A 215,940-nucleotide genomic window follows, 5' to 3' on the forward strand; every position below is an offset into this window, starting at 1 on the left:
TTTACTATTTGCAGTGTTAAATTTTGCTTTGGTGGTAAATTGGAATATTTTCTAGATCAATCTCAGAATGGATATAAATGAGTAAATGGACGAATAATGCGTAAATAAGTACCTTGCTCTATTATTTACCTATTATTAACTCTGATTTTGGTACAAGAAGTATAGCTGTTGGCATTTAAAACCTGTATTACAGTATTTTTTATTGAAACTTGACTTAATAGGATCTCTTCAATTTGTTTTTATTTGGCAGCAACGTTCTCATGTTCCAAAGTTTGGCAATTGGGAAGGCGAAGATGACGTTCCTTATACAGTTTATTTCGACAAAGCTCGGAAAAGTCGACCTGGCTCCAAAATGATTAACCCAAACGATCCTGAGGAAAATCCAGATTTAGTTCTTCAAAATTCATCTTCTGATGACGTAATTCCTCCAAAACCAAGAGTTAGTTCGGAGAATCAGTCAGAAAAAGGAACGGTGAGACTAACACATAACGATCTACAAAAGAACAAGGAGGAGGGTGAAGTTAAGCATTCTGTTAACTCGCCAGCTCGTCCTGGAGGTCATGGAGTCGGTTCTGCTGATAGCCGCAGAAGACCTTCAAGACAAAGTACTGCTAGCTCAGAGTACAGTGTTGAACGTTCACCTCTTCATCGCCAGGCTAAAACCCCTGGTAGAGATAGTCCTTCTTGGGAAGGAAAGAGTACATATGACAGCAGTCATGGTACACCTGGAAGGTCCCGATTGAGACCGGTTAATCGAGATGATGAAATTGTTAGTTTTCTTTTCTGTTATCCTGTTTTATCACGTACTCCCTCCGTTCCTTTACAACTGATTTTTTTTTTTTTTTTGAAGTGTTGTTATTTTTTTTTTTTGAACAAACAAAAATTTGAAGTGTTGTTATTTATTTGTCAATTTCAAAGTTATATGCAACATTGACTGCTATTTTGTCAATAATACCCTTATCTATTTATTGTAAAGAGAGAAATATGTACAATAAGATAATAAACAGCCAAGGGTATAATTGAAAAAAAAAATTAATTTTATCAAAATCAATAAAAATTATTGATTTTCTTATTGTGTAAAACAACCTTAAACGCTCTTAAAAAGGAACAGAGGTAGGTCATGAAATGTAAAAATCTTGAATATATATTGCATCAGTGATTGAAATTTTTATTTTTATGCATTCGACTTTTGAATCTTTATGAAAGTTCCCTTCACAAATGATTTGAGTTTTTTAATCCTTTTTATGACTCTGATTTGGCAGCCTGATAAAAGTGCTGCTGTTCCAAAGTTTGGTGAGTGGGATGAGAGTGACCCTGCATCTGCTGATGGCTATACTCACATTTTCAACAAAGTGCGTGAGGAGAAGCACGTTGCGGCTGGAAATGCACCAGGCACACCCAACGGGAGATCATATGTTATCCGAAACCAACCTGCGAATGACAAAGCTCAGGTATACTTGCAACACCTGCTTATTAAGACGTGATAAATGCTTACCATATTGATGCTCCATCGCTTCTCATTCTTGGTTTTCCAGGGTTGCTGCTTTTTCTGGGGCAGAAAATGATTATTGAAAGTGCGATTTATATTCAAGAAGAAAAGAAGATAAGAATAGTGTTGTGAATGGTCGTGAGGCGTGTACCACTCCTATAATTTAACTCCTTTATTATGAGGGGTGTATTTTTAAAGGGTAAAGTGCGGAATTACAACTGTCAACGGTTGATATTTTAGCAATTTGATAGTGTGTTATACACATGTTCGTAATTCATTGCAGTTAACCCGCACTTCACTCTTCGAAGTGCACACCTCACTTTAGAGGATCTAAATTCTACTCGTTTATATGTAAATATTTAAGGCTCTCTCTGTCCGAGGATAAACATCGCAGAAGTGCCGTCGTCTTGAATTTATATCCCACGTGTACCTTCCTTTTATTTGATCAGTAAGCACGCTTTGCACGCAAGATTGTGATATTTTGTATAAGTAACTGCCACACTTTAAATTCAATTTTTCTGTATTTATCTGAGATCTATAATATTTGTTACATAATTCTTCTATGATGACTTATGATTTGTGATTCCAGTTCTAGTTTAGTTTAACTCAAAATAATTCAATAACCATACTGTATTGGAAGTAGATATTTTCTTGGTCATTTAGGTTCCTAGATGAGTTAATGTTTTAAGTTGTCAATTTGTTACCTTTTTTTTTTAACAACAATGTTTGTATGTTAATTGTTAATTTGTTGGTGTTTGATAGAGTGTAAATCGAATCCGAGACAATCTTTATCAATCCACTTCTTAACTCTTCAACTCCAGCCAACCTTATATCTCATCCCTGCCATTCTTCTTTGCACCTTTAATTCTTCCAGTTATGAAGATTAAAATTGCAAGAATAGTTTGCTTCTCCTGATCTGAATTGAGAGACTCAACTTTTTTATTCGTGTAATTGGTGATTATTAACTTAATATATTCTTCTGCAACGTCATCAGTTATGTGAATAAAAGTTGTATGAACTGTATAACATAGCAAAGTCATGTGAAAAATATTGCAGGGTACAAACTAGAAGAGTACCACTGGAGTGGAATAAGTTTCAAACGCACAAACTATATTAATTCATTTTATGGGTAATCTTAGTCACAACTTAATTGGAACATGTTTTACTCTAATTTCCTATGGGGTAGACCATTTTAGAAACTATTGATTTTGACCAATAAAGATCCACTCACAGACGATACAGTGTTAATGACTTTATTAAGCTTAGTTGTGTTGTCGTTCTTTGCTGATTATAGCTAAATCAGTCCTTCCCTCCAAAATATCGGATTTCTACATTTGTCACTAAAATTTCTTAGCAATTTATTTTTATTTATTTTTGACAAAAAATGGTTCTCAACTACCAGCTTTTATTGACATCATTGAACCATATGGTCCAGCTTGTGAATTGAAGAAACAGCCTATCATTAATTGCAACTAATTATACACATACCATGAATTTGAAGAAACTATATAAAGGAAGGTCTCATACCTATGGAATTCATATACCCCGTGGCCAAGCGAGTTTTGCCATGTGAAGACAGTACCACTATGCTTATACCTAATCTTATTCAATCCAACCAAGAGTTAAACTAGTTATTTTATACATGAGTCTGAAAGAGGAGTCTGTTATTGTCATGATATTGAAGTTATAGGTTTTAGGATAAAAGAAGGAAAGGAAAGTATGATACACTAATCCCTATTTATAGGGGTACAATAAGACTCATAAATCTGAATCATTAGGAAAGCTAAAATACAAATGATAATAATAGCTAAGTAACAAAAACGAATCCTAAGAGATAATCTAAGATATAAGATACTTTAAGATTACAAATGGAGATAAATTAAGATATTGTAAGATAAGATATATGATACTTTAGGATTCAACAATATCGAACACTCAAAGATCATGTACCACCAAACATCTAGCAAAGGGAACAAGTAATAGGCCATTTTTACAGCTTAGTCTTTGATTTGCAGAGACAGTATATCCAATATGATTTTTCTGTGGTATGCTCATATGCTGTTAGCATTTAGACCTTACCAATGCACAATAAGCTTAGATTGTCAACATGACAATTTCAATAAGCTTAGACCAAATGGATTTTGGTTTGCATTTCATCCCAACATAATAGTATAGACCCAATATGTAGTATAAAAAAATACCAGCTTCGATGTCAACATGCACCATCAAGACTTTGGGAGGAGTCTATTATTAGAACAGTACTAGTTTGTACTTAACGCTGTAATACGAGTACAAAAGCAATGTCAGCATGCACAATCAATACTTTGATCTATTATTGGAACAGTACTCGTTTGTACTTATGATGTAGTACATGTAGAAAAGTATGTCATATTGTCAATCATCATATATTTCACAAGTCACAAACAAGACATTTTATACAGCTAAGAAGTTCTTTATGATGCAAAACACGAGAATCAAGGTCTAGCAATTAGGCAAAAGAACCACAGGGATGGGATGCACAACAAAAATCGACATTTTCCCTCCTTTTACAGTATGTTTGGATCCACGTTATGTGGGATTTTCTCACACCCCCATGTTAATTCAACATGAATTTATAAAAGTTGAAAATCATAGTCAGGCACCATGCAGCGGCACCGTGCATCTTTAATTTTATGAGCACTGGCTTAGTTGTGAATGCAGAAAATAAAAAATAGTTACATGGGACTAACATCAAGACCTATACCTCCCTCAAAAAAAATAAATAAATAAAGACCTATACCTCAACAAAAAAATGGGATTCGACTGAATAACTGAACAAACCTCTATTGTGGTTTAAATCTAAACAAGTTTAATTTGTTTGATAGATTCAGAAACTAATCTTGCTTCCAGAGATTAGCAAATGCACTTGTCAGATTAATGCAAAGAAATGTCTGGAAATTCTTATCTCAAACCGGTACGAAACTATCCAATTTTGTTCAAAGGATGAGATCAGAACTTGAAACATAAACTAAAAGACGTAATTTGGCAAGATATGCATATGTAAATTTTGTTTTGAAGAAATAACTAAAGTGAGTAATGGAAATCTGCAAAGAAATAGCTCACAGTCACACTTCTGAAGCTCTTGAAATTATATAAATAACAAGATCATACAAGAGAAAGAATGTGATGGGTGTGATCTAGGAGAAGGGTGTGTAAAACTAGAGAAAATAAAAGTAAGAAAATCATGGTTATTGAAAACTTGGTTGGTAAAGTTACTATCCAACAAAACAAAGGGAACTCAGATAAATACAAGACCAGAAACATTCTCAGTCAGAAGATTTGAGTATTCTTGTAGAACAAGAAAAACACCTAGAAACGATTATGCATGATGATTGGACTTCAGACTGCATCTGAACTGAACCTATCCTTATGAACTTGCAATACTTCAAAAGCAAAAACAAATAAATTCTAAAACAACAGTTCATCTTCAAAATTACATTCTAGCACTGTTAATTTGATATGTAAACTTCATCTAGGAAGAATTCACAATTTCAACATCACTTTGAAATTGTAACGTTAATAATATGTTTACATGAAAGTAACAAGTCAACAAATCAGAAGGTAAATGGGATAAAACAGTGCAAGTACAATTTAAAACGAGAGTATAAATCATAAAAATCAAAGACCCCAAGATCATAGACCAAACATCTAGCTACACAGCTATGGAAATGGAAACTTCTATCAAAGTAAAAGGCCAATTATACAGTTTTGTCTTCTGTAGTATTATGCAGTCTTTGGTTTCCAGACACATAGCCAATATGATTTCTCTTTAGAATGCTGTTAGCATTTAGACATTGCCAATGCACAGTAAGCTTAAATTGTCAGCTCAGCATGACAATATAAATAAGCTTAGACCAAAGGGATTTCTGTTTGCATTTCATCCCAACATAACATAATAGTATAGATCCAAAATACTGTAACTTATATCGTAGAGAATATAAAAATGTCAAACATGCACCATCAAGACTTTGATCTATTATTGGAACAGAACTACAGTGTGTACTTAGTGTTGTAGTACGTGTACAAAAGCAATGTCAACATGTACCATCAAAACTTTGATCTATAACTAGAACAGTACTAGTTTGTACTTATATTGTAGTACGTGTACAAAAGTATGTCAAATTCTCAATCACCATATATTTAACAAGATATATTTTTTTTTTATCAGAGGGGAAACTAAAGCAACAAAGGTAGAAAACTACAAGGGCATCTGAATCATGCCACAAGCATTGGCAATGACATTTATTTAACAAGACATTTTATACAGCTAAGAAGTTCTTCGTGATGCAAAACACAAGATAAATATTTATGGTGAGCCTGTAACACAAGATCTAGCAATCAGCCAAAAGAACCGCAGGGACTGAATGTACCACTGAAATCGACAATTTTTTTCCTTTTAAAGTATGTATGGATCCATGTTTTGTGGGGTTTTCTCGCATCCCTAGATTAATCCAACATGGATTTATAAAAGTCGGAAATCATAGTTAGTGCGTTGTACAGTGACAATATTTAATTTTACAAACACGGACATAGTTGTGAATGCAGAAAATGAAAAGCAAAAAAGTTACTTGGGACTAGCATCAAGACCTATACCTCCACACAAAAAGGGGATATAACTGAGTAACTGCACAAACCTCTCTTTTGGTTCAAATCCAAGCAAGTTTAGTTTGTCTGATTAGTTCAGAAACTAATCTTCCTTCCAGTAATCAGCAAATGCGGTTGTCAAAATAATACAAGGAAATGTTAGGAAATTTTTCATCCCAAACAGTACAAAACTATCAACTTTTGTTGAATGGATGATATCAGAACTTGAAAATAAAAGTAAGAAAATCATGGTTATTGAAAACTTAATTCGTAAAGTTACTATCCAACAAAACAAAGAGAACACTGATAAACACAAGACCTGAAACATACTACTCTCAGTCAGAAGATTTGAGTATTCTTGTAAAGCAAGAAAAACACCTAGAAACAATCATGACATGAAGATTGGACTTCAGACTGCATCAGAACTGAACCTATCATTATGAACTTGCAATACTTCAAAATCAAACATGAATTAATTCTATAACAATAGGACATCTTTAACATTACATTCTAGCACTGTTAATTTGATATGTGAACTTCATCCAGGAAGTATTCACCATTTCAACATCAATTTGAAATTGTAGTGTTAATATGTTTACATGAAAGTAACTACTCAACAAATCATAAGGTGACTGAGGTAAAAACAGTGTAAAAGGTACAATTTAAATCGAGGATGCTATAAATCATAATACAACAAATAAGATAAATGAAATGAGTCATCAAGCTCAGTACAGAATCAAAGTTTCTCAGTCAACTTAACCATGAAAGAATTAACTGCTTTAGATTCTAACACTATCCAAGAAGACTCAAACAACTCATGGAAAAACTCACTGTCAGAGTCCTCAGCCGCACTTCTAAACGCAACCCCGAACGCATTTCCTTGAGCAGCAGCCAAACGAGGCCTCCCACAAACCCCAACAACAAGAACTTTATTCGGTTCCTGAGACATACAAGCACAGATCAAAGGCTTCATCCTCGCACCCTTTTCTCTCAAAGCATCCATTAGAAAATAACAAAACTTTGTCAAAGCTTGAGGATACCCCAACAGTTTAGAATCCGCAGACTCGTCAAGCTTCAACCATCGAAACTTCCTTCCACTTCGAATATATCCGTTTTTCATAATCGCAAGACTTCCCTGCCTCAAAATTGCCCTCTGAACCTTAATAGCCTTTTGCATCCCATCTTTGAGCTTATCAACATTGTTCAATGAAAGCGCATCAAACGCCACATTAAACTGCATCGAAGCACATGAACCATCCGAATTCACGAACGACTCCAAAAGCGCAGTCACGCCATAAACAACATCAGCAGCGGAAACCCTAGAACTATAACCATGAATCCTCAAAAACCCACGATAATAAAAATCAGTAAGTCCATATTCCGGCAAAAACTTCTCAAACTCACCCTTCATCTTCTTTTTCACCTCAACATTCATATACTGAAACTTCTGCTGACAATCAGACAACGCAAACCCCATCCTAGCCAACAACAGTTTCAACTTCTTCATTCCGTTATCACTCCACGTCTTCAATTTAGTTGCAATATACGAACTACACAGCATCGAATCAAACAAATTCCACTCCTGCAACAGCATCAGCTTTGGCTCATCCTCATAAGCAATCCTGGACGAATTCGGTGCCCTAATCTTCGTCCCATCTTTCAAAGTAACAGAATTCACCGCATCCAAATTCCCAGAACTATTAATATACTGCTCCAACTCCATAACACCATCACTATACCTCTCATCACTCAACCTCTCGTGTACAAATTGATCGGTTAACGCCACACAAGCTAACCAAAGCAATTCATCGGTATTCTTCCTCAGAAAATGAGCTAGCTCATACATCAAACACCCTGAAGGCTTCCCATGAAACGTCCCCAATCCATAATACTCTTTCTTCTTCTTCCTATACATTTTCACCGGATCTTGACGTTCTTCATCTCCATCTCCATCTTCGGAATTGGAATTTCTCTTTCTCTTTCTTGATTTTTTACCGGATTCAGATGAATCTGAATCCGAATCAGATTCGGAGTCTGAGTCAGAATCAGACTCAGACTCCGAATCAAAAGTAGTAGAAGCGTTAGCAAGAGCAGTAAGAGGAAAGTCAAAATCATAAGCGAGATCCGCTTGTTTTTCATCTTCCTGAGTAAAAAGAACAACAACAGAATCATTCTGGTCACTGAGATTATGAAGATGAATCGGACGGTGACTATCGATAACGAAGATAGTAGCATTAGGACCTAAGTTAAGTATTTTGCGAAGATCTTTATGAGAGCCCCAGTTGATAAGCACAACGGAGGTGTGGTTAGTGTTATGGGGGGTGGGTTTAGCATAATTATGAATTTCGCGGAAGGATGAAACGGGGTAAGATGCGTATTGAATTGAATCGGATTCGAGAATTCGGAAAAGGGTTTTGAGTGCACAGAGGGAATCGACGTCGGAGGTTGAGGGGAAAATGAGGACGGGGGATGTGGTTGAAGAAAGTTGGGCGGATTGACGGAGTTTAGTGTAGAATGAATCGACTCTGTGTTCTCTAACCATAGTGATAATTGAGTGAAGAAAGAGGGGAATTGAGAATTGAAATTATTGTTATTAGGTTAAGGTGTGTGAGGTTGTTTTTGTTGGAGAATTTGAATTTGAGTTTTGAATTTGTGGGTAATTTGAGAGTTATGAAGATGGGGAAAGTTTGAAAATTTGAGGAGGCGCGGCGTGAAAATTTGGCGGTATTGTTGTGATTTATTTTGGATTTGGATTTGGATTTGAATGAAAGTGAGATTAATTGATGACTTTGACACGCGGTGATGTTATTTGATGAGCATGTGGATGAGGGAGGGGATATGGTGTGGGGGGATGTATCGTAAGGGAATGGGTATGATATTGGATTGACTTGACTATTGACTATGGATCGTGCTCTTCAGATTTTAACTCATTTTAGATTTAGTACTAGTTTTCCATTTTTCTTTGACAAGAATTTTAGTCGTTCTTTGACAAGAATTTTAGTCGTATTTAGTAATAATAAAAATAAATCAAGCTCTTAAAATTCAACCCTTTTTTTTTTAATAAATGAACTCGTTTCTGTCAGAAATAAAATACAAATTAAACTCATTATAATGAAGAATTATAAGGTGTGTTTAATCTTTAAAAAATAAAAAACATGACATGACAAATTTAGTTGTATTGTGTTTGGTTGTAAAACTGTTTTATGACAAAACAAACAAGACAAAAACTGAAAATCTTGTTGTTTCAGATATAAATTGTCTAAAATATCAAAATAATTTGTTCTTCACCAAACATCGTATAAGACAAAAAAAAAAAAATATATAAAACACCTTAAAAATTTGTCATGTTTTGTTATGTCTGTTGTTATGTTGAGCACTTACCTCTTAACCGATCAAAAACTTTCAAAAAAAAGCTTAAATTTATTTAATGCAATAATAAAGCTTAAATTCAATTTTGATATTGTATTGTTTTTAACGTGAGTCAGGTATTTTTATGCGCAATTGTAGAAATTAATTCTTGAAATCGTATAAAATCGTAATGAATGGAAAAAAAAAACTGATAATGGATATAAATCTCCCTTTTAAAATATTTAGCATTTTCGTATTCGTATGGCCGGATGCAATTATGTCAAATCTTTTGAGGTTGTTTCATTCTTTGCTTAGACACACCACGTTTTAAATTTCCAATAGCAAATAAATTATTATAGACTCATATTTTTTATGCTACAATTTTTTCCGAGTTATATTATTACCATTTACCCATTTGATATGGTTTATGGTTTATAGTATACTCTCCCTCGTGATGTATATTGAGACATTGAAATTCCATCATTTTTTTAACCTTTTGGTTTGGAGAGGAAATGAACTCTACTAATTTGGAGTTCAATTGGTAGGTTAGTAAAGTCTGATTAAGAATTATTTTATTCGGTAATCGAACTTAAGTTTTTTTCGAACAATTCGTTTTTTGATGAAGTTCATTCCCATTTTGAACCAATTGCTTGGTTCATCAAAAGTTATTTTTGAGACATTGATTTTTTTTTATACATTCATATTTATAATATTGTTTTTTGAAGGAATATTTATAATATTGTTGAAAATTGTATAATAGTATTATATGGTGTTTTCTTTATTCTTGTACAATCAGAAAATATTGCGTATTATTGAGATTTTTTTATGACTGTGTACTCAGCTATTGTGAGATAAATCTTAATAAAATTCCCTAAAAAAAATCTTAATAAAATGCGAATGAAGTTGGATAAGAAGTTATATTAATATTGTAGTTGTCTCATCTTTTTTGTTTTGTTGAGAACTCGGTATTTGATTCAAAGACATATTAACTCAAGGAGTCTAATCATATCATCATTCACTTGCAATGGAGTTTTATTTTATTTAAAGTTAGATTAGTCCATTGATATTGACATCAGAGGAATACATTTCAATGTCCCAAGTCAACATCAGACAAATCCAAATGGAGTTTTGTCTTTCTTGATATGATAGTGTTTGTAGAATTTATAGATTATTATCAGTTATCACCTTAAAATTTCAAAGATCTTATCGGTATTAACTTTGAAGACATAATTTTAAGGGTTAATTAAGTTTTTAGTCCCTATAAATATTCACAGTTTTGTTTTTAGTCCCTACAAAATAAAATCACACTTTTTAGTCCCTGTACATTTTCTTTATGCATTTTAGGGACTAAAAATGCTTATGGAAAACTTTTATAGGGACTAAAAATGCTGATGGAAAATTTGATAGGGACTAAAAATGGTGATGGAAAATTTTATAGGGTCTAAAAAGTGAGATTTTATTTTGTAAGGAGTAAAAACAAAATTCTGAATATTTATAGGGACCATTTACTTAATTAACCCTAATTTTAATGTTTATTTGATTTTAACTGTGCATTGTGATATGATTATAATGACAAAAATGACTAATATTTAATATATGCAGGCATGTTTGATAAATTAGTTCGTTGCAACATTTTGTTTAACGACAAAAAAACTGAGGCCAAGGCTAGGGTGGGAGAGCTTGATAGGTCTCTCACCGTGGGAGAGTAAAAATATTTATTTTCAGCAGTTGGATAGTGAAAGCTCATGATTACTTTCATACTCTAACAACACTAAATATATTTTATTTCATCTCACGTTCCCTTGTCCAAATATACCCTTGTAGAAATAATCATCTTCCATAAAGGCACTGTTGAAGATTTGTGGAAAGAATCATTATGCTATCAACTAAGAAACAAATCCAAAAACATCTTTGTCGCCATTATCATCGTAGCCCTTTATTGCTCATTCATCAATTGAAGTTGTTTAATTGAATTTTAAACATTTCTTATTCTAACTATGGAAATTTCTTTGAACATTTCAATTGAATTTGAAACTTATTGTCAAATTACCCTACTGGTACTTTCCAGTAAAGTTCAGATTCATACTTCTCTTGAAGAAACAATTTTGCCCATTTGATAATATATATAATGGGTATCCATCTGAAGTTTAGATCCATGGTTCTCTTGAAGAACCGTTTCTTATTCCAACAGTGAAAAAGTTAAAAGATTTTTTGCTGAAACATAAGAACTAGAAAAATTCTGGAAAAATAATGCAGTAATTGATATAAAATGGTTATGTTGAGAACTCTGTTCGGAAAACATTTCCATGTGTTGCTGGAGAAAAAAAATAGGGAGAGAAGTTGAAGGAGTTAGAAAGGAGAGAGAGAACAGAAATTGATAAGGTGTGGGAGGGTGTACGATGCACTTGCTGCTTTTTGACTCACTCACGGTGGGAGACCTATTAAGCTCTCCCACCCTAGAAGGCGCCAAAAACTGATACATGTTTATTACCAAGCTCCAAGATGGGAGAAAGTACAAGGATACTTCGACCACCCATGAAAGGAGTCAAAATAAAAAACCCTATCTTAGCATACAATCAATCGGGTTAATACACCACTCATAAAACAAACAAGGAGCGTCCATTTTTTCACCAAAAACCATTGCCACGGTCTGTTTGGTAAGACACCTCAATGAGCTTATAGCTTATAGCTTATAAGCTTATTGTTTTTTCTTCCACTTTTACCCTTACTATTTTTTCTAAAATCCTTTTTTACCCCTTATAATTTATTATAAAATTAAATAATGATGTATTTATTAAATGCAGAATACACGATTGTTAAGATTATCTTAATTTTGAATTAATATAATTGTTTAAGATAAACACTTGAACAAATGTATAATGCTCCAACATGATAATTGAAAACAGTAGAGCAAACAAAAAATTCCAATGACATCGTAAATTTTTTAAAATTTTTTTATGGCTTAATAGTAAGGGAAATTTAGTAGAATAAAAATAAAAAAATTTGGCTTAATAGTAGCGTAAATTTTATGGCCTAAAAATGATAATTGTTCTTGTCTTCATAGAAATTAGAATGATAAAAAAAAGTCCTTTTTATTCTAAAAAAAAAATGTTCTTTTATGTCATTTTACATTTATCAACTATTGAACCGCTAATTTTCCCAAACACTTCAATTAGCTTATCAGCTATAAGTCATCAGCTATCAGCTATAAGCTAGCTTATAAGTTATCCGCTATTTTTACTAAACAGAGCCGAGGTATGCATAATAGAGTCCACTAAACCAACCTCCGTCGCCGAAATCCTAGAGAAGATTAAGTCACTTCAACCTTCCCAAATAGATCAAAGAGTTGAGGGCAAAATTAACAACTCTTTCACCACTCTCTTATTCGACAGGTAAAAACAGCATCTCTCGAGCAATCTAAAGAGGTCACCCAGTAAAACTATTACCGCTCCAACCTAAGAGAAGACTTTGTAGTGTTTTAGAAGTATCAAAACAACTAATAAATATGTATTGTAAAAAAATTAATAAATATTATTACTTTTGATACTATTATTTATATTTTACATATATCATCCCATTCCATCTATTTTTCGTTCTATAATAAAGAATTAAGGTGTTACTAACAAATAACAATTAATGCTGTATTAAACTTTAAAAACCACAGTTAAGTAGGCACAAAACTTTTCTTCAAAGGCGACAGAAAGGAGCAGAGGGAAATTAGATATTTCAATGTTGCAAGAAATAGAATTTTCTCCGTTTTACAATAGGTATCCTCTTTTCTATTTATTTTTTTGTCTTAGATTATTTGTCCCTTTTATTATATCAATACAATATTTTTTTTTATTTTTTCCACTAATGCACCCATATTTACTGCATTTCAATTATTTATAAATACTCCACTAACTATAACTAATAAAGGTATTTCAATAAACGACAATTAAAGGTACTTTAATGATAATTCTCACTCCGTCTCAAATTAACGATCGTTTAAGGTTTGTGTACGATTTTTAAAGAATTGATTAATTGTGTTTATTTTAATATTAAAATTGGTATTATTTTCCTAATTTGATCAATTATGAGTTTTTCTAACCTTTCTTTAATTTATCTTTTTCATGTCATTAATAAGAGATAATTTTATAAAAACTCATAATTTCTCATTTCCATTCAAAATTAATCATAACTAGCATGGAAACCCGTGCCAAGCACGGGCTAGAATTCCGTAAAACTTAAGAGATAATATTGCGATGTAGCAAAAGTCAGTTAAAGTTCAACATTAGATGAAAGAGTACAGGTTGAACATCAAAAGAGTGAAAAACTCATACTTAAGCCTTAAATTTTTGGATGAAAATGTAGTCTCATTTTCACCGTGTGGTTGCCCTTTCTCCGATGAGTTAATCCACATTATTGTTGGCTTCTCCAGAAAGTCCAATTGTGATATGATATCATGGTTCAACGTTGTAGGGGAGCGGGAGTGTTCTAGGTGATGGATCACGGAGAGTCTGACACTTAATGGAGAGATGTTAATGTGTTAAGTGTAAGTTAAAATTTCACATTGTATGCAAGAGTAGATGTGACCAACAAATAAATAATATGATCCATGCTGTAATGCCTTGAGACATTGGATGAAGGTGTGATGTTAAACTCACTCGTATGATTGCACTTAACCTAATGTGATCATACAACTCAATTTTGACTCTCGCAGAAGTTCCAACGTTGTGATATTTTTATTTGTTAGTTTTTGAATGTCGTTTTGTTTAATTTTTTATCTTAAATGTCAAAAAATTATTCAACCTCTGTTATATCTGATTCATTCACTTTTGGTCTTTGGTAAGATCTGACAATAGTAAATGTAGATGTCTTTTGTTGAGATAAAAAATACGTACATGTTTATTAGAAATTTTAAATTGTTGTGGCATTTTTTTAATGAGTCTAATATTTTGGTAAGATAATTACATATTAATTCTTATCTCCTTCAATAAATGTATAATATTACTTTTTTTGATAAGGCAAAAAAAACAATCACCAACCCATAAATGTATAATATACTTTTTTTCAATAAATGTATAATATTACCAATAACTCATTATATACTTTATTATCTTAGAGAAAAACAATCACTCCTTACTTGTTTCTCTTTTCATTTCTCTCATGTTCAAATTCATTTTTCGTCTTCTTTATTTTTCTAATATACTTTCTCCTTTCTCATGAAAGAAAGGAACAAAAACATTTCTCTGTAAAACCACTACCAACCCATATTTTTTAACATGTTATGCCTCTGATCTTATTTGGCTCTCTCACCAGATCAGAAATACGGACTGTCTCACACATAATAGAGATATGTTTATGTGTCATGTGTGAGTTAAACTTCTACCTTGGAAGCAAAAGTATATATTGAGAAACATGAATGTGAGATGACCAATATACATAATGTCTTTCAGGTTTTGTGTGAAGATGTGGTGTCAATCTCATTTTTGGGGTTTCTCTTAGTCAAATGTGATGATCAATCCATTATAAGCTCGCTCAAAACTCCAAACACTATGATGAACTATTTTTTTTAGTTTTTGGATGTCATTAGTTTAATATTATTATATTAAATATAAGTTTTTAGATGTTCACTCTCATGAAAGAAAAAAAAATATCCAATCTCTACTATTTTAAGTACCTTCTCTTTTGGTCTTTGGTGGAATCTAGTAATAGAAAATTGTAGACGTGTTATGTTAAGTTAACAAATCACATACTTATCTCCCTCAAAAAAAAAATCACATGCTTATCAGACATTTAAAAATGATGTAATATTTTTTTAATTGATTATCTTTTTGGGTGAAATAATTACTAATAAATCTTCAACTATATCATAAAATTACCAATAACTCGCTATATTCCTAACACTTCAATGAATAAAACACACACTACTTTTTTCCTTTATCATTTCTATTATCTTTAAATATATTTTTTATATTCTTTCTTTTTCTAATTTCCTTTCTCTTTTTTATGAAAGATGATCATAAACCTACGTCCATCAAAGCACTATCAACCCATATTTTTTACCATGTTGTGCCTCTGGTTGACCTTATTTGGCTATGCACCAGACCATGCGCAGGAGTCTCACACTTATGGGAGATATGATAAAGTGCCAATTGTGACTTAAAATTCCACAATATATGCAAGTAGATCTTTAAAAACATATAAGTAAGATGACCAATATACATAATATTTTAAGGTTTTGGGCGATGATGTGGTGTCAATCTCAGTTGCATGCTTTGTGATGATCTACCTCATTGTAGGTGGCCATGAAACTCTAAACATTTTGATAAATTATTTTGTTAGTTTTTTCAACGTTGTTTGTATAATTTTTATATTAAATTGAAGTTTTTGATGTTGTTCGCTTTCATGCAATATTTTATAATATCAATCTCTATTATTTTAACTTCCTTCAGTTTTGGTCTTCGTTGGGATTTTACGATAGAAAAACGTTGATGTGTTATGTTGAGTTGACAAAATACATGTTTATTGAACATTTTTAAATTTTGTGGCGTATTTTTAATTGAGTTTAATTTTTTGGTAAATTGATTACCCAAATATCTCAAACTCCTTCAATGGACCGATAAAATTACTATAAAATCACTCTATTTGTTATAACATCATGGACAAAACACACAATTCTTATTTATTTTTTTACCACTATCACATCTCTTATTCTCAAATTTATTTTTCATGATCTTCTTTCTTTTTCTAATTTTTTTATCTCTATTCTCATGAAAGATAGGAACATAAACCCCAATCCATTAAATTTCATCAATCCACCTTTTTGACCATGTTGTGCCTTAATTTGACCTTATTTGACTATGTAGTATGTCACATAATTAAGGACACAGAGTCGCACATTGGGGGAGAGAGAGAGAGAGAGAGGGGGAGAGAGAGAGAGAGAGAGAGAGAGAGAGAGAGAGAGAGAGAGAGAGATGTTAATGTGTTTGATATGAGTTAAAATTTTACAATAGATGGAAGAGTAGATGATGAATAACATATAAGTGAAATGACTCATATACATGTATCTAAAGATTTTGGATAAAAATGTGGTGTCAATCTCATTTGTTTTAGTCTGATGTTGAATATAATTCAATGTAAGCTTCATAGGAAGTCCCATCATTACAATGATTTGTTTTTGTTAATTTTTAGGTGTCATTTGTGTTAATTTTATTATTTTACATTTTAAACTTTTGATGTCATTCACTTTGATGGAATTATTTTTTGGTGAAAGCAATAATTAAAATTCCTTCACTTTTGGTCTTTGGAGGATCTGAAAAAGGAAAAATGTAGATGTGTTATGATGAGTTGACAAAATACACATTTATTAGACATTTTAAATTTATGTGATATTTTTTTAATGATTCTAATATTAGGTAGAATAATTACCCAATAATTTATAACTTCATCAACAAACTCATAAATTATCAAAAAATCGTTATTTTCCCTTACCATTTCTCTCATGTTTAAATTTTGTTTTCATCTTCTTTCTTTTTCTATTTTATTTACGCTCTTCTCATGAAAGAAATGGGTAAAAACGCCCCTATATAAAAGTGCCACCAACCCATTTTTTTACAGGTTGTGTCTCCAATCTTAGTTGGATATATCGTCAAATCATAGACACTAAGATTCTCACCCTTAAAGAGAAGAAGTTAATGTGACATGTGTGAGTTAACCTTTTGCATTTGATGCAAGAGTAAATATTGAGAAACATATAAATGAGATGTCCAATATATCTAATGTCTTAAGGTTTTGAATGAAGATGTGGTGTCAATCTCATTTGTGGGGTTTCTCTTAGACAAATGTAATGATCCAACTCATTCTAGGCTTCCTCATAACTCTGAACTCTATGACTCTGAACTCTATGATGTATTGATTGCGGAGATATTCATTATCATTTCTCTCATGTTCATTTTTTTTTATCATCTTTCATTTGCTAATTTACTTTATCTTTTCTCATGAAAGAAATGAGCATAAACCTTCATCCATTAAATCACACTAAGTGGTGCTAATGTGTCATATGTGAGTTAAAGTTTCACATTGAATGCATCAGTAGATGAGGAGAAACATATAAATGAGATGATCCATATATCTAATGTCTTAAGGATTTTGACAAAGATGCAGTGTTAATTAATGTGGTTGTTCTTAACCTAATGTGATTATACAACTTAGTTCATGTTAGCTCTTTTCTTGGATTCGATTTATGTCCCTAAATTTTTATCAGATTAGGTTTACATCTCCTAGTTTTTTTTTCTCCATAAATTTTTTTCTTAAGAAAACTTATTAGAAAATATCTTTAAAATATCAATTATCTTCTATTTTTAGTTTAAAAAAATGTCTAGAATACTATTTAAAATGAAAGACATAAGATTTTATTGATCATCATAGGTTAAAAGTTATATATTTAATGTATTTAATTAAGAAAAAATATATCCTATTAAACAAAGGCTTTTTAATGGAAAATTTTAATAATTAGTTGTTAGATTAATTTTTCTTTCTGTCTCAAAACAAAATTAATTTTTTTCTTCTTCATCTGAGTTTGTACCAAGAACCTCTAACATCATCTGAAAAGCACAATCAAAGAAAACCAATAAATACATTCAATTAGACAATTGATATTTCATTAAATGCTAAGATGATTTTGCATCTTTCATAGAAAAATAAAATGATACTCTTCATAGCATTATAATTAAATCAACTATATAATCTGACATATTTTTAGGATCCTTGTTTTTTTTTTTATCAAAACAAATTGACCAGAAATAATTTGAATTAATTCAATTTTAGAAGCAATTCAAAGGTCCTTGCAATGACACACACTCATACTCTCACCCCACGTTTATTTCTATTTTTCAGGTATAAGTAATTTTCAAAGTATCATCAGAGGCCGGATCACAGTAGAGTCTAGTTTAGGGTCTCATTATTCGTTGTATTTTTAAAGGTGTCTTTTATGTAAATGTAAATATTTTGTAAATCTTTCTTCTAAATAAAGTTATTCAAAGTCATTTATATGAAGTTTTAAGTTGAAATCTTAAAGTAAAACTCCATTTGAGTTGAAAAAGTTTTAAATTCTTAATACTCAAATTGGAATGTTACACATACTCATTATGTTATATCACATACTCGTACTCAATGGTCCTTGCATTTTAGAAGCAATTCAGTGGTTCTTGTAATGACATCAATGATACGTTTCATATATGAGAAACGAAAAAAAAAATGAAAATGAAAGCCCAAGAAAAAAAAATGTCACGTCACCATGCTAGTTGAAAGTTGAGCAGAAAAACATTTACGATTTTGCATGTTAGAAAGTTATATTTGTGGTACCTATATATATATATATATATATATATATATATATATATATATATATATATATATATGATTTACTTGTTAACAAATACGTGTATGATTGAAACCTATGATGATTTAGTTACTCTAATTGGTAGAAAGTTAAGGCAAAGAGTACATGACTCCATTTGATTGGTTGAGAAATCAAACAATGATTATAATTTGATGGTTGCCTTTGAAACATGATTAATAAGTGATAAAAAATTCAATTAGTTTTTCATTGGAAAAAAAACTGAAGCTATTTTTTATTTGTTTACAATAGTGAAATTTGCATATACCAATTTTTTTTAAGAAAAACAATTAAAAAAACTTTATATTTTGTTGCGTCTCACACGGATTCAATCCAAATGTGATTGTTACCATTTTTGGTAAAAAAAAAATTAGCGTAGTAAACTTGGAAATATTATACAAACAATAATCAACTCATAAATATTTTTTTTCCTTAACAATTTTTTTTTTGGTAATGAATGGGTATTTCTCTTTAGGAAATGGATCCTTAATCGGCGGTAAAGGGTTAACATCGTTTTATTTATTATCTTAGTGAAATTAAAAATGAAAGAAGATTTACATAGGATATTTAGTGCACTCTTGTTGAGATTAAAATACTAAGTAAAATGTACCAAAAAACAAATATTATTAAGCAAAAGGATTTGTCCAATGTAATTGTTCTTATTTGGATGTTTTTATAAGCTTTATTTTAAATAAAAAATTTAATTAAGCTTTATTTTTTTCGAGAGAATTAAGCTTTATTTTAACGGTTATTTTTCATTCAAACTCATTCATGAATTTTCATTGTCATTTAATCCTTCATTTAATTTAATTATACATTTTATTTGATGTTATAAAATTTCTGTTTCAAGCAAGAGAAGTAAAACACGTTGTTTGATTAATTTTTTTCTAACGTTAATGGTTGATTCATATTTAGAAACAACGGAAATGGAACATGTGTATGGTACCATTGCTAATTTTTTAAAGGTAATAAGATCGTATGAAATGAATAAGCAAGTGAAAATGATGTAAGATGGATCGACTATATGATTAAAAACGCAAATCATCCATTTATCATGTTGAAGGAATTGAACAAATTATTTTTTAGAGGAAAAAGGAATTGAAGGTAAATGATGATCACCATTAAGGAATTGAAGGTAAATGTTATTAATTATCTTTGACCATGCATATTATGTAATCAACTAAAATCAATGCATATAATTTTCATTCAAAACAAAATTCTTGCAGTGATAATGTATGATTAAATGGACATTTCTTAACCAAAATTCTTGCTTGTTCAATTTTTTAACAAAATATGGCCTAATAAGTTTGATTGGAAAATTTGTCTACCTTGATTTATTTTTCCAAAAATTAAAACAAATATTTGGAAAATTATTTTATTAAATTTTTCGTAGGAAAATTAATACGTAAAAATGATTTTCTATTTACTTAGGATATTATTTTCATAGATTAAAAAAATCATGAAGAAAATACAACGATTAAGTTATAATTGAGTAATAAAATAGAGTTGAAACTATATAATAAAATCATAATCAGTTTTTTTTAGTACAATTTAAATCAATAATTATTCGCCTATTTTGATTTATTTTTGTTGTGCATGCCTTTTGAATTGTTAGCATGTATAGAAATGATTGACAAAAAATTATAAAATTTTCACCATAAAAAGGACAATTGCTTTGGCACGTGAAAATCTTCTCTTTCTTGATTTGATTATGAATGTTCATAAAAATTACTAAATTAATATGAGTAAGTAATAATAACTTTGAATGATCATAAAAATTACTAAATTAATATGAGTAAGTAATAATAACAAAAAAGAAGTAACGTGTTTATTGTAGGAAATTTACAAATGAAGAATTAAGAGCAATTAAGTCTTGTAAGCAAATTAAAATGTCACGTGTACTATTTTTTTTTTATCTTTATAATAATATAGATTCGTAATTTCGTATATAGTGAATGGGTTAAATTGTATATACCAACAATTTTTTTATTGATATATCAAATCACTTTGTTTTATTGGTGCATCTAATCAAATTGCTTTGTTTTAAAATATAATTAAAAAATATGAAAAAATAAACAAAGACAATAAAAAACCAACCAACAACATTCCTTCAAAAAAAAAACCAACAACATTAACGTAGCAAAATTATAATTTGAAACGGCCAAATTATTTTTTTTAAGGAGAAACAACTAAATTATTCCTTAAAAAAACTAAATTATATATTTCAGCCAAAAAAAAAAATTATCAACAAACAATTTGATGATAATGCCAGTAAACACTAAAAAGAACATTAGTACGTGTTTATATCCATGTTTCATAGAGAGAGAAAAAAATCACCATGTTTCATAGATCCTTATCAATCTTTCTCAATCTTAATATTCTTCAAAAATTCTTGGACGAAATTGTACTGCTGCTACGTGTTGATCCTGATATCAAATGATCGCTTGAAAGGTGTGAGTTCAAAATTTAGATGTCTAATTGCTAGGTCTAGCCTCCACGTTACATATTAGATCCATAATCTCTGACTTTGATAAAGAAGTCTAGAATTTATAAGTGAATTAAAAAAAAATGGTAGATAATACTATCAAATAAAAACAATACAATGAGAGAAAACTAACTGAAAATAGTATAAATGAAAACACCTTTTTACCCGAACCACCATCATATACAACTTTCGTTACAATATTTGGAAAGAATTCTGAATTCTTTGAATGAATATGAAATGGTGAAAGTTGAACCAATATTTATAGAGAAAAATTGAGCAATACAATTGTTGATGCAGATATTAAATTAGAACTTTTTTCACACGTAATTATAAGACATTTATGGACATTAAAGAGTGATTGTTTGATTAGTGGAAATACACATACAAAATGAAATGGTTGTAGGGTCAATAGAGAGCATATTCTTATAGGATGCCACTTTTGTATTGGCATTCATATCAGTATCAATTGTAATAAATGGCAAGGTCAAACATGTGTTAATATGTAACAATGATTTATCAATAGCCAATAATCAAGCTACAATTAGATGATGAGGTCCACATGTGTATTAGTGATGCTTAGGTGTGTAATACATTAAATGAAGTTTAACATAGAAGAGTGCCAAGTGTACTTTTAAAAAAATTAAGGCAAATATATATAATAGAGATTTTGTGTGAATTGGCAAGAACAACTTCAATTTCAGGATAGAGGGGCTATTTGGTATTAATCAGAGATTTCATTGTCAATATTTTGAACAAATTAATAATAATAGTATAATATTAGTAAAACATTGGTGTCATTTTGTGGTTTTCCTTTTTTTTTAAGTAGCCTACTAGCTAGAAATTCATCTTTTAAGATGAATAAGTGAGATATTTGGAGTTTGAACCTCAACCCTTGCATATATTATATAATATCTCTATTAACTGAGCTAAGATCACAGAGATATTATGGGTTTTTTTTTTAGAGAAATTATGTGTTGTTTTAGAAGTATCAAAACAACTGTCCTCGTGAGCTTAGCTCAGTTGGTAAGGACAATGCATAATATATATGCAAGGTCCGGGGTTCAAATCCCGGCAACCACAAAAAAAAAAGTATCAAAACAAATTTTTTTTTTTTGCACAAACAAAAATGATGTATACTATCAACAACGGTGATGCCCCCTGCACAAGGCGTGCAAAAAGTGAATCACCGATCCAAGTTTACCGATCAAAACAACTAATAAATATGTATTGTAAAAACAAATTAATAAATATAATTACTTTTGATACTATTATTTATATTTTACATATATTATCTCATTCCATCTATTTTTCGTTCTATAATAAAGAATTAAGGGTATTATTAACAAATCAACAATTAATGTTGTATTAAACTTTAAAAACCACAATTAAATAGGCACAAAACTTTCCTTCGTTGGTGACACAAAGGAGCAGAGGGAAATTAGATGTTTCAGTGTTGCAAGAAATAGTATTTCCTCTGTTTTGCAATATGTATCCTCTTTTATATTTTTTTGGGTTAATTAAGTAAATGGTCCCTATAAATATTCAGAATTTTGTTTTTAGTTCCTACAAAATAAAATCACACTTTTTTAAAATTTTCCATCAACTTTTTAGTCCCTATAAAGTTTTCCATCAGCATTTTTAGTCCCTATAAAATTTTTCCATCAGCATTTTTAGTCTCAAAAATGCTTAAGGAAAATGTCATAGGGACTAAAAAGTATGATTTTATTTTGTAGGGACTAAAAATAAAATTGTGAATATTTATAGGGACTAAAAACTTAATTAACCCTTAAATCATTAATGTATACCGTCTATAATAAATACTAGATAAATTAATTATTCAACGTACTTTAAAAGGTATAATTTTGCTTATAATAGTGATTGGATGAAGTATAAAACTAAATAAATGTGTTGAGGGTTTAGCTCAGTCGATAGAGACATTGTATACCTAATTTAGTAAGGACATTGTATAATATATGCATATACCGAAATTCAAACCCCATACACTCATTTAATAGAGAGAAAGAAAGAGAAGTATTCTATATTCTCTAGTGTATCCAATCGGATAGCACTCGGGTGACATCAAATTGTCGACATTTGTCAACCATAATATCACAAGTCTCTTTCCCAAAGATTGTGACATTGTGATTGATCACTGTCATCAATTTTTTATCACCCAAGTGTTACGCGTATCCAAATACGTTACATATAAGCTACTAAAAATGCTGATGGAAAAATTTTATAGGGACTAAAAATGCTGATGGAAAATTTTATAGGGACTAAAAATGTTGATGGAAAATTTTATAGGGACTAAAAGGTGTGATTTTATTTTGTAGGGACTAAAAACAAAATTCAGAATATTTATAGGGACCATTTACTTGATTAACCCTTTTTTTTTGACGTTACGTTTCTTAATGATAATTAATTGTGATAATGATATTTTTAATATTTCCATTCATAATTTTTGTATATACTAACCATGTATACAGAAAGTCTAATTATTTGTTTAAAAATAAATGCATTGAATAATATTAGCAAATACAAAATAAGAAAAAAAATGCATTGAATTAGAAATAATTGAAAATTCCGTAAAAATAAAATAGAATGACTGTGAGAATAAATAGTTCGGGTATGCTCCATTTAAGCTAAGCTCCATTTACTCTATTTAGGGTTTTGATGCAAGACATGTGGCAAAAAAAATATCTAACGGTTGAGATTTTAAATAAAAAAAACAATAAAAGGTTGTTGTGATATGAGAGAAGAAGGGAACATGATTTTGTTTGTTATTAATATGTATTTTTATTAAGCAAATATTTGTTTTTTAATTTAAAATTTCAACCGTTACATATTTTTTTGCCACTTGCATCCAAACCCTAAATGAAGTAAATGGAGCTTAGCCTAAATGGAGCATACCCGAACTCGAGAATAAAAGAGCACTTTTTTTTAGGAAGGATAAAAGAGCTTTTTTTTTTTTAGGAAGAATAAAAGAGCACTTGTTGATCGTCCATTGACATCATCACCATCCATAGAAAAGAAGAGAAAATAATTTTTTTTTTAAAAAAGTGAGTTTGAATTTATTTTTTTAAGGGAAAGTGAGTTTTAATTTGTAGAGATCATAAAACATGAAAAATATATGAGAATTTTCTTATTGAGAGAATCCATTCTGATGTTAGAAAATTGGGAATACATGTTACAATCAAATTTTTATTTTATTTTATTTTTTTGGTCAAAATTTTCATTTTATTTAACTAACACCTGAGAGTTAGGATCTTTTGATTCTTGTTAGATGTCCAAGGTATCCCAACGACTTAAGACCATTAGATCTGTTATGGGACTAATTATGGAATCTACTATGGGACATCTATTTTATTTGATCATGATTATAGTGCCTTTCAAATGGATGACTCCAATAAGGATTACTTACTAATTAAGTTTTTTTTTTTGGTACAACTAAGTATTCTTTTTAAGGAAGACTTACTAATTAAGTTAGAATCAATATATGATAATATGCCATCATAATACCTCTCAAAAAAACTATGACATTATAATAAAAAAAGGCAAGATAATATCTTGCCATATTAAATATTAATTTTAATAATAATATGTTAAAAGAAAATAAAATTAAAATAATAATCTGTTAAAAGAAAATAAATAAATTAATTGATAATTAATTTGAGATAGTAGTATAAAATGCAAATGAGAAGTTATTTGAGACAAACCCATCATATCACATTGCAATCCAAAGTCACCTTGATCATACTGCCGTTGTGAGTTTTGTAGGCAAATTCATCTTCGGCACTTGCCATTTGAGAAGATGGAGAAATCCATAGATCATGTTACGACTGAAAAGGTTAGCAATCATATTCCTGATGATCTTGAATTTTTTATTGTGTCTAAATTGCCTCTTAAATCTTTGAAACGGTTTAGTTGCGTACAAAAATCATGGTCACTCCTATTTCAAAACTCTAATTTCATGAACATGTACCGCAACTATTTCATATCTAGTAATCATTCTTCTTATGATGAGGATGGTTCGTGTCTCCTCCTACAACAGGCTCTGCCATATTTTCCAAATCACCATGTGTTATACTTGCTTTATGGTGAGACTTTTGAGAATAAGGTCAAATTAGATTGGCCACCTCCATTTCAAGAGAATGGCCAATCTGTTTTTATTTTGGGTCCTGTTATTAACGGCATTGTCTGTCTCTACCAAGGGCGTACACCTAATGTTGTGTTATGGAACCCAACTATTGACAATTTGAATGTCCTTCCTCATAGCGCTATTGACTACCCAGCACTTTATGAGCTTGACTATATTTATCTTCATGGATTTGGTTATGACCATGTTAAGGATGACTACAAGGTGATTCGATATGCATCTTATACTCTTGATGCACCTAATATTGAAAATTATATTGAAGTTGGGATAGTATGGGTGTCATGTCGTTACATATGGGAGATATACAGTCTAAAAAGTAACTCTTGGAGAAAAATTGATCTAGATATGCCTCAATGTTATGGGACTAGTGTAGGTGCCTTTGTGTATCTGAATGGAGTTTGTCATTGGTATAATAATGATACATATGAGCCATTATTGGTGTCATTTGACTTATGCGATGAGGTGTTCTGTACTACACGGATGCCTTCTGATATGGATGATAATTCCGATTTTGTATTTGTGTTGAGATACTTGATGGTATTAAATCAGTCCATTGGTTTGATCTCAAATTATTTTGAGACAACTACTTTTCACATATCAATTTTGGGTGAACTCGGAGTGAAGGAATCTTGGACTAAACTCTTCATTCTTGGACCCTTACTTGGCATTGAACATCCTATTGGAAAGGGAAGTAATGGCGATTTATTCTTTAGAAGAAAAAAATGATGAACTAGTCCGGTTTAATTTGAATACCCAGATGACTGAGGAGCTTGGTGTTAAAGGGGAAGCGTATTATTGTCAGGTAGTTTATTTACAAGGAAAATCTTCTTCCTCTTGGAGGAATAAATGATTGATTACTTCTCTTCTTTGAAGTAGAGATTTCACCCTAGATGTTTATGCAAGTGGCTTTTAGAATTTTACCATGTAATACAAATTTGCTTGTCAATTGCGCATACCAAAATTAGTATCAAATATATGACAAGTTAAAAACCGATTAATAATATCAATCTTGCAAACTGTTTGTTTCTTTTTTGTTTTTGCGTATGTTTCACTGGTCATTTTGGCTGGTTGGTTTGTTTGATAAATTTGTCCCATAAAAACTATTGGTTCCTTTCATACTCAGGTAAATTTAATTGAGTTAAAATCAATATAAGATAAGTTAAAAATTTGATTGCTAATAAATTTTTGTAATAATGCAATCAGTGTCATTCTATATTATATCAGATATGTTCGAAAGGGACAAACAAAAGCTCACAGAAGAGGGACCAGATTTTGGTTCAACCTATATGTTTTTATGTTGCATGATAGTTTTCTCAGGCAGACTTTAGACAAACCTTAAAAGTTTGACAAAATAGAATCTCAGTACTGATACTGAATATATGAACCTTGTTAAACCCTAAGCCAAGTTTAGTGGCACCTTAGGCAATTTAAACGCTAAATCAGATTTGAACACCACGCCAAGTTTAAATTTCTCTACATGCACACAACTAAACATTGAGTCCATTTAAAAATATTTAAAAATTTATTATTTTTATGTATCACAAATGAAGCAAATTGTTCACTTAATAAAAGATTCGAGTATTTTTTTTTTTTTGAAATGAAAAATGTTAGTATTGTTTATACTTGTTAATATTTTGCTTCGAGTATGGATCATACTCTCAACCTTGTTATCACTCCGCTCCTTACATCTTCTATGTGCGAAGTAACTTGATTTATTCATCGTTATTAGGAGGAAATTGAGAAAAAGGTTTGGCAATGTGTCTGTTTTTTTTTAAACATGCTAAAATGAAATCTAGGGTGTTATTAAAGAGGGAAACAAAATCATCAAAAAAAAAAAATTGTCCGTTTTAGTGCACTCAAGTCATAAGTATGCAACTTATGTAGTAGTGAAATTTGTCCGTTTTAAATTTGATATTTTGGTGATGGAAAGCACTGAAGTTAGTCTGATTGTTGCATCAGGAAAATGAGAATTGGTGCTCTTAAATTTATCATAATAAATGCAAAGAAGTTCAACATATTCAGCTTTGTGGTAGTCTTAATTAAAAGACTTATTTTATCAAGTTATGATGGAGAGACCACAATTACAGATGCTCAACAAATTTCTAACCATATTGTTAATTATTATAAAAATTTGTTTTCTTCTAACTTTGCTTTGCAGGAACAACACCTTGTTGAAGAAGTCATACCCTCTTTGGTGAATGATGAAATCAATGCAGTTCTTATCCGTCTTTCCTCTTCTCAAGAGATCAAAGCTGCAGTTTTCTCTCTTAATAAAGATAGTGCTCCTGGACCGGACGGATTTGGAGCTTTTTTTTACCAAACTTACTGGCAGATAGTTCAAGAAGATGTCAACAGAGCAGTTTTGGAATTTTTTACAAAGAGTTGGATTCTTCCAGGTTTTAACTCCAATACTATTGCATTACTTCCTAAAACCCCCAATGTTTCATCTGTTGATCAATTTAGACCCATAGCATTGGCTAACTTCAAATTTAAAATCATAATAAAGATTATAGCAGACATACTTGCTCAACTGATGCCTACTTTAATGTCCAAGGAACAAAATGGGTTTATTCATGATAGAAATATTAGAGATTGTTTATGTATAGTGTAACATCCAAGACTGTTTTAGGATTGCCGACTGACCCCACAAACCAACACGAATCTTTTCAGCGTGTTTTGTCCTCACTCGCACGCTTACCGGGAAACTTCCCGGTAGGTCACCCATCTCAAAATTGCTCCAAGTCAAGCACGCTTAATTGTGGAGTTCTTATGGAATGAGGTACCGAAAAGAAGATGCATCTTGTTGATATAGATAGTACCAAACAATTCTTATAAGCCTTCCTTCAACCATGTAGTCCCATATCTACACGGCCTCAGGATCCCTCTCATTCCGACGTGATTCGGTTCCTCTAGAAACTGTCGGGAGCCGCTCATTGTCGTGCCTTGTGCACCGGCGATCACTCCCTTTCTCTCGTTAGCCGTGGGTGTTACATGTAACCGCTCGATTTTCTGTTAGATTTATTTAATTATTTATTTATGTGTGTTATATGTGCTCTTATGTGATTATTTGCCTCTGTGTGTATTTTTGGTTTGAATTCGTAGAATTCAATGTTAGAGGGGTATTTTAGTCATTTTGGACTTAGGGGCATTTTGGTCATTTTGAGAGAAGGGGGTAATTTAGTAATTTTGAGGAGGATTATTTTTAGTGCTTAGTGAGATTTATTATTTTACTTGCTAGAGAGTGTAGTAATTTATTTATTACCGGTAAGTGACCGTTAGTGTTATATTTTACCGTTAAGTGAGTAGTAACATTTTGGATTAGATTAGTAATGAGTTAGGCCCATTAAGACATTGTGAGATGAGCCCAATTAGGTGGAACCTATATAAACTCTAGTTGGTAGAGAGAAAATAGGGTTTTACCAACATTTTCATTTCATTTTCACAATTGAGAAGAGGTAGAGAGAGATAGAACAAGAGGAGAAAAAGGGTTTGAAGAGAAGGATCTAGAGAAGGCTAGAGGGAGGTCAAGCTTCAAGGATAGGAGCTAGGATTGGAGCTAAAGTGAAGCATTAGTGTTGATTGTGAAGAATTAAGGTAAGGGGTTAGAATTCAAGCATAATCAATTAGTTGTAGCTTCTACCCTAATTCTTACTTAAGTGCTTAATTGAATAAGTGATTATGGTAGAATTAATTGTGAAATTCGTGTTTATGTTTTGATGCAATGTTTGGGTATGCAAATTGAATGTTAATTGAGTTGTTGATGATGAAACTACATGCTTAAGTTGTGGTTATATGTGTGCTTTGCATTTTTGCCCAAAAATGATGATATGAGATGTTGTTGTTGATGAATTATGATGAATTCATGATTGGTCGTTGTTGTTGATGATGAGAGATGATGTTGTTGATGATTAAAACCTTGGGTAATCATAATTGTTGAGTTTGTTATGAATTTGAATTGTTTTGAAGTTTTATGGAAAATGGGTCAAATGATGAATTTTGTGGGAAGAATGTTTTGGTGCAAATTTTATATGGATTTGAGTGTCTTTTCATGTTTAGAAATGTTTGGACAAACCTTGGGATCAAATTTGGGCATTGGGGAGTCAAAATTGGGGTTTTGGAGTGACAATGGCTCTTTTTCCCGAAACTACCGTCACAACTCACCACCGCGCTCGCGGCAGCGAGCTGCACATGGCAGCACCCCCTGTTTCGCGTTTTTGTGTCTTTTCTCCCGTTTCCGTTTTGAGCTGGCTTTTGGTATAAACATGAGAATTGTAGATAATATTTTTAGCTTTCCAGCGGCTTTGGTTTGACTTGAAAATGAATTTTGGTTTTCAAGTTATGGGAAAATACTTTTGAAAAGTCTTCTTGAAAAACCCGCATAACTAATCCTAAGTCGACCCAAACCTTATGGATTGTTTCCTAACTTTAAACTTGGTTTCTTTGAGTTCAATTAAAGTATTTAATGGTTTTTAAATCATGATGTGATGGATCTAACTTGTTTTGGTTGGAAAATGGAAATTCCTTGAAAAATAATAAAATGAGACGAACTTTGGGATTTTCATGATTTAGTCGTATTTGGCCGGTGAAACGCCAAGGTATCCTCTACTGCACTCATAGGTGGCCTAGAGGTATACTTAGTTGAGGCATTGGGATTTGTTTACTTGGTTTTGGCTTAATTGCTCAATTATTTCTAATGTTGTGATTTTGAGAGACGAACTTTGTTGAAAATGATTTTAAGAGCCAATTGCCTTGTGAATCCTTTAACGATAGTTAATATAACTTATATGAAGATGATTGATGGTGTATATATGTGACAAGTATATGTTGAATGAATTATGGATGTTGTTGGTGATTGTATATATGTTGTTGATGGTGATTGTATATATGCCGACTGACCCCACAAACCAACACGAGTCTTTTCAGCGTGTTTTGTCCTCACTCGCATGCTTACCGGGAAACTTCCCGGTAGGTCACCCATCCCAAAATTGCTCCAAGTCAAGCACGCCTGATACCATTTGTAACATCCAAGACTATTTTAGGATTGGCGACTGACCCCACAAACCAACATGAGTCTTTTCAGCGTGTTTTGTCCTCACTCGCATGCTTACCGGGAAACTTCCCGGGAGGTCACCCATCCCAAAATTGCTCCAAGTCAAGCACACTTAACTATGGAGTGCTTATGGAATGAGCTACCGAAAAGAAGATGCATCTTGTTGATATAGATAGTACCAAACAATTCTTATAAGCCTTCCTTCAACCATGTAGTCCCATACCTACACGGCCTCAGGATCCCTCTCATTCCGATGTGATTCGGTTCCTCTAGAAACTGTCGGGAGCCGCTGATTGTCGTGCCTTGTGCACCGGCGATCACTCCCCTTCTCTCGTTAGCCGTGGGTGTTACATATAGCCTCTGAAGCAGCAAACCTCCTTCACAACAAATCTCATGGTGGTAATCTCATCTTAAAGATAGACATTTCTAAAGCTTTTGATACTTTAGAGTGGTCTTTTTTATTAAAAGTTTTGAAGGCTTTTGGTTTCAATGATACATTCTGCGAATGGATTAATGTTATCCTCAAGTCACCTTATTTATCTATCTATGTGAATGGTAAAGCTCAAGGTTTTTTTAACTGCTCTAGAGGAGTGAGACAAGGTGACCCTTAGTCACCTCTTCTCTTTTGTTTAGCTGAAGATGTGTTAAGCAGGGGGATATCAAAACTTGTTGCTGAAGGGAAGCTAAAGTTGATCAAAGGTACTAGAAATATCTCTGTTCTATCCCACTCATTCTATGCTGATGATATTATGGTGTTTTGCAAAGGGAATATGTCTGGTTTAGTTAACTTAAAAGAGTTATTCAAGCAATATGCCTTAGAATCTGGTCAGATTATCAACACTTCAAAATCATCATTCTTCCCTTGCTCTATCTCACTAGAGAGAATTTTACAAATTCAAACCTTCTTGAACTTCAATATTGGATATCTGCCATTTGATTATTTAGGGGTACCAATATTTAAAGGCAAACCAAAGGTTACTCATCTTCAACCTGTTGCAGACAAGATCATGGCAAAGTTAACTACATGGAAAGCAGCTCTCCTAACTATGGCTGGAAGATTGCAACTGGTTAGGTCAGTAATTCAAAGTATGATGTGTAGGAATTTTATTTAATTAATTTATTTTAAAGTTATATATATTAATTATTCTTTGAATAGGTCATATACGTTTTTTCCAAATCCTAATTTAATGGGAATAACCATTTCATGCTTGACTAAATATCTTTTACTCTCCATTATTTCTATTACTTTCAGTTTCTATTGTCCACCTACACAAGAATGAATACATGTGTATATATTATATATAAGTGGGTTTGCAGCACAATGAAAAAGGGGATAGAACGAGTGCATGTGAGAACAAACATATTAGTTGCTTTCTTCTCTTCTTTTCAATTTTGGTCTCTAATAACAAATATAACTTATGTTCCCTTGAGCATAAGTTGTTCCTGAGACCTTGCTAATTCACGTGCGGTGCTAGCAAGATGTGACTGTTGTATCTGGGGAGTATTAGCTATGAGACCTATCGCATCGGGTAACCTATCCGGGGTGACGAAATACTCTTAAGCCCAGTGCTTTGTGCATGCCTCAGTCAACAAATCCGATAAGTTTTTCTATTATATATTTTTATCTATTATTAGTCAATTTATTTATGTTAATATTTATCTTTGATTTACTACTTTAAAATAATTCTATGTCTAATTTTTCCTACAATCTTAAGAGTAATTCGTTTGACATAGAATTGTTATTAATTTTATTTTAGATTTGGTATATGAATTATTTGTTGATGAAAATGAAATTTTGAGAATTGAAAGTAAGAATTCTTTTGTTGCTTTTCTGCATCTAGTTGATCAGTGTTGAGTAATTGTATATACATGTTGAGTATTTCTCTTGTGCCATGTTAATGTGTAGTACGTAATTTTATTACGATGATGCTAAATCTATATAAATTACTTTGAACCACTGCTCTTTTAACGTAATTTTTATTATGACGATTTTGATACTTATTAATTGAAATTTGCTTTGCTCAATTATGGTATGAAATGATCAGTTCTATTAGTCTATTCAGTTGAAGCACAGAGAATGTATTCTTCCGGAATCAAGCCCATTTAATTTTACCAAAAATGGATCGTTTAGAAGAGATATAAATCACAAAACTCCCAAGGTATTGATGTATTCTTTTAATTTAGCTACTAGAGGGACCAGGTAAGTCTCCTCATCTTCCTTGATTTTCAGTTGATGAGTATGAGTTAAAGATTTTACCCTTGATGCATCGAAATTTGAAGCTATGATTCATTTATAAATTTATAGACTAATTATTGAGCTTTATTTTGATAACGAGTTAGTACTGTGAGATTTAATTATTTGAGTTGCGTGATATTTTTTAATCATGTTGAAAATTGGTACTTTACTTGATTTGAAATATACTAATATTTTCCTGATCTAAAGGCATTTTAAAAATCTGGTGCAAATTATTAAGTACTTGTTGGTTTGAGAGTGATCACTAGTAATTACAAACTTGAGTTTCCAAAAGGTTTTATATTATTTATGGAATTACTCTTTGTTCTAATTGATCAATCTATACATTCAATTATCATGTTAAAATGTGAATAACGCTGAAGTATTTTGTTGCGCATTATACTTATCTTTTGGTCAACATTGCATGATTCATTTGTATGTATGTGTTGATACATCTTTAACATTTGATTAATTTACTTTATCGTCATGTTTGTTGCTTGATAAGAAAATTATGACTTCAATACTCATCTATCTAATATGCATACACGACATTCTTCGGGTCTAGTATTATTATTGCAGAACTGATTTTAATCATTGCTTTAGATTATATTTTGGTTGAGGGAATTTTATTTTGGGTTGACATGTTACTGAATTCAATTCATGTTCGCGTGTATATATATGATGAAATTTTATCGAAGTATATTCTTGTGGAGAAAATCGTTTATGGTTATACATGTTATTACTAGCTATATAGTATAGTATGCATATAACTCATTAAAGTAGGTTTGATGTGTTGCTATGATGATAAACTTGAAGAATATTTTATCTCATTAAATTTTGGTTTTGCATGTGACATTATTAATGTGATTTGAGATGTCCACTATAATTCATGTGTCATATATTTTTGCTTTTAATTTCACCATGCTATCTATCATTGCAATAATTTGAATATGTATATGTACTTTGTCAACCAAGTTGATGTGTGTATGCAATGAACTGATTTAAGAAATTGGAAGGAAAAATAGAGGAACTCATGTAGTTACATATATAACATGCATAAGTGAAATAAGTGTAATAAAGATGTTGTCGTTTAAAATTAATTTAAACAGACCTGAATATATTTTGTGGCACTTGCTAATCTCATGCGATGTATATACTGAGATTCACCTTAAATTATTGGTGACATATTGTGGATTATCCATTGTATTAAAATAATACAATGATGTCTCATATATTTAAAGTATCCATTGCAGTAATAATACGATGATGTGAAAATATAAAAGTGTGTGGATTTATTTTCCCCAATGTGGGGGTGTCGACACTTGAAAAATAAATCAAGTAGACCTGAATAAAGTTCACACATGAGTTTATATTTACCCAATGTGGGGGCGTTGTCGCTTGGAAGCATTTTCAAGTAGACCTGTACAATAAATCTAAACAAGATATAATGTTCTCCTATGTGGGGGTGTTGTTGCTTAGAATTTATTTAATTAAACCTATGATAATATATCATAGGTGTTAATCTGGTAATATCTATGAGATACTGACTGAGAGACGTCTTGGTCAATGTTTTCTTAGTGATGCATCATTATACTGAGAAATATATATACATCGAAGGGGGATGAATTATGTCCAATACAAAAATTGAGAGTGATGGTAACCCAACATAGATTGTGAAAATTTGCAAGGCTATGTTCATATGGGTAAGAACAAGTCACTTGTCAATTTGATGAGACACTATCCATTTTAACTTTTGAGAGTTCATCCCTATGGTGTAGGATAGTGTATACTACAGCGTTAGAGGTTGAGTTCATAAACTCTTAATAAATCTATAGCTCATATATTTGAGTGGTGTGCTTGACTGTGGTGTACACTTGATAGATTTACCTATATGAGTGTTGGAGGTGGGGCCGCCTCTATGAAAGCTTGGGCAGACTTTCTAGAGCTACTCATGGAATCCAGGCATAGGTGCAAGGCCAAAATGCACCACATCGCGTTGAACAAACTTTGGACGAGAGAACAATGTGAGTGATGAGGTCACTGATTCACATACGGAATAAGGTTCATAGAGGTTATAATCTCACCGACATTCTAGTGGGTCAAATTTCATTTGCTCTATGTGCTAGTTCATAGTCCAAAAGACACTAGCGCTTATGCATTGGTTTTTCACGCTCTTGGGAACACCTAAAACTTTAAAATAAATTGTGGGGGATTGTAGGAATTTTATTTAATTAATTTATTTTAAAGTTATATATATTAATTATTCTTTGAATAGGTCATACACGTTTTTTCCAATTCCTAATTTAATTTGAATAACCATTTCATGCTTGACTAAATATCTTTTACTCTCCATTACTTCTATTACTTTCCGTTTCTATTGTCCACCTACACAAGAATAAATACATGTGTATATATTATATATAAGTGGGTTTGCAGCACAATGAAAAAGGGGATAGAACGAGTGCATGTGAGAACAAACATATTAGTTGCTTTCTTCTCTTCTTTTCAATTTTGGTCTCTAATAACAAATATACTTATGTTCCCTTGAGCATCTAAAAGTTGTTCCTGAGACCTTGCTAATTCACGTGCGGTGCTAGCAAGATGTGACTGTTGTATCCTGGGGAGTATTAGCTATGAGACCTATCGCATCGGGTAACCTATCAGGGGTGGCGAAATACTCTTAAGCCCAGTGCTTTGTGCACGCCTCAGTCAACAAATCCGATAAGTTTTTCTATTATATATTTTTATCTATTATTAGTCAATTTATTTATGTTAATATTTATCTTTGATTTACTACTTTAAAATAATTCTATGTCTAATTTTTCCTACATGATGATGTACTCCATATCAATTTACTCCTGGCCTTCCTCTCTTCTCAAAGATGTGGAAAAATGGTGCAGAAATTTTATCTGGAGTGGTGATGTGGAAAAAAGGAAATTGCTAATTGTTTCTTGGAAAAAAGTTTGCAGACCTTTGTGTCAAGGTTGTTTAAATCTAAGGTCTCTTAAGAATCTAAACACCTCAACAAACTTGAATCTCCTATGGAGAATGCTTCACTCTCAGGAAGATTGGGCTCTTTTATTGAAGGATAGAGTGCTCAGAAATTTCAAGCCTATCAAATATCATGTCTATTCTTCTTTATGGAATAGTATGAAAGATGAATTTCATGTTGTCAATGGTAACTCGATCTGGTTATTAGGGAATGGTGAGAAGATTAATTTTTGGAATGACAGCTGGTGTGGTGGCCCTTTATCACAAGCTCTCCAAATCCCTGACTTTATTAGCCAAAATCTGACTTCAAAGGTGAGTGATTATATTTCTAATGGCTCTTGGAGCATACCTGAACCTCTTCTGCAGAGGTTCCCCATCCTGAATCAACTTGTTCGACAAGCTACTATCCCTTTGGAGCCTAATGCGGATCAACTTCTTTGGAAGCATTCAACTAATGGAGATTTGGATCTAAAGCAGGCTTATATTTTCAAAAATCAAATTCAACCTGATGTATATTGGGCCAAACTTCTTTAGAACCAAGACATCCCTCCCTCTAGGTCTTTATTGGTTTGGAGATTGACGCATGACAAACTTTCGACAGATGAGAAGTTAGTTGAGAGAGGTTGTCACCTTCCTTCTATTTGCAATTTATGTCACAAGCATAGTGAAACAACACTGCACCTTTTCTTTAATTGTTATTTTGCTTCAAAGCTTTGGTCCTGGTTTGCTCTATCTCTTAACATTTCCTTGCAGTTCACTTCTTTTGAGGATATTTGGAAAATCTGTAGTCAATCTTGGTCACCGCGGTGCAAATTGGTCAGAACTGCTGCCATTGTCAATCTCATTAATACTATCTGGTACACTAGGAATGAGGCCAGATTTAATAATGTCTGCACAAACTGGAAATCAGCCGTTTCTTCCATTATCACTAGTACATCTTTGACAGGTTGCAACACAAAGAAAGCTTCTAATAATTCTCTAAGAGATTTCACTATTCTTAAAGTTTTCAAAGTTGATCTGAGGCATCCTAGAGCTCCTTCTATCACCGAAATTATATGGCACCCTCCTCCTTATAGCTGGGTTAAATGCAAAACAGATGGAGCCTCATTAGGGAATCCAGGAAGTTCATCTTATGGTGGAATTTTTAGGGACCATGAAGCTAATTGTATTGGTTGCTTCTCCAAGCCTTTGGGAATGTCAACATCTTATCAAGCAGAATTACAAGGTGCCTTGATAGCCATAGAAATAGAAAAGGAGAGGAACTGGTTGAACCTTTGGCTAGAAACAGATTCATCTTTTTATGCAAGCCTTCAAGTCTTCAAAGCTTATACCTTGGCAAATTAGAAATAGATGGAACAATGCTTTAATCCTGCTATTGGGAAGGGAATCAAGTAGCAGATTCTCTTGCAAACTTTGGTTTAACATCTGATTACTTCACTTTTTGGGATGATATACCTTGGTTTGCAAGAGAATACTACATCAAAAACAAAATTGGTTTACCCAATTTTAGATTTTCTAGCTTTTGAAGGAGTTCGGTTTGGTCCCCTCCTTCCTTCTTTATTTATTTCCTTTTAATATATTTTAAGGATGATTGGCTCTTTGCCTCATCCTTAATTAAAAAAAAAAATTTGCACCAGGAAGTGTAATGTGATTAGACAAACCCCCCCTTTTGTTGTTTAGAATAGGAACTAGCTGTCAACCCGTGCTTCGCACGGGGTGGATTGCTTTTTTTTTTTTTCCGGATAATTTTGTTGGCTATCGCATTTGTTAACGGTTAAAAGTGAACTGATTCTAAGGAGTATTGTTGAAATCATAGAACATTGTTGTCCTTCTCAAATATGGAAATGAACTAACATAGCAACTAACATAGCAACCATTGTTATTGCACATATAGTGTACTGCTGTCAAAATATAGATGTTGCGATATAGTCAAAAACCTATTTAAGTTTGATTACCAAAAAAGGGCTGGATTATTATATCCAAACCATCGTTTCAACACATAGTCATCGAAATATTATACAAATTGTACATTGTTAACACATTTGCAGAAATGCAGCTCCCAGCGAGATCTAAATCATTTTTAGCATAAGCAGAGAGAGATTCCTGTTGCAATAAAGAGAGGACAGAATAATGTATAAGCAAATAGATTTGCAATCCTAACACCAAAGAAACATGTTGCTTTCAAAAGTAATCAGTACCTTTTGTTGTTTATTGGCCGCGGATGTGTCTGACGTACATTTTGGTTGGTGGATCCTTCAAATCAAAGATCAACCTATCACCCTCTTGTAAGTCGCGGTCTACGACGAAGTTAAACCATTCACCACCTAAATTTTTCTTAGCATTCCCTCTGCCAGCAGTCCTAACCTTGCAATTATATGTCTTGTGTGTTTCCAAATCTTCTAAAGTCATCCTTAGATACTTTCTTTTCAAGACTTTTTTGGATATTTGATTTGGAAAATGCTATATGAAATAAAAAATGGAACTGTAAAGGCACATAGATTGCTTGAATAGAAACTATTGTTCTGAAGTTAATGTAACAGAGGATATGTGGTAAGTTTGCATAGTCTTATTCTATGTGTTATTTGTTATTTTTAATAGATTGACATATTTATTTTACAATAGTAGATGATGCTAGATTTATTAAGAATGTTTTTGACGCACCAAGGCTTGTGTTTTTCAATGGAGGCTAAAGCTGCTATCACATCCTTCTCAAAGTGATGATAATGCACCGCATTAGTTCTTTGCAAATTGTTGACAGGACCTGCATTTGGCTGAATTTGATTATTAGTTCTTGCTTCATCCTCACCATTTGTTTGTTCAGTGTCAGTGCCATCGTCTGAAATGATCTCAATGGGTTCTTGTTTAACTCGTGCGGGGAAAACAGTTGGAATGTAAATTGGTCCTAGTTGTGTCATCTTATACATGTTTTTGATGCCCTCGTAGTCGAGCCTAATCTTGGTTGGAACCAAAAATCCAAACTCTTTGGCAATTTTGATTCCATTACCCATGTACACCCCTATGTCATCCTTGCCAAAGTGTGTGATATAGTTAATTCCTTCATTAGAAAGAAGCAATCCAGGAGAGTTGAAGTTGATTTCTTTGCGGTGTTAATTGTAGTAGTGTTGTTGAATACAGACTCTAGCCTACATTGACGTAAAAAAGGGTTAAGTTAAGTTGGATTTGAACAATAGTAGAACTAAACTGTAATTTAATGATTAAGAAACTATATCAGTTTTTAACATCTTAGATGTAACATTCAGAATTCTTATAATGCAGAATTTAACTCCAACAATTGGCTTTATACTCTGTATATACAACAAAACCAGAAAATCAAGCAAACTTAGATATAAGCACTTATTTGAGTCAAAAACCATAAACAGAAAACAACAGCTATAGCGGTATTAAATTAGCAAATATATTCACCTAAAGAAATTACCAATAATCTTACTGGTTTCAAAAAGAAATAAGAAAATCATGATTGAATAGCAAACAAAAATAACACAAACAGAAACATAGTTAGTTAGTGATGAAGCAAATGATATCCATGACCATCTTTAACATAAATTCATCACTAACTCTAATCCAAATGCTTTAAAATCTTTTTGTATAGTATTTTAAATTGTAACAAAATTCCATAGTCAACATGCATACAATTTTAAATTTAATCTAACTTGAAAAAGATATTTTTGAATCTCAGATATCAGCAGATTTTTCAAAATAGCTTAATCACAGTTATTGCTTTTGTTTCAAGATTTTACGATTGTCACAAACAGAGACCCAAAAACACATAAACATATAAACCGATAGGTTTTCAGATAAGCTTCAACATATATAAATCCTTTCACATGATCTACAGCAAAGGCAGATATTAACTGCAATTTAGTATCCAGTTCTTTCAGGTGAACAAACTTCTGAATCAGACAGATAGCTGAAAGCCTCTGTAATATCCCGCTTAAAATCACTGTCAATTTTTATGTCAGTTATTCTTCCAAATCATCAATGAGATATTTTTATCATTGGATTTTTTGAACCAAGGGCAAAATGGGTATTTATCAACCAAGATTTATTTTATATGTATCATTCCACACAATTCCAAATTCTTCCTCTCACTAAAATATCACAATTTCTTCCCTTCACCCTCTAACACTCCATCGGCTCTCTCTCCCTTCACTATTCATCATCATCTTCAAATGTTCCAAACCTCCCAAAATCATTCCAAAAGTCATGATTCAAGCTTAGTAGTAGTGTTATTACAAGAGTATAGCAAGCAAAACTCATACTTCCCTCTCTTTGAAGCCAACCGCCCCCTTTTCTATATTTTGCAATCTTCAATTTTGTCTCCAAATCCATGGGAAGTTGTTAAAAATCATGTTATTGGAGGTACCCATGATGTTTTAAGAGCAAGGTAAGCAACAAAAAATGCATTCCCTTCCACCTTACCATGATGGCCGCCCCTTACCCTTATTTTTGGGAAAAATTGCTCTTTGTGAGAATGTTTCAAATTCATGCTCCTAGTGTGTATATGTGTTATGGGTGTTGTGATTTTTAACTTGTTTGAATGTTATAGGAGCTATTGGAAGGAGAAGGAGCTTAACTAGTGGCTTGGATTTGGAGGTTGTGCCACAAGTGTTCAAGAGGAACCTCCACAAGAGTGTGAGTTCCTTTAGTTAGTAAACCTTCCCTTTTGGGTAGTTCAATTATGCTATTAGATTGATAAATTATGATTTTGAGCATTAGGACATAGTTAGTGCTATTATGTTTAGGCTAAATACCCCTTGCTAATATATTCTAGAATTTGCTTTTATGTTAATTGCCATGCTTATGTTAGTATAGAAGTTGGAGGAAAATTATTAGGCAAGGATTCAATACATTTTTGAAATATGTGTATGATTTCGGCTAGATTCCGGAAATTAGAAATTTGTTAAATATTTGGTATTTTTCTATCTTTGGCTAATGGGAATGAAAAACTTTTAAATGAATACACGACTAATGGCGGTTATGGATTGAACTTTCATTTTTCCGGATATGTAGCCGAAAAGTATTATAAGAACCTCCAACCAAATACTACCATATTGCTATGTGTATTAATATAAAAGAATGTTTAGAATAAATTATGCCTTTAGAAATTATAGATTATGATCTAGTATGTTAGGACATAACATAGAGACGTTATGACTTAAGATATTTACCCTTGCTAGTGTACTCTAAAATGGTTTTATATTGATAATTATACTTATGGTAGTGTATGAGTTAGAGGAAAAATTTTTATGACAAGTTTTGCACAAGTATGAATAAATATGCACATTTCGGCTATAATTTTAGAAAGTGAGAATTGTTGGTTTTATTACTTTGTTTCAAATCTTAGCTAATGTAATTTACACTTTTAAGGTAATATAATGGTTTGGTTTGGCTAAGAATATAAATTCTCATTATTACCGAACGTGTAGCCGAAATGTATTATTATGACCTCTAATTACGTATTACCATATAGCATTATTATTTATGTAAAAGAATGTTTAGAGTAAATTGGCCATGAATAAGAGTTATGGGTAAGTCACTAACCCGGGTAAAATACCATTTTTGAGAAGAGAATAGTTATTGACACATTTTCAGTTAGAGACGAGAGTTTAATTCTCACTAACAGATATGACATTAATTGATTTATTAAATTGTGGCTTTCGCTATCCCGCCAGTTGGATACGAAAGGTTCCCGCCAGTTGGAACGGGCACTATCCGTGAGGATGACCCCACAATAATCAGAGGAGTCCGGTATCCCCGTCAGTTGGGTTTCCCGCCAGTTGGAAAATATTTATATATACCGGTTATCAGAGGAATAAATTCCGGGGTTACTCCACCTGGGTTTATTCGTAAAATCAACTCAGATAATATTGTTTGTTCAACGCTAACTTACTAACTTCAATAATAGTTAGTGTGATGAAATATTTAATTATAATATACGAGTACAGAGGTACAAATTAAAGATGTATAAACCCCAGAGAGGTTGAATGTTAGACAGAGGGCAATCATAGGTATCCCCAAGGATTGCCTACAGCCTAGGATAGGTGGAGCTCACTGAGACATTATGTCTCATCCCATTCCATTTATTATTTTTTTCAGGTCCACAGTCATCCAAGAGGAAAGATTAAGTAAAGGCTACATATTGATTATGGCACTTCATTGATGATGTCTATATGTGGAAGTATGTCTCGGGACTTGTTGTGATGTATTTTAGTCCCTATCAGTTTATGGGAATTATGTATCAGATTATATATAATATTTTGTGCTCGTCAGTTAGTACAAATATCATCTAGATAATATGTAAAGTTATCAGATAATCAGTCAGGAGTCCTAAAGACATATGCACATTATCAGTCATCGCAGGTAAATTTCTATATTGAAATTTAATGTACCCGGTATTAAATTTTAACGCTTTCTAAAATTCTAGACACTTTTATGAGGGCGTTACAGCCTCTCTACCTAATTTATATCATTTTGTGTTTTAGCTTCAACGTATATAAATCTTTTCACATGATCTACAACAAAGGCTAGGCATGTCAATGGATACCCATGGGTACGAATAATATGATACATGTCCCCGCTCCGTTGGATAAATATGATACCCGTGCCAGCCCCGTATCCTCGTGGGTACTCACTATACGGGTACCCGTGGGTATTGAGGTATCCATGGGTACCCATGGGGTTCTGAATTTATTTATTTTTGGTACAAATAATAACTTTATTTAATTACCAAAAAACTTCAACTTTTAAACATCCATACATAATCCACTCAAAATTTCATAAATCATACATAATTCATAGAAAATTCATTATTCTTATATAATCTATATGTTTTATGATGTGAATGAAGTGGAAACAGTGAACTTAATAAGATGAATTAAAAAAATTTAAAATAAAAATAGGTTATTATTGAGGATTTTTAGGTGGGCGGTAAAATTTTCTTCAATAAGGTACCAACTTTAAGTAATAAGATATGATATATAAAGATATATTAGTAATTTACTTAATTTATTATCGGGTATGGGTACCCGTGGGTATGGATACAATCCAATCCGTGTCTGTGTCCATATAATAATGGGTAGTCAAATACCCGTTTATTATACCCGTGGATACCCGTTTAGCTACCCGCTCCATACCCGTGACGGATTTTACCCACGGGTACCCGTGGGCATGGGTATTTTTGCCACCCCTAGCAAAGGCAGATATTAACTGCAATTTAGTACCACGTATATAAATCCTTTCTCATGATCTACAACGAAGGTAGATATTAACTGCAATTTAGTATCCAGTCCTTTCAGGTGAACAAACTTCTGAATCAGACAGATAGTTGAATGCCTCTCTACTTGATTTATATCATTTTGCCTTTCAGTTTCAACGTATATAAATCATTTCACATGATCTACAGCAAAGGCAGATATTAACTGCAATTTAGTATCGAGTCCTTTCATGTGAATTATACGCACTTTTAAAAAACTTGTTTTAAAGGAGAGATGTTCAAATTACGGAATATTACCATTCTTCGTAAATTTGAGAATGAAGGTGGCATAATCCAAATATTTGTGATGAATGGTCTAAGGCATGGGGTTCAGTAACGTATTTTGTAAAAAAATTGTTTCGAAGGAAAAATGAACAAATTAATAAATATTGCACAAAAATTATAAATCTTTATCAAAATATTTATGAAAGCTTTATCAAGAGCAGGAAAACATCATAAATTACATATTAGTTAAAATTATAAAAGTGAGCGCTACTGTCATAGAGTTACCAAAAAGGGATTAACACCAATATTTACATGACACAAAATGAACGAAAGAAACACATTAAACTCTTTAGCGTCTTGTGTAGGAACTTGGTTATTAATAATTTGACCGTTAAAAAATAAAAAATCTCTTTGACGTCAAAAAAGCAATATCAGCTGAGCAATATTCAGTCTCTTCACATATGCTTAGTAATATTCAGTCTGGAAGATTACATTGAAAGGATAGATGGTAAAATGACGGATAATTGTGAATCATTGTAATATGTCAAAATATAAACCTTAAAAACCATGAACCATCAACTTAGATTTAAATAATTAAAAATAAAAAATTGTAAAATAGTTAAAAGTTTTTAAAAATATAAAAATTGGAAAATAGTTAAAAAAAAATTGGTGAGGTAGCACTCAACCAAGCAACACTAATAAAATTATATGCATTAGCGTAACAAAAAAACAGACAGATGGACATAAAATATTACTCTAAACGTTAATGTGTGTATATAATCGCGAGGATGAAGAAAGGAGATAAAAATATTTGGGATCATTAAATGATAGCGTGAATAAAAATATTTGTGAGATTGTGATGATTAAATGATATTGAAATTAAATATATAAGTGATACAAAGATAATGAAATTCGTTTGAAAAAAAGGTAATAAAATTAAATGGAATCTCCTTAAAAAATTAATGGAACGGTTAAAAAATTAAGTTAAATGGAAGAAAAAAAACATATTGAAATATAATATTAAAAAATAAAGAAAAGGTTCTCAGCGTGGGTTGAAAAGAGGTGCTTGTGAAATAAATTGTCGAGAAGTAGTTTTTTAAAGTAACATTCAACAGCTTCTGGTCAAAGCTCATTCCATTCAATTTTATGCGTTCAAAAAAGTACTTTTTTTAGTATGTACTTAATTGACATTGTATTCGGCCTAACTTCTCCTTAAAAATGTAGAGAAGTTTGAAAAAAGTCGGGTCAAACGATACCTTAATCTCCCACAACGGCAATGTAGAAGCAATTGAATTTGGGAGGAAAAATTGAAAAATAGTTAAAAATATAAAAATTGAAAAATAATTAAAAGTTATTAAAAATATAAAAATTAGAAAATAATTAAAAAGATTGGTTAGGGTCAAAAATGAAAATTCATAGGCCAACCCTAAAAAAAAAAACCCACCCTCCAATAATTGAATTACCAAAATGCCCCTCCTAGGGGTAAATTGGTAAATTCAATGGACATTTCCTTTTATATATAGTATATATAGATGCGAACTGAATTTTTGGAGTTTTTTTTGAAGTAATTGTTTTATATTTTATCAATAAATTGTTTTTTTTTTGAAAAACATTTTCTGCATAGACTATATATAAAGAAAATACATGAATTTGAATAGATTATTTCCATTTTTAATTTTGCCTTTCATTTTTTTTTACCTTTCATTTAAATATTTTATTTACTATTTTATTCTTTTTATAATATTATTTAAATTATTAATTTAAAATATAGTTACATCTTATTAAAATAGGAATTATCCCACAAAAATAAGAACAATATTATCTTAAAAACGTATAAAGAGAATATGAGATTTTGAACTAGATTTTCTATTATTTCAATTATACATTTAAAAAATTTCTATAATAATGGTATATTGTTATGGATGAAAGTTAATATTATATTAGTTATACCGTTGCATAATCGAAAAAGATAAGCATAATTTGTTACAATAAATCACAAACATTTTTTTTGGTAGTGTTACAATGTAACCACTAACGAGGCAAAAGAAAAGGAAAAGAAGGAGAGTCGAAATTAGGCGGATGGCAGTTCCAGTGAGCAGAACACATTGTATGTGATCTTTCTTTAGCCATAAAATCTGCACACATATTTTGTTCCTTAAGAACATGCATCAATGTTGTATTTCCATTTCCATGTAAATCATCTCTAATATGAATGATGTCAGTAGCATAAGTGTGCAATATATGATCACGACCATCAATAATCATGTCAACTGCTTCCAAACAATCACTCTCATAAATAATGTTGACATAGCATTTTTTACTACAAAAATCAAGACCTATCTGGATAACACGTAATTTAGCTAATAACGCATCACCTCCAGCTTCATGGTGAGAAAAACTAGCTATCCAATCTCCATCATGGTTTCGAACAACGCCACCAACACCTAAACAACCAAAATCTTCTAGAAAGCTACCATCAATATTGAGTTTGAGTGTACTATCCAAAGGGGGGATCCAATGAGCTAAGAGGCGCAATGAGTGTGAGTCCAAATCAAGATTTAGATCCTAAGAAATGTATTCATAATGTAACAAAATAAATCACAAACATCTATTCTATAACAAATAATTCATGTATTCTCTATTTCTATTATACTCTTTTTTTTTCTGCAGACTCTATCTTTTCCATAACAGATAAAAATATATTCTATATATGATTTTAATCAAGATCTAGTTTCATAACAAAAATTGTTTATAATTTAAGCAAGTAGCTTAATAGAAAGAGAAAATAAATAGGCCGGAGTGCCCATTTGAAATGTAGTTTTCAATAAATTTGATTTCATATCTCTTTCCTATAACAAATAATTCACGTATTCTCTATTTCTATTATACTCTTTTTTTTTCTGCAGACTCTAGCTTTTCCATAACAATTTTTTTTTTTATAATAATTGTAAAACAAAATAAAAAAAATCAACTTCCCATTAATCAAAATATAACTATATTCTTCAAGGGTAAAAATCCTCTAAACAAAGTGAGTAAAGTGTAACTATTAGAAATCAAGGATTGTTATCGCAGCAAACTCATGATTTATTAAAATATACTTACAATATATATCTTTAATTTGTTAATTAACAATTGATATTGCTCACTTTACATTTTAAAATGGTGTTTTTTTTAAAGAACACTCTAAATAATGTTTTTATCCGAATCCGTTCTGCAACTAGGTTTCGATCATCTTGGTTTTCTCTTATCTCTGGTACCCATTTTGCAAATTTGCAATTCGAACTTTTTTTTTCCCTAGTAAAGGCTTAACAAAAAATTAAATAAGATACTTTTTTTTTGACAAGAAAGATACCCTTTATTATTTTTCAACTATAGAAATATATAAACGTAAAAAAAAAAAAAAACTATATGTTATGAATATTATAAGTGAATATTCATATAACAAATGGGTTAATGTGTATACTCTTCGAATATTAGACTTGTTCTTTAAGTTATTGTATTTTTTTTTGGGTTAATTAAGTAAATGGTCCATATAAATATTCAGAATTTTGTTTTTAGTCCCTACAAAATAAAATCACACTTTTTAGTCCCTATAAAATTTTCCATCAGCATTTTTAGTCCCTATAAAATTTTTCCATCAGCATTTTTAGTCCCTAAAATGCTTAAGAAAAATGTCACAGGGACTAAAAAGTGTGATTTTATTTTGTAGGGACTAAAAATAAAATTGTGAATATTTATAGGGACTAAAAACTTAATTAACCGTTTTTACTAATATACTATTCTTTTTTTTTTTATGGACTAATATACTCTTTCTGTTAGTTGACACCATATTTGTAGTGTTATCTTCAAAATTAGACTGTGTTTATGTAGTTTTTAATGGATATAAATTACTTCATCCGTTTGTCCTGGTGAGCTTAGCTCAGTTGGCTTGGACAATGCATAATATATGCAAGGTTCGGAGTTCAAATCCCGTCCACTACCAAAAAAAGAATTACTTCATTCGTTTACTTCATTCGTTACTTTTTGAGTGTAGTTTGATACTTGATTTTTTTAAGACGATACATATATTTTTGGCTTAATAGCAGTTTTGGCCCCCAAGTATCAGGAACTTGTGATTTTGGCTCCTTAACAAAATAAACTACAATCCAGCCCCCTAAGTACAGCCCCTTTTACAGTTTTGGCCCCCAGACCAATTTTGACAAAGTCAATGCTGACGTGGACGTCACATGTGTAATTTTATTTATTTTTATTTATTTTTTTATTTATGTAGTATGGAGTTCTACGTATAATTTCTAGGCCTATATTTTTTGTTCCTACTTAACCGCTGGTTTGATATTTTAAGCTACAATTTGGCGGTTATTACCTTTTTCAATTACTCATATTTTTTTCTTCAATAAAAATAACTAATCATATGTATTTGAAAAATTCAAGTTTTTTTTAAGCAAAGTATTTTTTAAACAAAATTTTGTTACCTATAAAAATGGATCCATAAAGAGTAGAAATTCTATAAATAAGATTGTAACATTGTTAAAAATTAAAGTGCAAATTAGAAGAACAATCCAAATCTATGTCACACAATATGAATTAGTATTGGAAGAATACATAGTTGAAGCCTACATTTTGATTAAAGGAGTTGTAGGGAAGCTGAAGAACATAATTATATTTAGATTAATGTGAATTTAAAATTATTTGTTTTGCTTAACAATTATAAAAACAAAAATGTTTGTTATGGAAGAGATAGAGTGTGTCGAAAAAAAAAAAAAGAGTTTGTCGAAGAGAGTATATCAATTAGGGCGTAATGGTTCGGTTTTCAGCAAAAAAACTGAACCGATGAAATCTTCATCGGTTTGGATTGATTTTCATTATTTCTCAAAAAAGGAACCGAACCAAACTAATCGGTTCGGTTCATCAGTTTATTTGAAAATACTATTAAAAAAATCTATATTCTCACAAATTTGTATCTCATGCATATTCAAATGTTTCATGGAACTTTGTATTCCGTATTTTGTTTTTCATGTTCTCTGTTTTTGAAACAACTTTACATAACTAACGGTACTCAAATATTTCACACATCAATGATTCATCAAACACAACTTCATCAAACTCAAATATTTTAATCATCCATGATTCATACATCCACCATTCATCAAACACAAAAATTCTAAAAAAATAAAATACATCTCGAACATCTTGAAACTTAAACACACGAGATGGACGATCTCAATGGTAGTGAGGAACAATGGGTTACATGTGGCTGTCGGCTAGGGTTTCTTCTATAGTAGAAATGAAATTGAGTCTAAATGATGGGGGGCGGGGTTAACATCGATTCGGTTCATCGGTTTTTTGGATCTCAAAATAAAAAACCGAGAACCAAACCAAACTTGATCGGTTTAGGTTGATTTGGAGGCCAAAATTGATGTTTGCTGAAAGTACAAATCGGGGCCCGAACTGGCAAAATCGGGGCCCGATTTTGGCAGCATTTTGCAGCATTTTGGTGCGGCATTTTTCGGGGCCCGAACAGGAGAGTTCGGCGCCCGATTTTGCGTGCAGATTTTTTTCGGAAACGTATTTTTGGGTCAGATTTGTTACAATTTTATGGGAGTTACTTTTACTATAAATATAGGCATTGTATCAGTGTAAACCTTGAGACAGAGGGGGCTGAAACAAGGGTTTAGAAAGGCAACAACAAAACTAGGGTTTGTATAGAGTTTGTCTCTTTGGAACAAACACTAGGTTTTCAGGGTTGATTCACCTTGGGAAACACTATTAGGATTGAGTCTCTTGGTTACGGGAAGAGGCTGGGATTTGGGTAGAATTAGGCGGGAGACTGATTCTTGTAACTCAATACCTCTTTGTAACGTTACTCATCATATAGTGGAACGGAGGGCTGCTCTCTCCCCCAGACTAGGTCAATTTGGACCGAACTGGGTAAACAGATTCTTTGTGTTCTCTTTTCTATTTCTCTCGCTGTTGTTTTCTACTTTTGGCTTGTGATTATAACTGTTCCATACACTTTGATTTTGGTTGCTTAATTATCCATTGCTCCACACATCAAGTTGTTATTGGTGTGAGTTTTTACAACGAATTCACAACAATTGGCGCCCACCGTGGGGCGAGGGTCAAAGGATAATCAAGTACCATGGGTTCAAAGTGGGATATTGAGAAGTTTACCGGCGATAACGATTTTGGGTTATGGAAGGTAAAGATGGAAGCGGTGTTAATACAGCAGAAGTGTGAGAAAGCTTTGAAGGGTGAAGGTGCGTTACCAGTCACCATGTCACGTGCGGAGAAGACCGAGATGATGGACAAGGCCAGGAGTGCCATTGTCTTGTGCCTCGGAGATAAAGTATTGAGAGAAGTAGCAAAGGAACCAACCGCGGCATCGATGTGGGCTGAAGGTGAGAAAAACACAAGAAGGGGGGGTTGAATTGTGTTTTGAAAAATTCTTCGTTTCTCCTAAACAACTGAATACACTGATCAGAAGCTAAGTGAGACAGCTTCTGAAGTGATGATCAGAATCTAAATGCAGCGGAAAAAACAGAGAGAGAGAAGAAGAACGACACAAAGCAATTATACTGGTTCCTTCCACAATCCGGAAGTAGTCCAGTCCCCCTTGCACTTCCAAGGAGATTTCACTAAGAGTAATATCTGATTACAATTGCTCAAGCACACAAGCAAGAGACTTCCTTTGCTCAAGCACACAAGCAAGAGACTTCCTTTGCTCAAGAACACAATCAAGAGACTTCCTAACTAAACAAAATTACACAGAAAATTGTTTAAGGTTGAACACTTGATATACAATCAGAGGTGCTCACAATACAAATCAGATACAGACTCAATGGACTTAAGAATTTCTAAGATATGACTATAAGACACAGAAATTCTAAGTGAATGCAGAACAATTTCAGCAGAGGTTTGGCACTTGTAAAAATGTTGTGAGTCTTTCGTTCAGCGTTCTTGCATTGCCAAATCTCTAGGTCTTCACTCCTTTATATAGAGGTGTGAAAGAGACGTTGTGAAATTGCCAGCACACCAAAGAGTCGTTGTTGAAGCTTGATCTTTCACCAATGATATATTGCCTGATTTGGTTGTTGTCCTATGAAGAACAAATTTGAAATCCATTCCTTATCCAAAGGAACATCTATGCAGGCGAAGCTGTATTCTGGAGTTGTTTTCTTGTCTTGTAGCGTGGACACAAAACAGAGTAGTGGAGAACGTGGTTGTACAATTCGTACAAAGTACAATGTCAACGCTTTCGTCCAAATTGCAAGCACAAGCCTTCAAACACCTTTGAAATGACCGTTGCAAAATTCCACTAATCCTTTATTTGTGTTTTCGAATCCAATAGACAGCTTTTGCATTGATAATTCTTCAATTCTTGAATCTTTTGCAAATCCAGTTGAGATTCAGCTTCTGGTGAAATAGCTTCTGATGAGGCAGCTTCTGATGATGCAGCTTCTGATGATATGACTTCTGCAGCTTCTGATGATGCAGCTTCTGATGATGCAGCTTCTGATGATATGACTTCTGGACTACTTGTCTTCAGGAGCACTATTCTTACTTCAGAAGCGTCTTAACTTCAGGAGCACTATTCTCACTTCAGAAGCGACTTAACTTCAGGAGCGCTTTTTCTCTTCAGTAACAAGTTGCCTTCAGGAGCGTCCAAGCTTCAAATTTTTGTTGTTTCCTTTGCTCTTTATTTGCTCATTCAGAACCAATGATGATGTAACTTTATAATTATGGTCCTGTACACTTGAACAAATATTAGCTAGTCGAATTTACAATTTTTAATACCTTGTTATCATCAAAACTCTTTAAGGTTCATTGTTAAACACATTTTGTTCCAACAATCTCCCCCTTTTTGATGATGACAAACAAAAGTATTTAAAATTGATCAATTGTTGTTAATCTAATTAACAAGTTGACTTTGGGGTTCTGAGGTTTGTAAGCTCAAACTCCCCCTGAGTCTGATAGTCTTTAAGGTGAGGTTTGTAAGCTCCCCCTAAGTTCTATCCAGGTTAATTAAATTCATTTTTCGCACAATAAAATTATCAGAGCTTTTTAAAAAAAATTGAATCATTGAAAGAATTAACTTATAGAAAAGAAGAATGGTTCAATTAATTTTACTTGAATTTTGATACTTCTTCGTTCGTTCATAGCTTATACCAATAAGGTAAAAATGATAGAAGTTTTTCAAAAATTTCAAATGCCATTAATGGGGCTCAGAGCCTTTAAATACTTGTCGCATATACTCCCCCTTTTGTCATTATCAAAAAAATGAGATAAAAAAAAAAAGCATAAAAGACAAAAAGATTTGAGAAAAACTCAAACAAGAGAGAGTATACAAGAAATTAATTAAATAAAACAGATCAAAATATATGAGCATGAATATACAATTATCAGAAGCAGCTAAGCAGTCAGAAGCAGTAAGCATTCAGAAGCATAAAAATAAAACAAGATGGTTTCAGAAGCAAGGACTAGGAATTTAAAAACAAACAACAAACAAAAATAACACAAAGGTGTGCAACTAAGGGTTGGTTTGTTGTTGTTTCTTCATCTCCTCCATTTCTTCAATTTTCTTTTGCAACAGTTCTTCAAGCTGTTGTTGCCTCTGGAGAAGAGCCTGTTCCCTTTCTCTAGCTTCTTGCTGCTGCTGTGCCATCTGTTTCTTCAGAAGCTTACACAACCTTGCTTCTCTGGTCAAGTAATCCGTTTCTAAGAAGAAAGGCTGGTTTGCCAGGAGCAGTGTAGAACTTCTTACTCTAAGACTCTGATTCAAATTTTGCATTAGCCTTCTGACTGAAGCTTGCTTGACTCTGATGCATTTGGCCTTGATATTTTCAATAAGCTCAGCTGCCCGGTTCTGAAGAGATGCCCAGGAGTCTTCATATGCACTTGTGAGATCAATTGTCCTTCTTTGATCCACCAGATTATGCATCTGACTCAGGATTGTGAGAAGCTCAGCATTGATATATCCAGATTCCAGGATGTTTGTGGGTGGTTGTTCAAGGGTTTCAAGATCAGAATCACAGATTTCCAGATCTTGAACAGGGTTAGGAACTGGAATGGTAAGGTGTGTTTGTGTGTTTGAAGATGAAGGCTGGTCAGAAGCAATGTGTGTGGTAGAGGTTGAGGCTTGAACATTGACTTGAGAGATGTCAACATCCATAGGAGTTGGTTCTGGGGAGTGTTCAATTTCAGTTGGTGGTTGTTTTGGTGAAGTTGATGTTTGAGTGTTGAGTTGGGGGTCAATGGTAGCTATTGTTGTAGGTTTAAGTGGTTCAGGTGTGTGTTGATGGGGGTTTTCTGAAACAACATTTTCAGAAGCAGTTGCTTCTGGAGTTGTTTCAGAGGCCTTTTCTGAGGTAAACTTGTCTTTGGGTAAGTCACCTGAATAGTGTAGAATAAGATTGTCTAAGACAGAAGTGTCTTCTAGTGGTTCAGGTACTGATGGTGAAGAGGGTGAAATGGGGATGGAGGTGACTGGAATCTGGATTACCTAAACTGCAGGGCCAGCTTCAGAAGTGATCTTCTGTGGACCAGCAGCTTGAGGAACTACTTCTGAAGTTCCCTCTTCTGGAGCATCCTCCATAAAAATCATCATTTCTTCATCCTCATTGTCTTCAGTAGACTTACCAGCAATGGCTCTTACATCAGCCAATTTCTCTTTGAAGTACCTATCAAAATCTTCCATACCCAGAGCCTTGAGCTTTTCATCTCTTTGATGAATGTATTGTGCTTTTAGATCCTTTTTATCTGATATAAGATCAGAAGCACGTTCATCTGCCATCCTTTTCCTTATTGGAGTCATCTCAATCATAGGACTCACAAGTTGAAGGGGAGCCTTCTTCTTCTTTAGCTTAGGATCAGCCTCTTCTTTCTCTATTTCTTGAAGAGCTTCCTGCAGCTGCTCTTCAGTGATTACTAAATCTGCCTTACCTTTTCTTCTTTTCTGAGGAATAGAAGCAGCACCAACCTTCTGCATCTTTCCTTTATCCTTGATAGAAACAGGTTTAGCTTCAGACTTAGCAACTTTTTGCTTTTCAGACTTAGCAATAGCAGCTTCTGACTCAGTACTAGTTCTGGCCCTCTTTCCTTTAGTGGGAGCAGCATCAGATTCTGAACTAGTTCTGGCCCTCTTCCCTTTAGGTGCATCAGAAACAGCAGCTTCTGACACAGCAACTGCCTTGGCCTTCTTGCCTTTCCCTTTAGCAAGAGCAGCTTCCTCCTGAGAACTTGCATCATCCTCCAAGACGTACTCAGCTACTAATCTAGCTAAGTGTTCAGGATTACTTTCCTTAACTAAGGAAGGAAAGTCCCTGATAATCTCAGATTCTTCTGTGGTCATCTCCAACCACTTCTCATCTTTAGGAGCTGTCTTGAAAAAGTGCATTGAATGCAAAGTCTTGCTACTGATAGTCTTTTCTGCAGTAGAAACTTCGAAGCATTTATCAGAAGCATCCCTTGTTCTTCTCAATAAATCCAGCACTTTCCCTTGATAAAAGATCTCAGAGAGCAATCTTCCATAGGGCACTTGTTTCCTTCCTTTGACTGTGCCTTCATTAATAGCCCAGCAGAGATGATCCAATACATATCTTGGAAAGTTTATCTTTTCCAGATTGGTCATGAAATAGATTGCTAGCTTCTGTTGGTTGTTGGGTTGATCAGACCCACCTGCTCTTTGAAAGAAGCAATCGTTACTGAATTTCACCAACATTCTGTTGTGAATCTCCATTTCAGAAGGCTTAGCATCTTTGTTACCACCCAGAAGAGTGTTGTAGTAGTTTTGCAGTAGGACATCATCCTTTTTAACTATTTCTTGAAATCTTCCTTCTGCATCCATTCTACAAGCTTTAGCAATTATCTCCTCTGTGATGATTACTGGAATACCCATCACTTCAGACCTTATCTCAAGGCTACTGAAGGAAGTGGGATTCAACTCAATCTCCTTCTTTCCTTTCTTCGACCCAGCTGGTTTATCTGCTGCCTTCACAGGCTTTCCATTGACGATTTCAGCCCTTAACCAGAAATCTTTGACCAAGTTCACATATGTTGGCCCATTTAGCATGATGAAGTATCCAGACAGTTTCTGAGTTTCTACATAGCCTTCCATGTCCACTTCGTACTTCTTGAGTGAAGTGAAGTCCACTGGCGATTCTACTTGGACGATTAAGGATTTCCATGGAATATCCATAGTCTTCTCTTTGTAGATGGACCCAGATTCTGGTACGCTTTGCATGTTTGATGTAGATTCTGAAACTTTTGAGCTTGATGATGCCATTTGATGATTGACGAAGATTTGAAGAAGATGAAGATTTTAGGGTTCTAAGGTTGAGAGAATGCGCTTACTTCGCAAGAGGTTTGAGAGCAAATGTGTTTGTTGTGAGTGAGTAGTGTGTGAATTGTCAAAGTGTTAAAAGTAAAACGATTGCAATTCAAAAGAGACAAACAAACATAACATTAATGACAAAATTGGGGGCGCGTGAAAAGTACTTTCAAAGCTATTAAATCATCATTGCCCTTTTTAGTTATACACCAACACATACAGGCCACGTAAGAAGTTCACAGAGTAACTACCAAGTTAGTGGGCCAGAAGTTACTTTTTAAAAGGTAACTTCCAACGTTTCCACTAATTCAACTATTCAGAAGCAACAAATCCAGCTTCTGGACTTCAGATGCTGACGTCATCATCAGAAGCGAGTTTTCCTCAGAACCTCAATAAAGAGCTTCTGATGGACTACCGCTTCTGAACTGACTTCAGAACCTAAAACCCTATTCAGGAGCAAGCAAGCATTTAATCAGATACAAAGTGCATGTTCAAATTTTTCTTTATAAAATCAAATCTTTCAACAGTTAAAGGCTTAGTAAATATATCAGCCCTTGATTTTCAGTATCGATGAATTGTATATCTAAAATTCCTTTTTGAACATAATCTCTGATAAAATGGTGTTTGATTTCAATGTGCTTAGCTCTTGAATGCAAAATTGGATTTTTAGACAAACAAATAGCAGCAGTATTATCACAATAAATGGGAATACTGTTAGCAGTTATCTGATAATCTTCCAACTGATGTTTCATCCAAAGTAGTTGTGTACAACAACTTGCAGCTGAAATGTATTCTGCTTCTGCTGTAGACATAGCAATAGTTGTTTGTCTTTTGCTAGCCCAGGATATAAGATTATCACCCAGAAATTGACAGTTGCCACTGGTTGACTTTCTTTCAATCCTATCACCAGCATAATCAGCATCACAGAATCCAATTAGCTTATAATCTAAGGATTTCCTATAAAGGAGTCCAAGATTAGTTGTTCCCTTCAAATACCTGAAGATTCTCTTGACAGCAGTCATATGAGATTCTCTAGGATCTGATTGGAATCTTGCACACAAGCATACACTGAATAAAATATCTGGCCTAGATGCAGTGAGGTATAAGAAAGAACCAATCATACCTCTATACAGCTTCTGATCTACTTTAGCTCCTTCATCTTCTTTGCTTAAGTTGCACGTAGGGTGCATTGGAGTGTTCATCACTTTACAATCTTCAAGTTTGAACTTCTTCAGAAGCTCCTTTGTGTACTTTGATTGATGAACATAGACTCCATCTTTGCATTGATTGATTTGAATGCCCAGGAAGAACTTCAGCTCTCCTATCATGCTCATTTCAAATTCATCCTGCATTAACTCAGAAAATTCCTTGCAAAGAGATGCATTAGTAGAACCAAATATTATATCATCAACATATATTTGCACAACAAGAATATCTTTCTCAAGGGTCCTTCTGAAGAGTGTAGTATCAACCTGTCCTCTTTTAAAATCATTTTTGATTAAGAAATTACTTAGTCTATCATACCAAGCTCTGGGAGCTTGTTTCAAGCCATATAGTGATTTCTTCAGTTTAAAAACATGGTCAGGATATTTAATATCCTCAAATCCAGGAGGTTGCTTGACATACACTTCTTCTTCTATGACACCATTTAGAAATGCACTCTTGACATCCATTTGATATAATATTATGCCATGATTAATTGCATAGGAAAGAAGTAACTTGATTGCTTCCAATCTTGCAACTGGAGCAAACGTTTCAGTGTAATCAATGCCTTCTTGTTGACTATACCCTTGTGCAACAAGCCTGGCTTTGTTTCTTGTTACTTCACCTTGCTCATTCAGCTTGTTTCTGAATACCCATTTTGTTCCAATAATGTTCTTGTGCTGAGGTTTGGGTACCAGATCCCACACATCATTTCTTTGAAATTGATTCAACTCTTCTTGCATAGCTAGGATCCATCCATCATCTGAAAGTGCTTCATCAACTGTTGTAGGTTCAATCATTGAGATTAGTCCAATCATTGACTCTTCTTGTCTGAAATGTGATCTTGTTCTTCTTGGACTATCTTTGTTTCCAATGATTAGCTCCTCGGGATGTGAAGACTTGTGTTTGAATGTGTTTCTGGGAGGATCTTCTTGATGTGAGCCATCTTGTGCTTCATCAGAAGCAGTTTCATCTTGCGCTTCTGATGTGGGTTCAGCTTCTGGACTATCTTCAGATTCAGCTACCTGATCAGGTTCTGGAGTAGCTTCAGGAACCTGTACCTCTGCAGAACTTTCACCTTGCTTTGAAGTTTTATCTTCAAGCTCCTTGTCATCAAATTTAACGTGCATAGATTCTTCAACACAAAGTGTTTCTGAATTATACACTCTGTATGCCTTTGACCTTTCAGAGTAACCTAAAAAGATTCCTCTTTGGGCCTTGGCATCAAATTTCTTTAGGTAGAGCTTGTTGTTCAGAATGTAACATGTACATCCAAATTGATGAAAGTAAGAGATATTGGGTTTTCTTCCTTTAAAGAGTTCATATTCTGTTTTCTCCAAAATAGGTCTAATATAGATCCTGTTTTGAACATAGCATGCTGTATTCACTGCTTCTGCCCAAAAATGTTTTGGTAAATTGTTTTCATGAATCATGGTTCTGGCCATTTCTTGTAAAGTTCTATTCTTTCTCTCTACAACCCCATTTTGTTGTGGTGTTCTAGGAGAAGAGAATTCATGGAAAATTCCATGTTTTTCACAAAAAGCTTCAAATGGCTCATTTTCAAATTCTCCACCATGATCACTTCTGATTTTCAAAATTTTTGATTCTTTTTCAGATTGAATTTGAGTGCAGAAGCTACTGAATACATCACACGCAACATCTTTACTCTTTATGAATTTCACCCAAGTCCATCTGCTGTAATCATCAACAATGACTAATCCATATCTACTTCCATATAAGGATGCAGTACTCACTGGTCCAAATAAATCAATATGGAGTAATTCTAAAGGTCTTGAGGTTGAAACAATGTCTTTGGTTTTAAAAGATGATTTCACAATTTTCCCTCTCTGACATGCACCACAGAGTGCATCTGAATGATAGTCAATGTCTGGTAGCCCTTTCACAAGTTGTAACTTACTAAGCTTAGAGATTAACCTCCAGTTAGCATGTCCCAACCTTCTGTGCCACATCCATTTCTTATCATTCACTGATAGTAGGCAAATCACCTTCTGATCAGCCAGTTCAGAAAAATTGATTTTATAGACATTGTCAACTCTCTTTCCCTTGAACACAATGGATTTGTCTTCCTTGTTGATTACTGTACAGTTGGGTTTTTCAAAAAGTACATCATAACCATTATCACAAAATTGACTAATGCTCAAAAGGTTATGTTCAAGACCATCTACCAACCATACATTATTAATTGAGGTAGAGGAATTACCAATAGTTCCTGTATCTATGATCTTGCCTGACTGGTTGCCTCCAAATTTCACATTTCCTCCCTCTTTCATTGTTAGGCTGAGGAACATGGACTTGTCTCCTGTCATGTGTCTTGAGCAACCGCTGTCTAGGTACCATGATCTTTGCTTTGGCACTGCTCTTAGACATACCTGCATCATTGACATTTTTAGTTTTAGGTACCCATTGTTCTATGGGTCCTAGAAGGTTAGTACTTAAGGCTTTACTCTTCACTTCTTGTACCTTGTGCTGTGAGTTGGGTTGCTTCTGATTAACCATCACCTTAGGTTTTGGTACTTCAGAAGCAGTAACTGTCTTCTTCTGAAACTTAGACTTCAGAACCTCAGATTTTGGTTTCACCAGACTCTGAGGAATAGGTTCTAATCTTTTCAGGATCCTAACCTTTGAAGTCTTGGAATCAGATTTGATCATAGCCTTTGACTTAGAGTTCTTTGGCTTTGAAATAATCTTAGCCTTAGAACTAGAAGCTTCAGGTTCTGATTGAACAACAGTTTCCAACTCAGCCCCTTCTGGTACAAAGAATGTTTTCAGACCTTCCTTGATGCATTCACAACAAGACTTTAGATTGGTTTTCTCAAGTTTCACCTCTGGAAAACCAATTCCTCTGCCATTGTTCTTGTAAATGCTATAAATCATAGAAGCTACTCTGCTTCTGTCAATGCCAGATATAATGAAATCTTCAAGAGCAATTTCATGATTACTTAAAGGTTTTTCATTACACTTTTCTTGTAGCTTCTGACATAAGAACCTGAGCTGATCTTCATATGTTTTACACATGAAGTCAAAACCCCTAAGTCCTTGTTCAGAAGCTTTCAGATCCAATAGAGTTGATTTTTGCTGTTGTACCAAATCAGCATATTTTTCTTTTAAATCCTTCAACTCATTGGTTCTTACTTCAAAATGTGTAAGAAGTTCTTTAAGTGACTCAACAAGTTCATCTCTGGGAATTTTGGAATATACCTCGTTTTCATCTTCTGAGTCTGATCCAGCTTCTGAAGTTGCTGTTGCTACCAACCCAACAGCTACCTTTGCATCTTCATCAGCTTCCTCTTTATCAGATCCAGATTCACTACCCAAATCATCCCAGGTTGCCATTAAACTCTGCTTAATCTGCTTCTTGAATTTGCTTGGTTTGAATGTAGACCTCTTTGATTTGTCCTTTGACTTTTCTCTTTGAAGATCAGGGCATTCAGCAATGAAGTGTCCAGGCTTCTTACAGTTGAAGCATCCCTTCTGATCTTCTTTCCTTGAGCTTCTGGAGTTACCCCTTTTGGCGAGAAACTTTCTGTTCTTCTTGGCCAGATATTGAAGTCTGTTTGAGAGCATGGCCATTTCAGCAGCATCTGGTTCAGAATCTGAACTTGACTGTTCTTCCTCTTCAGATTCAACCACTCTGAGAGCTTTTGATGACTTGCCTTTGGATGGAAGAGCTATTGATTTACTCTTCTTAGTAGACTCATGTTCATTAAGACTTAACTCATGAACTTTGAGAGAACTAACAAGATCTTCGACACTTAAAGTGTTTAAATCTTTAGCTTCCTCAATGGCAGTCACCTTCGGTCTCCATCTGGCAGGTAAGCTTCTGAGAATCTTGCTTACATGATCAGAAGCAACATAGCTCTTCTTTAGAATCTGTAGCCCAGAAACTAAGGTTTGAAACCTTGAGTACATCTCCTCAATAGTTTCATCATCCTTCATCTTGAATAACTCATACTGATGTACAAGCAGAAGAGCCTTTGCTTCTTTGACCTTCTTGCTCCCTTCATAATTTGAACAGAGAGAAGCAAACATAGCTTTAGCAGTGGATTTGTCACTCATTTTCATGTACTCTGCTTTGGGTATGGCAGTGACAAGAGCTCCTCTGATAATATGATGCTTCTTGTAGAGTTTCCTCAGTTCTGGAGTATGTTTCTTTCTATCCACAGCAGCTCCTTCTTCATCAAGGACTAAATCACCAACACCATCTTCCAGAATATCCCATAATTCTTCATCTAGGCTCATGATGTAACTGTAAAAATTGGTCTTCCACCAAGAGAACTCTTCAGCATCTCCATTGAACTTTGGAACTTTTCCAACACTGGTTTTCTTACTATCACTATAATCATGTGAGACATTTTTATAGCTAGTATCACTAGAACCAGAACCATTAGGAGGAGGAGTAGTCATGTTTTTCTCAGATCTTTGACTGTTGCACGGTTAAGTGTTACACAACAGACCAAGGCTCTAGATACCAATTGAAGGTGAGAAAAACACAAGAAGGGGGGGGGGGGGTTGAATTGTGTTTTGAAAAATTCTTCGTTTCTCCTAAACAACTGAATACACTGATCAGAAGCTAAGTGAGACAGCTTCTGAAGTGATGATCATAATCTAAATGCAGCGGAAAAAACAGAGAGAGAAGAAGAACGACACAAAGCAATTATACTGGTTCCTTCCACAATCCGGAAGTAGTCCAGTCCCCCTTGCACTTCCAAGGAGATTTCACTAAGAGTAATATCTGATTACAATTGCTCAAGCACACAAGCAAGAGACTTCCTTTGCTCAAGCACACAAGCAAGAGACTTCCTTTGCTCAAGAACACAATCAAGAGACTTCCTAACTAAACAAAATTACACAGAAAATTGTTTAAGGTTGAACACTTGATATACAATCAGAGGTGCTCACAATACAAATCAGATACAGACTCAATGGACTTAAGAATTTCTAAGATATGACTATAAGACACAGAAATTCTAAGTGAATGCAGAACAATTTCAGCAGAGGTTTGGTACTTGTAAAAATGTTGTGAGTCTTTCGTTCAGCGTTCTTGCATTGCCAAATCTCTAGGTCTTCACTCCTTTATATAGAGGTGTGAAAGAGACGTTGTGAAATTGCCAGCACACCAAAGAGTCGTTTTTGAAGCTTGATCTTTCACCAATGATATATTGCCTGATTTGGTTGTTGTCCTATGAAGAACAAATTTGAAATCCATTCCTTATCCAAAGGAACATCTATGCAGGCGAAGCTGTATTCTGGAGCTGTTTTCTTGTCTTGTAGCGTGGACACAAAACAGAGTAGTGGAGAACGTGGTTGTACAATTCGTACAAAGTACAATGTCAACGCTTTCGTCCAAATTGCAAGCACAAGCCTTCAAACACCTTTGAAATGACCGTTGCAAAATTCCACTAATCCTTTATTTGTGTTTTCGAATCCAATAGACAGCTTTTGCATTGATAATTCTTCAATTCTTGAATCTTTTGCAAATCCAGTTGAGATTCAGCTTCTGGTGAAATAGCTTCTGATGAGGCAGCTTCTGATGACGCAGCTTCTAATGATATGACTTCTGCAGCTTCTGATGATGCAGCTTCTGATGATGCAGCTTCTGATGATATGACTTCTGGACTACTTGTCTTCAGGAGCACTATTCTTACTTCAGAAGCGTCTTAACTTCAGGAGCACTATTCTCACTTCAGAAGCGACTTAACTTCAGGAGCGCTTTTTCTCTTCAGTAACAAGTTGCCTTCAGGAGCGTCCAAGCTTCAAATTTTTGTTGTTTCCTTTGCTCTTTATTTGCTCATTCAGAACCAATGATGATGTAACTTTATAATTATGGTCCTGTACACTTGAACAAATATTAGCTAGTCCAATTTACAATTTTTAATACCTTGTTATCATCAAAACTCTTTAAGGTTCATTGTTAAACACATTTTGTTCCAACATGGGCAAAGTTGGAATCTTTGTATATGACAAAGTCTTTGGCTCATCGGCAATTCCTAAAGCAACAACTCTACTCATTCAAGATGGTGGAGTCAAAGGCCATCATGGAGCAACTTACGGAGTTCAACAAAAACCTTGATGACTTGGAGAATATTGAGGTGCAACTTGAGGATGAATATAAAGCTATACTGTTGTTGTGTGCTCTACCGAAATCTTATGAATCGTTCAAAGATACCATGCTCTATGGCAAAGAAGGCACTGTTACCTTGGAAGAAGTTCAAGCGGCTTTGAGAACCAAGGAGTTGACCAAGTCCAAGGACTTGAGAATTAATGAAAATGGTGAAGGCCTAAGTGTCTCAAGAGGGAATGGTGGAGGTAGAGGTAACCGGAGAAAGAGTGGTAAGAAGTCAAAGTATGAATGCTTTAACTGTCACAAGATGGGTCACTTCATGAAGGATTGTCCGAAGATTAATGGTAACTCCGCACAAATTGTCACTGAGGGTTATGAGGATGCAGGTGCTCTGTTGGTGTGGTGTTGTTTGGAGGATGAAGGTGATGTTGGTCACCTTGAGAATGATGCCTAGTGGAGCGGTGATCGTCTGGAGAGACGTTAAACACTCAACATCAGCCTGGAGAGGCGGTGGTAAGAATACTCATGATCTACCTGTTGAGGTGGAGTTTCAAGGTTGAAGACATAATGGGATGTACGCATTTGCTAGTTGAGGTAGAGTACGCTCAGCTTGAGGTGGAGTTGAACACACCGGTAATGGTACGACTATGGAGGACCTTGGGTGCTATGCTCTATGGTGAGCAAGGGATTTCTTCATAAGGTTGAAGAATGTATAGCACGACTTGCGGGATTACTCTAAAAAAAAGGCCAAGGGTGATTGGATGCAAGGAGACCTTCAAGGAAACGGGAGATGTCCTGTGTTGAAGATGTCATGGTGAATGCTTATGGAACTACCTAAAACTCCTAGTGTAGTTGGACTGCAAGGACTCTTCGAGAAGACGGAAGACGTTCGGATGGCTGAAGAGGTTGAGGTAAAGGCTTGTGGAACTACCTAAAATTCCTAGCGTAGTTGGACTGCAAGTACCTTCGAGAAGGCGGAAGACATTCCGATGGCTGAAGGGATTAGGGTGTAAACTTGTGGAGCTACTTGGTGTAGTAGGAAGCAAGGGAAAGAGCAGCAAGGTGTTGATGTTAAATGGGCATCATCACTAATTTGGAGTCAAGGTGGAGATTGTTGTGAAAGTGACTCAAAATTGGAGTTTGGAGGCCAAAATTGATGTTTGCTGAAAGTACAAATCGGGGCCCGAACTGGCAAAATTGGGGCCCGATTTTGGCTGCATTTTGCAGCATTTTGGTGCGGCATTTTTCGGGGCCTGAACAGGAGAGTTCGGCGCCCGATTTTGCATGCAGATTTTTTTTCGGAAACGTATTTTTGGGCCAGATTTGTTACAATTTTATGGGAGTTACTTTTACTATAAATATAGGCATTGTATCAGTGTAAACCTTGAGACAGAGGGGGCTGAAACAAGGGTTTAGAAAGGCAACAACAAAACTAGGGTTTGTATAGAGTTTGTCTCTTTGTAACAAACACTAGGTTTTGAGGGTTGATTCACCTTGGGAAACACTATTAGGATTGAGTCTCTTGGTTACGGGAAGAGGTGGGATTTGAGTAGAATTAGGCGGGACACTGATTCTTGTAACTCAATACCTCTTTGTAACGTTACTCATCATATAGTGGAACGGAGGGCTGCTCTCTCCCCCAGACTAGGTCAATTTGGACCGAACTGGGTAAACAGATTCTTTGTGTTCTCTTTTCTTTTTCTCTCGCTGTTGTTTTCTACTTTTGGCTTGTGATTATAACTGTTCCATACACTTTGATTTTGGTTGCTTAATTATCCATTGCTCCACACATCAAGTTGTTATTGGTGTGAGTTTTTACAACGAATTCACAACAATTGGCGCCCACCGTGGGGCGAGGGTCAAAGGATAATCAAGTACCATGGGTTCAAAGTGGGATATTGAGAAGTTTACCGACGATAACGATTTTGGGTTATGGAAGGTAAAGATGGAAGCGGTGTTAATACAGCAGAAGTGTGAGAAAGCTTTGAAGGGTGAAGGTGCGTTACCGGTCACCATGTCACGTGCGGAGAAGACCGAGATGGTGGACAAGGCCAGGAGTGCCATTGTCTTGTGCCTCGGAGATAAAGTATTGAGAGAAGTAGCAAAAGAACCAACCGCGGCATCGATGTGGGCAAAGTTGGAATCTTTGTATATGACAAAGTCTTTGGCTCATCGGCAATTCCTAAAGCAACAACTCTACTCATTCAAGATGGTGGAGTCAAAGGCCATCATGGAGCAACTTACGGAGTTCAACAAAATCCTTGATGACTTGGAGAATATTGAGGTGCAACTTGAGGATAAAGATAAAGCTATACTGTTGTTGTGTGCTCTACCGAAATCTTATGAATCGTTCAAAGATACCATGCTCTATGGCAAAGAAGGCACTGTTACCTTGGAAGAAGTTCAAGCGGCTTTGAGAACCAAGGAGTTGACCAAGTCCAAGGACTTGAGAATTAATGAGAATGGTGAAGGCCTAAGTGTCTCAAGAGGGAATGGTGGAGGTAGAGGTAACCGGAGAAAGAGTGGTAAGAAGTCAAAGTCTGAATGCTTTAACTGTCACAAGATGGGTCACTTCATGAAGGATTGTCCGGAGATTAATGGTAACTCCGCACAAATTGTCACTGAGGGTTATGAGGATGCAGGTGCTCTGTTGGTGTGGTGTTGTTTGGAGGATGAAGGTGATGTTGGTCACCTTGAGAATGATGCCTAGTGGAGCGGTGATCGTCTGGAGAGACGTTAAACACTCAACATCAGCCTGGAGAGGCGGTGGTAAGAATACTCATGATCTACCTGTTGAGGTGGAGTTTCAAGGTTGAAGACATAATGGGATGTACGCATTTGCTAGTTGAGGTAGAGTACGCTCAGCTTGAGGTGGAGTTGAACACACCGGTAATGGTACGACTATGGAGGACCTTGGGTGCTATGCTCTATGGTGAGCAAGGGATTTCTTCATAAGGTTGAAGAATGTATAGCACGACTTACGGGATTACTCTAAAAAAAAGGCCAAGGGTGATTGGATGCAAGGAGACCTTCAAGGAAACGGGAGATGTCCTGTGTTGAAGATGTCATGGTGAATGCTTATGGAACTACCTAAAACTCCTAGTGTAGTTGGACTGCAAGGACTCTTCGAGAAGACGGAAGACGTTCGGATGGCTGAAGAGGTTGAGGTAAAGGCTTGTGGAACTACCTAAAATTCCTAGCGTAGTTGGACTGCAAGTACCTTCGAGAAGGCGGAAGACATTCCGATGGCTGAAGGGATTAGGGTGTAAACTTGTGGAGCTACTTGGTGTAGTAGGAAGCAAGGGAAAGAGCAGCAAGGTGTTGATGTTAAATGGGCATCATCACTAATTTGGAGTCAAGGTGGAGATTGTTGTGAAAGTGACTCAAAATTGGAGTTTGGAGGCCAAAATTGATGTTTGCTGAAAGTACAAATCGGGGCCCGAACTGGCAAAATTGGGGCCCGATTTTGGCTGCATTTTGCAGCATTTTGGTGCGGCATTTTTCGGGGCCTGAACAGGAGAGTTCGGCGCCCGATTTTGCATGCAGATTTTTTTTCGGAAACGTATTTTTGGGCCAGATTTGTTACAATTTTATGGGAGTTACTTTTACTATAAATATAGGCATTGTATCAGTGTAAACCTTGAGACAGAGGGGGCTGAAACAAGGGTTTAGAAAGGCAACAACAAAACTAGGGTTTGTATAGAGTTTGTCTCTTTGTAACAAACACTAGGTTTTGAGGGTTGATTCACCTTGGGAAACACTATTAGGATTGAGTCTCTTGGTTACGGGAAGAGGTGGGATTTGAGTAGAATTAGGCGGGACACTGATTCTTGTAACTCAATACCTCTTTGTAACGTTACTCATCATATAGTGGAACGGAGGGCTGCTCTCTCCCCCAGACTAGGTCAATTTGGACCGAACTGGGTAAACAGATTCTTTGTGTTCTCTTTTCTTTTTCTCTCGCTGTTGTTTTCTACTTTTGGCTTGTGATTATAACTGTTCCATACACTTTGATTTTGGTTGCTTAATTATCCATTGCTCCACACATCAAGTTGTTATTGGTGTGAGTTTTTACAACGAATTCACAACAATTGGCGCCCACCGTGGGGCGAGGGTCAAAGGATAATCAAGTACCATGGGTTCAAAGTGGGATATTGAGAAGTTTACCGACGATAACGATTTTGGGTTATGGAAGGTAAAGATGGAAGCGGTGTTAATACAGCAGAAGTGTGAGAAAGCTTTGAAGGGTGAAGGTGCGTTACCGGTCACCATGTCACGTGCGGAGAAGACCGAGATGGTGGACAAGGCCAGGAGTGCCATTGTCTTGTGCCTCGGAGATAAAGTATTGAGAGAAGTAGCAAAAGAACCAACCGCGGCATCGATGTGGGCAAAGTTGGAATCTTTGTATATGACAAAGTCTTTGGCTCATCGGCAATTCCTAAAGCAACAACTCTACTCATTCAAGATGGTGGAGTCAAAGGCCATCATGGAGCAACTTACGGAGTTCAACAAAATCCTTGATGACTTGGAGAATATTGAGGTGCAACTTGAGGATAAAGATAAAGCTATACTGTTGTTGTGTGCTCTACCGAAATCTTATGAATCGTTCAAAGATACCATGCTCTATGGCAAAGAAGGCACTGTTACCTTGGAAGAAGTTCAAGCGGCTTTGAGAACCAAGGAGTTGACCAAGTCCAAGGACTTGAGAATTAATGAGAATGGTGAAGGCCTAAGTGTCTCAAGAGGGAATGGTGGAGGTAGAGGTAACCGGAGAAAGAGTGGTAAGAAGTCAAAGTCTGAATGCTTTAACTGTCACAAGATGGGTCACTTCATGAAGGATTGTCCGGAGATTAATGGTAACTCCGCACAAATTGTCACTGAGGGTTATGAGGATGCAGGTGCTCTGTTGGTGTGGTGTTGTTTGGAGGATGAAGGTGATGTTGGTCACCTTGAGAATGATGCCTAGTGGAGCGGTGATCGTCTGGAGAGACGTTAAACACTCAACATCAGCCTGGAGAGGCGGTGGTAAGAATACTCATGATCTACCTGTTGAGGTGGAGTTTCAAGGTTGAAGACATAATGGGATGTACGCATTTGCTAGTTGAGGTAGAGTACGCTCAGCTTGAGGTGGAGTTGAACACACCGGTAATGGTACGACTATGGAGGACCTTGGGTGCTATGCTCTATGGTGAGCAAGGGATTTCTTCATAAGGTTGAAGAATGTATAGCACGACTTACGGGATTACTCTAAAAAAAAGGCCAAGGGTGATTGGATGCAAGGAGACCTTCAAGGAAACGGGAGATGTCCTGTGTTGAAGATGTCATGGTGAATGCTTATGGAACTACCTAAAACTCCTAGTGTAGTTGGACTGCAAGGACTCTTCGAGAAGACGGAAGACGTTCGGATGGCTGAAGAGGTTGAGGTAAAGGCTTGTGGAACTACCTAAAATTCCTAGCGTAGTTGGACTGCAAGTACCTTCGAGAAGGCGGAAGACATTCCGATGGCTGAAGGGATTAGGGTGTAAACTTGTGGAGCTACTTGGTGTAGTAGGAAGCAAGGGAAAGAGCAGCAAGGTGTTGATGTTAAATGGGCATCATCACTAATTTGGAGTCAAGGTGGAGATTGTTGTGAAAGTGACTCAAAATTGGAGTTTGGAGGCCAAAATTGATGTTTGCTGAAAGTACAAATCAGGGCCCGAACTGGCAAAATTGGGGCCCGATTTTGGCTGCATTTTGCAGCATTTTGGTGCGGCATTTTTCGGGGCCTGAACAGGAGAGTTCGGCGCCCGATTTTGCATGCAGATTTTTTTTCGGAAACGTATTTTTGGGCCAGATTTGTTACAATTTTATGGGAGTTACTTTTACTATAAATATAGGCATTGTATCAGTGTAAACCTTGAGACAGAGGGGGCTGAAACAAGGGTTTAGAAAGGCAACAACAAAACTAGGGTTTGTATAGAGTTTGTCTCTTTGGAACAAACACTAGGTTTTGAGGGTTGATTCACCTTGGGAAACACTATTAGGATTGAGTCTCTTGGTTACGGGAAGAGGCTGGGATTTGGGTAGAATTAGGCGGGAGACTGATTCTTGTAACTCAATACCTCTTTGTAACGTTACTCATCATATAGTGGAACGGAGGGCTGCTCTCTCCCCCAGACTAGGTCAATTTGGACCGAACTGGGTAAACAGATTCTTTGTGTTCTCTTTTCTATTTCTCTCGCTGTTGTTTTCTACTTTTGGCTTGTGATTATAACTGTTCCATACACTTTGATTTTGGTTGCTTAATTATCCATTGCTCCACACATCAAGTTGTTATTGGTGTGAGTTTTTACAACGAATTCACAACAATTGGCGCCCACCGTGGGGCAAGGGTCAAAGGATAATCAAGTACCATGGGTTCAAAGTGGGATATTGAGAAGTTTACCGGCGATAACAATTTTGGGTTATGGAAGGTAAAGATGGAAGCGGTGTTAATACAGCAGAAGTGTGAGAAAGCTTTGAAGGGTGAAGGTGCGTTACCAGTCACCATGTCACGTGCGGAGAAGACCGAGATGGTGGACAAGGCCAGGAGTGTCATTGTCTTGTGCCTCGGAGATAAAGTATTGAGAGAAGTAGCAAAGGAACCAACCGCGGCATCGATGTGGGCAAAGTTGGAATCTTTGTATATGACAAAGTCTTTGGCTCATCGGCAATTCCTAAAGCAACAACTCTACTCATTCAAGATGGTGGAGTCAAAGGCCATCATGGAGCAGCTTACGGAGTTCAACAAAATCCTTGATGACTTGGAGAATATTGAGGTGCAACTTGAGGATGAAGATAAAGCTATACTGTTGTTGTGTGCTCTACCGAAATCTTATGAATCGTTCAAAGATACCATGCTCTATGGCAAAGAAGGCACTGTTACCTTGAAAGAAGTTCAAGCGGCTTTGAGAACCAAGGAGTTGACCAAGTCCAAGGACTTGAGAATTAATGAAAATGGTGAAGGCCTAAGTGTCTCAAGAGGGAATGGTGGAGGTAGAGGTAACCGGAGAAAGAGTGGTAAGAAGTCAAAGTCTGAATGCTTTAACTGTCACAAGATGGGTCACTTCATGAAGGATTGTCCGAAGATTAATGGTAACTCCGCACAAATTGTCACTGAGGGTTATGAGGATGCAGGTGCTCTGTTGGTGTGGTGTTGTTTGGAGGATGAAGGTGATGTTGGTCACCTTGAGAATGATGCCTAGTGGAGCGGTGATCGTCTGGAGAGACGTTAAACACTCAACATCAGCCTGGAGAGGCGGTGGTAAAAATACTCATGATCTACCTGTTGAGGTGGAGTTTCAAGGTTGAAGACATAATGGGATGTACGCATTTGCTAGTTGAGGTAGAGTACGCTCAGCTTGAGGTGGAGTTGAACACACCGGTAATGGTACGACTATGGAGGACCTTGGGTGCTATGCTCTATGGTGAGCAAGGGATTTCTTCATAAGGTTGAAGAATGTATAACACGACTTGCGGGATTACTCTAAAAAAAAGGCCAAGGGTGATTGGATGCAAGGAGACCTTCAAGGAAACGGGAGATGTCCTGTGTTGAAGATGTCATGGTGAATGCTTATGGAACTACCTAAAACTCCTAGTGTAGTTGGACTGCAAGGACTCTTCGAGAAGACGGAAGACGTTCGGATGGCTGAAGAGGTTGAGGTAAAGGCTTGTGGAACTACCTAAAATTCCTAGCGTAGTTGGACTGCAAGTACCTTCGAGAAGGCGGAAGACATTCCGATGGCTGAAGGGATTAGGGTGTAAACTTGTGGAGCTACTTGGTGTAGTAGGAAGCAAGGGAAAGAGCAGCAAGGTGTTGATGTTAAATGGGCATCATCACTAATTTGGAGTCAAGGTGGAGATTGTTGTGAAAGTGACTCAAAATTGGAGTTTGGAGGCCAAAATTGATGTTTGCTGAAAGTACAAATCGGGGCCCGAACTGGCAAAATTGGGGACCGATTTTGGCTGCATTTTGCAGCATTTTGGTGCGGCATTTTTCGGGGCCCGAACAGGAGAGTTCGGCGCCCGATTTTGCATGCAGATTTTTTTTCGGAAACGTATTTTTGGGCCAGATTTATTACAATTTTATGGGAGTTACTTTTACTATAAATATAGGCATTGTATCAGTGTAAACCTTGAGACAGAGGGGGCTGAAACAAGGGTTTAGAAAGGCAACAACAAAACTAGGGTTTGTATAGAGTTTGTCTCTTTGGAACAAACACTAGGTTTTGAGGGTTGATTCACCTTGGAAAACACTATTAGGATTGAGTCTCTTGGTTACGGGAAGAGGCTGGGATTTGGGTAGAATTAGGTGGGAGACTGATTCTTGTAACTCAATACCTCTTTGTAACGTTACTCATCATATAGTGGAACGGAGGGCTGCTCTCTCCCCCAGACTAGGTCAATTTGGACCGAATTGGGTAAACAGATTCTTTGTGTTCTCTTTTCTATTTCTCTCGCTGTTGTTTTCTACTTTTGGCTTGTGATTATAACTGTTCCATACACTTTGATTTTGGTTGCTTAATTATCCATTGCTCCACACATCAAGTTGTTATTGGTGTGAGTTTTTACAACGAATTCACAACAATTGGCGCCCACCGTGGGGCGAGGGTCAAAGGATAATCAAGTACCATGGGTTCAAAGTGGGATATTGAGAAGTTTACCGGCGATAACGATTTTGGGTTATGGAAGGTAAAGATGGAAGCGGTGTTAATACAGCAGAAGTGTGAGAAAGCTTTGAAGGGTGAAGGTGCGTTACCAGTCACCATGTCACGTGCGGAGAAGACCGAGATGGTGGACAAGGCCAGGAGTGCCATTGTCTTGTGCCTTGGAGATAAAGTATTGAGAGAAGTAGCAAAGGAACCAACCGCGGCATCGATGTGGGCAAAGTTGGAATCTTTGTATATGACAAAGTCTTTGGCTCATCGGCAATTCCTAAAGCAACAACTCTACTCATTCAAGATGGTGGAGTCAAAGGACATCATGGCGCAACTTACGGAGTTCAACAAAATCCTTGATGACTTGGAGAATATTGAGGTGCAACTTGAGGATGAAGATAAAACTATACTGTTGTTGTGTGCTCTACCGAAATCTTATGAATCGTTCAAAGATACCATGCTCTATGGCAAAGAAGGCACTGTTACCTTGAAAGAAGTTCAAGCGGCTTTGAGAACCAAGGAGTTGACCAAGTCCAAGGACTTGAGAATTAATGAAAATGGTGAAGGCCTAAGTGTCTCAAGAGGGAATGGTAGAGGTAGAGGTAACCGGAGAAAGAGTGGTAAGAAGTCAAAGTCTGAATGCTTTAACTGTCACAAGATGGGTCACTTCATGAAGGATTGTCCGAAGATTAATGGTAACTCCGCACAAATTGTCACTGAGGGTTATGAGGATGCAGGTGCTCTGTTGGTGTGGTGTTGTTTGGAGGATGAAGGTGATGTTGGTCACCTTGAGAATGATGCCTAGTGGAGCGGTGATCGTCTGGAGAGACATTAAACACTCAACATCAGCCTGGAGAGGCGGTGGTAAGAATACTCATGATCTACCTGTTGAGGTGGAGTTTCAAGGTTGAAGACATAATGGGATGTACGCATTTGCTAGTTGAGGTAGAGTACGCTCAGCTTGAGGTGGAGTTGAACACACCGGTAATGGTACGACTATGGAGGACCTTGGGTGCTATGCTCTATGGTGAGCAAGGGATTTCTTCATAAGGTTGAAGAATGTATAGCACGACTTGCGGGATTACTCTAAAAAAAAGGCCAAGGGTGATTGGATGCAAGGAGACCTTCAAGGAAACGGGAGATGTCCTGTGTTGAAGATGTCATGGTGAATGCTTATGGAACTACCTAAAACTCCTAGTGTAGTTGGACTGCAAGGACTCTTCGAGAAGACGGAAGACGTTCGGATGGCTGAAGAGGTTGAGGTAAAGGCTTGTGGAACTACCTAAAATTCCTAGCGTAGTTGGACTGCAAGTACCTTCGAGAAGGCGGAAGACATTCCGATGGCTGAAGGGATTAGGGTGTAAACTTGTGGAGCTACTTGGTGTAGTAGGAAGCAAGGGAAAGAGCAGCAAGGTGTTGATGTTAAATGGGCATCATCACTAATTTGGAGTCAAGGTGGAGATTGTTGTGAAAGTGACTCAAAATTGGAGTTTGGAGGCCAAAATTGATGTTTGCTGAAAGTACAAATCGGGGCCCGAACTGGCAAAATTGGGGCCCGATTTTGGCTGCATTTTGCAGCATTTTGGTGCGGCATTTTTCGGGGCCCGGACAGGAGAGTTCGGCGCCCGATTTTGCATGCAGATTTTTTTTCGGAAACGTATTTTTGGGCCAGATTTGTTACAATTTTATGGGAGTTACTTTTACTATAAATATAGGCATTGTATCAGTGTAAACCTTGAGACAGAGGGGGCTGAAACAAGGGTTTAGAAAGGCAACAACAAAACTAGGGTTTGTATAGAGTTTGTCTCTTTGGAACAAACACTAGGTTTTGAGGGTTGATTCACCTTGGGAAACACTATTAGGATTGAGTCTCTTGGTTACGGGAAGAGGCTGGGATTTGGGTAGAATTAGGCGGGAGACTGATTCTTGTAACTCAATACCTCTTTGTAACGTTACTCATCATATAGTGGAACGGAGGGCTGCTCTCTCCCCCAGACTAGGTCAATTTGGACCGAACTTGGTAAACAGATTCTTTGTGTTCTCTTTTCTTTTTCTCTCACTGTTGTTTTCTACTTTTGGCTTGTGATTATAACTGTTCCATACACTTTGATTTTGGTTGCTTAATTATCCATTGCTCCACACATCAAGTTGTTATTGGTGTGAGTTTTTACAACGAATTCACAACAATTGGCGCCCACCGTGGGGCGAGGGTCAAAGGATAATCAAGTACCATGGGTTCAAAGTGGGATATTGAGAAGTTTACCGGCGATAACGATTTTGGGTTATGGAAGGTAAATATGGAAGCGGTGTTAATACAGCAGAAGTGTGAGAAAGCTTTGAAGGGTGAAGGTGCGTTACCGGTCACCATGTCACGTGCGGAGAAGACCGAAATGGTGGACAAGGCCAGGAGTGCCATTGTCTTGTGCCTCGGAGATAAAGTATTGATAGAAGTAGCAAAAGAACCAACCGCGGCATCGATGTGGGCAAAGTTGGAATCTTTGTATATGACAAAGTCTTTGGCTCATCGGCAATTCCTAAAGCAACAACTCTACTCATTCAAGATGGTGGAGTCAAAGGCCATCATGGAGCAACTTACGGAGTTCAACAAAATCCTTGATGACTTGGAGAATATTGAGGTGCAACTTGAGGATGAAGATAAAGCTATACTGTTGTTGTGTGCTCTACCGAAATCTTATGAATCGTTCAAAGATACCATGCTCTATGGCAAAGAAGGCACTGTTACCTTGGAAGAAGTTCAAGCGGCTTTGAGAACCAAGGAGTTGACCAAGTCCAAGGACTTGAGAATTAATGAAAATGGTGAAGGCCTAAGTGTCTCAAGAGGGAATGGTGGAGGTAGAGGTAACCGGAGAAAGAGTGGTAAGAAGTCAAAGTCTGAATGCTTTAACTGTCACAAGATGGGTCACTTCATGAAGGATTGTCCGGAGATTAATGGTAACTCCGCACAAATTGTCACTGAGGGTTATGAGGATGCAGGTGCTCTGTTGGTGTGGTGTTGTTGGAGGATGAAGGTGATGTTGGTCACCTTGAGAATGATGCCTAGTGGAGCGGTGATCGTCTGGAGAGACGTTAAACACTCAACATCAGCCTGGAGAGGCGGTGGTAAGAATACTCATGATCTACCTGTTGAGGTGGAGTTTCAAGGTTGAAGACATAATGGGATGTACGCATTTGCTAGTTGAGGTAGAGTACGCTCAGCTTGAGGTGGAGTTGAACACACCGGTAATGGTACGACTATGGAGGACCTTGGGTGCTATGCTCTATGGTGAGCAAGGGATTTCTTCATAAGGTTGAAGAATGTATAGCACGACTTGCGGGATTACTCTAAAAAAAAGGCCAAGGGTGATTGGATGCAAGGAGACCTTCAAGGAAACGGGAGATGTCCTGTGTTGAAGATGTCATGGTGAATGCTTATGGAACTACCTAAAACTCCTAGTGTAGTTGGACTGCAAGGACTCTTCGAGAAGACGGAAGACGTTCGGATGGCTGAAGAGGTTGAGGTAAAGGCTTGTGGAACTACCTAAAATTCCTAGCGTAGTTGGACTCCAAGTACCTTCGAGAAGGCGGAAGACATTCCGATGGCTGAAGGGATTAGGGTGTAAACTTGTGGAGCTACTTGGTGTAGTAGGAAGCAAGCGAAAGAGCAGCAAGGTGTTGATGTTAAATGGGCATCATCACTAATTTGGAGTCAAGGTGGAGATTGTTGTGAAAGTGACTCAAAATTGGAGTTTGGAGGCCAAAATTGATGTTTGCTGAAAGTACAAATCGGGGCCCGAACTGGCAAAATCGGGGCCCGATTTTGGCTGCATTTTGCAGCATTTTGGTGCGGCATTTTTCGGGGCCCGAACAGGAGAGTTCGGCGCCCGATTTTGCATGCAGATTTTTTTTCGTAAACGTATTTTTGGGCCAGATTTGTTACAATTTTATGGGAGTTACTTTTACTATAAATATAGGCATTGTATCAGTGTAAACCTTGAGACAGAGGGGGCTGAAACAAGGGTTTAGAAAGGCAACAACAAAACTAGGGTTTGTATAGAGTTTGTCTCTTTGGAACAAACACTAGGTTTTGAGGGTTGATTCACCTTGGGAAACACTATTAGGATTGAGTCTCTAGGTTACGGGAAGAGGCTAGGATTTTGGTAGAATTAGGCGGGAGACTGATTCTTGTAACTCAATACCTCTTTGTAACGTTACTCATCATATAGTGGAACGGAGGGCTGCTCTCTCCCCCAGACTAGGTCAATTTGGACCGAACTGGGTAAACAGATTCTTTGTGTTCTCTTTTCTTTTTCTCTCGTTGTTGTTTTCTACTTTTGGCTTGTGATTATAACTGTTCCATACACTTTGATTTTGGCTGCTTAATTATCCATTGCTCCACACATCAAGTTGTTATTGGTGTGAGTTTTTACAACGAATTCACAACAGTAACATAGTTTTTTTGGTAGGTACACCAACACGGAAACATCTATTCATTTGAAATTATAGTTTTTTTTTTTATGAACAAAAATTAGGTGAGTTGGATTTCGGGGTTCACCAGAGGCAATGCAAATCTTAAAACTCAAAGAACTCCGACACAGGTAGTTAAAGATTATCCGCCAACGAGAGTTGAACATACACCTGTATAACTTAAGATAACACCAAGAGTAATTTAACAGATTGTTTTGTGCAGGCAGTTCTACATAAAAGAACATCTTTGATTTGGTTTGCTTCTGTTTGAGTAATATAGAAGGCAAGAAAATTCCATGGTGTTCCAATAAGTACGCAACATGTCTTCGACAGTTGTGAAGAAAATCAAGAAGCTCAAGGTTGAAGATGAACAAGCAAAGAGAATTGTGGAAACTAAACTTGTTATTTTACAATGAGGATACAAGTACAGTTTATAGGGAAAATGTAAGCTAGCTAATCTTCTACATTTTTTATTACAACAAGAAGGAAAAGTGTGGGAAAAATTGTTTCATCATCTAACTAACTAAGCTTGTGTGCCTAACTATTGATGAGTTGGAAGTTAGTTATAAGGCAATTATTATTGATAATTGGATAATAACTTACACTGCAAGCTATCTGAGAATTCATGCCTTTTCTTATTGTTGTGTGTCCGAGATTATTTTTCAATAAGAATGGTATGTTTGGGGATAGTAGACTGTTGATGGATCAGAACCTACTGTGGAATTTTGGGATTTTTAGTAGCGTGTTCAAAAGGGATCAAAGGTGTCGTACACTTTGGAGCCTCGGTGAAAAATGTATTGGTGTATAGTAGGTGTATGTAATGAGTGTAAAGCTCATTTGATGGTTGTGCAATTTGGTGCTGCTATGGTTTATGACAGACTGCTTCTGCATAATTTTTAGGTGTGGGTTAGTGTTGAGTTTAAGCCATATTACTTGAATGTGATTGTAGGCATGGACTTGTGAAATTAGAGGTCTAAGGGAAGACATGTTAGGTGGAGCAATGTGTTACAGAATACAGAGGATCATGTTATGTGCAGGTTGAGGAATTGTCTGGTACATTCTGGTATTGGTGTTGGTACGTATAAATGGATGTTGTACCACTTTATGTTTACATGATGCTTTTTAACATTGTTGATGTAAAGAATCATTTGTGTTTCTTTGGATCTTTCAACGTAGCATGAAAAAAGTTAATAGATAAAAAAAAAAAACCTTTGGGAGCACCGATAGAGCATGATGTTTGTAAAACTTATTAGAGGTGAGACAATAAATGAACACACTATAGTGTAAAATTATTCACAGCAACTGTTGATCAATGCAAAGTATGATGAGTAAAATAAACACCATTCCTAGATATAGGTTCCATCCATCAGCACAAATTAACACAAATGGTAATTTATTACAAAAGTCGCGCACATTTTTTTTTGTTGCATGAATGTGAAATTTAATGATATGCGAAAAAAACGGTTTATCCAAAAGTTGATTTTGTAGGAAATATGTCCAATGGTGTCAATAGATCCAAACAGTGAACATAAAGCATTTTAATAAATTAAAGAGACAATCTAACAACCTCAAGCACCCATCCAACAAAGGTGAAATTGTTAACATGTTGTTCTCTTCTAGGCTGCAATATTCAAAAACACCGAGGAGGCCGAGTTCTAAAACCTGTTGGACTTGCCAATCTTTTCAACTTCAATGGAATTCTTTCTCATGATCGAGAAGGTCTGATTCTGGTAATAGAAAAAGGAAAAACAGTCTTAGAGCCAAATGATCATACAATAAGTCCAATATATATTGAAATGTGAAACACAAAAAGTCATTAAAAGAAACCTAAAAACAATGTAACAAGGCAGAAAACATCGTATGCCCATTATGATTCAACATAGAAAATTGTACTTAAATTCTCATGACTCTCGTAAGAAATCAATTTGAAATTTCACCATACTGTCAAATCTTGTCCTATGTACAACAATGGTGCGAGTTTTGACCAAGTAGAAGCCAATAAATTTATTATGAAAGGAAAATAATTTTAAAACAACATACAATCAATCAAGTAAATAGTTAAAAAGAAACTTACATTCTATTAGGCGAAATCAAGCTTTCAAGACACTCCTTGGCACGAAACCATTGTATTTGATTGGTAATGCTTGTTTTCTCTACTTTCTTATCTCTCAAATTATAGAGAATTGCTTGCTTATTGTTATGCCACGCCAATATCAATGTATCTCCATTTTCAGAAAGACACAATGGCAACAAGAGCAATTCAGGAAGGTACAACATGTAACTAGGGCCTTCATAAACAATTGAAAGTCTACGGTAACTAATTTTAAGGAATTGAGTCCAGGAGTCTTCAACTCCAAATTCCTTCATCTGCCATATAATAAAGTGAGTTTCATTTTTTTTTTGAGGGAATAAAGTGAGTTTCATGAAAATGAGAAAACAAATGGAGTTCATCAACACAACAAGGGTCGGCTCAACAGGTGGCACTTTATCAAAACCACGAGGCAGACTAAGTTGACGGTATGTCTCAGTACTTAAATCAAGAGAGATGATAAAAAATTTGTCGACCGTAATATCTTCCCAGTCATAGTCATATGGAGACTCGTTTCCGGTGTTTTGAATGACCCACCAGTTAAGAGTGCCACTCACACACCATTATTAATAGCCATGTGAGTATAGAGAATGTTATGAATCAGAGGATTCCATGGTTCTAGGTCAAATGCAATGGAAAGATAGATTGTGTAATTCTCTCTAGGAGTCATTACCAAGAAACAATTGAATAAAAGATATGAAATAGTACATAGGTGAAGCTTATTTATAGTGATGTGGAGTAACTAACTCCCTAACTAACTTGCTTGCTCTCCAAGCTATCTAGATAACTTGCTCTCCAAGTTATCTTCTCACTATACTAATAGTCCCCCTCAAACTCAAAATGGGGAAATTCACCAATTTGAGTTTGAAATACAAGGAAAGTACAATGATTATTCAAACTGAAGAAACTAAGTAAGATGGGGGTAAAACTAGTAAATGACAAAAAGTGAAAAGAAAACATAGATGGCCCAAATTGTAGCCCAACAAAGCTGATGATGCCCAGGCCTCACATGAGGAATCCAGAATCTTGTGAACAAAACAGCTTCTGAACCAACAAAACAGCTTCTGAACTAACAAAACAGCTTCTGAACCAAAGCATAACTGAACTAAAGCAGCTTCTGATTCTGAACATCCTTTTCCAAAATCTGTAAACATACTTCTGATTCTGAAAAGAAACGATTTTGCAATCATGACGATCCAAACACGAAAAACAGCCAGAAACGTGATCTTGCATCCACAAACGAAACCGTAATTGCTTCTCCAAAAAGCACTTTTCCAAATGCGATTGTCGAACAAGAGACACAATCGTTCAAAGTTGCTTTACCAAAACATACTGCTTCTGGAATTCTTCTTATGCATACACTGATTGCAAGAAAGAGATATGTGGTTTGCAAACAGATTGTGAAGAGAAAGTTTCACCGGAATCAGATTGTGCCTCCCTCGATCCCAAGGTATCCACCATAAACGGAATTGAAGTTGTCGGAGAACTGTGAAAATGGAGAACATCAAACACAAACTAATTCTTCCACCGGGATCGAAATTGACGATTTGTTCGTCATGTAGATCGAAGCACTGAAAATTGTTCTTGACGGTGATTACAGCGTGGTCCTGTTTTCCGACGAAGACAGAAGCGTCGTAAACAGGTCCAGAGCATGAGACAACGATGTGGATGATGAGATGCTTCGAATTCTTGATTGCGGCTTCAGAAACTGTGAACTCAGATTCGTGATTGTTTGAATTCATTGATTTGGCAGAAACGGTCAACTCCGAATCAAGAACCGGTGTTTTTTGGTTTTCTTCCGAAGCGTCAAAAGCAGAGTTGCGATCGCTGCAACGTGAATCACCGAGTAAACAAGGAACGTCACCGATCTTGATGGTGAATCCATCAGTTTCTGGTGCGATCCATGGTGAAGAAACAGGAGTGAAAACGGAACCGCCAAAGCTACCGAAAACAACTGAAACTTGCGAAGCGGAAGAACACGAGGTTGCTGATGCGGAAGCTTTAAGATCTTCTTCTTCATCACCATCGGAATCATCTTCTTCATCAGAAACTGGATCAAAATCGCTATCTCCATAGCGCTCTGATACCATGTCATGGTTCTAGGTCAAATGCAATGGAAAGATAGATTGTGTAATTCTCTCTAGGAGTCATTACCAAGAAACAATTGAATAAAAGATATGAAATAGTACATAGGTGAAGCTTATTTATAGTGATGTGGAGTAACTAACTCCCTAACTAACTTGCTTGCTCTCCAAGCTATCTAGATAACTTGCTCTCCAAGTTATCTTCTCACTATACTAATAGAGAAAAACAGAAGTGTTACGAGAAACCAACGGGAAACTTTGAATAATTCTCCAAACACCATCACTCAAATTGAAAACTCTCACCTCCCTAGCCTTTGGAAAGAGTGCCACAAACTTATAAGTGTCGGTTGAATTATGATAACCAAACCAATATTTCCCCTATTGCAATATATAACCAAGTACCTTGAGTAATATGATAATGAGGCATTTGCCAAATTAACATTTATTTGGTCTTGTGACCATATTAGAATTCCTCAATTTTTATTGCATATGATTTCACGCATCCTAATCGCGAAATTCTTGGATTCTTTTCATTTATTTTGACGGATATTTTCTAAAGAGAGTTGTGTTACTTTGAGACACACACCTTTAACTTATACCTCTACTGCTCACTTATATATTTCATAAATACCCCAAGAGAAGAAATGAACGTATTTGATACTCCTATTTAATTATTATTTTTTTTAACTTTTTTTGATAATCCTCTAAAAAAAAAAAAACATTTTTGATAATGAATGTTTTTTTAACTTATCCTATTTAATTGTTCAAAACAAAACAAACTATTTTGTTTTTTTTTTCTTATGGACGGCAAGGAAGCTCTATCCTTTTACCAAATTTATTTATTTATTGCTCCAATTCCTAATTGTCAAAAACGCGTTCTCACGTTTTGCCATCGGAAAGTTTCATTGGCTAAACATTTTTGGCAAACAAATAATGATAGATAAAAACAAATGTAGTGATTAACGTACATTAAATATATTAGGTGTTGAATTTAATTCAACACTTGCTGCATATTTCATCAGTCTAACCTTTTTTCACTTCACAGTTCACATGGCTTCGGTTAATCAAGAATTCAAGTACAACGTGTTCATTAGTTTCAGAGGCGAGGATACTTGTTATGGTTTCACTGGCAATCTCAAGAAAGCTGTTGATAACAAAGGAGTCAGAACTTTCATGGATGACGACGAGCTTCAGAAAGGAGATGAAATTACACCATCACTTCTCAAGGCAATTGATGAATCCAAGATCGTCATCGTTGTCCTCTCTAAAAATTACGGTTCTTCATCCTTTTGCTTACAAGAACTTTCTAAGATCCTTGATTCCATCAAAGATAAACGTCATTCCATTTTGCCAGTGTTTTATAAGGTGCATCCTTCTGATGTAAGAAAGTTGAAAAGGACTTATGGTGAAGCGATGGATAAACATGAGGCCAGCTTCAGTCATAACATGAATAATAAATGGAAGGCGTCTCTTCGTCAAGTTGCTAGTTTGTCTGGGTTTCATTACAAGAAAGGGTATATTTCTATCTTTTGTTTTTCATTCCTCTAGTGGAGTAGTTAGATGAATTGATTTACAATAAATAAGGAGAAAGTAATAGTTTAGATGAATCGAGTCCCAAGATTTGTAAGAGTTTATAGAGGTATTTATATATTATTTACCAACGTTGTCTTCTCATTGACAGATTTTTTCTTTTTTTGGGATCATTGACAGAAAAGTTTAAACTCACTTCTTGTAAGATGTTCAGTTAAATCTTTAACACTTACCATCCAAAAAATAGATTGGTTCTATTCGATAGTAAATCTCTTATCATTATTTATGTCTTTTACCAATTAAGCCTAATATATAAGTGTAAATAACATAGGCATATGCACTTGAATGACATATTTTCTCTTATCGGACAGGGAGGGGTATGGGCATGAGTTTATTGGAATGATTGTTGAAAAAGTGTTAAGAAAGATAAAACTCGTTGCATTACCTGTTGGTGACTACCCAGTTGGACTGGTGCCGCAAAAGCAACATGTGACTTCGCTTTTGAATGTTGGGTTTGATGATGAAGTCAACATGGTAGGGATCCACGGAATTGGTGGAATGGGGAAAACAACTCTTGCTCTATCAGTTTATAATTTGATTGCCCCTCAATTTCAGGGTTCCTGCTTTATTGAAAAAGTCAGAGAAAATTCACACAAAATTGGGTTGATATATCTCCAAAAGATTCTTCTGTCTCATATTTTTGGAAATAACATTGAGATAACAAGTGTTAGGCACGAAATTTCAATATTACAACATAGGCTCCAACAAAAGAAGGTTCTTTTGCTTATAGATGATGTTGACAAGGAGGAGCAATTAGAGGCTATTGCTGGAAGATCAGATTGGTTTGGCCTTGGGAGTAGAATCATCATCACGACTCGAGACAAACGGTTGCCAACATGTCATGGGGTTAGCCGTACATATGAGGTGAAGGGCTTGAACGACAAAGATGCTTTTGAGTTGGTTAGATGGAAAGCTTTTAAAAATGAATTTAGTCCAAGCTATACGAATGTTTTGTTAGCACAAATGCATACCGAAAAATTGGAAGTGAATGAACTGCTTAGATTGAAAGCTTTAAAGTCTGACAAAGGTTTTATAGGTTATGTGCATATTTTAGAACGTGCCGTAGCATATGCTTCTGGTCTTCCACTCGCTTTGGAAGTCATAGGTTCTCATTTTTTTAATAAGACAATAGAGCAATGTAAATGTGCACTAGATCGTTATGAAAGGGTTCCTGATAAAAAGATCCAAACGACACTACAACTGAGTTTTGATGCTTTGCAGGAAGAAGAGAAGTTGGTTTTTCTGGACATTGCATGTTGCTTCAAAGGATATAAATTGACAAGGGTTGAACAAATACTTCATGCTCATCATGGTGATATCATGAAAGATCACATTAATGTGTTGGCGGAAAAATCTCTCATAAAATCATGAAAGATCACATTAATGTGTTGGTGGAAAAATCTCTCATAAAAATAAGCGAGACTGGTAATGTGACATTACATGATTTGGTAGAGGATATGGGGAAAGAGATTGTTAGACAAGAATCACCGGAAGATCCTGGAAAACGTAGTAGGCTATGGGACTCTAAAGATATAAATAAAGTTTTAAAAGAAAATAAGATGAGTTACAATAATATGGATGGTTTGCCTTTTCATCTTTAACTTTGATTAATGTTACTAATGCTCACATTACCCTTTTGGTTTTATGCATTATAAATGTTATTAGTTGTCACATTATTACAAAAAGATGGAAAAGCTTACATTTTGACTGTTGGATTGAAGTAGAATGGGATGGAGAAGCTTTCAAAAAGATGGAAAATCTCAAAACACTAATTATTAAGCATGTTGATTTTTCTGAAAGTCCCAAACATCTTCCAAATAGTTTAGGAGTACTGGAATGGTGCATTTATCCTTCATCAGTTGTACCATCTCATTTTTATCCGAAGGAACTTGTTATATGCAATTTTCGCTCTTGCCTTGCATCAAATCAATTTGAGTGGGAGACCTTTTTCAAGAAGGTAAATGCAACATATTTATATCACTTACCTTATGTTAATAAATCTAGTTTAAGATTATTCATGTATTTCTTATTTGTTTTCATGTTTTTCTATTTCCATTTTTGTCTTTGCAGAAGTTCAAGAATATGAGAGTTTTAAATTTTGATCACTGTAAACTTTTAGCACAAATACCTGACATGTCTGGTCTCCCAAATTTAGAAGAATTTTCAATTCAAAATTGTAGGAATCTAATTACAATTGACAGATTGATTGGTTTTTTGAGTAAGCTTAAAATCTTGAGAGTTATAAGTTGCACTAAAATCCAGAGTGTTCCACCACTCAATTGGGCTTCACTGGTAGAACTCGATCTTTCACATTGTTGTAGTCTAGAAAGTTTTCCTCTCGTGGTGAATGGATTGTTCGAAGAACTTAAGATCTTGAGGCTTATACGTTGCATCAAAATCAGAATTATTCCACCTCTCAGATTGTTAGGTTCTCTAGAAGAACTCGATCTTTCACACTGCACTAGCCTCAAGAGTTTTTCACCTGTGGTTGATGGATTGATGGATAAACTTAAAACCTTGAATGTTAGAAGTTGTGTCAAGCTAAGGACTATTCCACTTCTCAAGTTGGATTCACTAGAAACACTTGACCTTTCATGTTGTACTAGTCTCGAGAGTTTTCCATGTGTGATGGATGTGTCGTTGGATAAACTTAAGTTCTTGAATATTGAATATTGCATCATGCTTCGGAGTATCCCACCGCTCAGGTTGACTTCGTTGAAACAATTCAATCGTTCATGTTGTCCAAGTCTAGAGAGTTTTCCAGAAATATTGGGAGAGATATACCACGACTTCTCTTGGATGAAACTCCCATAAAAGAATTGCCGTTTCCATTTCAAAATCTTACTCCACCTGAAACATTTTCTGATTTACCAAAAGAATTGCCGTTGCCATTTCCATTTCATAACTATTATGTTGATTTACCAAAAGAGTTGCTGCGAAGTCAATGCTGGTCGGATTTGCCATCGAGTATAGAACAAATGTGAGCACAATGCAGTCTTCACATGTAGAATATATTTGTCTCAGGAACTGCGAACTTTCAGATAAATGTAACATGAAGGATATTCAATTCAGTGACACGAAGGATATATTTGTCTCCGGAACTGCGAACAAATGTGAGCCCAATGCAATCTTCCATGTATTGAAAGAGGAAAGTAACATGAAGTATATTCGATTCAGTAACCCAATAAATGATGCTAACATTGTGTTGCACCCGGGATGTTGAAGTAAGTATATCATTCATTTACCCAAACTGTTGTAAATCTTTCTTCCTGTAGTGTAGAATGTTAAACTGTTATGGCTAGTTTTATGAGAGTTTTAGAATATGTTTCTCACAAATGATTATAAAAAATTTTCTCTTGCAAATGATTTCCGCTAATGTAACTTGGTTTGTCAATGCACGAAGAAGATAGCATTGGTCACTCTTTAGGAAAACCATTCCAAACAATGCTAGTTTAAAGGGAAGGCATGAAAAATCTCCATCATTAGTGGGTGAGATTATTGTGGTTTTACTCTATTAAATTCTGTCAAAACCACATCACTCCTATCACTAGAGAGCTCTTGCAGAAGATAATTATGAACAGTTTGGAATACACATGTTTTCTTGTTGATTATTATTGATAAACTGATTGGCTAACAATCCGATTTAGCTGTCATCTCTCTGTAGAAGAAGTGAAAACTAGTTGATTTTTTGGAGAAGTTTGTGCCAGACTTGATCTGTAAAATGTTGGTTTCTATTGGATATACTATATATAGTAGATGTTTATACGTTTATGTGAAAAATGAATAATAATTTATTTCAAGTTATGAATAATGTATAACCACTAATTTGTTTTATATAAATTATTATAACTTAATGAGCTAATGGGTTGAATACAAATTACAAATAAAAATAAAATATTACTACTAATAATAGTAAAGATACACTACTTATTCACAACCGTTTACAATATGTAGTGTAGCGCAGAGTTTATTTACAATCATTTACAATATGCAGCGCAGAGAAATTTGAACAAAATGATATTTTTCGCGATCCACAATTGACAACATTAAAGCGCACCATATGCAGTTAAATTTTAGACTATAGAGGATATTTCATTTGATTGATGGATTAAGGAAGTGACTGCAGTGTGTTCTAGTGCAGATGAAGTATATACTTCCTGAAGGTATAAAAATTTAAATGGTGATTGTTGTTGATAAGAGCTTATGTATGAAGCCGGATTTGACGATAACCTTGGTATTTGAAGCTGTAGATGCCACTCTGAACAGTGCTGATATTGGCTCTTCGAAGATGTTTTAATTGTAATTAAGCTGATTAATTTTTTCATTCAGCATCGTGAGGTAACATTTTTTATTTTTGGGATGTTGCCCTTGTTAATTGTATTTTCTGTATTTGATTTGGATTGTTATTTCAGATGCTTAGAATGCACAGTTCTGGAACCTCGTTGGATTGTGGAATTCAAGATTGCTATTGCAGTGGCATTTTGATTTTCATTCTCTGCAAAGTATTCTATGCTGTGATTTGTGATTCCATGGCATGGTATAGTTAGTTGAATAAGAAAGTATTGTATGAGATTTGTTGCATGTTTGGTTGTGCGTCCATTTTACAATTCTCGCGTCCAAATTAGGCTTTATGTGAGAATTTGAAAAATTGGACAAGATAAGCATACAATTAAGCAAATGATAATTACTTATAAAAAGCTGCGCACATTCAATAGATCCATACTCATTCGATAATGACCATAAAGTACTTCAATTAATTAAAGAGACAATCTAATAACCTCAACCATCGATTCAATATAGCTGACATTGATAACGGCTTGCTGATATCCAGTACATGTGTGCTCTTCTAGACTGCAATATTAATAAACACCATCAAAACATTATTTCAGCCAAATTGATCATACCATAAGTCCAACAAGGGTATTGAAATGTGAAACACACCAAAATCACTAACAGAAACATAAAAAGCAATGTAACATAGCAGCAAACATCATATGACTTATTTTGCTTCACCTAAAAACTTGTAGCACGTTAACTAAGCATGAAAGTAATTGTTCAAAGTTCAATTTGTATACCAAAGAAAGAAAAAAAACTCATTTAACTTCCCTCCTTGAAATAATGGAAGATATACTGTGTGGTAATTCTCATGCAGAAGCTGATAACAATATAATAGAATCCAAGTTATCATCAGCAGAAGCTAATAACATAATAAATTCAAACAATCATTTGAAGACTCTGATAACTAGTGTTACGTAACTTATGTCCATGACTTTTGAACTTGAAATTCCTTCATCTTCCATATAATGAGAAAAACACAGTCACAACAGCAGCAGAAAAACATATGGCTCTACATGCGGCACTTCATCAAAACCTTGAGGGGGCAACAACTCGAGTATGTCTTTGTCCCTAGATCAACCGAGATGATCATAAATCGGTTGATTGTAATATATTTCTAAACATAAAAAACTTAGGCCCCGTTTACTTTGCGAAAACATTTTCTACTTTCACGTAGTAAAATTTGTGTTAGTTTTGCTTGCTAAGAAAAAGATAATAGACACTTGAAGTAAACAATGTTGTTCATTTTTAGGAAACAATAATTCCAGAAATATGCATTATTCCTAACTAGCATTTCATCTTATGTAAACATCAAGTTAGAATAAACATATAATTTTAGATAATTTCTACATTCAAGATATAAAAATCCTATTCTGCATAAAGGTTTATGTCAACCTTAGCTAGGACTAAGATATCTAAAAAATGAAAAATACTTTCAACTGTGAGGAATTTTCCGCAATGGGCGAAAGCCTGACGGAGCAATGCCGCGTGGAGGTAAAAGGCCTACGGGTCATGAACTTCTTTTCCTATTGATTAAAAATTTCATACCTTTATTATATTCATAATTAGTATCTTTTACTATCTTTTCTTTAAATATTTAATTTAAAATTAAAATATTTATAAAGAATTTTATAATAATAAAATAATAAAGATAATAAATTCAGAATATATTTTTAGAAAGATACGAATATAATTAATATATAGGCAATTGCAATAAAATTGATATGGAAAAAATTTGCGTCCAATAGGATTTGAACCTATACCAAAGGTTTAGAAGACCTCTGTCCTATCCATTAGACAATGGACGCTTTTCTTTTTTCTTTTCCTTTTCACGAAATTTTCGTGAAAAGGAATATATATATATATATAGGGCATATCAAGTGAGAGGAGTAGTTATAATGAGAGATGAGAGACTTAATTGTCAGCTGTTGGATTAAAATCAACGGATGGTATTAATTTAGTGATTAAACAATGCACTTACACCCAATCTTTTCAATCTCACTGATCTTTTTCTTTTCCTTCAAAGATCTGCACGTGCTACCTTTTTCCTTTTCTTTTTCACGCCCATTAAACTTCCTCCTTTTCAGATTCAGTGTTATCAAATTATTTTCCCAGTTCTTGTATAGTGTTCTCAATTCTTTAAAGACCCATTCTTCTTGATAAAGAAAGAGCTCCATCTAATCATGATTTTAGTAGTTGTAATCCATAAACATTAGTTTCATTTATGCAGGAAACAAGCAATGAAAAGAAATATGAAAGAAAAATTACAATTTTTAAAGAATTATGAAGGCAATTTCAATCTTGGAGGACGAATTAAGAACACACCTTCTTTCAATAATTTTGGAAAATCGAATTAAGAATTAAGCCTTTTTGTAACCCACAAATTCACGTTTCAATTTCCCCTAACCTAAAAACCCAAAAAATGGGTCTTTTTATTTGTGAAGGTGATAGTGAAGTGGTTAGAATTCTCCTCGTCGTTGGTGTTCCTAATCGTCGGAGTTTGTCGGCGCTGTTCCTGTTCGTTTTTGGATCTAAGTTTTGATGTTCTGGATTATTATATTTTCATATTACTTTTTAAATTGGATTATTTGGTTGTTAAATTAATGAAAGAACAACTAGAAATGTATTTTAGTGATGAACCAAATGGAGGAGGAATACGGTAAAGAAGGAGATGAAGAAAACTGAATCTGGAAATGAGTAAAGGAAGGGATGATGGAGAAATTGAGCAATATTAAAGCACATAAGTCACCACAATAAGAGTTTTAATGTGAGCCATTGATTTTGATCTAATGGTCCAGATTAATTCCTCTCATCCTCTCATTATAGCAATCCACACCTCAAGGTGTGATTTCCACTTTTTAGTTATAACTTTGCTAAAAGACACCATATAAATTAGTTAGTGTCTTTTAGCAAATACTCATAGAATAACTTGCTAAAAGACACCTTCATAAAAGGTGTCTTCTAGCAAAACCCATATATATATATATATATATATATATATATATATATATATATATATATATATATATATATATATATATATATATATATATATATATTTCTGATCTTTCTTTTAGAGATGCCAAGTCTTGAACCGAGAACCACAAGGTTGAGGAGAGAATCTTGCTACCAAGTGACCTCTCAGGAAACTGGCATATACTCCTGATCTTACAATATGTTAAAAGAATGGTACACAAACCACTTCTAAAAAAAAAATTAAACTAGTTTGTTAATGAAAAAAGCATTAGAAGCTACACAAACTAGAGCAGAATTTAACATTTCTTGTTTCATGTTCCCAAAAATCAAGCTTGATTTTAGGAAATAATGTGCCAAAGCATGTTCAATATATATGAAAACCTTTTTAACAGGAAATTAAGTAAATTCCCACAATGACATATCTAAAGTTTTTAATCTTCTATTCTAAAAACTGCCAGCCGTTTACATAGGATTTGGGAGCCTATATTCTCTCCTAACCACCCTCTGCCAAGGAGTACAAAAATTACTCTTCCTAGATTAGCCCCATCGGTGAACACATACATACTATTAACACGGCGAGTAATGTCGAGATCTGCTTTTCTGGTATGCAATATTAAAAATCGTCGTAATGACTGTGATAAGCAGGCTCGAAAATGTGTTTGACTTGCCAATTTTTTCTTTGTAATAAAGTTCATACTCTTGTGACTGTTAATACTTAATAGGAAAGGGAAAAAAGGGTTTTTATAAATCCAAATCATCATGCCACAATCCCATCAAAGGTATTGAATTGTGAAACAAACCAATTCAATAATTGAAACATGACAAACAATGTAACAACTGACAATGCAGCAAACATCATATCACCAATTATACTTCAATCAAGATACTTGTAGTATGCTGATTAAGCCTGAAAGAAATTGTTCCCAATTCAATTTATGTACTAAAGAAAAATAAAAAAACTTATTCAAGTTTTTCCTATGAAATAATTATGAGATATACGATGTGTAGTAAATAGCTTTTGAAATTTCACCATACCTTAAACCCTATCCTAAAAGAAGTTCAACAGACCGAAGGGAATAAATTTATTACCAAATGACAAGAATTTTAAAACAGCATAATGAATTGACATAACTTCAAACAAGTAAATAGTTGCAAAGAAACTTACTTTCAACTAGTCGAAACCAAGCTTTCAACATATTCCTTGTTTTTAGCTTTCTCTCCTATATTAGCTCTCAAATTATAGAAAATTGCCTGCTCAGCTTCATCCCATACAAGTATAAGCGTATCGCCATCATCAGAAAGACACAATGGGAACAAGACGAAGCCCCTAACGGCATCATAATCAATTGGGAGACTCTGATAACTAATTTTGAGAAACTGAGTCCATGACTCTTCAACTTCAAATTCCTTCATTTGCCATATGATAAAATCAGTTCCAAGAAAATCATGACAAAAACAAAGGGAATCCATCAAAACAACAAGAGTCGGACTGGTTGGAGTTCAGTGAGTTTGGTTGAAGAGAATTCATTAGGAAGGAATTCAGAGCTCTGCTGCTACAAATGTTGTGCTGTTTGAGTTTTAAGATCGCAACCCTAACTGATATCTTAGAGGGTTCATAATCATAGTCTATTATTGTTATTTTTTACTAATATACTCTTTCTGTTAGTTTGACACTTTATTTGTAGTTTTATCATAAAAATAGACCGTATTTATTCCCTAAAAAAAATAAAAAATAAACAGACCATATTTAATTAATTTTTAATCAATATAAATGACATCATCCGTTTCTTTTTTAGTGTCGTTTGATACTTAATTTTCTTTTTTAAAGATGATATTTATTTTTTGTTCTTAATTAACTGTTGGGTTAATATTTTAAGCTACCATTCGTCAGTTATACCCTTTTTCAATTACTCATATTTTTTTCTTCAATAAAACTAACTAATCATATGTATTTGAAAAATTCAAGTTTCTTTTTTAGCAAAATGTTTTTTTTAAAAAAACTTTTGTTACCTATAGTAACACAGTTTGTTAACTAGGCACACCAACATGGCAACATCTATTCATTTGAAATTAGTGATTTTATTTTTATGAACAAAAATTTAGGTGAGTTGGACTCGGGGCTCACTAGAGGCAGTGCAAATCTTAAAACTCAATGAACTCTGACACAGATACTTAAAGATTATCCGCCAATGACATCTTCATGTCGACAACGTGAGTTGAACCTACACCCGTATAAGTTAAGATAACATCAAAGAGTAATTTAACAGATTGTTTTTTGGAGGCACACTACAAGAAATGTTGCATATTGCCAGGGAACAATGCCAGGAGCAAGAACTCCTGGCAAATTTGCCAGGAGCAATGTCAAGGACGCCCCTGGCAAAATGTCATAGCAAAATATGGGACCACCTTTTCGTGAACCAGGGGTAAGCCCCTCACAAATTTCAATAACCCCTGGCAAAATTTAAGGCCCAAAATCAAATTCAAAGAGGGAACAGGAAAATGCAGGCGTTGCAGTGAAAAAAACATGGGGTTGCCCTTGTTTATTATTATTATTATTATTACCCTTGTTGTCAAAAATACTCTTTCCTTATACTCTTCTCCCTGCTGCTGCTGGCTTGCAACTTCTTCTTCTTCTTCTTTTTGCTTGAACCCCACTTCCCAATTCTTTCAGCCACCACAACTTCACCATCATACCTCCTTCCACCACACCACAGCCACCATTGAAACCCTCTCCTCCCCCTCTTCAAAAACTACTCATTTATTTTATCGATTAGTTAGATTTGAAAAACCCCAATCATCACCTTCTCTCTTAATTTCTAGTCACTATGATCCTCTTTTTGAGAAACCAAACCCACCATCTTCTTCCTCATGATGTTAGCAACAAAACCCCTTGGTTTATTTCATGATCGGAGAACTTTCACCCGCAACCACCGTGCCGGAGATCACTGCCATCGCGTCGGAAAAATCAATTGCGGCCTTTTCATCCCTTTCTATTCTTCTTCTTGGTGAGTTCTCTCTTCTTTCTCTTCTCTACACTATATTTTAGAAGTTTTATATTTATTTTTGGATTTTTGCTTAGATACACTAATTGAACATGTTATTTTTGTTAAATTGATGATTTTTAAGCTTCCTAATAAGGCCCAAGGGGATATATTAGAATTGGTTGTTGTTTGGGTTTTGTTTGGTACTATTGTATCATTGAAAATCATAATTTAGAGTAACTTAGACATAAACAATTTTCTTTGGAATTTGATAACGTGTAGACTTTGATGTGGATTGAACTTTAATCCTTGAATTGATGCTTTTGTTGGGATAACTTGTTGGAAATTAGTAATGGTAACTAATCGTATTAGTAAAATCACATTTAAAGTGATGTGGATTCAAAGTAATATGAAGAATTCAATATTTGATGTATTGATTCTTGTACTTTGTTCTAGTTTTCGTGTCTTTGTTAAGTTGTGTACGACTTATCGTCGTTTGAATTACAAGAAAAGAGAATCCATCCTTTGATGAGGAGGATTCATATGTAAACCAAATATATAAATCTTAGATTATACAGAGCAAGGTAATTAGTAAATGCTGTCATTGAGGGTTTGGATCCATAACAGCAAAACAGATTTACTCTGTTGCCACTCTGACAGAAGTGTGCTTTCATATTCAGTGGCATAATGTTTTTCAGTTAGATTATGTTTGGTTAGATTATGTTTTTCAGTAAAGAACAGTGTTGTAACTTGTTTGTAATGTACCTCTTTGAGGGTATGCATTCAACAATATTGTTGTAATGAAAGTAGGATGGGTGATTTGCAATATAAGGAAGGAAGAAAAAGAAGAGAGATTGGTACATGTTATTCATTTCTTACCTACTGAGGTTGACTTTCAGGCTCCCACACCTAATCCTTTTTAGGCCTAACTATATTTCTAATCCATCAAATGTGGTAATTTTAGCTTTTGGCCTAACTATGTTATTATTCCATCAGTCACTGAATTTTGAGTTTGAGGTTGGTTCGCTTACATTATACTTTCACTTAATCATCTTCATCAAAACCTTAAGCACACAAGTCTTTGCAGCATAGGGCTCCAAATTCTTTATAATAAACTTATAGGTTTCATAGTGATGTAACATGGTAGGCACGTTTCAATATTGCAGAGATAGGATCTGAGATTATATCAGATTGTGCTAACTTCTAAATAATGCACTGCTATGTACAAAACTGAATTTTTGTGAATGTCTTGTGTCTTATCTTGTATTTTGATGCTCATGAATCACTGAACTTGTGTAATTTTGCATTGTTTCATGTCATTTATATATGTGTACCTGAATTTCATGTGTTAAACTTGAACTAAACCTTAAGTTAGATATTTTTTTCATGTCATTTATCTATGTGTACCTGAATTTCATTCTAATTTGGTTTTGTTGGCACAGGAGGATACGCTACATGATCTTAATTGATGTGGATCTTCCTAAACATATGTTATACCATCTTCCCGCATAGAACACATCGCAACACAGTTATGCACCACTGATGCACCACAGTTATGAGGATTCGAAGAGTTTTCGTATGCAATTGGACTGATATGGACATCTAATACTCAAGAGTTGAAGCACTTGATTTGGTACACATCCAAAGGCAATGATTTTGAGTTAATATTTTCTTCCTTTTTCTGTAGCTATTTCAATTAATAAATCAACTTTGTTATTTACCAATGGAGTTCTATAGTCCCCATACATTTGTGTTGTTGCAATCATATATAAAAATAATTGAATATGTTTGATGTCTCCGTCATAATTTATTTTATTCATAAATGAATGATGTTATACTATTGTTTATATCTTGTAATTTTGTAATATGTATTTAGGCTTGTGTTTTTGTTTTGTTGAAGTTAATTTGTATAATTTGTTGAAGTTAATTTTAAAATTGTTTTAATTATTAAATTTTAATATTTTGATTTTTTAAACATTTAAAAAAAGTTTTTAAAAAAAAATCGTACACATTTTGCCAGGGGTTAATGATGTGATCATCTGCAAAAGCCTGCATTGACCAGAATACGTCAGTAAAGCCTGCAATCATGCAGACACAGTTTTCTAGGGGTTGAGCCAGGGCCTGTTCCAGGAGCGCATTTGCCAGGAGCTAAAGCCCTGGCAGGGTCATTTGCGATGAGCAGATTTGCTGGGTATTCTGCTCCTGGCAAAACTCCTGGCGAACGTCCATTTGCCAAGGCTTTCTGTATTTTGCCAAGGCTTCTGCCCCTGGCAAAATGCAACATTTCTTGTAGTGGCAGTTCTACACAAAAGAACATCTTTGATTTGGTTTGCTTCTATTTGAGTAATATGGAAGGTAAGAAAATTCCATGGTGTTCCAATAAGTACGCAACATGTCTTGGACAGTTGTGAAGAAAATCAAAGAATCTCAAGGTTGAAGATGAACAAGCAAAGAGAATTGTGGAAACTAAACTTGTTATTTCACAATGAGGATTGAGGATACAACAATTTATAGGGAAAATGTGAACTAGCTAATCTTATACATGCTTGATTACCACAAGAAGGAAAATGCGGGAAAAGTTGTCATGTTACTAACTGATGAGTTGGAAGTTAGTTATAAGGCAATTATTCGTGATAATTGGATAACTTGCATTGCAAGCTATCTGAGAGTTCATGCTTTTTCTTATTGTTTGGTGTCTGAGTTATTATTCTTCAATAACAGTGGTATGTTTGTGGATAGTAGACTGCTCACGGATCGGAACCTACTGTTGAATTTTGGGAATTCTTGTAGCGATGGAAGCAGTGGCGGAGCCAGGATTATTGTAAAGCCCGGGCAAAAAAAATTTGCAACACATTTATAGAGGTTTACATAAGAAATTGCGAACAAATAATCAAAAAATCTAAAAAAATTGACTAATTTATAGGGGTTTATATAATAAATTCATAGGGATTTACATAAGAAATTGCAAAAATATTTGGCCGGAGCCCGGGCGAGTGCCTGGGGTCGCTGGGCCATAGAACCGCCCTTGGATGGAAGGGTGTTCAAAAGGTATCAAATGTGTCTATTGTTGTCAAAATCCCGACTTAAATCCTAAAATCCAGGATTTTGCTACTTTCTTCACCTTCAACGACTCAAATCCATAGTAAAAATCCCAAAATAAGCAAAATCCATCGATTTTGATTGCGATTTTATGATTTCTTATAAACTAAGTCATTTATGACTATATACTATTTGTAACATATATTTAGTATTATTTTTTTTGGTAAAATCCATCGATTTTGATTGCGATTTTAAGATTTCTTGTATCGATTCTACAAAAGTCCTTGAATAAAATTCTTCAATTTTGATTGCGATTTTACGAATCCCGATTTTGCTATTCCCATTCGACTTGAAGTAAAGTACCAATTTTGACAACCTGTCTAACACTTCGGAGCCTCGGTGTAAAATGTATTGGTGTTTAGTAGGTGTATTCAATCAATGTAAAACTCATTGGATGGTTGTTCAATTTGGGCTGCTCTGGTTTTTGACAGCAGCCTACCGTTTCTGCATAATTTTTAGGTGCCGGTTAGTGTTTAGTTTAAGCTATGTTACTTGAATGTGGTTGACAGCAATTTTGGTATATCTTTCATTAGAAGTTGGCGGCTGTAGGCGTTGACTGATGAGATTAGAGGTCTAAGGGAAAACATGTTAGGTGGAGCAATGTGTTGCAATAGATTATGTTATGTGTAGGTTGAGGAATTGTCTGGTGCAGTTTGGCGTTGGTGTTGGTACGTATAAATGGATGTTGTACCACTTTATGTTTACATGATGCTTTTTAACATTGTTGATGTAAAGAATCATTTGTGTTTCTTTGGATCTTTCAACTTAGCATGTCTTATGTTTGGTTCGGAACAGTACCTTAATAAAATTATGACATTGGCATATCTAAGAGTTCTTAAAATCTTCTAGTCTTAAAAATGAATATATGCATTATGAAATATAATTATCTTAAACATAAAGAAAGCTAATATATGAAGAAAAAAAAACTATCGAGATCACCGATAGAGCATGATGTTTGTAAAACTTATTAGAGGTGAGACAATGAATGAACACACTATAGTGTAAAATTATTCACAGCAACTGTGGATCAATGCAAAGTATTAACACCATTCCTAGATATATGCTCCATCCATCAGCGCAAATCAATACAGATGGTAATTTCTTATAAAAGTCGTGCACATAACTTTTTTTTTTGTGCATGAATGTGAAATTTAACGATACGTGAAATAAACAGTTTATCCAAAAGTTGATTTTGTACGAAATATGTCCAATGGTGTCAATAGATCGAAACAGTGAACATAAAGCATTTTATTTTAATAAATTTAAGAGACAATCTAACAACCTCAAACACCCATCCAACAAAAGTGAAATTGTCAACATGCTGATTCATGTCCAGTAGTTGTTCTCTTCTAGGCTGCCAATTCAAAAACACCGAGAAGGCCGGGTTCTAAAACGTGTTGGACTTGCCAACCTTTTCAACTTCAATGGAATTCTTTCTTTTGTGTCTGATTCTGGTAATAGAAAAAGGAAAAACAGTCTTAGAGCCAAATGAACATACCATAAGTCCAACATATTGAAATGTGAAACGCACAAAGTCATTAACAGAAACATGAAAACAATATAACAAGGCAGCAAACATCGTATGCACCCCATTATAGAAAATTGCACGAAAATTCTCTCGACTCTCTTAAGAGATCAATTTGAAATTTCACCATACTGTCAAACCCTGTCCTATGCACAACAATGATGCGAGTTTCAACCAAGTAGAAGCCAATAAATTTATTATGAAAGGACAAGAATTTTTAAACAACATACGTTCAAACAACTAAATAGTTAAAAAGAAACTTACATTCTATTAGGTGAAATCAAGCTTTCAACACACTCCTTGGCACGAAACCACTGTATTCGATTGGTAATTCTTGTTTTCTCTACTTTATTATCTCTCAAATTATAGAGAATTGCTTGCTTATCGTTATCCCATGCCAATATCAATGTATCTCCATTTTCAGAAAGACACAATGGCAACAAGAGAAATTCAGGACGGAACAACATGTAACTAGGGCCTTGATAAACAATTGAAAGTCTACGGTAACTAATTTTAAGGAATTGAGTCCAGGAGTCTTCAACTCCGAATTCCTTCATCTGCCATATAATAAAGTGAGTTTTATGAAAATCATGAGAAAAACAAATGGAGTCCATCAACACAACAAGGGTCGGCTCAACAGGTGGCACTTTATCAAAACCACGAGGCAGACGAAGTTGACGGTATGTCTCAGTACTCAAATCAAGGGAGATGATAACAAATTTGTCAATCGTAATATCTTTTCAAGCATAGTTATATGGAGACTCGTTTCTGGTGTTTTGAACGACCATCCAGTTAAGACTACCACTCACATACACACCATTATTAATAGCCATATGAGTATAGCGAAAAACAGAAGTGTTAAGAGAAACCAACGGGAAACTTTGAATAATTCTCCAAACACCATCACCCAAATTGTAAACTCTCACTTCCCTAGCCTTTGGAAAGAGTGCCACAATCTTATAAGTATCGGTTGAATTATGATAACCAAACCAAAATTTCCAAGATCTATCGGTTTGAATAGGAGGACGAGGGTTACCACTGTGAAACTCACTGCGAAGAAACACTATTTTTTCAGAAAATATCCTCGTTGCTGGGTTCCATATATAGAAAAAAATCTCTTCATAATGACCGGTGAAAACAAAACTATGCAAGCAGAGCAATCCATTAGAAGAACCAATGACTTTAAGGAGTCTGGTGGGTCCATTGTGAGAATTCAACCGGAAGTAAGGGTCATCCGCTAGGGTAAGGGATGATTTGTTGTGGAGTAAACGACGAACTGGGAAAGGTAAGATACTGGTATAATCATGAAATAATGTGATGTGTTTGTTTTTTGGGGATTGCTTGAAGTGTAAGTCGACGAAAGTGGGACCGGAGATGAGAATTTTCCATGATTTGCAGACGCACTTAAATCGCATCAGAGATTTCACCGGGAGATATGACAGGACTTCTGTGATTAACTCATTAGGGAGAAATAAGCGCGACTTTACTTGAGTGCCATTGGAGTTTCGCGACATTCCTCGAGTGCCGTTGGAGTGCCGTGACTTGGTGGCTTGCGGAGGTTTCATTAGAGTCAAAGCTTTGCTTTGCTGCGGCTCGAAACCTTGTGCTGTTGGAGTTGAAGACTACTCTGAACCCCCTAACTAACAAACTACGCTTAAGCAAGAAATATTGAGACGTGTTTTTTTTTTGTTACAAGATTGTCAATTAAGTATCGTTTATCCTCAAATTATAAAAGTTGCATCTTTTTAAATTTGTGTTTTGTAACAAAAAAAAAACTTTTTAGAGAAGAGATAAAGCAAGTGTCAAAAGATTGAGGAATTTTGTAACCAACAATTTCTTTTATATAGTTACTCTGCTCCTTTTTAAAAGTTGCATCTTTTTAAATTTGTGTTTTGTAACAAAAAAAAAAACTTTTTAGAGAAGAGATAAAGCAAGTGTCAAAAGATTGAGGAATTTTGTAACCAACAATTTCTTTTATATAGTTACTCTGCTCCTTTTTATTGCGCTAACATTTGAATCATTATTAACTGTGTTTTTTATATGAAATCTTGATTTGGATTAAACTTAAAAATATAAATTTTTGTTGTTTTCAAGTTATAACAAATCAAACTAATCATATTATTTATTTCAATGACATCAACAATATAATAAAAAAAATATAATCTAATTTTTTTTAATGAAACCAACAACGATCTTTATTATAGAAAAGTTGTTTAAGGGTATAATTGGGATAATGAAAAGGTAAGTATAAATATACTCAACTAGTTTGTTACACTTTTTAAATGATAAAGGAAAAAAACAGACACACACACACACACACACATATATATATATATATATATATATATATATATATATATATATATATATATATATATATATATATATATATATATATATATATATATTCATATCGTGTTTGTTTCATTTTAATATATTTAATATTATTCTTATCTATTTGTTACATTTCAAAATTGAGGGCATTTTTGGAAAGAAAAGTCAGCCTAAAAGAGCTAAAGAGTTGTTTTTTTATATATAGTATAGATATCCAAACAAACCAAATAATTTTTTTAAAATAATTTTTATTACGATAAACAAACACAATATATTTTGATTTTTTTATAAAATCTTTAAAAAACAATCTCTGAATTATTGAATGTCAAAATAACTGTTATTCTAATCTTTAACAAACAGAGAGAAAATAAGTATCAAAAGATGAATACAATTTTGTAACAAAAAAATGCTTTTATATAGTTGTATCAAAAACAAACTAATTTTTTGAAAGAATTAATATTTATTACAATAAACAAACACAAAACTAATTCTTATTTTTAATATAGCCTCTAATAAATAATCTCTAAATTATTAAATGTCAAAATCACTTTTTTATAATTTTTAACAAACGAACCCTATATTTAATATACATGTACAAAAAAAAAAGTTTTATGAGGTACAGATTGGGAATCATTTTCTATTGCTATGATTAGAAAAATTCGATCAAGCCGGAACCTCGGCAATGAAAACGATGCTGCAAAATCAAGAGTCATAACTGAAATGAACCAGTATTAGAGAAGACCATTGAAGATGGAGAAGAAAGATGCATCCATGAAATTTTACCTTTACTGGGAAATACCGTTGATGCAGAATAGACAACATTGAAACGAAGAAGAGTCGCAAGGAGAATAGGATTAGGGGAATTATATTTAACGAGGAGGGGAGATGAACAATCGAAAGCAATAAGAAAGACTCACAAGGCAGTGAGAAAAAGAGCAAAGAGGTTGGAGTCGACCCAAAACCTCTGCTTGAGCCACCAGATTTCGAATCTCCTACAACTCCGCTCGGCCAGCCGTGTGATAAATTGCTTCTTCATCTTCCATGTTCACGAGTCCATTGCAATTTATCACACGGTTGAGTTGCGTTTTCCTCAAAGAACTTTCAGCCACCACGATCCAACCATCGGATGTCCCAATAAAATCCGGTAAATCTACCTTCTAAGCCCATATCTTGTCCATATTTAGTAACATTGTATATTAAAATAACTGACTGCATCAGCGGATGCCCTATCAATGCCACATGATACCTTACTGTATTTATGACAAGGAAAATAGTGGTACCTTACTGTACAAGGCACATGTATTTCCCAAGTATCGGGAAATAGACGTGTACTTTTTATAATCAAACTCTTGCACATCAATCAAAATACTTGTAGTGTGCTAACTAAGCTTAAAAGAAGTTGTTCAAAATTGAATTCATGTATCAAAGAAAAAATAAAGGGAGATATGGTGTGTAGTAAAATTCTCACGACTCTTAAGAAATCACTGTGAAGTTTTACCACGCCATCAAACCCTGTCCTAAAACAAGACAAACAGACAGATCTTTATGGAAAAGCTAAATAAAAACTTTTAAAAATTAAGATGAAAATCACCAATTGCTTCCACATTTGTGAAGAAATCATCTATGTCACTTTGTTGGCATTCTCATATGGAATCAACTCATGGTTTGTTCTGCCAATAATTACTGAGGGTCTAAATCCCTCAATAATGCAATTTTGAATTGGTTAGTAATTTGAGGAATTCTTGTAGTGTCTGTCAAAGTAACACAGTTTGTCAGTTATAGTCACACCAACATGGCAAGGAAATAATAACATAAGCAACAAACTAGAGAAAAGGTATAAAGAATTCCAAAATGACCCAAAGAAATTCATGAAAATATACTTTTACAGCAGTACTATAGGAAACATCTTTCAATGGTTGTTTTAAATTCATTATAGATAAATAACAACAATATTCTACTTTTACTGTCTAGAAAATAATTAAGTCCATTATACTATGCATTTTCATATATCTCAACATTGACTATGGTAAAGAAGAACAAAATCTCTCAAAAATGACCTTAACTTTAGAAGTTTGCAGTCATCTTTTAACAGATAAAAAGGGCTACTTCATATATATTTTTGGCTTAATTACTCTTTTGGTCCCTTAACTTATTTTTTGGTTTCGTTTTGGTCCCTTAACTATTAAAAGTTTCGTTTTGGTCCCTTAACTTACTTTTTGGTTTTATTTTGGTCCCTTAACTATTAAAAGTTTCGTTTTGGTCCTTTAACTTATTTTTTGGTTTCGTTTTGGTCCCTTAACTCTTCCTCCGTCAACCACTTTGGTCCTGTATGTTAGGATGAATGTATTAGAGTTAAGGGACCAAAACGAAACTAAAAAATAAGTTAAGGGACCAAAACGAAACCAAAAAATAAGTTAAGGGACCAAAACGAAACTTTTAATAGTTAAGGGACCAAAAGAAAACCCAAAAAAAAGTTAAGGGACCGAAACGAAACTTTTAATAGTTAAGAGACCAAAACGAAACCAAAAAATAAACTAAGGGACCAAAAGAGTAATTAAGCCTATATTTTTTATCTTACAATTTGTTAAAAGAATGGTTAACTAATTCTCAAGAAAAAATCCATTTGTTTGTTTTACAAGTGTTTTTTGAATCTGCTCTAATCATCAGCCTGAATTTTAAATATAATTAATGACCCTGTAATTTCCTTTTCATGAAATAAAATCAAGAGCAGGATTTAAACTTTCTTGTCACAAAAAATGAAGCCTGATTTTGGAAAATAATGTGCTAAAAATTGCCCAATCATGTGTGTTCTTTCATTATTCTGGGTCTTGATAATGAAAGAAATCATTCTGACAGAAAATAATGCCAACACTGAAACAATACCTAAATTAAAAGCATTAATCTTCGTGTCTAAAGATTTTAAAATGTGAATTTTACTATTATTTTTTTAAACTCAGGATCCATCCCTAGGACCGACTAATCCGTGGGGTTCAATCCCGCCGTCCACTTGCGGGCACCTCATTTGAAGCCAAAGCAAAGCTATGTATGGATTAGCCCATCCAAACTGGCACCAAGGGGAATTGAACATGAGACTTTTGAGAGGAGCACGCTTTAAGATCCCACGCCAACACCACTAAGCCAACTCAAGTGAGAGTACTGATTTATTATGAGAGCATGATGTGTACTTTTAGAGGGCGAAGCAATAAATTTACAGCAAGACAACCCAATGGGTACAAAAAGTTGTTTTCCTAGATTGGCCCCTTCAATAAACACACATACAAGTATTAAAAATCATAATGATAATTGATAATAGAAAAAGGAAGGAGGTTCTTATAAAGCATAATGACCACACCACAATTCCAACAATTGTAATGAAATGTGAAACTCCCCAAGTCACTCAAAGAAACAAAGAAAAACAATGTAATTGGGCAGAAAATATCATGATTCCTTAGACTTCTATTAAGATGCTTGTAGTATATTAACTATAAGCCTGAAAGGAATTGTTCAAAATTCAATTTTGTACCTAAGAAAAATTAACTTCTAAGTTTTATCTTTGAAATAATGAGTAATATAATGTGTAGTAAAATTCCCATGGCTCTTTTAAGAAATTGCTTTGAAATTATCTCATTATCAAACCCTGTTCTGAATAAGATAAATAAAAATAATACAATCCAAACTAAAGCCAACAACATAGCAATGGTGCAACAATTGCAAACAAGTACAAGATAAAAGCCAGTACAATGATTACGAATTGACAAGGATTTTAAACAGCATAAAGAATCAACATAATAAGTTCAAACAAGTAAATCATCGAAAAGAAACATACTCTCAGCTAGTTGAAACCAAGCTTTCAACGTAATCCTTTGTAAGAACCCACTCTATTTCATTGGTAAGTCTAGTTTTCTTTACTCTATTGTCTCTCAAATTATAGAGGATTGGGATTATACAGTCCTTTTTACTCCGCCATGCCAATATCAATGTATCATTATTCTCAGAAAGACACAGCGGGAACAAGGAAAATCGATGATGGTACGGCAATGTTGTAAGACCCCGATAACTAATTTTAAGGAACTGAGTCCACGACTCATGAACTCCAAATTCCTTCATTTGCCATATAATAAAATCAGTTCCATTAAAATCATGAGACAAACAAAGGGAGTCCAGCAACACAACAAGAGTTGGTTGAACATTTGAAACTTTATCAAAACCCCGAGGGAGCAGCAATTGACAGTATGCCTCGGTACTCAAATCAAGCGAAATGATCACAAATTTGTCATTACTAGTATGTTTCCAATCAATTTGATGTTCATTATGGAACTCATTTCGAATGGCCAACCAGTTAAGAGTCCCATTCACATGCACGCCATGTTTGATACTACTTTCATGTAATGAAGGGGCACGGAAAACAGGAACCATAGGAAAACTTTGAATATTTCTCCAAACTTTATCACCAAAACTAAAAACTCTCACCTCATTAGTCATTTGATGGAGCGCCACAATCTTATAAGTGTCAATTGAATTATCATAACCAAACGCAAACTTCCAACAACGTTTAGAATTCACCTCATACTGTCGAAGAAACAATATTTTGTTAGACAATGTCCTGGTTGCTGGGTTCCATAAGTAAAGCAATGTCTCTTCGTAGTTATTGATTGAAAAATAACCGAATAAGCATAGCAATCCGTTGCAGGAAGCAACAGGATAGAGGAATCCATAGACGTCCTTCAATTGGAAATTAGGGTTGTTGGCTAGGGTGATGGATTTGTTCTTCAGTAAACTACACAGGAGGAAACGTGCGACGCTGAAATAACTAGAATGTCTGAATGGGATCGCAAAAAGTGCCAGGTGATTGTTTCTTGCGGATAGCTTAAGGTGTAATTTGACAAAAGTGGGATCCGAGATGATGGTTTTCCATGACTTGCAGACACATTTGAAACGCATCAGATATTTCACCGAAAGGAATGATAGGACTTCAATGATTAATTCATCAGGGAGGAACACGCGTGAAATTCTAGTTCCATTGAAGGTACGCCGCAACTTAGGTTGATGATGAGCACTCATGAGATGAGAGCTTCGCTTTTTGGATTTTTTCTCACAAAGAGGATTCATGAGGAAGGAAGGAAGGGATTCGGAGCTTGGCGGGAAGAAAGGATGTGCTGTGGGCAGTAGAAGATTTCTGAACCCTAATAAGTAATACACTCCTTCGATTATTAGCGATAAACAATTCTGCAATTTTGTAACTTTAATAGGGTTTTGATGCAGCAAATATACAACTTTTTTTTTTTTTTAAGGAATACAACTTTTTATTTTATTTTACTTTGTTTACCTCTTTTTTCTCTTTTTCCTGTTAACAATTTTCCATATGTTTTTTTTTTTATCCCTGCAACAAATGTAGAACTTTTTTATCCCTGCAACAAATGTAGAACTTTTTAGGCTTAAATAAGTAAAATAAGTTAGCACGTTTTTTGTTTTAGCCCCTCTACTAACATCACCCTCCTTCATCATCATCATCATCATCACCGTTCAGCTCCATCCCCTCCCTCCTTTAAAATTAATTTCACCTGCAACAATAACATATCGAAAAATTCTCAAACTCAGATCACCATCATTAACAACAATAACAAGAACCTTCAAACTCAGATTTGAAAGGATACGTTATTTCTTGAGCGGAAACTTAAATAAAAAAATCAAATTTAAGTTTTCTGGGTTTGAAGCAAACAATATGTGGGTTTTCTGGGTTTCAACTTGTTGATCTTGAGAGAGAGGAGAAGAAGAAGAGTAATATGTATAACAGTGTCTATGTTGTTTGTAGATGAAAAACATATCCCTTGGATTGAAAAAACATATATTGTGTTTGTGTTGTCTCTAAGGAACAGAACATGAAGATCTGCTCATCTCTCTTCTTTTTCTTCCTCTTTTATATTTAACTTAATTAATCTTTTTCAACCTTTTGCTTTTAAATCACAATCATGAAATTTTAAACATAGAGGTGATGCAAAATTTTAGATCTTTTTGATGGGTTTTTGCTTTTAGGGTGCAAACTATGAGAGGCTGGGTATGGAAGGAATGAAGAAGAGAGAAAGAAAAGAGAGAGGAAGAATGTGGAAAATTTGAGTTTTAAATTTCAAAATTTGATGATTACGTTTTTGAATTTCATCCCTATGTAAATATGTGTTTTTGGTTTTACTTTTTCTTCCCCTTTTTTATTTAACTTAATTAATCTTTTTCAACCTTTTGCTTTTATATCACAATCATGAAATTTTAAACATGGAGGTGATGCAAAATTTTAGATCTTTTTGATGGGTTTTTGCTTTTAGGGTGCAAACTATGAGAGGCTAGGTAGGGAAGGAATGAAGAAGAGAGAAAGAACAGAGAGAGGAAGAAGGTGGAAAAATTGAGTTTTAAATTTCAAAATTTGATGATTACGTTTTTTAATTTCATCCCAATGTAAATATGCGTTTTTGGGACTAACATCAGTTGTCAACTCTCGTGCCACATAAGCTTGTTTCTCACAATTGTATTAAAAATAAATTGTGAACCAGTGTCATTTCTTGATGGTGGCCGCTGATTTCCGATATAAGACCTTTTTGGGGTTCTTATTCTATTGACAGTTAGAGTTACTTATTCACAATGCGCGGTATAAATTTCAAAACAGACTCAAAATCACATATGTGAATTTCTTAGTGTTGTTGTTATGACAACAAGCACTTCATTTTGTTCAGTATAGAGATGTATTTCTATAGGTTTTTATCCTTCTTGTATTTAGGGACAACGAAACCTCAATAAGTAATTTCTTCGGTAGACATAACAGTTGAAACCTCTTACAATTGTTGTTTTTCGAGTTCAGAAAAGTACCTTTTAATAAAATCAAAATCATCACCGAAGATATTACCGGGTTGAGTCGTCTTCACGTCCTAATAAAATTGAAACCACCGAAGGGAATACCGGGTTGAGTCACGACCAGGTCGCTTTCTTTAAAACGTTTCACGACACTACGCGAGTTTGAGCAAGGTAGACTAACAATCGTGCGCCTCCAGGATAAAAACAGCTCAGTTCACCTGTTCGATTATGTACTGCACCGTAAATAATTGTTCGAGAAATAACACCCTCAAATATGGTACTATAACACCACTCTTTAATACTGAAACCAATATGGTATTGTGACAACTCTATTATGGTGCTGAGACCACTCAAATATGGTGTTACCACCATTCTAATTTTTAACTTCTCCTCCAAATATCAATATACTTCAACCACTCAAATATGGTGCTACGACCATTCTAACATCTATAAGTGAGAAACTTTAGGAACAAGTAATTCACATATTAGATCTAGTAAAAAAATATTACAAATTGAGTATCAAAATATATCATATTGAGTACAAAAATATATTATTCAGTATAGAAATATGTTATTGAATATCAAAATATATTTCAGATCATGCACTAAAATATATTAGATTGCCTACCAAAATATTTCATATTGTGTTCAGAAATATTCTAGATTGCGTTCCAAAATATTTTTAGCAAAACTTGGGGACTAAGAAAACACTTTCTAATAATGATTAAATTAATTATTTAATTTATCATTTCCAAATAATAAAATATATATCGATATATCTTTTTTTCTCTAGTGTTTACTTCGTTCACATAATTATTTACCCTATTAGAGACACACCCCCACTATATAAACACTACTAATGTATGATCCATCCGATGTGGAACTTCCATTTCTTTTCCAATTTACACAATACTAGTTCTACCCAATATGGCAAAATTAAAGAAGTGGCAAGACATGATCAAGTTGAATTTTACTCAAGAATCCAAAAAAAATTAGAGGTCATGGTTAAACTAGAATTGCCATTCAGTTACACTAAATCAAAAGCTCATAATTTTGTACTAATTAACATTAACAAGGTATTCTCATTACTCATTAGTTATTAATGGTTAATTTATTAACAAGCTGATGCAAAAGTCAAATTATTGATCGATAGACATAAAACAAAAAGAAACTAGATTCTTGTAACTGTAGTTGGCTATTACATTATTCATATTCATCATAAATTCATAATAGTAGTTAGCTATGCCAAACTGCATGCAAGATTAATAAAGGAAACAATTTGCTTAAGCAAAGACAAAGCTTTATGAGATTTTGGATTAAAGAGATGAAAAACATGTCCTTCACCTTTTGTCTCAATCACATCAACAATACCACCATAACCACTTTTCTCAAGCAACTCCTTATAATACCAACCTCTATCCTTCATCAAATCATTCTCAGCAACACAAACCAAAACATTCTTACAACCCAACCTCCCCAAATTCTTATCCTTACCCGGATTCAATAACAGGTCATCGGATCCCGAACTTGTTGGACAAACAAACCGCCATAAATTATCCACAAAAGATAAATATTGTTCAGGTTTCTCAGCCTCAGATCCAACTCTTTCCACACCCCAAAAGAATGCATGAACCAAAACAATCCCTTCAAGGTTAATCCCTTGAAGCCCTTCAGTTCCAACACGAATAGCCATTTGATGTGCAATGTTTGCACCAGAACTGTCTCCTGCAAAGAAAACTTTTCCAAAATCTACGTAACTGTTGATCCATTCATCAGAACCATTTCCATGCAAATGAGAAGCCACCCATTTGAGGGAAGTCCATGAATCTTCGTATGCTATAGGAAGAGGATGTTCCGGGGCTCTTCTGTAATCAACTGAAACAGCGATTACATTAGCTTGAGAAACAATGGTGTTGAGGTAATTGTGGTATGTTGGTGAGAAAGGTGTTTCTACGCAGAAACCACCACCGTGGAAGTAAACAAGGAGAGGGAGTTTTTGGTTTGGAAATTCATCGTTGATGGGTATGGGAATGAAGATTCTGGCTGATATGTTTTTGTCTTTTGAGATGAGAATGTCTTTGGATTCTACGTTTGTTGTTGGATCAAAAGATGGAGGTACAATGTCGGATCCTGAGAGTCTTTCTATGTGACCGTCTTTGTAGACTTTTATCATTGGTGAGAGATCAAGGACGACTTCGTCTGAGCTTGAATTCATGGGAGAGGGAGATGGTGAAGAAATTTGGGTTTCATGTTTTTTAGAGATGGAAGGAGTGGACGATAAATAATAAAAGAGCAATATTATTTGAACAATCATTTCTTATCACAACTTGGACAATCAAATAATACAAAGAAATTTGGGTAATGAAACAAAAATCAAAGCAACAGAGAGAGATAAAGTAGAAGGATAATGTGAATAAGAGAGAAAGTTAAAGACAATGTGACTAAGAGAGAAAGTTGTTACAAAAAGTTGTCAAAAACGGTTAACTTTGGTTGGTGATTCATGCCTTTAAACACTACTCACCTCATGTTTATAAGCTATTTTTACTTTTCAGATTCATTAAACAACAGATGTATTTATACTTTATTTAGTTTAAATATATCAATTATTTAATGAATTTAAAAAAGAATATTTGTTTATAAATGTGATCGAGGAATTATTTTTCAAGAATTAGTATCACCTACTACATATTTTACAGCAAGAGTTTAATTTTGATAGTCACGCTAGCACGTGTCCTAAGGTAGGTATCATGGTTTCGTCGTTCGAAGGATCCTAGTGGAATCATCGGTGATGATCGTGCTTATGAGTCACGCTTTTTGAAGCATTGTTTGTCTGCTCATGTGGCCATCTTTTGTGGTCCTTTTACGGGATTCAAGAAAGATTGTGGTTGTTATTTCCCCAGTCTTGATTATAGATTGTTGGATTAATGCTCTAGAAATCTAGCAGCTTTCCTCAATGTACAGTGTTCCCGAGATCTTTAATAAGGGTATTGAAAAATGTGAAACAACATATCATTCATTAATAGTAGTAAAATTCAATTAACCCCGAAAGAAATTGTTCAAAATTCAATTCTGATACCAAAGGAAAAAATAACTTATTTCAGTTTCGTCTGCAAAATAATGTGTAGTAAAATTCCCATGACTCTTTTAAGAAGTCACCTTGATAAAGAGACATAAACCTTATTTTTTGAACAGCTAAAAGTTTATTGACAAAACTCAACATAAGTACAAGAAATATCTGAGGAAGAGCCAAAGAACTACAATGGGGCTGCAAACGTAGGAAGAAAGGCATCCCACCAAACACTGCAGCAGCTGGACTCGAAACAAGTCAGAGTAAATAAACATATACAAAGAGCAAAGCAGCCCATAAAAACTCGAATCAGATCCCGAAACAAAATCCTCGCAGAGTGCACTAGGGTCCTGATATATCCTAGCAAAAATTACCACGTAAAGGACCAATTTAAAACTAAAAAAACTAATCCGATACAAACGTTTAACTTAAAGAACCCCATAATCTAATTAGCCTATAGAAAACTATCAAGTGAGAGCACTGATATATCATGCATTGAAGAGTATGCATGAACATGCGACATTGTAGAAATGGTTTACACTGAGAGTGGATCAAGACCAAGTCCTATAAGTAAAACAATTACTCTTCCAACTTCCAAGATATACATCAACCTATAACATACATAAGATAGGTTTTGTATGAATGCATGTGAAATTAAATAATCCGTGACATAAACGGTTTATCCAAAAGATGATATTGAATGAAATATGTCCAATGGATTCAATTCCATATGTAGTAGTGCTAGCAACATCCACCATCCATCCAATGTGGGCAACATTGATAGCAAGCTGATTCAATTCCAGTTGTGCTCCTCTATGCTGCTGCAATACAAAAAAAAGTAAAAAATACATTGAGAATCACAACTTCTAAAATGCGTTGCACTTGCCAACCGCTTTTCTTCGTAGCTCTAATCAAATACTTTGTGTCTGATTCTGACAATAGAAAAAGGAAAAACAGTCGAATAGCAGAATGAAATGTGAAAACAATGTAGACAAGGAAGCTAAATCATATGGCCCATTATGCTTAAAAAAGTAACTTATGTAAGTTTCGTCCTTAAAATATTGGGAGATGTAACGTGTGATAAAATTTCCATAATTCCTTTTAAGAAATTACTTTGACATTTCCACACTGTCATGAAACTCTGTTCTAAATGAAGATAAACACACAAAAGCCAATAAAAGCAATTGAATCCAAATTATCCGTCAATATAGCAATGGTGGCGCAGACTTATAAGACAGAAGCCAATAAAATGATTATGAATTGACAAGGATTTTAAAACAACGTAACAAATTCAAAAAAACAAATATTCAAAAAAACAAATAATCAACAAAACAAATTCAAGCAAGTAAATCATAATAAAGAAACTTACTTTCAACAAGTTGAAACCAAACTTTCAACATAATCCCTGGAATGAATCCATCTTATAGAATTTGTAATTCTAATTTTTTCTGCTCTATTTTCTGTAAAATTATAGACAATTGGATCGTATCCTTCCCCGTATCCCAGTATCAACTTATTGCCATTTTCAGAAAGACAAACCGGGAACATAAACAACTCACGCCAATATGGGAGCCATTCAGCAGTCTGATAACTAGGGATAAAAGCATTTTGAAGACTTTGATAACTAATTTTAAGTAACCGAGTCCATGACTCTTCAATTCCAAATTCCTTCATCTGCCATATAACAAAATAGTTATCATCGGTGTTGTGAGAAAAACATAGGTAATCCATCAACACAGAAATAGACGGTTCCTGTTGTGGGACTCTATCAAAACCCTGAGGGAGTAACAACTGACGGTACGTTTCTTTCCCTAAATCAAGTGAGATGATCACAAATTGGTTGACATTAATAAATTCCCAATTATATTCCTTGTTATCTTGATTTCGAATGGCCAACCAATTAAGAGTGCTGCTAACATACACACCAACATTCACACACATAGAACGTTCTATATTGCGGAAAGGAACCACAGGGAAATCTTGAATATATCTCCAGATATTATCCCCTAAACTAAAAACTTTCACTTCCACTCCTTCCCCCTCTCCTCGTGGACGAGACGCCACAACTTTATGAGTGCCTTTTGTATTATCATAACCAAAGGAATAATTATAAGATCCAAATTCATCGTCTTCAAAATCTATATAATAAGACTTTGGCTTTATATTATTGTCATAAACCCTAATTTTGTTAGATAATGAGTTTGTTGCAGGGTTTTGAAAACGGAGCGAGACATCTCCACTGTAGAAAGAATGACTGCGAAATCAAAGCAATCCATTGCAGGAACCAACAAAAAAGTGACAATCATTTTTTGTCAATAGTTTCTGGTGAGGAAATGTAATGGATGGGTTTTCTAATAAACGAGTTAAGGGGAAGGGTATAACATTGGAATCAAAGTCCTGATATCCGAATTCGAACAAGAGTGTAATGTAAAGGTTTCTTTTGGATCGTTGAAGGTGTAATTTGATGAATGAGGGTTCAGAGATGAGAGAATTCCAAGACTTGCAAACACATCTCAGTCGTGTGAGAGATTTCACGGTGAGGAACGATAAGATTATGGCGATCAAGTCATCGGGGAGGACTGCAGAGTGTCGGAGGCGATAAGATTTCATGACGAGAAAGAACGCAAAGAAGCTGAACCCTAGTTTCTTTTCTTTTTTTGACGTAAAGTTGAACCCTTGTTGATAATTTACAATTGGGGGTAATGCCATATATAAACATTTTTTTTAGGAAAGATGTATAAAAAAGTTTCGAATATGTTGATGATCTTATTCAAATAAAAAATAATAATGCGTGTAATCTGAAGTAAAAAGATACTTGTAACAAAAAAAAAAAGTAAAAAGATACCATTAAACAAAGTTAATTATTTTAAAAAAATATTTATTGTGCATTATGATTTTTTTATAAAATGTTAAAAAAACTCTAAAAATATCTAAATTACAATAAACAAAATGGCTCTAAGGTCCTCGTGAGCTTAGCTCAGTTGATAAGGACAGTGCATAAACTATGCAATGTCCAGGGTTCGAACACCGGCCACCACCTAAAAACAAACTGGCTCTATAGGATCGTTAGTTATAACTTTTAAAAAAATTCACTTTAAATAGCATTGTACATGTTTGTTATTTTTTTTTTAAACCATATGATCTAAAAAAATAAAATCTAAAAACAGTTTGAATTTGAAATGAAAATATATTAATAGTAGCTTTTTAAGAAATATACTCCCTCCGTTTCAAAATGAGTGTCGCTTTAGCCAAAAAAAATTGTTTCAAAATGAATGTCACTTTCAGTTTTCAATTAGGCATGGCAATGGGGCGGGGTGGGGACGAGTTTTACCTTCCCCATCCCCATACCCGATTATCAAATACTTACCCGTTACCCTACCCATACCCAACGGGGACGAGAAAATGAATCTCATCCCCGTCCCCGACGGGTTCGGGTATCCTCGCCTCATCCCCGTCCCCGCATTGAATAATTTATTTTAATAAAAAATAGAAGTTTTTTTTCATCCCCAAGAGCAACGTTGTAATATATTATCTAACAATACACTCACTTTAACATTGTTAGATGGAATGATTTAGTTGATCCTTTAAATATCAATGCTAGTTTTTATTAACATCACAATTATCAAACAAAATAACATGACATATCAACATAAAGTAATTTTTTACATTTGGGGCGGATTTGGGAATGGGTTCGGGGTGGGTACCTGGACCGTCATCACATTCCTAAGGGCACGGGAGCCCTCCAAAGAAGGCTCTAAGCCCTCCAGAAAGGCCTGGGCGCCCTCTGGAAGGGCCTGGGCGCCCTCCAGAAGGATTCCTGAGCCCTAGGGCGCCCCCTAAAGGGCGCCGCCACATTAAACTTCTAGAAGCCTCTAGAAACCGCCCAAAAGCCCCAAAATACACAAATACCCCTGTTGCTTGGGAACCAAGCAACCAAAGCCCAAGCCCATAGCAAGCTATAAATACCACCCTTGAGAGCATTCTCAAGGCATCTAATCATCAGTCCAAACCCTAGAATCCTAGTATTCCTTACCGTACTTTTCTGCAAGTACAGTTGGCGCCGTCTGTGGGAAAAGGTAAAACTAACCTTGACCACATTCCTGGATCGCAAACCGTGATTCAGAAACCCTTAAACGAGACCTCTAAGTCGTAAAACTCCTTTGCAATTTAGAAACCCTAACCCTTTTCGACCAACCTAAATCGCACCTCACGTACGATTTAGAGAAAAGCCTCTCATCATGGCAACAGCCGAAGAATTAGAATCCATGCGAACCCAACTCGCTCAGCTGAAAGACCACAACGATGCCCTTCAGGCCTCGATGGAGACCATGCAACAAAAGCAACTGGAGGAAAGAGAAGACTCACACCAGGGCGAGCTAGATGACCCTGAACCACAACCATTATCCGCTGAAATTTGGGACGCACCGGTTCCAGAGGGCTTCAAGCCGCCCCACCTATCCACCTTCGACGGAAAGAACGACCCCATGGAGCACGTCACGGCCTTCAATACTCGCATGGCGGTTGTCGGGGCTCCCGATTCTTTGAAGTGCAAATTACTAGCAGGTACTTTCACTGACGCCGCCTTACGCTGGTACATGAATCTCCCACGGTTCTCCATCCTCAGCTACCAGGACATGACCAGGAAACTCACACAACAGTTCTCCGCCAGTCGACATCGCAAGGTCCCAGCAACTAGCCTCTTCAATGTACGACAAGGGCATAATGAATCCCTCAGAGACTACCTGGCCAGATTCAACGATACAACCATCAAGGTAATCAACCCCAACCAGGAAGTGTTCGTAGGAGCTTTCCAAAACGGACTAAGGGCAGGGCAGTTCAACGAGTCTCTAGCCCAGAAACCTGCGGATTCCATGGAAGAAGTTATAGCCAGGGCAGAATGCTACATCAAGGGCGAGGAGAGCAACGCAGAAAAGAAGGCCAGAGACGCCAAGGAGCGCGCAAGCAATCCAGAACGGCGACCTTATCAACCAGCAGCTGGCAGAGATCGCGCCCCCTACAGAAGGCCGGAGAGGCGACCGTTCAACCCATATTCTCAAAGAGACTTCACACCCTTGAATACTAGACCAGAGCGGATCATGAAGGAGGTCTTAGAAGCAAGACTGATCCCAGAGCCCTTGCCAGCCCGAAGCCCCGTCATGGGAAGAGATGAAGATAAATGGTGCAAATATCATAAGGTACGAGGACACGACACAGACTCATGCATTCATCTTCGCCAAGAAATCGAGCGACTAATACAAAGTGGGAAGCTAAGAGGTTATGTGAGGGACAGAAGGGGCGAGAATAAACAAAAAACGGATAATAAGAAGGAGGAAGTGAACGACGAAAAAAGACACGCCATAAACACTATCTCAGGTGGCTTCGCCGGAGGGGGGGAGTCAAGTTCGTCGCGAAAGAAATATGTGAGGCAGGTAATGCTATGCCAGGAATATGAAGAAACGGATCAGAAGCACGAACCAGAGGTATCATTCGCGCCCAAAGATTTTCGAGATGTGATACCCCACGACGACGACCCCATGATCATCACTTTACAAATCTTCAAGTGGGACGTGAAGCGGGTGTTGATAGACCCAGGAAGCTCTGCGGATATTCTTTACTACGACACATTTGATCGAATGGGACTAGACCCAGAGCAGCTGCAACCTTTCAGGGGAACTCTGGCGGGCTTCACGGGCGAGCAGGTTCATGTGAGAGGATACATCACCCTAAAGACAACTTTCGGAAGCGGATCGCACGCCAAAACCATTCGAGTCAGGTACCTCGTCGTAAACTCGCCTAGCTCTTACAACATCATCATTGGTCGCCCTGCCTTCAACCTGTTGGGCGGATTCTTATCCACAAAGTATCTAGTAATGAAATACCCTCTTGACTCTGGAAAAATTGGAACCATTCGAGGCGATCAAAAACTCGCCAGGGAGTGCTATCATAACAGTTTGCGTTTGCAAAAGACCAGAAAGAAGTCAAGCAACGAAGTAATGCACGAAGTCAACATGATCGATCTAGACCCCAGAGAAGGCTTCCAGCAAGAACGCCTGGAACCCACTGAAGAGTTAAAAGAGGTCTCCATCGGACCGGAAGCCCACCATACAACAAAGATCGGCACGTCACTACCCCCTGAAGAGGAGATCGCCCTGGTCAAGCTACTAAAGAAGAATCTAGATCTCTTCGCCTGGCATCCATCAGAAATCCCAGGGATGGACCCCGACATTGCCTGCCACCACCTATCTATCAAGGCTGGCGTGAAACCGGTAGTACAGCGGAAAAGGAAGATGGGCGAGGAAAGAAGAAAGGCAGTTGATGAGGAAGTGAAAAAGTTAGTTGAAGCCCACTTTATCAGCGAAATAAAGTACCCCACGTGGTTAGCCAACACTGTACTTGTCAAGAAAGCAAATGGGAAGTGGCGAATGTGCGTGGACTACACTGATTTGAACATGGCATGCCCCAAAGATCCTTATCCTCTCCCTAACATCGACCACCTGATCGACAACGCCTCAGGTTACAAAATTCTAAGTTTCATGGATGCCTATTCAGGTTACAATCAAATACGGATGGACCCTCTGGACGCTCCAAAAACGGCCTTTATGACAAGCACAAAGAATTATCACTACGAAGTCATGTCGTTTGGTCTGAAGAACGCAGGCGCCACCTTCCAGCGATCTATGGACACCGCGTTCTCCGCACAGATAGGACGGAATCTGGAGGTATACATTGACGACCTAGTCGCAAAGACGAAGGAGGGAGACAGTCACTCTGAAGATCTGGAGGAGATATTGAGCCAGGTTCGAAGATATAAGATTCGTCTGAACCCATCAAAATGTTCTTTCGGGGTGCAGGCGGGAAAATTCTTAGGTTTCCTCTTAACAAGACGAGGCATCGAGGCAAACCCTGACAAATGCCAGGCGATCATCAACATGAGAAGCCCCACCAACATCAAGGAAGTGCAACAACTCACAGGCAGGCTCGCCGCTCTCTCTCGTTTCTTGTCCTGCGCCGGCGACAAAGCCTTCTCTTTCTTCGCCTCCATTAAGAAAAAGGAGAAATTCGAATGGACTCCAGAATGTGAGGACGCTTTCCAGCAAATAAAGAAGTTCTTATCCAGTCCGCCCATCCTTCAGCGACCAACCCAGAACGCCATCCTTTTCCTGTACCTGGCGATATCTGACAACGCCATGAGCACAGTTTTGGTCGAAGATTCAGCAACATGAGAGAAGCCGATTTATTTCGTCAGCAGGGTGTTCAGAGGAGCAGAGCTGCGATATCAGAAGATAGAACGTCTCGCCCTTGCTGTCGTCATAACGGCCAGAAAGCTTCGCCCCTACTTCCAAAGTCACAGAGTCGTCGTCAAATCAGACTACCCAATCAGGCAAGTGCTGGGAAAACCCGACCTGGCTGGAAGAATGGTGGCTTGGTCCATCGAGCTTTCAGAGTATGACGTCCAGTTCGTACCAAGAGGGAGTATTAAATCCCAGGTGTTGGCAGACTTTGTAGTAGAGCTCGCCTCCCCAGCAGAGGAGCAACCCCCTTTCGTATGGCTCTTATCTGTAGATGGTTCATCCAACCTAAAAGGCAGTGGCGCGGGTGTTATCTTGGAGGGTCCGGACGGCGTCCTCATCGAGCAATCCCTCAGATTCGAATTTAAGGCAAGCAACAATCAGGCCGAGTATGAAGCTTTAATAGCCGGCATGACCCTCGCCCTAGAAATGGGCGCCGAAAATTTAAGAGCCAAGAGTGACTCCCAACTCGTAACAAGCCAGATCACAGGTGAATACCAGACAAAGGACACACAGCTAGCCAAATACCTGACCAAGGTGCAGAGTCTCGCCAAGAAACTTCACTTCTTCGAAGCCGTTTATGTGCCACGGGAGCAGAATTCCAGAGCAGATTTGTTGGCAAAACTCGCCAGCACTAAGCGACCAGGCAACAACAGGACAGTTATCCAGGAAGTAGTCACAACACCTAGCACGAAGGTGGACGAAGTGCTTCAGGTCAACGAGAACACAGGAGGATGGATGGAGCCATTGCTTAGATATTTGACGGGGTCATTCACACCAACCGATGACGAGGAAGAACAGATAATCAGAAGACGAGCGTCCAAATTTACTTTGGTTTCTGGGAAACTCTACAAAAGAGGCCGCACGACTCCCTTGCTACGATGCTTAGGAGAAGGCGAGACGCATTTGGTCCTTTTGGAAGTACACGAGGGCGTTTGCGGCAGTCACATAGGCGGGCGGGCTCTAGCCGCCAAACTCCTCCGCGCCGGATACTATTGGCCCACCATGCTTCAGGATAGCTCGAATTTCGTAAAGAAATGTGACAAATGCCAAAGATTTTCTGACAAGAAGCATGTCCCAGCTCAGGAGTTGACCTCTGTATACTCACCATGGCCATTTCACAAATGGGCGGTCGATATCGTTGGACCCTTTCCTCTCGCCCCAGGGCAGCTAAAATTTCTCATAGTCGGAGTGGATTACTTCACCAAATGGATCGAGGCAGAAGCAGTCGCTAAGATAACTGCGGAAAGAGTGAAGAGGTTCTACTGGAAGAAGATCATCTGTCGTTTCGGCCTACCTAAGTGCATAATATCAGATAATGGAACTCAGTTCGCAAGCTCAACGGTGTTGGACTTCTGCAAGAACCTAGGGATACAGACAAAATTCGTCTCGGTAATTCATCCGCAAGCCAACGGACAAGCTGAATCGGCCAACAAAGTTATTCTTAGCGGGATCAAAAAGAAATTAGAAGCCGCCAAAGGTTTGTGGGCAGAACAACTCCATGAGGTACTATGGTCCTACCACACTACCCCTCATTCTACAACCAAGGAAACACCGTTCACTATGGTCTACGGCACCGACGCCATGATACCTGTCGAAATCGACACCCCCACATGGAGGCGAGATACGTTTTCAGAAGAAGGTATCTATCTTATTTCGCCAGGCGACTAACATTTTTTGGTGCAGGGTAATATTGCTATTATAAATTTACGCGTTATTTTCTTTGAAAAAGCTAATGAAGTAGGTATGGCGGTAAGCATGGACGTCATCGATGAGGTCAGGGAGCAAGCACACATCAGGGAATTCGCAGCCAAGCAGAGAGCAGCTAGACGATATAACTCCAGAGTGACGCCCAGGGAGATGAAAGAGGGCGACCTAGTCCTCAAGCAGGTCGTCGCCCCAACCAGAATAGGCAAACTATTCCCAAACTGGGAAGGACCTTACAGAATCAGGGAAAAGTACGCTCACGGGGCGTATAAGTTGGAAGAATTGAATGGAGACGCCGTACCTCGCACTTGGAATGTGGCCAATCTGCGTCACTATTATAGCTAGATTCCTTTTCTTTTGCATTTTAATTTTATTATGTATTAAATAAGGATGATGTAAAGATCACCACTGCAACTCTTATCTTTTGACTTTATCAATAATACAGGGTCAGGGTGGCACTCTTTTCCCCTGCAAGGGCAGGGGTTTTTAACGAGGCGCCCTTTCCTTTTTCATATCTATGATTCTATCCACGTTTTTTCTATTATCATGCAAACAGAATTCACACACTGAAAGTACAAAGATCCACAACGCCAACCACGATAAGGGCTCTGGCGGCATCGACGTAATAACTCGCCTAACCTTCCATCAGAGTTGGAAGTGAAAAGTCTTCCCCCAGAGCGGGAAGCCAAAGTCCTCCTTCAGAGTAGGAGGCGCTTTCCATCAGAGTTGGAAGTGAAAGTCTTCCCCCAGAGCGGGAAGCCAAAGTCCTCCTTCAGAGTAGGAGGCGCCTTCCATCAGAGTTGGAAGTGAAAGTCTTCCCCCAGAGCGGGAAGCCAAAAGTCCTCCTTCAGAGTAGGAGGCGCCTTCCATCAGAGTTGGAAGTGAAAGTCTTCCCCCAGAGCGGGAAGCCAAAGTCCTCCTTCAGAGTAGGAGGCGCCTTCCATCAGAGTTGGAAGTGAAAGTCTTCCCCCAGAGCGGGAAGCCAAAAGTCCTCCTTCAGAGTAGGAGGCGCCTTCCATCAGAGTTGGAAGTGAAAGTCTTCCCCCAGAGCGGGAAGCCAAAGTCCTCCTTCAGAGTAGGAGGCGCCTTCCATCAGAGTTGGAAGTGAAAGTCTTCCCCCAGAGCGGGAAGCCAAAAGTCCTCCTTCAGAGTAGGAGGCGCCTTCCATCAGAGTTGGAAGTGAAAGTCTTCCGCCAGAACGGGAAGCCAAAGTCCTCCTTCAGAGTAGGAGGCGCCTTCCATCAGAGTTGGAAGTGAAAGTCTTCCCCCAGAGCGGGAAGCCAAAGTCCTCCTTCAGAGTAGGAGGCGCCTTCCATCAGAGTTGGAAGTGAAAGTCTTCCCCCAGAGCGGGAAGCCAAAAGTCCTCCTTCAGAGTAGGAGGCGCCTTCCATCAGAGTAAAGTCTTCCCCCAGAACGGGAAGCCAAAAGTCCTCCTTCAGAGTAGGAGGCGCCGTCCATCAGAGTTGGAAGTGCAAAATAAAGTCTTCCCTCAGAGTGGGAAGCAAAAAACCCCTTCAGAATAAAAGATGAAAGAATGAACGCCAGGCAGTACTTATGTCGACATTTTAGGGCGACGAAATGCTCCAGACGAGTAAATAGAAATTTAAAATTAAGCAAATCGCAGCAAGCTCTCGCTTTTGAAAAAATAACTCATGAAGACACATTCAAAATGGAACCGAACGTAACATAGAGAATCATAAACATTTGTAGAATACCAAACCACAACAAGAAAAGTGCACCGTATCCGACATAAATACATTCAAAGTCACAAATCGTCGGGCAAACAAAGTGTTTAAAAGGGCGCTCTAAGAAGCCGCCAATGTCAAGTTACAGACCAAGAAGCATAAATTAAATAAAAAACAAATAAAAGAACACAAGACTATTCATCGTCCACCAACTCGCCGTTCGCAATGATCTTGAATGGATCAAGCTCATCAACTTTGGCCTCTGGGTTAAACAAGAGCACCTGATCTTTGGCACGCATAAAGCCATCCTCAAAATATATCGCCAGAGCCCGCCGTCCTTCGTCTACCGCCAACTCTGACTTCTCTAGCGCAGCCTTCGCCGCATCCCTCTCTGTCTCCGCGGCCTCCTTAGCCTGCTTCATTTCTTCTAAAGCGGACTCGGCGGCTGCTTTGTCTTTCAGCGCATCCCTGAGACGGCTTTCTAGTCCAGAAGACTTATGTTTCCATTTCTCCACATCTTCTGCAGCATCAGTGTGCTTCTTCTCCACCAGGTCATACTTGCTCTCCAGGCAATGGCTCAGTAGCATAGTCCTTAAAGCTGCGGTATGGATGTCCGCCACCAGGTCGCTGCACTTAGCTTTCAATCCAGCTTCCACGTCCACCTTAGTAAAAGGCACCTGTTCTTTCATATACCTGCAGGATCCTCAAACAATAAGGTCACTAGAGTTCAAGAGCCTAACGGCCAAAAGGAATCAACGCCTGAGAAAATAAGAATAATATTATACCGGCGGATGTCGAATCCGGAATGCCAGAAGGAGTCCATCACGTCGTCATTCAAGGAAGTCCCTCCGACTTCTTTTCCCGAAGGCGGGCGACTGCTGCTCGGCTTCGATCCTCTTCCCGTCCTCGCCTTCTTAGATGAAGGAGAGGCCGCCGAAGTAGGAGCATTTCCTCCACCAACAGCTTCTAGGTCGTCCACCTCGATCACACCAGAGTCGCCTTTGCCAGTTTCTTTCCTCTTCAACCTCCTCAAGGAAACGCCTGCTGGACTGCTGGACACATAGCCGTCAGGATTCTTACTCCTATCCAAATCGGCCAAGTACTTCTTCATCTCGGCACCAGTCAGGGGCAACATTTCGCCTGCACAAAGTGGAACAAACTCAGGTAAATAAAACAAGTAAAACGACAAAACCAAAACAAAAGCAAAATTTTTGAAAGGCACTCACGCAAATAGGCTGCCATGCGGACAGCGTCGCCCTCCCTATTTAGAAGGTCATGAATATTCGTCAATGGAACCTTCTCCAAAAACTGAGCTAGCTCATGCTCATAGGGCGACATCGCATCCAAGTCATACCCTTTCACCGCCAAAGGGGCACTGGACCACCGAAGAGGAAACCTTGGCTCGCCGTTCACCAAGACTGAAGACGTCGAGCATCCAGGCGACCCCTGCACTCTGACGAAAGTATCCCGCCACTCCTTCTTAAAATTACACGCATAAGTGGGAAAGAGCCTCTTCCCAGAGTGAGCAGAGATAGCTATCCAGGTCCCTTTGTTGACATCCTTTGTGCCATAAAAATGAAAAAAGACGGCGACAGAAGGCTCAAGACCCAACGACTTACATAGAATTTCAAAACCCCGAATGAACGCCCAGCTATTTGGGAAAATCTGTGTGGGCGCCACGTTCAGAAACTTCAAAACGTCCATCTCAAAGGGCGTGAAAGGGATTTTCACGCCGAATTCCTCTAAGACGGCGGTATAGACAAAGTAAGATTCGTCTCTCTCGCCCGCCATCTCTTGATCACACACGCGCTCGTCTGGATCGCAAGACAGCAACACCACGTCCTCTTCTCGCCCGGACGCCGAAATATCAAACTTTCTACGAAATAAATCCATAGCAGAGACATCCACATAGAGGGATTCTTCTAACAACACTTCCTCCGCAAACAGAGACATTCCCCGTAACCCAGAAGGTAACCTCTTCCCCTCCACTGCGCACGAAGTTCCTTGAAGCGGACGAATTTCCCAGCACTCGTCCTCCTTAGCTGCCCCTGAAGTGGCAGACAGAAACACACAGTCACTATCATGGCCCGAATTAGCACTTGACTCGCTCGAAAGGTCACTAAACAATTCTTCCCCGAATAACCCATCATAATAAGCGTCCCAGTTAATAATCCCATCGGCACCGGTAGCATGCCTCAGACACGCTTTCCTCAAGTTTTCCTTTTCAATTGGATCAATGGGTTGGACCAGTTTCCCCTCACCATCGCACTCCCTAATCAGAACCATCTCCTAAAACTAACGCTTTTTTCGCTCTAAGCATAAAAATACAAGAAGAGGGAAAAAGAAGGAATGAGAAGTCAAGAGGTACCTGCGAAGGAGTAGAAGACGAATCTGCAGAGGCTATACACCGACGAGCAAGACGAGTAGCGAACCGAAGGAGAGAGCGGCAGAGAACGTTTGGACAAGTGAAAAATGAAGAAATGAAAAGTGAAAAATGAAGAAATGAAAACCTCGAAATCCGTTTTTAAGGGAGAACAAAAGCCGCCTCGGGAAACGTGTCGGGCACGGTTAGGATCAAGACACGTGGCGCACATCCGTGGTTAAAGGCATATCAAAGGTCCATAAGCACCCCGAGAACGCCTTGTGGAGCTCGCCATACAAGGGAACATACGAGATCGCCTAAATGGCGACCGCCTTCGAAGCAGGACATACACGAAGCAAACCGGGATCATCAATCATCTCGCCTTGTCTCAAGACTCGTGCTTGGGGGGCATAATAGAGTACGGGCACGCAGAACATACACCCTCAGGTTCCGTCAAAGCATTCCATGACTGACTCGGTACAGCGCTCCAAGTTCAAGACATCTATCTACCCTTGGGATATCAGTGACATCCGTAAACCGCCCTGGGGAAATCCTTTAAAATAGTCCGACGGCATAGCAGGATTTCATGAAACCATCATCACTTCGCCTTATCCCAAGACTCGTGCTTGGGGGGCTGTGGATCGTCATCTTCCTAAGAGGAATCAAAGGATCCCAGAGAGACCCTTCGCACGTCATCATCACTTCGCCTTATCCCAAGACTCGTGCTTGGGGGGCTGTGGACCGTCATCTTCCTAAGAGGAATCAAAGGATCCCAGAGAGACCCTTCGCACGTCATCATCACTTCGCCTTATCCCAAGACTCGTGCTTGGGGGGCTGTGGACCGTCATCACATTCCTAAGGGCACGGGAGCCCTCCAAAGAAGGCTCTAAGCCCTCCAGAAAGGCCTGGGCGCCCTCTGGAAGGGCCTGGGCGCCCTCCAGAAGGATTCCTGAGCCCTAGGGCGCCCCCTAAAGGGCGCCGCCACATTAAACTTCTAGAAGCCTCTAGAAACCGCCCAAAAGCCCCAAAATACACAAATACCCCTGTTGCTTGGGAACCAAGCAACCAAAGCCCAAGCCCATAGCAAGCTATAAATACCACCCTTGAGAGCATTCTCAAGGCATCTAATCATCAGTCCAAACCCTAGAATCCTAGTATTCCTTACCGTACTTTTCTGCAAGTACAGTACCTATATACCCGTTACCCGTCCCATACCCTTGTTTTGAAATCGGGGAAAACCCATACCCAAACCCAGTCAAAACGGGGAAAACCCGTCAAATTGGGTTTGGTTCGGGTGGGTAACCGCGGGTCTGGGTTTTGTTGCCATGCCTATTTTCAATGCAATAATAACTTTTTCTTTTCAATTGTACCCTCCAATTAATACTCAACACACTACTTCCAAAGTATTACTTTTAAAACTAACCAATAGTTAATAAGGATAGTTTGGTAAAATAACTATTCTCTTTCTTTTAATCATTGCATTTCTTAATATGTGTGTAAACACCTAAAACGACACTCATTTTGAAACGGAGGGAGTATTTTTTTAGAGGATGGAGAAAATAATTATCAAAAGATGAAGGTAAAATCGATTTTATATAGCTGTATTTTAACTTGGAGTTCAAACACATCATTAGCTAAGGTAAGGAACGCTGTAAACACGAAAGAATAATGATTAAATTAAACTTGTATGTATTAAAGTGTCAAAGCAGTGGAGTATTAAAACGCAAGCAATAACAGTTTTAAGTTTTAACATTGTTCTTGGCCTTTAGTCAAAAACATTGTTATTAACCTCTACTTCAACAAAATAGAAATTTTAAATTGATGCATGGTACCAAGAAGTGCCAAAATTAGATTCTCATAGAGAATGTTCCTTTGTTCGCGTTTCTTGTTGCTCAACAAAGAAATTTCTCACAGTCCATGGCTCCAATTCTTATAAACTCGTTGCAAAGTGCTTTCATACAATTCTTAAACTGCCTCGAGCAGCCCATGTGAACACCTTCCAGCCAGGTATGCATTGCATGCCACCATAATATCATGAGCACGACTGGTGAAATGCTCCACAACAAAGTCTTCAAAATTTTGAAACAAGTTGAATTTTAAACCTCAGAAAAGGAATAAACACAAGTGTAAGCTAGTCAAGAGAGAGGTGAAAAAAAAACATATTAAACGAACTACAACTTGATCAATGGCTTCAATGACCTACAAAAGAAACATAATATCATTATATGTGAGGGGGAAAAACGATAAGTTTCAGAAATTTAGAAATACTCGTAAAGGTAAAGCATAAAGTTTTGTAAATAAGTTCATGGTTTGTCACAGGGAGAGAGAGTTGTCTAAAAATGGTAATACAAATATCATTCCTCTAACTTTCAATATTAGATCGGTGCCTCTAAATTGTTTGAAACGACTCTGGTCTTCTTTACTTTAGTTTAAAAGAATAGTGTAGTCAATGATTATTTGAGGATGTTTGCAGCTGTGATATCTTTTGTTAGGTAAGTTGCTAATGGTGTTAACGCACTCGGTGAAAATAAAATCAGGGAGCTTGGTGGTCAATTAAAAACTAGATATGAGGTGTATGAAATTTTTAATTTAATAGTTGGTCTAAAGACTGATTAATTTGAATGATCAATCTCATTGTTCACTAACGGAAGTCCAATTGAATGTATGAAATGGTCAAATACATAAATTATTAAAACTTGGAGGATTCCAACTTAAGACTTATGGAGAAGCACACTTCTAGATTTCAATCTTCACCGTCATGCCAACTCTTCAAAATTTTGAAACAAGTTGAATTTTAAACCTCGGAAAAGGAATAAACACAAGTGTAAGCTAGTCAAGAGAGAGGTGAAAAAAAAAACATATTAAACGAACTAGAACTTGATCAATGGCTTCAATGGCCTACAAAAGTAACATAATATCATTATATGTGAGGGGTGTAACGCCCTATTTTATTATTTATTTATTTGATTGACTTTAGAGTCTTTTTATAATTTAATTTATTTATTTGATAAGTGATATTTTTATTATGTGTTGAATATATATTAGTAGCCTATATTTGTTTATTTAATTATTTTATTGAGATAGAGTCGAATTATATGATTTATTTTATTATGTGATATGTTGATATTTTATTGAGTGGCTTTATTTTATTATTTATTAGAATATATTTAGTGGGAGAATATATTTAGTGGGAGAATATATTTAGTGGAAGAATATATTTAGTGGAGAAATATAATTATTAGAATAAGTAGATTTGGGGGCTGAAATAGAAAGAAGAGTTATTGGACCTAATCAGATTTAAGAAGAGTAATTAGTAATATAAATAGAGGAGAGATTAGGTTGAAAGATTAATATATGCAAAAACAAGGATTTGGAGAAAACAAGGTTTAGAGAGAAGAGAAGAGAAGAGTCAGAGAAGGAGAAGTCTGTAGACCTTGCTGCTAATCAATCTAAGGTAAGAGTGAGACTAACCTTATTTAATCATAAGTATATGATTCTGAAATAGTGTTTAACATGTTTGTTGTTGTTTTATTTTGATGATTAGAGAAGTTAGGGTTTGAAAAGAATATAGGGTTTTGAATTGCAATTTAATTGATGAATTATGCTCAGTTGATGATTTATGTTATGTTGTTGTTGATTTGTGGTTGGATTCATAATTATGTGTTGTGGTTGTTGATGATTGTTGTTGTTAATGTCATATTATGAATTGGGTATGAATTATGTTGAGTTGTTGTTGTTGATTGTGATGATTTTGAATGAATGTGAAGTTTGAATAATATAAGTTGATTTTTCTGATTATTTTCATCTCTGCCCCGAATTTTGATATGAAAACTGGTATTGATCGGTGCGGAATTGGTCTTAGGTGTAAACACGAAAGTTGTAGTTATGGATATTAGCTTTCTAATGCCGTTGGTCTGATGTCAAAAAGATTTATAGAACTTGAGTTATGGTCAAATTACTGCACGTAGGTCACAGTGAATTTTTATGAATTTCAGCACAACTTTTCCCGAAATTTGATATGAAAACTGGTATTGATCGGTGCGGAATTGGTCTTAGGTGTAAACACAAAAGTCGTAGGTATGGATGTTAGCTTTCTAATGTCGTTGGTCTGACGTTAAAATTTTTTATAGAACTTGAGTTATGGTCAAATTACTGCACGTAGGTCACAGCGAAATTGCACAGTGACAGCATTCTCTGTTTCATGTTTTTGCGTTTTGTTCATATGTTTCTATTTTGAATTGGTCGTTGGTATAAACATGAAAGTTGTTGATAATTGCGATATCTTTCCAGTAGCCTTGGTTTGACATGAAAATATGTTATGTATAATTATTTATGTTTTTACAAAGATGCATGTTGAATTGTTGATGTTTGAATACGATGTTAAATGATGTCTTAGTTGTTGAGTTGTTAAGATGTTAAGATGCCAAGTTGTTGAGTTGTTAAGATGTTAAGATGCCAAGTTGTTGAGTTGTTAAGATGTTAAGATGCCAAGTTGTTGAGTTGTTAAGATGTTAGGATGTTAAGATGTCAAGTTGTTGAGTCTATTCATACAAACGATGAGGGCTTAAGCCCTGGAGCATTTTGCTCAATAGCGACGAGGGCTCAAGCCCTGGAGCCTTGTGCTCAAAAGTGACGAGGGCTCAAGCCCTGGAGCATTGTGCTTAATAGCGACGAGGGCTCAAGCCCTGGAGCCTTGTGCTCAAAAGTGACGAGGGCTCAAGCCCTGGAGCCTTGTGCTCAAAAGTGACGAGGGCTCTGTTGGAGTAAGCCCTAATAGCCAATCTATGTTGATTGGGTTTAGCTTTGTATCATAATATTGATATAAGTATATATTGTGAATATATAATAATAAGGCATTTCTTTATTGATTTAGTTTTGTTTCAAAATAATAAAGTCCCTAGAATAGTTAGTCCGTTTAATGGAACATTAAGTATAACTTAATTGTGAGACCTCGTTAAACATAAGGAAACTATTCTAAAAGTATCCGTAGTCAAGCTTTATTGAGAAGTGGGATATCATTAAAGCATAGAGACTATTATGTGGGTAGATTGATGATCACATCTCACAGATCATGGATAAAGAGTTATCAAGTCTTCACATAGATATAAATATTAGGAGTAATATTTATATTGGATTGACCCGCCGTGAGAATACTACATAGTAAGTTATGCAATTGTCATAAGATATTCTCACAATGATAATAGTGTATATCGCTCTTAGACCTGAAACCACTATGATCCCTAGATGTGGACTCAAGTGTTTTGTTGCCATTCTAACGTTGTCTGTAAAAGGATAACCATAACGTTGGTTGATGGGTACTTGATGAAGCATGCTGAGGGACATGAGTGTCCTAGATGGGATTTGTCCCTCCTCATAAACAGGAGATATATCTTTAGGCCTCTTGATGAAATATGACTGTAAAACTGCATGGCCATGCCGAACTAAGTCAATATAAGATATTGGACTTATTCGTTATTCAGTATATTTCGGAATCAAGAAATATAAACATTGATCTATACAAGGGTGACAATATCTATTCCTTGGGATCAATAAAGATATCGAGACAAAGGAGTAATTGTACACATAAGTATTATCATGGAAAGGTTTCGTCAGATCACTTGACATTCTTGTCACTTGGGTAGCAATGATGTGTTGCTAGATATCGCTCATTGTTTATAATATTAAATATTAGATTTAATATTATTGCCAACGTGACTAGAACTTATAGGGTCACACACAAAGAACAGTCAAAAGAGAAATATATAAGTATGACTTATATAAGATGTGCGTTTAGTAAATAGCGCTAATTAGTTAGCAAAATTACTAAACTCGTTGTTGGGCTTACTGAAGCCCAATAGTGACTTCTGACTTGCAGAGCACACTAGAAGTTTTATAAATAGAACTTTAGTGCTGAAGTTTTTGGTTACAGGTTTTTGGAGCAACCCTTTTTCTCTGCACTTCTGATTCCTTGGCTAGCACCGAGTTTTGGAGGAGCGCTGTTCGTGTGGACTAACTAGAGGCATCGCTGCTTTGCTTTGCTCGTGATCAGAAACAATTCTACTACAAAGGTTCTGCTCTTCTAGAGGTAAACACATGAATCCTTAAATTGTTTAAGTATGTTTTTGATTTGTGATTAATGATTTAATCAAGATCCGTTTCAATGGGATTTCTTCCGCAAAGAGGATTAAATTTTTTGAAAAAACCCTCTTAAATACCCTTCAGGCTCAAGCCCTGGGAGCCTTTTATGCTCAATGTTGTATTGTTGAAGTTAAAGAGTTGTTGTTGCATCGTCCTTGATGTCTAGTCGAAGTTGTGGATGTTGTAGTTGATCTATTGTCGTTGTTGCCAAGTTATCAATAAATTAAGGAGTTGAATTAAGAAGTATTATGACGAAGTAACATAGTTAAATAAGTGTTATTTATGTTGTTAAATTCTGCTGATGAATTATATGCTTATTATTATTGAATGTGAAATTTCACCCCTTCTGCTTTGAAATGTTGCTCTTCGTATGAGTAACTTGCAGGTGATCGAGAATAAGTAGCTGTTGATTGTTGTTGTGAGTGGCTATCTCTCACTGTGTCTTTAGGTGCTCTGATACGTAACCGGATGGGGATATTGCTTGTTTCCATGTGTTACGCATTTGCCATGAACAATGTTATTTTATCATGTACTATGTTATTTGTCAAGAACTATGTTTGATCATGAATTATGTTGAAGAACCTTTGATTTGGATTTTAATAAGTTGAATGATGTTGAGGCCATAGTTCCATTATGATGAATTAATTAAGATGTTTTATTTTCCCCTGCAAAGTAATTGAAATATTGACAGGTGCTGTTTGAATAAATAGTAATTTTATTCTATTTGAATTTTGAAAGAAGTGTGACATCCTGTTTTAAGTTGAATACTCTGATTTATTATTGAAATTTTTATATGTTGGGAAAACGGGGTGTTACAAGGGGGAAAAACGATAAGTTTCAGAAATTTAGAAATACTCGTAAAGGTAAAGCATAAAGTTTTGTAAATAAGTTCATGGTTTGTCACAGGGAGAGAGAGTTGTCTCAAAATGGTAATACAAATATCATTCCTCTAACTTTCAATATTAGATCGGTGCCTCTAAATTGTTTGAAACGACTCTGGTCTTCTTTACTTTTGTTTAAAAGAATAGTCTAGTCAATGATTATTTGAGGATGTTTGCAGCTGTGATATCTTTTGTTAGGTAAGTTGCTAATGGTGTTAACGCACTCGGTGAAAATAAAATCAGGGAGCTTGGTGGTCAATTAAAAACTAGATATGTGGTGTATAAAATTTTTAATTTAATATTTGGTCTAAAGACCGATTAATTGAAATGATCAATCTCATTGTTCACTAACGGAAGTCCAATTGAATGTATGAAATGGTCAAATACATAAATTATTAAAACTTGGAGGATTCCACCTTAAGACTTATGGAGAAGCACACTTCTAGATTTCAATCTTCACCGTCATGCCAACCCCTCAAGATAGGAGGTGTATGATTTTCTTTTTATAAAGAAGAGGTGTATGGTATTAAGATAAACATTAGAGGTGAATATAATTTTTGCTAAAAGATAGAATTGATCACAGTATTTGATTATTTTGGAAAGAAAAAAAAATAATTTTTGCTAAAAAATAGAATTGATCACAGTATTTGATTATTTTGGAAAGAAAAAAAAAACACGCGAATTTTAGAAAAGCTAAAAATGGAACCATAAAGGAACTTTGATCTAAATTATAGTTTTTATGGAAAAAGGAAGATGGAATAAAAAATTATCTTAAAAGTTGTCCCAAAATATGATGGAATAAAAAAGAAAAGAAAATTGTTGTTCACACATTAGAGAAGGCTGGGACACACATGTAAAATACGTTTTTGCCCCCTCGGCAGTTAACTGCCGAGGAATTTAAAATCCGGCTGCAGTTAACTGCCGAGGATTTCCTCGGTAGTTAACTGCCGAGGTTTTCTGAACATAAACAGAACGAACAGAAGCAGTTTCCAGTTTCAATATTTTGTTTCAAACACATCCAAATTCTCTCCAAAAGCACATTTTCACGAATTGCAAGCAAATCATCACCACATTATCACAAGTAAGTACCCTTAATCATTGCAATGTTAATGTTAGTTTGTTAGGTTTATTTTTTTAAAAAATTAGAGTAGTTTGCATGTGGTTAGGTTAATGATGATTTGATGATTAAAATTGACAATTTGATGATTGCATGTGTAGTTTTTGAATTGATAAATGAATGTAGATGTTGCCTATGCTGTTTAAATGGTAATGTGGCTTTGAATGGTGGCAAATGAACACAATTTGAATATGTTTTATACTTTGCACACAAAGTGTTTGATCAAATGCCTCAATGAAAATTATTTTGATTATTTAGTTAGTTTAGGTTATGGAAATGATAGAAGTGATGTTAATTATAGTTTGATTAAGTGTATATTGATTTTTTAGTGTATTTAGGTTATGATGTGAATGATTAAGTGTATAGAAATGATTAAGTTATGATGGAAATGATGGACATAATGATGATTGTATGAATGATTTTATTGTAAGTGTATAGAAATGATTAGTTTAGGTTATTGATTTTATTGTAATGATGATTGTATGAATGATTTTAGGTTATGGAAATGATGTTGATTGTTGTTAATGTTAATGATTAAGTTATGACTAGTGTGTTTAATGTGTTTGATTATGTTATGGAAAATGATTTTAATTTATTAAAAATTTGTGTAGATATGGCCGATCAGGAGCCCATTGATCCATCTAAGATGATTGGTGGTAGGCGTGCTCAGACACAAAGCTACCGGAAGGAGAAGGAGAGGAGAAACGCACATATCCCAAAGAGGGGAAGAGGTCGGAGGGGGGGGGATGGTTCAGGGACTTCTCAGCCTTCTGAGGCTTCTCAGGCACAGCTTAAAGAGTCGCAGGTGGTTGACCCGACCCAGGCGGTGGAGTACCTGAACTATCAGGATCACCATGATGTGACTGATGGTGGGTACGACGAGCCAGAGCAGCCGCATATGCCAGGGGAGCCAGACGATGATGACATTGCTATGGCGGCTGCCCCGGAGGTGTTGCCTACGGACGCTCCCTTTCCTGGAGGACCGCAGATCATTGATCTGCTTCACTCTTATGCCAATCATGTGGCATTGCCACTTTGGTATAATAAGGATGACGTAAGTATTTTTTTTTAAATGTTCTTTCTTTATGTTTAATTGTGTGTTTGTTTAATTATTTTCTTTATTTTTTCTTTCTTGATTTAATATGTTTTCTTAATATGTTTTCTCCATTTTATATGTTTAATATGTTTAATTATGTGTGTGTTTGTTTAATTTTTATTAATATGTTTTATTTATATGTTTTATTAATATGTTTTTTTTATATGTTTTCTTAATATGTTTTTTTTAATTATTATATCAACTTTTTTTATTAATATGTGATTTTCTTTATATGTTTTCTTTATTTTTATTTTAGCATTTATCAAGTTTTATATTTATTAGTTAAATGTTTACATTGTTTAAACTATGTTTAATTTTCTATTTTTTCAGTGCCGCAAGAAGCGTGTTGTAAAGCCAATTAATCACGGCCCTAAGATTTTGAGTCTCGGACGTCCAAACCCCAATCAGAGATGGTTTTGGGATCCGCTTAGGGCGAGTGGCTTACATGACTTGGTCTACTTGGGCTACGCCACTGTGCCTCACGCTTTGTTGATGACTCTATGCAAGAGGTGGCATCCCGAGACCAGCACTTTTCACATGCCCATGGGGGAGATGACTGTGACTTTGGACGATGTCGCATGTCTTATGCATGTCCCGATTGAAGGGCGGATGTTGGGCCACCGGAAGAAGATGCTGAGACATGAGGGAGAGGCACTACTGATGACTCACTTGGGTGCGTCGAGGAAGGAGGCAGAGAAAATCTGCAATACAGAGTATGGTGGATACATTAGTTATCCAAAGCTGAGGGATTTCTATACGACGCACCTTGGTAGAGCTAACTTGTTGGCGGATACAGAGGATCCAGAGGAGCTGGAGGAGCTGGAGAGGGTTAGGACTTATTGTGTGAAGTGCTACCTTCTATACTTGGTTGGATGCCTGTTGTTTGGGGATAGAAGCAACAAGCGCATCCAATTGATCTATTTGACGACTATGGCGGACGGCTACTCGGGGATGCGTGCTTATTCGTGGGGAGGGATGGCACTTGCATACCTGTACGATGAGTTAGCTCATGCCTGTTTGCCCGGAGACAGGCAGCTTGGGGGAAGCGTGACACTGCTCACTGTAAGTAAAAATTTAATTTAAATTTAATTTTTTTGTTAACTATTATTATTTTGTTATATTTTTTTGTTAACTTTAATTTTTTTTGTTATCTATTATTATTTTGTTATATTTTGTTATATTTTTTTGTTAACTTTAATTTTTTTTTGTTAACTATTATTATTTTGTTATATTTTGTTATATTTTTTTGTTAACTTTAATTTTTTTGTTAACTATTATTATTTTGTTATATTTTGTTATATTTTTTTGTTAACTTTAATTTTTTTTTGTTAACTATTATTATTTTGTTATATTTTGTTATATTTTTTTGTTAATTGTAAATTTTATTTTTTTAGTTAACTTTAATTTATTTATATGTGATTTGTATGGTTTATGCAGGCATGGTTTTTGTCGCACTTCCCTAAGTTTTACACTGTTGATCCAAACCCAGACTACATTGAAAATTTACCGGTTGCGGCGAGGTGGACTCTTCAGAAGGGTCATGGAGAGGGGGCCACGAAGGGCACAGGGAGTTCTAGCCGTTCGAGGAGGTATTCTGGTATTCTGGCTGGATCATGTGCGGCGATATTAGGGTGTACCGTCACCTCCCGGAGAGGGTATTGAGGCAGTACGGATACGTCCAGTCGGTCCCTAGACCTCCGACGGATATTGCAGAGCTGACACCGGCTGAGATTGTGCAGGCCTTCATCGACTTCCGCCCTCGCACGCTTAAGGCGGCTGATTGGGGTGAGCAGGCAGGAGAGCAACCATGGCGTATGGCAGAGGGCTATGTATGATGGTACACGGTTGTGTCTATGTTCCGAGTGTAACACCCCGTTTTCCCAACGTGAAAATTTCGTAAATAAATCAGAGTATTCATCGTAAACGGAATGTCACATTTCATAAAAATCATAAATTGAATAAATAAATATTTATCCTTCAAAATTATTCAACTTAATCTTTAAAACTTCGCAGCGGAATTAGTTCAACAACATAAAAGTCTTTGGCACGCAGGCCTCATCATAAAAGTCTCATAAATCTTAGTTCAAAAATAATTCTTAAACTTCAACCTCATCATAAAAGTTTCATAAATCTTAGTTCAAAAATAATTCTTAAACTTCAAAAGCAATACGTAAAGGAACAGAAAATAGTATTAAAATCCCCATCCCGTTACGTATCAGAGCATCCTAGACACGATGTGAGGAGTCTACTCACGAACACAGCTAGTCTTTATTACCTGCACATTACCCACGGTCGAGGCAACATATACGCAGAAGGGGTGAGATTTCTCAAACAATAATATTAAGCTTATAAATCATAAATTACATTTAACAACATAAACATCTTATAATTTAACAACTATAATTAAATACATAAACATCATCATTTATCTTAGCAAAATATCATCAAATAGCAGTCACAGTCATCGTCACATATCATCATACTAAAAGACATCACAAAGTAATTCGTTAAAACATCACAAAGTAATTCGTTAAAACATCACAACTTAACAACTTGACTTGACAATGCATCTAAACTCGACTATGCAACTCTTAACGTCTTAAACCATCTTGAATCATCATGAAATGCAAATGCATGTGGTACCATTTTAGGGCATAAGCCCTCATCGTCATGGTTGAGCAAAAGCTCCATCGTCATGGTTGAGCAAAAGCTCCATCGTCGTGTTTGAGCAAAAGCTCCATCGTCATGGTTGAGCAAAAGCTCCATCGTCGTGTTTGAGCAAAAGCTCCATCGTCGTGGTTGAGCAAAAGCTCCAGGGCATCAAGCCCTCAACTTTGAATGAGTATGCATGGACTCAACATCTTACATCTTAGAAACTTCATGAACATCCTATAACTTCTTGACTTAGACCGACACTTACATCTTAAATAAGACTCAGCAGTATATGCAGCATATAAATAATTCATCTCATATCAGCATCATAGTACAACAGCATCAAATGATAATCAACAACATCTTAAACATCGCATCATTATAAGCATCATAATTAACACATATAGTGCATAAATAACAAGATCACATCCTTATATAACTCATCTTTAAATCACACATCTTCAAATAACACATCTTCATATAAAACATCGTTAAATAACACATCAATACACATCATCAAATATTTTATCATCTAAAACTTATTATTTCAGTCACATTTAAATAATACTAAATTCAAAAGATCCAAACAAAATCAAAAATAATAAAAAAATATAAAGGTTCAAGATAATTTGGGGAAATCAACCCGTTCCTAAACCCCAATGAAATATGAAAGTAACCTAAAACTCCTTGATCATAAATTCGGTAGTAAAACTAGAACTTTAAGCATAATATAACTTTGCTAAAAGAAATAAGTCATAATATATCCTGAAAGTTATAAGTTATAATAATAACTAAAACGTAAAACAAAATATAAGATTTTCAATTGAACCAATTTGTTCTAAATTAATTTCTTTTGACGGGTGCATAAAAGTAGTTGGACTTCTTGCTACAGTGCCAGTGCCATGCGTATTTTTCTTCAGCAATATAGGGAGTAGATTCCAATTTCTTTTTTTTTGCAAAAAGACAATCGACACAATTTTGACTTATTTATATAAACCTTATAAAATAAAACAAAACATTGTCGTCAATCAATCTAATTAACAAACATAAAATTTCCTTCAATTTGTTAGCTTCAGCAACAGCAAGAATCGAGATAGAAAAGAAACCACAACATAGAGCTAATCCAAATTACTTGTACCGTAAGGAAGAACAAGGGTTCAATATTCACTGATTTTAAATTAGGGTTCATGCAAAATTTTGGGAAAGAACGTAAAGCTCATTTGGAAGCAAAGACCATAGATAAATTTCAATAATTCAAACATGAAAACATCGAAACGAAAATTAAACATATAAATATAGCAACATAAAAGAACATGAGTTTAATATGAATTCATTAAAAAAAAATCATGAAAACAAAAACCCTTCACTACCCATATGTTCATACAACCCTTATGATAAATGGAGACTCCCCCCATACATCAATTCAACGGTTTTTCATCACCTAATCATCAATTCTCACTCAAACCCTAATTCTCATAATCTTACAAAACTCATCCTAGGACACGTTAGATGCAAACTAATGATCTACAGACTTAATATTAGTGAAAGATAGTCTCACCCTTACCTTAGATTGTTTTTCTGAAATCAAAAGCAGCGTTCTTCGTTCCTAGGGTTCTCTCTCTGAGTTTTCTACTTTCTCCTCTTTCTCCAAAAAGCGGTTTAACGTAAAAATTCTTTCTAACATAAGCTTCCTTATTTCTAATACTAATCACTCTTCCTAAATCTATTTAGGCCCAATAACTTATTCTTATTTCTATTCTAACCTTCAATTTTACTTACACTAATAATCCTCATAATCTTATTTATTTCTAAATTAAATATATCTCTCACAAATAACAAATATATTTCTGCACCAAATAACAAATATATCTCTAACAAATAACAAATATATATTATTCTAGTAAATACCAACTCATCAAAATAAATCGACTAAATCATAAAAAGACATCTAATCTCAAAATTACCTCCAAATCTACTTACTCTAATAATTCTCATATTCTAATAAATAATAGAATAATGCCACATAATAAAATACTAACACCTCATATAAATAAATAAATAAATCACATAAATAGACTCTAACTTAATAAAAATAATTAAATAAAAAGGAGGGCGTTACACCGAGGCCTCCAAACAAGGAGCAGATCGTTGCAGAGCAGTGGGAGCGGTACGAGGCGAGAAGCTCCCCTGACACCTATGACATGGTTAGCGGCGATGTTGCCCATGCTGATCAGTTTTTGGGTCAGGAGGTGACGAGCATGACCCCTCAGGAGTTGTATGCGGCCTTGCAGGAAGTTAGGCAGCAGATCGCGCCGATCATTACCAGGAGGAGAGCCCAGAGACCGAGGAGGAGGCACCAGCAGCACCAGCATGACCAGGACCAGCAGTAGGATTAGGACTGGTAGTATTTTTAGGATTTATTTTTAGGACTTGGTGTATTTTCATGACATTTGGCCGTTTTGTTAGTACTTCCAGTACATTTGTTGTTACTTTGTTTGGATGACATTTTTTTATGACAATTGCTCGTTTCCGTATTATATTTTCAATTTCAATTATGTTTGTAATTTTATTTGACTAGCTTTATGGTTTGGCATCGAAACAATGTGTTTACAATGTGTAAAAACACATTGTAAACATGTTCTGCCTACAACAGGTTCTGCAAATTCTGGGTTCAGGACGACTCGGCAGTTAACTGCCGAGGAAATGATGAAACCGGCGGTAGTAAACTGCCGAGGTATTCCTCGGCACTTAACTGCCGAGTTTGTTTGTTTTTTTTTTAATTTTTTTTTGTTTTATTTTGTTTAGAATAGAATTGTGGTAGAAAATTATTAGAAATTTTAAAAAAATTATTTTATGTTATTTAAAATATTGCGATACAGGTTTCGTTACATTACATAAATATTACAATAGCATGAATTCGTTAGAATAAATATTGCGATACAGGTTTCGTTACATTACATAAACGACGTATTTAAAAAAAAAAAACAATTACATTACATTCCTGAATGTACCTTCCAACTGCAACAATTATCTTACCACTGAATGGGGCAAATTCAAACTTGCTAAGCAGCATGACTCCAACATTCGATGGTCATCTCGAACAATGGTATTCAAGTGCCAACGAAATGAGGTCCATTCCTTGACACTTGAATACCATCGTTCGAGATGCCCATCGAATGTTGGAGACCTGCCGATTAACAAGTTTGAATTGCCCCATCCAGTGTAAGACAGTTGTTGCAGTTGGAATGTGCATTCCAACTACAACAACTGTCTTACCTCTGAAATGGGGTAAATTCAAACTTGCCAAACAACAGGACTCAAGCATTTCGCCTCGCGTTCATGCTTTCCTTTGAAAAGAATAAATTTTTGTCAGATTTGATTTAGATGATGGTATTCAAGTGCCAACGAAATGAGGTCCATTCCTTGACACTTAATACCATCATCTAAATCAGTCTAACAAGAATTTAACCTTTTCAAAGGAAAAACATGAACGCGAGGCGAAATGCTTGAGTCCTAGCCGTTTGGCAAGTTTGAATCACCCCATTTCAGAGGTAAGACAATTGTTGTAGTTTGAATGCACCTTACCCTAACTAATGACGATCTTCTAGCGGAATCAAGTTGTTGATGATATCTTCAGTTGATCTCAGCAACGTCACCCGCATATCGATCCACTGGAACTTGGTGTGCTCCCAAAACATACTCGTCACGTTTTCGTCGTTCTTTAACTCCACCCAAGTGAATGATACGCTCCCCTCGTCGAACTTTGGACGTTTATACCGAACATTTTGCACCCTTCTTGTGTCTCTTGGGTTGACTCCTTGGTTGAATTCATTCAGTTGATCCTTGAGATCTCTTAACGTTACATCAAGGCACCGAACCTTCAACCTTTGAGGTTCTCCTCCGTTGAATGTTGCATGAACGTCGATCCATCCGGCCATTGTTTCAAATCTACGCACATAGAAATTTAAAATAATCAATGAAAAACTCATTCAAACATTTCATCAAACACTTAATGTGCAAATTATACATAGACTCTAAAAATCATAAAAATAACCCTAAAATGTAATTGTCTAAAAAAAAAATTAACGTAAAATATAGCAAAATTATTCAAATTATATTTACTCTTAAAATAAATCATATAGTCTTACTAAAATAAAATAAAAAATATAAAACACCAAATTAAAAAATAACCCTAAAATTTTTAAATTATAACATAATCATCATGCAAACATTTTAACAAAATTAATCAACTAACATCTAATCTAAAAATGATTTATAACATGTAAATCTAATTAAAAACTAAAATAAAAAATTAATTTAAAACACCAAATTAAAATATAACCAATAAACTTTAAACTATAACATAAACATCATACAAACATTTTACTCTAAAAATGAATTATACTATGTAAATCTACTCAAAAACTAAAATAAAATAAATATACTCAAAAACTAAAAAATAAAAACATTTATAACAACTAAAATTTAAGTTAATAGAATTATAATTACTTACTTGTGATTTTGTTGAATAAATTTGGTTGGATTTGGTTGGGTTTTTTAGAGAGATTTGTGAGAGAGATTTGAGAAAAAAAATTTGAAGATGTGATGAATAATGGAGATGAGAGAGCTTCTGCCAGACTTGTAGCAGAAGATCCTCGGCAGTTAACTGCAGCCGGATTTTAAATTCCTCGGCAGTTAACTGCCGAGGGGCAAAAGCGTATTTTACATGTGTGTCCCAGCCTTCTCTAATGTGTCAACAGCAATTTTCAAAAGAAAAAGGAGATGGAATAAGTGTGTGTTTGATTTGACGGCGGCAAGAATTGATAGTGATTTCCATAAACATCCTAATCCAAACATCTCTAAAAAAACAACTTTGATCAAAAATGAAGTTATTTCTCTTGTAATATTATTTACAATTTTTTTGCAAGCATATTATTATGAGTTTAATTATTATACAATGTCGGTGTAAATTTAGTTTTCATATACATTCAATAACATATTGTCACATCAATTAATAAAGTGTGCTCCTCCCAAACACAGACTTTGAGACCCACATTATAAGTTAGTGTAAACATTATAAGTTAGTATACACTATCAATGTAAATTTGTTATACACCGACAGTATTGGTTTGTGATTTTGAAATGTACTCCTGTCGAGGTCTGAGGTTTAATTTGCCAATTTCAATGTGTTAGTTTAACTTTAAAAAAATTATCATAAGTTTCACAAAAATATGTAATAGAATTAGCTGTATATTGGTAAAAAAAATAATAAAAATTACCGTAGAAAATTTGAAAGGATTACGAATGCAGTAATTCTTCACTTAAGAGGAAAACATTACAAGCTCATAGGTGTTTAAATAACTCGGTTATTCTGTCAAACAAAAAAACACTTATAATTATTACAGTATTCTTTTAAATTTGTTTTATAGATACTAGTTGAGAAATCTATTCAAATTGATTCAATGTTAAGAAAAGTTTACTCAAGGAATAATTGATAAATCCTTAGAGACGGAGATAGGAATTCTTCACTTAACAAGGAAACATTACAAGCTCATAGGTGTTTGTGGAAAAATGAAATGAAAACTCAAGGAAAAATTTAAATGTAAACACTAATTTCAAGTCACACAAGAAACTTTTGTTTAAATAACTCAGTATTCTGTCAAACAAAAAACCACTCATAATTATTACAATATTCTTGTAATTTTGTTTTATAAATACTAGTTGAAAAATCTATTCAAACTGATTCAATGTTGAGAGAAGTTTACTCAAGGAATAATTGATAGAACTTATCTCACCGCCTTTTTTCTCCATTCTGTTCGCCCCCGGTTTATTTCAAGTCCTTCATTAGACAATCTAAGTAGATGAAGAAACTGTTGGCGTTCTTGTTTGTCGTCCATTGCTTTACCCGATCCATTTGTATTTTTGAGTTCTGGAACAACCTCAGCGCCTTCACGTGCTTCCACACTTGTTAGTGAATCAACTATGTCATTTTGTTGGCATTCTCGTCTGTAATCTAAGGTAATACTCTGCAACTCATAGCTATCGATGATTTCTTGAGGCATGCTCTGTCAAAGTAACACAGTTTGTTAGCTATATTCACACCAACACACGACATATCTAAAAGCTTTTAATGTTGTGGTATAAAAATTGTATAAAGGAACCAATATAGTTGTGCATTATGAAATAAGTAACAATATTTCATTTTGAAGAAATAAAATGCATTTAAGCATCCAAAACATAGGGAAAAAGGTAAATACATGTGAGAGAATGAATGTGTAATTTAAACTTTGACCAATGATTTAAAAATCCAACTGGACATCGAATAAGTGAGACCTCCAGATCATGGTTCAACTGCTTTAAACCACTCAAACCGGAATGAACCGCAATCAAACCAAAGAAAGTACTGATTCACAGTTAAACCGGCTAAACCAGCCCCGGTTGGTTTTTAAAATATTTATTTTGACCCAAAAGTTCCACTAATTTAAACATTCACTAAATTATGTATCGACAAAACATCAAAAGTGACCTTTTAAGTAATTGTTCTCATAGTCAAACTCTTAGAAGTGAGGCGGCAGTGCATGAACATACAATAGTGTAAAAATATTTTTACTGAGAGTGGATCATTACCAAGTGATATGAGTAAGACAAATACTCTTCCAATACAGGCATCCATCAACACATACACACAGAAGGTAGGGAACAGTTCAAGCTGATATAAAACTAGATAACAGCATGGGGTGGCAAAATTGAACCAAGATAGACACGCAGTCGAGAAAATGATATTTTCTTCTATTTTAAAAATATTACACCTCAAAGTTAAAAATATTGAGTGAAAAGAATTAATTATGAAATGAAATTAAATGGAACATGATATGCAAAACTTGGTTTTGTATGAAAGTATATCCTATGGTGTTGGTAGATCCAGAGTGCCAGACTCATTAAATGGTGAATAGAATGTATTTCAATGAATTAAAGAGAGCGAAAAACAACCTCAAGCACCCATCCAATATAGGCGACATTGTTAACATGCTGATTCATGTCGAGATCGGATCTTCTAGGCTGCAATATTGGGGGGAAAATGTGAGAAGGCGGAACACTAAAATGTGCTGGATTTGCCAACTTTTTTCTGTCAAATGGAATTCCTCATTTTGTTCCTGATAAAATAATAGAAAAGGAAGAAGATTCTTCGAGCCAAATAATCATACCATAAGACCAAGTCTAGAATTGTGAGCAGGATCTCCCAATTTTGGAATTTTCTTTAAGCAATTACTATTTTCCTCAGGAATTGCCAACCTAAAACCACAGAAGAAAAAAGAAAAGAGAGACAAAAGTTAATTAATCCCTTGAATTGATATTTACATATATAAAATAATGAGCACATTTACATTTACAAGAACGATAATAATTAGTTACACTATTCCTTATGATGCCAAACTTCCCAATTATACATCTATTCCTATAATTCCAATGAAACATACTTTCATCTGTCCCATAATGAGTGCTGCATTTGTAAAAACAATTTGTCCTAGATTGAAAGTCATTTTCAGTTTTCAAAGTAATATTAATTACTTTTTCCAATTTTACCCTTCAATCAATAATTAGTGCATCACCCCTAAGGCTTTGTTTGGGAGTTTGGAGGGGAGCGGAAGGGAGGGCTTTGGGGGGTTGGAAATATATAGAAAAATGGAAAAATCTTTCACATTTTTCGAAAGAACAATTTTTTAGAGAATGATAAACGAATGCTTATTGATTAATATATTTTTAATTTTAAGAATATTATCACAACATAGATTGAATTTGAAAAATTCATATAAATCCCCTAAAACCCTCCCCCAATGCAATTTTTTAGTTCCCCAAATAAGGAGGATTTTGTATTATGAATAAAAAATTAACCTCCAAAGCCCTCTCCTCCCAATGTCTTCTATTTCTTCCACTTGCTCCTTCCTTTTTATCAAAACCCTCCCCTCCCCTCCCCTCCCCTCCTCTCCAAACTCCCAAACAAAGCCTAAGTCAACCTACACCCCTTCCCTGAAAAACCTTTATTTCCAACAAACAAAAACTTTAACCTTCAAAAAGGCCAAGCTAGAGAAACTTGACTCAACAACTGCCAAAGCACAAGCTTTGACAATCATGTAAAGTGTTGGATTTATATTCATAATAACTCCTGGGACTTTATGATATCAAAGATACGGGATCCTAAAAATAGCCATGTGAAACATGTATCCTAGAGTTTATACCATTATCCTATGATGAGTGCCTCATGAGTGATGCCCCGTATTACCTAGTCAATGGCATAACTAATGGCCTGGACTGCAGCTCAAGACAAAATCATTTCAAGAAGGTAGTCTCCTCCGCCTGATTCTAAATAAAAGTTACAATGCACCATTTTGGAACAAACTTTTGGTGCATGCGAGAACAGATGATATACTTTATCAAGTTCTGGTAAGAACTCATAAAGATACAGAAGATATTATGAAGTGTGACCCCCTTTGCGTGGACTCAACTCAAGAACCCCAAAAAGTATTTTCTCCTATGCTTTATCAAATGTCTTTTTGTTACAGTGACAATTTTACTAAGTAAAGAAAAACAAAACACAAATTTTGAATACATTGCAACGCACTGTCAACAAAGGGTAAAGAAAAGTACCGACCTTAGCTCTCGAGGACAGTAAACTAAAAACTCATCTCGAACATCGTCAGACACTTTTTGGAGTCGCCTCGTGTCCTCATTCATCATTACCCACTTGCTGAAACAATAAATGTAGGTGGTTATCTTTATGGAAGCATCTAATACAAAAGACTGCATATGAAAGCATTACATACAACACTACTTACACATAGCAAAATTTAAAGATGCATCAATTTACATGATGTGAAGAAATTAATTGTTAATCATACCATGGACCTCGCTTTCGCAAGAGCTTCATATCAACAGTTTGTCCAAATTTAAATCTTAGGACAGCAATATTTCTTTGCTGCAAGTGTTTATACAATTCACAGCATCCTTGTGACTTTTACAATAATCAGTATCTTGGTCTCCTGTATTTTTGCTACTAAAAGAGCATAGGTTATAGTCTTAATACCTCTGAAGCACGGATACACTTGAGTTGGTTGAAGTACCAGTACAGGTACAGCACGGGTACGTATCAGGTGTGTACCCTGTTTGTGTTTTTGTTTTTTGAATGGGTACGAGCCAACAGAAACGGCATGATGTGGGTACAGATGGGCAAGAGTGAGGCGGACTTGATTGCCGAAGTGCGGTGAGATCGTGCAGGTGGAATGACGCCATCATCTGAGTAATTGCTTTTAAGGGATCTTTTCAAAATAATTTCAAAAGCTTGTGAAAGGTAAAATCTGAAAGTCTGAAAGAAAAAAAAAACCACTTATATTTCATGAATATGCAAAAGAAGGCTGCTCACCCAGACTTATCTTCGTGAAGACTTGAACAGTTCAAGGCTATTTCGTGAGTTCATATATGTGCTCAAACTACCTTTTCTGTACATTTTTTATTAGACAGAAGTCCCTATGCACTTTTTTTTGGGTGTATGAAAGTACATGTGCACTTCAATAAGAGGACGATCAAGGTTGTTTATTAGATGGTTATGCCTTTGTTTTGCGTTTGTTTCATCCCCACTCTGTTTTGGTATTTTATCTCCGCCTGTTTTGCCCATTTTTATTATCTATATTATATTACAAATTATTTTTTAAAATTATATTGACGTGCCCGTACTTAGTTTATTTAAAATTTACGTATACCCATACCCATATCATGCTGTATCCGTTCGTACCTATATAACATAGCCTAATGCTGATGGAGTGATGGTTGGCACCACAAGAAATTATCAGCCTAGATCCAGATGAGAAAATAAAATTTTCAAGAACAAAAGGATTGATAAGTGCTCGACAATAGAAGTATAGTGTCATTACAAGTGTCAGGGTCGGACACTTGGATGTTTTCAATCTGAAGTGTCCCTGCTACATTAGATTACGATCATTGAACTCAAAGGTGCCATATCAGAAAAACTCAGCACCCTTTAGTGTATGATAATATCAAACATTGAATTATAACGACGACAACAAACTTGTACTACGACCATCCTAATTTAAAAGGTAAATTTGTACCTCGTTGCTCTTCCGATTACTTCATTCGTTGCGTAGTCTTTGATTATAAAATCACGCCTTGTTCCAGCCCGTCCTTCTGCTTGACACCATGTCTCTATCTCAACAACATCACTCCTGTTGGAATCATTTAAATTAGGTTTTTCAAATCAAAGTTTCGAAATCGAGCGTTGTAAAAGAACAAAACCAACCATGCAGGGTATTTGTAGACTTCAATGTGCATGCGAGCAGTCACCCATATGAGATGATATTTTCTCATGGTAGTGGTTGTTGCAAAACCATCAGTTGAAAATCCAACAATCTGAGCATGATTACATCCAACCTCCTGCAACAAAAAAGTTACCAGACATCTTAAAATTGTGGAATACAATCGCACGTTTTTTAATAGCACACACATATATATAGCATTTGCAAAACTCATCTGTTCTGTTTTGTCATGTTCTAACGTGTTATTGGCAAGTACTAACATGTCTATCAACGCTACGCTGCCGTACTTAGACAGATTAAGTTCTTGGCTTTTATTTAATTGAACAGCCTCTTAAAGACATTCCAATTTGATAAAACAGACAATGATATGTTTACCCAATAAACAACGGAATTCAAGAAACCTAAGAACAAGTTAATAATAGGCAACAATTTTGACCAGCAAACAGTGATCACCAGAAGTAGTCCGTCATTTTTTTTTAGAAAATAATTCATGATTTAATTGACAAGAGAAACATTAGCACATGATATAATTCAGTAAACGATTTATATCCAAATTTCAATGTTTAATATGCCTAAACTTCTCAATCCAGAAAGGAGTAGACCTGCAATATCAGCAATCTATAGCTCAATAAAGAACAGGCATTAATTTGCTCAAATGAGAGGGCAGAAGAAAGCATGCCAGCTTTTAAAAGAGTTCAAACAAGTTAATCATACAAATTGCCCTAATTTGGGGGAACTGAAAAATGGTATTAGAGGAGGGTTTTGGGTAAATTTTCCAAATCCAATATATATTGTAATAATACTCGCAAAATTAAAAGTACATTAATCATAAGTATTCTTTTATCAGTTCACTAGAAAAACACTCTTTCCCTTTCAAAAAAAAAAAAAGAAAAAGTAAAATACAAATTTGAAAGATTTCTCTATTTTTCCCTCTAATCTCAGCCCTCTAAAGCCCTCCCTTCCCCTCCAAACTCCCAAACAAAGCCTTATATTCTTTTCTATCTCTTGTTTTAAATTTTTGATAATTCCATTAACTATATTTTTATATTTATCTAATTAATTAATTAATATAAACAAGGAAATAAAAAAATTAAGATTAACAATTAAATTAAGGAGAATGCTAAAGAGTGCCCTAGGGGCACTAGTTAGCAATACCCTTAAATTAATTCTATGTCTTAGTACGGGTCTGTTCGCTGAATTGAGGAAACAGATGTGAAATTTCAGAAGAATCACACAAAGAAGAAAGATAAAAGCAAATTTTTCATTATCTTAATCCTCGACCATGCATAAATCTCAGTGCCAAGAAAATCTGCACCTATAAAATTGCCAGAAAACAGCAAACAAAACCTCAAAACTATAATATAAAATGAGATTCATTTCTATGCACTGACGGTGTAAAACAAATTTATGCATGCATTCAATCAAGTCACACCATACACAGTGGTTAGTTCTTAAAATATCTCTATTCTCTACTAACGGTGAGATATGATTAAATAAATTTGAAAAAATATCCCTACACTGTCAGTGTATATAAATCAAATTCTTATAGAAAACACGAAATAGTCTCAAAAAACATGTTTATTTTTTGCAAATTCAGATTCATGAAAGAAACAAAGTTTCCACTTGGCACTTCAACAATGTCACCGGTGAAGATAAATCAGAAACACCAAAGATATAAATTATGACACTGACACCGGACACAACACTGACACCTCTGAGTCTGACACCGGTAATAATTTTAAAAAATAACATAATTGAATACAATCGCATGTATCCGTGCCTTGCCATTGTCACACAAAACAGCGTCTTCGATCAGAAATACTACAAAACCCATAATCTTAGAATCACACACAAACCACAATCAATTAAAAAAGTATTAAACTTTCACTCACCCATCATTAACAATTGGATCAAAAATATCACTCACCAATCATTAAAAATTGGATCAAAAAATTCAGATCAAACAAAAAAGTTAACAAATTTAACCAAAAAAAAAAAAAACCTGCAAGAGATTAGCAATGGTTTCAACAGTAGCAGTTTTATTGATTCCAACTTCATAGCTCCGAACAATGAACTTCTCTTTATAAGACAATCCATCCTCAGATAAGCTCCCAAGCCGCAACCGGTTCGCCAAACTCCCAATATCCGGTTCAACCCGGTTCACCACCGCACCGTCCTTAGCTGACGCTACAGCCTGAACCGGATACGCCTTTGTAGAACGGAATCCTTTAACTGAGCTCCGGCCGGTAAAAAATGAAGTGGGTCGACCCATAAACCCGCATTGAGACATTAGGTGAACCCGGTCCACCCCATTGCATGGAAGTTTCAACATTATTAAAATAAAATAAAAAAAATAAAAACGAAATCTGAGTGAAGAAGAATTGAGAATCGAAAGAGAAGAAATTTGAATGGAAATGGGTTCGAATTTAAGGAGGATGTTGAATTGAATTAGATAGAGATGGGAAAGAAGAAATGTGGCACGTGTTCAAGTGTGGGCTTTTATGATTTGTAATTTTCTTTTTCGTTATACTCGAGGAAGAGGAATACTGTCACGCTTAGGGAAATACTTGTGTGACATTAATGTCACGGTGACATTAAATCTGGACCACACATTGGGTGACATTAGATGTGTTGTGTGGTTCAGATGCAATGGCAATGGCAATGTGTGGTCCAGATGCAATGGCACGGTGACATTAATGTCACCAAAGTGCCACCCCAATTTCTATTGTTTTCTCATACAACTTTTTTTTTTTTCTTTCTAAAATATCGTTTTAGTCTCTGCAAATATGCCTCATTTTGGTTTTAGTCTCTGTAAAAAAAATTGTTTTTGGTCCATGCAAAATATTTTATTTTTTAAAATAGTCCATGGAGGGACTATTTTCAAAAACAATATTTTGCAGGGACCTTTTTAAAAAACAAAATATTTTGCAGGGACCAAAAACTACAAAATGGGTTCAGTCATCATGTGTCACGTATGCAAATCATCACAAAAATGGGGTCAGTGACAATTTTAAAAAACAAAATTTTGCAGGGACCAAAAACAAAAAAAAATTACAAGGACTAAAACCATATTTTAGCTTTTTTTTACTGTTACAATGTAATGAGGCAAAAAAGAAAATGTTTTCTCATACAACTACTCCTACTACTAATATTACTAATTTTTTTTTGGTTCTTAATTGAGTTTTTTTGAACAATAGAAGAAGGCGAGAAGAGAAGAGCGATGAACAGTAACCTGATTGGAAAATATGAACAGTAACCCATTAAGGGTTTGAACCTGCCGCTTCACACGGTGGTCGCTGCCACCACAACTCCGCTTTTCCCCCGATTTCGAGTCTGGTATCACCGCTTTCTCCAAATCGCGGCGTTTCGTGACATGGGTTTGGGTTTGAAGTTGTGCTCTTTGATCTAGATCAATTTTCGATTTTGCATTCTGGATTGCTGTTGTTGTTGTTGTGCGACTGTTTGTTTGGGTTCTATGTTGGTCGTTCTGATTCTTGTTACTTGTGACTGGTTACAAACTGTTGTTGTTGTGTATTTAGATTTCGGTTGCTATGTCTTCTCCGGCAACACAATTTGTCTGCCCTTGGCCTTGCTTGGCTGATTATACACCAAAGCCTGTCTCAACTCGCAATTTTGCGCAGGTCACGGCTACATCACAATTGAAGGTTTCCAAGACGTTTGCTAAAGCCTTGTCTAACTCATGCAATATTCCTGCGTCGCAGCGACCTAAACCGTGTTTGAAAGGTGAGCAAATCTTGATAAAAATCTCTGAAAATCATTATTCGACAGGGGTTTTAGACTGTCAAAATGTGTTGTTTGGTAGATTCACTCTTCCAAAGGGTTCCACCCCAGTTCGCGAGTTAGATTTGAAGGCAAGAATCTTCAAATTCTGGAAAATGAATGCCCCATGGTCCATGGCGTCATTAGGTAAAGGTTACTTTGAATTTGTTTTTTCATCATTGGATGACTTAAGTGTTGTAAGATCCGTTGGATCTTGGAATCTTTCACCGGGTTTGCTCAGGACGTTTTCTTGGACTCCTGAATTTAACCCACTCACAATGCAGCAAACCACCGCTCAAACATGGGTTTGCATTCATGGGCTTGCCCGTGAATATTGGCAGCCCATAACTTTGTTTTAAATTGCAGGGGCTTTAGGAAATCCTTTGACCGTTGATGAGATGACTAAGAAAAGAACTTTTGGTCACTTTGCAAGAGTTTTAATTGAAGTTGATTTAAACTCTCGCCTACATGACAGAATCCTTGTTGAAAGGGATGACTTTGATTTTTATGTTGACGTTGAATATGAGAATTTTTGTAACTCATGTTAGATATTTGGACATTCTGTTAAGAATTGTAAGTTTCAAACTCCAAAAGCTTCAGCTTCTGTGCCTAAGCACAAAACCTAATACATCAAGTTCTGAAGTAGAAAAGGTTAGGTGGGCTAATTTAGCTTTTTCAAAAAAAAAAAAGTTGATGAGGTTCTCACACTTCATACAAAACCAACTCCAAACAACACTGGAGGATGTAGTAAAGTTGTAGAAGAGGATCCTCTGATTACTGATATAATTAGGTCTAAAGAGACAGCGGTTATTGCGCCTTTGAGCGATGTTGTTCTTCTTGAAGAGCTGTGCGAGGAAGTGGTAGCAGAGCCTACGAGAGATGTTGTCCTTCTTAAAGAGCCGTGTGAGGAAGTGGTAGCTCCTTTGAGAGATCTTGCTAACTCCATAGTGGTGGCGGACCCTAACTTGTCAAATTTTAATGCAAATGTTATTCGTGATATGCAAGTTTTAGGGATTATCAGTGCTCCTACTGCAGCCCAACAAGCTATGAACTTCTTAAGTGATTCATGGGCTAATATGTCTCAGAATGAAGAGATCAATGACTTGGATGATCATCAATTTCAGTTGGTGGTTCCAAGAAAAAAGAAGAAGTCAAAGCCAGTGACTGAGGCTAGCAAAGGGTTCAAGGTTGGTTCTTCCAACCGACCGACTCGCTAGTTTTTAAGGGATTGCGGTCCCTCTTGCTTTTAGTTCGCTCTATCTCGTTTGGTCTTTCTTTTTGTTGTTTCTTGGAGGGTTTCAGTTTATGTCCCCCCTCTTTTTTTGTACTTTTATCTTTCTTTTAATATAATTAGGGTGGAGCAGCAGGAGACCCCTCTGCTCCCCATACTTTTTGCTTTTACAAAAAAATTATTACTAATTTTTTTAAACTAAAATCAAATTAAATAACAGATTCTTCTACATTTTCCACTACAAGGAGTGTTAGAAAAAAGACAAAATATGGTATATAGCAGGATCGAAAGGGTTTTAATAACTAGAGCTGGAAATGAGCCGAGTCGAGTCGAACTTGTCTGAGCTCGACTCGACTCGATAAGAATTGGTTCAGCTCGAAACACGGCTCGAGTTCAATACGAACTTTTTTTTAATTCGAGTTTGGCTCGTTTAAAGTTCACTAGCAACTCGGTTCGGCTCGTTAGACTCGATTCATTTGCTCAAATTTATATTTCAAACGGCTCGTTTAAAGTTCACGAGCAACTCGGTTCGGTTCGACTCATTTGCTCAAATTTATATTTCAAAAGTTCTTTTCTAAAAAGAGCAAAATATAATTATATTATAATTATAATCATAATAAAACTATTGAGCATGTTGAACTACTGTAGCATTCTACATTTACTACTGTAGCTCAACTCTTATACCCATGTATGTTTTACAATACAATGTGATGCACCTCTTTATATATGCTTTTCCTCTCTAATATTTTCAATACTCTCCGATGTGGGACTTATTATTTAGTCCGCATATTTGTTTAAAAGCCAGCACAAGGTAATTAACTTGTTCTACAAAAACAAAAAGGTAATTAGCTTGTTTTTACTCTCTCTATTACAATTCTCGTTAATTGTTAATCAAATTAGTAATAACTTATTGAAAAAGGTAATTAGCTTGTTTTTACTCTCTCTATTACAATTCTCGTTAATTGTTAATCAAATTAGTAATAACTTATTGAAAAATAGTACATAATTATTAGAAGAAACTTACATATCATATAAAAATATACAAAATAGTTATATATATATATATATATATATATATATATATATATATTATTCGAGTTGGTTCATGAACCAAACGAGTCGAACCATACTTAGCTCAAGTCAGTGGCGGAGCCAGGATTTTTATAAAGCCCGAGCGAAAAAAAATTTGCAATACATTTATAGGGGTTTACATAAGAAATTGCAAGCAAATAATAAAAAATTTAAAGAAATTGCCCAATTTATAGGGGTTTATATAAGAAATTCAAGGGGATTTACATAAGAAATTGCAAAAAAATTGGGCCGGAGCCCGGGCGAGTGCCCGGGCTTGCCGAGCCTTAGAACCGCCCCTGGCTCAAGTTCAACTCGTTAATTTAACGAACTTAATTTTCACTTGTTTATTTAACGAACTTAATTTTCAACTCAAGTTCGGCTCATTTGGTTCATGAACCAATTTCAACGATTCAATTGTCGAATCGAGTCTCGAACTATTTTCGAGTTGGTTCGGTTCATTGTCAGCCCTATTAATAACGAGTGTCTTGGACACTATTTAAGAATTTTAAAATATGATGTTATTTCATTAAGTAGTGAAATATTTCAATTTACACAAATTTTTGTAAAAAAATATTATTTAAAGATTTTAAGGAATGTTTCGGGGATACTCGTTAATATTTCCCAAAAAACGAAATTAATGTTGTTCGCTTTCAGCTACTAAAGTGACACTTATTTAGAAATAGGGAATAAAAATTGTAAGATGATTTATGTGTACACGTGAGACTTGTTTAATCATCCAAATGAGGTGCTCTATTGTGGATAATCTTACTCCACTGAATAACTCATTATTAATAATGAATTTCACTTATTCATCTGTTAAATCATGTGTTAGTTTAAATCATAATAAATTATAAGGGGTAAAAATAGATTTTAGATAAAATAGTAAAGGTAAAATTGTAAGAAAAATGATAAGCTATAAGCTTAAACGCTATTTGAAATAGCGTCTAAAAAATAAGTTATAAGCTCGTGGAATAAGTTATAAGCTCGAGACAAGATGACGTTTATCAAACATAGTTTTTTTATACATACAAGCTTATCCGCTATAAACTAGTTTTTTTATACATACGAGTTTATCCGCTAAAAGCTAGTTTTTTGGGTTTACCAAACAGACTCTAAGTTAATTGATTGAATTTGTAGTGTTTTATAAAAATAGCGGTTGAAGTAACTTATAAATATATTTATTTAATTAATATTTATTTTTTCAATGAAGATTACAATGATAAAATTGAGATAAAAATGATGAGTTATAAGTATTTGAATTAGCTTATAAAAAATATTATAAACTCATAAAAATAAAATATAAGTTTGTTAGAAAATGACATATACCAAACATGCATTTTTTAATCATCCAAACTTATAAGATATAAAATATAAGTTATAAGCTCAAATGTGTGTTTTATCAAACATGTCTCATAGTTATTTTTAGGGGAATTAGTCACTTTAGTCCCTGATTGGGGAACGATTCGTCAATTTAGTCCCTGAATGCAGATAAATTGCAAAATAGTCCCTGAATGTAGACTTTGTTAGTCAATTTAGTCCCTGAATGCAGACTCCGTTAGTCAATTTAGTCCCTGAATGTAGACTTCGTTAGTCACTTTAGTCCTTGAAATTGACCATGCAGGGACTGTTTTGCATATTATCTGCATTCAGGGACTAAATTGACGAATCGTTCCCCATTCAGGGACTAAAGTGACTAATTTCCCTTATTTTTATAAGTTAACTTACCGTGGATTTGTTTTAAAAAAAAAAAAGTATATAGCGATGACTTATAAGTTAGCTTATAACTGGTAGCGAATAAGTTAATTGATTGAATTTGTAGTGTTTGGTAAAAATAACGGTTGAAGTAGCTTATAAATATAAAATGACGTAAAAATATATATTTAATTAATATTTATTTTTCAATGAAGATTGCAAGAATAAAATTGAGATAAAAAGTGATGTGTTATAAATATTTGAATTAGCTTATTAAAAAATATTATAAGCTCATAAAAATAAGATACAAGTTTGTGAGAAAATGATTGTTACCAAACATGTATTTTTTAATCAACCGAACTTATAAGATATAAAACATAAGCCATAAGCTCAAATGTGTGTTTTATCAAACATGTCCATAAAATCTAGGCTAAAATATGGTTTTCGTCCCTGTAAATATGTCTCGTTTTGGTTTTAGTCCCTGTAAAAAAAAATTGTTTTTGGTCCCTGCAAAAATTTTTGTTTTTAAAAATAGTTCCTGACCCCATTTTTGTGATGATTTGCATACATGACACATGATGACTGAACCCATTTTGTAGTTTTTGGTCCCTGCAAAATATTTTGTTTTTGAAAATAGTCCCTCCAGGGACTATTTTAAAAAACAAAAAATTTTGCAGGGACCAAAAACATTTTTTTTTTTACAAAGACTAAAACCAAAACGAGACATATTTGCAGGGATTAAAACCATATTTTAACCTAAAATCTATATATCTCCACTAGAGAATGGCCAAATCAAACATAAAAGTCTACATGCATAAAATATGAAAGGTACATAAAGAAAGTTCATAAATAACATGGGCGAGGGTCGCGACCATATACAGTAGAAACTCTTTAATTTAATACTCGGTAAATTAATAAACTCTCTAAAATAATAAATTTGTCCGGTCCCGACTTGGGCCAATATAAAAAATTGAAAAACTCGATAAAATAATAAGATAATAATTTTTCGGGAGATCCCTTTATAATTTTTGGTCCCAAGAAAATCATAAATTAATAATTCATAGAAACTAAAAAAAAATATATTAAGAATACATTGAACATATTTGTTCCTCTTGTTTACATTTACTGTACTTCAAAAGTCATTATTGATTTCCAATGCATATGAACACAGTAGTTACTAATTTACGTTGAGTCTCAAGGTTCGCTGCAACGTAATTCTAAAAGGCATAGACTAATTTGCCTTTTTGTTTGGTATGTACAGTATAATTACTTAAAAACTCTTTAAATTAATAATTATTAATTTATCGATAAATTAATAACTCTCTAAATTAATAAATTTCTCCGGTCCTGACATTATTAATTTATAGAGTTTTAACTGTATACGAGATAACCTATGAACTAGAGCATGGTCAGACTATAGATTGAAAATATGGAAGCCGTGCTGGACCAAGATATATACAGCTAACCCCAAACTGTTGGGATAGAAAACCCTCACAGGTCACAACTTCGTGATTGTAATTACAAGCATTGCCATGTGACGGTGTTGTCCCACCATCATCCAATGCCACGTGGCAGGAATAAAAGAAGAAAAAAAAGTATAGACCGAAGAAAACTACTCCCTCCGTCTCATAATACTTGACACAGTTGACCTTATTCCGCATACCAATGTATAACTTTGAGTTTAAATATCTTGAATAATATATTAGAAAAAATTATGAAAATTTGATATTTTGAAAATACTCATCGATACGAATCTAACGACATCTTAGACCATTTATAATGGTCACTTACATTCAACAACCTTCAACACCCACTTTTTCAATTTCCAACACTCCACATCATTTTCTCTCTCTTAATTCAACACTCATTCAATTTTTACCTCTCCAATGGTTTTTTCATTGAACACTCTACCCCACCACCTTTTATTTCTTATTCTTATTTAATTTTATATTTTTGTTTTTATAATTACATAAAATTACAATTATCGATTATAATTAAATTAAAATAAAAAACACTTAACAATTTTTTTTTGTTTTTTGTAAAAACAAAATTTATTTAAATAATTCATTTTTATTTTCTTAACTTAAAATGCAATAGAAAGATAAAAACAAGATTAAAACTTGGTTTGCTAATAGAAAGATAATAATAAGATTAAGATAGTGAAAAACTTGGTTTTTTTTTTTCTGTGTCCAAATCAAATGAACCAAGTCTCTGTTTATAGACAAAAAAATCATGAATTTTGGTAAAAAAAAATTAATTTGCAATGGAATAATTGAGTTCAAATTATTAAGATGAAAAAAAATCCATAGAGCCAATCAGCAACAGACACGTGTCAGAACTTATTCTCTCACCAACTTTCTCTCTCCGCGCATGCTGCTTCACACTCCATTGTCTGCGCGTGTTCCCCACGCGCCAGCCTCAGCTAATGGACACGCGCCACGTCGTCCCTTTGGCAGCAGCTTCAACATGTTTAATTCATTGATCACCTCACTCATCCACATCATCCTTCCAGTATCTTTCAACACCCCTCTCCAATGGTTTCAACATGTTGACTCTCTCTTTCAATAAGCCATTGCACTTGGTCTTATATGATATTATTTATCTTTGTATATTAGTAGAAAATTATGGTCAAAGTAAGTTAGGTCAAAACTACACATTTTCAAATGGGTCATCTATTGTGGGACGGAGGGAGTATTTTATAGCTTCAATTACTACTTACACACTAATATATTATTTTATTTATAAAAAATATTACTCCCTCCGTCCCTCAATAGATGACCTAGTTGACAATATATATTATTGACTTGACATACTTTGACCGTATTTTTCTACTAATTCACAAAGATAAATAATATCATGTAATATGTTGTTGGATTCGTCTCGATGAATATTTTTAAAATATTAAATTTTCATAATTTTTTTTAGTAGAGAATTGAAGATATCAAAGATAAAACATATGCATTGGTAGGTGTGTCGGAGTCAACTAGGTCATCCATTGAAGGACGGAGGGAGTACTGCTTACACTAATATATTACTTTTTTTTAGAGACACTAATATATTACTCCCTCCGGTCCTATTTACAAGAGACAATTTACTTTTTACATACATTAAATAATTTATGTATTTGGTTTAGGTTCTTGACTATATATATACATTATTCAATGTATCTAAAAAGTCAACTTTCTCTTGTAAATAGGACCGGAGGGAGTACTTGTTTTGGCAAAAAGACGAGCATTAATATTATGTCTATCAGTTTTCTACTGCATTTAATTGTATATATTATGGTATAATCTTTATATAGAATTTCATAGACTAAATCCCAATAAAAAGAAGTTGTTGGAGAGAAATATTATTGATGTTGATGAGAATATTATAATTCATGTTTTGGCCTTGTGTTATGAGATATAGTGTGCTAGAAATAAGAAATGTTTTGAGGGAACTGATGTTGATGTGGCTGCTGGCCTGCCACTATTTAAAAGGCACAAAGATATATTATGAATTTTAAGAGTGCTAGTACGATGTTGGTGGAGACAATAAGTGGAGGTCCAATTTTGCCAATATGTGATGTTCATTGGACATCTCCTTTTAGTGGTTTCTACAAGCTTAATGTTGATGCAACAAGTCTGATAGAGGAGGATAAGTGGGGTATTGGTGTTGTGGCGAGAGATAATGAAGGTGTTGTCGTTGTTGCTAGTTCCTGGCAAGTCTTTTCATTACCAGATTCGGAGGTTGCAAAAGCTTTAGCTATGCGGAAGGGCTTGAAATTTGCGAAAGATATATGTTTTCTGAATCTTCTAGTGTGATTTTGGCGTTGAATGTCCATCAACAATCTCCCAGCTATGTTAGGCGTGAAGCCAACCAAGCTGCTCATTATTTAGCTAAATACGCTCTTAAGAATGTATATTGCATATGGATCGAAGAAACTCCGCCTTGTATTTCTGCAGTCATGGCATTTGATTTGTTGCCAGACTTTCGTTAATGAATTTGTCTTTAATGTCAAAACAAAATCCCAATAAATGCTAACCATTGCCCTTGGGACATTGGTTAAAATACTAAAATAAGTAAGTTTGCATCGAAAAGTGATGTAATTATTGCTAAGAAAAAAGTAAAGACTTATATTTCCAAGACAAAGTTTCTATTAATAGAATCCTTAACCATTGCCCTTAGGACACTGGTTAGCAAGATCCAGAGAAAAAAGGTATTAGTGATAAATTTGTTAATAATTAATCCAAGCTTATCATTCAAGAGATGAACATAATTTATGTTGACATTATAGTATAAAATATCACAATGCCATATATTTAGGGGCAAGGGTAGTAGTAATTTTTTTCATAAAAGCATTTGATTTTTAAAATAATAAATAAAGATAAATATATGTAAAATAATCAGAGATATGTTTGTAAAGAAATTAAACCTTATCGAACCTAAAATATCTAGAATGAGAGTTGATTGAGTGGTTGAAGATGACATCGATTGATCAGGATCGCTATATAGAAGTGGTGCAATAGTCGTAATAGGGGTGTTCGTTTTCCGTGTACGAAGTCGTTTTTAAAGACACATGTTTTCATCTCCCTTCCAACAAGTTTGAATGGGGGGCTTCTGACCCACTTATATGTAGCCTCGTTCCAACTACATTCCAAGTGATAGGCCTACATCAAGGCTTTCTAAGTAGTTTGCTGCTACTTAGAGATTCTTGTATGTATTGTCGTCTTCTCCTATATTTCCAACCTTCGATGGGGTTCACATGTTCCTAATGATTGTCAAGACTTGATGTCCTTTAAATAGGTGTTGAAGGCTTTCGATGCCTTCACAAGCTCCTTGAAGAAATCAAGTATAAAGTTTTTCTGTATTAGGTCAAGGTTGGATGACACACATAATAATGTTTATTGGCAAGTGATCAACAATGAATCAGCTTCTGCCCATATCACAAACAATCACGGCAACAATACTTATTCTTATAGTTACAAATTTCTCACATTGTTGGTTGTTGACAATTTCAAGAAGAATTAAAAGGGTGTGGTTTACCAGCTGTGAGTTTAAGGGGGCCAAACCCAACTCATGTCGAGAAGATTTAACTTCTTTGTTTTTGGTCGAAAGAGATGAGAAGATTTTTTTTTCTTTTTTGTCGAGAAGATTTAACCTTAAGTCAAGACTTTTGAAAGGGAGCCCTATAAAGACAATAAAGTTTAGAGGAAGATTTGGAAGACAAAACATTTGACAAAAATTAAAATGAATAGTTTTTTTTTTTTGTACAGAGTAAACTTTAAAGGAGGAATACTTGCTTATAACCCTAAATAATTTTTATTTCAATACATATACAAATGACAAAAACACGAAAGAAGAAATACTTAAATAATTAGTTATTCTAAATAATTAAATAATAAGTTCTTCTTTGCCTAAAATAAAAAAAAATGTTCTTACGTGCGTGCCTTTTATTTGTGGTTGTGACATATTACTTCTCACTTTTAGTGATGTTACTTTAATTAAGTACAAATATATTTGACCGTAAAAATAATAAACATTTATTTTGCATTTACAGAACAAATACTATGTAAGAGAAATAATTGAAAATAAATAATTTTACAACTAGAAATTTAAAAATAGAAAATAGAAAAGTCAACTTATTATTATTATTTTTTTAAAAGTCACTCTAGTATTCACTAGTGTACTGTGTACACACTACATATATCTTGAAATATTATTTTTCACCAAAAAATAAATATATATGTTGAAATATTATTTTGCTGCTGTAATATTCTTGTCATGAAAATCTTATGAAGTAGATATATTCTTGTTCCATTTCATTCCATTCATCATCACTAAACTAGTTGACATTATCACTTTCAATGTCTTCAACATTCTAAGTCTTAGGATAACAAAGAAAAGAAAAACTCTTGAACTTCTTCCACTTGTTTTTCTCTTTCTATTTTCTCTCTCTTCACTTCTTCATAGTACATTGAAACTTAGATGCTACATTGATTAGATCCAAGCTTTTTAACAAACCCATTACTCATTCTAACCCAGAAAAAGGGTCATGGGTGGTACTAGTATTACAGATTCATGGTGTTTTTGTAAAGGTGTAAGTAAGACTGAGAGAATGAAAGGTGCTATTTTTTCTGGTAAAAATCAAGCTATGGCTACTATTACTACGAACACCAATGTTGGTAATGGTGTTTCTGGAACTGGATTTCTTATTCATAGGAATCTTCTTTTGACAACTCATGCTAATCTTCCTTCTGCTGTTGCTGCTGGTAGCTCTGAGATCCGGTTGCATAATGGTGTTGCTGCTACTCTTGTTCCTCAGAGGTAAATTAATGACCCTTTTGTTTTTCTGTTTTTGTTTTGTTTTAGCTGCTGAAATTAGTGTTATTTGTTTATGAAAGTTGAAAAAAATGTGATTTTTATTTTTATTTTTATTTTTAAATAATGAAATTAAGTGTTTTTATTTGTGTGGATTTGATGCTTTTTTTGGAGGGTGGTTAGGACTTGGGAGAGGTAGTTTAGTGGAGGATTAGACCCTAATTTGAGGTAGATGAATAGATGTTTGTTGACTTTTGTTTCTAGAATCTGGTAAGCTATGCAGTTATTTGGTAAAGTTGGTGTGAAATTCATTTATAAATGTTTGGAAGTTGGAACTAATGTCTTAAAAACCGAACCGTTAAGGCCTCGAAGTCATGGTTCAACAAGTGTTACCAATTATCGATTTGCCATGGTGGATTGCGGTGGTGGATTTTTTACAACCGCCATTGCCAATTTGTGAAGGATGACGCGCCATGGCATTTTATGGCGGCTAAAAGTATCAAACTTTTGGCTTTCTACAATTGATAACGCTGGGTTCAGCTGTTTTAAACCGCTCTAATTGGAATAAAACCACACTCAAACCTCTCAAATAACCAAACCGTTGATGGTGCCGGTTCACAGTTCAACCGGTTTAACCACCTGGTTTGGTTTTTAAAACATTGGTCGGAACACTTTAACATTAGAATTGTAGGGAGTTAGTTCGAAATGTAATTGCTGTAACATGTTAGGTTTGTTTTCAAACTGTCTTTCAATGTACAATAGCCTTCTTGTTAGCTTTGTCACTGTACATCATATTCTTCAATACACTTCATTCATGTATCTAACTTAAATTTCATTTGGTGGTGTGCCATTCCTTTGTTGACTTTCTGTATGCTTCAATAAGTTTGAAATTGTTTGCTTCTTATTTCTTTTTACAGTACATGTGTAATGTGTTGTGCATGTGCCTAATATTAGTTAGCTTTATCTAGGATATTTATGTAGAATAGGAAATGTGGTTGCTAATTTTGTTTATTGCATACACAGAAGGTAATTTCTATATATGTAAACAAGTGTGCCATCCATTTTATTTGTTAAGTTATTATTACTTTTTTCTCGCTTATTATACTCTCAACTATGCAGTTTTCAGTTCACTTTTCCTTTCGTGCTGTCATCCTACCAGAAAATAGATTACCTGTAATTAATAGAACAACCAAATGCAGAAGTATGGAATCTTAAATGTTTACTTTGAAACTTCAATCCGTTTATAGTCAAACTAGCTGGTTTTAGCAGACCAAAATAGTAATTAAGATTACTGTAGATATTTCCTTGTTTGAATTGAAGTTGATATTGTAACAGTTACTGCGATCTGTTGTTGTCACTTGCTATGATCAGTGTTGTCAAATTCCGCTGCTATAGTGCTATAACGCCCCTATAATTGCAGTCCAAATCGATATTTCAAATGTCAAAAGTACATGGTATATTATCAATTTAATAATATAACTCTTAACAATTTGATAGAGAGTAAACAGAGAATACAATTCTCATTTGTAAAATCTGCTGATAAAATTAACTCAAGAAAAAGTTTTACTAAACTGCCTTAAAGTTTGAATCTTGTGTCCAAAATATGAGAATTTTAAGAAGTTCTGGACATCTTTTATAATACAAAATAATTTCTATTCACTTTTCCCATCCAAGCAAGTAATATCTCTCACAGATGACTATTTTAGATTAAGTCATAACAGAAAATATACAGTTAAATAGTATGTAACTCTTGCACAAGAGAATGTTTTCAGTATCTAGAATTCTCATGGTAAGCTATAATTAATAGAACAACCAACTGTAGAAGTATGGAGTTTTATATGTTTATTTTGAAACTTCAATCTGTTGAAAGTCAAACTTGCTGGTTTTAGCAGACCAAAATAGTATTTAAGATTACTGTAGATATTTCCTTGTTTGAATCAAAGTTGATAGTGTAACAGTTATTACAATCTGTTGCTGTCAGTTTTAATGAACAATGTTGTCAAATTCGCTATATTATAGCGCTAACGCCACTATAATTGCAGTCCTATCAATATTTAAAACGTCAAAAAAATATTAAAAAAATCAAAGCTAGAGCTGATTTTGATGTTTTCGCACTTTATGAATTTAGTATTATAATTCTTAACAATTTGATAGAGTTCCTTGCATATTGCTAGAGTTCTCTGCATAAGAAATGTCCAAAAAGAAGAGTAAACATAGAACACAATTCTCCTTTGTAAAATCTGCTGATAAATTAACTCAAGAGTTTTACTAGACTGCGTTAAAGTTTGAATCTTGTGTCCTCAATATGAGATCTTTAAGACGTTCTGGACGTCTTTATATATGACCATTTTAGATTAAGTCATAACAAAAAATATACAGTTACATAGTAACTCTTGAACGTCAGAATGTGTCCATATGTAGAATTCTCATGGTATTGAATATGCAATAAAAGTTTTCTTCTGTTTTGAGTACTTTATTTCTGTAAAATATTAGCATCTCCATTGAGACCTAGCAATCTGAAACTTCAGTCAACACTTACTAGTAGTATGTTTGAAGTTCCTACTTTGTACGACTCTATTGATGATGTTATATTAGTATTTTTTCCTACACCATATGATTATTTGTATAACCGTGGGTTAAATTTTTGACTTGATTTCAGGTTTTTCATTACGAGTTCTGTATTAGATCTTACAATTGTGGGTTTAGACGATGCGGATGGGGAGTCAAACACGCAGGGACAAAACCTTCACCACTTGAAGACCTGTTGTAAAACCAATCTGGATCTAGGAAGTGTAGTGTACCTTCTAGGCTACACAGAGAAACAAGAGCTCACTGTTGGTGAAGGGAAGGTCGTCATAGCGACCGACAATCTCATCAAACTGTCAACTGATGGGGTTATATGGAGCCCTGGTTCTGCAGGATTTGATGTGTATGGCAATCTAGCTTTTATGATATGTGATCCAATGAAATTGTCCACATCACCGAATACGCCTTCAACTTCTTCATCCTCTACCTCGTCTTGGAAGAAGGATCTCCCAATGCAATTTGGCATGCCAATTCCTGTTATATGTGATTGGTTAAACCAGCATTGGGAAGGCAACCTTGATGACCTTAACAAGCCGAAATTACCACTCATGCGGTTGATGTCTACTGGTCCTAGGAGTGAACATTCATGTGCTTCCTTCACGTTGCGGCAAGTTTTCAAGTCGACAGATGCTGATAATGAGGGAACCTCATCTTCGTCAAATAACAATGTCGTAAAAACAAGGAGTCATGGACAAAGCTCTAATGCCGTCGCCAACACTGCTGAAGATGAAAGTTTGATTACTAACCCTAATGCTGCACATATGCAAGGAATTCCCACTCCAGAAATATATGAATCGCCTAGAGTTACTTCTGTGCCACTCAGAACGAAAGAAAATACACAAATACAACTTTTGGACATCAATTTTCCTCCAAGGATCACCAAACCTGCAGTTTTTTCACAGCCATCGAAGGAACCACATCCAAAATCCGCTGAACCTCTGCATGAAAGCCAGCCAAAAGGAGAACAAAACCAGGACAGAATGCCAGCAAAAGCTCCTATTGCAGAAGTTTCATCAACAGGTTCTGTTAATGGAGCTCTAAGTGAGGTTCAATCTAGTTCGTCTCCCGTGGAAGCATCCCAAATGCACGATGGATATAGTAGTGAAGGAGAGACTATGTACTCTGCGGAAACTGCGGAGAGCCGCAATTATACAAGTCCAAGAGAGTCAAAGTTTCAACAAGTGGGAAGGAGTCAGAGTTGTGTTAGTCACAATAGATGGGGTGCTGCAAAGAGGAGTCAAGTCGCCCGTGGGATGCTAGTAGAAAACCAAAGGAGTTTCATGAATGTGAAGAAGATGTATTCACAAGGAGCAACTTCTCAGAGAAGCAATGAGTATTTCAGCCCAACTGTGTCGTCAATCATGAAACGTAACGGCTCGGAGCAACCAACAAGATCCAGGCAAACTGCTTTTCATTCTCCTTCACCCAGATGGAATTTTTGATTGATACTTTATAATATGAAATTTATATTTATTTTCCACTCCATAGAGTTATAAAACTGAAATGAAAAAAGAAGAGTAAGTATAGTGTCTTTATATGTTTATTATTATTATTATTATTTTTTTTTTATGGAACATATATGCATAGACCAGTTGTGGTGAATAAGAAATTTAAGTAAAAATGTAGATTTCTTTTAAATGACTGACACTAATTCCATGTGAAGATCAATGTTGTCTCTAAAAATCAATTTACAACAAGGTGTTAGTAAATACAACAAATACAACAAATGTTGATTGATATGATTTGCTAATTCAAATCCTAATTTATGATTCTAATGCTGATAATAAATATATGGGTTTGATTTTTTATTTTTATTTTTTTTATTATAACAGGTATCAATTTACCAAAGTCATCTCATCCTAAAATGTATGGCAAGTTGTTGATTACTAGAATGGAAAGCCTATAATCCAAAAATCTTGATGTTCATATCTTCTTGTACTTTACATTATCCATTGTATGTAATATACATCAATAATATTTGTGCACCTGAAAAGTTGAAGCTGGAGACACTTGGTTAAAGACTTTGAAATCATGGTCACTGGTGTATAGAGTTTGGTTATTGGATACACAAATGACTTATTAACCATCTAACAATCTTCCTTAATCACAATTTCAAACGTTATTAATCCGGTGATTCATTGACCATTCTGTTGAAGTTTGTTGTATGTCCCACATCGCTCAGGTTCCCGAGCTGTCGATTGTATAAATATGCTTGAGTTCCCTCCTCCTTTGAGCTAGCTTTTGGGATGAGATCCAAGCTTATTTAACATGGTATCAGAGCCGGGTTAAGGATTGCGATGTGGGAATTTGACCCAGTCCAGATCCAAGCTTAGTCCAGATCCAAGCTTATTTAAGTCCAGATCCAAGCTTATTTAACACATTCACTTTAGCTTCTTTATTGGACGACTTAGTTAATGAAACATCTTGGACCCAGTCCAGATCCAAGCTTGGACGACTTAGTTAATGAAACATCTTGGACCCAGTCCAGATCCAAGCTTAGTCCAGATCCAAGCTTATTTAACACATTCACTTTAGCTTCTTTATTGGACGACTTAGTTAATGAAACATCTTGGACGACTTAGTTAATGAAACATCTGTGAGCGCTTTTTGAGTCTTCTCGTAAGCCTCCGGAGTTCAACTCATCTAAATTGTGTCTTATCAAAAAATCTCATGTTAATACTATTTAAATTTGATAATAAACAACATAACTAAATATTTTTGGTTGTTTGATTTATAGATAGTTTTTGTTTTGTTTTAGATCTATAGATAGCTTTATTTTGTACAATTAGATATAAATAGTTATTTTCCCCACCAATAGTATTTTGAGGTAGTACCACACACAACAAGACATGTTTATTATGTTCCTAAGCCGGAAACAAGTGCAGATATCCGTTCTTGGTTGGCAGTGATAACAACAAAACCACCGACGATGTGACATATTCATATAATGAATCCCACCAATTACAATAATGGAGAAAATGCATGACTATGATGATATATTCTGCACTATCAACAAATAATTGACCCCATAAATGAACGATAGTGATAGTAGTTCACATATGTTATGAATTTTGAGTTTCCTAATGACTACACAAATTATTGTTAGTACAATGTGAGTTGTATGCAAAGTGTGCTTACAATGAGTAGCATATGATCATTATGATTGTTATTTCTCCATTTTGGTGTAGTGAATGGAACAAAATTACAAACTTTTTTTGAATTATGGAAAACAACATTAGCTACTCTTTTTATATGATTAAGCATAAAAGTGTGAAAAAACCTCTAATCCTTTGACAATCAACGAACACCAAGTCAAAGTAGGAGTGATTAGTTAAAGAATAGTTTATTTTTTCTTGAGGGATGGTTAAAGAATATCTTGATGGATATGCCAACGGGAGCTATATTCTTATTAATTTCTTTCAAATGTAAGAATTTACAAATAGATTAACCGTGTAAAGAAAACATATAAAACATGTGTTGATTTCGGATTTAGAAAAAGTACCTTCGAAAAGAAGAAATCACCACTAAAGAGATTATTGGGTTGAGTCACGACAATGTCGCCCTCTCGTTAAGACGTTTTGCGGCACTACCCAAATTCGTTCAAGGTAGACTAACAACCGCGCCGTCTCCAGAATAAAACAACTCAGTTCACCTGTTCGATTACGTACTGCAACGTAAGTAATCGTTCGAGAAATAACACCCTCAATATGGTATTAAACCACTCTTATAATGTACGAAGACCACTCGAAATTGAAATCACTCTTATATTTATTCTCCGTATTCTATTAGTATAAAATTCATGTGCCAAGTTTCTGTGAAGCAATATGATTGTAAGATCACACTTCAACTTTGAGGTACACAGTTCGAGACATACAACAAGAGTATGAGGATCTATCTTTTGACCAATTTTTGAAGATCCATATTAGATTGATCCCTAATTTTATAGAACATTTTTATCCTACATTTAACATTGTTTTACAGTTGTTAAAGGTTTTCTATCACGAGTTTAGTGTGTTGCTTTCAAATACCCACAAACATTTTTGTACTTCCACAGTTTTAGTGAAATACAAGAACAATATGTTGAAGTAAAAAAAATAGAGGTAATAGTCACTTTGGTCCCTGAATGTGTAGCAAGTAGTCATACTAGTCCTTCAATGTATCAAAATTTTAAAATAGTTCCTGATTGTCCACTTTGTTAGTCAAAATAGTCCCTAACGCTTAAATAATCCCTTAATACTCACAATAACTCTTTTTATATAGGGACTAAAATGACAATAAACAAGTACGTATAAGGACTAATATGATAATAAGTAAGTCTATTGAAGGACTAATATGACAATATTAACGAAATATTTTAATATCAAGGACTATTTTGACTAACAAAATGCACAATCAGGGACTATTTTGAAATTTCGATACATTGAGGGACTATTGTGACTATTCGTTCCTCATTTAGGGACTAAAGTGACTATTTCCCCAAAAAAAATAATTACCTACGAGAAAAACTGTAGGTAAAAGCTTAAAACATGTGGTGTCAACTTGTTTAACATTGACAGATGGACAATTCCATGGATAATCGGATCATAATTGACGCTTTATGTGGCCATTTGTCAACGTCAAGTGAACTTTTACCGAAGGACAAATATTACTCCCTTTGGTAAACATGAAAGTTCGTTCGATTAAAATTCAGATATTACAAAATATCCTGGAATTTTGGTTTTAATCATAACGATAAACTTTGATGTTCCCCTATCTATCCTCTATTTTATACTAAGTTTGTTCCTAACGACAAGGTATTCATGTTTCCACTCAAAATACATGACCGTGTCTCGAAACAATGATCAAACCTATTTTCGTGGTTGATCATCGCAGAGACTCTTTGAGTACAACCTTATTGTCCTAAGACTCTAAAAACTATTCTCATGTTTTGATTGACTCTTCTAGAAGAAAGCTCAAAATTTAGATGATAATTCCAAACATGAGGTCAAATATTTGATATTTGATGATTGAAAGATCTAATTAAGAAGAGCTCCTCCCCTTGAGCGGAGGTGTATCTTCTCTTATAATCTATAATATATCATTGATATTATCAAATGTTTCATGCTTCTCAAATTATGAATGACAATTTTTTTTTCCGAAATTTATGAATGACAATTTAAGATGTATTTATGGGTGTGAGAGTTTAAAGCAAGTTAAAGAAAATAAACTCAAAACTCTCAAATGATTTGAATAATACATTTAATGATTCCAATCATATGTGAAAAATGAGTTATGGGTGTGTTTGAAGAATGATTCAAATCGCAGAGTTCATGATTCTAATCATTTTTTGATCATGATGAAATTTGATCGAATCGGAGAATTTTTTATTCAAATCATTGATCCCGATTAAAGATTTATTAGAATAAAATATTTCATGATTTGAAATAAACCAGTCTTCTATTTTTATAATTCGAATCAGAGAATTCTTTATTCGAATCTAATGCATAAAAACTTCAAAAATACGTGAAAAACATTTTTCAAACCATTTTTTTAAAACAACTTACACTTAAAGTTTTTTATGCAAAAGAGATCTTTTCAAAAACATCATAAGACATATGACGTAGAGTCAAAGGGTGCTAGCTAGTAGGCTCGCAAGTGCACGATTCTACAGAGTAGTAAATAGTATCGACCCTACATAGAGTTTCAGTGATTACAAATCTAATTTTCAATTTTTTATTAATTGATAGGGAATAATTTTGTAAACATGAAAGTTTGTTTGATTAAAATTCAGAATTTACAAAATGTCCTGGGATTTTGGTTTTAATCATAACGATAAACTTTGATGTTCCCCTATGTATCCTTTATTTTATACTAAGTTTGTTCCTAAGGACAAGGTATTCATGTTTCCTATCAGAACAGAATACATGAACCTGTCTCGAAACAATAATCAAGCCTATTTTCGTGGTTGATCATCGCAGAGACTCTTTGAGTACAACCTTATTGTCCCAAGACTCTAAAAACTATTCTCATCTTTTGATCGCCTCTTCTAGAAGAAAGCAAATAATTTAGATGATAATTCCAAGCATGAGGTCAACTATTTGATATTTGATGATTGAAAAATCGAATTTAAGAAGAGCTCATCCCCTTGAGCGGAGGTGTATCTTCTCTTATAATCTATAATATATCATTAATATTATCAAATGTCTCATGCTTCTCAAATTATGAATGACAATTTTTTTTGTTTGAAATTTATGAATGAAAATTTAAAAAGGGTCTAAAGGAAATCACATTCATCCAAATACTAATAGGATATATCATGGGCTTTCAAATAAATCCTCAACATACAATCATTCATTTGATATTGTGATTAGTTGAGAAATCTAATAATAAATAAATAAAATTACAAAATTTGTGCAAGGATGTCATCTATTTATTTTATTTCTTTTGAAAACATGATATGCGGTCCAAGAACACAAGGTAGTAATCCATAATATCTTGAAACTGAGAAAAGTCTTTTGTAATCTCAATTAGGTATTCATCTACTGTTAATGTCAAATTATTATCAACATAATCTTCCAACCCTCCATCATTTATTGGAGTAATATGTTGTACTTCAGACATACATATCGAATATTCATTTTGGACTGGTAGATTTGTCAATGTTTCTACATCATGGAGAGGAAACACATGATGCACTTCTAAAATACTTGGTGAAGATTCAGTACTGGATTACTGAATCTTCACCAAGTATTTTAGAAGTGCAACATGTTGTTCCTTTCCATGATGTAGAAACATTGACAAATCTACAAGTCCAAGTTGAATATCTACTATGTATGTCTGAAGTACAACATATTACTCCAATAAATGATGGAGGGTTGGAAGATTATGTTGATAATAATTTGAGATTAAGAGAAGATGAAGACCTAATTGAGATTACATAAGACTTTTCTCAGTTTCAAGATATTATGGATGACTACCTTGCATTCTTGGACCGGATATCAAGTTTTCAAAAGAAATAAAATAAATAGATGACTACCTTGCACAAATTTTGTAATTTTATTTATTTATTAGACCTCTCAAGTTATCACAATATCAAATGAATGATTTTATATTGAGTATTTATTTGAAAGCTCATGATATATCCTATTAGCATTGGGATGAATGTGATTTTCTTTTGACCATTTTTAAATTGTCATTCATAAATTTCGACAAAAAAAAATTGTCATTCATAATTTGAGATGCATGAGACATTTGATAATATTAATGAGACATTATAGATTTTAAGAGAAGATACACCTCCACTCAACGGGAAGAGCTATTCTTAAATTGATCTTTCAATCATCAAATATCAAATAGTTGACCTGATGTTTGGAATTATCATCTAAATTTTGAAACTTTATTGTCGAGATCTTACGTCGATCATAAATAAGATCTAAAAAATACATATTTAAGGCTGGGACTTAAGCACCAAAAAATTAAAGTCCAACTAGACAAACAAATTTTATTACAACCCTTAAGGGGGATGCAAGATGTTTTTTTTTTAGAATTGGCATTTCACTATTATCAGTTACTCACAAAACCATGTCAAGGGGATGAGGTAATCTTACTAAATTAAATAATACAAGATAGTTATATATCAAAAAAAAGTTATCAACTTAAACTTCAATACAACAACAAATATTAAGGAAAATATATAAAAATCACATAGTTATTACCTTTTTAAAAAGATATCATCTTGATGATACAAATCTACCCATATTTAAGAAATAACAGTCGTTGAAAATTATATCGGAACCTATGAAAAAGAACAATAGATCTAAGAAGTTCATCATAGAAGGAGTAGAAATATATGATAACATTAACGATTTCCGTTCAATCACACCTTTCATGATACTCCACGGATAAATTTTTGTTTTGACGCTTATAGATCTGCTGGAGAGACAACAACACAAAATTGATTGAGAGAAAATAATTAAACAAACAATTAGATGACACCGATGACAGGAAAATACGAAAAATTGAAGATTAACCTCATATGTAGTGTTGGTCTGAGTAGAATGAATTCGCGCACAATCAGTGTGCCCTAATTGCATATTATCATAACCAAAGAGAGGGACGCTGAAGCAGCGGCGCTGTTCCTATCTACATTTATCAAAATGGTGAGCTCAATCATAAAATAATTAAACAAACAATTAGATGACACCGATGACAGGAAAATACGAAAAATTGAAGATTAACCTCATATGTAGTATTGGTCTGGTAGAATGAATTTGCGCACAATCGGTGTGCCCTAATTGCATATTATCATAACCAAAGAGAGGGACGCTGAAGCAGCGGCGTTGTTCCTATCTACATTTATCAAAATGGTGAGCTCAATCATATATATAGGAGGCTTACTAGGTTAAATTTAGGGTAAGCTTTTATGCTATATAAATATTTAATATAATAAATAAAAGAATAAATATAATTGTTAAGTGACCAAAAAAAACATGTATTTATAATTAATCTCTTTAAAGTAAATATTATTTTAAAATATAAATAAATTGGTGAATAATTTTTTTCTTCAATGAAATCCACGACACACACACATGCATACATATGAAACGGGAATAATAATATACTTGTATGAGAGAGACATTTCTAAACATTAGATTAAAACGGGGGTGGGGATAAATTATCCCTTTAGCTTTAAAAGTTTTTTGAAAGTGTGGTTTTACAAAACTTGTTTAAAAGTGTATGACTATATTGGAATGATACAATGATAATTCAATTAGGAATGAGAAATTCACACTTGAATTATTACTTAACAATCAATTAACAATAAACAACAAAATCCACAAAACCCACAACGATTTCAAACAAAACCTAGCCTTTAACAAGAAATTACTAACACAAGAAACTACACAACTTTGATGTATGTGATGAACTAATCAACAAGTTAATTTCTGGTATGAAAGATGATTGTATTGACGAATCTATAAGTTCTTGAAAATAGGTTTGATAATTTATTCAATCACAAAGCATATAACAATTAACCTAATTCATCATTATCATACATCAAAGTAAATTTGAAAAAATTAAAGAGTAAGGGAAAGAAGAACATTAGATTTATAGAGGTTCCCCTTTTCGCCCAATTTGCGAATCACCACGATCCTACATTCTCTACACTATGAATTCACTCCAATGCCTCCAAACTTCAAGCTCCTTAAAATTGTATTAATCCCAAGGTCTTCGTATCAAGATAGCATGCAATCCTTCAAACTTCTTACCCAAGAAATACTGTTTACAAAGACCCCGCTTCGATCCCCTTCAACCTTAATTGTTTGAGAAATAACCCTAGATTTACCTTTGGAGGTGAAGAGTACATCCTTTTTCTTTAGATCCTAATGATCCACCAAGACCCTTGAATGAAACCAAACTTACATTTTCCTATAGCACCCTAACAATCTAGATCTCAAATCCAACAAGTGTTCTTAGAAAAAGTGATTAATCTAGAGAAGTTTGTACAAAAAGAGATAATTTTTTTTTTAGAGTGATTTTGAAAATCGATTCAATGAGTGTGAAATTGAGAGTTAAGATGTATTTATAGGTGTGAGAATTTAAAGCAAATTAAAGAAAATATACTCAAAACTCTCAAATGATTAGAATAATACATTTAATGATTCCAATCATATGTGAAAAATGAATTATGGGTGTGTTTGAAGAATGATTCAAATCGCAGAGTTCATGATTCTAATCATTTTTTGATCATGATGAAATTTGATCGAATCGGAGAATTTTTGATTCAAATCATTGATCCCGATTAAAGATTTATTAGAATAACATATTTCATGATTTGAAATAAATCAGTCTTCTGTTTTTATAATTCGAATAAGAGAATTCTTTATTCGAATCTAATGCATAAAAACTTCAAAAATACGTGAAAAACATTTTTCAAACCATTTTTTTAAAACAACTTACACTTAAAGTTTTTATGCAAAAGAGATCTTTTCAAAAACATCATAAGACATATGACATAGAGTCAAAGGGTGCTAGCTAGTAGGCTCGCAAGTGTACGATTCTACATAGTAGTAAATAGTATCGACTCTACATAGAGTTTCAGTGATTACCAATCTAATTTTCAATTTTTTATTAATTGATAGGGAATAATTTTGTAAACATGAAAGTTTGTTTGATTAAAATTCAGAAATTACAAAATGTCCTGGGATTTTGGTTTTAATCATAACGATAAACTTTGATGTTCCCCTATGTATCCTCTATTTTATACTAAGTTTGTTCCTAAGGACAAGGTATTCATGTTTCCTATCAGAACAGAATACATGAACCTGTCTCGAAACAATAATCAAGCCTATTTTCGTGGTTGATCATCGTAGAGACTCTTTGAGTACAACCTTATTGTCCCAAGACTCTAAAAACTATTCTCATCTTTTGATCGCCTCTTCTAGAAGAAAGCAAATAATTTAGATGATAATTCCAAACATGAGGTCAACTATTTGATATTTGATGATTGAAAAATCAATTTAAGAAGAGCTCATCCCCTTGAGCGGAGGTGTATCTTCTCTTATAATCTATAATATATCATTAATATTATCAAATGTCTCATGCTTCTCAAATTATGAATGACAATTTTTTTTGTTTGAAATTTATGAATGAAAATTTAAAAAGGGTCTAAAGGAAATCACGTTCATCCAAATACTAATAGGATATATCATGGGCTTTCAAATAAATCCTCAACATACAATCATTCATTTGATATTGTGATTAGTTGAGAAATCTAATAATAAATAAATAAAATTACAAAATTTGTGCAAGGATGTCATCTATTTATTTTATTTCTTTTGAAAACATGATATGCGGTCCAAGAACACAAGGTAGTAATCCATAATATCTTGAAACTGAGAAAAGTCTTTTGTAATCTCAATTAGGTATTCATCTACTGTTAATGTCAAATTATTATCAACATAATCTTCCAACCCTCCATCATTTATTGGAGTAATATGTTGTACTTCAGACATACATATCGAATATTCATTTTGGACTGGTAGATTTGTCAATGTTTCTACATCATGGAGAGGAAACACATGATGCACTTCTAAAATACTTGGTGAAGATTCAGTACTGGATTACTGAATCTTCACCAAGTATTTTAGAAGTGCAACATGTTGTTCCTTTCCATGATGTAGAAACATTGACAAATCTACAAGTCCAAGTTGAATATCTAATATGTATGTCTGAAGTACAACATATTACTCCAATAAATGATGGAGGGTTGGAAGATTATGTTGATAATAATTTGAGATTAAGAGAAGATGAAGACCTAATTGAGATTACATAAGACTTTTCTCAGTTTCAAGATATTATGGATGACTACCTTGCATTCTTGGACCGGATATCAAGTTTTCAAAAGAAATAAAATAAATAGATGACTACCTTGCACAAATTTTGTAATTTTATTTATTTATTAGACTTCTCAATTTATCACAATATCAAATGAATGATTTTATATTGAGTATTTATTTGAAAGCTCATGATATATCCTATTAGCATTGGGATGAATGTGATTTTCTTTTGACCATTTTTAAATTGTCATTCATAAATTTCGACAAATAAAAATTGTCATTCATAATTTGAGATGCATGAGACATTTGATAATATTAATGAGACATTATAGATTTTAAGAGAAGATACACCTCCACTCAACGGGAAGAGCTATTCTTAAATTGATCTTTCAATCATCAAATATCAAATAGTTGACCTGATGTTTGGAATTATCATCTAAATTTTGAAACTTTATTGTCGAGATCTTACGTCGATCATAAATAAGATCTAAAAAATACATATTTAAGGCTGGGACTTAAGCACCAAAAAAATTAAAGTCCAACTAGACAAACAAATTTTATTACAACCCTTAAGGGGGATGCAAGATGTTTTTTTTAGATCTACCCATATTTAAGAAATAACAGTCGTTGAAAATTATATCGGAACCTATGAAAAAGAACAATAGATCTAAGCAGTTCATCATAGAAGGAGTAGAAATATATGATAACATTAACGATTTCCGTTCAATCACACCTTTCATGATACTCCACGGATAAATTTTTGTTTTGACGCTTATAGATCTGCTGGAGAGACAACAACACAAAATTGATTGAGAGAAAATAATTAAACAAACAATTAGATGACACCGATGACAGGAAAATACGAAAAATTGAAGATTAACCTCATATGTAGTGTTGGTCTGAGTAGAATGAATTCGCGCACAATCGGTGTGCCCTAATTGAATATTATCATAACCAAAGAGAGGGACGCTGAAGCAGCGGCGCTGTTCCTATCTACATTTATCAAAATGGTGAGCTCAATCATAAAATAATTAAACAAACAATTAGATGACACCGATGACAGGAAAATACGAAAAAATTGAAGATTAACCTCATATGTAGTGTTGGTCTGGTAGAATGAATTCGCGCACAATCGGTGTACCCTAATTGCATATTATCATAACCAAAGAGAGGGACACTGAAGCAGCGGCGCTGTTCCTATCTACATTTATCAAAATGGTGAGCTCAATCATATATATAAGAGGCTTACTAGGTTAAATTTAGGGTAAGCTTTTATGCTATATAAATATTTAATATAATAAATAAAAGAATAAATATAATTGTTAAGTGACAAAAAAAAAACATATATTTATAATTAATCTCTTTAAAGTAAATATTATTTTAAAATATAAACTAGTTACAAACCCGTGCTTCGCACGGGTTGAATTACGTATTTTTTTTAAAAATTTACTCTAAAAGATAAATGTTCAAATTACGGAACATTGCCTTTCTTCGTAAATTTGAGAACTTCCAAAAGATTAGAAATTTTCTTAAAGCAAGATTATTTCTACGAACCACCTCAACAAACAATACTGTAGGAGGAACACCCAAATCAAATAGCAGCTTGTCGTCATACAATACATGCCAGCATACAACTTCCAAAAGATTAGAACTTTTCTTCAAGCAAGATTATTTCTACGAACCACCTCAACAAACAACACTTTAGGAGGAACACCCAAATCGAATAACTGCTAGTCGTCCTCTTGTAGGTGAATGTCCCTAACAAACTGGAACCAACCTCCTCCCAATAATTTTTCAGCCTTGTTACGCTCGGCGGTAATGAGGCGGAAATCGTATTCCTGACCGAGTTTATTGAATCAAGTAAGCATAAAAGCCAAGTTTCTAGTATCGTCAATCCATGTTGAGTTTAGAGAATCACATTAGAAAGGTTTTAAATCATGGTTGCATACTTTTTTTAGAAGTTTACACACATGTGCATTAGGAAGTCAATCTCCTATAAAAAAAATTTGGGAGTTGACTAATTAAGAAATTCTGAACTCGAATTAAAAACAGACCTGATGATAAGAATATAAAATGATTGATGTCATTTTTATAGAAATGCATACCTGAGAAATTGCAAATATGCGGAGATCAACTGGCTTATACATTTTCCCACTACAATATAGATTTTCAGTTTGAGATGTCAACATGTAATCACTATAAAGAACAGCTAAGAATGCAGAAGCCACTGAATGTTGCAAAGAGTTCCATGGTACCACCCAGAATTTTGTAACTTAATTAATTTTATTTTCCCCAACTTTTTATCACTTGAAACCTTAAAGTTAGGTGACAACAACTTTACTTTTAACTTGAACACTTATTACTTGCATTTAAAACCGAAATGATTTTACCCTTTTTGTTGACCGCAAACAAACCAATTTGTAGATAGTTGGAGAATAGAGTTGATCATCAATACTCGTGCGACCATCTCTGCTCACTTTTTGTTATTTGTTTTGATTTTGTATATTTGCACATGTTTTCCCATAATATATGTATTACGTTCTGATTTAAATCATTACACAATACTATACATTTAATGTTTAGTATCTGATGGTTAATAAAAATAATTTTGTAATTCCTTCAAAAAAAATATATTAATAAGACTTTTTTTAGAGGAAGACAATCTTTTATATATTTAAGGATCATATGCACATGTAAAAGAACTCTATAAACTATACATTCAATTTCTTTAACATGTTTAATTATAAGTTTTTATAATCTAAAACGGTACTAATTTTGGGAGGAAGAATATTAAAAATGTTCATTCGATTGCTCGATTTATAATCAGGCTAATCTAAGTGAATTGAGTTGAATAAAGAATACTATATTCATCAAAGATATAGAATAGGTGAAGTGTGTAAAGGACTAAAAGCAACTAAGCCACTTTGCAACAAATGGAGGAAAAATCTACATATCACCACTTATAACGAAAATGTCATTAGTTAGAATTCCAAATTTGAAGACAAATTAATTTCAACATCTCAATCATTCAAATGATTTTCACAGTCACAACAATTAATTAATAAAATAAAATGAATAAACAATTAATGTTAACATGAGCACACTATATCACAAGAGATCCTCACACTTTCTTCAGATGAGGCCTATTTTTCCATTTACACTCTCAAACTGTACACAAAAAATATTGCAACATATTTATTTGCATGCTGCTGAATACTTAGTGGTATAGTAATCTGCATTATATGATATGATATGTACTCAGAACTTGGCCTACCCCCCCCCCCCCCCCCCCCCCCACACACACACACACACACACACACACATGGAATTTGAAATTCAGTTAATTTAGTTTAGTTAGTTGCTACTCCCGTAGATTTGTCTTTAAACATTCTGAAGCTTAATGCATTTAGAAATGCTTTTAAATATTGTCTAGATGCCATTTTCCAATCTCCTCCTGTCTTCATCATTGCCTTAAATTCCTCAAAACTTACTCGACCATCCTTTAACAAAACAATATTAGATATTATAAAAGAGTAACTAATATAACTAACTTCTAACTAATTATAACTAACTTGTATCAAACTATATCTAACATATATCTTACCTTATCCAAGTCGACATCGTTGAGAATGTCTCTGATCACTTGGTCATCGGTCAAACCATCATCTGATAGGGCATCTATCAACTCGTCAAACTCAACGTATCTACTCTTATTCTTGTCAAAGAAATTGAATGCTTCTGTGAGATGCTCATCATTTCCAAGCCTTCTCATGTGAACACTCATTGTGATGAACTCTTCACATTTCAAGGTGCCATTTCCATCAAAATCTGCCTGTTGTCATCAATTAATAACCAAGTTCATTTTTTTCATTATAGTTACAATGCTATAGATAGAAAAAGATCATATAATTTGTTAAAGCTATCTGAATCTGGAAATAAGTTTTATATTTGTTTTGGATAATGATGGAAATCAGCCAAAACTTTCCTATGAAGGAAATCGGGTTATATTCGGTTAGTGATTAACTGCTGCAACTATGAAGCACTGACACACCAACACTAATAATAAACTGCGAAAATAAATTAATCGAGTGTAATCACACATGTTGGTGTCATGTCAGACACCAGACACACCTTCAATAAAAAATGTCGGTGCAACAGAGTTTGCTATCATTTTTTTAACACAAAATACACTACGATGCCACAAGAACGCAATCTATGATTAAATATGTTACAAATATGTAGTTCTTCACGCCACAACTAACCACACGATGAACCACCAAGGATGAATCAAAATTAAATGGTTCCATTACTGCCACCGGAGCTTAAAAGAAGGATCAGTATAGCAATGCATCACAACCATCTATGAAACCTTCGACATTTTCAGTGGTTCTTTTCAACATATCCATTAAACCCATCAATTTTCCACCTTTTTGTTAACAGGCAATTTTCCACCTTCGTTTCTATTTTCAACAACTCTATGCAGAAAAATCAATTGGATCCATGCTATAACCGTAAACACTATTTGATTTATGCCTTCAAAAACTATGCGAACAAATAAAACAATTGATTGTAAAAGAAAGAGTATACATACATTAGTGGAAATCGAACGTTGTTCGTATATTACTTTTTAGAGTAAAAGGTAGAATGCCAAAAAGAAATGTTTTCAAATATAAATTAAGAAATTTTCAACTGCACAACATATACTAGAAAATTAAGAAATTATAAAATATATCCAAAGTTATTATCAAATAAATATAAAAAGAAATAACATTTACTTATGAAGTTGTGTTTACAGAGTTTTAAAATCATCAATTTTCATATTTAAGGTAAATTTGTCAGCAATCTCATCTTCAATAAAACAATCATGCAATTCATCTTCAATAAAACAATCATGTAATTTCTAACAAAATCACTTTTCATCTTATTGTGTAGCCCTCTTTTTATGATTTCATTGCAGAAAATGCACATTTTATGGTTGTTAATGACATCGAAAGAGCCAACACAAGTCACTGTACTTTGTCAATCAATGGATAATAATTGGATTTACTTATCTCAAGTAATTCTTTGACATAAATCATCAATAGTGGACAACATTCGAAAATTGACATTTTTTATTTTATTTTTGTCAAGTAGCCTAGTGACGAAATTCACCTCTCAAGGTTAATAAGTGGAGTGTATGGGGTTCAAACCCCGGTCCATGCATACATTATGCAATATGCCTACCAAATGAGTTAAGTTCACAGTGATGAAAATTGGCATCTTTAACTACATCAAATTCTCATTGTTGCAATTCAGATTCCAATTGAGTTTTTTCTTGAATAGATCAATATAATAATTTGATGTGTAAAATTTCTGAACATGATTACAAAGGTTGAATGACTTGAATGCATCATTGAGATGTAAAGTTTCAAATAAGTTCGGTTGTTTGCTCACTAAATCTACTACATAACTCATTTAAGTTATAATCTATGATAGCATTACTTAAGTCTACATGATAATAATGTCCAACTTGTAGGAAAACGAGATAAATTGTGCTCATGTATAAGGAATTAAATGAGATAAATTGTGTATCATATATAGGGCATATCATATTTAGAGTAAAAGGTTAGAATGCCAAAAGGAATTAAAAGGAATTGTGTATCATGTGTAAGGAATTAAAAGGAATATTTAGAGTAAAAAAATTAAAAAGTACTCATGTATAAGGAATTAAAAGAAAACAATTGATTGTAACAGAAAGAGTATGCATACATTAGTGGAAATTCAAAGCTGTTTGTATATTACTATTTAGAGTAAAAGGTAGAATGCCAAAAAAATCATTCGCAACTCTCAATCCGGTAATTAATTACCGGAAGCTAATCCTAAACTTCAGGGAAGATCTACAGAACACATCAGCTGGTACTGACATCAACTCCCCTTTGCTTCAAATATTCCTTGGCCTCAACAATATCCTGGAAAGAAACAACAAAATGAGCAACATTATTTGGCATTGTACGACAAAGAGCTAACTAATATGATCCCGCATTAGGTTACAATCATCTGGTCATGATGATTATTTAACTGCTTAAAGAGCATTTAGGAGGATAGGCTGGCATTTATATGATAATTGAAGCACCATTTAAACCAAGTAAAGATTTGGGGCTTGACATTGAATACGTTACAGTCTACAAATCAGTATGGAAGTCTTATTCGATCAAACTGAGAAGGATGGTCCATTACAGGATGTGCCAGATGGCAGACACTTTTGCATGACAACTACAAATCAGTATGGAAGTCTTATTTGATCAAACTGAGAAGGATGGTCCATTACAGGATGTGCCAGACGGCAGACACTTTTGCATGACAAGGCAAAAAGGTTGTGAATCCAAAGTTATTGTATCCAAAAATCCTTACACATTGCACTGGCAAGACTAAGGAGGAGTACTCATTAATCTAGTCTGGAGTCTGCAACAATATTTTCTGATCAAAATGTTCAATGAGGGAAGTGAAGAAGGATGTTGATGATAATGGTGGAAAATGACGCAGTAAAGAATAACTGAAACTCATACCATGCTTCAAACTATGATAATCAATATGGGATACCCAATGGAGTGAATGCCACAAGTGGAGTCTGATTTCTTCTTATTTTTGTAGAAAACATTTTTATATAATTGAAAAAAGTAGAGAACATTTTGATAGAAATAACGATGCCTTAATGAACCCAGTTCAGTGGTGGACCTCAAGGAGTTGCCTGCTAACAGGGATTACCCTGTTTATGCAACATGATTTGAAAATTGTGTTTATTTTCTCCACCATAACATTTATGTCCCTAATTTTTTTGTATAATGATAAGTTTTTTGGTTCTGTAGGGTGACAATTGAATTTGAACACAGTGGGTAGAAGTAGAACTACTACTTATTTTCTCCCCCACAACATTTTTGTCCCCCCTCTATACCTATTCCATTGTCAATAAGAAAAAGTCAACAGCTAGCCTACAGCCTAAACATTTTGGTAAGTATACCCTTGGAAACCATGAGATGGAGGCCACGCACCCCCATCTTTGGATTGGACCGAAACGGTAAATCCTACCGAATTGGATTTGATGCCCAAAGAACCTCGTACAACAGATTCAGCAAGTAGGTGGTTGCATGGGCAAGGGAAGAAGGGTAAAAAAAAGATTAACCTTCAATAGCCATAAATCCTCAAGGGACCATCTTAGGTCCCCTTTTAAAAAGGTCCGTATTATTATTAGAGGGAAGCAGAAATATAAGTGCACTGTAAAGAAACAAAAATTTGGTGACAGGTGGAAAAATGAGTGTGCTCATAAAGACAAAAGTTAGAATGTCTGAGGAGAATTCTTTGATATTCGGTTGAGAAATTTGTGATTGGCATATTTTTGAAGGACACTTTTAAGACTGATATTTTCCCTTTCTCCTCCGTAAAATTGCAAGGATATCTTGTCCTTTATTATAAATTATTTTAACCTTAGTAATAGCTAATTTCTAAACTGGATGAACCTCAACAATAGCTAATTTGTATCCAAATTAAGTGTGGGAGTTAAACACAAACACTGTTCCAGTCCTGAAATTATTTCAAACAATTGTAGAAAAGTAAACTCCGAGTGCACTTATCTACGAACATATATATTCCATACGAACTATAAAAGCACAACACTTAATTAAGTATATAACAATGCAACCACTAATGCACAGAGGTAGGCCATACCTTTTGCAACAACAGGGCTTCTTGAGGACAAGTAGGAAAATTCATCAGACCAACTCCAACCATTAATAGACCGTAACATCCTAAAGACACAACAAAATAGATTGGTAGCTGCATAAAGGACAGAAGTATGGTTGTTAGCAGTGGCGGAGCCAGAAAGTTTGAGTAGTGGGGGCAATATTTACATATAAATTTATAATTTTTTGATGTAAAATGTAAATGTTATAATTATTTTTAGGTGTTTTTTTTATTAGATGCCCCAAAATTAAGAAAATATAGCAAGTGTTTCAAAAAATACATTACCTAGAATTTTAGGAAAACGTATATTTTTTTCAGGGAGGAAAACATATATTATTTATGGTCTTGATAAAAAAAATATTGTTTATGATATGTTTCTCTATAAGTAAAATAAAACAAAAAAAAAAAGGGAGAAATGAATGGATTTTTTTAGTGAATGAAACTAATGCTTTAATGGGTGATATATGTTGTTATTATACTTTATGAAGTTATAATATTATATACTCCTATATGCCATAATATTATATACTCCTATATGCCAGAAAAGAATGAGGGACCGAATAAGTAAGAAGAAGCATATATATATATATATATATATATATATATATATATATATATATATATGTGTGTGTGTGTGTGTGTGTGTGTGTGTGTGTGTGTGTGTGTGTGTGTATGAGCAACTCATGCCTATGTATAATATATGTGGTGCAGCGAAAATAAAAATGGAAGTGGGGGCACGTGCCTGCAGAGTTGCAAACGTAGCTCCGCCACTGGTTGTTAGCATTATGATGTTTATAATTCTATCAAAATATAAAAAAGAATCAAAAGGTTCGGTTAAGCTGTAAAGGATCGAAGACGTTTGAATCCATCAGCCAGCAATCTCGTTGGTAGTCTATCTACATGCAGATTATAAGTCCACATTGAGGCGTATTTCATGTCATAGCTTTGGAAACAGATAAGTTCTCCCAGCCCAAAAGAATATTGTACCATAGAACACATTAAAAAGTTAAAAGTAAAGCATGTGATGACATGAAACCTACCAACCAAGTATGACTTTGAGGAATGCTAGAAGTTTGTAGAAGGCCAACCCATAAAGCAGTGATGGCAATTACCAGCGACAATATCTTTACAATATGCTTCATTTATCAATCTGAAATCAGTGAATAATATAAGTATTTGTGTGTAAATGTGTCATGTGTATTTTCAAAAAGAGGTTATACTTGTATATGCTTTATCACAAAAATTAAGTACGTGGGTGCGTATTCATGGTAAAATAGAGGGAGCGCACAGACGACAAAAGAGACAATAAATAAAGAATACAAAGACATAAAACAGCACACTCAAAAGTTGAAGCAACATTTGTTGCAATTATTACAAGAAAGCAAAACTGTGAGCTAAAAGTCTAAAACAACAACATAAACTCTAATGCCATGAATCCCATGATGGTGGAGTCATTAAGCCTTATAACTAGTATAAAACAGATTATTTACTTCTATTTATTATTAAATACGATAGCAGAAAACATCCATTCATACCCATTATCATATAACACTATAAAGCATATACATAATTCAGGTTCCATATCCATGTCAGGCACATGCTCAACATGCCATCACAAAACACTAATGAGAATCGTTTGAATGTATCAATTTCGTTAAATGGCTAGCAACCAACATAGACACAACATGGACACAGTCATTTCACAATTTATTTTAATTAAAAAGGAAAAAAAAAATTATGGCAAGGATGCTTTAGTCAGCACATACGAAGTTGATTTCCAGTAACTTTTCACTGCATTTTATCTCAAATTTTAATCAAAATATTGTAAATCATGAAGCTTGCACGTGGATATTATGAATTATGAAACTTTTTCCTTGAATTTTATATTTTGCCACACAAACAAAACATGTTGTATCTTGTCCTACAATATCTGAAATGTAGTGTTTGGATTCCTGGTCGTGCTTCACAATGGAAGCAACCAATTTTTTTATGCAAAATCAGGGTGTATATGTGGACAACATGTAATTACTCACAATTTTATCCAGATTACTTTCAAAAGTTCATCCACAAACCAGAGTTATGCAAATAAATACTAGAACAAGAACAGTCTTTTATTTACGATCACAAATTTGAAGTAAAAGATTATTACTACCACTGCCATCAATATGAGTATGTTAGTTAAATATAAATAAAAGTAATTGCTCAATCATCCAGCATCGCTAGGCAGATGTAGATGAAAATCTATACCAGTTAGATCCAGAAAACTAAATCAATGCATTAAATGTGCAAGCTTAATATGCAAATGAATATTTAACAGCTACTAGCTCAAATGGTACACCATGTCTATCACTTCAGTAGAAAATAAATGTCTCAAACAGGCAAACCTTGTGCATGATCAGAGATTTCTAGATTCCAGTTATAACGTAGTTGTCATACATAAATCAGACATTTACTGGATGCTCATATATCTGTAATGAGGCAAAGCCTAAAAGTTATGGTCTAATGCAACTGAACTCCATTTTAAAAATAAAATAAAAAACGAAATACTCAAATACAAGACTGTTTTGTAGCCACTGCCATCAGATGGGATTTCCATGAAATTCATTTCATTGTTGATAATAACAGATATTATAGTTATATCACTCAAAGCCCTTGCGCAGTTTCCCAACATCATTTGGACTTTACTAGCAAAGTATATGCTTGACTAAATTCATATTTATCGATCTCTAAATTTCTTTTTAAAAAGAAACTTATATTGCACTGCTTGACCCAAAAGAAACAGGCTTCCAAAAAATCAGGAGTGGGAAGGTAGGCATTACAGAAACAAAATATGTAAAATTAAAAATAGAAACCCATTGCATTTGATCATGGAATTCAATTCATAACATACATCTATCACAAAGCAAATGCATCATTCAAAAGGATTATAACTGGTACATGTACATTATAGCAGCTCCAATCACTGGGGATGCAAATGCAGCTAAGTTACTAAAATGATAAGGACGTAAACTTTCAAAATAAATAATCAATTAAAACTTCACTCGAGAAGAAAGCAGTCATACATTGACAACTGAGTTAACTATTTGCAACTTCCATCAGGAGGGATCACCATGAAATTCATTTCACAGTTCAACAGAACTCAAAGCCCTTGCGCAGTTTCCCAACATCACTTGGAAGTTTAAGGAATAAACCCTATTAGCTAAAAGCCCTTGTTGCCAGTACTAGGCAGCTATGAACACAAGTTACTGTAAATATCAAAGGCTTTAAGAAAAGAGCATTCCATCAAATTCAGAATCACACCAATCCCTAAATGAATAAAACAAACATCACGACACCATCTCAATAATAAGAACAGTACTTTATGACCACCTAATTTCACCATGAAAATGTTGCAGTCAAATATAAATAAAAGTAACGGCTGAACCTTCCAGCATCCATAGGCAGATGTGTATGAAAATCCTAACCAAATATAAATAAAAGTAACAGCTCAACCTTCCAGCACCGTATGAAGAGCCATTAGCTTAAAAGGTACACTAAGTCTATCTCTTAAATAGAAAAATAAATATCTTAAACATGAAAACCCATTGTTCGTGCTCATGGATTTCTAGATTCCAGTTAATTTTTTTTGTCATGCATACATCAGACATTTACAGAATGCTCATACATCTGTAATGAAGCAAAGCCTAAAAGTTATGGTGGTCTAATGAAACTGAACTCTTTCACTTAAAAAACACTCCAGTAAAAGACTCTTGTTGCCACTGCCATCGGATGTGATTTCCATGAAATTCATTTCATTGCTAATAACAGATATGATAGTTACATGACTCAAAGCCCTTGCGCAGTCTCCCAACATCATTTGGACTTTACAAGCAAAATGTATGCTAGATTAAATTCATATGTATCAACTAACCTAAGAACAAGTATAAGACTCGCTACATATCATAAATATTGAAGATTTTACATCATGACCTGCTCTGAATTTCTCTAAAAAAAAAAAAAACTTGTAGAACAATTGTACTGCTGGACCTAAAAGAAATGGGCTTCCTGAAATTCAGCAGGAGGATAGGTATGACTAAATACTAAAAAAGAAAACAAATAAAAATATAAATAAAATACAAACACATTGAATTAGATCATGGAATTCAATTCAGACATAGCAATTGCATTAAAAAATTATTGTAATCATATTGCCTTAAAAGTTTAAAATTGGTTAACAACCGGTACATCATGGCTGCTCCAATCTCTGCCCATGCAAATGCAGCTAACATGATAAGGATATACCATTTCAAAATAAATAGGCAAGTGAAACTTAAGCGAAGAAGAATCGAAATCATACATGACAACTAAAATAAACTATTTGCCACTTCCATCAGGTGGGATCAACATGAAATTCATATCAAAGTTCAACAGAACTCAAAGCCCTTGCGCAGTTTCCCAGCATCACTTGGAAGTTTCAGGAAAAACCTTATCACCTAAAAACCCATATTGCCAGATAGCACTGTTTGGATAAGAAACTTAATTGCAGCTTATAACACAAGCACTTATCATGATAAACACTTGTGCATAAGCTATTTCTATATAAAAAAAAATCAAGTTAATTGTTTTTGTAAACTTTATAAGTTGTTTTCGTAAACTATCTTGGATCACTTATGAAGATAAGCTGAAAACAGTTTATAAACATGTCATAAGTTGTTTTCATAAGTTCTCTCAAACAGGCCCAAAGTCAACAACTAACACTTCAATTCTCGTAAATATGAAATGCCTTAAAAAAAATTCATCAAGTTCATATTCACGCCAATTCCTAAATTCATAATCTAAACAAACTCATCAAATAATTAGCTAGTTCAATCCCCAATTGCATAAAATGAAAAAGCAATAAAACAGATAAGGATTTATTCATAAATCTAGGGTTTTCTTAAGAAGAAATTAGTAAATGTAAATGGGAAGAAGATTACACACCAATTGATGAAGAAACAGGCGGAAACAGCTTAGACTCAGACTGGCGGAAGCAGGGGATGGCGGCGACGGTGAGGCACGGTGGTGGAGTGATTTGAGAAGGAGCGATGAAAATGAGATTGAGACGTTTTATTCGATAGAAGGAGAAGGGAATGATTGGACTATCCAAGAATGTGAATAGTAGAGAAAATTGTTTAAAACTTTATTATTATTTTTTTTTTTTACAAATTTTTAATGTATTTTGGTCCCATTTAAAACCAAACATGTTTGATTATCTATAAACTCTCAAGATGCTGATCACTCTCATATGCATGTGTACGCCTCTTTGTTGGTGAAATTTTTTGGGTTAAAGGAGCATATTCGTAACATTTCTTTCCAACATGTGCTTCGAGAGGGACACCATTGCGCAGATTTCTTGGCCAAGTTCGGGCGCTCTTCAAAATTATGTGTGACTTTTTGACATACTCCTCCATCGGAGTTGAAGTCAGTCTTGAGGCTTGATGCCCCAGGCTGAGCCCCGTTTTTTGGGTTTTTTTTCTCTTTTTTTCTTTTGTCATTTTACCAAAAAAAATCTATAAACTCTCAAGTTTTAAATTTCAAACATTTTTAGAACATTATAAAAAGTTTCTTTGCAAAATATAAGATCAAATTTTAATTTATAATTTTATATTTTTTTGATTTTTATCTTTGAACTTTTAACTTTTAAAGTTTTAAAGGTTTTTTTTTACATATCTTTTAAAGTTTTTATTTATAATTCATCAAATGTTAAAAAATTCTATATTTTAGTGAATGAAGGTGCTATAATGTTTTAAACTTTTTTTTGATAGAACAACTTTTTAAACATGTTTACAAAAACTCTTTTAAAAATTTAATAGTTTAACGATAATTAAACAAATTTGTTTTTAACAAAAACAAAAATTCCATGCAAATTATTTATGGGACAAATAAAATTATTAAAATTAAATAAGACTATATTTAGTATGTCTCAGTTAAATTTTATATGGACTAAAACTTTATATGAACAATTTTTTTTATTTATGTTATGAAAAAAGTTTCTTTTTTTTGTGGTGATCGATGTTTAAACCTTATGCATTGTTCATATTAACTAAGTTAAGTAAGAGCATCTCCAATGGGGGGTCCTTACTTAACAAGGACCACTCCCTGTTAAGGACTCTCCATTGGAGGAAGAAAAAATGAGTCTCCGTTAAGGAACGGACAACTATATAAGGATCCTCTCTCTCTTGGGTAACTAACGGGTCCCTACGTTTAAAAAAGTAATAAAATGTGTACTACTTGGTGCCACTTGTATAAAGGAGTAATAAAATGTGTACTACTTGGTCCCACTTGTAAATAGGAGTAATAGGTAAATTATTTTTGTTTAATGATGTAAAGATGGTGGAACATATTTAAGTACTTTTCATTGAAGTTTTTATTAGTGTATTGTCATTGGAGTCATTGAATCCTTAATAGGTACTTTTATTAAAGAATTATAAATAAGTGATGTGTCATGTGGGGTCCATTTAAGGAATCTTTGTTAAGGAACTACTATTGTGGATGCTCTAAGTTAACAATGATATAAAAAAAAGTTTGTATTAACAATAAAAATAAAAATTAAACCAAAAAATGATAAAATAAAAAGTAATTTGAAACCTACATTTCCCCTATATAATGACTTGTAAGAACAACATACAGACACAAAATTAGGGTTAAACACTGTCGTTGTCAGTAACCAACATTTGCCCGTCATGAATTCAAACAGCGATCCAACATCGATGCTGCTAGTCCTCCTCAACGAAATCCTATCAGATATCCTATCACGCCTTCCTTTCAAAACTCTAATGCAATTGAAATGTGTCTGCAAATCATTGAAAACCCTAATCTCTGATCCCGCCTTCGCCAAACTGCGTCTTCAGAAATCATTATGTGACGCCAGCCTTGCACTTATCCCTAACTGGTCCGACATGCCTGGCCAGGACTTGAGTTGCAGCGTTGTACCCTTTCCCATGTCCCGCTTAATAGAAGATGCGGAAATCACCATTGACAATGATCCTTACTATCTAATGAGTGATAAGGATTGTTGTAAGATGGTTGGTTCATGTAATGGCTTGATTTGCTTGCTCGGTTATTCTTCCGTTGCCGGGAATAGAAACTGGCTTCGTTTTTGGAACCCGGCCACTCATGCATTATCTGAAAAACTATTCTTGTTAGGCCATGGTCGGCGCACCAAATTCGCATTTGGTTATGATATTTCAACTAAAACTTATAAGTTGGTGGCTTACTCTGCATACAATGTGAAAATTCTCACCTTGGGTGATAATGTCTGGAGGAATATCCAAAGTTTCCCTGTTGTTCCTTTTGATGTTGTGCCTCCTAATGGCAATTGTCATCCATTTGTGAATAAAGGTGTGTATGTGAGTGGTACTATTAACTGGTTGGCTATTCGAAATACGACTGAATATCAATGGACTGAGATTTTAGTTGAGCAATTTGTGATTGTCTCGCTTGATCTGGCTACGGAGACATATCAACAGCTGCTGCCACCTGAGGGGTTTGTCAAAGTACCAACTGTTGAACCGTCTGTTACTGTATTGATGGACTGTCTCTGTTTTTCTCACTGTTTCGAGGGTTATTTTGTTTTATGGAAGATGATGGAATTTGGAGTTCAAGATTCTTGGACTCAATTCCTAAAAATTAGTTTTCAGGATCTTCAAATTGATGATTATGGTTTTGGTATTTATGATTTTCTACCATATGATTCTCAATTGTTCTTGTTCCCATTGTGTGTTTCTGAGAGTAGCAACACACTAATAATGGCAAGCAATCAAGAAAGCGATGATGGCCATAATCAACATGCAATTCTCTATGATTGGATAGATAACAAAGTGGGGAAAGTTAGGTCTAAGAATGAAGTGCTGTGGTTTTTTGCCGAAGAATATGTTGAAAGCTTGGCTTCAACAACCTTTTGAAAGTAAGTTCCTCTTCAATATTTAGTTGTTCAAATTTTTTTAATTGTTTTGTAATCTCTGAACTGAACGTGTTTGTTTTGGTTTGTTTTAATATATTATTATAACTTGAAGACTATCCTCCCGTAAGGAAATTCAATGACTCTTGAATGATGTTTGTTTGGTTGATATTCAAAACATCTTATACAAAACTAGAGTATCAAGTTGTCCTCAATTTGGGAGAATAATAATACATTATTTAAAATTTAAATGCAAGTAAAATAATCTTAATAAGTAGTAGAGTGAATTGTTAAAGTGAGAAACATGTAAATGGGTTCGTTACACATAACTTTAGACTTGGACAAATTGATTATCTATAGATTTTATGAGAAAAGGAAAAACGCCATTCACTCTTCAAACTGATGTTGTATTCATTTTCTTAAAAACTTTGTTAGTTATAATGAGTGTGTTTGTACTTGTACTTTGTATTGTCTTAATGTTCAAATTGGCTGAGGGTATGTTTGTGAACCCACCCCCTTTGTTACTTATGGGTGAAAGGAGCTTTGGAATGAGTACCAACTATTTTCTAATTGAATACATGGAGTTATCCTTTACCAACGGGAGTTGGGTCTAGCGAAGAGGCTAAACTCCCACAACGTGGCAAACCATGGTTTGAATCTCGGCTGGGAAAAGTAACCTCAGTTTATATGGATGGTTGGATGTTACTTTTGTGCTTAATTTATTTTTGCGTATTAGTTAAGTTTCAGGTCCGTGCCTGAGGCCTGGACCAAAAAGATTCAATGGTGGGAGAAGAAATGGAAGCAAGTATGAATAGAAGAAGGCCCAGAGTATCCAAGCCAAAAGGGTCCTATTAAGCGGTCCAATCAGTCTAATGCATAATGTCCGGTATCGGGAGTCTTGTAGCAATCCACAGATTAGGAACTGAGTGGGGAAGTGAGCTCTGCTCTAAACTTTAAAGGCTGCTTTGCCACCTTGGGGATAGGAAACCTAGTTAGGTCTAGCGAAGAGGCTAAACTCCCGCAACGTGGCAAACCACGGTTCAAATTCGGCTGGGAAAAGTAACCTCATTTTAGTTTCTGTCGGAGCTCAAGCAATATTACTCCCAGTGTAGGGAACTTTTGGGAAACCAAAACAAAATGAGTTGTCCCATTGCCAATGTTTTTTAAGCATGAAAATACCTTTGCAAATATGTGTGTGTGTGTGTGTGTGTGTGTATTTGATATCCTTTGGTTTAGTTTTGTTTATACCAGTTCAAGTATATTCAAAACTAATTCTGGAAATAATGATTATTTTATTTTTGGTTCTAGATAATGATATTGTAGTAAAATCTAATTTTTAATATCATAACCATCGTTTCACTTATTGTACTAGATTTTAGGCATCAAGGTTGAAGCTAATCTCTTTATTATTATTATTTTTTCCAGAAAGGAATATGGCTGCACTTTTGAGAATTAGGCATTCATTTTTTCTTTGAGCTTTTGTTCTACATTTTGTATTTGATGTTTTTCCCTCCTGTTTAATATGGGTCTTTCTTGAACAATAGGACCAGAACCTCAACTTCAAGAACATCTGGCGTTATTGATGGTCAATGCAGGATTGTAGGAAGAAAGGGACAAAGAGACTTTTTGGAGCTGCATTTTCTTCAGTTTTAGGACTCATTTTGTATAAGATATTTATGGCCCTCTTGATGCCTCTTTTAGACTTCTTTGAAAGTTTTTGTGGAAATTTACCACGAAATGTTTGTTTTTTTTGTGACTATACTCTTATTTGTGTAAGCCTGTAAGGGCTAGCGGAAGTCTCTAACTTGTTAAATGATTTAAGCACACATTTTGCATGACTATTTGAGTATTTTGGTAATATATTTGTAGCTGCATAAGATATTTAATGTGTCAATAGCATGGTTGGATGATCTTTCTTTGACATTTTCTGCAAATTTTTCCTTGGATTTAATTGCTTCCTATCCAGTAGTGAAGCCATGGTAGAGGATGCAGGTACAAGTACAGGGTTCTCAGCAACTAACCTTGATTTCTGCACTTTTTCTGTTCTTCAGTTTCTTGCTTTCTGTTGTAAGCTTGGAGTGTGAATTTTCATGACAAACTGGTTCTACTTGAGGGTTAATACATAAGTAGCGCATCTATACTGTTGGTATCCCTGTAGATTGCTTGCGACAAGTGAGGAACTTACCTCACAGGCTGTTGGGCGATTTTTCTATCAGCAATTATCACACTAGCCTAATTGTGACATGTTGTATGAACATGATTACTGTGTTTGAGTTGGCCAAGGAAGCCAACTCGGTGGTTTCTATTTGCTCTGGTTTCTTTAACAGAAGTGGATGGAGAATGAATGTCGGTGATCGGTCCAACAGTGTAAACATTTTGGATCAGTATTGCTTGCAATTCTATTCAACTGCAGCGTCCTGCATTTGGGCAAAATTAACAAACAATTTAGTCTTTATATGATATTGATAAGATACTTCAGGATAATTAATGCTAAATGTAATGTATATGATCATGATATATATTGATAGTGAGTGAAGTATATACACAATTTTTTAAAATGGTAGTGCAGGAACACTGAACTTTGGTGGATTTTTCTAATATGATGTGAAATCCCTTTTTTTATGGAGGAAGAGAACTTGGTAAAAAGGGATTTTAGTTTGCCTTGTTTTAGAAGTTATAACTTGATATTATGTGTCATCATGCCATAAAAGATGCATTCTATATCAATTATTCAGTCGTATGGTTGGTACTTTCTAGATAGAATTGTGCCACTAGCTTAAATAATATTTGCATTTGAGAATGCACTTGTGATAGAATTTTGCCTAAACTATGGGAAAGAGAGTAACGATTCTGTGCTGGAATGCTCACTTATCTCTCAATCTGTCCAATTTCATTTCATTCGTCTCACTTATAGCTCTTCAGTCTCGTACCCTTTCAAATTCTTGCTATTATTGGACTTTTTGTGCGTTTTGAAGATGATTAGTTTGGAGTCTCCGCAGATTGTGAAACAGCAGTATGTAAAGATTATATTGGACGGTTTTCTTGTTCCATACATTACCTCTTTACGAATTCTGAAGGCTTGTTTAAACTACTGCTTTGCTATCTTCATAATTTTCCAGCCTTTAACTTGCACTGCACTCTATCTACACCTTTCTAACTTGATGATAAACAACTAGTAGGAAGAACAAGTGGTGTCAAGAAAGAGCTGCATCTATGAAATTTCATTACAACTTTTGATGTCTTGTGATGTCTATCATTTTATCGGATGTAGGAGATAAATAATTTCATTACAACTTTTGTTAAATTAGCGTTGCTCTTTAAATATTATGCTTTTTGTGTGCAATTGATTAACGTGCTGAGATGCTTTTTGTATCGAACCCCTAAAAAGAAGACCACTTTATCATGTATTTCCATAACATGATATTGAAGGGCATAGCTTTTTTTAAGGGTATCGAACCCATGATTTTTTTAGGGGAAAATCAAACCCATGATTGTTACGAGTTGACATTGTAAATTTTTTGACACAATAAGTGCATGAAAACAAAAATGAAGAGTATTAATCTACTTTGATAAAAATCGGATACTTTGTAATTTAGTGATGGATTTTTTTTTTCCCCTTTGCAGATGGAGTGGTGGAAGAGATGATAAGTACTTTGCAAGGATGGGAAAAGATGTACTTTCTGTATATGAGACAAAAAGGAGAGGGTAAAAGGAGAGGGTTGTGTTAGGCCTCGACAGCCAACGTAAAACTTTGTCGAATCTCTATGACATGGACCAAATACGAAAAACATTTTCTGTAGTTGACAAAAAATTCTTAAAGGTTGAAAATTTAATGGATTTCAACTGGTCACCAACTGATCCAATCATTTCATTGTTTGTGCCTGAAACAAAAGTTGGTCAACAACCAGCTTGGGTAAATTTCTGTTTTCCTTCCCTTGTATGGTCATGTCATGGATTCAATTGTTGTTTTATTCAATAGTCTTGTTTATTTTAAATTTATGTTCTTTGACGGATTTGTAGGTAAGTCTTGTTCAAATCCCCAGCAAAGAAGAACTCAGGCAAAAGAACCTTTTAAGTGTGAGTGACTGCAAGATGTATTGGCAGAGCAATGGAGATTACCTTGCTGTTCATGTAGACAGATATACCAGAACAAGGAAAAGCACTTTCACAGGCTTTGAGCTTTTTCGTATAAAGGAATGTGGTATACCCATTGAAGTTCTTGAGCTTGAGAATAAGAATGACAAGATACTTGCATTTGCTTGGGAGCCAAAGGGACATAGGTTTGTTGTTATTCATGGTGATAACCCTAAGCCCGATTAGTATCTACTCTATGCGGACTGCTCAGAACACTGGTCGGGTTTCAAAGCTCACTACTCTAAAAGGCAAGTCGGCAAATGCTTTGTTTTCGTCACCTGCAGGCCGCTTCATTGTACTAGCAGGGTTGAAAGGCTTCAATGGAGCGCTGGAATTTTATAACGTTGATGACCTTGAAACCATGGCTACTGCTGAACATTTTATGGCAACTGATGTTCAATGGGATCCAACTGGAAGGTATATTGTTTGTCTAAAATTGTATTTACCATAGCTATAGCTATTAAATGTTTGACTTTTGTTATTTTACCGATCATAAGTTTACATTGGTTATCTTCAGGTGTGTTGCAACTGCTGTGACTTCGGTCCATGAAATGGAAAATGGATTCAATATATGGTCTTTCAATGGCAAACATCTTTATTGGATATTGAAGGATTACAATATCATTTGTACTTGATACATTGTTTGTGCTTGTCTGTGTACTACAATTTTTCAAAGAATTATTTTCAGATGTACAATGTTTAAGTGGTTATATTTTTGGACATGACAGTTTTCCTTTAGTAAATTTATGTTTGTCAGTATAAATTTTTCTACTAGCAGAATTCAGAAATTGAATTAGTTATATCCCTTATTACAAAAATCCATTTTTTTTGGCAGCTTTGTGATTTTCTGTGACAGCACCTTTTCTTTCTATTAACCAATCTCATGTTCTGGTTTTTTCTTTTCAAAATACAGTTCTTATGGAGACCAAGGCCACCATCTTTCTTGACTCCCGAGAAAGAGGAAGAGATTGCAAAGAACTTGAAAAAGTATAGTAAGAAATATGAAGCAGAAGATCAAGATGTTTCGTTGCTGCTGAGTGAGCAGGAGTGTGAGAAGCGTAGTAGGATCTTGAAAGAAGATTGGGACAAGCGGGTCAACGAATGGAAGCTGATGCATGAAGAAGAGAAGTTAGAGTGGCAAAATATGACGGACAGAGAAGCTAGTGACAATGAAGAGGAATATGAGGAAGTAGTCGAAGTTAACAAAGAAATCCTTCACCGAGTATGAGCAAGAGTGAGGTAATGAAGTATGTTACTGGTCTGGAGTTTTGTAGTAGCTAGTTGGGCAGTGGTTCTTTGTGTTCATCTCTGTAGACCCAATTTTGTGCTTTTTACTATTTTTTTTTTAGAAAATAATTCCTTGTTTTTCTCATAAAATAGAACGTGAAAGACAATGTTCTAGCCCCTTTCCCCAGACACAAGTCTGTTAATTCTATCTTGCTATATCTTGCTATCTTAGCACTCGCAGGTGCATGAAGATATTTGTTTATTGCTTTCAAATCTTCAAATCAGTTTTCAAATTTAAAAACAAAAATCATCAAATGATTCAACCTTGGAAAATTGAAAATAGATGAAACGAAGATACGGATCTTCAAATAATTTATGCTCATGTAAGCTACATTTGTCCAAAATGGGCAAATTAATCCATTTGACAACCCTTTTTTGAAATTTATACTGTAAGGTACCGGGTTAGTGGTTGTATAGCTATAAATATATTTAAAGATAAGCCTCGTCAAGCTTAGTCCTATTTTCTACTCATTCAGAATTTTGAGTAAAGCCGTCGATTTTAAGTAGATGACATACAATATATTCAAGTATTCATATACATAATAAAGACCTTAGAATCTCCATTTCATATATCGGTAACTTCAAAATAGGTGCAGTATCAAGTTAATTTCAACAAGCCAGAAAAAAGTTGTTCATAAAAATTATACTTAAATACTTAAAAGTTACTGATCTATATGGAGTTCAGTTCCACCACCTTCCCTCTTCATGCAATTTTTTGAAAACATCAGTAGCTTACAACTCACAGTTACTCTTGTCCTACATACTTGCATGCGATCCTCAACTGCAACTTTCAATGTGAATTTACAGCATGTCAACATCATTTTTCAACCTGTTTTCTGAAATCAACATAAAAAGAAAAAAAGAAGTAAAAACCTAATAGAAATGTCTTTCATTGTTGTTCTTTTTTATATCAAGAACCATAATGCTTTCCTATTTATCAGGACAGGATAACGGTTTTCATAAAAAAGAAAAGAGAAAATTGTAATTGGTCAAAATCATATCAATCATCTCACTTCTAAAATTGTTTAAGCAGAGTATACCAGGTTCCACACTCTGCTTTAAGTCAAATGAATTTTATTGATGGAATTTATATTTGTATATATTGTCATAGTCAAGTTGAATACTAAATCAGAACTATCATACAATTAAAAAAGATTAACTATTACAAACATATATTGTCATAGTCGAGTCGAATACTTAGAACTATCAAATGAAAATCAAACTAATAGCTCCAAGTCCCTTCGGAGATATCCGATAAAATTGGAATGAAACTAATAGCTCTAATATTGTTAAAGTGGCAATATTAATGGCATTTTAAAAATAGCAAAAAAAAAAAAAATTAATCATATTTGAGAAGTGTTCTAAATTAAAAGCAATGTATTGCTAAAAATACAATCTGTGAAATCCGTAGATTACTAATGCTATGGCAGGAAGCAGTGCATTTTATAGAACACAGATAATATAAGTTGTTAGGAAAACAAAAATTGAAATAACAGAATGATAGAAGAATATAAAAAGAGTAGAAGTATGTTATTGAAAACTTAACAAAATATAGACAATAGAATTCTAACCAAAGGTTTCCACGCCACAAAGGATCGCTCTTTTCATTTACATGATACCAAATGTACGGAACGAACCCCCTAGTCTGATTACCCCTATTTATCTGCTATATACCTTCCCTTCTACCTAATCCTAATCAGGATCCAGGTTGAGTGTCTGCACAGTAGAAGATACCCCATTTGATTCTTATCAGAATCTTGAAGAAAGTAGAAAAGAATGGTGAAACAAAACAATGGATACCTACCTACGAAGCAATGACATAAACACATACTCCAGACACAACACAAATATGTAGACAACAGTAATATTTTGAGAAAATAAAAGTGATTGAATAAAACCATAAAAAGATTTTTATTCCCTGTTCGGAAAACAAGTCTACCCATTCATGATTTGAATCTCAATTTGATAACCATGGATTTAATTAATGATAGGGTTAGGGTTATAGATTATTCCAATAAATCTTTCTAAACCTGAGTCCTATGCAAACGAAAAGTTTAAACACGATATGTTTTGTAAATTTAGATATATAATTTAATTGAAGAATGATTTGCTTCTTATGTGAGTATCATGTTATACCATAAGTTGTTTTATGTATCTTAAAAGTTCAATTTTAAATAATAGCACTTTCTACATTTTGCAAATGATATCAAATAATCAGAAACTGGTTCATTAAGTAACCAAAGAAAGCTTGAAGTCCCTAAACAAAGATTCAAAGTTGCATCTCAACATGAGGCTCCATAACTTGGTCCATCTGAAGCCAAAGGTACCTTAACATCAGCCATAAAAATTGTCGATTACTTGGGAAAACAAACCCGACAAGTCATTGAAGATGTGGTCATTCTTGAACCAGGACCTCAAGAAGGTTAAGTTGCACAAAGGAAGAAACATTTTTTGAGAGATTGGGTTGATAGGAGGTACTTATGAGGCCTCTAAAACTAAGCAACTTAAAACTGACAGTACATCAAATAGTGATTGGGATGTTATAGCTTCTGTTTCTCAAGGAACTTTGTCCGAACAACACGAAATGGACTTTTCAGACAAGATACAACCAGACATTGTGAAAGTGAAAGTTGACGGAGGATCCACAAAATATTAATTACAATAAAACATTAAGAATTCTCACTATCAAAGGAACTGAGTGTGTACTGAAGAAAAATATTAAGTTATATCTCAAGGAGTCAGAAATTTTCAAGAATTGACAATATCCATTATCAGTCAATCTTCAGTTAAAGCTTTACTTTGTAAAAAGGCTTAGTAATCTAGTGCAACCTAACAAGTTGTTAATAGAAAAAATGAAGAGAAATAACACTTACTGAATAAATTATTAAGAACAAGAGAGAGATATATCTCTTCCATTGGTTTTCCCTTTTATAAAGGACTACTCCTTTCACAAAAAACGATCAAAAACATTCAGACTTACATATCCCCTATAACAAGCTATCCTCTTACTAACTATCTGCTTAATTGTCTCTAACCCGTTTCCCTTTAGAATGATGTCTAAGCCCCATTAGCTTATTGTGGGGAAAGATTAATTGATGTAGGAAGAATTTGCTATACTACTTTCCATTTAGATCTAAGTCTCTCTAGTGTGATAATTCGTTTGAAAATGCAACTACTTGTTTAATCTTTGTTCATGCTTCTGTGTAAAAGAATAAAGAAGGTAAATGGCAAAAATGAGGCAATAGTTTACAATTATCACCCTCTTACCCTATGGTTATGCATCAAATAAGAGTTTAGCATACGACTACTCATATAACGGATCAACATGGAAATGATGTCATAAACAAATAAAACTAAAAACAGATAAGTATTAATTCAAACAACCAAATCTAGAAGTTGCATGGTAGAAGCTAATCAAATGATAAGAAGGATAGAGTAACAACTACTTAGTACTTACATTAAAACGTTGTCGATAAATTGTAATTTTACACGCTGCAGAGGCCTTTGGGCATGAGGATATTAGTCTTTTTATTTGAGTTTGTCCAACGTTCCCGATTGTCATGGTTTGTAAAACTCTTGCATTCTTCAAAATATACTTTGTGAATAAAATCTCACTTTGTAGGCCCAAGAAGTTGAAAAGATCGCAAGTTCTAAGGTGTAATGAAAGACATTGTGGAACAACAACTGGGTCTACCCAATTTTCTTTGTCATCCTTTTTAGTCCATGTTTCCTTGTCTAAGTCGGCCTATTAAAAATACACATACAAACGTAAAGGTGTGTTAAGAGTCTCACATTGAATGAGATGCGGAAATTTCTCACCTCACAAGTCAATTTTGTAGGGTTGAGTTAGCCCCAACCCAAATTGTAAGAGCAATCTAATAAAAGATAAAACAGATATGATGATTCTAAACAAACCTGATCAAGGTCAAGCTTCTGTAGCTTGGGGCAGTGGTTGAGAACTTCTATTAAGAATCGCCAACTATAATCGAGAGAAATAAGCTCCAGTTGGGTCAAGTTTTGAAAATTGGGAATCAAATCATTACAGTAATGCACCTAGAATTGATAAATTGTTGGATATCAATGTAAAATTCTCACACGCACACACAAAAAATAAAATTGTTAGATATCACAATGAGTATAAGTATACTAAACAAACCTGATCAATTTCAAAGCGCAGAGAAAGTACATTGTGAACTGCTTTGAACGGAAAACAATAATGATAGCAATCAACATCGGCCCTGATCAAGTTAGTTAAACAAAAGCTGTTCCATTCATTACAAGTTAAAGATTCATCAGAATCAAAAGACACATCATATGTGACTAAATCTTCAAGATTTGGACATCCAGTTAAAAATATCATGAAATCTCGAAGTTGAGGGAACCAAATATATTCCAAATGAAGGGTTTTGAGAGACGGAAGTACAACAGAAGAGTAACCTTCTTCCACACTAAAATAAAAAAGCTTAAGAACAACGAGGGTTTTGCATGTGAGAATAGTGGTGGGCAATTTGGGCAAACCCATTGAGCCGACGGAGAGATGAAGATATTCAAGTTTGCGTTGAACTACAAAGTTGACCCATTTGGTGATACTGTCAATGGGACACTGGATAGGATCATCATCGTATGTAATATCAAAGTGGAAAGTTTTAACAGGAAATGCGGCATCTCGAGGAAGCAGAACGGAGTATACGAAGTCATTGAATCGAAAATTGGAGAGGTGATCTGTTACTCGTCCGTTGAAACGCAGAGTGGGAACGGAGAGGTGGAGATTCTTCCACCGTTTTGAAAGAGCTGATGTTGCAACGGATTGTTTGGTTTCGAGAGAAGAGAGAATGTGACAGAGAAGCACGTCTGGTAAAGTGCTTATTATATCTTCCTCCTCCTCCTCCTCCGCCGCCATTGCAATTTTCGTCAAATGAAGGAGACGAAGCCCAAAGGTTTGGGAAATTGCAGAAGTTTTGTGAGTTGGAGGAGTTACAAGAAAATATGGACTTCATTTTTGGGTTTATGGACACTATTTTTTTTTGGGTTTTGTTATCTTTTGCCATTAGGGCACAGGTTAAGGAATCCAAAATTAGAAGTTTTTTTTATAGAAAACGTCAAAATTTTGACTTTGAAAAATTGACTAAGGTTGAATGCACAGCTTTAAAGACCATTATTTCTATTTAAATTCCTTAATATGTGCCATTGGGACACATGTTAGCATTAGCCTTTTTTTTGGTTCAATTTATGGGTTTTAAACCTAAAAAATACTAATTGATTTTTTATGGTAAAATATATAATATTATTACTTAACTAAAATCTGTTGGTATTGACAATGCATAAGGTCTGAGTTCGAACCCCATGTACTTTGCTTGTTTACAAAGATGAATTTCTAGCCACTGAAATCCTATTTGAATTTGTCAAGTCATAGAATGAAAATAAATCTTTATACAAAAAATTAGATTCAATTTAACAAACGTCACATGATTTTTTTTAAGGAAAACGTTACATGATTTTAAATTGTCTAATAAATATATATTTTTGTCAACTCAACATAACACATCGACAATTTACCATTTTCACCTGCCACAAAAGTCCAAAAGTGAATAAATTAAAATAATAGACGTTGAATGAAAAAAAAACATATGGAAGAGAATGCCATATAAAAACTAAACTTTAAGATGAAAATAAACAAATGACATCCAAAAACTAAAAAACCGGTTGATAGCAATATTGTGATTTTCGCATAATGCTACATTGAGTTTGATCATCTCAACATACAAAGATAATCCACACACGTGAGTTTGACACCACATCTTAACCTAAACCTTAAGAAATTATGTATATGGATCAAATCACTTATATGTTGCTCAACATCTACTCTCACATCCAATGTGAAACTTTACCTCACAGTCAACACATCAACATATCTCACTTAAGTATAAGACTCTCCGCAGCCGACATTTGTCACTGGGATTCACCCATGCTTCATTCGCAAAGTCGAACCGAGTTATAATATCATCATTGGACCTTATGGAAAAAGCCAGCACTGGTGTTAATCTACTCATTAGACATAGAGCAACCACATAAATGAGAATAATACATCTTCATCCAATGTTTTAATTACGACGAAATTCTAGCCCGTGCTTGGCACGGGTGTCCATACTAGTAGTTATACAAACAAATTAAAGCTTGTTCATTCATCACACCAAACATTACTACGATACATCCATATGCTCCAAAACACTTGTCGAAATATGGTTTGATTCACACGTGTTAGTTCATACCACACTGCTTGAATTTTATTCAAATTTAGGTCATTTATGTGACGCGAGAGGGTTGTTTGATGAAATGTCTGAGAGAGATGCTTAAAGGAATGAGGTTTGAGCTGAATTTTTTTCATTTGGGGGGGGGGGGGGGGGGGGGAGGGGGGGGCATATTGAGTGGTTGTAAGGTTCATAGAAACCTGGACATTGCTCGTGTTACGGTTCACAATTTGATGGTTTTGGAGCCCGAGTAATAGTGGTCAACTTCTTAATATGCTTCTGATAATTATCACCCATCTTATGGTCAACTTCACTTGTTACTAGTTGAACTGGACGAGCAGCTGAGGATAGCTGGCTATGTCCCTGAACTGGGGTCTATTCTCCATTGACTTTGGCTCTTCAAGTAGAACAGCAGTCCATTGAAGGATGATTGTGTTGTACATAGCTAAACAGTTGAAGGAAAACCTTGATAAGTTCTAGCAAGGTATGGCTCAAAAGAATTTTTAGCCTGTTTTCTACCCTGTCAAATTTTTCATGCCATAGACTGCAAGAGCACTTAATAACTGTATAATGTTTTTTCCTTGTCAGTCTGTACATGTTTTAAGCAGTAAGTTCTACCACCTTTCTTCATCGTATCCTTTATTTGCTTTAATAATTTTTTAGAATACTTCAATTAATTAGTAAGTACTAATTTCATTAGTTCTCTCTTTCCGTGTGCTAGTTTCCTAGGATGATCTTGTATGGGCAGAGGCATGAATAGAGAAAGAGCCATGCAAAAGAGGAGGCATCGCGTGAACGGAGAAAAGAAGCGCAATGACCAAAGACTTGGGAACATGGACAAAGATAAGAAGCTATGTAAGACAACTCTCATAGCACACATACTATGTACATTAAGGTACCATCTCAAGTGATACATTAGAGGATATCTTACTATGTACGTTCCGAAAATAATTTCAGAAACTATTATTAGAATACTTAATTAGAAGATACATTAGAGGTTATCATCTGAAAATTGTCATCATAAGGTCCTGGTCAATGATGAAAGTTTAGTCACATAACTGTTTGTTCAGAGTTGTTTTATATATTTGAAGCTACAAGACAATGGCTTGTTTGAGTGAAAAAACTCATTTATAAGGACCAACTCAGGTGATAATAGGGCAGACAAGAAGGAGAAAACCAGTAGAAGATAAAGAACCGAGTCTTAATTAGCTTGGTGATTTTAAGTGTTGTTAGAAAACACTTATCATGAGTAATTTGAGTCTTATATTAGAGAAATTATCCTCTCACTGAGGGTCAAAAAGGTGTTATCACACACAACCCTCTCTTTTAACAAGAATTTGTATAAGGTCACAACCATTCCTTAATTTTCGAGAATAAACATGCTTTTACCAATTCACCTTTTTGTTATTGGATAAATGTAGAAGATGGCATATTTGCCACGATGATGTCCTTTTTTGTGTCATAGTTTTTGTGTATTATACGGTTACACCAGACACTTTGAATGCTAAGAAATAATTGAGAAAAGTGAATCTTTTCTTACTGATACAGGAGATCGATCCCTAAATTTATAATAATAGGACTCGTTACAAATTAGATAAAGGACATAACAAACTTTAATTCATAATCACTAACAGCTCACAAATAAACTTGTACACATGGATTAACTTACTCTAAAATGTGAAAAATAAGGAGCAGTTGCAAAAAGTAGATTTAATTATTGAATCAGACTCAAGAAATGCTTTGATATGAGTGGAAAATGAAAAAGAATGTCCATGGAGCCTTTGGTTTCAATTCAATAAGCTGAAAAGTATTTTAAGGGTGCTAATAAGTGTTACTTGGGTGCATTTTTCGAGAGGCGAATGGTTATGTGGACACTTTATAAAAAAGAAGGTGCATGGTAGGTAGACGGGTTATGTGGAGTTGTGAATCTCGAGAACAACTGATGTTGGATCTCAAGAGCTTGATATTCGTTCCTAGGCTTGATGGTGTTGAAGGATACTGGTGGCAGTATCTATCTAGACTGCAGTTAGAAGTTGGAATTTGCATTGTTTTATTTTAGTTATATGGTTAGGGTTTGCAATATATGATGGTGTTAAATAACATGATCTTCTTGTACTATTGTACAAAGATATATGTATGATAGAAGTGTGCTATGCTCATCTCTGGTCAATCTCATTTGTTTTGTCAGAGACAAAGGTTGGCTTTGATTATTTTGGGTATATTTCTGTTTGTTAATGCCATGCATATGACGTTGAATTGCATGTCAACAATGCCGCTTCTCATCTGTTATAATTTATTAAATCTAACCCTCAAACTATCTTCCTGACACGTCACATTTACTCTATCCACGTCCATGTTACTTTGCCACATCTTCTAATATCTTACGTGTCCCTCTCCTCATTGCACCTCCCTTCCTCTCATTAGATTTCACGTAAGCTAAGATGTGCAGATTTTTTTCGGGTAGATTCTTAAGTACCATCAGTTTTCTTACTCTGATGCCTGCGATTGGTTGGAATTGGAAGTCGTTAGCTTTTTTCTGCTAAATTTTTCTGCATAATCGCAGATTCCTGATGTGTTGGGCAGCTTTATTGGCAATATGGCCGAGTCTTCAATACCGACAGTTTTCAAGACTGTTGTGCGGGCCTAGTTATCGGTTTGTGCTTTATTGTATCAGTTTGTCCTTTAGCTGTGCTGGTGTGGCGGCGGGACTGCGGAACTAGTGTTATTTACGTTTTGGTTTTGCGGCAATTACGTTTGGAGCTGCGGCTTGGTTTTTCTCTGCTGAATGATAAGTTAAGGGTTGTAGTAGGCATGTATAAGGAGTTTTCTGCAAGTATGTTTGTTGAAAGCAATAGCATTTTGTTTATGTGCATCAGTGATGAGTATGTTGAACTGGTTGTTAGCTATTGTTGGAAGCGTTTGAGGGGTTTGGGGTTCGGCCCTTACTAACCACACGATGAACCACCAAGGATGAATCAAAATTAAATGGTTCCATTACTGCCACCGGAGCTTAAAAGAAGGATCAGTATAGCAATGCATCACAACCATCTATGAAACCTTCAACATTTTCAGTGGTTCTTTTCAACATATCCATTAAACCCATCAATTTTCCACCTTTTTGTTAACAGGCAATTTTCCACCTTCGTTTCTATTTTCAACAACAACTCTATGCAGAAAAATCAATTGGATCCATGCTATAACCGTAAACACTATTTGATTTATGCCTTCAAAAACTATGCGAACAAATAAAACAATTGATTGTAAAAGAAAGAGTATACATACATTAGTGGAAATCGAACGTTGTTCGTATATTACTTTTTTAGAGTAAAAGGTAGAATGCCAAAAAGAAATGTTTTCAAATATAAATTAAGAAATTTTCAACTGCACAACATATACTAGAAAATTAAGAAATTATAAAATATATCCAAAGTTATTATCAAATAAATATAAAAAGAAATAACATTTACTTATGAAGTTGTGTTTACAGAGTTTTAAAATCATCAATTTTCATATTTAAGGTAAATTTGTCAGCAATCTCATCTTCAATAAAACAATCATGCAATTCATCTTCAATAAAACAATCATGTAATTTCTAACAAAATCACTTTTCATCTTATTGTGTAGCCCTCTTTTTATGATTTCATTGAAGAAAATGCACATTTTATGGTTGTTAATGACATCGAAAGAGCCAACACAAGTCACTGTACTTTTTCAATCAATGGATAATAATTGGATTTACTTATCTCAAGTAATTCTTGACATAAATCATCAATAGTGGACAACATTCTAAAATTGACATTTTTTATTTTATTTTTGTCAAGTAGCCTAGTGACTAGAAATTCACCTCTCAAGGTTAATAAGTGGAGTGTATGGGGTTCAAACCCTGGTCCATGCATACATTATGCAATATGCCTACCAAATGAGTTAAGTTCACGGTGACGAAAATTGGCATCTTTAGCTACATCAAATTCTCATTGTTGCAATTCAGATTCCATTTGAGTTTTTTCTTGAATAGATCAATATAATAATTTGATGTGTAAAATTTCTGAAAATGATTACAAAGGTTGAATGACTTGAATGCATCATTGAGATGTAAAGTTTCAAATAAGTTCGGTTGTTTGCTCACTAAATCTACTACATAACTCATTTAAGTTATAATCTATGATAGCATTACTTAAGTCTACATGATAATAATGTCCAACTTGTAGGAAAACGAGATAAATTGTGCTCATGTATAAGGAATTAAAAGAGATAAATTGTGTATCATATATACAGAACACATCAGCTGGTATTGACATCAACTCCCCTTTGCTTCAAATATTCCTTGGCCTCAACAATATCCTGGAAAGAAACAACAAAATGAGCGACATTATTTGGCATTGTACGACAAAGAGCTAACTAATATGATCCCGCATTAGGTTACAATCATCTGGTCATGATGATGATTATTTAACTGCTTAAAGAGCATTTAGGAGGATAGGCTGGCATTTATATGATAATTGAAGCACCATTTGAACCAAGTAAAGATTTGGGGCTCGACATTGAATACGTTACAGTCTACAAATCAGTATGGAAGTCTTATTCGATCAAACTGAGAAGGATGGTCCATTACAGGATGTGCCAGACGGCAGACACTTTTGCATGACAACTACAAATCAGTATGGAAGTCTTATTCGATCAAACTGAGAAGGATGGTCCATTACAGGATGTGCCAGACGGCAGACACTTTTGCATGACAAGGCAAAAAGGTTGTGAATCCAAAGTTATTGTATCCAAAAATCCTTACACATCGCATTGGCAAGACTCAGGAGGAGTACTCATAAATCTAGTCTGGAGTCTGCAACAATATTTTTTTTTCAAAATGTTCAATGAGGGAAGGGCAGAAGGATGTTGATGATAATGGTGGAAAATGACGCAGTAAAGAATAACTGAAACTCATACCATGCTTCAAACTATGATAATCAATATGGGATACCCAATGGAGTGAATGCCACAAGTGGAGTCTGATTTCTTCTTATTTTTGTAGAAAACATTTTTATATAATTGAAAAAAGTAGAGAACATTTTGATAGAAATAATGAGGCCTTAATGAACCCAGCTCAGTGGTGGACCTCAAGGAGTTGCCTGCTAACAGGGATTACCCTGTTTATGCAAACATGATTTGAAAATTGTGTTTATTTTCTCCACCATAACATTTATGTCCCTAATTTTTTTGTATAATGATAAGTTTTTTGGTTCTGTAGGGTGACAATTGAATTTGAACACAGTGGGTAGAAGTAGAACTACTACTTATTTTCTCCCCCACAACATTTTTGTCCCCCCTCTATACCTATTCCATTGTCAATAAGAAAAAGTCAACAGCTAGCCTACAGCCTAAACATTTTGGTAAGTATACCCTTGGAAACCATGAGATGGAGGCCACGCACCCCATCTTTGGATTGGACCGAAATGGTAAATCCTACCGAACTGGATTTGATGCCCAAAGAACCTAGTACAACAGATTCAGCAAGTAGGTGGTTGCATGGGCAAGGGAAGAAGGGTAAAAAAAAAAAGATTAACCTTCAATAGCCATAAATCCTCAAGGGACCACCTTAGGTCCCCTTTTAAAAAGGTCCGTATTATTATTAGAGGGAAGCAGAAATATAAGTGCACTGTAAAGAAACAAAAATTTGGTGACAGGTGGAAAAATGAGTGTGTGCTCATAAAGACAAAAGTTAGAATGTCTGAGGAGAATTCTTTGATATTCGGCTGAGAAATTTGTGATTGGCATATTTTTGGAGGACACTTTTAAGACTGATATTTTCCCTTTCTCCTCCGTAAAATTGCAAGGATATCTTGTCCTTTATTATAAATTATTTTAACCTTAGTAATAGCTAATTTCTAAACTGGATGAACCTCAACAATAGCTAATTTGTATCCAAATTAAGTGTGTGGGAATTAAACACAAACACTGTTCCAGTCCTGAAATTATTTCAAACAATTGTAGAAAAGTAAACTCCGAGTGCACTTATCTACGAACATATATATTCCATACGAACTATAAAAGCACAGCACTTAATTAAGTATATAACAATGCAACCACTAATGCACAGAGGTAGACCATACCTTTTGCAACAACAGGGCTTCTTGAGGACAAGTAGGAAAATTCATCAGACCAACTCCAACCGTTAATAGACCGTAACATCCTAAAGACACAACAAAATAGATTGGTAGCTGCATAAAGGACAGAAGTATGGTTGTTAGCATTATGATGTTTATAATTCTATCAAAATATAAAAAAGAATCAAAAGGTTCGGTTAAGCTGGGAAGGATTGAAGATGTTTGAATCCATCAGCCAGCAATCTCGTTGGTAGTCTATCTACATGCAGATTATAAGTTCACATTGAGGCGTATTTCATGTCATAGCTTTGGAAACAGATAAGTTCTCCCACCCCAAAAGAATATTGTACCATAGAACACATTAAAAAGTTAAAAGTAAAGCATGTGATGACATGAAACCTACCAACCAAGTATGACTTTGAGGAATGATAGAAGTTTGTAGAAGGCCAACCCATAAAGCAGTGATGGCAATTACCAGCGACAATATCTTTACAATATGCTTCATTTATCAATCTGAAATCAGTGAATAATATAAGTATTTGTGTGTAAATGTGTCATGTGTATTTTCAAAAAGAGGTTATACTTGTATATGCTTTATCACAAAAATTAAGTACGTGGGTGCGTATTCATGGTAAAATAGAGGGAGCGCACAGACGACAAAAGAGACAATAAATAAAGCATACAAAGACATAAAACAGCACACTCAAAAGTTGAAGCAACATATGTTGCAATTATTACAAGAAAGCAAAACTGTGAGCTAAAAGTCTAAAACAACAACATAAACTCTAATGCCATGAATCCCATGATGGTGGAGTCATTAAGCCTTATAACTAGTATAAAACAGATTATTTACTTCTATTTATTATTAAATACGATAGCAGAAAACATCCATTCATACCCATCATCATAACACTATAAAGCATATACATAATTCAGGTTCCATATCCCTGTCAGACACATGCTCAACATGCCATCACAAAACACTAATGAGAATCGTGTGAATGTATCAATTTCGTTAAATGGCTAGCAACCAACATAGACACAACATGGACACAGTCATTTCACACTTTATTTTAATTAAAAAGGAAAAAAAAATTATGGCAAGGATGCTTTAGTCAGCACATACGAAGTTGATTTCCAGTAACTTTTCAATGCATTTTATCTCAAATTTTAATCAAAATATTGTAAATCATGAAGCTTGCACGTGGATATTATGAATTATGAAACTTTTTCCTTGAATTTTATATTTTGCCACACAAACAAAACATGTTGTATCTTGTCCTACAATATCTGAAATGTAGTGTTTGGATTCCTGGTCGTGCTTCACAATGGAAGCAACCAATTTTTTTATGCAAAATCAGGGTATATATGTGGACAACATGTAATTACTCACAATTTTATCCAGATTACTTTCAAAAGTTCATCCACAAACCAGAGTTATGCAAATAAATACTAGAACAAGAACAGTCCTTTATTTATGACCACAAATTTGAAGTAAAAGATTATTACTACCACTGCCATCAATATGAGTATGTTACTTAAATATAAATAAAAGTAATTGCTCAATCATCCAGCATTGCTAGGCAGATGTAGATGAAAATCTATACCAGTTAGATCCAGAAAACTAAATCAATGCATTAAATGTGCAAGCTTAATATGCAAATGAATATTTAAACAGCTACTAGTTCAAATGATACACCATGTCTATCACTTCAGTAGAAAATAAATGTCTCAAACAGGCAAACCTTGTGCATGATCAGAGATTTCTAGATTCCAGTTATAACGTAGTTGTCATACATAAATCAGACATTTACTGGATGCTCATATATCTGTAATGAGGCAAAGCCCAAAAGTTATGGTCTAATGCAACTGAACTCCATTTTAAAAATAAAATAAAAAACGAAATACTCAAACACAAGACTGTTTTGTAGCCACTGCCATCAGATGGGATTTCCATGAAATTCATTTCATTGTTGATAATAACAGATATTATAGTTATATCACTCAAAGCCCTTGCGCAGTTTCCCAACATCATTTGGACTTTACTAGCAAAGTATATGCTTGACTAAATTCATATTTATCGATCTCTAAATTTCTTTTTAAAAAGAAACTTATATTGCACTGCTTGACCCAAAAGAAATAGGCTTCCAAAAAATCAGGAGTGGGAAGGTAGGCATTACAGAAACAAAATATGTAAAATTAAAAATAGAAACCCATTGCATTTGATCATGGAATTCAATTCATAACATACATCTATCACAAAGCAAATGCATCATTCAAAAGGATTATAACTGGTACATGTACATTATAGCAGCTCCCATCACTGGGGATGCAAATGCAGCTAAGTTACTAAAATGATAAGGATGTAAATTTTCAAAATAAATAATCAATTAAAACTTCACTCGAGAAGAAAGCAGTCATACATTGACAACTGAGTGAACTATTTGCAACTTCCATCAGGAGGGATCACCATGAAATTCATTTCACTGTTCAACAGAACTCAAAGCCCTTGCGCAGTTTCCCAACATCACTTGGAAGTTTAAGGAACAAACCCTATTAGCTAAAAGCCCTTGTTGCCAAAACTAGGCAGCTATGAACACAAGTTATTGTAAATATCAAAGGCTTTAAGAAAGAACAATCCATCAAATTCAGAATTACACCAATCCCTAAATGAATAAAACAAACATCACCACAGCATCTCAATAACAAGAACAGTCCTTTATGACCACCTAATTTCAGCAAATGATTATTGCTATTACTGCCATCAATAAGTTAGACACCATAAAAATGTTGCAGTCAAATATAAATAAAAGTAACGGCTCAACCTTCCAGCATCCATAGGCAGACGTGTATGAAAATCCTAACCAAATATAAATAAAAGTAACAACTCAACCTTCCAGCACCGTATGAAGAGCCATTAGCTTAAAAGGTACACTAAGTCTATCTCTTAAATAGAAAAAAAAAATATCTTAAACATGAAAACCAATTGTTCGTGATCATGGATTTCTAGATTCCAGTTAATTTTTTTTGTCATGCATACATCAGACATTTACAGAACGCTCATAGACCTGTATTTACAGAATGCTCATCCATCTGTAATGAAGCAAATCCTAAAAGTTATGGTAGCCTAATGAAACTGAACTCTTTCACTTAAAAAACACTCCAATAAAAGACTCTTGTTGCCACTGCCATCAGATGGGATTTCCATGAAATTCATTTCATTGCTAATAACAAATATGATAGTTACATGACTCAAAGCCCTTGCGCAGTCTCCCAACATCATTTGGATTTTACAAGCAAAATGTATGCTAGATTAAATTCATATTTATCAACTAACCTACTAACAAGTATAAGACTCGCTACATATCATAGATATTGAAGATTTTACATCTTAACCTGCTCTGAATTTCTCTAAACAAAAAAAAAAAACATGTAAAACAATTGTACTGCTGGACCTAAAAGAAATAGACTTCCTGAAATTCAGCAGGAAGATAGGTATGACTAAACACTAAAACAGAAAACAATTAAACATATAAATAATATACAAACACATTGAATTAGATCATGGAACTCAATTCAAACACATACATCAATGACATAGCAATTGCATTAAAAAATTATTGTAATCATATTTCCTAAAAAGTTTAAAATTGGTTAACAACCGGTATATCATGGCTGCTCCAATCTCTGCCCATGCAAATGCAGCTAAAATGATAAGGATATACCATATCAAAATAAATAACCAATTGAAACTTGAGTGAAGAAGAAACCAAATCATACATGACAACTAAAATAAACTATTTGCCACTTCCATCAGGTGGGATCAACATGAAATTCATATCAAAGTTCAACAGAACTCAAAGCCCTTGCGCAGTTTCCCAGCATCACTTGGAAGTTTCAGGAAAAACCTTATCACCTAAAAACCCATATTGCCAGATAGCACTGTTTGGATAAGAAACTTAATTGCAGCTTATAACACAAGCACTTATCATGATAAACACTTGTGCATAAGCTATTTCTATATAAAAAAAAATCAAGTTAATTGTTTTTGTAAACTTTATAAGTTGTTTTCGTAAACTATCTTGGATCACTTATGAAGATAAGCTGAAAACAGTTTATAAACATGTCATAAGTTGTTTTCATAAGTTCTCTCAAACAGGCCCAAAGTCAACAACTAACACTTCAATTCTCGTAAATATGAAATGCCTTAAAAAAAATTCATCAAGTTCATATTCACGCCAATTCCTAAATTCATAATCTTAACAAACTCATCAAATAATTAGCTAGTTCAATCCCCAATTGCATAAAATGAAAAAGCAATAAAACAGATAAGGATTTATTCATAAATCTAGGGTTTTCTTAAGAAGAAATTAGTAAATGTAAATGGGAAGAAGATTACACACCAATTGATGAAGAAAGAGGCGGAAACAGCTTAGACTCCGTCAGCGGTTAGGGAGGACTCAGACTGGCGGCAGCAGGGGATGGCGGCGACGGTGAGGCGCGGCGGTGGAGTGATTTGAGAAGGAGCGATGAAAATGAGATTGAGACGTTTTATTCGATAGAAGGAGAAGGGAATGATTGGACTATAATAGTAGAGAAAATTGTTTAAAACTTTATTATTATTTTTTTTTTTTTAATGTATTTTGGTCCCATTTAAAACCAAACATGTTTGATTATCTATAAACTCTCAAGATGCTGATCACTCTCATATGCATGTGTACGCCTCTTTGTTGGTGAAAATTTTTGGGTTAAAGGAGCATATTCGTAACATTTCTTTCCAACATGTGCTTCGAGAGGGACACCATTGCGCAGATTTCTTGGCCAAGCTCGGGCGCTCTTCAAAATTATGTGTGACTTTTTGACATACTCCTCCATCGGAGTTGAAGTCAGTCTTGAGGCTTGATGCCCCAGGCTGAGCCCCGTTTTTTGGGTTTTTTTTCTCTTTTTTTCTTTTGTCATTTTACCAAAAAAAATCTATAAACTCTCAAGTTTTAAATTTCAAACATTTTTAGAACATTATAAAAAGTTTCTTTGCAAAATATAAGATCAAATTTTAATTTATAATTTTATATTTTTTTGATTTTTATCTTTGAACTTTTAACTTTTAAAGTTTTAAAGTTTTTTTTTTTTTACATATCATTTAAAGTTTTTATTTATAATTCATCAAATGTTAAAAAATTCTATATTTTAGTGAATGAAGGTGCTATAATGTTTTAAACTTTTTTTTGATAGAACAACTTTTTAAACATGTTTACAAAAACTCTTTTAAAAATTTAATAGTTTAACGATAATTAAACAAATTTGTTTTTAACAAAAACAAAAATTCCATGCAAATTATTTATGGGACAAATAAAATTATTAAAATTAAATAAGACTATATTTAGTATGTCTCAGTTAAATTTTATATGGACTAAAACTTTATATGAACAATTTTTTTTATTTATGTTATGAAAAAAGTTTCTTTTTTTTTGTGGTGATCGATGTTTAAACCTTATGCATTGTTCATATTAACTAAGTTAAGTAAGAGCATCTCTAATGGGGGGTCCTTACTTAACAAGGACCTCTCCCTGTTAAGGACTCTCCATTGGAGGAAGAAAAAATGAGTCTCCGTTAAGGAACGGACAACTATATAAGGATCCTCTCTCTCTTGGGTAACTAACGGGTCCCTACGTTTAAAAAAGTAATAAAATGTGTACTACTTGGTGCCACTTGTATAAAGGAGTAATAAAATGTGTACTACTTGGTCCCACTTGTAAATAGGAGTAATAGGTAAATTATTTTTGTTTAATGATGTAAAGATGGTGGAACATATTTAAGTACTTTTCATTGGAGTTTTTATTAGTGTATTGTCATTGGAGTCATTGAATCCTTAATAGGTACTTTTATTAAAGAATTATAAATAAGTGATGTGTCATGTGGGGTCCATTTAAGGAATCTTTGTTAAGGAACTACTATTGTGGATGCTCTAAGTTAACAATGATATAAAAAAAAGTTTGTATTAACAATAAAAATAAAAATTAAACCAAAAAATGATAAAATAAAAAGTAATTTGAAACCTACATTTCCCCTATATAATGACTTGTAAGAACAACATACAGACACAAAATTAGGGTTAAACACTGTCGTTGTCAGTAACCAACATTTGCCTGTCATGAATTCAAACAGCGATCCAACATCGATGCTGCTAGTCCTCTTGAACGAAATCCTATCAGAAATCCTATCACGCCTTCCTTTCAAAACTCTAATGCAATTGAAATGTGTCTGCAAATCATTGAAAACCCTAATCTCTGATCCCGCCTTCGCCAAACTGCGTCTTCAGAAATCATTATGTGACGCCAGCCTTGCACTTATCCCTAACTGGTCCGACATGCCTGGCCAGGACTTGAGTTGCAGCGTTGTACCCTTTCCCATGTCCCGCTTAATAGAAGATGCGGAAATCACCATTGACAATGATCCTTACTATCTAATGAGTGATAAGGATTGTTGTAAGATGGTTGGTTCATGTAATGGCTTGATTTGCTTGCTCGGTTATTCTTCCGTTGCCGGGAATAGAAACTGGCTTCGTTTTTGGAACCCGGCCACTCATGCATTATCTGAAAAACTATTCTTGTTAGGCCATGGTCGACGCACCAAATTCACATTTGGTTATGACATTTCAACTAAAACTTATAAGGTGGTGGCTTACTCTGCATACAATGTGAAAATTCTCACCTTAGGTGATAATGTCTGGAGGAATATCCAAAGTTTCCCTGTTGTTCCTTTTGAAATCGTGCCTCATCATGGCAATTGTCATCCATTTGTGAATAAGGGTGTGTATGTGAGTGGTACTATTAACTGGTTGGCTATTCGAAATATGACTGAATATGAATGGAGTGATATTACAATTGAGCAATTTGTGATTGTCTCGCTTGATTTGGCTACAGAGACATATCAACAGCTGCTGCCACCTGAGGGGTTTGTTGAAGTACCAACTGTTGAGCCGTCGGTTACTGTATTGATGGACTGTCTCTGTTTTTCTCACAGTTTTCAGGGTTATTTTGTTTTATGGAAGATGATGGAATTTGGAGTTCAAGATTCTTGGACTCAATTCCTCAAAATCAGTTTTCAGAATCTTCAAATTGATGATTATGATTTTTATGATTTTCTACCATATGATTCTCAGTTGTTCTTGTTCCCATTGTGTGTTTCTGAGAGTAGGAACACACTAATAATGGCAAGCAATCAAGAAAGCGATTACCATAATCAGCATGCAATTCTCTATGATTGGATAGATAACAAAGTGGGGAAAGTTAGGTCTAAGAATGAAGTGCTGTGGTTTTTTGCCGAAGAATATGTTGAAAGCTTGGCTTCAACAACCTTTTGAAAGTAAGTTCCTCTTCAATATTTAGTTGTTCAAATTTATTATATGTGTTTTGTAATCTCTGAACTGAACGTGTTTGTTTTGGTTTGTTTTAATATATTATTATAACTTGAAGACTATCCTCCCAAAAGGAAATTCAATGACTCTTGAATGATGTTTGTTTGGTTGATATTCAAAACATCTTATACAAAACTAGAGTATCAAGTTGTCCTCAATTTGGGAGGATAATAATACATTATTTAAAATTTAAATGCAAGTAAAATAATCTTAAAAAGTAGTAGAGTAAATTGTTAAAGTGAGAAAAATGTAAATGGGTTTGATACACATAACTTTAGACTTGGACAAATTGATTATCTATAGCTTTGATGAGAAAAGGAAAAAACGCCATTCACTCTTCAAACTGACGTTGTATTCATTTTCTTAAAAACTTTGTTATTTATAATGAGTGTGTTTGTACTTGTACTTTGTATTGTATTAATGTTCAAATTGGCTGAGGGTATGTTCGTGAACCCACCCCTTGTTACTTATGGGTGAAAGGAGCTTTGGAATGAGTACCAACTATTTTCTATTTGAATACATGGAGTTCTCCTTTACCAACAGGAGTTGGGTCTAGCGAAGAGGCTAAACTCCCACAACGTGACGAACCACGGTTCGAATCTCGGCTGGGAAAAGTCGCCTCATTTTATATGGATGGATGTTACTTTTGTGCTTAATTTATTTCTGCGTATCAGTTAAGTTTCAGGTCTGTGCCTGAGGCCTGGACCAAAAAGATTCAATGACGGGGGAAGAAATGGAAGCAGGTATGAATAGTAAAAGGCCCAGAATATCCAAGCCAAAAGGGTCCTATTAAGTGGTCCAATCAGTCTAATGCATAATGTCCGGTATTGGGAGTCTTGTAGTAATCCATAGATTAGGAACTGAGTGGGGAAGTGAGCTCTACTCTAAACTCTAAAGGCTGCTCTGCCACCTAGGGGATAGGAAACCTAGTTAGGTCTAGCGAAGAGGCTAAACTTCTGCAACATGGCGAACCACGGTTTGAATCTCGATTGGGAAAAGTAACCTGATTTTAGTGTGTCAGGAATCAAGTAAGATTACTTCCTATGGAGGGAACTTATGTGAAAACAACAAAATTGAGTTATCCGTTACCATGTTTTTTAAGCATGAAAATACCTTTGCAAATAAATGTGTGTCTATACACACACACACACACACACACACACAAACTAATTCTGGAAATAATGATTATTTTGTTTTCTGTTATAGATAATGATATTGTAGTAGAATCTAATTTTTAATATCATAACCGTCGTGTCACATATGGTACTAGCTTTTAGGCATCAAGGTTGAAGATAATTTCTTTATTATTTCTTTTTCACGAAGGAATATGGCTGCACTTTCGAGAATTATGCGTTCATTTTTTCTTTACACTTTTGTTATACATTTGGTATTTTGATGTTTCTCTCTCCTGTTTAATATGGGCCTTTCTTGAACAATATGACCAGAACCTCAACTTCAAGAACATCTGGTGCTATTGATGGTCAATGCAGGATGGTAGGATGAAAGGGAAGAAGAGTTGTATTGGAGCCTGCATTTTCTTAAGTTTTAGGACTCATTTTGTATAAGAGATTTATGGCCCTCTTGATGCCTCTTTTAGACTTCTTTGAAAGTTTTTGTGGAAATTTACCACAATATTTGTGTATTTTTTTTTTTTTTTTTGCGACTGTACTCTTATTTGTGTAAGCTTGTATGAGCTTGTGGAAGTCTCTAACTTGTTAAATGATTCAAGCACACATTTTGCATGACCATTCGAGTATTTTAGTAATATTTTTGTAGTTGCATAAGATATTTAACCTGTCAATAACATGGTTGGATGATCTTTCTTTGACATTTTCTGCGAATTTTTCCTTGGATTTTAAATTGCTCTTGATATAATCTATTTTCACCCAGTCAATCTCCATATTATCCAATAGTGAAGCCATGTTAGTGGGTGCAGGTACAAGTACAGGGTTCTTGGCAACTAACCTTGATTTCTGCACTTTTTCTGTTATTCAATTTATTGCTTTGTGTTTTAAGCTTGGAGTGTATGAATTTCATGACAAACTGATTCTAAGTAGTGCATGTATACTGGCATCTCTAGATTCCTTGCGACTAATGAGGAACTTACCTCACAGGCTGTTAGGCGATTTTTCTATCAGCAACTATCACACCAGCCTAATTGTGACATGTATGAATATGATTACTGTCACAGAATCACTTGATTAAAATTATTTTGCTCGATGCAATTACTTTCATCATGTGTGGTTTTGATTATCATTAGGTGATGATCAGGTATGTAGCTTATCAATATCCCACACTTTCATTTGTTATATACATATAATATACTCAATATTTTGGGATGCATTTTAGTTGCGGCGTTCCAAATTAAACCCAATTACTGAACAATGTAAGTCATTCCTGATTTGTAGCTGAATTGTATTCTCTTTTCTATACATTTTGGCCAAAAATCTGAGGTATGAAAACGTCAAAAACTTTGGACTAAACCTCAGTTTTAGGTATCAAAATCTTGCTATTCAAAAAGTTACATTACACTATATGTCCATCAAAATAACATCTAAGTTGCATCACAATAGTAGTTATACACGTAGACACCACACCAATAATAATCTAAGGAAATAAAAGTGTTTGAATATGATTACATAGGTCAATGTCATAGGGATCCAATTATTCTTACTTCTGATCTTATTTATCATCTCTTTTTTTTTTTTTGTCCTTTTCAATGTCATCCCTTCATGACTTAATGTATCATAATGTCAGGATACACAAAACAGCCCTGCATACCACCTAGGAGGTTTAAAACTCAGATAGTCAATATGATAACCAATATGGAATAGCAAATCACTTTTAATTAGCTGAATAAATCACTCAGATAGTGAAGTATTAAGTGCTCTGAATAATGGCCCACTGGAAAGAGTATGTGACAAATCATTTTGGTTCAGAACTTAATAATATTTGTCATCATGCCGTAAAAAATGCATTCTCTATGAATTATTCTGTCTTATAACTTTCTTGATGGTTCCCTATTCCATTGGCTTAAAAAATGATTTGCTTTTGAGAATGCACTTGTAATAGAACTGTGCCTAAACTATATAAGGAGGAATAGGTTCTGGACACAACAGACACCTGCAGAATGGAAAGTTTACTCAAATGATTTGCCTTCTACGTGAGTCTGGGCGGTTCAATAACCTATTTGTGCCATGAATTATTCTGTTTCTAGCCATTTTGGCTTAGACAGACAGCTAATTTCTAGAGTAGCATCATAGTATGGGAAAGTGAGTAACCATTTTGTGTTGCAATGCTCACTAGTTTATCTCTAACTCAATCCAATTTCATTTAATTCATCTCACTTGTTGGTCATGAGTCTCAGAACCTTTAAAATTCTTGCTGTTATTGGACTTTTCACGTGTTTTAAAGATGAATAGTTTGGAGTCTGTGCAGATTGTGAAGCAGCGGAATGTAAAGAATATATTGGATGATTTTCTTGTTCCATACATATCCTCTTTTCGAATTCTGAAGGCTTGTTTAAACTACTGCTTTGCTATCTTCATAATTTTCCAGCCTTTAACTTGCACCGCACTCTATCTACACCTTTCTAACTTGATGATAAACAACTAGCTAGTAGGAAGAACAAGTGGTGTCAAGAAAGAGCTGCATCTATGAAAATTCATTACAACTTTTGATGTCTTGTGATGTTTCTCACTTTATCGGATGTACGAGATAAATAATTTCATTACAGCTTTTGTTAAATTATTTTTGTGTGGTGTTCTCTTTAAATGCTATGCTTTTTGTGTGCAATTGATTAACGTGCTGAGATGCTTTTTGTATCGAACCTATCATGAATTTCCATAACATGATATTGAAGGGTATAGCTTTTTTTAGGGGTATCGAACCCATGATTTTTTTAGGGGAAAACCAAACCCATGATTGTTACGAGTTGACATTGTAAATTTTAGGACAACAATAAGTG

General features: G+C 34.7%; 14 protein-coding genes, 4 long non-coding RNA genes, 1 other non-coding gene and 5 pseudogenes across 27 annotated transcripts in view; 12 read left to right on the forward strand and 12 right to left on the reverse strand.

The window, feature by feature from the left end:
* Positions 1-2,055, forward strand: part of LOC146906990 (RPM1-interacting protein 4-like) — a 4,236-nt gene extending 2,181 nt beyond the window's left edge. Inside the window, exons 2-4 of the mRNA XM_085723034.1 lie at positions 251-769; positions 1,263-1,451; positions 1,536-2,055. Coding sequence (XP_085579160.1) covers positions 251-769; positions 1,263-1,451; positions 1,536-1,565 — 738 coding nt within the window. The 3' untranslated portion in view covers positions 1,566-2,055. The remainder of the gene's footprint in view (positions 1-250; positions 770-1,262; positions 1,452-1,535) is intronic.
* Positions 2,056-6,566: 4,511 nt separating this feature from the next.
* On the reverse strand, positions 6,567-8,889 carry CDC45 (cell division cycle 45). The gene has a single exon (XM_085725625.1). It carries the CDS (start codon positions 8,652-8,654, stop codon positions 6,849-6,851), a length of 1,806 nt encoding a protein of 601 aa, XP_085581751.1. The 5' UTR covers positions 8,655-8,889; the 3' UTR covers positions 6,567-6,848.
* Positions 8,890-25,032: 16,143 nt separating this feature from the next.
* LOC146906992 (F-box/kelch-repeat protein At3g06240-like) lies at positions 25,033-26,499 on the forward strand (annotated as a pseudogene).
* Positions 26,500-39,841: 13,342 nt separating this feature from the next.
* LOC146906993 (uncharacterized) lies at positions 39,842-42,205 on the forward strand. Its single transcript, XR_015019690.1, has 3 exons — positions 39,842-40,162; positions 40,325-40,410; positions 41,875-42,205. It is a non-coding gene; the product is annotated as an uncharacterized LOC146906993 (long non-coding RNA).
* A 38,023-nt stretch (positions 42,206-80,228) lies between these two features.
* LOC146906994 (disease resistance protein RUN1-like) lies at positions 80,229-82,388 on the forward strand. Its single transcript, XM_085725375.1, has 3 exons — positions 80,229-80,692; positions 81,080-82,100; positions 82,148-82,388. The coding sequence occupies exons 1-3, from the start codon at positions 80,229-80,231 to the stop codon at positions 82,367-82,369; spliced, it is 1,707 nt and encodes a 568-aa protein (XP_085581501.1). The 3' UTR covers positions 82,370-82,388.
* Positions 82,389-86,839: 4,451 nt separating this feature from the next.
* Positions 86,840-86,911, reverse strand: TRNAR-UCU (transfer RNA arginine (anticodon UCU)). The gene has a single exon. It is a non-coding gene; the product is annotated as a tRNA-Arg (tRNA).
* Positions 86,912-90,514: 3,603 nt separating this feature from the next.
* On the forward strand, positions 90,515-92,845 carry LOC146906996 (uncharacterized). The gene is made up of 2 exons (XR_015019580.1): positions 90,515-91,084; positions 92,503-92,845. It is a non-coding gene; the product is annotated as an uncharacterized LOC146906996 (long non-coding RNA).
* Positions 92,846-95,546: 2,701 nt separating this feature from the next.
* Positions 95,547-97,198, reverse strand: LOC146906997 (F-box/kelch-repeat protein At3g06240-like; annotated as a pseudogene).
* A 4,648-nt stretch (positions 97,199-101,846) lies between these two features.
* LOC146906998 (F-box/kelch-repeat protein At3g23880-like) lies at positions 101,847-103,559 on the reverse strand. Its single transcript, XM_085727321.1, has one exon. The coding sequence runs from the start codon at positions 103,125-103,127 to the stop codon at positions 101,847-101,849; it is 1,281 nt and encodes a 426-aa protein (XP_085583447.1). The 5' UTR covers positions 103,128-103,559.
* A 2,475-nt stretch (positions 103,560-106,034) lies between these two features.
* LOC146906999 (putative carboxylesterase 12 pseudogene) lies at positions 106,035-107,239 on the reverse strand (annotated as a pseudogene). The gene has a single exon (XR_015019202.1). The product of XR_015019202.1 is annotated as a putative carboxylesterase 12 pseudogene (transcript).
* A 2,057-nt stretch (positions 107,240-109,296) lies between these two features.
* LOC146907000 (F-box/kelch-repeat protein At3g06240-like) lies at positions 109,297-112,023 on the reverse strand. Its single transcript, XM_085729013.1, has 2 exons — positions 112,013-112,023; positions 109,297-110,179 (listed from the first exon to the last, which is right to left on the reverse strand). The coding sequence occupies exons 1-2, from the start codon at positions 112,021-112,023 to the stop codon at positions 109,297-109,299; spliced, it is 894 nt and encodes a 297-aa protein (XP_085585139.1).
* Positions 112,024-112,163: 140 nt separating this feature from the next.
* Positions 112,164-115,148, forward strand: LOC146907001 (uncharacterized). The gene has a single exon (XM_085729014.1). The coding sequence runs from the start codon at positions 112,164-112,166 to the stop codon at positions 115,146-115,148; it is 2,985 nt and encodes a 994-aa protein (XP_085585140.1).
* A 13,654-nt stretch (positions 115,149-128,802) lies between these two features.
* On the forward strand, positions 128,803-135,242 carry LOC146907002 (uncharacterized). The gene is made up of 6 exons (XM_085729015.1): positions 128,803-129,068; positions 129,716-130,158; positions 130,531-131,262; positions 131,638-131,789; positions 131,831-132,029; positions 134,961-135,242. The coding sequence occupies exons 2-6, from the start codon at positions 129,718-129,720 to the stop codon at positions 135,240-135,242; spliced, it is 1,806 nt and encodes a 601-aa protein (XP_085585141.1). The 5' UTR covers positions 128,803-129,068; positions 129,716-129,717.
* A 1,075-nt stretch (positions 135,243-136,317) lies between these two features.
* LOC146907003 (uncharacterized) lies at positions 136,318-137,647 on the reverse strand. The gene is made up of 2 exons (XR_015019323.1): positions 137,366-137,647; positions 136,318-136,800 (listed from the first exon to the last, which is right to left on the reverse strand). It is a non-coding gene; the product is annotated as an uncharacterized LOC146907003 (long non-coding RNA).
* Positions 137,648-138,465: 818 nt separating this feature from the next.
* LOC146907004 (oleoyl-acyl carrier protein thioesterase 1, chloroplastic-like) lies at positions 138,466-145,656 on the reverse strand. Its single transcript, XM_085731151.1, has 7 exons — positions 145,180-145,656; positions 143,162-143,295; positions 142,974-143,087; positions 141,503-141,598; positions 140,058-140,145; positions 139,843-139,911; positions 138,466-138,917 (listed from the first exon to the last, which is right to left on the reverse strand). The coding sequence occupies exons 1-7, from the start codon at positions 145,507-145,509 to the stop codon at positions 138,639-138,641; spliced, it is 1,110 nt and encodes a 369-aa protein (XP_085587277.1). The 5' UTR covers positions 145,510-145,656; the 3' UTR covers positions 138,466-138,638.
* Positions 145,657-156,766: 11,110 nt separating this feature from the next.
* Positions 156,767-161,963, forward strand: LOC146907005 (uncharacterized). 2 transcript variants are annotated; one of them, XM_085731154.1, is made up of 3 exons: positions 156,767-157,257; positions 159,911-161,236; positions 161,670-161,963. In XM_085731154.1, the coding sequence occupies exons 1-3, from the start codon at positions 156,986-156,988 to the stop codon at positions 161,698-161,700; spliced, it is 1,629 nt and encodes a 542-aa protein (XP_085587280.1). In that variant the 5' UTR covers positions 156,767-156,985; the 3' UTR covers positions 161,701-161,963. The 2 variants fall into 2 exon arrangements, with proteins under 2 accessions (XP_085587280.1, XP_085587278.1); XM_085731152.1 differs by lacking the exon at positions 161,670-161,963 and having other exon boundaries at positions 159,911-161,479.
* A 12,517-nt stretch (positions 161,964-174,480) lies between these two features.
* LOC146907006 (uncharacterized) lies at positions 174,481-175,412 on the reverse strand. Its single transcript, XR_015019432.1, has 2 exons — positions 174,760-175,412; positions 174,481-174,655 (listed from the first exon to the last, which is right to left on the reverse strand). It is a non-coding gene; the product is annotated as an uncharacterized LOC146907006 (long non-coding RNA).
* Positions 175,413-176,854: 1,442 nt separating this feature from the next.
* On the reverse strand, positions 176,855-209,141 carry LOC146907007 (dolichol-phosphate mannose synthase subunit 3-like). Of its 3 annotated transcripts, none has more exons than XM_085723471.1 (5): positions 208,995-209,141; positions 183,831-183,864; positions 179,912-180,021; positions 178,857-178,964; positions 176,855-177,103 (listed from the first exon to the last, which is right to left on the reverse strand). In XM_085723471.1, the coding sequence occupies exons 3-5, from the start codon at positions 180,011-180,013 to the stop codon at positions 177,044-177,046; spliced, it is 270 nt and encodes an 89-aa protein (XP_085579597.1). In that variant the 5' UTR covers positions 180,014-180,021; positions 183,831-183,864; positions 208,995-209,141; the 3' UTR covers positions 176,855-177,043. The 3 variants fall into 3 exon arrangements, with proteins under 3 accessions (XP_085579597.1, XP_085579598.1, XP_085579596.1); XM_085723472.1 differs by lacking the exon at positions 208,995-209,141 and adding an exon at positions 181,256-181,339 and having other exon boundaries at positions 183,831-184,004; XM_085723470.1 differs by lacking the exon at positions 208,995-209,141 and having other exon boundaries at positions 183,831-184,001.
* Positions 184,354-188,670, forward strand: LOC146907008 (F-box/kelch-repeat protein At3g23880-like). 2 transcript variants are annotated; one of them, XM_085723468.1, is made up of 2 exons: positions 184,354-186,795; positions 188,334-188,670. In XM_085723468.1, the coding sequence occupies exon 1, from the start codon at positions 185,573-185,575 to the stop codon at positions 186,791-186,793; it is 1,221 nt and encodes a 406-aa protein (XP_085579594.1). In that variant the 5' UTR covers positions 184,354-185,572; the 3' UTR covers positions 186,794-186,795; positions 188,334-188,670. The 2 variants fall into 2 exon arrangements, with proteins under 2 accessions (XP_085579594.1, XP_085579595.1); XM_085723469.1 differs by having other exon boundaries at positions 188,340-188,670.
* On the forward strand, positions 188,766-191,534 carry LOC146907009 (eukaryotic translation initiation factor 3 subunit B-like; annotated as a pseudogene).
* Positions 191,482-192,151, forward strand: LOC146907010 (eukaryotic translation initiation factor 3 subunit B pseudogene; annotated as a pseudogene).
* LOC146907011 (F-box/FBD/LRR-repeat protein At3g26920-like) lies at positions 192,747-197,192 on the reverse strand. Of its 2 annotated transcripts, XM_085726857.1 has the most exons (5): positions 196,367-197,192; positions 196,126-196,263; positions 195,668-195,955; positions 193,782-193,926; positions 192,747-193,046 (listed from the first exon to the last, which is right to left on the reverse strand). In XM_085726857.1, exons 1-4 carry the CDS (start codon positions 197,108-197,110, stop codon positions 193,903-193,905), a joined length of 1,194 nt encoding a protein of 397 aa, XP_085582983.1. In that variant the 5' UTR covers positions 197,111-197,192; the 3' UTR covers positions 192,747-193,046; positions 193,782-193,902. The 2 variants fall into 2 exon arrangements, with proteins under 2 accessions (XP_085582983.1, XP_085582984.1); XM_085726858.1 differs by lacking the exon at positions 193,782-193,926.
* LOC146907012 (dolichol-phosphate mannose synthase subunit 3-like) lies at positions 202,514-209,144 on the reverse strand. Of its 3 annotated transcripts, XM_085723475.1 has the most exons (5): positions 208,960-209,094; positions 206,302-206,385; positions 204,960-205,069; positions 204,563-204,670; positions 202,514-202,799 (listed from the first exon to the last, which is right to left on the reverse strand). In XM_085723475.1, exons 3-5 carry the CDS (start codon positions 205,059-205,061, stop codon positions 202,740-202,742), a joined length of 270 nt encoding a protein of 89 aa, XP_085579601.1. In that variant the 5' UTR covers positions 205,062-205,069; positions 206,302-206,385; positions 208,960-209,094; the 3' UTR covers positions 202,514-202,739. The 3 variants fall into 3 exon arrangements, with proteins under 3 accessions (XP_085579601.1, XP_085579600.1, XP_085579602.1); XM_085723474.1 differs by lacking the exon at positions 206,302-206,385 and having other exon boundaries at positions 208,960-209,144; XM_085723476.1 differs by lacking the exons at positions 206,302-206,385; positions 208,960-209,094 and adding an exon at positions 206,980-207,104.
* A 1,512-nt stretch (positions 209,145-210,656) lies between these two features.
* Positions 210,657-213,718, forward strand: LOC146907013 (F-box/kelch-repeat protein At3g23880-like). The gene is made up of 2 exons (XM_085730953.1): positions 210,657-211,921; positions 213,419-213,718. Exon 1 carries the CDS (start codon positions 210,708-210,710, stop codon positions 211,917-211,919), a length of 1,212 nt encoding a protein of 403 aa, XP_085587079.1. The 5' UTR covers positions 210,657-210,707; the 3' UTR covers positions 211,920-211,921; positions 213,419-213,718.
* The last annotated feature ends 2,222 nt before the right edge of the window (positions 213,719-215,940 follow it).

The sequence above is a fragment of the Medicago sativa genome, chromosome 7 (assembly GCF_051527215.1).
Source record: "Medicago sativa cultivar Bolivia chromosome 7, Bolivia_mono, whole genome shotgun sequence".
In the NCBI taxonomy this organism is placed as follows: domain Eukaryota; kingdom Viridiplantae; phylum Streptophyta; class Magnoliopsida; order Fabales; family Fabaceae; genus Medicago; species Medicago sativa.

Coding starts and splice junctions, on each gene's coding strand:
- LOC146907011 (XM_085726857.1), bottom strand. CDS start 197,110: ATGGCGGCGGAGGAGGAGGAGGAGGAAGATATAATAAGCACTTTACCA. Junction 196,264..196,366: donor TGCGCTTTGAAATTGATCAG/GTTTGTTTAGTA, acceptor TATCAATTCTAG/GTGCATTACTGTAATGATTT. Junction 195,956..196,125: donor AGAAGCTTGACCTTGATCAG/GTTTGTTTAGAA, acceptor TATTTTTAATAG/GCCGACTTAGACAAGGAAAC.
- LOC146907001 (XM_085729014.1), top strand. CDS start 112,164: ATGGCAACAGCCGAAGAATTAGAATCCATGCGAACCCAACTCGCTCAG.
- CDC45 (XM_085725625.1), bottom strand. CDS start 8,654: ATGGTTAGAGAACACAGAGTCGATTCATTCTACACTAAACTCCGTCAA.
- LOC146907008 (XM_085723468.1), top strand. CDS start 185,573: ATGAATTCAAACAGCGATCCAACATCGATGCTGCTAGTCCTCCTCAAC.
- LOC146907013 (XM_085730953.1), top strand. CDS start 210,708: ATGAATTCAAACAGCGATCCAACATCGATGCTGCTAGTCCTCTTGAAC.
- LOC146907005 (XM_085731152.1), top strand. CDS start 156,986: ATGGGTGGTACTAGTATTACAGATTCATGGTGTTTTTGTAAAGGTGTA. Junction 157,258..159,910: donor GCTACTCTTGTTCCTCAGAG/GTAAATTAATGA, acceptor ACTTGATTTCAG/GTTTTTCATTACGAGTTCTG.
- LOC146907007 (XM_085723471.1), bottom strand. CDS start 180,013: ATGAAGCATATTGTAAAGATATTGTCGCTGGTAATTGCCATCACTGCT. Junction 178,965..179,911: donor CTCAAAGTCATACTTGGTTG/GTAGGTTTCATG, acceptor TCCTTTATGCAG/CTACCAATCTATTTTGTTGT. Junction 177,104..178,856: donor AAGCCCTGTTGTTGCAAAAG/GTATGGCCTACC, acceptor GTTTCTTTCCAG/GATATTGTTGAGGCCAAGGA.
- LOC146907012 (XM_085723474.1), bottom strand. CDS start 205,061: ATGAAGCATATTGTAAAGATATTGTCGCTGGTAATTGCCATCACTGCT. Junction 204,671..204,959: donor CTCAAAGTCATACTTGGTTG/GTAGGTTTCATG, acceptor TCCTTTATGCAG/CTACCAATCTATTTTGTTGT. Junction 202,800..204,562: donor AAGCCCTGTTGTTGCAAAAG/GTATGGTCTACC, acceptor GTTTCTTTCCAG/GATATTGTTGAGGCCAAGGA.
- LOC146907002 (XM_085729015.1), top strand. CDS start 129,718: ATGGCCGATCAGGAGCCCATTGATCCATCTAAGATGATTGGTGGTAGG. Junction 131,263..131,637: donor GAAGCGTGACACTGCTCACT/GTAAGTAAAAAT, acceptor TGGTTTATGCAG/GCATGGTTTTTGTCGCACTT. Junction 132,030..134,960: donor GGCGTATGGCAGAGGGCTAT/GTATGATGGTAC, acceptor TTAAATAAAAAG/GAGGGCGTTACACCGAGGCC.
- LOC146906994 (XM_085725375.1), top strand. CDS start 80,229: ATGGCTTCGGTTAATCAAGAATTCAAGTACAACGTGTTCATTAGTTTC. Junction 80,693..81,079: donor GGGTTTCATTACAAGAAAGG/GTATATTTCTAT, acceptor CTTATCGGACAG/GGAGGGGTATGGGCATGAGT. Junction 82,101..82,147: donor GTGATATCATGAAAGATCAC/ATTAATGTGTTG, acceptor ATGAAAGATCAC/ATTAATGTGTTGGTGGAAAA.
- LOC146907004 (XM_085731151.1), bottom strand. CDS start 145,509: ATGTTGAAACTTCCATGCAATGGGGTGGACCGGGTTCACCTAATGTCT. Junction 140,146..141,502: donor TACTGTCCTCGAGAGCTAAG/GTCGGTACTTTT, acceptor CTGTGGTTTTAG/GTTGGCAATTCCTGAGGAAA. Junction 138,918..139,842: donor ATATTGGATGGGTGCTTGAG/GTTGTTTTTCGC, acceptor TTACTTTGACAG/AGCATGCCTCAAGAAATCAT.
- LOC146906998 (XM_085727321.1), bottom strand. CDS start 103,127: ATGAATCCTCTTTGTGAGAAAAAATCCAAAAAGCGAAGCTCTCATCTC.